General features: G+C 40.5%; 9 protein-coding genes and 1 pseudogene across 16 annotated transcripts; 5 read left to right on the top strand and 5 right to left on the bottom strand.

Moving 5' to 3' along the window:
- Positions 1-13,738: 13,738 nt before the first annotated feature.
- ppil4 (peptidylprolyl isomerase (cyclophilin)-like 4) lies at positions 13,739-28,610 on the bottom strand. Its single transcript, XM_085245933.1, has 13 exons — positions 28,174-28,610; positions 27,841-27,908; positions 26,298-26,362; positions 26,096-26,213; positions 25,720-25,862; positions 25,476-25,572; positions 24,607-24,723; positions 24,368-24,492; positions 24,188-24,254; positions 18,994-19,105; positions 18,740-18,836; positions 18,400-18,532; positions 13,739-14,164 (listed from the first exon to the last, which is right to left on the bottom strand). Exons 1-13 carry the CDS (start codon positions 28,241-28,243, stop codon positions 13,964-13,966), a joined length of 1,413 nt encoding a protein of 470 aa, XP_085102059.1. The 5' UTR covers positions 28,244-28,610; the 3' UTR covers positions 13,739-13,963.
- Positions 28,209-38,266, top strand: ginm1 (glycoprotein integral membrane 1). The gene is made up of 8 exons (XM_085245934.1): positions 28,209-28,438; positions 30,619-30,690; positions 30,796-30,895; positions 31,914-32,068; positions 33,773-33,932; positions 34,043-34,272; positions 34,689-34,852; positions 35,480-38,266. The coding sequence occupies exons 1-8, from the start codon at positions 28,349-28,351 to the stop codon at positions 35,583-35,585; spliced, it is 1,077 nt and encodes a 358-aa protein (XP_085102060.1). The 5' UTR covers positions 28,209-28,348; the 3' UTR covers positions 35,586-38,266.
- Positions 38,267-43,981: 5,715 nt separating this feature from the next.
- Positions 43,982-52,858, bottom strand: katna1 (katanin p60 (ATPase containing) subunit A 1). 2 transcript variants are annotated; one of them, XM_085247444.1, is made up of 11 exons: positions 52,695-52,858; positions 50,893-51,058; positions 50,668-50,807; positions 48,709-48,904; positions 48,360-48,475; positions 48,048-48,153; positions 47,812-47,970; positions 47,336-47,462; positions 47,106-47,240; positions 46,458-46,584; positions 43,982-44,758 (listed from the first exon to the last, which is right to left on the bottom strand). In XM_085247444.1, exons 2-11 carry the CDS (start codon positions 51,052-51,054, stop codon positions 44,560-44,562), a joined length of 1,467 nt encoding a protein of 488 aa, XP_085103570.1. In that variant the 5' UTR covers positions 51,055-51,058; positions 52,695-52,858; the 3' UTR covers positions 43,982-44,559. The 2 variants fall into 2 exon arrangements, with proteins under 2 accessions (XP_085103570.1, XP_085103571.1); XM_085247445.1 differs by lacking the exon at positions 52,695-52,858 and adding an exon at positions 52,337-52,444.
- Positions 52,859-58,377: 5,519 nt separating this feature from the next.
- On the bottom strand, positions 58,378-64,901 carry srp9 (signal recognition particle 9). Its single transcript, XM_085247431.1, has 3 exons — positions 64,710-64,901; positions 64,496-64,564; positions 58,378-59,101 (listed from the first exon to the last, which is right to left on the bottom strand). The coding sequence occupies exons 1-3, from the start codon at positions 64,779-64,781 to the stop codon at positions 58,982-58,984; spliced, it is 261 nt and encodes an 86-aa protein (XP_085103557.1). The 5' UTR covers positions 64,782-64,901; the 3' UTR covers positions 58,378-58,981.
- An 8,117-nt stretch (positions 64,902-73,018) lies between these two features.
- On the top strand, positions 73,019-217,727 carry enah (ENAH actin regulator). 6 transcript variants are annotated; one of them, XM_085248254.1, is made up of 15 exons: positions 130,865-131,517; positions 150,794-150,959; positions 155,445-155,622; positions 179,509-179,581; positions 195,835-196,181; positions 201,824-202,633; positions 204,703-205,037; positions 205,530-205,663; positions 205,834-205,882; positions 207,752-207,803; positions 207,972-208,038; positions 209,064-209,111; positions 211,644-211,728; positions 212,514-212,571; positions 213,183-217,727. In XM_085248254.1, the coding sequence occupies exons 1-15, from the start codon at positions 131,426-131,428 to the stop codon at positions 213,218-213,220; spliced, it is 2,532 nt and encodes an 843-aa protein (XP_085104380.1). In that variant the 5' UTR covers positions 130,865-131,425; the 3' UTR covers positions 213,221-217,727. The 6 variants fall into 6 exon arrangements, with proteins under 6 accessions (XP_085104384.1, XP_085104383.1, XP_085104380.1 ...); XM_085248258.1 differs by lacking the exons at positions 130,865-131,517; positions 209,064-209,111 and adding an exon at positions 73,019-73,453 and having other exon boundaries at positions 202,478-202,633; XM_085248257.1 differs by lacking the exons at positions 130,865-131,517; positions 209,064-209,111 and adding an exon at positions 121,271-121,499 and having other exon boundaries at positions 202,478-202,633.
- A 2,682-nt stretch (positions 217,728-220,409) lies between these two features.
- Positions 220,410-239,007, top strand: lbr (lamin B receptor). Of its 2 annotated transcripts, XM_085245835.1 has the most exons (14): positions 220,410-220,554; positions 225,152-225,326; positions 225,803-226,018; positions 231,873-231,956; positions 232,706-232,892; positions 233,092-233,288; positions 233,414-233,468; positions 233,706-233,900; positions 234,001-234,104; positions 235,000-235,125; positions 235,246-235,414; positions 235,516-235,596; positions 236,011-236,133; positions 237,112-239,007. In XM_085245835.1, the coding sequence occupies exons 2-14, from the start codon at positions 225,156-225,158 to the stop codon at positions 237,270-237,272; spliced, it is 1,869 nt and encodes a 622-aa protein (XP_085101961.1). In that variant the 5' UTR covers positions 220,410-220,554; positions 225,152-225,155; the 3' UTR covers positions 237,273-239,007. The 2 variants fall into 2 exon arrangements, with proteins under 2 accessions (XP_085101961.1, XP_085101962.1); XM_085245836.1 differs by lacking the exon at positions 231,873-231,956.
- A 935-nt stretch (positions 239,008-239,942) lies between these two features.
- Positions 239,943-248,615, top strand: ephx1 (epoxide hydrolase 1, microsomal (xenobiotic)). Its single transcript, XM_085245837.1, has 9 exons — positions 239,943-240,163; positions 243,668-243,859; positions 243,966-244,146; positions 244,219-244,437; positions 245,216-245,345; positions 245,559-245,773; positions 245,954-246,062; positions 246,479-246,601; positions 246,803-248,615. The coding sequence occupies exons 2-9, from the start codon at positions 243,677-243,679 to the stop codon at positions 247,011-247,013; spliced, it is 1,371 nt and encodes a 456-aa protein (XP_085101963.1). The 5' UTR covers positions 239,943-240,163; positions 243,668-243,676; the 3' UTR covers positions 247,014-248,615.
- Positions 248,616-248,743: 128 nt separating this feature from the next.
- tcf23 (transcription factor 23) lies at positions 248,744-252,968 on the top strand. Its single transcript, XM_085245838.1, has 4 exons — positions 248,744-250,880; positions 251,509-251,664; positions 251,792-251,953; positions 252,416-252,968. The coding sequence occupies exons 1-4, from the start codon at positions 250,713-250,715 to the stop codon at positions 252,542-252,544; spliced, it is 615 nt and encodes a 204-aa protein (XP_085101964.1). The 5' UTR covers positions 248,744-250,712; the 3' UTR covers positions 252,545-252,968.
- Positions 252,969-256,317: 3,349 nt separating this feature from the next.
- Positions 256,318-259,135, bottom strand: LOC146558619 (uncharacterized; annotated as a pseudogene).
- Positions 259,136-262,366: 3,231 nt separating this feature from the next.
- Positions 262,367-287,612, bottom strand: slc5a6a (solute carrier family 5 member 6a). The gene is made up of 18 exons (XM_085246124.1): positions 287,288-287,612; positions 279,876-279,977; positions 278,238-278,480; positions 277,911-278,132; positions 277,224-277,289; positions 276,261-276,312; positions 276,093-276,160; positions 275,698-275,852; positions 275,243-275,383; positions 275,007-275,136; positions 274,798-274,886; positions 271,750-271,862; positions 270,970-271,037; positions 270,624-270,710; positions 270,239-270,408; positions 269,951-270,054; positions 268,168-268,289; positions 262,367-268,082 (listed from the first exon to the last, which is right to left on the bottom strand). Exons 3-18 carry the CDS (start codon positions 278,361-278,363, stop codon positions 267,882-267,884), a joined length of 1,914 nt encoding a protein of 637 aa, XP_085102250.1. The 5' UTR covers positions 278,364-278,480; positions 279,876-279,977; positions 287,288-287,612; the 3' UTR covers positions 262,367-267,881.
- Between the last annotated feature and the right edge of the window lie 746 nt (positions 287,613-288,358).

Below are 288,358 nucleotides of genomic sequence, written 5' to 3'. Positions count from 1 at the left end.
GTCAACATGAAACCCAAGGGGAGAAAATATCGCCCAAATATGATGCTGACAAAACCACAAGGTGACATCCAAGCTGACCTGAGTGACACACTTTAATCTTCACCGCATCAAAACAACAATGAGAGTGACATCTGATCCTTCCACAGAGAATCTGTTTGCGCCGCTGCCCGTCAAATAAACAAAAAGGACTTTTGTTCAGAGACTCTGCCGTCTTCAATCAGGCACATGAGTGATCAGAAAACTGGGTCTAAACACACAGATGAGATTTTATAAGCTGTACTATTGCCACAAATAGAAACTGAGTGTCATTCACGCATGCACTGATGAAACTGTGGCATGTTTATAATACAATTATTTCTTCATTCTTTCTTTCTGTTTTTTTCAAGTAGGTAACCTGACACCACAGCTGACATGACAGTATATAGTTCATCTGAATTGCTTCTAGTTCTAAGACCTGCTTTGGTCAAAGTGTGCACACTGTGGCGTTGCTCTTTGTGCTCACACAAAGCCTACAGTCTGCTTTTCTAGCTTTACATAAAAACAGATATGTGTTCAAAGATAAGCAACAGAACGATGACTTCACAATGATGTGATGATGACAACATTAAAAGTAGGGCAGGGAAAATCGAGAACAATATAAATACAGAAGAATAATTCAGGCAATGAGGAACAGGAAAAGTCACAGTCACAATGAAACAGCATTAATGCCGCCCATGTTTTTTTTTTTTGGTTTTGTTTTTTTGTGCGCATTATCTAACCAGGATGTTGGACATGAAATAAAAAAAGAAAAGAAAAAAAAACACGAGGAAATAATAAATATTAATGGGGACTAATGTGTGTGTGTGGGAGTGAGTGAGAGATCAGAATGGAGGGGCAAGGCTACAACTACTGACTGGAATTTCTTACTCATACTTGAGTACATGTTGAAAATGAAAATTACAAGACAATCACAGTTTTAGGTCAGGAAAGTTCATGGAAAAGGTGACATGAAAGAAAAGTTGTAGTAATGGAAATGTAGCACGACACACCGCTGCCAGAAAATCTGCTTTAATGAGAATACGTTCATGCTTAGAGCTCATGATTTGGGCAAACACACAAATAAGAGTAAATAATCCATAACAATGGTGCTCATTAAACATGTTAGGAAAGTAAACAGTCATTTCTTGAAGATTATGTGTTAGAAAGAAAACAATATAATAAGGCTCTGACAGAGTCTGACCGGTTCTTTTGCTGTAAGGTGAGGATGGAGTTGACCAATACATTTTGTTTGTTTTCCTCAAAAGTTTAACTCTTATCAGTTTCTACTTTTCAGGTTAGATTTCAAACTTTCCTTTTTGACTGCTGATCCTGAAGTATTCCTTATACCGCAATACGTTCAGTCTGCTAGCAGGCTTCCCATGATACCCTGAGCACTTCTCTTCCATTCTTATCTCTCTTCGTGTGTTTATACCTTTTGTTATCTTCTTCCTGCAATAGTTATAATATAAGTTATAATGCTGAGCTCTCACTGAGCCTGGTTCTGCCAGAGGGTGTTTTTCCCCTGTTAAAAGAGAGTTTTTCCTTCTCACGGTTACCAAGTGCTGCTCAAAGGGGTCGTCTGATTGTTGGGGATTCACTCTAGCATTGTAAGGTCTTTACCTTTCAATATTAAGCAATTTAAGGTGGTGTTGTGAATTTGTGTTATATAAAAACACAATTGAACTCAATTGAATTGATAGTGGGGATTTTTTTTAGACAGCCGGAATCTCCAGAAATGAACGAGAAGCAATGGGAAGAGACAATGATCATACTTTATTATAAGTTTGGTTACATGACCTGTGATGACCCTTAAACACAATGTGCTACACCTTACTTCAAACTCTGGCTTCATCTTGACTTGAGAATCAAACTTTATTTCATCATTTTATGACTGTATATTTCCTGTCACAGGTCTCCTTCCCACATAACATTAAATAATTAATGCATAATTAAGTACCTCAAAGATTTTTTTTGGCACAGCTAAAAAGTTTTTATGTGTCCTAATAGTCCAGTATGTTGCCACGGAGACACCCAGTGGTTACTGTTCTTTTCTGTCAAAGAAAACTCGGAAAAGGCAAAATCACAAACACAAGATGGAAAACAGAAAATAGTGTGCCAATGGGTGCGTTAAGCACAGATGTGTTTTCTGTGAACAACTGAATAATGTTAAAGGTATGTTAGAACACTTTGCGTGCCTTTAGCATGTAAATCCTTTCCCAAAGAGTTAGCTGTTGCTCAACTTATACAGCTATTTTGTTTTTAAAATGTAAAGCCTGAAACATGCTTCATTTCTATTTTCAGCATATAGTGTCACACCCACACACTCCACTGCAAAAATCTTTACCAGCAGAACACCTGAGGTGCTGCTACATCAGCACTGACAGCAGGGCAAAGAAAATTCATTAGAGAAAGTGATTAAGTACTATATTTATGTATACATTTATATCTGAGGTCCATTATACTGTACTACACACACACAGATGAGATGAGGCAATTGAGGGGTCACTGATGTCACTGAAAACTCAATCCCACTTATCAATCACACAATAAAGCACACTTGTTTGGCTCAAATAGGTAATTTAATCAAATGGATGCAATGTTGTTTTTAATAAGCTTACAACCAGTAATTGAAATAATAGAGGGTTGAACCACTACTGCACTGCCTTCACGTGTCAGATCCTTAGGATATTTCAGTCTTTTATTTACAGTCTACAGGACTGTTAGAGGAAGCCAGAGCAGCTGGAGAGAACACGAGCAGGCACAGGAAGAACATGCCACCTCCACCAAGGCCTCAGCCAGTCAGCACATGCTAACTACAGTGGCTTGCAAAAGTATTTCCACATTGTCACATTACAGCCACAAACATGAATCAATTTTATTGGAATTCCACGTGAAAGACCAACACAAAGTGGTGTACACGTGAGAAGTGGAACCAAAATCATACATGATTCCAAACATTTTTTACAAATAAATAACTGCAAAGTGGGGTGTGCATAATTATTCAGCCCCCTGAGTAAATACTTTGTAGAACCACCTTTTGCTGCAATTACAGCTGCCAGTCTTTTAGGTTTGTCTCTACCAGCTTTGCACATCTAGAGACTGAAATTGCCCATTCTTCTTTGCAAAACAGCTCCAGCTCAGTCAGATTAGATGGATAGCGTTTGTGAACAGCAGTTTTCAGATCTTGCCACAGATTCTCGATTGGATTTAGATCTGGACTTTGACTGGGCCATTCTAACACATGGATATGTTTTGTTTTAAACCATTCCATTGTTGCCCTGGCTTTAAGTTTAGGGTCATTGTCCTGCTGGGAGGTGTCCCTCTGCCCCAGTAGAGGAAGAACACACACACACACACACACACACACACACACACACACACACACACACACATATATATATATATATATATATATATATATATATATATATATATATATATATATATATATATTATGGCTGCATAATGGTCATTTAAACTTGACTTAATTAAGTTGCCTTTAGTCAGCATTATGAGTGCATTGACATGTAACACAGTTAATCTGAAGTGCAGAAAATTCTGACTTAAATGCAGCATTTGAACAGCATTTTTACTAAATACTGACCACTTCCCACAGTAGAGGTCAAAAGTCTATACGGCATTTTTAAAAAAGCAAGATATGCCAGAACACAAGTATGGAACAGGTTTTTTCCCCTATCACCACCACTCAATGAGCATGTGTATTTATTTCTGAAATAACATATGATGCTTTTGGTTCCCTAAAATGACATCTGAGTTTCCCCCTGTGTAGTCACACTGTGTAAAATGAGGAACAAATACAGGTAACAGTGATGGATGACTTCTTCTGTGAGCAAGACTTTCCTAAAAGGGCTTGTTCTGTTTTATAGCTGCCTTGTGATCACCTTTAGTTGGCTCTGTTTCCAAGAGACGCTTGATTAATTCCTTGAAAGGCACGTGGTTGAATGTGAATGAGGGTGGCAGTGCAAACAAGGACACAGGTTGGATTATTTATTACTGTTTCTAATTCTAATCTTAATGACTTCTTATGTGAATACAACTTATTATGATAGTAATTGTAGGTCTGTCATCCAGGGTTATTAATGTAAATGAAATAAGATATCAAAATATGCAGGGTTGAAAGGAAATTGCAGAAATATAAAAAGTGTGACATAAGAAGTTAATTAATTATAAGTGTAATTGTTTCATCAAGCAAAAAGGTTAATTCCATTAAATTATAGTATATATTATGAAACGCTCTGTGAATCACTACCTTATCATGGTGGAAGAGTTTGTGTGTCCCAGGGATCCCGGGGGCTATGTTGTCGGGGGCTTTTAGGGTCACCCATGGCAAACTGGTCCAGACAAAGAGCGATTTAAATGACCTCTATGAGTAGAACATCGAGGGAACAGTTCAGCCCGGGATAGGGTTACTGGGGCTCCTCCTGGAGTCTGGGGAGGGTGCCCGAGGGCAAGCGTCTCAGTCCATGGGGCCCATCCGGGCACAGCCTGAAAAAGGATCATAAGCCCAACTTCCTGTAGGCCCACTACCCACAATAGGCACTGTGCATTGTGTGTTGGGCAGTGGCCAGGAGCAGAGGCCCTGGTGAACTGATGCCATCAACAGGAGCCAGTTGAGGTGGTCCGGGCATCTGGAAGTATGCCTCCTGGCGGAGGGCATGTCCCACTGGGAGGAAGCCCCAGGGCAGACCCAGGACACGCTGGAGGGATTCTGTCTCTCGGCTGGCCTGGGAATGCCTTGGTGTTCTCCCAGACAAGATGGAGGTGGTGGCGGGGTAGAAGGAGATCAGGGCTTTTCTGCTTGGGCTGCTGCCCCTGTGACCCCGGATAAGCAGAGAAGATGGATGGATGGTTGCATATATATTATGTAATATTCACAGTACTATATTATAATTTCCCCTTTACATTAACAAGAGATGGTACATATAGGTATAGTACAAACACATTGCATGTCTCTGCTACACAGCAATATGTCAATTTCATCTTTATTGTTATTCCCTTCATCCCCTGGCTCTTTTTGGAGAATTTAATATCCACCGTCCTCTATGGGGTCTTATATGAAAAGGTGTGAGCCTTTCCACACACTGTCCAATCTGTTGGATTCACCACAGGTGCACACTAATCAAGTTATAGATTAGATTAGATTAGATTAGATTAGATTAGATAGAACTTTATTAATCCCTCGGGTGGGTTCCTCTGGGAAATTCGATTTCCCAAAAAAGCACAGCACCGACAGAAGTTACAGAGTTACAGAATATTATATATATATATATATATAATACACACACACACATATATATATATAAATACAGAGACAATATAAATAAAATATACGAAGGGGATAAATAGAATAAATAGGAATAAAAAATAAAAATACAAGTGAATTGCACATTTCAAGTATTGAGTCTATTGCACTGTTGACTATTTACAAAAGTATTGCACAAAAGGTATTGTACAGTGAGGTGAAGAGGCACTACAGCTTAGTTGTTCCCCCCTCCTTTGTCCTCCTGTTTCCCCTCCCTCTCCCCTCCAGGGAGGAGTTAAACAGTTTGATGGCGTGTGGGACAAAGGAGTTTTTAAGTCTGTTAGTTCTTGTCTTTGGGAGAAGCAACCTGTCACTGAACAGACTCTTCTGGTTGTTAATGGCCATGTGCAGAGGATGTCTGGCATTGTCCATAATGTCCATCAGTTTCTTTAATGTCCTTTTCTCTGCCACTGTCACCAGTGTCCAGCTTCATGCCGACCACAGAGCTAGCCCTCCTGATCAGTTTCTCCAGCCTGGATGAGTCCTTCTTTGCTGTGCTGCTCCCCCAGCACACCACAGCATAGAAAAGTACTCCAGCAACCACCGACTGGTAAAACATCCTCAGGAGCTTCCTGCAGATGTTAAAAGACCTCAGCCTCCTGAGGAAGTACAGTCGGCTTTGGGCTTTTTTATACAGGTGCTCTGTGTTGCATGACCAGTCCAGTTTATTGTCCACCCACAGCCCGAGGTACTTGTACTTGTTGACCACCTCCACCTCCTCCCCCTCTATCTGAACCGGCAGTGGACCTGCTCTAGACCTCCCGAAGTCCACAACCAGTTCCTTAGTCTTTGAGGTGTTGAGTTGCAGGTGGTTTGTGTGACTCCATGCGACAAAGTTCCTCACCAGACTTCTGTACTCCTCTTCCTGATCATCCCAGATACACCCCATGATGGCTGTGTCGTCTGCAAACTTCTGAATGTGGCATAATTCAGAGTTGTAGCAGAAGTCAGAGGTGTACAGGGTGAAGAGAAGAGGGGACAGCACAGTTCCCTGTGGTGCTCCTGTGCTGCTGACCACTGTGTCAGACGTGATGTCCTTCAGCCTGACGTACTGTGGTCTGTCGGTGAGGTAGTCGGAGATCCAAGCCACCAGGCAGGGGTCCACCTCCATCCTGTTCAGATGATCAGGGAAAACAGGATGCATACATTTTTATTTCAAGCAAACCTTTTATTCTAATTTTTCTCACCTGTTATGTCGATCTCCACCCCATCTTGGTCCTTCATTTTGGATACTTTCTCTCCTGTTTCACTACCTGAGCTGGTAAAACTAGTGAATTCAGTGAAAGCATCCTCTTGTTCTCTTGACATTGTACCTGCATCATTATTCAAAAATGTCTTCCAGGCAATTGGTCCATCTGTGCTCACTCTAATGAACTCTTCACTGTGTCTGGTATAGTTCCAGTTTACTTAAAAAATGCTTTTTATATTCTCCCACTTTTAAAAGAACCTCAGCTAGACGCCTCTCTTTGGAGCAGCTACAGACCAATCTCCAAATTACCATTAATTGTTAAACTGCTAGAAAAGGTTGTGGCTAAGCAACTTATAGCGGCTCTGGAAAAACATAGCATTTGCGATAAGTTTCAGTTTCGCTCACTCCACGGAGACAGCCCTTCTTAGGGTCTCAAATGACATTTTGATGAGTAATGATGCAGGAAAATGCTCTGTTCTACTTATGTTGGACCTCACATTGGCTTTTGACACTGTTGACCACCACATCCTCCTTGAAAGGTTTAATCATTGGGTTGGTGTATCTGGAACTGCCTTACAGTGGTTCTCCTCATATCTCCATCACCGATCCTTTTTTGTGGCAGTCTCCAATTTTAGGTCATCTTCTACCGCCCTTACTTGTGGTGTCCCTTAGGGTTCGTTTTGGGGCCTTTATTGTTTTTAATATATCTTCTCCCCCTCCAGCATATAATGTGCTCTTTTGAGGACATTTCTTATCACTGTTATGCTGATGATATTCAGTTGTACGTTTCTTTTAAGCCCCATGATTTATCTAAGCTTCAGCTTCTGAATGACTGCTTAGATTCAATCAAACATTGGATGGCTGCAAATTTCCTCCAACTCAGTGAGGGGAAAACGGAAGTCCTCATATGCGCTCTGGACAGATTTTTATCCCAGATAGTGAAAGCCCTTGGTCCTCTCTCAGTGTATGTTAAATCCTCTATCAGGAATTTAGGTGTCACTTTTGACTCGACTCTCACATTGGATGGGCATGTGAATTCTCTGGTTTGGTCTTGTTTTTATCATGTAAGAAATGTGGCTAAGCTAAGCCCTATTTTATCTCGCTCCTAACTGGAGATTGCTATACTTGCATTTATTTCGTCACGCTTGGACTATTGTAACTCACTGTTTATGTGTCTAAGCAAAGGTTCTCTGGATCGTCTGCAGGTTGTGCAAAACGCTGCAGCAAGGCTTTTGACAAAATCTTCTAAGTATTCACATGTGACACCATTGTTATCTCAGCTACACTGGCTTCCTGTGGAATTTAGAATCCATTTCAAGATCCTGGTCTTGACATTTAGTCTTGCATGAACTAGTACCAGTCTACATCTCTGAACTGCTACAGCCCTATGTCCCTAGCAGGTCCCTGAGGTCATCGGATCAAGGCTTACTTGCTATAAAAAAGACTAAGATGAGAACTGAGGATGATAGAGCTTTTGCCACTGTGGCCCCTAGGTTGTGGAACTCTCTCCCCCAAACCTTAAGAACTGTGGACTCAGCAGTTGTTTTTAAAAAAAACAACTCAAAACTCACCTTTTTAAAACTGCTTTTGATTAATTTTTGCATGTTTTATATTGTCTGTTTTACCTTTTATTCTTTATTATCTTATGTGCAGCACTTCGTGACTCTGTCTAGAAAGGTGCTATATAAATAAAATTGTATTATTTTGGAAAAAAGCTGTAACATATGGAGCAAGTGCTGGGAATTCATTCTGGATGTATACATATTTTTAACTGGAATTTTTGTAGGCCAGGCTGAGGAGTAACCAAAAATAATGTAACAAAAAAAAAATGCCCCAAATAATTATTTTTTATGAGTAAGAACACCAGTACTGAAGACAAGAAAAACTGATATCTTCTAAAACCTTCTAAAAGAGGACAGGACCTCTCAGCAGTCTAATAGTCTTATCCGATCCATAATACATTTTCTTGAGGCGACATATGAAGCCACTGAGAATGTGTAGGAGGAGCAGCTTCCTTTCACTGTACTTGCATTGCCTTTTGCTGCATTTAGCTGTGCATCTGCAACCCCAAACAGAGCCTGAAATAGTTTCAAATACTAAAGCACCGTTCAGTTCCCATGCCTTCTATGTGAAATCAGAGCTGTACACAGTTAAAGTAAAACCCACAGTTTGACTTGTTTATTGCTGTAATGAGCAATTACAGCAATAAGCTGAAATAATCACCTTTTCAGTTTCATACTTTACTTGAGCTCAGTTTCTAAACTAATTTAAAATAAATGCCCACATACACATACGACAGTAAACCAAACAAATTTGGACTGGCAGGACTGAATGACAGCTTCTCATTCAGCAGTCACAACAGTTCATTTCTCACAGTTTTGTATCTTTTTTTTTTAACATGCTGCTAAAACGTGTAAGAGAGCTAAACATCAGGGAACAACGCTCAAGCCACAGGTGAAAATCTTGGGGTTGAACACCGTCATCGATCACTTCAGCGATATTTCTACAGTAACTGTGTTCAATTCAGTCGCAGCCCATCCCCGTCAGGGTGTGCAGCATTATTGCTGTGATGTTTACAGGATAAAGGTGATAAGGGGGTGAGTACACAGCGTAGGCAGCTGGGGAAGTCTACCAGTGGTTCCACTCGGGGGTGTGAAGTGGTGCAACCCTTTTTTTCCACTCTCTTCTTTCAGTTCCTACGGGTTCACCCTTTAGTTCCATTACTGCTCACCGCACATCTCCTCACCACCTACAAATCAACATGTGTATTCGGGGAATTCAAAACATTGTGTGGTAACTCTTTCTTAAGAGTTACATGTCTTGATCAAGAGATTACTAATGTTGTGTTTGTGGTTAGCTTTACTTAGAATAGTCATTTCTCAGTCATTCTAGAGAAGTATAAAACCCTACAAAGACATTTTAAGGATAATCCACGTCCCGCATAAGACTTTAAATACTTTTGTTGTCTAATGACTCATTTTATTTGATTATTACCTGTGGATCTGATGGTGATCTGATAAAAAAAAAGACCACTAAGAAACACAATTAATTTACCAACATTTTAAAAGGTTTACAGCTGCACTTTCATTTTGACATAAGACACATTCTTGGGTTATAACTGACACAAAATCTGTCCTTCAGATTTCTGTAACATTTCCCAAACACACAAGAGTTTACTTTGAGAACTGGTATTCTGGCATAGTTGAATCCTTTTTGTGTTCATCCTTTTCATGTCATACTTTAATTGCGCTCTGTAATTATCATTAATTATATTTATCACTTTTTCACAGGCGAATCCAAACTTTGCCTCAGCTGGATTCCTGTAATATTCTCACCATCAACTATGGCTTGCAGCTCCATCATAACAATTGGCTCAGTCATTGTCATTTGAGAAGCAACTTTTTACCTGTAATTTAATAAAACCTGAAACCTTATGGTTAGACCAGAGGACAAGAGGTTTAATTGCCTGCCTATCAACTTTGAATTACTGTCAGAGTTTGTTTTTTTAATTCTCAAGTGATACTTGCAAACATGACGCAAGAAGACAAGTCTAGCAGCAGAGATACTCAGAATACATTTATCTGACCAGGGTCTTAATCTCTTACTCATACATCCACACAAATACAAAACTGTACTAAGTGTGGTTCAGCCCACCCTCTGGATATTACAGCTTGCTTTCAGGCTGATTATGGTTAATCTGTCTAGCTGATGAAAGGTGGTTCTCCAACTGCCTCATATTGGCAACGGTTGCCTTTTTCTGTTTACGTAGTCTCCATCTCTAAGATAACCAAATCCCAGTTCTTTTGGATTTTGTGCAGCAGGGCCTGTATCCACATACCCACGTGACCAAATGTGGGTACCTCCTAACTTAGCCTAAAAAATTCCAGCATAGTTCTCTTGCACAAGTGAAAAGACTCTGAGCAGGGAAGGGGCTAAAACTCTAACCTCAGCGGCAAGGCCCAATAGCCCAATTGCATGCTAATAGTTATAGTCTGTTCTCTTTACTGACCTCGCCTGTACCTCACCTCTCGCACTGTTGTAGATGGGATAGGCTCCGGCGCACCCTCAACCCTGATAAGGATAAGCGGACCCAGATGGATGGATGGATGACTTACCATCTTATATTAACGGGGGAATGGTTTAGTTTTTATCGATATTGACAACACTAAGAAGATTATGTCTATACTTCACAAGGAGCAACTCGCTTTTTGGGGAAGCTTCAAGAATATAGGCCCAAATTTTTGAGCTTATTGGAATGATATAAATTTGAATGCTGTGAGAAAGGTAATCATTTTGAATTAAAAAAGGCAAACTTTCATATATTATATAAGAATTACATCAAAAGTTAAATATTTCAAACATTTTGTTTAAATTTTGCTTATAGTGGGTTCCAGGGCAACAAAATCTGAGATGTGACAGTTTTCCTGAAGACACATGTGTGTAGTTACTCATGATGCACTGGCACCAGCAGTGGCGGTCCTAGCCTGTTCGGTGCCCTGGGCGAACACCCCCTCTGCGCCCCCTTTTCTACTCTGGAATAATCTTGTCAATTTTCTTGATATTTATTTATAATCACCTCTGTTAATCCTTGATATTTAGAACTGATTATATATTAGTATAATATATACTATATACTACATATATATATATATATATATATATATATATATATATATATATATATATATATATATATGTTTCACGATACATGACCTGCCATGACATCTGCTTACCTGTATCTTTTGCTCTTTTCTCCTCCTCTTCTTTTCTCTTTTTTCTAAACTGAGCACCTGATGGCTTTGAACTTTTCTTGTCCATCTTCCATTGGTTTTAATTTTGCACTCCAGTATGAACAATCACCCCCCAACCCGAGGATCACCACAACATAACCTAATAGACCTACACCTTAGTTCACAGAATCACTTTGTCTAGGGTTTATTTCTGAGATTTCGCACAACCCAGGATTCAAATCATGAATACATAATGGACTTGGATTTACAACATTATAAATGAAATGTGCTCTGTTTGGAAGCGGCAGGGCCCCCCTCCCCTTTCGACGGTTTGTGTGTGAGACTTTAAATAATCAAATATAAATTTTAAATTGTTATTGATCCCTTTACCAAAAGTCCTAAAGTGTATATTTATTTTCTTACTCTTCTTATATTTATTGTTTGTTTACTTGCACTGTTGTAACTGGAGCCTCGTCTCTCTATATCCTGGACTGTATGTAGCGGAGATCACAATAAAGTTTACTTTGACTTCAGCAGCGAGCAGGCGCACCGAGGGCTCTCGCGCTCACTTTTCGCGTATGGAATTTTGAAAAAACAGCGGTGCAAATTATAAGTCTGTATTAAAATGTCTGTTGTTTTCGTGTTTGGTTTGTTTTTATTTAGTTTTATTTTGCGGGTTGGTTATTAGATGCTGCTCCAGCCAGCCAGAGAATCCCCCGCCGCCCCGCCCTCTCCTCCCTGCGCCGCAAGCAGCAGGCGCACTTCACAAACGAGGGCGCCCTTACTCCCAGCAAATGGGCGATAGAAAACCGATCGGTGCCTATGACATTCCCTGCGCTGGCATGACGTGATGCCGCCCCGGGCAACCGCCCGTATCAAAAACCGCTACTGGGCACCAGCCTCAGTCCACTCCTTGTAAAGTTCACCAAATTTCTTGAATCAACTTTTAACGATCTTTTCGAAGCTGCGGTCATCCGTGATGCTTGGGCAACTTTTCCTACCACATTGTTCCCTTTCAGTCAACTTTCCGTTAAAATCCTTTGACCTTCTGTGACTTAACCTTCTTATGGAGGGAGCCAGTGATCACCAGGTAGAAATATTCCCCATGACAGTTAACTAGACAGAGCACTCAGTACTCATCTCGTTGGAAGAATTTTTACTCAAACACCGTTAGCACTGTTGTCTCTGAGGTTTGAATCAACCGCCTGGCCGGGACCTTCCTGTGTGGAGCTTGCATGTTTTCCCTGTGTCTTCGTGGGTTCTCTCTGGGTTCCTCCCACAGACTTGCACTTGGATTAACTGGTGATCATCATCAAAGTAAAAACAAGAAAATATTTGAAAGATTTCATGTGTAATGAATGTAGAACATATGGATGTTTACCTTTTAAAAATTAAATTACAATAATAATTTTACTATTCTAACTTTGTGAGATGTACTAGTAGAATGATTTAGAATTTTATGGCCTACTTATAGCCCCATTAAAACAGATCATACATAAACCAGAGTTTTAGTTTTGTATTTCTTCACATTCATTTTGACTTTTAAACTTTCCTATTCAGTTTAGTTTCAGTCAGTTTCCAGAGTGGGTTTGTTTGTTTCAGTTTAGTTCTGATTTGTTTGAAAATGTTTAGTTTTGGTTTAATTGTGTTAGTTTTAGTCTTTTTATTATTATACAGAGGGTATATGTGGGAGCAAAAGATTCACTCACAGCCATCACAAACATCCCAAGTCTCAATAAACATGTGCATAAAAGCCTCATCAGGAAGTCAACAGTCTTTTTAAATGTCTGACTTTCATTGCGAACTCAAACAATTTTTCACACTAATTTTAGTTTAGTTAGTTATAATAAGCTTGCCCTACATTTTCGTGCCTTTTTGCAGGAAACCCAAACACATATAAAAGGCTGCAGCCAGGGTTAGAAGCAGGAACCTTCTTGTGGTGCAGCGCTAACCACAGCAACGCCATGCAGTTTTGTGTGGGGACAAATTTTAGTTTGTTGTAGCCACCTGTCCACAGTTACAAACCTCATGGCACATCAACAGGTCTAAAATCAGCTTACAGTCATGACGTTTTTATTTCAGCATTTGCTTTTATCCTTTCATCTTCTTTTCATTAGTAACCTATATTAACCTAAGACCACAATGATAATACCTCAAATCTTCCCCTTGCGGGCTTTTAATTGATGGCAACTGAGTGGCATTTTGAGCTACGGTGTGACCCCAGATCTAGGAGGTGGGTGGAGGGAGACACCAGTGAATTCCCTCAGCAGTCTGATTACACCACCCAGCAATTTTCCATGTTGACATTTTCTAAATGTAAAAGACCGCACAGTCAGAAAGTTGAAGGTTGGATATTAATCATCTACCACTTTTGTTCTAAAAAATGTGTGGGGTTCAAGGAAAGGAAGTAAACAACACTTATTCGGTGACATCTGTCACGGCATTCAAATGAAGTGAAAGAAGTGATCAAATAAAAACCTCGTTACAGTGAACTTTTAATGCACATATAAAAAAAACATTTCTTAGTGGCGATCTAGACGACGTGACAAAAACCTGACAATCACCCGACTAGTTCCCTAAAAGTCAAGATCAAGTGATTTAAGAGGAAGTTTAAGATGATGAATATTCAGACATTTCATGATGATCACAGTTCAGTGGCTGTGGTCCAAATACATATATATCTCATTCGTCCTCTGTCCTCCCTCATCTGTATCTACTCTTCTCCTTGTCCTTGGACCTCTTGGGAGAGCGACTGCGGCTCCTGTCCCTGTGGCCTTTATCGTGCCCCTCTTTCCCATGTTTGACCCGGGACTTGCTGTGCTTGTGGTCCCTGTCTCTGGAGCGAGATCGTGAGCGTGAACGCTGGCGGCCTCCCTTTCTGTCCCGCCTGCCCTCCTCACTGTCCTGGAAAAGAAGGAGAGGCAGAGTATGTTCAGTAAAGCAGCTCGTCTTTAAGTCCATAAAGAGAAAGCTACAAAAAATGTTCTCTTCTCTCTTTTGGTTACTGGTATTTAATATATTTTCATCAGTACACAATTGTAGGATTTGCATACGTATGGAACAATAAGCTCTATTATTACCCGGTTTCCAGCGTGTTGCACAAAGCATCCTGAGGGTGGTTTGCAGCCTTAATGCTGCTAGGCTAGCAATCAGCTCATAAACTGTTTCAGTTTCAGGAGATTCTGAAGGCGTGTGTCATGCAGGAAATAAATTTGCAGTAACTGAAAATGACGTCAGTCAGCCGAGAGTTATGTTCAACTTGTAAGCCTGAGAACAAGGATCAGTCAAAAGGATTGACACAAGATAAGACCTGACAGATAACGCACAGGAACAAATTTCATGTTTCGCTTTTTCAAGGTAAAAGTTGCTACTTTCCCCTCGGACCCATGGCATCTCTGGGAAATGAGTGTTTCTCAGGCACTCGGGAAAATATTTTCCAAGAATCTTATTTTGTCTTCGTTTTTCAGGTAGGGCTGGATTTATTCATGCACGAGCCGTTTTTGTTTATCCGAAGTTCAGACATAACAGGAAAATGCAGGTTTCTCTCAAATAAAGTAAACGACTAATTATTTACTGTCGGCGGGCAGGAAGTCCTGCAAGGACTCCTTCTGATCCAGAAAAATCCCAATAATATGACCTTTAAGTTAACCTTTTACATACACTGAGGCTATTTATGACATGACTGAAAGATCCACATATTGTCTGACACTATTATACATTAGACACAAGTTCAAGAGCCAAAAAAATTGCAAGTTATGCAGCAAAAAATTTATATTTACAACATGACTGATCAATGTCACGTTACAAAAACAACAGTGTATTTCTTTTCTTTTAAAAATGACCATAAATGTTTGAGTGTTAGCATTTACTGCTATACTTAAACATGAGTAGAGCAGTTACACAAATGCAATGATATAAATATTGCAATGAATTCTGTCCTGACTGGTTTCACTCCACATCCAAAGTTGTAAAAAAATAAAAACAACCAATCTATTCCATTCTTTTCCCTGTGGAGGTGTTGATACACTGGGCTCTTTTCTAGGCAAAAGAGCCTAGAAAAGAAGATCTTAGGAGAATAATTAAAAGTAAATACTGACTGGACAAATGTATAATTAACCAAAGAAACAAGGAAACACATCACATGATAAGCTGGGGCTATCTTGACATCTGATACCATCTGTGAAAAACATGCTGACTATTAAATTCCATATGATGCAGCTGAACATGTGACACACATGTTTTTGTGGAGTCATTGCAGAAATGAGAACAAACGGTTTTTAACACAATCAACAGACTGTCCACAATGTGCTGGGCTACACACTGACAGATGGTTTTAATGGAAACGAGGAAACTCCAGATATCAAAGGTCAGTGTGTAAACAATGGAGTCGATCACTTCATAACCTAATTAGGCAGCCAGCCAGGTAACTCCTCGCCTGTAAACACAGACGCTGTAAAACACACTCAGGGACGGTTGTAACTGACAGCGAGCCCATCACCTAACGAGGCAGATTTCTGTCAAACATTTATATTCAACTGTGTGTGTTGTGTGTATAGACCTAGACTAAATAGGGCTCAGTGATGCACTGTGATTGCAGCTCTGTATAACAAAGGAAATAACTCAGTGAACACAGTATAATTATTTCAGACCCTAAATCAGGGATGTCCAACTCCAGGCCTCAAGGGTTGGCGTCCTGCAGGTGTGTTGTCCCTGGGTCAACACACCTGAATCAAATGATTAGTTCATTATCAGGCCTCTGGAGAACGTCAAGACATGTTGAGGAGGTAAATTAGCCATTTAAATCAACTGTATTGGTTCAAGGACGCATTTAAAACCTACAGGACCTTGAGGCCTGGAGTTGGACACCGCTGATCCGAAAAATCAATACTGGTTCAGTCTTTTGCCAAGTGAACTGTAATGATCTTTGACCTTTAACATGTTATCTGAGGCTCGTATAATGAGATGTACCTCTTGTGTTTTTTACAGTTTCTCAGAGCATTGCTGGGAGGTCCGATCTCTGAATCACTGACAACTGTCTTTTCCACTTGTGAATAATCCATCTTATTGTCCATGGTGGAATTCAAATTGTTGGGAATGACCTTATAACCTTTCCCAGACCGGCTTCTCTAAAACCGTCACCGATATCTTTCCTCTGTGGTGCGGTGATAACACTCTCTTGAACAGTTCAGTCCCACACACAACCAAAACCTCTGCTGTTACAGAGGTGCTCGAATCGTCTGATCATCAGTTAAACAAGTGCAACACATTTTCAGGACCTGACTGCTGCTTACTCTCTTACACATCTCCTTCATTGTTATTATGTTAGCTGGATGTGACATGGGCAGTAGAGCTTGTGATTACAAGCTTCTAAACTATTTAGAAGACTTTTCTAAATATTAATATATTTACTGTGTATAACAATATAGACTGACTATTTATAATCCATGTAGCCCACCTTTTCTATAAGTAGAAATCAACTTATTGGAGGTACTTTGGTTGAGTGAGTGGGAGATGTGCAACTATTTTCTTGATCAATTACTGTCATCACTGATATATCAGAGTGTCTGTTTTCTTTTTGAAAAAGTCAGAACCTGTACCAGGTTAAAGCAGTTATATGTGCACAAGAAATAACATGATAATAACTGTATGTTAATTAAAACGATCCAGTTAGTCTTTAATAAAGGTGAAGTGTCACCTCATGTAGAGGCACGCATCTGCCTCTGCCTCCGTTTCATGGTAATATTCTTTTACTACTCCAAGTGTTACCAGCACAAGTACTGATGATAACTCTTAGAACACGTAATACCTTCATCTGCTGTGTGAAATTTATATTTCTATAATGATACAAAATACAGCAGCTAGTATGACTAACTCTCTTTACCACTGGGTTAAGATGGTTTAATCCCTCAGAAAATTCAACATGAATTTATAGCTAAAGAAGTTATGCTCTACTTTAACATGAACCGTGCTGCCACTCTTTAAAACAAAGGAAAACAAAAAAAGAAAAGAAACTATGACCGGGACATGCTTTTTATGAATATAACTGTGTAGGACTGTGATCCTTCACAGATGATGCCAAAACCAGAGTTATGTAGGTTGCCACAGGACAGCATCCTGTCCCCACCGCGCAGAAAGTCAAATATTCAAAATTCAGGACTAGTGACTCACAGTTACCTCGGTTTGATTCTGAAATGAGCACCTGCCTGACTGGAAGTGATACTTTGATGCTAGCATATTTTTCTCAAACAGCACGACACCTATAAGGGCACTGCACGTGGACAAACTGTGCTGTCACTAAAGGGAACTAAATATTAGAATAGTTTACCCGTGGCAATAAAGGAGCACTCCACATACTGTTAAAAGCTTATCCTAAACATTGGCAAACCACATCTGTGACCACTTTTAACTCATTTGTGTCTATTCATGCTTTTTGTTTTCGCCATATATCTCTATGGTTTTTTGTTTATTATAAAGTTTAATGCAACCTGCTCCGAGACTGCAGTTGTAAATGAGCAGTTTTCCGATGATCTGACATGATTACACTTTATGTGTTTGGTATACTGATGTTCATTACCATGTGTTACCCTGTTAAATAAGTGGAAAAATGGAGTGTTGTCATTGTCTTCTGACCTTTGACACCAACAAGGCATTTTTACACAGACAACTGCATATCAGTGTATATGTCTCGATGCATGCTCAGTCATCCAGATAAGTAAATCAAAAGGTTGCTTCTGTGATCAATGTATACTCTCCGTTTTTTTGGAACATTCTCAGTAAACCCAAGAGACTATTTTGTGGAAACATCCCAGTAGACCAGCAGTTTCTGAAATACTCAGACCAGCCCATTTGCCACATTCAAAGTCACTTTAACAATTCCCATTCTAATGCTCAGTTTGAACTTCAGTAGGTCATCTTGTTAATGTCTAAATGCATTAAGTTGCTGTTGTGTGATTTGAACATAATTAAATAACACAAAGATAAATATTTGTGTTACTGGACAGTTAAAAGGCGTACCTAATGAAGTGGCTCGCATGTCTTTAGGTGCATCACTAACAGAATTAAAAACATTTCTAAAACAATTCTTACTGATCAGCGAGCAAAGAAAAAAATGTTATGTCATGTCATGGACTGACTATTACCTTGCGCTTTTTGGACTTCCTGCTGTCCTCATCATCTGAATGATGATGGTGCCTCTTCTCTTTATGTTTCTTCTCAGAATGCCGATGACTCGGTGCCTCCTCTTCTTCCTCGATTATCAGGTTGTACTTGGAACTTTTACCTGAGTTATGGAAATCTCCAGGAAGTTGAGACAGTCAGTTCTGAAAGCTCTGCCAACTCAAACCAGGAAAAGAAAAGGAAAAAACAAAAAACAAACAAAAAAAGCACACAGCAGCTGGCATGTACTGCAGAATGATATGTTGTGGCACGAAGTGGAAAAGCTGGAAAACTCAATCCCAGCCTATTGACGCACAAGGATACTCTTGTTTTGGCTTCACCTGATCCTTGAGAGCCAGTTTGGATCGATTCTCTACATCCTTCTCATAAGCTTTGAAGTCGTCTTTAGTGTATTTCCCCCCTAGGAAACGGAGAAAGCAGTGAAGGTCACAGCTAATGAAAAGGTGTGGTAATACAAAGGGAGAACAACACCACTAATGACAGAAACTTTGGTGTAACTGGTGCACTTTAAACAACATAAACTAACATGCAAACCACAAAGCCTTCAGCTTCATTACCTTTCCCTTTCCATTTGATCTTTGCAACTGATTGACTGAAGTCTACGTGAATGCGTCTGTCGTCAATGAGCACGTTGTCCATTTTGAAGTAAGCTTTCTCACAGTCTTCTTGCTGTGGAGAAAAACCCCCCCACAGTAAATCTAAGGAGCTTGGAAAGAAAAGCGTCTGGACTTCTTTAAGTTGCTTGAAGACATTTCACCTCTCATCCGAGAAGCTTCTTCAGTTAAAAAAACAAAACAAAACAAAAAACTGGTAGTAAAGCTGCTCGATAATGGTAAAAGTTGTAGTCCTGATTACTTTGCTCAACATTATAATTTAGGTTATATAACATAGCACTTTACATAGCCTCTGTAGAAATTATCCACACCCTCACTTATCTTAACTGCACTACTGTATAGCTCTGTGTAAATAATCATTCTGTACATACGATAATTTTTAATCCTACAACTGTTTACAACTTGCATAGTTCCCATTTCTGTATAGCTGTATATCTCAGATTCTGTAAAGTTATTTATTTCATATTCTGTATAGTTTTTCATATTTATATCCTTATACTTATAGTTATAGAATATTCACAACATACTTCATACCGTGTACATTCTAACATACCATAATAGACCCATTTCTGTAATATACTTACATATCTATATTATTGCTAATATATATTGTAATATATCTATATCACTAAAGCACTTCTGGATGGATGCAAACTGCATTTCGTTGCCCTGTACCTGTGCATGTGCAATGACAATAAAGTTGAATTCTATTCTATAACACACATTAAACTGAAAACCCCCTCCCACCAGGACGTTTGCATATGCAGACCAAATGGCAACGTCTACCAGCACCAAAGTGACAAAAACTGTAGTTCCTCTTATGGCCTCTTCAAAAGCAAGTTATTCTCCACAGACTGCAGTAATGCTATTTGGTACAAACATCTTGGCCTATAGACAGTTTTCAGTTTCATAACAGCTTTGCAGTGGGCGTTTCTGTAGGAATTAAGCCACCTCTGCTAATTCTGAACTCGTCTTCTCCAGTGTGTTTGTGCTGTTGTAGCATTATTAATGAATTTATCTGACAAAGCAATACATCTCATTGGGTGATTCAAGTGGTATAAAAGGTTTGTGGTTCAGTTTTGGTGACTAAACTTTTAGTATTTTATATTGTGTGCACTGAATGTAAACAGACACACTAATATATAGATGCCACTTGATAACCAAGCTAGCTAGCATAAGCTGTTAATACGTTTTGGCCTAAATATGGACACGTCTGGCTCCAAAATACATGCAAGAGCAAACCACTAATACTAAAGCTTCAATATGAATAGTCCAAAAACATCTGTGCATGTCGTTGACAGTCATGCAGGAATTAATGCGTCATCAATCATGTGAAACAAGAATCAAGATCGAGTTTTGATAAAACGTTAAGTTACTGGAAACTGAAACCAAAAGACAGCAGTAATCTGTTATATTTATGATATTTTCAGCGTTTAAAAAGCAAAAATATGCTTTTCCAAAAATAAGAAAAGAAAAAACAGATGTTCTCAACATTAATGAACTAAGCAAACAGTAAGAAACCCTCTAAACAACAGCAAGGTTTTCCAATAAGAACCATTATCAGTGCCTACTATCAGATATCCAAGAAGAAGAAAAGACCTTGAGGAGAATTTGACATTAAGTGCCAAACTCCTTAAATAAGAATGACAGGCAAAGGTATCCTCCCTACTGACAGAGATTACATGGCACGAAACCTCTCTGCTAATCATAAGGGAAAACCCCTTGGCTGGGACTCACACCATGTAGCACTACCAATGAATATTTAAACTTTCATTAATCAGAAATCAAGAATTAGGGAACATATACATGGACATCAGCTGAACAGCTGAAGTAAACAACACAGGCCTGCATTTGTTTTTTTGCTTTTATAAAAAAAAAAAATTTGGTTCTAACTTTTAAGCCATTTTATATTTGTATAAATGAATGGTAACAATACAGTATAAGTTACATACATTAGCAATAACAGCTGGGGTGTCAAATTGAATTACAGATCACAACAGGGCCCAGACGTAGTACTGTATGTAATTTGCTAACATGCTTGAATCAAGAAGCATCCTGGATTTCTATTGCTGCATATCCCATTATGTCTTCTTACATACAGGGGGTGCAGAATTATTAGGCAAATGAGTATTTTGTCCACATCATCTTCTTCATGCATGTTGTCTTACTCCAAGCTGTATAGGCTCGAAAGCCTACTACCAATTAAGCATATTAGGTGATGTGCATCTCTGTAATGAGAAGGGGTGTGGTCTAATGACATCAACAACCTATATCAGGTGTGCATAATTATTAGGCAACGTCCTTTCCTTTGGCAAAATGGGTCAAAAGAAGGACTTGACAGGCCCCGAAAAGTCAAAAATAGTGAGATATCTTGCAGAGGGATGCAGCAGTCTCAAAATTGCAAAGCTTCTGAAGCGTGATCATCATTTGGCCATATTTCAGAGCTGCAACGTCACTGGAGTGCCCAAAAGCACAAGGTGTGCAATACTCAGAGACATGGCCAAGGTAAGAAAGGCTGAAAGACGACCACCACTGAACAAGACACACAAGCTGAAACGTCAAGACTGGGCCAAGAAATATCTCAAGACTGATTTTTCTAAGGTTTTATGGACTGATGAAATGAGAGTGAGTCTTGATGGGCCAGATGGATGGGCCCGTGGCTGGATTGGTAAAGGGCAGAGAGCTCCAGTCCGACTCAGACGCCAGCAAGGTGGAGGTGGAGTACTGGTTTGGGCTGGTATCATCAAAGATGAGCTTGTGGGGCCTTTTCAGGTTGAGGATGGAGTCAAGCTCAACTCCCAGTCCTACTGCCAGTTTCTGAAAGACACCTTCTTCAAGCAGTGGTACAGGAAGAAGTCTGCATCCTTCAAGAAAAACATGATTTTCATGCAGGACAATGCTCCATCACACGCGTCCAAGTACTCCACAGCGTGGCTGGCAAGAAAGGGTATAAAAGAAGAAAAACTAATGACATGGCCACCTTGTTCACCTGATCTGAACCCCATTGAGAACCTGTGGTCCATCATCAAATGTGAGATTTACAAGGAGGGAAAACAGTACACCTCTCTGAACAGTGTCTGGGAGGCTGTGGTTGCTGCTGCACGCAATGTTGATGGTGAACAGATCAAAACACTGACAGAATCCATGGATGGCAGGCTTTTGAGTGTCCTTGCAAAGAAAGGTGGCTATATTGGTCGCTGATTTGTTTTTGTTTTGTTTTTGAATGTCAGAAATGTATATTTGTGAATGTGGAGATGTTATATTGTTTCACTGGTAAAAATAAATAATTGAAATGGGTATATATTTGTTTTTTGTTAAGTTGCCTAATAATTATGCACAGTAATAGTCACCTGCACACACAGATATCCCCCTAAAATAGCTAAAACTAAAAACAAACTAAAAACTACTTCCAAAAACATTCAGCTTTGATATTAATGAGTTTTTTGGGTTCATTGAGAACATGGTTGTTGTTCAATAATGAAATTATTCCTCAAAAATACAACTTGCCTAATAATTCTGCACTCCCTGTATAAGCTGATCCACATAAAGGTCTCAACAGCTGGTGATAAACTTCCCAGTAAATTATAAAAATACAATTTAGTGTTTCCTGTCTATTAAGATCCGCATACTTTTGCACGTTTTACAGATGAGCCAAACATTTCCCTGCTGCTTAAACATAACAGAGGATAGATTTAGGCCTGGAATAGTTCATTAACCAGAGAAGCGGTATTAACGGCAGAGCTCACAATTCAACTCTGCTCCAGTGAGTGCAGACCTGAAGACCTGTTTGGAAATATTTTGTTGTAATGAATTTACTGGTGATAAAAAACAGGATAAAACAGTAAAAGTAAAAAAGAAAAATATTCTACCCAAGTAGTGTGGGCTCAAGTCTCTTAATATAGTTAGATAAAGACCTAACAATATTAGAAAGAAACCTCAATAATCACACAAGCAAGCACTTGGTGACAGTGGGAAGAAAAATATCACTTTTAACAGGAAGAAACCATCCCACTGAGTGAACGTCAGAGGAACCCTACTGATCGTTTGATCATTATTTACACTGAGGTAGATAACTGCTGTTCCATATTTTTAAAGCAGAGCTCGCTCAAAGTTTCAAATATACATTTGATGTACTTTAACATAATTCTTTTGTTTGTTTCATTTGCAATCTATATGCTTGTAGATCTTTTTAAAGACGCACTTATGTTGCAATATATGTGACTCTACAATTAGCTATGCACTGCCTTGCATTGTTTTGCCCTCTTGTGGACGAATGCTAACCCAAATAATTTGAACCTGTTTTGTTTTTTTAAATGAAACATGATTGAAACGCCTCTGAAAGCTCCAGCGGTGTGCATGCAGGTGTTGGGATGTTCTGAGGCCAAGTGCACTCAATCAATAATTCACCATAGTCAGTGAAAAAACTAATAGTCCATGATTGTGTTCTTCGTTATCTTCTGATGGTGTAGATTTACGAGTTTACCACAGGGAGTTGCCCTTTTAATAGTTATAAGTCATTACCAGTCATAACCTGGGGCAAATTCCACAAAATCAAAGTTTTATGGTTTTTATTTTCACAATGTATAGCAGGCTGACAGCACCTTCATGATAAACACAGTCTTATATCGTGGGTTTAGTTCTCACTTCTCTATGATACCGACTCCACTGAGGCACGGCATGACAACAACATGTCACTATAAGAACATGACTGATTTCCATTACTCCTGACCAGGGTTTTCCCATCTATCACTTTCACTAAATTTATTGTATTTACTCTACTGATACTGATAGATATGCTTCCCCATTCTGCACATATGTATCACACAAAGGACAGTGAAACATGGAAGACTGTTAAAGATATACTGGTTGTGTCATGCAAACTGAAATGCCAAATGTGTACACACAAACATGTCATTAGGGACATGTTAATCAGTAAGCTAACCAGGCTAATCGTGCCCTGGCTCAAGCTCATGACACCAAAACAGATCATCACGATATCTCTAAAAACTATAAATAGAGTAAACATAATGCACTGATTATATTATTATTATTATTATTATTATAGGGGAAAAAAGTGTTTCCTTAAATCTAGAACTTTTTCTTTAAACTGTCATCACTGCAGTATACACACACTTACCTTTTCAAACTCTATAAAAGCATAACAGAGGGAGTCTCCAGTTTTCCAGTCTCTGATGATCTCACAGCTACACAGAACAAAGGATTATTTGAAGAAGACAATATAGAACCAAGGCAAAATATAATAAATAGAAATAACTGAAAAACAAGATACTTTGTAGTACTTGGAGTGAAGCGTCACCTTTTTATGCATCCAAAGCGAGAAAAAATGATTTCTAGGTCCTCATCTGTGGTCACTGGGTTCAGCTTGCACACAAACAGCACGTTTTCTGGAGGCTTCACATCTGCATCAGGGAGGTCGCCCACCTGGATGGATTTACAACAGAAGAGCTTGAGTATTTATTTTTTTGCATCTTCTTACACGCACTCTCTCACACACACACTTCAACATGAAGCTGAGAGCAGGTTTCCTTATCTTACCATCTCCAACAGGATAGCCTGAGTCTTGGCCTCTTTCTCCTTCAGCTTCTCCTCCAGTTCCTCGGCTCCTTTCCCATCTGTATCATCGACCACTTCATCTGCACCGATACGGCCACTCTGCACAGCCATGGCAGAAACATTTACTTACGGTACTGTACAGAAGTCATGCTAATTTCTTTAGATTTTGCTTCCAAGGTGCCAGACCTAATTTTTAAAGTGGTTTTTGAGCAATAGTTCTCCTGGCTTTCTGACAATTGTTCAAGTGTTTTTTGCATATTGGCTGCTTCTTTTACTGCAGTGTGTACAAGTACTACTTCTACACAATTCAGAAAGCATGTGCTTACAGCCATCTGTAAAACATGGCAAAGGCTCTGTCATGGTTTGGGGTTAAGTTTCAGCCAGTGGTGTTGGGGATCTTGTCAAAACTGATCGAATTATGAACGCAACAAAGTATCGTTCGATTCTGAAAAACCATCTGGAAAGGATCTGACTGGCAGCAGCTTAATTTTTCAGCATTACAATGATGTCAAACTCACTGCCATTGCAGTCGAAGCATACCTAGATAGAAAAACACACAACAGAACACTATCAGTCACGGATTGGACTCCGCAGGGCAGTGTGGGGTCATCTTGACAGAGAAGGCAGCCAACATCCAAAACAGAACATTGATGTCCATCAAGATCAATATTCTTTTAAACAACTTTCACAAGCAAGCTGCCTAAGAAAGTTCAGGATGTGTTAAAGAAGGTGTTTGACCTTTAAGCTTGTTAAAATTAGAATCGCAAATATGAGATAGATATCTTTTTTATCTTAGCTTTATGATCTTGCTATGAACATCTATCTAATTGAAGCTGCGGCCCTATACTCACATCCAGCTGCTCCTTGGTGGGTTCAGGCGATCGATCAGGCACCGGTAGGTCAGGAGGGTCATCGAACGGGTCGTCCAGGATCACTGTGTGGTTTATCCTACAGCAAAATGTAATAATAATAATAATGATGATAATAATAATAATATGCCCTGAGGTTTTTTTTTATTAAAGTAATAATGAACGCAGCATTAACATTATTCTTCAAGTTGATAAAACAAGTGCAATACAGTTTGTCTTGACTCGCCTGATATCTTGGAATGGGACAAAATCCTTGTCAACAAAGGCCTCATTGATTTTGTTCAGGACGTCCATGCCCTCAGTCACTTCCCCAAACACTGTATGAACTCCATCCAGATAGTCTAGGTTCTCGCCAGTGGTAATTAGAAACTAGGAAGAAACATACCTCTAGATATAGTATCTCATGTTAAACAATCTTGCAAAATATTATTTAAAATGTATTTATAATATATATTACATACAGATCTATGATTTCTGTATGAATGTTGAATATGTTTATAGATCATCTAATCTGGTCTAACCAACAGGGGATGAATAATAATGTATTTTTTCTGTGGTTACTGGTCTGAAAGCACTCAACACTGGGTGCTCATCTCATTCACCTGAGAGCCGTGCTGATCATTTCCATTGTTCACCATGGACACCGTCCCCTTCTTCTTGTGTTTAATGCGTGGCATTTTCTCCAGATCAAAAAAGCGTGCCTGGTCCCCATACAGTTTGCTAATAAGGCACAATGGAGAGCATCTTTATTTTTTGTCCAACATCCTCAATCTGCTGCCCTCTTAAAAGACGGATAAGACTCACCTATACACAGATTCTCCTCCACGACCTGTGCCAGTAGGATCTCCAGCCTGCATGATGAAGTCTCTCTGGAAAGAAGATGAAGAGTTATGACATGTTACACATATAATGTGAAGAAAAAGACAGAAAAAGTGCAAAATCTTCATTAGAGTCTGAAAAAATATGGAGAAGATTACAGATGTTAAAAGTTTCTACTGAAAAGTCTACATACGATTAAATATATGAATAAAAATTGGCAGACGACACCCAAAGGCAAACGCCCGGTGGTCCAGCAGCATTAAAACCCTGACAATGGGTTTGCTTTACGCAGTGGCAGCACAACTAAATCAAGAAGAAGCTAAAATAACGGATGTCTGAATGAAATACTCTAACTGACAAACTGCTGCATGTGTCAATTTGATAGGTTTCTTTTAGACTTTGCTGCAGGCTGACAGCAGCAACTTTGTCTCTTTATAGCGGCAATACCTGGAGTACGCACAGGTGACTCTCGACGGAATGAGAAATGAAATTACTCCAGTTATTTTAAAACTTTAGCTACTACATTTTTCTCATTTAATTTTACAATATCAAATACAAATCTAATATGAAATTATACTCTGACGTTCAGGCTTCCAGTGATCCATCCATCTACTGCTTATTGGGGTTGCATGGGCAGCAGAGAAACCCAGACCTCCCACTCCTCGGCCACTAACTCCAGCTCATCCAAGGGAACAGTGAGGTTTTCTCAAACCCGCCAAGATATGATCTCTCTAGTGCAGGGTTGTCAAATATACGATCTGGCTTTAGAAAATGTGAAGAGGGGCATAAATTGTGGACTTTTAACTGTATTTTTCCTGCTTACAAAGACCTTCCCCATGGCCATTCATGCTACACCAAAGTAACTAACTGGCAGTTAGACATTTAAATGACAGAAAAGTTCTTCTTTTATTCATTATCTGCTATAGAAAGTAATTACAGGAGAGCCTCGTTAATGAGCTACCAGAACCTTGTTTTCTGTAATTTCACAGAAAAAACAAACAAACTTCAATTTACAAGAACAACATTTGTTTATCATGTAGAAAAACTGAGACGTACTGCATGCACGACCATGCAGGTGCTAGACAAGTGTAACTAGTAAACTGTTTGGGAGTATTTAGAGACTTGTCCTGCTGATAAAGGTGAGCCATGGAACATGGATAAAGTTCTGAGGACTATCTGTCTCAAGAAAGTTGTGGCTAACAAGCAAGGAGGTACTAAAAGGAAATTAAAATCTAGACTAATCAACAAGTCTGAACGCATGGGAACAAACTTAGCAGTAGAAACACCAACCTTCCTTTCTTGCACGGTAACGTCTACATGCTGGTTTGCCATTATGGCAACAATGCAGTTTCAATTGAATTTGAATTCTGCCATATTAACTTGTTACTGGGTCCAAATGCAACACCACTTACACCCAACTTCCGCTATTACTACATACCGTATTCTGGGTTGCTTGAGGTTTCCCAAAGAAAACCAAATTTGAACCATTCACTACCACATAAAGTTTATACAGGACATTTCGCTTTACCTGCACATTGTGGATGAGGCAGTAGTTGTAGTATTTTATCTTGCATAACTTCAGAAAGTTTAAGCAAGCTGGAAAAAGAGCACAGAGTCCAAGTTAAGCCAAAGTAATTATAATTAACTAAGTCTTTATTAACAGAGTATTTATAGCAACACGATGTATGGGTAACTTTGCACAACACCGGCTAATGTTACTAAAACGAATATGAAGCAAACATGCTAACGACGGTAGCTAGCAACCATTAATTCTGTAGTTTAACGTCCCAGTGAGTGACTCAACCAGCAGCCGATTACAGAAATTAGCTACCACCAAGAGTAAGAATTTTTGTAGTCTTACTTTTAGGCCTTTCGTCTGTAAACAAATCGATCACAATATCGCCCAGACTCGTTTCAAGGAGCACCGCCATGCTGACGTTCCTCTTCTCGCGAGAAGAAAATCTGCGCCTGCGCAGTACATTTGCGTGCTCAATGTTTTTGTTTTAGCTGTCCTGCTGCTGGGAAGTGAACTCAAAATGGAAATGACGTGGTCGACAGTTTGTGTTCTATTACTTCTTTTTGTCTCAGCAACTCACACAGAGTCGTCGAATAGACAACTGAATACGGTAAGAGCCACGGAGGCAGCAAATATATGGAGCTAACTTGATCATCATAGCATTAGCTTACTGAGAGTCCAGGGCCCTATTCCGGAAAGCAGGTTTAGCCAACAATTGAGGCTAAACCTGATGAGTGGAAATTCCCAAGTTTTTTTTTTTCTCCCAGAAAGAGAGTTAACGTAATCTCAGCCTCGGATACCTTGGAAACACTTTGTGAACTTACCTTGCTCACTAGCAAGTTTTAGTCAACCAAGTCGTCCTTCCACAGACTCCTCCCTTCCTGCAGCACCTGAACACATTTTTCAATTTCCTCATCCAAATAGCACATAGAAGAGCGAATTAGTTTACAGAATTTTACATTTTACAAACACAGAAATCCTATTTACACGTTAGTTTACTGTTTTATGTACCCAGCATGAGTGCTTTTATAATCACTTAGTCGTCAACAACTGATACAGCGATTACGCGGATTTATTATCAACTCAGAATAAACTCTAAAGGCTAGTCTGCATCTTTCTAACTCTTGACTATTTCCCTGTAATAAAAAGGTTGACCGTTTTAATCAAATCTTTAGACACAGAACACGCTGATCAGTGATCAACCATATTTGTGTAATCGGTCACACTGATGGAAAAATGCCTGTCATAGTTGAGATCTTGGTGATGTGAATATGTGAGTGAAGAGGAGGCTGAAATGGTTTTGGTATTTTAAGAACTAAACCGATTTTAAAGTGACTTTTTAAAACGAGGCTGTAGAAAGTCTAACTATAATCTGATTACACATCATGTTGAAATGTGTTCACGGACTGAAATTCAGTCATTAAATTATATTAAAAAACATCCCACTGTCAACATCAGCAAACAGGTCTGCCTTGGAGTCAACTCGCACAGTGCATAAGGATCACAGATTCAGACTGGATCAAATCTGTATCCAATTCAGATCCAGCCATTTCCCATCTCATTCTGTCTGGACCTGCTTTGGATCAGTTCACAGTGGCTTATTTTGTCCCAAATCCCACAATGCAAGTAAAATGTCTAATTCAGAATATAAAGAGCTCTTTAAAAACTTTGGCATATCTTATAACATGTTTGTCTTTAATGGTTAAAGTTTACATTCATAACAGATTTGAAAATTTGTCCTGCATTTTTCAAGTTGCATTCAAAACAGGTGCAACATGAACCCAATTAACTGTAACATGTCTGCTATGGCTGCAAGAGAGACAGTGAAAGCAAATATTAGTTCACATTATAAAGGGTTAAACTGGGGAACACTAAAAGGGTTTTTTGCAAATCTCATTAAGAAATGTTTTTTCATGGGAGAAATGATAAAATCCTCCATTCAATTTTTTAAGGTGGTTACAGCCGTTAAGTACATTCAAATATAAAACAGTGATTAACTCTCTGTAACTCTTTATTTACTTGTTGCCATAGTGAACCTGCTTCCTGCAATAGAGCACAGCTACTTGTCCGGAACTGTTTTTATCATCTAAGAAACATTTCTAAACTCAGGCTACTGGTGTCAAAGGCAGAACTTGAGATGATTATTCATGCTTTTATCTCTTCTCGTTTGGATTATTGTAACGGTCTTTTTACGTGTCTTAACAAATCAGCTCTGGATCGCCTTCAGTCTGTACAGAATGCAGCGGCAAGACTTTTAACTGGTACAAACAAGAGGTCACACATTACTCCAGTTTTGGCTTCTCTTCATTGGTTGCCTGTAAATTTTAGGGTTCATTTTAAAATTTTAGTTGTAACTTTTAGAGCTCTGCACGGTGAAGCTCCCCAGTATATCTCTGACCTGCTGAAACCTCATGCTTCATCCCGAGCACTTAGGTCTTCAGGTCAGAGGCTACTGGTGGTCCCACGTACTAGATTTAAAACACGTGGGGATCGGGCTTTTCAGGCACTGGCACCTAGGCTGTGGAACTCTCTGCCGTTGTCTTTACGCTGTCTAGACTCTACTGACTCCTTTAAAAAGCAGCTGAAGACATTTTTATACAAACGGGCTTTTAACTAATTTAATTAATTTTAACTTGTATGTCTGATCTTACTGTAAAGCACTTTGTGATTTTTATCTGTGAAATGTGCTATATAAATAAATTTTACTTACTTACTTACTTACTTACTGTAAATTACAAGCATTGCAGTGTTAAACCTAATCCTTTCGTTTTTAATTACTGACCACCGTAGGAAAACATCCTAATCAATGTGACAGCGGGGACACTGGCAGACACACAGCTGCAAGACTCTAACAACTTACAGGTACTCTGTGTAAACTGCTCAGTAACCGAAGGTTTGTTTTCTGTAAGTATGAACTGCGACAATTAGTCGCCTTTTTGTTTTGTCTATTTTTTTTTCTTTTTTCAGATAAATTTAAACATATCAGTGAGTGAAGAGCAGGTGCTGGTCAATGACGTCCCAGTGGAGCTGTCAGGGGTCACTAGGTTCAACTGCCAAGCGCTTCTCTGTGAGTTTTTCACACATTTATTCAAACCACTGTGGTTTTAATCAGGGGAAAGCACTTATCTCAGCTGGAAGAAAATATACTGTTCAAATGTTAGAAATGTAAATATTATTGTCAGTGTAAATTCAGTAGAGTTCAGTATTGTTTAATCAATCATGATTTCAAATGTATATCAGATTAGAGTAGTTTATTCTTATGCTTTTCCTTATTGTTTTTGTTAAAAAAGAAAAGAAAAACCACATGGTGGTTAATCACATTAAATAAAAGTGGTCTGAAACACTTTGGGAATGAACCAAGGGGCAAGCTCTATATAAGACAAATACAGATTATTTTGGTATTTGGTGAACTGTGAGTCATGCTGTGATAGTCTAGTTAAATTCAATAAGAAAAATATGGATCTGGAAATGAACACAAGTCCACTTTAAAGTCAATTAACATTACAGTGATTGGAAAAGTCAGTGATAATGGACTTTTAGACAATCATAAATCACTAATGGTTTTTTAATGGACTACCCAACAGACAAACAGGTGCCTGGGTTCCACATTATGTTTCCTAATGTGAGTTTATCATTTTAAAAATGCCAAGTGATCAATAGGAAGACATTTTCCCATTAAGTAAGCATAGCTGAAAACCGTACTGCTGATTAAAGAAGCAATACATTTGAGCAGTTGAAGCAACAACTGAAAAAGCCTAAGTCTTCAGCTGGCAGCTTCATTAAAGTGTAACCATAAAACAGGAGAGATCAGAGACTGGCCAATAAAAGATGAAGATTCAGACATACAAATGAGCACAGACAGTGGGAAATGTGGCCTGTTCTGTTGAAGCTGCCAGTTGGAGCCCATGAAGTAAAAATTCTTATATTCTTGCTCAGTTGTGCACAAGGTCCTCCCACCAGTCTTTTAGAGACTGGTTAGACCCAACTCCAGTTCTTGTTTTCAAGGGAAGTCTGTGGATTTCTTGACAGTGACATTTCAACCTCCAATTCCTCTAATTCTGCTACATTTTGTTTGTTTTTCTTAGTGGACAGTGTCAATGGGAGCAGTGAGTTTGAGTCTGGGGACATAGTGTCCACTGTTACCCGGGTGATGGTGAGCCAGAACAGGCTATACAGTGACTCAGAGGAGGTGGTGGCTCTTCAGGTCTTCAGTGAAGTGATAGAGATGGATGGCAAAGAGGTAAACACTAATTGTACAGCTCTCTGACAGAATCTCACAATTTGTTTTTGTTTTTTTTTAATGTTAAGAATAACTCTGGAGTAAATATGACTGAAATTATCATGTGGGGACAAGCCTCTGTGGCTTTAAAGAGGTGGTGATTGCTTATACTAAACATGATCAGAGTTTAAAGCTGATGCTCTTAAAAACTTGCTTTCACATTCAAAAATCCAAAGTGAAACAGTTTATGTTCATGTAGCAACAGGAAATAGTGTTTCCTCATTTCTCCAGTACAGCCAAATCGGATGGACATAGCTTCCAGGTCTGAAATGTGAACCATATGTGGAAATCCCAAAAGTTGATTCTGTTCATGTGGACGTAGCGTTTTCAGTGGGAGAAATGTTTTTTCACTCATCCAAGTGACTCCTTCAGTCTCAGCTGAACGCAGGTTTCCCCGACCTTATAAACAGTACATTTGCACAGTGACTGAAAGTAGCACCACTGAATGAACAATGGGCCCTGATATGGTTCTTTCTAACGGCCAGCAGGGGGCGGCAATTGTGGTGGCTAAAAGAAGTTTATAAAAGTCTCTCGAAAAATGTCCCTCGCTCTATGACCTCATTAAACACTTTGCCGACGATTATGATGCCAGTCATTAGTTTTGAGTCTTAGAGGATGCAACTTAGTGTTTATGTTGTAAATTATGGTCCCCTTTAACATGCACAAAAAGCAAACAAGCCAGACTTAGCTTCTTTTTTATGGGGGCGGGGAGTTCACTTGTGATTGACAGATCACTTTAGAATGAGCAGTCAGCCTTGCTTTAACTGTGAAATTTGGATAATGGTGACAACAGGGCTTTTTTTGACCCTATGCGACCCATATCCGATCACGGTTTGACAGTGTGAACAGCACAAATCCGATATTTTCAAATCCGATCTGGGTCACTTTCGCATGTGGTACTGAATCTGATACATATCTGATGTTTTAGAAAGCGACTGCTGTTTGAACGGTCATGTCGCATTAAATCCGTCTTCTACATCACTGACACAAGACAGACGCCAATTAACAGCGCTAAAGAAGACATCGCGAACGCTTGCTGGCCATCCAGTGAAACTGTTTGGAAGACAGCGTTGGAGAAACGTGAACATTTTATTTGTACTGCATAATCTGCAGATTCTGACAGAAATCTGCAACTATCCTTTGAAGCACCGCTCCTCTCTAAAACAGCAATAAGGATAATTATTAGGCCATATCTAAATAACAAAATAACTTTATAACTTAAAGCAAAATTGAGAAACGTAAAGTCCAAAACAAGTCTTTATATTAAGGGCCATCAGTCAAACAATACTGTTTGGTCTGGGTCTAAACAGTGCGTTGTGTGTGACGTCTTCTTTTGCACATGCGGGTCGCTTTGAGGGTTCACACTAGAGCGCGTTTGCTGTCACATTTTATTTGTAGTGTGAACAAGCAGACAAAAAATTCGGATTTGATCAAAAAATCAAATCCTTAATTGAGCATTAAGACCTGCAGTGTGAACGTAGCCATTGTGTACGGCATTCTAGAATTTGACTTGTCATTCAAGTCAAATTCCAAATGCATTGTGGGATGCGCCTTTTGAGTCTGATGACTCATCCATAAAATATGCATCAAAGAGGCAGCTTAAGTATGTTTATTTTAAAAAGTTGTTGCATTTTCCTTTTTGTTTTTTTTGTGTGTGTTATTCAGGTCCAGCAGCCTGACATGTGTGAGGTGAAAATACTGATGAGCCCAGACTTCCAGAAGCTGGCCCAGTTTACCAACATCTACCCCATTGGACACAGTGATATCTTTAGGGTTCCCAGAGAAAATGATGTGGTTGTCACAGATCCACCAAATTCTAGAAAAGGTTTGCTTTTTGTGTCCTAATTGTCAGTAAACTACTCATTAGCTGTCCAGTTTAGAATATTGGCTATTAATTAATATTTAATATTTTTCCTCCTGCACTTTTCAAATCAGATGAAGAGCAGCTGATCTCTCAGACCACAAGCCAGTATCCTCTGAAGCACACAGAGACCACCCGGGAAGAGATTGCATCCCCTGGAAAACTCCCAGAGACCCCCCTGCGTATGGATCCTGACCTCCTGTATGATGTCAGATATGATGATGAACTTGATTACACTTACCCGAGCCAGCCTGATCAGAATCAAATGGAAACTCCACCCAAGGAACTTATTTCTTCTTACTCTGTAAGTGCAAGTCTGCAGTAAGATCACACTCATTCCAAACAATACAGTCTGCTCCACAAGGAGTTTCATAGGGTCGGACTGAGGATAAACCAAGGCCAGTATAAAATACTGTAAATCACACAAAGCTACTCTTTGGAGTCACAGAGTAAAAACAGGGAGCCAGAGTCTCTACTATTAGGAAGATTAAAGTGAAAGATCTGAAAAAAAATGTCAAAGTTTGTAGTTATTTTATGTTATCAGGAGAAAATATTGAGTTATTTCCATCACAAACTACACAAAGTTAGCTATACAAAAAGAAATCCTGCAATCCAGCAGTTAAAAGCACATCATTTCCTCAATTTTGACACTTCTAGTCTTCACAAAGTGAGCACATTGTTTGAAAATTTCTTCCACAACAATTAACAATGTCTCCCCAGGCCATGTGTCAGTGGGTAGAGCAAGCCAGGGAGCGTCTGCGGCGCTTCTGTTCCGAATCCCTGCCTCTCTTCTTCCTGGTCATGTGGGTGGTCGTGATCGGCGTGGTCGGATCAGCCGTCATCGTCAAGATCTTAGATGTGTTTTTCCCAATTTGTGAACATAAGTGAGTTTGTTGCATAGATACAAGATGAATGTAGCTGTTGTCACCTATTGGTTTCTTTACTCTTTGGCTGCCGCCATATTTGTTTTCTGGAGGTGGGAGTCACCATATTTAGATGAAAGGGTGGCGTGCTGAGTTGCTAAAGAATGCAAGCTTGGTTAGGAAGCATTCATATTCATGTGCAGACATGCATATTACTAACAGTTTAATGTAATGCTAGAATTTCACTCACCAGAAGAGAAGAGCAAACTTCTTGAACTGCCTCCTAACTTTAAACTTTCAAATTCAAATTATTGAGTTGCAGAAAAATTCCTGGCAGATGAGGCTGGTTCTGCTGAGTGTTTTTCCTTCCCCCTTTTGCCAAAGCGCTTGTTCATAGGGGTTATATGATTGTTGGGGTTTTCTGTTGTAGGATCTTTACCTTATAATACAAAGCGCCTTGAGGCAACTGTGATTGTGCACGCTATATAAATAAAATTCAACTGAATTTTTGGTGCTGACCTCAAGTGGTCATTAGATGAACTACAGTTCTTTTTGCATCGGCTTCATTTTTGGGACCCAGAGGTTGGGTCCCAAAAATTTTGACCCCCCCGTGATTACTTCCAACAAACTTTATTTTCTGTTTTACAGGCGCATTTTTAATGTAAACTCTGTCCCTGTGATGCCAGAGGATGAGAAGCACAATCTCCTGGAGAACATAGAAGTAGAAGCAGAGGAAGAAGAGAAGAAGCCTTGAATGAGGATCATCTTGACCGGCTCCTCCAGTTTGTTCCTATTTGTTGTTTAACCTGCGGTTTGGCATGGCCTGGTTTTGTTCTGATCTGTGAATCACCACAGCTTTTCCTGTCACTTTACTCTTTCATGGTCTTCGTGAATCTTTTCATCAGCCAACATAAGCTCATTTAATGTTAGCTTATATGAGTCCCTCAGAATGGAGATTAAAGTGAGAGATTTATGGTGCTGAATGTCATGATGCAATGAGATTAAAGTATGGAAGGCTTACGGTTACCTTACCAGAATCTGCTTTCAGCACATCATGCAGAGAATCTGCAACAGTGACCACTTTGGCTTTACCCACACCCAAAACATGTTTAGCTGTAATGCAGTTAACAAAAACAATGTCCAAGATTCAAGGGATTATCAGATGAGCTGAAGCTCTGCTTTTTGAGAAACACTTCGTTTTTGGTTTTTTTTTTTAAGTCATTTTAGCTGAAGGTCAAAGGAAAAGACTGATACCGCTCTCCAGCTGCTGGTCTTGTTTAGATTTCTTTAAAGAAATCTGCCAAAATCTTTCTACAAACAACCCTTCCTAACTGGCACCCATGTTGGAAGGTGTTTTGAAGCTCCCATCTAAATGAATGGTAAGACCCTCTCAATATTATTTATAATGTCCATCAGGACAAAAACTGGAAAAGGCCTTTTTGGTAATAACATGACATAACAGCTCTTATATAAACTCAAACCATTCAAAGTTTACTCTCTTTCCTTTGCTTCGGTAAAACTAACTGTTAGCTGCAAGGCTAACGTGATCAACCCAGTTTCCTGATGGCAGAGCTGTGCAGACACAGTGTATAGGGCATAAATACAAATGATTACATTAACATAAGTCATTGAAATTTCACCACCAGGGAGCAGTGTTTTATCAGTGGGTGTTTAGAAATGTTTTTGAATGTAAGCTTCTTTACTTCTATTTGGTAATTCTATTTCTGCCATATCCCTGATTCCGCAAGTAGCTTTGCTTTTCCCGGTATGATATTGTTGATAAGAATGTGCTCCTAATGACTTGCCTGGTTGGCTCACTGCACCATCTTGTGGTACAAATTGGTATTACACAAAAGTATAACCTTTAGCCTTTGTATCAGATCTGCTCCAAAGCTCAAGACCAAAGCAGTTTGATATGGTCTACATCCTCAGAACTGTTACTAAATGGACCATTTATCCTGTTTAGTTCAAGTTTACGTATCACTAAAAGTTTGCAGCGCAGAATAAAAAGCTAGATGCTGTGGGGTTAACCTATAAATATGGACAAACTGAGAATTTTAGAACCAGAACCAAACACTTCAGAGTTCCCTTAAAAAAAACTTTGTGTATGTAGCAGTTCTTTGTTTTTTCTCCAAAATCATTCACCTACAGCTGGAAAAAATGAAGACAGCTCTAAATGCATTAAATGTATTTAAAAGTAAACAGAGGCAAAGACACTTACTTAAATCTGTTGAAATGTCTAAAAAGACAAAGCTAAGCAGATTACTGCGTCAGAGTTTCTGTTCTGTCGCTACTAAAAAACTTCTTCCTTTGACTCGACATTACTGACGTTCATCTGTTAATTGTCTTTTTCTTTTTTTTTCACTGTGCCTCAGTTTTTGTTTTTTATAAGGATTCTATCATGAGAAGGATTACTATGTGGTCTACTTTAATCAGTATTGTTTGTGGCTTCCTGTTACTAATATTGTAGAATGTCCGTGAAGCTGTTCAGAATGTCTATGCACCTTCTCTATATATAAACTACGAGCGGACTGATACAGTCCAAGACTGAAACACAATTCTTGTTCAAAGAACGAATCTGCATGTCCTCACTATCACTTCAGTGGCCTGTGCTACAAAGTAGCTGTTCTTTTCTGAACTTGGGCTAAGCGACGCCACAATCTGGCTAAGCAGTCACACAAAGGTGGTTATCAACTGCAGAAGTTACCCCCAGTTTCCCATCTATCCATGTGTGCGTTCACATAACAGAGGAAGTGCTGATCTCAAACATTACCTGCTCCAGAGCAGGTTAAATGTTCAGCAGGTTTAGTTGACCTTGCGAAGCTTTAATCATGCTTTGCAGTGCAGCCCTCTCTGATGTTTGGCAGCTCTAGGTGTGAAGGATCAAACGGCTCAACAGGCTGCCGGTGAAAAACCTGCGTTTTCATTCATCATAAATTCACAAACCACATTTTCTCTTTTCATTGGGTTTTTTTGTTTGTTTGTTTTTATGTGCGAGGGTGTTATTTTACTATTGGTCATGCTTTTTCAAAGACATCCCAAAAGATCAGCTTGTGATGTCATGATTTTCTCTCCCTAGGGCTCAGTTAAACTGCAGTATGCATGATATACTGCGTACAACGAAAAGGTGCATGCATAGTGTAGCTAGTGACTAGAGTTTGCTGCTCCATCAACAAGTTTTCCATTAAAAATAGGAAAGTGCATGATGACTTAAAACAGTGTTGGAATCTGCCTCAAGTTGTGCAACAGAATGCTGTACGCAACACCTAGTTGGTTCAGAGTTAAACAACAAATGTTTTAATTTGGTCTTTGATACATCAGCGTGATATCTTTTTTTGGCATCTGTGTGCATACATTGTATGAATTACAGCTGGACTGTGTATTTGGGTCAGAAATCATGCTAATTAAAAGCTTTCCTTACAACCATCACATGGATATATTGTCTGATAATTGTCTTTGTATGTTGGGTGATCATACTGTGTTACTGTACAGACTAATGATCAAGTGTTATACTGGCACGTAATGTCTACCTTGCGGAGTGACCATGCACCCCTATACACCAAGCATCATGGAAGAGCTCAGAGTACAACCATAAAACTAAAAGCAAACTCAGTGTAGCTCCATTTTACAGGTGGAGGACACTGACATTTTCCCCTCATATTTTCTGACCGTTTTTCCCTAATTTTGCATTAAGCTGTGGTCATTGACACTACTGGTGGAATGATGTAATACATGCATCCTACAGAGGATGTATAGGTAGTCCAGTTCCTCCAGGATGGCACATCAAGACATGCCAGTGCCAGATTTGCTGTGTGATTCCAGGAGACAGGCAGTTAGTCTATGAGAGCTGGATAGGGCTGTAAAGGGTCCTGCATCCCTCAGCAGGACCGGTATCGGCTCCTTTGTGCAAGGAGGAACCGGATGAGCACTACCAGAGCTATTAAAAAAAAAAAAACCTTCAGCAGCACACTGGTGTGAAATGTGTCTGACCAAACAATCAGAAACAGACTTCATGAGGGTGGCCTGACATCCTTCAGTGGGCCCTGTGCTCACTGCCTAGCACATTGAAGCCTGTATGGCATTTACTATAGAATACCAAAAATGGCAGGTTGACCAGTGGCATGTTGTGCTTTCACAGATTAGAGCAGGCGAGCACATGTGACAGACATGAAAGGGTGTCAAAAAGCTACGGAGAACGTTATACGTCCTGTAACATCATTCAGCATGACCAGTGTGATGGTGGGTCAGTGAGGGTCTGAGGAGGACCATACATACACACCTCTAAAGGTTGAGCAACAGCACCCTGACTGCCATTAGGTATTAGGACGACCCAACACTAGTGCAGTGGGTCCTGGGTTCCTCCTGGTTTACAACAATGCTTCATGTGGTGAGAGTATGCAGGCAGGTCCTGGAGGCAGAGGCGGAGCCAGACATTTGAAACACCCGGGGCTTAGCCCTAAAGGGTAGTATGCATGTGGGATTTTTTTTTTTTTTTTTTGGGGGGGGTTAGAAATGACTGAAAGATTAATAGGCTCTGTTTTGAGTTTTGTTCAAAAAAGAATGACTTCATATAGGGAAAAATATATATCACATATGCAGGATGCCTTAAACTAGTTTTTTAATTAAGCAGCAAGGCAGAACAAAGTCGGGGCTGTATCAAGACTCGAGGACTAAACCCCAATTCAACCAGACCCTGAACTGATCCAGAATTAAAACAGGACTACAACAGTTCAAAATCAGGACTACTTGGGATTTAACCAAGACAGAATCAGAACTAGATGATAGTAGCACTAAAAATCATCATAGACCTGCACTACACTTATGTTTTAATTCTACCAAACTACACTATTTAGATTGAGAAAAGTTTATAAAATTATTTGGCCTTGTTGTGCAAACAAGCCTGCATAACTTAATAAATGTAGAATTTGAAAAATTGCAAACCTAAAAAGAAACACTAGGTACGAGATACATGAGGACCTATGATACGGTGATACTTTAGGTAAACAACCATTTGACTAACATGTGTCTCACCTGCTCTTGTTCCATCTCTGTTCTGTCCTCATTCTCTCTCTCCCTCTCTGTTCCTCTCTGTTCCTCTCTCTCCCTCTTTGTGCTAATCAAATATACAGTTGAAACCAGATATTTATGTACTCTTCAGATCAAAACACAAACACTTTTTTAATTGTAACATCAAATCAGACTAAATGTTTATTTTTTTTAGATTGATAAATATAAAAACATATTTGTTAACTTTAAGAGTAAAGAGAGAAACTATCTGTATTTCTTAATTGTAAATGGCACCAAATTGTATTCAAACTTGAGCCACACTTATGGAGCTCCACAGTTCTTTTTCTGGTGTTTGGTTGACATCTCTTGATTTTCCCATTTCAAAGAAACGGGCTCTGTGTTTTGCCTTATATGCATCCACAGCTGTGCCACCAATTTACTCACGTGGACTCTACTAACCCATCAGAAGCTTCTTCAGCTCAGAATGGAATCGTCTGGAGTTTTCTTATTAATTAACAATAAACTTAGTGTACATGTACTGCTAAATTTGATGAAAGTGATAAAAATAGACAGCTCTGTCTCTCTTTATTCTGACATTTAACTAATTCAAAAGATATTTCAATATTTATTTATCCAAAACAAAACAAGTTCACTCTAAATTGATGTTATACAGTAAAAAAATGTTCTTGTGTTTTCCATAAAGTGTATGTAAATATCTGGTTTAAACTGTGAATATACTGCTGTGTATTGAAGTTCCTCTTGTTTTGCATAGAAATATACTGAACAACATACAAAGCATAATATATAAAATACTACCAGAGTTTTTTCTTTGAAAGACGCTCCTTATGTCCATTCTTGTATATCAGTACATTACTGAAACCGATTTATTTAGCCGTGGAGGGAAACAACTGAAAATATGAAATAAACACACATGTAAGCTGAGACTCTCTAAAGAAACAGCATTGTTGTTGTTCGGCTTTTCATTTTGCCATTTGTTGATTCACTTGAAGAGCGAGTAACATAATATGGGTCAAGTGATCAGTTTGATATCAATCTTTCGTGATACACCGTCATATTTACATTATTTGTACAGTACGAATGCTTTGCTTTGGTACCTGGCAGAGGCGGAGCCAGACATTTGAAACACCCGGGGCTTAGCCCAAAAGGGTAGTATGCATGTGGGATTTTTTTTTTTTTTTTTTTTGGGGGGGGGGTAGAAATTACTGAAAGATTAATTGGCTCTGTTTTGAGTTTTGTTCAAAAAAGAATGACTTCATATAGGGAAAAATATATATCACATGTGCAGGACACCTTAAACTAGTTTTTTAATTAGGCAGCAAGGCAGAACAAAGTCGGGGCTGTATCAAGACATGAGGACTAAACCCCAATTCAACCAGACCCAGAACTGATCCGGAATTAAAACAGGACTACAACAGTTCAAAATCAGGACTACTGAGGACTTAACCAAGACAGAACCAGAATCAGAACTAGATGATAGTAGCACTAAAAGTCATCATAGACCTGCAGTACATTTATTGTTTAATTCTACCAAAGTACAATATTTAGATTGAGAAAAGTTTATATAATTATTTGGCCTTGTTGTGCAAACAAGCCTGCAGAACTTAATAAATATTATAATTTGAAAAATAACAAACCTAAAAAGAAACACTAGGTTCGAGATACATGAGGACGGTGATACTTTTGGTAAACAACCATTTGACTAACATGTGTGTCTCACCTGCTCTTGTTCCACCTCTGTTCTGTCCTCATTCTCCTCTCTCTCCCTCTCTGTTCCTCTCTCTCTCTTTGTGCTGACAATCATCAAATATACAGTTGAAACCACATATTTATGTACTCTTCAGATCAAAACACAAACACTTTTTTAATTGTAACATCAAATCAGACTAAATGTTTATTTTTTAGACTGATAAATCTAAAAAACATATTTGTTAACTTTAAGAGTAAAGAGAGAAACTATCTGTATTTCTTAATTGCAAATGGCACCAAATTGTATTCAAACTGAGCCACACTTATGGAGCGCCACAGTTCTTTTCCTGGTGTTTTGGTTGACATCTTTTGATTTTCCCATGTCACAGAAAATTTACTCACATGGACTCTACTAACCTATCAGAAGCTTCTTCAGCTCAGAATGGAATCGTCTGGAGTTTCTTATTAGTTAACAATAAACTTAGTGTACATGTACTCCTAAATTTGATGAAAGTGATAATAAATAGACAGCTCTGTCTCTCTTTATTCTGACATTTAACTAATTCAAAATATATTTCAATATTTATCTAAAAGAAAAGTTTACTCTAAATTGATGTTGTACAGTAAAAATGTTTTATGTTTTCTCCCTAAAGTGTAAATATCTGGTTACAGATGTGAATATCCTGCTGAGTACTGAAATCCCTCTTATTTTGCATAGAAATATACTGAACAACATACAAAGCATAATATATAAAATAACATTTACCTGAGTTTTTTCTTTGAAAGAACCCTCTAATGTCCATTCTTATATTTCAGTACATAACTGAAACCGAATTAGTCGGGGAGGGTAAGAACTGAAAATATGAAATAAACACACGTAAGCTAAGACTCTAAAAAAAATAGCATTTGTTCGGCTTTTCATTTCGCCATTTGTTGATTCACTTGAAGAGCGAGTAACGTAATATTGGTCAAGTGATCAGTTTGATATCAATCTTTCGTGATGCATCGTCATATTTACATTATTTGTACGCTACGAATGATTTGCTTTGGTACCTGGTCAAACTTAAGCTCTCCTTAGTATGGCTGGCTCCGTTTCTCCAACAGCGCACTCACTGCTGGCAGCAGCTACCCCGCCCCCTCGCTCAGTCGCTTAGTGCCTGAGCTCGGATCATACCAATATGAGGGGGGATTCATGCACAGTCGTAAATTCCCACGGTGTGCACTATGTGCTTCGAATATTGTGTGTACTTTTTGTTTTATACAGTTGTCAGCCAGGCATCTAACTATGAAAAAATTACACTCCAAAAGACCCCGGGCTTCTGACAAAACAACCCGGGCTTAAGCCCAGTAAGCCACCCCCACGCTCCGCCCCTGGTACCTGGTCAAACTTCAGTTCTCCTCTGTCTGCCTAGCTCCGTTTCTCCAACAGCGCAGCAGCTGCCCCGCCCCGCTTACTGCCTGAGCTCGGATCATACCAATATTAGGGGGATTTATGCACAGTCGTAAATTCCCACAGTGTGCACTATGTGCTTCGAATATTGTGTGTAGTTTTTCGCTTTATACAGTTGTCAGTCAGGCATCTAACTATGAAAAAAAAAAAAATTACACTCCAAAAGACCCCGGGCTTCTGAAAAAACAACCCGGGCTTAAGCCCAGTAAGCCACCCCCCCCGCACTGCCACTGCCTGGAGGATAAATTAACTGTTACCACTGAATGCCCCCCCCCCCGACTCGTCTGACCCAAATCCAATAAAACACCCTGGGACATTTGGTTTCAGTCTATCCAACACCACCAGGCTGTACCTCAGACTGTGGAAGAGCTCAGTTCAGCAATCTGAAACACGCTGTCTTAAATTAGTCTCCCTCCCCACTCCCTTTAACCCAGCTACAGCTCATGGAGGTTTGAACAGCAGGTGGAGCCATAGCTGTGTGAGTGACAGACTCAGTCCAGATCAAAAGTTTAAGACAACTTGTAAAATGGCAAAACAAACAAAAAACAAAAAAATCTTTTTTTCTTTTTTTTTTTTGCGCCATGTGGTCCTAAACTTTTGATCAGCTGTAAAACAGCCTGTTTCAGTTTAAGCATTTTTTTCAATAAATTCCATGCTCAAAAAATGTTTTGTCTCACTCTCATTTCTTCTTGTTGGAGGGTGGAGCTCTACCTGGAACCTTGTTAAGATCCAACCATGCAAAATATGATTTATTTATTTATTACCATTTTTCAAGTGGTCTTAAACTTTTGATCGGGACTCTATTAAGGACACCCCCTCTCAGTAACATACAGATCCAAGCATAAAAAAACCTGAAACAGAGCTTGCAGGATACAGGGGAAGTTGGACAGGTTTGTTTTGGTTGCAATTAAATGTGTGAACTCATCTGTGTGTAGATTTTTTTAAGCAGATATAGTGAGCAATAAATAAACTTGCACGTATCGCAATATAGAAATGGCTTCTTAGTTTAATGTTTATAAGAAAAAGTGTTATAGATCCATACGGTTTAAAATAAAATCAAGTGCAAAGTGAAAAGAACAACAATAAAGGGAACAACATTTGATTGGCTGGTTCTGTATCCAACAGATACACCAGCACAAAGACAATAAAACGACACTGAGGATAAACTAATAATATAACATGTTTGGCCTTTTACTATTAGTGTATTTCAGGAAATGCCGACGTTTTGTCAGTTTTTCTAATAGCTATATCCGATTTGTCTAACATTTTGGCAACATGTTCAGGACCAGTCAACTAAAATGATTAAGTCCAAAAATGAATTGTATCAACAATCAGCTCCGAGTTGTTCTTCTTTCGACACTCACTGAGATGAAAAGGTTTGCATAGCAACAACATGTACAAGAGTTACCACTTTTCAAGTGCAATTACGTTTGTAATAAACCTGCCTGCTGATTCAGAAATGTACTTGCAGCTCGATACACCAGAGCTGACACATTTCTCCAAGAAAACATTTCAGTTAGCAGGAACACAAAACCTTACACTAAGCTGCACACTTAAAGTTTCATCAGCAGGAGCCAAACTCTTCGATCCACTTTTCATACTTTTCCAGGTCAGCTGCAGAAACTGATTTGGACACTTTCCTCAGAGCGGACTCAAAGTCCTCCATGGTGGTGGGCATGTGCATCTCATCCCGGGAAATGTTGCGGATCTCCTCTGGAGTGAGGCCTTCGATCCTTCGCCTCATGGCCATCAGAGATGCGTCCCTACGCGACACACAACAACGATTTGTCAGATTTCACTTAATACTGTTCCTCACATACAAACCTTTAGGTGGGAATGTTAGGTTAAATTGAAACCAAACTCATGAATGTTTTCAGCGTGCATTATCATACTGCAAAATTGCACCCAGCTGTGGAGATTATTCTTGTTGCAGAGTCCCTTGCATCAGCGTCTCTCTTAGTCCCCAAGAAAGTGTTATAAAGCAAGCAACACAGCCAAAGAGTACCGTAACAGTCCACTAATAACTAACATCAAACACATATGGCTACCAGCACAACAGACTTTAACACAAGCTCACAAAATGATGTGGTTTCACATAGGAATGTGCTAGCCAGTCTAGAACACAAGAAACCTAGAATTAGCGAGGAAGCAACAATTTGTCCACGTTAGCCGCTAATTTATTATTAGCTAACAAACAGGAGCTTCGTGAGCATCAGCAGAGTGATCACGATTCACTCTCTCTCTCTCTCATCTGGTTAGTGTTAGCAAAAACTAGTTTTACTGCTAACACGGACAAATTGCAAGACATCTTATGTAGCAAAGTACCATATTTTTCAGACCATAAGGCGCACCGGATTGTAAGGCGCACTGTCGATGAACGGGTCTGTTTTCATGCATAAGGTGCATTAAGCGATACAAAACAGGCAGATAAGTCAAACTTTACTCAATTTATTCTTCTTGCTTCCTCCATTCATTAATGTTGAATTCTCTGGCAGCTGCTCTATTCCCATGTTGTTGCAGTATATTAAGGACTAACCTCGTATCTTGGACTGATTATCTCAGTTGTTCTCCTGACTGAAGTTTAGTCCGTTTACAGCATCCTGCCATGCTATTGCATTTGTTAACTTTTATCAAGTGGAAAATAGTTAGTGTTCATCCTCCAGCTTCACTGTGTTTATGTTACGCTAACATAGCTGTATCGCTAGGGATCAAGTAGCACATCATTATATACCAGATAGTCCAACTTCAGTAACCCTACAAAAGTCACTCCTGTTTAGTTTTCTGTCTTCATTTATGTTGGAAGTGATAACAGAGCTGTACGTTTAAATTTTTTCAGAAATCTCTCAGTCATGGTATATCACGTTTAGGTGGAAACTAGCGAGCTAACTTCCTGCGAACTCCATTAAATTGACTAAATTCTATTTTCATGGATGCCTGGATGTTAAACTTAATTGTTACACCTGGTGAAGCAGCAACGCTGATCCTTTTATTAAAGATGAAAGAATTTAGACAGTTTTTAACTCTCAGTGATCCTGCAGTGTTCGTTTGACTCTGGGACCTGAAACAGACGGAGTTTTTGACCCTGGATTACTCCGCGAGGCTCCTGACTACGGCAGCCGTAATGCTCCAACAATCCATCAAGCGGTGCAGCTTCGTAGCTTACCAAAGTTGTACTAAAATGTTTTTTGACAGATTTTTGAGCGCAGTGTACCACATAAAATCGGTTCGAGGTCAGTAAGCACAACCAGAATTCATACATAAGCAAACCGGATTATTAGGCGCACTGTTGATTTTTCAGAAAATTCAAGGAGTTTAAGTGCACCTTGTAGTGCAGAAAATATGGTACTGCAAATACCAAGACTACAGTTCATTTAACTACCAGGGCCATCAGTAAATATCAGCAGTTATCTGGAAGTTATGCGTAGTGTATTCTTGAAACTTCATTTTGAAATATGCCCTGACCTGCACACGTTAGTGATGTCAGCTCCTGAGTAACCCTCCATCTGCTCAGCAATCTTGTCCAAGTCCACGTCGCTGGCCAGCTCCAGCTCCCTCAGGTTAATCTTGAGCAGCTCCACTCGCCCCTTAGCTGCAAACAGAGGGCCAACAGCAACTAGAGCATGCTTTCTGCTTCAGTAAATGGTCATTTCATCAGCAATATTTACACGAAGACAGAAGGTCATCATTTACTCAGCATCGTTAGCAATTTAGCCCTCCTTGAGAATATTTATGTTGGGACTGTAATTCCATGTTGTACATTTCTAAATCAACATTTGTCAAGTTTAATTAACACAAAGCAGACACTGAACCAGGCAGCCTTCTGGCATGGTTATACATGTTTCCATAGAACAGAAAGTAGCTTTAAAAAAAGCTGCATGTGCTGTCAGCTGTGTGCACTGTGCTTCAAATCAGTGGAATGTGAGGAATGTGGAGGCTGAGCAGCTGATGCTTGTCACCAAGTCGAGCAGTTATGATCCAATCTGTTATGATCTGTTATTAGTTATTGAAACATGCAACACTTTTCAGAGTTTAGAGTTGTTGGCAGTTTTCATTTTCAATAATTGCATTTCATTGCCAACAATGTGGAAATCAGTAAAACAACAATTGTACTTGAAGGAAGAGGAATGTAGATCCGCTTCTCCAGGCGCCTCCTCAGAGCCTCATCAATGTCCCATGGAAAGTTGGTTGCAGCCAGGACCATCACCATCTTTGATGGGTCGTCGTTCTCTGATGCTCCACCAACACCTGCGTAAAAACAACAACAAGAAGAGAAAAAAAACCTGCCTCCATCAAAAGGTAAATATATCTAGCATGAATGGAAATAGACAAAAGTTCTATACCATCCATTTGCACAAGTAGCTCTGCCTTTACTCTCCTGCTAGCTTCATGCTCCTCTGAGGTTCCTCTGCGGCTGCACATTGAGTCAATTTCATCAATGAAAATCGTGGTGGGAGCATAAAAACGTGCCTGTACGGGGACACATGCAATGACTCAGATCAAGGACAAAAAAAAAAGTGCATTATTTTTAATACTAAGAAATTGTTTAACTTTACACAAAGATTGTTATAATTGGTTCACAAAAATGGCTTAACTTAATATGAAAGCACGTTTTATTCAGTTAATGATTATTTATTAATGAGTGATAAATTCACTCTCAGAAATAAAGGTGTGTTAGGTGATTTCCATCCACTAGAGGGCTCCAAAACTAACTTACAGTCCTGAAAAATTAAAGGAAATACTACTACAGACAACAGAAACTAAGTTCAGAACATTCAAGCACACCAACAAACACAAAACTGACAAAAACTGAACTTACCATTTCAAAGAGAAGGCGAACTAGTTTCTCAGACTCTCCTCTGTACTTGGAGGTCAGAGTTGATGAGGAGACATTGAAGAATGTGGTTCTACATTCAGTAGCAACTGCTTTAGCCAGAAGTGTTTTCCCGGTGCCAGGAGGTCCCACCATAAGCACACCCTAAAGAAGAAAATAACATCTATGTAACAGGACGCATGTGATACAAGTGATGACACAAACTTGCGCTTGCACACTACCTTCCAGGGTCGTCTTATTCCTTTAAAAAACGCTGGCATCCACATCGGCAACACAACTGCTTCTTTCAGCAGTTTTTTTGCATCTTCCAAGTCTGCGATGTCATCCCTATAAAAACAGTTTAGACTGATGTCAGATGTGAAAACTCTCAGGGAGGCTGGTGTTCATGCCAAGAAAGATAGATAAACCTCTACAGGACAAAAAGGCCATTAAGTGAAGCCAAAGCAGACATACCAAAAACTACAGTTTGTCTAACGGAGGAAAGCTCAAAGACTACAGCTTAGTCATTCAAGGCATCTGAAACGTTCACCTACCATTTAATATTTGGATTTTGAGATATAATATCCCTCTCCAGAGCTTCCACGAGGTCTTTATCATATCCTGCCCCATCAAACCTCTTTGCTTCTTTCTCCTGGACATCTGATTTATTCTGAGAGGCAGACCATAAATAAGTAAATACAAATAAAATAACCCTTCCCAGTTCCTTGAACAAATCTCTCGGGGAAAAAAACCCAAACTGGAATGACAGGCTAGGTAGTGAGTAAACAGACCGCATGTGATACTGTTTGATCAGCAATACTTTGTGACTTTTTGTTATGTGGTATAATAGAGAAGGCTGTGACTATGTGTGCTGCAACTTGGAACCATCAACATATCGCTCACCTTATCGTCCTTTGCTTTGCCAGCAGCCTCCTTTGGTTCCTTCTTTTCTTTGCCCTTGGAAGGTCTGCTTCTGTCGCCGTTGGCCCCTCGGGGCAGGTGTCTCTGCTGGGCCTTCACAGCCACACTCAGGCGGTTGTTTGCAGGTTTGCTGTCTTTGTAGGGGTTGGTAGGACGTCTGACAGGACAGGGAGAATGTCTGTGAAGAAAACAGGGATAAGACTATCAACTGCAACCCCTTAATGTCAACAGGTGTTAAATCATTGAAACATTTACATTCTTTGTGAATCAGCTTTTGCCTTAGTGCTTGGAGCACAAACCAGACAGAACCGTATGATTGATCGTTTTTTTCCCCCCTTAAATATTACTGATCTGACACCACTCCGATTATTCTATCGGCCAATAGCCAACTAAAGAGCTTAATATCATAATCTTTCATTTAAAACTAGCAAGACCAGACCAAACTGCCACAGCACACAGTCAAAAAGCCAAAGGGGAAAAAAAAAAAAAGGCTGAGACACAGTCCTGCATTTGAAGTTAATGCTACTCTTTTTTTTCCCCTCTAAACAAAAACAAACATTTATTTAACCAGGACGTAAAACTCGTGAGATCAAGCATCTCTTGTGAGAGTGTCCTCGGTGATGATGATAATAAGCTAGCATGTTTTTTTAAGCATCATCATTTGCACTAGAAGCCAGACTCTCAGTCCAATCTGCTTCTCATTTTGAGTCAAGGCAACCTCTGCGAATGAAAAAAGCCCCTAAATGCCAAAAACAGTCCCATTAAACAGCCAACGTTACAGTTTTTTGTTGGGCTTTTTTTTTGGCACAGACATGTTTACAGACTGTACAAAAACAGATTTGGTCTCTTTGCATAATTTTCCTCTTAAAAAACTAAAATCTGTATGGTGGGTGAAATGGTTAGAGGCAGCTGTAGCCAAATAAGACGGCGTCCTTTGTGGTATCTGCTATCAAAGACGTTTGTGCTTCAGTTTTGCTGAGTGAAATTCCAGTATTTTATAAGACAGCACTGATGTGCAGATATCTGTGTTACAAATATACAGTCTGCTAATTACCAGATAACTTAAAACTCACTTGAACTGGGTGGGTGGAGTGCTATTTATTGTGTATAGCATCGGTATAAATAAAATCACACAATATTAGAGAAAGAATCACAAGAATATGTAAAGGTTCTCAGTCATCTAGGTCATCGCAATCTAAGGAGCTTGGAAAGAAAGAGTCTGGACTTCTTTAAGCTTCTTAACAGAGAAGCTGATGAGATGAGAGGTGAAAAATCTTCAAGAAACTTAAAGAAGTCCAGACGCTTTTCTTTCCAAGCTTCTTAGACAACCATACAAATCACATGATCCTCTGTGAGTAGTAGTCAGAGATGGTGTGGTAGAATAACTTCCTTTTAACAGGAAGAGACCTCTGACAGAACCAAGCTTAAGGTGGAGTAGCTATCTGCCATAATCTGCTTGTGGCAGATAGCTGCTCTCATCCCAAAAAGGAAATTTCTGGCTTTGATAAAATAAATATATACATTTTTAAAAATTACTAATGTTGTTCAAAATGGAGCATGTGGCCAAAAAAATATGTTACAAGCATACAAGCAACATAATATAAACTATGTTGCAAAAGTTAAAAAAAATAAAAAGGTGAATTTTTCAAGAAGTGCATCTCTGACAGTTAAAAATACACAGTTTGAGGTTTACCAGCCATCTTTCTGGAGGGCAGAGCAGGAACAAATCAAGCTCACAGAGGCTTACAGAGGTTCACTGATCTCAATCATATGACTACATCATGACTATTGTTCTTGGCTTATTCAACAATTGCAGTTCAGAAAACTGCAGAATTGCACCAGAAGCAGATATGTGTTCACGAAGCATCGGAATTTGTAGCATATGAAATTTCCTAAGCAACGAATAAGCAGAAAATAATACGTGTATAGCCAGTGCAGTACCTCTGTTCCACATGCAAAGGTCTCATTTCAAAATCATCATGGTTACTGGGTTTAACAGGAGCTGTGTCCAACTGAAAGTTCCCCAGAGTTGACATTATGTCCTGAACTTGTTGATTCTCTTCGATGATTTCCTGCCACAGCTGAGAAACAACCACAGGTGCATGCATAAGAAAAATTGGTACCGGCTCCTCATATGATCAGATAAAAGATCAGCACTACATTTACCTGCTGCCACCTCTGCTGGAAACTGCTGTCTCGCAACGTGTACGCATATTTTTTGATTTGTTCAAGCAGCCCATGATAGAGAACACTGGCTGAGCTGTAGTTTCCCAGCAAGGCATATTCACGAGCCAGTTTCAGATTCTCACTAATTTCCCGTAGACTCATACCGCTGTGGAAACAGACAACAGGTTCACAAAAACTTATAACGCTGACTGGTCAAAATGGGCATGCTGCTGACAGTGAAATAAGGAGTGTTGAATAACTACAGCGCAGACAGAGATTGAAGTTTTAAAAATCTTACCAAAAAACAAAAAGCTTGCATTCACCTGGTGTAATCAGTAGAACATTTTCTCAGGACCATTTGAGGAACTACCCGTGTTCCTACTAGAAATGCAGGCAGTTTCTACATCAAGTACCATTTTTCTAACAAGGTCTAGTTTCCTGCCATTGTAAAAAATAAATTTAAATATTCAATTCAATTTTGTTTATATAGTGTCAAGTCCTAACAGCAGTCACCTCAAGGTAAAGACCCTAACAAAAATACAGAGAAACCTCAACATTCAGAGGACCGCCTTATGAGCAAGCACTTGGTGACAACGGGAGGTAAAAACTCCCTTTTAACAAAAAGAAACCTCCTGTAGGCCCAAGCAGGGGCAGTAATCTATTGAAAGTAGTTGGGGGTGATGGATAAGGAGGTAAGACAAAAGACACAGTGTGAAAACGAGTCAGAGATTAATTAAATGCAAACTAATGTATAAACAGACAGTGAAAAGAGGAGACAGGTGCCCTGTTGTGCTTCAACACAAAAACATGAAGCTACTGTAAAACTAACAAATTGTAAAGATCCACTGGTTTTAGTATTACTGCTTTCTTCTTTACTTTTTGCCTTAAATTCTTTTTTCTGGTTATTCTTTGTTCTGATACAGACTGAGGTTTGATTTACTCCCTGAAAAATAAAATTTTTGTTTTTCCCAAAGGGCCAGAAATAGCAGGACATAGAATGGAATAATGTCACGCAGACTTATTACCCGAACCACTGTTCATGCGGACTGAAGTGCTCATTTTGAGCCTGGAAAACACTACAGTGACCTTTTTGAAGTGGCATATTACAAGCCATAAGGTCTCTATTACGTACTAGAATCATTACACTTGTTAAACAGATATTTTATATGCATTTGCATTTTTTACTATCCAGATTATCTGGACATAAATACCTAAACTTTAATAGCTGGCCTTAAAATACCATCTTGGTGCTAGTTCCATTGTCAGATGGCCCGGGCACAACACCTATGTTGTATACAATCTATGAAAAATACCCAAGAACATATGTAGTGCCATCTGGACACTGCTTTATATAAGAGTGATACTATATTTACGACACGTGCACAGTTTAAAACATGTTGTCACATTCAGCGAAACATACGTAGTTGACAAGTGTGACTAGCACCTCTCAGCTGAAGTTGTTTCTCCACAGATTAGACGGAGCCTCGCCCAACTATAATCTGTTAAAGGCAAAATGCGACACTCAAGTCCACACGTACAAGATGCTAACGTTTCAAAGATTAGAAGAACAGCTCCTTTGTTCGTAGGAACCTTAATGTTAGGCAAGATAACTAAACTAAACGCTAGTGTACGTTTGTACGCGGTAGTGGTGACGTTAACGACAACCGACGCATCCTTAAGTTTGAATTTCAAGCCGGCTGGCTGGCTTCTCTCACTCTGGTTCAAACTGTAAACGCATCGTCTTCGCAAAACTTGATGAACACAGTTGCTGAAACGACACTGAAACAGCTTTTGACACAAACCTGGTGTAAGTCGCATTTATGCTCAACTTTTCCTAAATGTGGCCGTGGTTCAGAGAAAGGCTGCTCACAGAATCCATCGGACTGGGAAAATAACTACACGATCTGGGGACATTTGTAGTCCAATTCATGACGGAAGTTTGTCACAGCGCACGTTGCGTATGCAAACCAGCTAGGGGCGAAAAGTTTTGAACTTCCGTTTTCGACCTTCAAAATTAAAACGTCAAACGTTATATGGACGTAAAAGCACAAAAAACTAAACGTAGAGTTTCCTGAAAAAACAATAACGTCACTACGACTACAGTGAATTACTCGCCCTAACTCGGTCATCTTAAGTAAGGCAAAGTTTGCATAATTTTTTAAAAAGTTCCTTCTGACGAAAGGCAGCCATCAGTTATCTATTAACATAAAACATTTCTGAATATTCCTGCTGTATTTTTTAAGTTCACTCTTTAGGGGAGCAGTGGTTGGCACTGTTGCCTCAGAGCAAGAAGATCCTGGATTTGAATCTGCTAACCTGGAGTCTATCTGTGCAGATGTGAGTAGCTGGGCTCTCTCTGTGCGTTCCTCTTCTTCCCAAAGGAATGTGACTCTAATTTGTGAATATGGTAAATGGTAAATGGCCTGTATTTATATAGCGCTTTACTAGTCCCTAAGGACCCCAAAGCGCTTTACATATCCAGTCATCCACCCATTCACGCACACATTCACACACTGGTGATGGCAAGCTACATTGTAGCCACAGCCACCCTGGGGCGCACTGACAGAGGCGAGGCTGCCGGACACTGGCGCCACCGGGCCCTCTGACCACCAATATGAGTGTGTATAGTTGTCTTTCTTTGTGTCAACCTGGGGCCCGTTCTTCGTACCTCGCTAAGTAGGTTAGCCGGATTAGATTGTTGACGATTTCGCGTGATCCTGGATCGTTCGGTTCCCCGAAGCTCATCCGGGACTTGCTGTCATAGCAACAGAGCCGTAAGCGTAAACCTGCTCGGGAGCAGGTTTACTTTATGTAAACAGGATTAGATCGCGGCCACGCAGGTATGTCCGCTTCATTTATACGAAAGCAACAGCGATATTTTTCCACTGTTTCACCATAAATAAATATTATCAATGTAACTAAAGATAATGCAGCACTTGATCCTTTTATTGATGTCACACAGATACATACAGGTCATTTCCTAAAAAAGGGAAATGAACTATTAACATTCTATTACATGTATGTGATTATTACAGATGTAATTCATATTTCAGAGTAGTAATTGTAAATTACTTCGTGTAATCAAGATGAGAGACCACGGCTATAAAAGCGAAGGTGGATTTGGGAAGCCTGTCGCAGCCATGTCCTGTCCGTATACGCGACCAACCCATTGCGGAAGGTGCAAGATTGATAAGGAGAGTCCTCAGAATTCAGCGTATATTGCGGGATAGACAGGATCCTTTAGCTCAGCGCGACAGTGTGCTCATAGAGAGATATCGATATTCCCGTGAGGGTATTATTTACTTAACCAACTTGTTGACGAGGGGGTGCAGGACCACCACCTGTCTTTTTTTCCTCTGCCCTTTTCTTGGTTGCTGTTATGAACAAACTAACAGAGTATTACAGGCCAGTATTACCTTGCCAAGAGACGCAAAGCAATCTAAGAGATAAATATTACCATTCTGTAGAATACTCCTGTATTCCACTTTTACTTGTTCCCATGTTCTTGTGGGTCCTGTTGTGGCTCTAATGTGAAAGGGGATATAATATAACATATTATAATATAATATAATGCCATATGATATTGGACAATATAGTGTCATATGATAGATCTACCCTACCGCCTACTGGTGTTGGCCAGAGGGGCCGATGGCGCGATATGGCAGCCTGGCTACAACCGTAGCTGCCTCCACCAGTGTGTGAATGTGGGAGTGAATGAATAGTGGTATCGTAAAGCGCTTTGGGTGCCTTGGAAAGCGCTATATAAATCCAATCCATTATTATTATTATTATTAAATTACCTACGAGTTTGATTTGTCAGCAACTTTCTGCCAGCCCTCTCTCCTTGCTTTTGCAGCCTTTGCAGTGTTATCTTGCGTTTTAATTAAACTCTGAAACTCCTGAAATCCCTCACTCATGAGTTCTTGCTCTGCTGCCGGAAAATACCGAGCACGCCCCTTCGACATTTTCGCCGACCAATCAGCGGGTTGCCGATCAATGTTTCTACTATCGATGCGTAGCCCCTTTTACGACACCCAGTGATGTCACATTCCTGCGTCCAGCTGTAGTAATCGTCAACAGCAGGTGTGTTCGGGGAACCGGATTAGCGAGCTCACGGTTAGCGCGATGATTTGATCTTGGATGTAGTAAGCGACGTACGAAGAACGGGCCCCTGGTGACAGACGTGAAACCTGTGCCCTGTTGTTGCCCAATGACACCTGGTTGGACTCTTGCCACCTTGAATTGAATATGTTGGATTGTGTGTCCACAGGTGTTTGTACTTTGCGTCGTAATAAAATGACGGTAAAAGGCTCCGCCCACTTCCTATCAATGTCTTACCATGCAACGACTCTGAATGGACTGGAGAAGTGTAGTGGTAGAGTCCTCCGTCAGGAATGAGATATGTGTGTCGACTTTTTATTCTCCCTTAAAATTATTATGCCATAACGCTGCACAGAGCAGCTCTGCTAACAGAATACGCAGAAGAAAAATGGACGGACCTTTAATAAAGATCTTCATATTTTGGGCGAGCACGTGTACTTATACCAGGGTTTTAATAGTTTTGCAATTTTCATTAGTTTTTATTTTTATTTAGTTTTGACTTCAGATTTTCAATTTTATATCAGTTTTAATTCGTTTTTACCAATTGTTTGCTAGTTTAGTTTAGTTTTTATTTTTTTGAAAATCCTTAGTTTCAGTTTAGTTTTGATTAGTTTCAGTTATAGTTTTAGTTGTGTTTGCAAAAATTAAGTGTAACAAAATCCCAGTTTCGTCATATCAGTCATTCTCTTCTGCTTATTTTTTGGGTATGTTGCTATTCCAGCTACCATACCCTGCACCGGTCGCCTATCTGTTGCAGGGCTAACACGCAGAGACAGACAACTCACATTTCCACCTATGGGTTCTTTAAATAAATACATACAGGCAGACAAACAACCATTGATACCAGGCAACTATCCATCCATTCGCTTCCGCTTATCCTTTTCAGGGTCGCGGGGAGCGCTGGAGCCTATCCCAGCTGTCATAGGGCAAGAGGCGGGGTACACCCTGGACAGGTCGCCAGTCTGTCGCAGGGCCAACACACAGGAACAGACAACCATTCGCATTCACTCGCACATAGTGGCAATTTGGATTATCCAATTAACCTATCCCCACAAGTTGCATGTCTTTGGACGGTGGGAGGAAGCCGGAGTACCCAGAGGGAACCCACGCAAACACGGGGAGAACATGCAAACTCCACACAGAAAGACCCCGGCCTGATGGTGGAATTGAACTCAGGACCTTCTTGCTGTGCGGCAACAGTGCTAACCACCGTGCCATGCTGCCCTTACCAGGCAACTATAAAATGTATATCTTGGCCCCAATGAGACTATTAACTCTTGCAGCACCGGGTGTTCGTAATTTTGGTTCAAGTGAATTGATAAACTTTTTGAAGGCAATTGACTCAGAGTTATGTAGATATCCCCGTCCTGTTGTCTCGGGATGCATCACGCTGCCTTGCCTGGGGTTAGCTTCTGTTTTCTGGCTTCTGTTTCTGGGGATGAGGGTTGAGTGTGCTCCCTTACCTTCTCAAGGTAAGGGAGCTCAAGCCTTCTTGTGTGAGCTTTTCAAGTGCACTTTAAGGTTTGTGGGATTTTTTTTCCCTTTAGAAATGTCCCTCATAATTTGTCTCTTTCCACTACAAGACACTTGCTTTATCCAAAACACAGTCATATTCAAAGTAATCCCAAATTGGACTCTGGCGCTATCTCCCGACATGATTCTGCGCGTGGACGGAGCAGCAACACAGACGACTCGACTAACGTACTGCTACCTGCTGGCATAATGAGACGGCAAGAAAAAATCTGGAAACTAAACTTCATTTTCACCCTTGACTATTGTATGACACGCACACATCAATGAAAACTAAACACATTTTTGCTATAAATTCAGTTAATTTTAGTTAGTTTTCCTTTTTTTTGTTTTTATTTTTTATTTCAGTTAACGAAAATGTTTTTTTTACTTCTAGTTTTCGTTAACGATAATAACCTTGGATTAAACTATGATAAACTTAACTTTCAGCATTTGTATTACTGATGAAAATGTTGACAGGGAAGACCCAAATACACATGTTTGTAGTTAGTTAGAAAAAAAGGCACTTTGACTACAACTGAAAAATGAATGAATATTCCTGAATATTTACAAGAAGACAACTCAGTAGCAGGGAGCCAGCAAAGAAAAGAACAATAGGTACAGAGATACTGAAAAATAAATTACAATCAATTCACGATTTACAGATCAAAGTTGATCTATGAAGGAACAAAACACATGTAGTTTGTTTTTTATGTGGAGAACGTCATCCCGCATGACTGATTTATTGGTGGCTTAGGCTGTTGGACATTTGCACCTTAGAGAGCTCAAGGAGCTCAGTGACACCCTAATCCAGATCTGGAAAAAGATCCCCAGGACACCATCCACTGTTACATTAGCATTCTCCAACAACATCATCCCCAGTGCCACTCATGGGGGAGAGCACATCATGTTTGAGACCGTTCTGCAGCTGCCATCCTACCTCAGAGCCGGGGTCTGTACAAGGAAGAAGGTTCAGCATATCCACGACATCTTTCCAGCTGCTCATTTCACAAAACTATAATTTTAGAAACCAACATATTATCAAATATCATAGTTTCTATTTTGTCTATCAACAAGAGGTTTGTATACTCCTGTTTTCCTTCATGTGCAGCTTTGCTTATTCTCTTTGGACTTGCCCCCAGGCTCCTTATTTCTATTGTTTGGATTTTGTGAATGTACTGGTAATTTCAACAATTAAAGGCTCACTTTGAAGTCATCCTTGCGTTTGTGTGCCTGCATTAAACACTCACTCCAGCTTTAAATATGACACAAACAGAAATGTTTATTTTTGCTTCTGTAATACCTTTTTCATATTGATCACTATGAATGAAAAAGTAAAAACAAGAACTTGAAAAATAATTGGACCAAGAATAAAAAAAGTTACATAATTCACAAAGGGTTTTTTTTTTTCCTGGGAAAAACTTGGTTAATTAAAACAAACATAACTTTTTCAGCTTCACTGAAATACACAGAAGGCCGATAAATGATCCATGTCCATCTGAGGACAGGATGTTGCTGTGGTGCAGGAGTAAGAGTACCTGAGTACATGAACAACAGGAAGACCGACACACAGGTGATCGTTTAAATTAGTAAGCCCTTTTTAATTCAGTTTGCTTTGCTATATAATATTGCTTAAATTTGTTTTTCTAAATCAGCATCTATATTATATGTTTATTTACTTTGACTTATGACTAAGCTACATAAAACTGTACTTTTTGATTTTGTTGCATTTGAGTTATTTTAACTGCTAGGGCTAAATAAAGGACGTGTTATCTCATTAATTCAAACCCAATGTCATATAAGCTGTCTCGCATAATAATGTTGACGTATGACAGTTGAACACAATATAATCCATAACGAGATGAATAAAAGAGATATATTGCTGACTGGGGTAAACAACCATTTATTGAACATGTCAGTGTGGAAACACTGGGTTTTCTCCACACCCTTGCTGGGAAATCAGAAAGCTCTGCTTCATTCATGTGGCACAATGAGGGGGGACAAAAATCAAAGTAAACTGCGCTTAAACTGAATCTGACATAGCTAGAAAGATGAGGAAAAAAAAGACAAGTTATCTTCATTGCCCATCTTTTTCTTCCCCTTCAAAACTAAAAATTTATGGAAATGTCTTTAAAGAATTCAAGGTGCCAAAGCTGCTTACACAGCAGCTAATGTTGTTCCACCCCTACACGGATCTTACATTTAACTTACACCATTAGGGATGTGATCATGCCTGTAAAGGAAAGGTGGACAGTGAAACTTTAAAAAAAAAAAAAAAAAAACAAATCCTGAAAATATATACAGTATATATCTATAGCTTCTCTGGCAGCATTAAACCAGTGTAAGCAGCCAGATCCAGCTCCCCACATTCCCGTTTTACAGACTCGTCCCACTCTGATGTTTCTATTCTCTCAGCAGCACCACCATGTCCTCTGAACTCAGTCCGAGAGCTCCAAAACTTTAGCTCTTCAAGAGCATTTTAGTCCGTCTCCATGGCACCACTGTGCGTCTCCTTGGACACCATGAGTCTCATCAGCTTCCCATGGAGCTTTTCAATCTTCTTCACGTCCTGGGCCTGGTCTGTCTTGTATTGTAAACACTGTAAAGATGGAGAAGACACCAAATGAAGGCAGTTACAGCATGAAAACTACAGGTTTTTACGGTTTTATAGTAGTGATTAAGTAGTCACCTAAATGATAGAGTTACATTGTTGCTTTCTTTTGGTGGTGCACACCTTTTTGTAAATCAATAATTGCTTGATACAGAGTTACATTATTTTGGCATGTGTACACGGTTCTACACTCAATGCCTTTTTAAAATAAATCTTACTATAATTATGTGACAAGAACACAATCAGCATCTTCTTAGCTCATGGATGAAATCCAAACTTCAATTAGACTGTAACTGGTCACAGAAGTCATTGTTATGCTTTGTAGCCTTGTGTAGCAGCACCACAGCTCTCCACTTGAGCAAGACCCACCATCAACAACAATATTCCAACACATTGGAGCTGGGGTTGGGTTTACAACCATGAGAGGTGAGCCTTAAGAGAGCTCAGCAACATCCAGGAACACCACACCACCACAACTAATTAAGCCAGCACCAAGTACCCAGGGAAGACCCGCACAGACACAGGGAGAACATGCAATCTCCACAGAGAATGAACCTAGCCAGGATTCAAACCAGGGACATTTTTGCTGTAAAGTTACAGTGAAAACAACCAATTCAGGTCCCTGGCTGGTCAACCGGTGCATCTCTAGAAAACATCAACCAAACAACACGCACTATGACACAGCTGTGCTTGATGTGTTGGTTACCAAACAGCCCCACTTATATTCTCATATGAATAATACTAGACTCAAAGCAGTCTTCACCATGTATCACAACCCAAAAATTAAAGATATTAATTCCAGTCCAAAGATCCATTAATTACTTTATACAAACTGTATGCGATGATTTACAAAGGGTCATTCCAATTTCAATACAAATTACATGGCCCAAGTAAAGGCTTGTCTAGCCACTTTCAAGTCATTTGTTTCCACAGGCAATAATAAAATATGGCTCTCTCAAAACTTTATCTCAAAAGGATAAAAGCCTGAAATTTTCACTTGTTTTTCTTTACACAGAGCTGAATCAGGACCTGTAATTTGTGACTGAAATATATAAAAACAAATGCCAGTACTGGCTAGTTGAAAACTAGAGCTGGGCGATAGAACGATAACGATATGTATCGCGATATAACTTTTTCTCGATAGAAAAATTAAACTATCGCGATAGACCTCGCTGCTCTTGTCCTCTTAAAAAAAAAAAAAAAAACAAAAAAAAAACAGCCAATCCAAATTACGTAGCGCAGAGCTGAACCAATCACAGCCGCAGCGTCACGTCACGTGACTTGTTACGTACAGCACAAGTGCCAAGTCGCACATGTGTATTTGTTTGGGAAGCAGCCAGCCACCGTACCGCCCGGGTAATGGAGGAAATGAGTGTGCCGACTAGAAAAATCAACCGAGCGTGACCGAAGAGAAAACAGATGATGGTTCCAACGCCGGAGAGATTGTCGAACGGAAGAGCCAAAGAAGGTCCGTAGTGTGAAGGTATTTCGGCTATTTCAAGTCTGACAAAAAACAGAGTAGCGTGCACTGTAAATTGTGCCGAAAGCAAGTCTGGAAATACAATGAACTGGTGCATGCGCTACGTCCACACGTACCCGGGTATTTTTGAAAACGCAGATTTTTCTATGCGTTTGCACCTTTTGTCCACACGTAAACGGCGTTTTTGGTCACTGAAAACGAAGATTTTTGAAAACTCAGTTTTTGCATTTACGTGTGGACTAGAAAAACGGAGAAAATGCAGCGTCAAAGGTGTGCGCATTTTTTGACGTCACACTGTGCGCCACGTTATTGTTTCGGTGAAATGAATTTCTACAATACTGTTAATTCTACTCTCTGCAGTGTTTAAATGCTTACATATACACACAGTTACTGTCCCTCCACACATACGACTCGGTTCTGCTTCTATGCCCCAGCTTTGTTTACTTTTTCCCACCGAGGCTTCTAGACTTCTGATTGGCCAACATTTCTGCACGGTTAGGAATCTAGCGCCACCTGCTGCTTTGGCATGTTCATAGCAGCGTTTTCCTTCATTTCTGCCTTTATGTGTGGACGGGATTATTTTTAAAACGAAAACGGAAAATCTCCGTTTTCAAAAATACCCGTGTACGTGTGGACGTAGCCTCAGTCTCTGACTGGAAGCGCTAATTCGTCATTCGGCTTTTGTCAGACTAAAGTAACTGTTAAAACTGTTTGAAAAGCTCAGCTATACAACAAGGAGAGATTGAGAATTTCCTTTTAGTTCTCAGTTTATTTGATATTGACAAAAGTTAGTCAGTTTTGTCTGTTCTTCTGTAAAACAAACTAAGATTTATTTTTAGAATTAATATTTTGTTTCTAAGTGGAATTGACAATTTAGTCTGTTTTGTTTGTTCTATTTTGAAACTTAAACGCTTTAGCGGCTGCCTTTTTATTGCCTTTATTTATCTGAAAAAGTCTCATGTTCCTTAAGTACATCTACCCTGTTGAACTTATTATGGGAAATAAATATTTAAATAAAAACAAGCTGCTGATTATTTCACATTTTACTTGTGAGCAACGGCACATTTAAATCTTACAAATATAGTTATTTGGCTGATATCGTGATAGATATCGTTATCGCCTGAAATGAAAAAAACATATCGTGATATGAAAAAATCTTATATCGCCCAGCTCTATTGAAAACTATAAGCAGTCCTGTAAAGTACCATATATGAGCACACATTAATAATAATACAAAATAAATACATAAATAAAAACCTTCACATTGAGAAGTACTTATAACTGAAATCATTATTTTGTTAAATATATGCATATCCTTCATTTTTCAAGACCCACGTTGTAAGCAGCATGGTCAAGAAGCACTCTCATATTTCAGATTATGCTATCTATCTATGCGCACACACACAAACTTTTGCAGCGTTCATTCATGCAGTCAGTATATCGAATGCCTGTGGCAGTTGTGGCATTAAGATTAGGGCTGGGTTATACTTATACATCAGACTGCAAGTTATGCCATGTCGACATGGCAACTTGGCTTTGCAAGACTACTTATGTGGAATAACTTACTAAGCCATTTTTCGTAACTTTTAATTGTTTTGCTATATTTACTTTTCATGATCAATTCTACCTGCCACTTTGAGACTTATCGCCCTGAAGAAGTCTTGTAATTAAGATTACATTTAAAACTCCTACTGGCAAGCAGGGATCAGGAAATTACAAGTTAAAAAGTATTCTACGTGTTTTATTTTGTATTATTGTGAAATACAGCTAGACACCACTCACAAGCTGCTGCTCAGTGGCTTTTGCCATGTGATATTTGTATTATTAGTGTGTGCTAAAATATGGCACTTTAAGTGCTTAATTTATTCATTTTTTATAACCTATGCACTTTAAAAATATATATATATATATGGGGTGCAACGATACACAAAATTCACAGTTCGATGTTTTTTCCATACAAAAAAATGTTCATGCCATTGAACAAAAATGTTCAAAGGCATGAAAAACAATTTGTCATTTCTTAAAATTATAAATATATATTTTAACTCAAAAGTACAGTTTTTAAATTTAATGTTGCTGAAACAACAAAGTAATAAAAAAAAAATACATCTCTCTGATCGACAAATCACTCATCTTTGGAAAAGAGAGTTTATTACAGAGAAATGTCTCTTTCCAAAATAAAAGCTATACTATCCGCTTCTTCTGGGCTATATTCTCAGCAGCATATTAAACATATCAGGTCTCCATAAGGAGAATCATGTGCTAACGGCTGTCTAAATGACTCGGGTAAAGTTAGTAGCATGCTTGCTTGTTGTTTTTGTCTGCTTCCACTTGTCTTTGCACTAGGATGATGTCGGAGTAAATGTGCAGTCATATTCGTTGTGTTCCCACTAGTGCTGTCAGCGTTAATCTCGTTGAAATGACGTTAACGGCACAACACGGCAAATATCCGTTAACGAGCTACCGCGGATCGCCTCGTGCGTGGGGCTGGACGGCCAACACGTTAACGAGCAAACTGCGCTAACGCACTAGTTCCCACCAATGTAATAGAGCATTGCGTGGCACATCCAACATACTGTTTTACTTTTGTCCATGACGCGCTTACCTTCAGGGTCATACGTCACATGAAAACCAAAATAGTTCCAAACGCCTGATCTGAATGAGGGTGGGGGAGGTTCAATTTGCCATGTTGCAAGGAGAGCTTAACTTCTGTCTGCTAGCTTGCCCTGCGCTCAGTGAATCTGCGTTCGACTACTCCGCCTAGGCTGCACTGTCGAGCACAGATCCACTGAGCGCTCAACACAGACAGCATCGACAGAAGGAAAGTTGATAAAATAAATTAAAAATTTTGTATTGTTCGATACATATGCGTACCGAACCGAAAGCACTGTATCGAACGGTTCAATATCAATACGAGTATCGTTGCACCCCTAATATATATTATAATATAATATAACATAAATATATATATGTGTGTGTGTGTGTCCTAAAGTACAGAGTATGTTTCAATCCTGTACTAAGAAATATCAAAATGAAAATTTCCAGCTTTTATCTTTAATAGTTTTAATAGTTTGAGATGTTCAAACATTGAAATTTGAGGCAAACCGCACAAACATGCTAGATGGAGATGTTGAGCAGAAGGCTCACAATGATTTGAGACTGAATTAATCATATGCCATTACCTCACTTAAAGAAAAAGTGGACAAAGTGGCATGATAATCTACATACTGTCATTTTCTCCTGTGCCTAAGAACCATTTAAGCCTCTTTACCCTGATTTTATATGAATTTATGGATAAATGATTTTAAAACGAAATTAAATCTAAGAACTTTCTTAGCATTTTGACAATGGGATCTACTCCAAGTATTAAGAAAGTTTGTGAATATAGGGCTAGATGCCAATATTATAAATCTGTAGTCTTCTCTAAAGATGAGTTTACCCGCCAACCTTCCAAAAGAATTCATAGAAGTGAAGAATTTGGGATATCTGGAATATAATGCAGCCAGGTCATTAGACATTGGGTATCACTGTCAAGTAAGCCTAATATTTCTACCATAAAATGAACACGGAAAAATCCAGCGCAACACAGGAAGAAGAAAAACAGCTAAAATTGTGTATCCCCCTCCCACTGCTCACACTTTATTACACAACAAAACGTAAAATATTACAGGAGCTTTATTAAACAAAAAAAGAAAAAAAAACTCGCAGCTGCTAGCCTGCTTGTGTTACTCTGCTACACGTTACGATTTAGCCTCAAACTAGTACCAGCAGACTCAGAAAACAAAGAGAGAAGTTTCTGGCTGCTCGTCCAAAAAACAAGTTTTAAGAGCTTTCTCAAGAGAACCTCTCATATTTCACTGGCTGGTACAAACAATTCCACGTTTTTTCCTCGGTGTACTTACCACAGCATTGTCAGTCACTTTAATGCACAGGTTTCCGTCGCAGTGTCTGTATTTTAGAACCACTCTGACCTGAAAAAAAGAAATAACATAACAAAAATGTTCAGAATTTAACATGAAAAAATATCGAACCACCAGTCAGCACAGTCACGTCGCTAACGTGCCATTTAGCTAACAGGCTATCCAGTATGGTACTTATTAAATAAAGCGTTATTACCTTCATTGGGTCTGTCAGATACAGTTTTTCTGCTGCACGGGCGAACTCCTCCCACGTCTGATAGTAAGGCATTGTTTTCACAAATACAATACTAACAAAAGCAGAAAACAAGTTTGAATCGGATGTTCGCGTTTGCTAACTTCGGAACACCACATCAGCAGCAACGTGAGTACAACCAATCAGACCGAAGAGACCACGGCGCGAACCCATATCCGGTGTGCGCATTCAAAATAAAAGCACAAGACTTGAACTTACTGAAAAATCACAAAAAAAGGTAAGAGTACCGTAAATCGAGCAGTGCTCCCTTACAAGCTATTAAAAGAGACGACGAACTGAAACACTGACTTGATAAAAATCCTAGACCTGATTAGACCTTTGATCTTTTAAGCCTGAAACTCTGATTGGGACCTGGCATTTTTGTTTGTTTGTTTTCTTTGGGAGGGGGGGGGGGGGGTCTCTGTATGTTTGTTTGATCGTGTCATTTCATTCATCTGAAGGTGGCAAAATTCCCTCTGAATAAATAAGGGCCTTCAAAAAAATTATGTGCTGTGAACACAGGCCATAGAAAAGAAAAATCCAACACTGAGGGAAATCAATGTCACTAATGGAGCAGAGAGAAAATAAAATAATGTAGACTAATAGAAATCATCTAACGCCTAACTCTTGTGTCTTGGGGTGAATTTAGTCAGAAAGATATGATTATATATGTATAAACAGCACTAGCAATGAAATATTACAAAGTTTTAAAACATTTACATTTAATTTAAGCCTTCAAAATTAATGTTTCATCAAGATACGGCCACATGATATAGGCTGACCTGAAATGCAAGATGAATAAATTGATATAACATACTTCCTCAATGAGCCTTTTTTAAACAGTGGTTTAAAAAGATTAAGTTAAAAGAAAACACATAACAAATAGCTTATTTAAGCAGAATGGTATAAAAGGCAATAAGAGGCAGACACGTTTGTTGATAAGGCACAAACCTGAAATTTCATTAAATGCAATCAAATAAAATCAGCATACACTTAAATTTTTGAAAACTTAAGTAATAACATAACACATGACAAAGTAAATAGATATTTCGAATTCAACAAAGCAAAAGTAAGCAGTTACGCAGAGTCATATAGAACAGTTTTTAATTTGTTTATTTATTTGTGTATTTATTTACACTGTACACTTTATGGAATGTCATACACTAGTTCAGTAACGTAAATATTGCCTCTCGTTTTTCTGAGCAGTCGGGATGGTTTGTTTTGCTTTTGTTTTGAAATTGTACACAGGCCCAGACCCGGAAATGTTACTGTGCTGTAAAGCGTGGGAATGCCTTTATGTCGCCTCCAAGTGGTTGTGGTTAAAGACGACTAAAATAACAAAATATGTATATCAAAATTTAAAATCATACACCCCAAGTATTTAGAATATTGAAGCAAAAGTAAAGTACTTAAGTAATAATAATACAAATAACAATAATAATAAGAAATGAAAAAAAATGAGGACATGCTCATTATGTAAATTTCAAGTAAAAAATATTATATGTTGAAAATGAGAAATTATTATTATATTTTAAACATATGTGATCATTTTAAATGTGGCTGTTAAATTAAAAGAGAAAATCACAATCACAACACAAAGTTTTAAAGAAATGAACAATTTCATCCAGAGTGATACATATTAATTACAAACACAAAGGACAGGAACGAGAAACGAGCACTAATGTAACACTACTCCTTTTTATCAGTTAAGTAGAGTTTCTAAATTATTTACACATGACTGCACTCTTTGATTTACACATTACACATAACACATAAAAAGAGGGTTACACCTTCACACTATTGTCACATAAATGTCAGAGTTGGGGTGTGAAGTGAACCCAACTACATGAAATAGAATCTCTGGGTGTTTGCTATTAATTTGTTAAGATTAGTGGCAAAGAACCAGTTAGGTTTTTTTCTTAACTTAATTAGTTAAGAAAAAAAAAGCATAGCAGCAGGAAAAATACCTTATAATTGAAGCAGAGCAAAAACAAAAACAAAAAAACCCCAAAACAAAATAAAAAAAACAAAACTCAGGAAACTAAACTGATGCCCAGAGAAACAAACAGGGAAAAAAGAGACAACTGCACTGAGACAAAGACTGACAAGATGACAGATAAAAGAAAACAGAGGAAGGCAAAGGATATAGGAAGCAACATATATGGAAACCCCGAAGGAACTAAACACACAAAAGTCAAAGTAGCAAATGGACCAAGAATGACAAAACAATGGTTTGCAAATTAACACAAAAAAACAACCTTAACAGTCACTGTGAATCCTCTGAGGTCCAAGAAACCCCAATTCTTACCCAGGGCTATCACAGTATGTAATTTTTGTTTTTATGAAATTGTTCTCTCATGTCTTCACAACCAGGGAGCAAAGAAAATAACAATTTTAACTGAAACACATCTAAATCTTCTCACGTTTTCCCTATAAATTTAGGGTTCCATTTATGACTTACTGTCTTATAGCAGGGGTGGGGAACTCCAGGCCTCAAGGGCCGGTGTCCTGGAGGTTTTAGATATAACCGTGGGTCAACACGCCTGATTTAAATGATTAGTTCATTATGAGTCCTCTGGAGAACTTCAAGACATGTTGAAGAGGTAATTTGGGCATTTAAATCAGCTATGTTGGATAAAGGACACATCTAAAACCTGCAAGACACCGGCCCTTGAAGCCTGGAGTTCCCCATCCCTGTCTTAGAGCTCAGAGGATTAGGACTAATAAGTACCAATGCACCTAAGGTACTAGAAAAATATTTTAGTGAAGTAAGTGTGGAAAAGAATTACAGTACCCAAATACAAAGATGTTTTTTAACACTGGCAGAATGTTGGTAGTGTTGTGGAGATCATTTCATGGTCTCCACACTAGATGGCAGACAGAGTTCACTGGCATCTGGGGTGAACTTTAGAGACCTAATGAGCGCAGAAGAAAACTGATGCAACAAAACTGAGTTCAGATCAGGCTGCTTGCATCAGGATTTGGATGGTGCCCTTTTGCCTTTGAGCAGTTTGCAGTGAGAGTATGCTTCATTTGCCTCAGATCTAATGACATTTACTGCTTCATTGTGTTAGATGTCACAACAACAGAGCTGGTGAGGAGTGGGCGTTGTGCTGATGGTTCATTCATCATCGGTGAGTCAGTCACAGCTCAGTCACTCGAGTGGATGACTTGTATTGATTTCGGATTTTAGGATGGATGGTGCTAGTGTTTCGACACATACACACCCACGGGGACTCCATCCTCACAGAAGAACACAGCGACAAGACCCTTCATGAACAAACTGACAAAACACAGGCTTTTAGCACGAAGAACCTGCATCTCAGAGGCAACATTGCAAACTATAGCTGCCTCTAATGTTGTGGTAAAAGTCTGTTTGTCCTTTCCACTACATACAGTTTGATAATGATATTTCTAGGAAGCTGTTAGATGTCCTAGAAGAGGATAATAGAATGTGTAATCTGTTATGTTTTGGGATTTGCCACCTTGTACTTGCAGTCTACAAGAACTATAGAGTCAGGTCTTGAGTCAGGTCTTTCCGTTCGGCTATAAAACCACAACGACACACAGGAGTGGTTTGTGCACTTATACAATTCAGGGAGGAGGAGGATCTCCTTCAGCTACATAAATAAATAGTCCTTTCAGTTTTGTGGACTAACTGATTCAGCCTCACCTCTGATAAGCTTCTTTCAGCCCTTTTGTGTGTCAGTAGCTTACAGGACTTCACTTGATGATGGACATGTGATATATCCCACACACATATGGCTGAAATTCAAGCAACCAGTTAAAATAGAAACACTCGCTGTGGCTGCGGATCTGTAATGGTGACAACAGGATGACAATTTTGCTTCTCACTGACTTGCACATTAATAATCGTCAGGGATCAGCAGTCAGCGTTTTTACCACACCAGCATGAACTCTCACATCAGTCCACTCACACATAAACACACACCCGCAGTAGAGAGAGTGACCAGCAGTAAATCACACAGTTTGTGTCAGGCACCACCTGTGGCAGAACATCAGCTGTCTGTGTTTCTGACACCTGTTTGTCTTTGTGGGGAGGGCTACAAGTTGTTTTTGTGTGTGTGTACTTGAAAGTAAAATCCTCAAATGTATTTTCTCAGTCAAAGACATTAATAAAAATTCCCATCAGAGTAGGGAGGGATTCTTTATGAGACAAAGCCTGTTAAAAGCTTGAGAACCACTGAATCACACTAAAGTCTGAATGTTTCCAGCTTTCATTTTACAGTGTGTTCAGAAAGCATTCAGACCCCTCCCCCGAAATATCACATTTACATAGTCTTTGGCAAAAACACAACGACACATTTCTCTTGATCATTGCTGAGATGTTTCTACACCTTGATTAGAGTCCGCCTGTGCTAAACTCAATTGATTGGATGCGATCTGGAAAGACACACAGCTCTCTATAGAAGGTTTCACAACTGATTATATATATGAGAGCAAATAACAAGCCCAACAAGCAGGGGGGGGGGGGGGGGGGGTATAGTGAGAGAGATGACCAAGGACCTAATGATCACTTTGACTAAAGGACAGAAGAAGAAGACCACATGGATAACTATCACTGGAGCTCTCCATTGATCTAGGCTTTATGACTAATAAGCAATATAATTCTAGCTGTGAAATAAATGTATGCAGTGAAATGTTAGCGCGTCGGAGCAGTATGCCTCATGCGATAGAGCGGCTGTGGCGTGCAAGACCTCTGTCTGGTTGAGCATTTGGAGCCTTGCTACCAAACCGGCATTTCATCTCCGAGAAATTTATCCCAGAGAGAAGTAAAGCAAGTGTGTAAGTTCATTTTGGAATGTCTGTAAAGCATTCCCACGTTAAGCATAATAACAACGGATATATGTAGCGACTGCCCCTCATTCTCTCCCTCCCTCTCCTGTTGCTACTTCAATGATCAGCTGATCGGCTTTTCTGTCGTGAGTCCGTCTCTCTTGCTTGTTTTTGGCCCACTTTGCACCAGAAAGAGGAAACCAGCGGCTGAACAACAGCAGCACGTTTAAGCTTGATAAGCTGTTGTTAGAATTTATTTAATATTAGTTTCTACACCAGGATCCTTTTCTACCTAGCTGACGGCTGGTAACTGTGCAGGGGCGGATCTAGCAAAGTTTTGCCAGGGGGGCAGGTAGGGCATTAACAGGGAAAAGAGGGGTACTAAGAAATACTTATCTTTCTTATTCTCGTCTAAAACGTCTAGCTTTTAATAAATAATTATCTGAATCTTACACCCAAAGTTTTAATCTGATGTAAAATGTATAGAATGACGAGGCAGAGGGTGGGGGGGTGGTTCCTTGTTTTTTTTTTTTGCTGGGAGTTTGCAACCCTATTAGTTAGGTTGTTTAATATTTCTGCTAAGTACTCTTTAAAATGGCAGAATAGGGAGGATGGTGTAGGTTTAAGTTTATTAGATTGATCATTATTGTCAGTAGCAGTTTTCGATACGAGCGACACGGGCGGTTGCCCGGGCGGCATCGTGGTGGGGGGCGGCATCACGCCCATTTACTTGTACTCATGCTGCCCGACGTCATGCCAGCGCATATTGGGAATGTCACAGGCACCGATCGGTTTTCTATCGCCCATTTGCTGGGAGTAAGGGCGCCCTCGTTTGCGTAGTGCGCCTGCTGCTTGCGGCACAGGGAGGAGAGGGCGGGGCGGCGGGGGATTCTCTGGCTGGCTGGAGCAGCATCTAATAACCAACCCGCAAAATAAAACTAAATAAAAACAAACCAAACACGAAAACAACAGACATTATAATACAGACTTATAATTTGCACCGCTGTTTTTTCAAAATTCCATACGCGAAAAGTGAGCGCGAGAGCCCTCGGTGCGCCTGCTCGCTGCTGAAGTCAAAGTAAACTTTATTGTCATCTCCGCTACATACAGTCCAGGATATAGAGAGACGAGGCTCCAGTTACAACAGTGCAAGTAAACAAACAATAAATATAAGAAGAGTAAGAAAATAAATATACACTTTAGGACTTTTGGTGAAGGGATCAATAACAATTTAAAATTTATATTTGATGATTTAAAGTCTCACACACAAACCGTCGAAAGGGGAGGGGGGCCCTGCTGCTTCCAAACAGAGCACATTTCATTTATAATGTTGTAAATCCAAGTCCATTATGTATTCATGATTTGAATCCTGGGTTGTGCGAAATCCCAGAAATAAACCCTAGACAAAGTGATTCTGTGAACTAAGGTGTAGGTCTATTAGGTTATGTTGTGGTGATCCTCGGGTTGGGGGGTGATTGTTCATACTGGAGTGCAAAATTAAAACCAATGGAAGATGGACAAGAAAAGTTCAAAGCCATCAGGTGCTCAGTTTAGAAAAAAGAGAAAAGAAGAGGAGGAGAAAAGAGCAAAAGATACAGGTAAGCAGATGTCATGGCAGGTCATCCTGAAACAATCAGAATCAGAATATTTAACAGTAACAGACTAAACTCCAAACATTATGTAACATTATGTTACAGATTTTACACATTTAAGAAATAGCACTAATATATATATATATACATATATATATATATATATATATATATATATATATATATATATATATATATATATATATATATATATATATAAATTGCCCACTCGCCCCTGTAGGTGGTCAATCCTTCAAGCTGGCAGAGGGGGTGTTCGCCCAGGGCACCGAACAGCCTAGGACCGCCACTGAGTATTGTTGAACAATTAAATATTTTGGGTGCAGTGTAGTTTTTGCATACAGGTATAACAGAATTGCTTTAGTTTAAAAGAAAACACAAAAGCTTGACTATGACCTTATACAAAATGCAGCAAGATGTTAAAAAAACTGTTTTATTGATTAAAAAATACACTATATCGGATTCATATCGGTATTGGCAGATATCCAAATGTATGATATCGGTATCGGTATTGGACATAAAAAAGTGGTATCGTGCCATCTGTAGTTTAAACCACTCAGACTGTGACCAAACATGATTCTGTGGTTTGATTAAACTTTGTGGCCTCAGTTCTAAATATTATGTCTGAAGGGAAACCAGGCAGAGCTTATGACCTACTCAATATCATCCCTACAATGAAGTATGGTGGCATCATGGTGTCTGGCTATTTTTCAGCAGAAGGGACTGGAGACTAATTAGGGTTTAGGGAAAGCTGAAAGTAGAAAAGTACAGAGACATCCTCAGTGAAAACCTGTTCCACATGTGGAACAGGTTTTCACTGAGGATGTCTCTGTGACAATTACTTGAAGGTTCACTTTCCAACATGACAATGACAACACAGGAGTGGCTTAGGGACAACTCTACGGATGTCCTAGAGTAGCCCAGTTACTGACCTGAACTCTATTGAACATCTCTGTAGAAACCTGACAATGCCGACTTTCATCATCCAACCTGACAAAACAAACAATAAGAAGAAAAAAGTTGGGAAATAAATGTACAATGGTTGTTGCTTGTTTACTTTACTACTGTTTTCAGTTAGACTGACTAACATAATTACATAATTAAGACTTACATGTTAGTTATCAAGGGCATGAGTAAAATGTTGTGAATGTGTGTAAATCATAATGAAATCCATTTGAACTATTGTCTATAAGTGTGGAAATTAAGATAAAGAACAACGGAGTGTTATTAAAGACATAACCAACTCCTTACAGGAACCAGTCAACGCAGAAACACTGAAAAAGTTATCCACCTCAGTTGTCAAGGGCAACCTGTACGTGCGACGTCTGACAAGCTGCGTAAATTGCTGCATTCAGGTACAGTGCGACATAACCAACTTATGCCGGCTCGCATGAAAAAAAGGCAGCAAGCCGGGTGCTGTTGCCTGAGTTATGTTTCGAACTAAATTAGCCTTCTGTTGTGTTTTTCCAAAATAAGCTTCATTTTATAAAAGGTACAATACATGAAGAAACCTGGACCAGTCCTAGATTGAAATGCATTAGAGGTTTCCACGACAGCAAAGTTGGTGGTAGAACACATAACTTGCAAGTGAAGAAAGGTTATTAAAACGTTATTTTGGGGCAAACATTTTAAACAGTTTTATTACATACGTGCTGATGCTAGACATGCCGATTTTTGTCCATGATGTAACCATTTAAATCAAAGTTCGTTTAGAAAAACTGCCCCAATAAGTGCCTGAAGGAGTTTCAAGACGAAAGGCAATACTTTTCTGTAGACACACCTGGCGCTGGTAAAATTCATTTTTTGTTTGTTTGTTTTAGGGAAGGGGGCATATTTATTCCCGAGAAACTTCAGAGTAGGAGTTTACAGCGGGTCCTTAAACGCAGCACATGTTGCGGCCAGCAGCCAGCGGCAGCAGACCGGTATCCGAGCGGCACAGCGCCGCATCACATAGAGCTGAGTGCGTCAGAAACAGCCGAGAAACGCTGCGATTCTCCGCTTTAGTTCCCAGTGATTCAGTGCCAGCAGCGGAGCGGCGATGCTCTAGAACATGTAGGAGTCGACTGTTTCTTTTTAAGCCACCATTTTCTTTTTTCTTTTCCTTTTTTGTACTTTTATCGGATAGCCCGCAAACTGTGAAACATCTTGTCACGCCGTCGTCGGGAGTCCCCATTCATCTTAGGTCGCTTGTATCGTTGAACCGAGCAGCGAACTTTGGTGAAAACTACACAGCAACTCAGCCGTCGTCGTTATTCGAAAGACTCTGTGACATATTTGGCCTGACACCACTTTCACCATGAGGTAGGAAGCCCCTGTCTTCATTCTGAAATAGTGTGAGAGGAGTGAGTGTTTTTTTTTTTTTTTTTTTGGGGGGGGGGAGAGATGAAACAATGAAAACTACAAAATTACGCCAACTTTGCTTCCATAACGGCTTGTATCGAGTAACCGGTGCGCGCCTGCTTGCAGTGCCGTGTTCGCCTTATTAGAGGGTGTTTGTTTGTGGTCAGGTTTTATTAACGCCAGCAGGCGCGCTCAGTTGAATCTGAATTTGTGCTGCATTTGTGGACGTGCATGGGTTTGGAATGGCGCTCGCTTATTCCTCCTGCTGCTGCTACTCCCACTCTGCATGAGAGAGGATTATCTTTCAGCGGTGCTGCTGATGGGGTGGCATTTATTTGATGCCACATCATGATTGTCACACACGCGCAGAGAAGCACACAGAGAATGGCTGGTAAATAAACGCTAGCTCCATAGACACCCAGCCTGAGCGAGTCTGGTGGCAGATGGCGAAGACATATGATAGCTGCTTAAACACATAGTGCAGTTCTGACATGTGTCATGAACTCGGGAGGACACGGGTTTGACAATGTTCGTGCAGCATGTTGGATGTACCACCTGACAAAACCATCATAGCTTACCATGTGTGGCTGTTATGTAGCGTGGATGAAGTCTCTGTTTTCCATTAAAACATGATATCTTCTGAAGGGAAAGCCTATTCGTGCAGATACTTTGAACGGCTGCTTATTCTATGGAGGTCTGTTTTTGTCCAAATTATTTTCGGATATCTATTGTGCAAATTGTATTTGCATCCTTTCAACTTTACTTCACTTATGGCAAAACACTTTTTGACAAGCAGGTTGTGCTTGATGGTGTCTCTTTTGACACAAACATGTGTCAGTGCTTGTTTAATGTGGAGGGAAGACCCATCCCACACTGTGGTGTTTGGTGGTGACATAACAACGTGGGCTTTTGTGTAAGGAAAAAAGGGGAATGTTGAATGATGTACAACATAGAAACAGATGGTAAGAAATCTTTTAAACCCATAGAGGAAAAAGTTGAATGAATTCTGTTAGTAGTGCTGTGATGTGGTGACCACAGTGATATTCAGTGACAGCAAAATAATCGCTGACGAGTCTCAAGTTAAATGTTTCTCAACTCCAAGGTGAGCATCTGAAGTGACTAGAAATTACTATTACTAATGATAGAATCAGATGAAAATGGGCTCTAGTTTTGTCTCATTCATTTGGCAATAAAAACACTGCTTATGTTTGGAGAAGGGAGTAACTTACAACACGGTGGTGGGACTATTATGCTGTGGGAACGCTTCAGTGTGTTTGGAACTGGGAATCTCATCTAGAAGGAAATATGAATAAAGAAGGACATGTGAAGATTTTAAAAGAGAACCTCAAGCAGTCAGGAGCAAAAGTGGGTCTAGATTATCGCTTTAGTCAGAGAAATGACCCAAAACATACGCAACTTCTTGTGAAGAACCATCATCCGTAGTGAGTGTCCACATGAACAAAATTTCAGCCTCATATAGAGCTGAGTGTGGGAGTGAAAATGAATGCTGTGTTACTTTACTCTTTCTGGGGGTCATGATGTACAATGCATTTCTTGTGGCCTTATTTTCCACGATTTGGTGTAACATTGTTGCACAAGCCTTGAGGTTCCTGAAATGCCTCCTGCATGAGCAGCCACACTGTAATGTTACCACCAAAGTGTCAAGGTCTAGCACTGGCCTTGTTTAGATACATCATGCATGAAAGCTGTATTCTTTTTATTTTATTTTTTTTGTATTTTAAAATTTTTTTTTCTTCAGTTCATGTAGAGCTGCCATCTCCACAGGAATGTGTCCAGAAGAAGTGTTGGATTTACTTGATTCTGTTTGACATGGCTAACATAGCACGGCAATGTTTGTCAGACATTTCCTGTTGCGTGTTTCATTTGTGATGCTCACATTCATCCAGACAAAGCTCAGTGTCAAAACCGCTTCTGTGGACATTTGAGATCTTTATTTTACTGTGTGTGTGTGTGTGTGTGTGTGTTAAGAAGTGAGACATGCAGTGTGCAGGAGGCCTGCCTCTTTAAAGAAAACCCTTAATTGAAGCCAGCTGTTGGAATCTCTCTGTAGGCCAAACTGTGGTTAACAATAGTTTTGGTTGTTTCAAAGAGCCGCATGTTGCGTCCGTGTCCCAGAATGGAAACCGCTAACTTCTCATGTCTCTCATTTTCCCATCCTCTTCCTCATATTTCTTAACAACTCCCTCATTAGTTGTTTTTAGTCTCTTATGAGCCCCTGAGCATGTCTTTTAAAGTACAAGGAGGAGCGCTGAAAATGAACATCACCAAACTGCAGATAGCAACAGAGAGAAATAAAGACTGATGTAATTTTTAACACAAGTTGTTTTCAGAGGCAGAAATCTTGTTTAGAAGGAATGTATTTGTGTGTCTGTGTCATAGAACAGGTGTGTGGACGAGTGGCTGCCCCAGCTGCTTGCAGCTGACTCATGCAGGACACTTGTGTGGATCTGTTGTTGTTGGTTTGTTTTTTTGTTTTTTGTTTTTTTTTGTCCTTTCCTTGTCCCCCATGTGCCACATGGCTGTGACCACATGAACACCCCAAAGTTATTATCCCATTGAGTATTCAGTACATGCTCCTGGAGGTGAGTATTAGCAAGCCATTTTCAAAATTATCTCCAGCAAAGCGCTGTTCAATTTGTTCCAATCATCACAGCAAAGAAGGCAGTTTGATTATTTAACTCACAGCTGGGCGAAGGTGACGGTGGGTGGATGAGTTGACATTTATTTTTGCGCTAGCCACGTTGAAGGGTTCCCCACCCCCCCATTATATTTAAATTTACAATAAGATATAAACCTTTACAATATATATATTTTTTTAGATGACTAAACTTTTTTTTCTTTCTTTCATAAAACATTTTTGCTTTTAAAATGGTAACTGCTACTTTGCAGAGGCCAAGGAGACTTACTGAAAAACCCAAACTACTGACTGTCAATAAAGAAGTGAAAACAGCAAAGTCTGGAAATGCAGTAGTGCCTTGAACCTGCATTCTTTCCAACAGCCATCCAGGGGCTACTCTTGTGGTTGCAAAATGTAGTGAGATTGTGTAAAAGTATGAGTGTGCAGTGTTCTTGGTTTCTCAGTCACATTCATCCTTTGCTTTTGATACCAAGGTTTAAAAACGGTGAAACTCAAGTCTTCAGAACATCAGTCCACAAACTGATTATATGGCTTTAGCAATCTTTTATATAGTGTCAATAACTCAGATATACAATATTAGCTTTTTAAAATTACAATACAATTTTATTTATTTAGCACGTTTAAAACCAGGGGATACACCAAAGTGCTTCACAGTAAAAATAACGGTAAATGATTACACTGAACAGTAAGTCATTAAAACAAGGTAAAATAGAGAAAGTAGAGAAAAGAAACAAAAAGCATTAGTAAGTAGAGAAAGGGAGAGATCATGATTATCCAGAGAAATGAGTAGCGATACAGCAATTAATGAGGTGAGAATTAGCAAATTAGAAAAGCCAGGTTGAATAGGTAAGTTTTCAAGTGTGCTTTAAAGGATTGAATGGAGTCAGAGGCACAAATGGTAGCAGGAAGACTATTCCAGAGGCAAAAGCACGATCACCCCTAGTCTTCAGACGGTGCCTGGGCTGGGCCAGAAGTAACTGACCGGAAGATCGTAAAGAACGGCTGGGAGTACAGAGACTGAGGAGGTCGGTGAGATAGTCAGGGGCTATCTCACAGACCTTTGGTGAGATAGCATTTGAAAGTAAGCAGCAGAACTTTAAAATCAATACAAAATTTAATAGGCAGCCAATGTAAGTCAAACTTTCTAAATTTGCAGTTTAAAAAAAAAATACAATGAAAAGGTTATGTGAGTGGTTTGGTTTGTCTGTTTTGTTAGTAGAACTTCTCAGAAAGGTGGGGAAATATAATTCCAGTTTAACCATAGGTGAGGTTAGGCCCAGTTTACAAGTGATAAACTTCAGCTAAACGGATTTCGGAATTATTTGAAGGATTCTTTACTGTTGCAAAATTGGGCATTTTGCGTCAGAACTTACCCAGTTTGATATCAATTAGTTACAAAATAAACAAAAAAAAGGATTGAGAGATGGTATTGATGACGTTAAAACGCCTATTGATTGTTTCACATCTATGTGTATTGCTAGATCCAAGAACTTAGTTTATGAGTTCTTAGTGAGGTGCGTGTGTGAATGCTGGATGTTTAGCAACATGGCCTCATCCTGACTCTTAAGGTAAAAGGTACCTGGTGAATGGTCCTTCTTAAACCATTAGGAGGAGACTTTATATAATGCTTGTCAGCTTATTCTTCCATGTTCTGTCAGGGCACACATACCACCGATGCCAGCTTATCTCTGGCTGTTTGATAAGCAGCACTGTAAGGGCGATGGGGGGCTGTGAGGCGTCACAGTAATAGTTCTTGACAACTGCTGAAGGGCCACGTGCCTCTGAGGCACTACAGGTTCACGCCACAGATGAATGGCAGGAGCTGAGGTCAGACTCCATGCAGCTTGGAACATTTTAATGTAAGTGTTGCACTGGAGGAACTGTTTATGAAGAGAAAAACACCCCCAGTCCCTCATGAGTTGAAGCTGGACTGCAGCCAGCTATGGTATCTACTCCAAATGAGATATTAATGAGGTCATCCTAAGGCTAATTTGAAATTGGAATAAATGCAATACACTTTACGTTGACTTAAAAGACTGAAGACACAGTCACTGATTCTGGTCTCTTCTTTGGGTTTATCGTATCTCAGAGTGACAGAGTCAGGGATCCTTTCCTCGTCTTTACAGGTCAGATTAATAGATTTTCTGACAATAATATTACAAGAAGTCTAAGGAGCTTGGAAAGAAAAGCGTCTGGACTTCTTTAAGTTGTTGTCAGTTGTCTTAAAGAAGTCCAGACGCTTTTCTTTCCAAGCTCCTTAGACTACGATGACCTGGATGACTGAGAACCTTCACAGACAATATTACAAGAACTGTGATTTGATTACTTAATGGACACATAATGGCATCGCTCTCTGTTAATTTCAGCGTAGCAGTCTTTGTCCACAAATCCCAGGGATTCAGCCCCCCCTGTCTGTGCCCTATCGTAGAAATAAATGTGACCTCTAAAGGAAAGTGAGGAATTGGTAGCAAGCTCTGGAGGCACATTTGGCCTTATTCCCCTCTAATACACAAGCTGATCGCAACCTGGTTTTCAAAGTTGGAATTTTTCAAAGGCCTTGTCCAGACTGGAAATACAATGGTGTGTCTGTGTCTTTTTTTTTTATGAACTTTTTGAACAGGCCATTAACTTTATAAATCATCGGGATTGCTATTCCTGTATTATGGTTTCCATGTAAATGCAAGGACTGGTCCAAGTTTTCCACCAGATGCAGAGTGAGGGCTGCAGAGCTGCTGATGTGACCTTGTGTTATTGTGATACCTGAATTGTCATATATTTTATATTCCTATAAAATGTTAGAAATTATTATAAACAGACCAATCAACTGGAAGAGTATAAGAGTATAATCTGACTATAAAACCGAATGTATAATGTTGTCTGTTTATTGATGGGGGTGAATTGAACTATAAAATGGGACAGGAGAATAAAGGTGTTGTGCCAGAACGATTTGCTTTTGAAGTTTTTGGGGAAGATTTTGATCTCCTGGCAGCTTGCCATCATCTGCCCCTCATGCTTTCTCTCTCCCCTTCACCTCTTTCTGCAGTTGCTGTCAGCCAGTCCATCCTTAATCTCACATTCTCATTTCTCTTCCAATCTGCTCCAAAAAGGCCCGCTTTGCAGTCCTCTCTGAGCCAGGACCCCCCCCCCCCAAAGTTTTCATCCCTTTGACGTTCCAGACGAGTTTCATCCCTCAGGTCTTATGTTTCGGCCGTCTACTGGATGGCTGTTTACTGAGGTAAAGTCAACCAGAGGAGCAAAGTAATCATACCGTGGATTTGTGGCTGACACAGGGCCAGCTCTCCCAGGATTACTGCTGATTCACTACAGTAAAAGATGTGACATGGAGCTCTTAGTATTAAGTCACCATAGGTAACATATTGCTTTACTTGGATATATATTAGGGTATTTTTAAGGTTGTGACAGACAGAAAAGACCAATTAATGTCTTTACCATAACCACAGCCTGCTGCTTCTGAAAGTTAAGTGCCTTGCTCAAGGGTGTCTCAACAGTAATTTATAAGGAGAGAATTACTCATTCATTTTTATTCATACTTCGTCCTTGCTGACCTCGTGATTCACATCATTGGCCTCCTGCTTAGAAGCTCCCTTCTCTAATCTGTAAGCTACCACCAGCCATCACGTCCTTGGTGTTTTTCTTCCTGCTGAATGATACTTGTGTTTAACTCTGTGCCTTTTCCCTGTATTTTTCTGATGAGTCACTCCATGGACACTCAGGATATTACAGACCAGACTGAGAAATGATCTCCTTTTTCTCTTCAGTGGTAGTTTGCTGCTTTTATGATTAGTATTTTCAGGGATACTTTGTTCCTTTGAGAAGTGGCAGTAGACAAATAAAGCACTTAAAATGCATTTCTACTGATAAACATTTTAGCAATGGAGACAAAAATAGCAGTCACATACTACCCAGAGCTGAGCAGGTAAGAGATCTGGAAACAAAGGCTGCTGCAGGCAACTATTAACAATTCTTCAACAGGTTCATCTACAGAGACCTTAACTTCTCCTACCTTAGTTTAGAGCAGTGGTTGGGGAACTCCAGGCCTTGAGGGCCAGTTTCCTGCAGGTTTTAGATGTGTCCTTGATCCAACACAGCTGATTCAAATAGCTAAATTACCTCCTCAACATGTCTTGAAGTTCTCTAGATGCTTCGTAACGAACTAATCATTTGATTCAGTCGTGTTAACCTGGGGTGATATCTAAAACCTGCAGGACACCGGCCCTTGAGTTCATCACCCCCGGATTAGTTTTTGTAAAGACTGATGTGGATATTTGGTGATTTACAAACCCAATGTTGTACTGCATTGGGTAGTGCGCATGTGCCAACCAGCGTGCAGCCTGTTACAGTCGCTCCTGCTTTTCTCTTAGTTTAGCTCTTTTTTCTTACGTATTCTTTTTTTTTTTTTTCTGACTTGTATTTTCCTCCATTTTCTATCTCTTACTCAATCATGTGGATTGAGAGAGTTTTTGTTCTTCTGGTGGCCGTGGAACTCTTACTTTTATCAAGGAACGGGACCGCGGCACATCTCCTACACGCACGGACCGTTTACTCCAGAGATCAGCTGATCGCCCTGATGCCGGCCGGCTCGCTGGCCAGGCCCGCAGAAGTACCAGCTGAAATTTGGAGGAAAACACATCGGGGATGCAGAGGTCAGATTGCCTTTATTGTGATCTCGGGTGACTTCAACCATGTATCACTGGACAATACACTACCAACATTCAAACAATATGTGGACTGTCCCACCAGGGGAGAGAAAACTTTAGACTTACTGTATGCTAATGTCAAGGATGCATACAGCTCCTCCTCCCTCCCCCCACTTGGAAGGTCAGATCATAACCTGATTCACCTCACCCCCTGCTATGTGCCAATTGTGAGGAGGGAACCTGTGACCACCAGGACTGTCAGGAGGTGGTCAGAGGAGGCCTTAGCAGAACTACAGGGCTGTTTCGAGGTGACCGACTGGGAAACACTCTGTGAGCCTCACGCCGAGGACATCAATGGGCTTACTGAGTGTATCACAGGCTACATAACTTTCTGCACCGACTCCATTGTTCCAGCTCAGACTGTTCATTGTTACCCAAATAACAAGCCGTGGGTGACTAAGGACATCAAAGCCCTCCTCAACAACAAGAAGAGGGCTTTCAGAGGGGGCAACAAAGAGGAGGTGAGGAAGATCCAGGTGTTACTAAAGGACAAGATCAGAGAGGCTAAGGACAATTACAGGAGGAAGCTGGAGTGGAAACTCCAGCAGAACAGCATGAGAGAGGTGTGGAGGGGCATGAAGACCATCACTGGATTCAGGCCAACCAACAGCAGGGGAGCTGAGGGAGGTGAGAATAGAGCTAACGAGTTGAATCTGTTTTTCAATAGATTCGACACCACAGTGTCTGCTCCCACCCCCACAACCTCACCTGTAGTCAGCCTGGAATCCAGAGCCACACCACTGTGCCAGCCTCTCTCTTCACATGTTTCCTCCTGTGAGATTCCTGACACCCCTCCCCCACCCATCACCTTCACTCAATACCAGGTTGAGATGCAAATGAGGAGACTTCACTCAGGCAAGTCTGCTGGACCAGACGGAGTGAGTCCCCTTGTCCTCAAGACCTGTGCCCCCCAGCTGTGTGGAGTCTTTCATAAACTGTTTATGCTGAGTCACTCAGACTCACTGCAGAGGGTCCCGGTGATGTGGAAGACATCATGCCTCGTCCCTGTACCAAAGACGCCACGTCCCAGTGGCCCCCAGGATTACAGGCCCGTGGCACTGACCTCCCACATCATGAAGACCCTGGAAAGGCTCATCCTGGACCAGCTGCGACCCATAGTAAGACCACATCTGGATCCCCTTCAGTTCGCTTATCAGCCTCGTCTCGGAACTGAGGACGCCATCATCTACCTGCTCAATCGTGTCTACACCCATCTGGACCAGCTGGCGAGCACTGTGAGGGTCATGTTTTTTGACTTTTCCAGTGCTTTCAACACCATCAGGCCGACCCTCCTGGGTGATAAGTTAGCAGCGATGCAGGTGGATGCTTCTCTGGTGTCCTGGATTGTTGATTACCTGACAGGAAGACCACAATATGTACGTCTCCCACAGTGTGTGTCTGACAAGGTGATCAGCAACACAGGGGCACCACAGGGGACTGTCCTCTCACCCTTCCTCTTCACCCTCTACAGCACAGACTTCAGCCACTGCACAGAGACCTGCCATCTTCAGAAGTTTTCTGATGACTCTGCGGTGGTTGGATGCATCAGCAGGGATGATGAGACAGAGTACCGGGCTGTGGTCGACTCCTTTGTCACGTGGTGTGAGCAGAATCATCTGCAGCTCAACGTGGCAAAGACCAAGGAACTGATCGTGGACTTCAGGAAGACCAGGAAACATTTGACCCCTGTTTCAATCCAGGGGCTCAATGTTGACATTGTAGAGGACTATAAATACCTTGGAGTACACATTGACAATAAACTGGACTGGGCTAAAAACACCACAGCACTTTACAGGAAGGGCTCTATTTTTTGAGGCGACTGAGGTCCTTCAACATCTGCCAGAAAATGCTGAGGATTTTCTATGAGTCTGTTGTGGCCAGTGCGATCCTCTATGCTGTTGCATGCTGGGGGAGCAGGCTGAGGGTCGCAGATGCCAACAGACTTAATAAACTAATCCGTAAGGCCAGCAATGTTGTGGGGATGGAGCTGGACTCCCTCAAGGTGGTGTCGGAGAGGCGGATGCTGTCCAAGATAAAGACAATGTTGGATAACACCTCCCACCCACTCCATGACATGCTGGTCAGTCACAGGAGCTCGTTCAGTGAGAGACTGAGATTACCGAAAAGCACCACTGAACGACACAGGAAATCATTCCTGCCTGTGGCCATCTCCCTGTACAACGCATCCACTTAACACACTGTTTGCTACTACAGCTACACATGTTTCTTTTCCAACTATTTATTTATGAGTGACTTATGTATGTGTATATATATGTATATATTGTACTATTCTTAGTTAGCGTATTGTCTGTCTTGTCTTAATGTTGGTTTAAAATGGAGCACTGTAACAAAAAATAATTTCCCCCAGGGATCAATAAAGTATTCTGATTCTGATTCTGATTCTGATCCATCTCTCTATAGCTTAAATTTGTTATGTTTAGTTATTTATTTACTCATTTACAGTGGTCTCGGATCCAGCTGGTTATTTATGATATTCCAAATGTGTTTTGCCAACAGAAGTTTTAGTGTCCACCGGTTGATAAACTTTGCAACATAACACTTATAACTTATAGCTTGTAGCTAATATCGACTGATAATATACATACTAAGGAAAGGGTAAAAGCACAGTGCTGCAAAGCAAGAGCATATGTGTTGTAAGCGGATCAAAAAATGAGAGCTATATAAGGGGGGGGGGAAATGTGGGACTAGAGCTCAGTCAGCATGTTGAATGTCCAATTGATGAACTTTAAGCTAACTGATACTTGATATTATGGGGGATGGCAAAAATAAGATGCGTAAAAATATACAACAACATCAATGAAATAAAAAGGAAGAAGTCTAGCTCCTATAATAATGTTAATGTTTTATTTGCCATAGCTGTTCGCTGCTAGCTTATTGATAACTTTACACAGCTATTGTTCCTAGCGGGTAATTGCTAATAGTTAAGTAGCTAACATTAAAGTGTGGGCTGGCCAGATTAACACTTTTAACTGCTTAATACATCACTACTGTTGAAATGTGAAACTTTACTATGGTCTCTAGTTGCCAAGAAGCATTGAATTGGTTTTGGCATCCCATGGGGCCTCAATACTTTAGTATGATACCTGTCTGCTGCTTATCTACTAATGTCTATAGAAAGAAATGTAATCTTCTAGTGCTTCCTTTGTGTATTAGTTTGTAGTGCTAAACAAAAGTTTGTATAAAAGTATTGTTCCTAAGTACCTTCATCACAGGATCTCTCGAGGTCAATAGGTTGAAAACTATAGTGGCTGGAAAAAATTGGTGAAATTGAGATTTATTAATGCTTTCCCGAAATATTATGCAAATGCTAAGTTTCTAGCTTTTGAGTGTGAAACACTGGAATTATCTGACACTGTTTTTTGTTTTGTTTTGGGGGTTTTTGTACAATGAGTGATACCAGTCATAATTAAACCCGGTTTTGACATTTACCAAGAAGCGGCGTTACCCAAAGATAAATGCTGCTTGACATTTAACTGTGAAATGAGTAATGATTTGGTATAAAATACTTTTCTTCTCGTTAAATATGGAACATTTTGCATCCAGAAAGTGTATTTCTTTATCTTAAATATAGCTTTTGTAGTCTCCCCCTCGCCCCCCCCCCCCCCCCCCCCCCCGTGAAGTTACAGCAGTTGTTTCTTCACATTCAAGGCAAGGCAAGGCAAATTTATTTGTATAGCACAATTCAACAACAAGGTGATTCAAAGTTTACAGAGACATTAGAAACAAAAACAAATAAAAAGCATGATCACACATTGATTCCTGTTGTATCCTTTTTAAAGAAAAAAATTAAATTATCTGATAAGAAAAAAGACATTTTCTTCTATGTGATCACATCTCTGCAATGCTCAGCCTCTTTGTCTAAACAAATGGCAAAGAGCAAACTCCAGCTCCATGTTAAACTATGATGTCATTGCTGCTGTTGTGATTTGTTGTTTTTCACCAAAACCCCCCCACAAGAGGCTGCTTGGGCCTAATGCATGCATCCATGCGCCTTAATATGTTTCTGTTGCAGGTTTATTTTTAGTTACAAATGTGAGTGCGCTTACATGGTGACAACTGAGTGCTGCAGAGTTGGAGACTAAACAAAGTGTTGACGATTCTTTTTAAAATCTTTTTTATTTATTTAGGGGTTGTTTTTTTTTTTTCTTTTTTTTTTTTTTTTTTTGTAGCGTGGAGTTATTTGAGTTGCTCGGTGAATGAATCATTACAGCCTGTTTGTGTTTAAATGTGCTAGTGTATGACTGTGTATGTATGTCTGTAAGCATTTAAAGGAGTAACAATGAAGAAATGCGAGCATATCATGTAATTAGCCACCTGTAATTACTGTTGATGATGATGATCTGGTGTCCTGCTCAGTGATATTGGCCCAGGAATATTTTTAATGGCCTGTGGAGGAAGGACCCCCCCCCCCCCCCCCCCCAAGCTTTTAGTTTGGTAATATAAAAAAAATATAATTGTACATTATTCTATTATTTTTTAATATTATTACACTACAATTAAGCAATATAGTTTATTGATTTATATTGATCTAAATCTGTAAAATGTTACTACAGTCTTGATCTGGCCTAGTACACCCCATACCCCCCTTTAGACTCACCCCTGCTTGCTAGAAAGTGAGATGATATCCACCAGCCTTCAGCAAGCGGACTAATTTCAACACTGTTTTATTTTAAATTCTGTAGCTTTACTGTAGTACTTCCTGTGTAAAACAGCAGGGAGTGGAAGCTGATACAACGGTCTTTCTTTCTTCACGTTGGAGTTGTTGATCAGGCGCTTTTCCCCAGTAAATTTCGGGTTTGCTTTTAGTTACATGACTAGTGTTGAAGTTGATTAAAGGTAGAAAACAATATTAATGCCTACTTGAAGTTATAGACCGTCAGTACTTTTCTCATCTTGTGCATTTTCCATGGTTATACCTCTCTGACCTGTCTTCCCCGTGATGTTTGTGTAATTTATGTATGGTCGGAAGGGTAAGATAGCGCTGGCACGGCTGGCAGCTTTAACCCAATTTCCCTCGGGATGAATAAAGTATTATCAATCAATCAATCAATCAAAAGTGTTTGCTGAGCTCTGAATGCTTCACTTGGTGTGTGTCTGTGTGTGTCAGACAAGTTGTGTGCTTACTTTACCATCCTGTGAAATTTGTGAGCTTCTGCCATGGACATCATTGTCTGAGGGGGAAAAAGTACTGAGACTACAAAATAGGAGTTTGGTATGATCTGTCCAAAATTCTTCCACGGTGGCATACAGTTCGATCATAGCGCAAAGGAGTATCTGGTATAAACATAGCTTTGGATCCATTAGAGGGAGTGGGTGTCAAAAGATCATGTTGGTAACATAGCTAATTTTTTGCAATTTATAGAACGAAGTATATTTACTAAAGAAACACACAGGTAGCTGGAAATAATTGTTAAAATATGGACACCTGTGCACATACTTTTGGCATATGTTTCATCAGAGCATGTGAAAAGGGTTGACTGTGCAGGAGTGTTTGAGACAGTGTTAGTCAACAGTACGTGTCATTGCTCTGGCCAGCTGCATGCCCACGGTGTGCTCAACTGTGTGATTTGCCAACAGGAGGCCACGCTAGCCTGATGATCCACGACAGCTCATGAATGTGCTTTTCTACGCTCTGCACTGCCGACCTTTCACTTGTCCTCTCCCTCTCCTTCTTCTGAGATTATGCTTATGCCATTTCAGCTCTGCTGGTCAGCATGCAATGAGGAGTGACAGTGATGATGGTAGATGAGGTGAAGCAAATGTGACGCAGAAGCATTTTTGCCCCTGTTGGTTTAATTGCTTCACAGTGCAGGATCAGTTGGATGTTTCTGATCATTGTTTGGAGGATTAAAGGCCCTTTTGGACCTTGGAAATAAGTTTTATATAGGTTAAGCATAGCTGTCACTGAGATGTGATGTGTTTATTCTTTAACTATGTTTTGCATCTATTCGAATGATCTTAATATACAGTGTTGTCAATATGATCAATCAGTCCAGTGCTCTAAAAGGTCGGAGTTATGGTGAAAACGGAACAGGACAATTTAACTTAAAGTTAACGGCTGGCCTGCTGCCTTTATTTGTATGAACAGGTTTTCCAGCAGTGAGCCAACATGCACTGTCTGAGGACCTCGTGATCTGCTGATTTAAATCCAACGATCAGTCAGACTTGTACATGTGGTTATAAGCAGCACTGAGGTATAATTTGTCCTGCAGCCAACCTAACAGCTACAACAAAATGAAGTGTTGTATGAGCTCAAACAGTATGTCCTTAAATGGACTGATTCTTATATAGCACTTTTTTACTCTCCCGGAGTACTCAAAGCGCTCTATACAACATGCCACAATCACCCATTCACACAAGCACTTTTTCTAAGCTGTTAAGTGCGCCCTATCTAACATTCATACACATTCAGACTCCAATGGATGCATCGGAGAGCAACTTGGGGTTAGTACGCTGCCTAAGGATACTTGACACGTAGACTGGCTCCTCCAGTCTGTCAGCAGAGTCGAAGTGATGTAATCAGACTGTTGGTGTCTTCCAATTCCCTTCAATTGATCTTATCTCTTTTCACATCTCACACATATTTAACCCTGTTGGTTCAGTTTTGTTGTCTTTGAAGTCTTTCTGTATATCTTTCTCTCGTCCATCCATCCATTATGTTTTCTTCTTTTTTTCCCTTTTTTTTTTTTTTTAAAATGTGGGCAGATTTTTAATCAGATATGCACAGATCTGTACAACTCTCATTCTCTCCATTTGTGTTCTTAAGAGAAATAATTTTTCCACTGTGTTCTAGTTCTGGCATGGGATCTCATCCCAGTAGGACATGCCATAAACACCTCCTAGGAGGTGCCCAGGAGGCACACTAGTCAGATTCCCCAACCACCTTCGTGGGCTTCCTTTGCTACAGATCTAGTGAAATGAACAATGTTGTGTGATGTTTTTGAAATTGGTAATACAAAATTATAAAGCTTTTGATTAGCAAGTAAGGATTAATCAGGTTGGAGTTGGATAGCGTTGCTTTATTTGTGTGGAGTTTTTTTAGGAGCGTGCAGAGACTGAAGAAATATTTTTTTTTTTTTTTTTTTTGCATATGAAACTTACATCTCATGCCATCAGCTTGTCCTCGGTCACGGTTTCCTTCCACATAAAGCTTTGCAAAGATTGCATAAAAAGCGCTTGCAGGAACAAAAACATAATATTCCAGAAACACGCTTTGCCGATCCGATCAGCTGTTCGTAGCACTTCACACATTAAAACAGACGTCACTGCTAACTATCGCATTTCCGCCATTTCCTGCCTGAAACCGGAAGTGACGTCATTTTCGCGGAAAATGTAATTGTTGTTGTTTTTTTTTTTTTTTTTTACTTGTAGGCCTTAAAAGCCTATACTGGTCATGTTTGACTTTTCTGAATAGTTTCTGGGATGCTCTAATTGCACTGCTGGAAATAGTTTATTTTGATGCACCTGCTGTTTTCTTTGCAAATTTGCATCATAGGATTGTTTTTTTTTTTTTTCCTGCAGTATATAAAAATTGCTGCATCTCCAAAATAAAACTATGAAGACACCCAAAATAAATTTCCTGTTGTTGTAAACTATTTTTTGCAACTTTTTTGTATTTAAAGTTTTGAGGGATAAGCCTCTTAAATTTCTCCAAGTAGAAATATATGTAAAAACAAAATGATTTTCAATTTTTTTTTGGTAGTTTATTGCACTTTTTTGCAATTAATGTAGTTACTATGGACTTAATGCATACATATTATTAAAATATGGGCTATAACAGTTGTATTGATGTATAGCAACTTGAAATGCTCCCACAAATGGCACTACAACATGTAAAAAAATAATATAAGCTCTGGCGGACTTGGTCCTATAGTAGGTCTTAAAGGGTTAAATAAATATCGTCAAATAATCGAGATCTCAATTTCAGTGAAAATAATCGTGATTATCATTTTTGCCATAATCGAGCAGCCCTATCCTCCAGCACAACTGATGCTCTAAAGGAGCTGTGGATGTGGCTTGAGGCACCAAGTAGCAGGCTAGCTAGAAATCAATAATAAAACAGCAGTAGTGAATTTCCCTCTTCTCACATTTTCTCTCTGTGTAATTTGGCTGTCCTGACACCACAGAAATCCAGCAGAGTCAGACTGGAAAGAGATTAGAAATGAACGGATGGGTAAACTTGTAATTTTGTTCATTCTTCAGTAAGGAATAAACAAACCAAGGCACACATACTGATGATGGCTGAAGGGATTATTATTACTCCCCTGTGGTTGCTAACTCCTTGAACCCTCTGCTAGGACAGTATATGGATTTATCATACACACATCTTTTGTGTGACGCTCTGGGGACCTCCTAATGGGGGGTGGGGTTGTGTGTGTGTGTGTGTGTGTGTGTGTGTGTGTGTGTGTGTGTGTGTGTGTTCTCCTGTTGACTGTTTTGTGTAACCTGTCTGTGTGTTAATCCTTTTCCTACAGGCAGATTGACTATTTTCAGCAGATAATAGCATGACCTACATGCATAAAAGAACCCATACTGATTGTAGTTATGGTATTGCTTTATATTAAAGTATTAACTCCTCATCACTGTCAGAATTTTTACGGAATTAAAGTTGCTGACAGACTGTTTGTCAGTAAGTCAACTTAAATACTACTCCATGAACTAAGATCCTCTTCAGCTCCTTTTTATAGCTAATCGCATACAATTGCTTAAAGCTCAGAAAAAGCTCATCTATTGCTTTTAATTTTGAGTACTGTTGAAGGGGTTGCTCAATAAAAGTAATGAATTACTTTCCTTGTTTACTTTTGTAGTTAGCACGACACTCATAGTCTCTTGGATTAGCGCACACTCAGCTTGAACGTCACTGTGTGTCTGTGCACTGTGTGCCTGTGCACTGTGTGTATCATTACGTATAAAGATGCTAGCATGATGTTTTCATAGGTTTTTTGGAAAGGTTTGATGTGGTGGATCATTGCACAGTTTGACCTTACTGCTACTGTTTTTTTTTTTTTTTGTTTTTGTTTTTTAATAGTAGTAATCAGCACTGTTAAAATTTGAAGATCACTCTGATTGCTGTCCTGTCTCCCACAAAATGAAGTCAAGCATGTACATAAAAAGACTCGCTGCACACTGGAATGTGCATCCCTTTAAATTTGACTGCTGGTCACATGCAGACACTCCCGGCTCCGGTTGCCTAGGTAACCCTCTAATGTATTTACTACTACTTGGCATGCAGCTACAATTAATGATATCGCACACTCTGACTGGTGGTTTCCTCAAACACTTTGGTGGCAGCGGTTATTTCACCCATCGTTTCATGGAGTCGTAAAATTCCTTTCACTTTATATCACAACTTTAATATACCCTGTCACTGCAAATCACTTCCACTGTGGACACAGTTTTTTTTTTTTTTTTTGTTTTTTTTTTTCTATCCGCAAATCATGCAGATAATTGAAACATTGGAGATCAATTAACTTCAAATTTATGGAGTGCAATTAGTCACTAATAACAATCCTTCCACTGGGATGATTATTAGTAACTAATGCTTTATAGCACAGTTGGAGAGAAATGTAATATGATGATAGTAGTGCTTTACTTTGTAATTTAGTGATGCACTGGTCCAAAATTTGGACTTGATATGAGATAATCCTGACCAAAAAGCATGACTGGTGACAGTGGACTGATTTGTTCAGTTAAACTAAATGTTATTTATATTGTGCAATCTTTGTTGATTGGTTGACACGAAGGGGAAAAGAAGGGGAAAGAGAGATAAGACATCTCCTTATGCTCTCTCTATTGTTGAAGTGTAAGTGGTGGATTGTTGCAAAATTATTTGGAATGCACTACATACTTTAGTTTTTCTAAAGTTTTAGATTTTAACTGAAGTTTTAGCTCACTTGTAATTTTCTTATTGCACAATTAATTATTAAAAGTAATATTTGTCAATGCTTCTGTGTTTAATGTTTGTTTGCCTGTTATATTAACTTTTTCAAAATATATAAACTCGCATTCCCAAGTCTTGGATTACTGCCCCCTAGCCCAAATGGTTCTGTCATTAGAAGTGGTCGTCCAGGCAACACAAGAATACCGCCAAATTGACGCTCTTTGTTTGGCCCGTTGTGGCCTCACTACATCTTGAATGAACAGAAAGGGGGAAATAATAGTCACAGTTCCATGAAGATGGAGAGAAGGCAAAAGACAGGCGAGGGAGGAGCATAAGAACGTGACTTCTGAAACAGGTCATCCACATCTCAGCTAGGCCTCATTTGGCTTCCATAATGAAACGACCCCAGACAAACCTCTCCATCTTTGTTTCCCTGCACAATGCCTGTGCAGCAGGAGAGAATCATCTGACATATGAACTCCCAGCAGTCAGCTGTGTTCAACAGGCTGTACTGACACACACAGGGATAGTTTATCTGTCTACTGTGCTTCCAAGCACTGCAATATTAGCCAGCATTATTACGTATTGCATATCTGAGCTCATGAGATGGACAGTGTTCTCCTTTTCTTGCTTTGAGGGTAATTGTTGCCATGACCTTAATGGAGATTTATTTGATCTATTTGGCTAGACGTCTGTTGCACCTTCCAGAAAGTCTTAGTGCTGCTTTTAAGGACACGTTCTTGGACATGGTCAGGGCTACACTTCTTAGAAATCAAAGAGATACAAACAACATGTACAAAGGAACTTTTGGAGAGTAATGGGTAGGGCTGCACGATTAATCGTTAGAAAATCGCGATCTCGATTCATACTTATGTGCGATCTCATTTCCAAATGACAACGATTTAAAAAAAAAAAAAAAAAAAAAAAAAAGACGACAACGATTGTACCGCATTTTGATCCGGGACGTAATCTGCATGAAAACAAGCGCTCACTTATCCTGCTCAACAAATGACAAGGGCGGAGCCTCATGCCACGTGATACAGAAGCTGTGCCGTGTGATGCTAAAATTAGCAGGGAAAAAACAACTGAGAGCACGTCAGGGATGACGAGAAAGTGACAGGAGAAAATCCGTCCCGGTCAGCCACCCAAACATCAATAACGGGAACCTTATACAGCGCTTCCCTATACCCGTCGAACTCCCGCAGGCACAAAGAAATTACGGAGGCTATCACTTATCACCTGACCAAAGATATGGTTCCCATCAACACTGTGCAAAACGAGGGATTTAGGAAAATGATCAACACCCTAGACAAACGCTACACAGTGCCGTCCTGCAACTATTTTTCTATTGTTGCACTACCTGCTCTATACACGCAGCGTCGAGCAACGGTGGAGACGGAATTTCAAGCAGTACAACATTTTGCGGCAACAACAAAATGTGAGACATTTGTTGTTTTTATGTTTATTTATTGTTTTTATGTTCAGTTTCAACTGTTACGAAGTTGATGTGCAGTTAATAAGTGCAATAAATATTTATACTGGAAAAGAAAATCGTGAGAGAATCGTGATCTCAATTCTAAGCCAAAAAATCGTGATTCTCATTTTATGCAAAATCGTGCAGCCGTAGTAATGGGGCTTTATTACATGTATACAACACGCATGCATATTTCAAGTAAATGTCCTCAAAGATGAGCATATTAAATTTTGGGCACTTGGGTTGCAGGTTGTTCCTCATGAATTCCTTTCTTTTGTTTTGAAAATCACTACAAAGATGACACAACCTGGCTGATTTCATGTACCTCCTGCCACATGACCCACTAAACATATTAGTGGCTTATGGTTGAACTGACTGTCTCAGGTATAAGTGTGTAGCATTGTATATGTACTTTAATTCACTTTGGGTCCTTTTTGTGTGGTTGTGGTGACAAGCTAATAAAGCTTCTGAATCAGGCTGGGCGATTAATTCAAAATGAATCAAAACTAACACTCAAAGTCTCTAACTGACCTAATCTTGTTAATGTAGGTTATTTTATTATTCGTTTTAAAAGGCTGTTAACACTCCCTGAAGTTTGTTTAAATGGGAGATGGTCCAATGTACTGAGGGGATTGTCATTTTACTCTGCGCCTTCCACTCTGACATGGAAGCATCATGGAGAAAAAAACATAACACTAAGCCAACTGCACAAGTGAGAAGCACATTGACGGTGGCTTTGGCAGATTTATGTGCTATCTGCTGGCAGATTGAACAAAGTCAATTTTCACTTATTATACTAATGTTATTAGGAATAACCATGGTCGCGTGCCTTATATTAAATGGAGTTTTTCGCTGGCAATCTTTAAAAGTCATTAATTTGTCAAAGGGTGTTCATTCTTCCACCAATCAGCTGGTGTTGCTCTCAAAGGAGACCCACATGGTTATAGAGAACATTGTGTGCAGCACAGAGCAATCAACCTGCTGAGATCTTCAAATTCTCCTCCTTGTAGCAGCTACACCTCATCTTTTAAACGAAGCTCTTATTAAAATTTCAGAGGCCTCTGATGTAACTCATTTTCTGCTCGCTGACAGCTCAGTCGCACAGCTGCCATTTGAAAGCAGCCTGCTTATCACCTGTTGACATTTGAGAACACACACAAAGAGTCGGGGTTGTACTTTAACTATTCTAATTACTTTTCACATAGTTCAAGACCTTGAGGTTCTATTATTTATTATTTTTATTTATTTATTTTTTTGGTATAGCTGCTTTTTGGGAGGTAGCTGGAACTGGTTATTTTCCTGCACGCTGGTCAGTGTGTCTGGGGCAATGGCTCAAGGATTTCAGACAATGATCTTCACAGTTGACATTAGTTAGATCATAGGTGTCAAACTCTGGCCCGCGGGCCAAATTTGGCCCGCAGCCTAATTACATTTGGCCCGCGAAGCCATACCAAATTACTATTAGAGCTGGCCTACTGGTATTATACAGCTAATATATATATTGTTTAGTATTAAGCTTTGCTTGTTCCATATTCAGTTTTTCAGCAAAATGTGTTTGAGTCCATAAGAAAAGATTCATTCTTATATCTGGAGGAATAAATATATTTCAATAAATATTAACGTTAGCCCGCGACTTTGTTCCAGTTTTCAATTTTGGCCCACTGTGTATTTGAGTTTGACACCCCTGAGTTAGATGATACCAGATTACTGCTTTCTCCACTGTTAGAAGTAAGAATTCAGTCACAGGGTTTGGTTGGAATGATTTGTTTTGCTGACTTGTGGCTGGATTTTTATGCTCCAGTTTCCAGGTTTTAATACTTTAATGTGGTTAATGCACGCATACGTGCATGCTCTTAGTATGAGTGTGTTTGTTGTTTCTACACACCTTGGCTATTGGCCTATTATGTGACAAATCAGCAGGAGGCATGGCTAAGATGACAGCCAGGTGAGGTGGACTAGGCTTCATTCTGTTTTACCACAGCCGTGTCAGGGGCTCTCTGGCCTGCTCTTCTCTGCAAATCCTGACCTGTGCTGTATTTCAAGAAAAACTGTCATTTGATGTCGTGTGTGTGTGTGTGTGTGTGTGTGTGGTGTTTTTTTTTTTTTTTTTTTTTTTTTTCTTTATTTAGTTTCACCCTCCAGTGAACGCAGTGGTCCCTGCATGTGTGGGTTTTTTTGTTTTCTGGGTGACTGTGTGGACTTGTCCATGGACCATCGATGCACCAACTATGCATGTTCCTCGGGCAGTGGACTGCAAAGTATTATAACAGGAACAGCTACTCTACTGTCAACACCTGATACTTCTGCTGAGCTCAGAGTTAGCTACAGGGTGTTCAGTTTCAGGGGCACTTCAGTGGGCATGGCCCATCATTTCTTTTGTAAGAATTCAGCATCAGCTGAAGGTTGATCTCACACAAGTTCTCCTCCAGCGGTACTGTACACACTGAAATTAGTGAGGTAAATCCAATTGAGATAAGATGTGCTACGCAGTTAAATACCATTAACAAAGTACAGCTTGAATGACAGCTTTCCTTTAACAGTACACTCTGCTAATTGCACATGTCAAAATGGATTTATTAACCAGACAGTACTGTTGAGACTGAAACCGTTTATTAATGTCAGGCAGTAGAGGATCTTAGTACAAAAAAAAACCTCTTAAGTGACATCACCAGCATTTTGAGAGTACAAATGTGTAAGACACAGAGTGAAATACAAATAGTGGAACACAAATATGGGTGTTTACAGGTAAGGCAGTGATCTAGTGAAAGTACATTAGAATAACATTCTGAGCTGCTGAGGGACTTTTCTTTTGCCCGGCACAGCCAATGGTATTTTGACATAGGCTCTTATCACAGAAAATGTGATAAGAGCTTGTAGGAAATAAGATTATGATCCTGACACAGACGGCTATATGCACAGCCTTACCTTCATTAACTGGAATCATTGAAGTGAACCTCTTCACCACGTTTGTGCAGTTTGGAGCATTTTTATTGGAATTTTCTGACAAAATGGAGCTTGCTCTGTGGTGGGTTTTTTCCTTTCAGGGTTACTTGGCGCCGCCGCCACCACTACCACCACTGCTGCTACTACTAATACTGCAGTAAAACGCAAACACTAATGTTGAGGCTTTGAAAGAGTCCAGTACATAAAATAATTGGAAAACAAATGAAATAAAACTGCACCCAAAGCAGTAAATGATCTACTCTGGAATAATATATTTGGTACAGGGTTGTAGATTCCCGCTCTGCTTTTAGGTTAAATCTGATACTTTTTTTTGTTGTTGTTGCCATGGTTTTTACCCCTCTGCCATAAAAGGGTCATGGGTATTGTCGACACCCCATTGGGCGTGTGGACGTTGTGGATATGCAAGTTTGTGAATGCAACAACTCAAGAACATGGCGATGTAGGCGTTGGATCTAATTCAAATTCAAATTTTATTTGTCACGTACACAGTCATACACAGTACGGTATGTAGTGAAATGCTTGGACAACTGCTCGTGACCTAAAGAAAACAAAAAAGGAAAAGGCTATGAATAAGATAGGAAATAAATATGAAAAATTAAAAAGGGTAAATTTAACTAGGAAGGAATAAAATATAAATTAAGGTTAAAAATGAAATAACTGTACAACACAAATTAGAATGAAAGGTAAATTTAACTGGGAAAGAATAAGATAAAATATATAAATTAAAGTTGAAAATAAAATAACTGTACAACAAAATACACAATATAGAACTATATAAGAATGTATGAAGAAATATAAATAAATATATACACAATAACAGCAGCTGTACAAGTATTAACTGGAAATGAAGAATATAATGTCCAGTGTTGTGCAATCTTGGATCTTGATACCTTAGGTGCATCTATTATGAGGCTGGCGGGTCGTGCTGATGGCTGCCAGCATTTTTACATGTGGAAGAGCTGCCGGAGCCCCACCTATAGTAATAGTGGAGCGCTGGAGTATCTCTAGGAGCAGACGGCGGCTCTATTGGTCACGAATTATTTTGGAGCTTGTCGGGTTGTTGTTTTTTATTTTTTTTATTATTATTTTTTTATTTCATTTATCCTTCCTAGCTGTTAAGGCACTGCTATGCTGGCTAACATTTAGAGTTGGCATTCTTGGTATTACCCAGTATGTCATTAGGTTCTGTATTTTTATAAAAATTGAAGTAATTAGTGCAACAATTGTCTTTCTGTGTTATGTTTGCCCCCTTAAATAGATGAGAAAAATACCAAAACAGCTGGAACTGCACAGAATCCTAGTTCCATGTATTGTTTTCCTCTTGTCTGTGATGACATTAACAGATAAATTGTTGCTAAGCTGCTGGTTAATAATGCTTTTTAAAACATCTCAAATGTTTACTTTTATTACTGGATTTTATACCCAAGGAACCAAATGACCTTAATTAGATGAATGCCGTGGAATTTATTTTTTTTCAGCTTGTTTGCTGGGTCATGCCTGTGCAGATCACATTTCCATTGCTGCTGTATTATCAGTGTAAGTACTATATCCACACATGTAACCTCAGGCAGCAGATGTCACTGGTAGTAAAAACTGGAAGAGGCTTATGTGGCAGCCTGTAATGCCCCAGCCGTTCTAATGCCCAATACCCTACCCTGCCAGCCATCATGTGGGCGTGTGTGTTTCTGACTCTGTGTGTATTAGGTGTGGAGGCTGGTTGCTGACCCAGTCCAGGCTAGATGCTCTTCCTCTCACACTCACTGTGGGCCCTTTCTGTGTGTGAAAGTCTGCCAACTGTTAAAACATGTTTCCTTTGTGTGTGGACAACAGCACATGCAAAAAGCTGAAGCACTCGGAGACATCGGGGGAGCCTGTATGGTGGGATGCTGTGGGTGAAGAAAGCTGAGCGTCTTGATAGAAATGTGTGTGAGATGAGTAAAAACAGGTGGCTGCTCTGTTTGTCCATCTGCACCCTCTTCCATAGCAGCTGTCTGTCCTTTCCCCTCACCCACTCTGTGTGCATGTGATTTCTACTAGGGTCAGGGGTCACAAACTACAGTGTACAATTCAGCCAGTCTACACTAGTAACACTAATAAATATACTTTATCTTTGTTTGCGAGGCTGCTGGTATGAAGTGATGTGGTTTTGTGTTTTAATGTATATGTGGGCATTTTGAAATTGAGAACATATTTCATGTAGAGCTGCTATGTGGGATTGTAAGGTTTTCATCTTGGTATGTTAGTCAGTTGAAATGAAAAGTTCTAGAGAAATGCTAGAGTCTGAAGATGATCTTCTGTGTGACGTTAGACAGGGTAACGGAGCTCAGAGTCCAAAAGATGTGGGGAACAAGTCCTGGAAGGAATTGGGTCCGGCAGAAGTGTGATTTCACATAAACACAAAGCACAGTCAAATGGGTTAAAGATTATGTTGAACCCCCGTTAATACGATTGAAGAAGGCCCCCAGATTTGGACAAATTTAAAGTGAGTGTCAGCCAGACGAAAACTAACCTCTTCAACATACGAACATGCGGTCACCTCACATAGCCAAACCCTAAACAAGGGATGGTGATTTCCAGGCTCTAAGAAGTCTTTTAGCCACAATCATGCCAAACTTTAAGGCTTTCTGAAGATGATGTCGAAGTGCCAGTGAGGTTACGGAGCAGCCTATGACTGCAAGTATACTATGTGGCTTTAATTTTAAGTCATAAATCTGGTTAGATAGATATAGATTGTTAGGGAAAATATTCTAAAACACTTCTTCAGTAAAGACTCAGAGAAGAGAAACACACAGAGTTCTTGCTAGCAAGGCAGCTCCCTACTGAGAGACTCGCACTAAGAAACTGCCCCGGTCTTTATTTATACTTCTGTGTGTGTGTGTGTGTGTGTGTGTGTGTGTGTGTGTGTGTGTCCTGCTGATCAAAGGGTCATAAAACATGAAAGCACAAAAGGTACATCCTTGGTCATAAAGAGGGTAGTCTCCCCCACCCTAGATGGCACGGTGAGGAAGTCCAGCAGTTAAAGCACTTAGACTAAAACAGACATAGCTACGTTAAAACAATAAAACAAGGTACGACCTCTCCCATGCTCCCAGGATGTGGGGGTGAACCAAGCCTGCTAAAAATCACACATCCTGTCACTACCAAATAACTACAAACAGCATCCTACCATAAGCAAACTTATATCACTAAAAGATTATACTGACTACTAAATACAATTTTCCATTGACATAGATCGCTTGCTCTCTTGCTTCCCAGAAACTCCTGAGTGTTGGGCATGATCAAAAAAGGTGACCAAGGGTTCTTTCCACCTCTTTGCATTTATCACACAATGAGGAAATGGATGGAAAAATACTGGCTCCATTTCAGAGAAATGCAAACGATGAAGGACTTTGAACTGGCATTAACAGAGCACTCTTTAATCTTCTTCAACACATAGGCCCATAAATCATCTGATATATCTACTTGTATGTCAGGTTAATGGAGATGCACTACTTCAAAAACAAGCTGATTGACGTAAACCTTTTCACTGGGTAAACTGTTGTTGTTCAGTGTAGGGATAGTTGAGTGTTTGGGTCAGGACACAAGGACAACAAATATGCTGTCCTTGTGTCCTGACAAGAATAATTTAATCATTTCTTGTTAAATCAATTAAAATACTTTGGGAATACTACCAATGAGTGCTCGTCTAATCTCAGATATAATGATTAAATGTGACTTTATGTATGTAAACAGCAACATAGGAGATTGTCTATGATTTATCACAATTAATTTTTGTATTATGAGAAACGGGTTTTTATGTAATTGCCAGTTTGACCCATCTGTGACCGTGGCAGACTTTAGTAGCAGGTTTTAGAAGCAGTGTTGGTACTAAATTCTTGACGATCTCCTTTTGCAGTAATAAAGAAATGACAGAAGTAAGATAACTTGACCTTTATTGGATGAAATGGATGTATACAAAGTGTAATTCAACTTGCAGTTGAGAAGGTGATAGATCACATCCCATGTTATTGGAATACTCAAAATTCATTAATCACAATACTGTTGTATTCTGAGTGATGTGCTCTAATGACATTGTATTGTGTATTCCCACCTAACATTTCTGAAAGTGTGTTTCAGAGAAATTAATTAAACTGAAAAATTTAACATAGAATGTAAAATGAAGTTTCTTGTAAACTGTAGAATATCAATGAAGGGTTTAGTTTAGAAATAATCTTTTTAATTTTAATGTCATCTCACTAATGCAGTTATTTTCAAGAGTAAAACGGTATTTATTGTTTAAAAACCATATTTACTCTTTAAATAAATCTGTTTACATGTTTGTGAATGTCCTTAAACTTCCACAAAGTCAGTCTGATAATCTGTGTGTGCATATGAGAGAGAGAGCGAGGGAGAGAGAGAGGGGGAGACCTAAAGCAGTGTCTGTCCTTCATCCTACACTGTGTGAGCCAAGTCTGCTCTTATCAGCTCAAGATAAAGAGACGCTTCATTCTGACCGCTCATCTTAGCCAGCCTCTATTCTCTTTTCTCCTTCTGTCTTTTCCCTTTGGAAGCATGCTTTCCCTCCTTAACCTCTAGATTTTTTTTTTTTATCATTTCATTTCATCTTCTTTCTGTTTTTTTTTGTTCAAATGTGAAAGACTTCTCAGAAACTCAGTTTTTTGGGTGTACAAATTCACACATTCTATGTTTCTGGTGTTACAGGGCCACAGAGTGATGCAAAGCTTCAATCTAGCTTTCTGGTTGATGCTCTTTGTGGTTTAAGTATGCTACGTCTGCTTTTTACATAATGAAAATCATCGTTATCAGAGTTCTTAAATCTGATAAATGTTTTTCTTTCCTACTGTTATTTCTTTCTCATTGTAACTGTTGGGGTGCATGTTACAGAGTGGAATGTGTGTGGGGGTCTTTTGGGCTACAATTTTACAGAGATCCCTTAAAGTGTCATGGCCCAGCCTTCTTGTAATATGGCAGTTAGACGTGGTATTTACTTCCACAGCTGTCTTTATGAGCATTTAAGTCCACCTTTTGTAAAAGTTATAACTTGTTAGCTAGGTGGAATTGTTATCATGCTTCTTGAAAACCCTGTTTTTAGGGTTACGCCTTGCTTTTAGGATTAGGTTTGTTTGGCCTTGATGCTTGTTGGTGGTTTATGGGAACTTGATGCCTGTCTACCTTCAGCGTTTTGTTTGTGTTTTTGGTTTTGCACTTCATCCACTCTGAGTGAACTCCCTGCACATTTCTGGCCCACTTGAAAAACAAACTCAGCCAATCATTTGACCGAGTTTGGGTGAGTGAAAGCTTCTCTCCGTTTGATCTGTGTATTTATGCCCCTGCACGCACTGAACTAACACAGCAACTTTTAACCAAAATCTGAGAACTACGTGGTACCAGGGTCCCCTGCAATCCAGCCACCAAGTTTGAAGTGAATCAGATGAATGGTGAAGAACAGACAGTGACGTACATCCAGGGTTTTCAGATCTTTGACAAATAAACAGTTTCCAGCATGTAAAACGCATCAGTTGTTCTGTCTCTCACTTTTTTCCCTCTCTCATTCTTATTTTCCTCTTCGTTTCTGTTGTTCCTCTACCACGTCTTCTTGCTCTTGATCACTTTTCTCAGTTTTCTCTTCATTTCTCACGCCCACACTAACAGATGGGTTGCAGCCATTGTTTCACACGGCAAACATGGCCAATTTTTCAGGGTTTTGACAGCAGTTACAGTGCGCTCAAATCTGTGAATATAGCTGAAAGAAGTTTGCAACTTCCTCGGCCTGGTGTTGGGAGTTATCACAGTGCAGTTCCAACAAACATACAGTCTGCATTGGAGAATTAGGCCTCTCTGGCATTGAGTGAAATCACTGCAGAGTAAAGAGCACACACTCGGAGAAAGACGCTTAGCAGCGCTATCTGAATATTAACACGGTTGTCTCACTGTCTTGTCTTTGCATACATTTTGAAAATGATAAACCCAACTGTACAGTTTTCACTGTTCGCGTAGAGAAAGCGGCGAGTCTGGGTCCAGTAGAATCAGTGTGCTGAATAACTGTGGAGGGGAGGACTGACTATAACAAGTGTAGTCACAGACCTGTGTCATATGCTGGTTTTAAAATAAGGAGTTCACAGGAGGCTGCGATTGGGACTTCCATAAATATTTTCACTAACTCAGAAAATGCAGAGCAAAGGGAAAGTCAGGTGAGAGGAGGGGAGCTGGCAGCTTCATAAGAGCTTGTTTCTTTTGCTGACGTATTGGCGGCGCTCCTGTTGTCTTTGTCAAATTCCTTGCTGAGAGTAAAAATCTCCTGTGCAAACAGCCAGTGGTATGCTCAAAGGCACTCTTATCTGCTTTTTGCAAAGAATTCCAAGCATAAGCTGTGAAGTTTGAATATTAATCACTTTAATGAAGCACCATAACACCGTGCGATGTACAGATCGAGCCTTTTACTCGGGGCAAGGGTTTGTGCAAAAAATAGTGTCTGCTGCCGCTGTAATATGTAATGGTGCACGGTAGAGATTACCAATTTGTTTTCACTGTTTGCCGTTACCTAACGCAGAGGATTCGGCCTATAAAAGGGCTTTTATTTCGTCCACCAAGTACTTATGTAACCTTCTATTCACTCTAATCCCATCCTGTAAAAAAGCAAACAAAAAAACAGTTTCTATAAGTTTCTCTCAGCATTCATTCAACATGAGAAGGCGGCATTCTGTAAAAAGTGATGTTTAAACTAAATGATTTAATATATTGACTTTCTTTTCCATCTTGCACTGATGTTACCACAGGCTGAGACTTGGCCATCATGTCTTCCTTTGTACAGCCACACACACACTGAAAAATACTATGATACCTTTACTTCACTCTGTTTGTGGGGATCTGGTTTTCAGTTTTGGGTCAGCTTGTTGTTTGTAACTTCACCTGGGGAATACTCTGTGTAGGGGTGAATTTGGCCAATGGTAGAGATTTTGACTCTACCGCAATAGCACATGTGGATGGTGTCATATGCGCCTGTTTTGGTCAAAAGCATTGCAGTGGCTGCAAGCAATATAATCTGGAAATTGTGCCGGGCGACAGTAATAGCGAAGAGACGAAGCACGTTTTAGAAGCCAAAAACGGCACTTCCTCCACTTGTGTACCGTTGATTCATTGTTGAATTCTCTTGCAGCTGCTCTTTTCGCATGACTTACCTCGTATCGTGGATGGATTATCTCAGTTGTTCTCCTGACTGAAGTTTAGTCTGTTTACAGCATCCTGCCATGCGGTTGCATTTGATCCTAACCATTGGGGAACCCTCACGTTAACTTTTATCGAGTGGGGAAAAAAAGTTAGCATTCATCCTCCAGCATCACTGTTTATGTTATGCTAACATAGCTGTGTTGCTAGCGATCACGTAGCACATCATTATATACCAGCTAGTCCAACTTCAGTAACCCTAAAAAAGTCGGTGCTGTTTAGTTTTCTGTCTTTATTTATGTTGGAAGTGATAGCAGAGCTGTACTTTTTAATTTTTTCAGAAATCTCTCAGTCAGAACATGGTATATCATATTTAGGTGGAAACTAGCAAGCTAACTTCCTGCTAACTCAATTAAATTGACTAAATTCTGTTTTCATGCATGCCTGGATGTTAAACTTAATTGTTACACCTGGTAAAGCAGCAATGCTGATCATTTTATTAAAGATGAAAGAATTTGGACAGCTTTTAACTCTCAGTGATCCTGCAGTGTTCCTTTGACTTTGGGGCCCGAAGCGGACTGAGTTTTGGACCTAGATTACTCCACGAGGCTCCTGACTACGGCAGCCGTAATGCTCCGACAATCCATCAAGCGGTGCAGCTTCGTAGCATTTTTTGACAGGTTTTTGAGTGCTGTGTACCATATAAAATTGGTTAGAGGTCAGTAAACGCAACCAGAATTCATACATAAGGTGCACTGGATTATAAGGCGCACTGTCGTTTTTCTTTTTTTTTTTTCTTTTTTGGAGAAATGGATGGATGGGCAGTTCTCTCTCAGAGCACAACCGTGCATTGTGTGAAGTCATAGCACAAGACTGAAAAATGTGTATGGTGATTGTTTGAGTCTGTGATTACTACCAAAGCCCCAAGTGGCACTTGGAGCAGCACTGAAAGCTTGTGGTCCAGTTGATTAGGATTCTTATGGTGGTCTGCATCTGAGACTTCTGCCAAAATAAGGTACTGAGGTTTCCTTCATTTTCTTTCACAGCAAGTCCTTACTGACTGTTCTGTTATTTATTACTGCTTCCTTCAATAAGGATTATGTGACAGTGAGTCATGAGATTTGCCCAAGTGTTTGTTTGTTTGGTTTTTTTTGGTTTTTTTTGGTGTGTAATCTGTAGCTAGGTGCTATATCACGTTGCACTTAGTCACCATTGTGCTTTTGCATCATGGGATTCACTGGCTCGCTAAAGGGTAGCAGAGGGAAATATAATGTGTGTCTCATGAATCTTTAGATGAGCTGCTTAAGGCTTCATGAAGGAACATGGAAGTTGGTTTTTTTTCTTATTTTTCCTTCAATTTAAACAATTATTTCTATAGAATTATGGCTATTTCCCTGAGGGCTTTTCACAGCAGCCAAGCACCTTAATAAAACCAAGAACACATCGACCCCCTGTTAAAAGTGCACAATCTAATTCTTTTGAACTGTTGCATTAATTAATAATTGCTGTTGCTGGAGTTTTTAAAGTTGCAAAGTGAGGATGAAATTAAAGCCAACTCTAATAAAAGGACAAACACAATAATTAATGGAAGCCTGCATTGCAGTTTTAAACACTGCTAGCAGCTAAAAGCATTAATGTGTAAGTGGTGACACAGCTTCTCTTCCTCTCTGCAGGATGGATTCCTCTTTGCCTCTCCACCATCATTCAGCTGATTAAAAACCTCTCTGCTTTCCATATCAGTCTCTCCATCTTTGTCCCTATATTTCAGCACAAGTCTGGATCCAAAGTTCTGGACTCTGATCAGCATTGGTTCTTTCATAACATATAGTTGGTGACCTGTGAAGGCCCTGGTTGGGATGGATCTTTATGCAGTCCTTTTAACATCAGTAGAGCTTTAACAGTTCTGCTTTGTCTTGTAATCCCCAGGAAATTGTAAGTAATGATGTGACTACATTGGTACTAGAGCTGGGCGATATATCGAGTTTTTAAAAAATATCGATATATTTTTATACGAGATATAAGATGTGACCATATCCTTTATATCGATATAGTCTATGTTACGTTATAATTATACTTGCGGAGCCGCAAGTTTGCCTTTCTTTCGTCCACTTTCGTCTTTACGCAACGTTACTCGGCCTCGCCTCTCCTTCGCTGAACACAACTCCCCCTCCTCCCCCATCGCTTCACCTGCAGGAAGCGACAAGATGGACACGGCAAATCTCCGTTAACGAGTTACTGCGCATCGCCCCGTGCGTGGGGCTGGACGGCGTCAACGTGTTAGCTAGCTAACCACGCTAACGAGCTAACCACGCTAACGCCATGCAGCCCAGAGGTGCTGCACGGACTAAAATCCTTTCATTTTCTCAAAAGTTGACAGCGCGCCTTATGTATGAATTCTGGTTGTGCTTGATGGCCGCGAACCGATTTTATGTGGAACACGGCGCTCAGCAATCTGTCAAAAAATGTTTTAGTACGACTTTGGTAAGCTACGGAGCTGCACCGCTTGATGGATTGTCGGAGCATTACGGCTGAGCCTCGCGGAGTGATACCTACTGTGCTTCAACGTAATATTACCTTACTGTGTATAAGGACCATAAATGGCACCTGTTAAGAGACGTGGTTGCGAAGCGGATTACAAACTCCAGGCTGTCAGTCACGCAGTACAAGTTGGGAACAGAGCAGCTGTGAAATCTGTCTTTGTTATAGTGCTCGTCTTTTACTTTACATTTTGACTGCACATTTGTGAGCTTTTTGTTATGCACAAAAACAACATTGTTTTCTTTTATTTATGGAGCATTATTATTTAATAAATGCTCATAATTTATTTTTGAGTAAATTTTATGTACATCTGCTCTATGTTAATAAAAGTGCCTGTGTGACATCTGGGACACAGCTTTGACTAAGAACTCTCTTTTTGTTCTTACTTTATGGCTTTAAAAAAAGATATATCGAGATGTATATCTTATATCGCCATCCAGCTAAAAAATATCGAGATATGAATTTTGGGTCATATCGCCCAGCCCTAATTGGTACCCATTTTTGTGGATCTTCAGAAGGAATGGGGAAATTCAGCCAATGAGGATACTTTGGAGATGTACTAAGAATCATGGTAGAATGCGAAGTAGTTGGACAGTTTAAAAAAAAAAAAAAAAAAAAAAATGAAGTTAATGTCAATAACTCTCTTACTTCAGCAAAATTCTTTGTATATTAGTACATTATGACTACTTCTTTGTGTTCTTCAGGGCATCAAATAACCTAAAGAACCCACAACAACGCAAGCATGAATAAGATGGGGTTTCCCACAGATTCTGTTTATTGTGGAGACTGAAGTCACTGTAGGCTTGGCTTGTTGGCACATGAACCAGTTTTTGCTGCAAGTTCTGGCTAAAGTAGCCCGCCAGTTCAGAAGGACCGCAGCCACCAGCTGCAGTTAGAAATGGTGGACTTTGAGTATATTTGAGTACACTGGGTACAAGATCCTTGAGAAGCAGCTGAATGATATAAAGAATCGCCACAACAACAACGTGACGGAGCCAGACGCTAGTGAAAGAACTCGACAGAAGGATGATGTGCAGTAACTGAACTTTCAGAGTAAGAGCATGAAATGAAAAGATTAAAGTTGGTGTGAGGGTGAGGAGGGGAGGGGGGGGGGGGAAACTAAAGAGAAACAGTCGACCACTTTGCTCCAAACTACTATATCGGTAACTGTGAGGTGAAATTTAGCAGAGACATCAGCAATAGATTGTATATGTAAAAACATACATGGCCTCTGAGAATACACCTACTGCTTTGTGACATGAAGGCTTGAGGTTGTTACATTCATCCTCCATTGATGTAATGTTTTCAAGAAGTGGATCTGACCCAGAAGCTGTGACAAAGCATGGCCTATAGCATACCATGCTTTTTCTGTTGTACTATAAGTGAAACTGTAATTAACTAAATGAGCACCGTGCTGTATTAAACAAGACGTGAAACTTGCAGTAGAGTTTGTTGACATTGAGCTTATAAACCAAGATTGGTTTGGCTATTTTTCTCCTCCATTTTCATACTGCTGGACTCCAACCTCTGCCACCAGCAGACTAGCCCATTGTTGACCATTAGAAAGAATACAGGTTTGAAGAAAATGTGGCTTTTTTTTCCCTTTTATGTTCAGTTTTAGTGCTCACAACATTTTGTTGTTAGAATCTGACCACCGAGTTGCTGCAAACCCATCAAAGATGTCTCCACTTCCATGTTTAGGAGCTTACAATTGTATGTTTAGAATTTCTGTTTCTCATTATGTCTGCAGATGCCATCTGCCTGTCACAGTCTTGTAATGGCAGCAGGCTGCGTAACAAAACACAGACTGCACGCACACTGGCACAGCAAGGAAACGCTCCATGAAAGTCCTAAATACACCAGTAGGGCTCACAAACAGACTCCTGTGCAAGTGGAATTCCACAGGCTCGGCACAAACTGGAGGCTGAGTTTGAACAAAAACTTTTTCTCTGCTTTTTAACTGGCGAAGAAGAAAGCTTTGAATACTGGACACTTATTTAGGTAAAGGATGCTTGAGGTGAGATTTCAAAGAGTGTGTGTGTATGTTGGTGCATCCCTGCAGTATATCCCCCTCCTTCAGTGAAGCCGAAACTCAGGCTGTGGTGTATCTATTTTTTGAGCAATGTGACATAAGTGTCTGTTCTTACTGTGTGGTGTTGAATTTGCTCTGAGAGGATAAAGAGGTCATTCCTGAATGCAAATAAGATAAAGACAGAATTCTTCTGTGCAGCCTGTCATATGCATACTGCCCTCAGCTGATGAATTCAGCACCCCTGAGCCACGGGGTGGCTGAGGTAAAACAGGTTGACTACCGGAAGGTTGCTGGTTTGAATCCCTGCCTGCTCCAGTCTGCATGCTGACATTGTGTTAACATTTTTCCTTTTCTCGGCTCTTGTGAAATGGGAGAGTTCATGCTGTGGATTACTTCAAGTAGAAAATGACAAAGGCTCATTTTATCTTGAAGTTTATTTGTGAGTACAGCCTGAGATGACTTTGTTTCAGACTCTAATGAGCATGACTGAGAAGAGGAAGATGGTGTGTGTAATATGCAAATAATGTTTTTTATTTTATTTTTTAGAAGCACTAATGCAGTTCGATTAGTAAAACTGCTTAATGTCATCAGCACGACAAGATTTAAGCATGCAATTAGTTTACCTTTTACTGTAGGTGCAAAATTCACTCCCTCCAACTATTTTCTTGTTCTCCACCAGCTCCTGAGGGAGAGATCTTGCTCTGTAGCTGCTAAGAGCTTCACTGTGTTCGGAAGCCTGCTTCCTAACTATGCTGGGTTGGCAGAATCCAGTGGTCTGTTTAAAATGTCTTACTGAAACAGTTTGCTGCGAATCGGGGGCGAAAGAGTTGAAACCCGCACAAAGAGCTGAAAGAGGCTAAAATGCACATTTTGCATTCACTTTTTTTTTTTTGATTCACTGTTAAATACACAAATCGAAACAGCTTAAAATTGATATTAGGAATGGATTTGGTAATTTTTCTTTTCCTTTTTTTTTTTAAGTCTTAAACTTTACTGCCTAAAACCTTGGTGAGCAAAACATTAACTTACTGACTGTATATTAATGCAATTACAACATTACCACTTTTCCTCTGGTTAAAATCTGTAGCTTGATGGTTGTGAGTGAACAAAGCACACATGCTCAAAAAAGTGGTAAAGGATGATCATAGAAGGCTGAGGAAACGAAGGCAGGCTTTCTGCACATTTCTTACTCCTTGCCAGACTAACGCAGCCTTTTCCTTTGTCTCTACACCATTTCTATCATTGAGTGTTGTTGTGTCAACAGCTGAGGACCCGTTGGGTCAGACTCTGGTTTCTGCAGCTCTGTCTGCAAGGATCCGCTTTGGGTCATAAAGTTTGTGCCAAACCCTCCAAGTAATATGATTTAGCATTTCTTTCATGTTTAGCTTCCAGATGGAATTGGAGTCCTTTCACATCATGGAAAAATTAATTATTGCCCCTGTTGTGGAGAGGAAATGTTTGTCTCTTACCATTAGTCTTTTACCCACTCTGTGTTCTTTTGTGTCCACATGTAACCACACTTACAGTTTGATAGATGGGACTCATGGTGCTTACAGTAGCAACAGAGTGTTGCTACCAAACACAGCAAACATTTGCTGCTTTGCCAAGTCAGCAGTGTGATGCTGTGATGATCAAGATTTTTGCTTTTTCATGTACACACTCACCCACATGCATGCTTACAGTTTGGTTGTCAGTGTGCTCACACCTTATTATTCTGAATTGGGTGTAATAACTTGTGTGTGTGTGTGTGTGTTGTACTTCATAGTAGTTGTAACAATTATATCTATACCAAAAGTTAAAGGGTGACAAATGTTTAACAACCAGATTTTTTTTTTTTTTTTTTTTTTTTTTTTTTTTTAAACTAGCCTGATCAATCGGCGTTAACAAAGTTTAATAATGCTGTTGCTTTCTTATTGCTTTTAAAAGCCTTAGTTTCAGGCTAACCCAGCTAAACTGAACAGTAGTTTAGCTTCTTTAGTTCTTGAGTATTCCACAAATTTCAACACAGTGTCCAGTCGCTCATAGCAAGTTTTACCCTTATTTGAAATGTGTTGATGCATGCTTAATCATCCAGATAATGAAATCACAAAATTTCTAGCGTTACATCCAGATGAAGGAAATCAACTTTTTTGGACTTATTCGAAAGGGTGACTGCAAAATTTGTCTGTGATTGTTAGCTACCTCAGTTTGTGAAAGCACAAACACTGAGCAAAGCCAAAACACAAGTAGCATTGATTTGAAAAAATGTCGCAATGTCTAGGCAGTTAGTCCTAGCCTTTCTGCGTTTACAATGTATCCATCTGTTACTAGCTGAAACTTTTGGGGGCCACGATATACTCACAAAACAGTTCATGTAGTTGTATTTAATGATGTGAAGGCACTTGTGCACAAAAAGTGTGGAAATATGCAATTTTGAGATGTATCATTACTCTTCAGTTTGGATGACTGAACATCTTATCCTCATCCTGTCTGTAAGGCTGAACCCAGGCATGCTCATTTCCACTAATTGTAGCTGTATCCTTATTCTCTGATCACTACCCAAGCTTAGCTTTCTGTTCAGCACAACACACTGCAATATTATTCACAGCAGATGCTGCACCCGATCCATATGCCAATCTCTTGCTCTACTCTCCCCTCTTTGTTGATCGAGACCCCGAGATACTTACTACCTTAAGTAGAGGAGTTTAACTCCTCCTTAACCTGGAACTATGTTCTTAAAAGCTAAAAACAAAATGACTTGCAAAGGGCAGCCACTGTAATCAATGATCTTGTGGCTGGGGGACAGTAAAAATTAATTAGCCAGCTGCTGATGGTTTGGACTGGTGATGATGGTACTATCAAACGCAGTTGGTGTCTATTTTCAACAAAAGCGATAAAGATGCTGTTGTAGTTAAAATGTAGCCACAGCACAGAGGGGTCCCATTACAGAGTTGTAGAGCTCAGATGAAAGAAACATTTTCTTTAGCATTCACAACAACAGTTTACATTATTGTAATCATGATTAAAACCTTTACTAGTAAAAATCCTGGTCTTTGTCTTCTCACATTCACCACCAAGGGCTAGTAAAACTGATTCACTGCCATAAGTGGGCAGTGAGAGAAATGTGTTGGACACTTGATTGCCCCATGCTATCCCTCTGGCTGTATAGGTACCAAATTGCCCTAGCAACAGGCCTGATACCCAATACTAAAGCACCCCCCACCACCTAACCCCAGGAGGATGCGGTCAAATGATCTGTCAATGTCCACAAACATGTAAACTAGTTGGGCAAACCCCATGCACCCTATAGTATTCATAGTGTGCCCCATACCCCTTCTTCTATTGGGATAGATGGTGATAGTATAATTATTTTTGTTGCGTCCCGAGTTAATAGAATTTTATTAAATTCATACCTAAAGAGGAAGCAGTTTGGGATTAGTTCCTGTTGTCAAGCCAGCAAGTCAAATAAATGCCCTGAAGTTTCAGCATAACGCTACCTCTGACCAATGTAACCATTTGAGCTATATTTATTGAGGTTTGCTTGTGTTTAAGATGATGACCAAAGCATTGCGTGCTATTGATTGTTAAAAATAGCCAGTATTTATAAAAAATGAGTCAAAGGGATATAAGACTTCAATTATATACACTTGCATTTAGATAAACATAAGTGGAAATGAAAGGTGTCTCTTGTACACGCAGCTTTAAATGGAAACGGCTGTAATTTCTCCTACACGATCTTGAGCTCACACACTCAGACGCTGACCGGTTGCTTAGTTGGCTCTAATCCTCTAGTTCATCGGCCCTTTCCTCTCCAAGGGAATGAAAAGTACATCACCATAGAGACCACATCAATGGCCCATTAGCATGAGAGGTGAAGAGAGGAGAGACTGAATGGAGAGGGGAGCGAGAGAGTTTAGACTGGGAAAAGAGATACTGAACGAGAAATGGAGCAAAGGAATGAACAAAAGGAGAATGTGTTTAAAAGAGAGGATGGGAAAATGTGGCAGTGGGAAACTTTAAAATAAATGATACATTGGCTCTGTTCAGTCAAGGAGGTTTATTGCTATGGATAATTCTGCTTTCCTAACTATGTCTGCTCTGTCTTTGCTTTGTTTAACTATGTTTGTTTTTTGTTTTTTTTTAAATATTCAAAAGTTACTGGCAGTTTGGATCTCTACTCATAAAATGCACTTGTAAGTAAACTTCATTTGGAGTACCTTTGCATCTGATTGCCAAAACACTATTAAAGGTACCTGTTGTTGTTGTTGTTGTTTTTTGACGTTTTGACTAGACATGAATTAGTCTTACAATATAGCTACATACATTTCATGTGTCACTACTCTAAAGTGATACTTTATCACAGCAGTTTATATTATAACTGCCTGGGAAATATTTTTCAAGGTTTTTACAATGAACAGCCCAGGTATTGTATACAAACCTCAAAGTTTGTTTCGACTGAACATGTATGCGCTTTTTATGCACTTGAGACCCTTTTGTGTTGAGATGAGCGAGGCATCTTTACACACACATTGGTTTGGATCGAGATGCTGCTACTGACGCTGGAGCTGGTGAAACTGTGGCCGGTGAGTGTGCTTTTTATAAAACCTAGTATTAGAAAAAACACATTTATAGATACAAACTGAAAGTATTACACTTCTAACACACATTAGCTTACTATTTTTACATGTTAATTCATGTTAGATGGTAGGGCTGCAAACTGCTGCAGTTTTACAGTTGACTTTTTGGCAGATTTCATTTGACATATTGCTAATTAGTTTGAAGCCAAATCTCAGTAAAAGCAGTCACAGTTGAGACTGAGTCTGCAGGGTACAAAAGTGTAATGTTTTTACAGGTAGTCTGTACCTCCTGCTCCCAGAAATAACATTACAGATGACTTACAACATCATACAGACCAAACAATGGACCAGTGGATCCTGAGACTACTGCTCTAGAAAACAATAGGGAAAGCTGTTAACGACACTGATGATTAAGATTTAAACATTGGAATTCCATAAAATGACACTTTCTTTTGAAGGCCAAACTACTACATTTATTTTAGGATTTTGTGTATCAGTTGACAAAAGCAGCACTGGCAGTGATTAAGAAGGATTATTTCTTTTAAACTTTTGTTCAACTACATCACAATGAAAAGATGCTATTTCTATTTGGGTTGTGTGAGCTCGACCCCCATCCACCCCTCCTCTCAGATGAGCATTCTGCAGACAGCTAAGCTATTTAACAGCTGTCTTAAAGTACTGTATCAGGGGGACGCAGCAGCAAATATAACTGACTTGCAAGAGCGTGGAAGAGACACTGGATTGAACTGATTTTTGAAGCGTGCGTGTTCTCTATAAGTTTTCTGACCTACATAGCCCCATTAGGATCATGGCCATCAGTCACTGATAGACTTATCTCACTCATCCTTGTGTTTGTCTTCCTAAGGTTAGTATATCCACTATACGTTGATGATAAACAGAATGTTACTGGAGACGAACACAAAGGCTCACAGCTCCTGCATGCTCCCTCTCCCTATTACATCCATGCTATGTACTTGTGATTCACTTAAATTTGCTCTGTGCTCTATATTAGATGCCATTTGCCAGAACAGATTGTAACAATTCAACACACCGTATTTTTCGGACCATAAGGCACACTTTCGATGAATGGGCCTGTTTTCATACATAAGGTGCACCGGATTATAAGGCGCATTAAGCAAAACAAAACGGGCAGATAAATGGTAAATGGTCTATATTTATGTAAAGCGCTTTACTAGTCCCCGAGGACCCCAAAGCGCTTTACATATCCACTCATCCACCCATTCACACACTGGTGATGGCAAGCTACATTGTAGCCACAGCCACCCTGGGGCGCACTGACAGAGGCGAGGCTGCCGGACACTGGCGCCACCGGGCCCTCTGACCACCACCAGTAGGCAAAACGGGTGAAGTGTCTCGCCCAAGGACACAACGACCAAGACTGTCCAAGCCGGGGCTCGAACTGGCAACCTTCCGATTACAAGGCGAACTCCCAACTCTTGAGCCACGATTGCCCCAGATAAATCAAACTTTACTCAACTCATTCTTCTTGCTTCCTCCACTTCCGTACCATTGATTCATTAATGTTGAATTCTCTCGTAGCTACTCTATTCCCATGTTGTTGCAGTACAGTAATGACTAACTAGAGCTGTGATATGAACAAAAATCTCATATCCCGATATAAGACATTTATCGTCCCGACAACGATATCACAATAATTTTACATTTTCTGTAAATTCTGTGAATCTTGGGCAACTCAACTTGCGTAAAGTTTTCAGCTGGGCGTCGTGTACCAGTGTTTTGACCAATACGTGAAACTATACATAGTTAGACATAAGTTGTAACGACCGCCATTTTCTTTGAGTCTGAGGTGGGGACCGGTTTCCTGCATAATTTGCATAGTACAGTTTTCTGGTCTGTGTCAGACTTTTCATAATCACACCGTGTCCATGATACAGAGGCCCCTTGTTTTGAAATAAGGTGCTCGATTGCAGTGTGGGGAAAAAAAATGCACAGAAATAAATTATTTTTCAAGAATAATTAAATAGATTCAACATCTTTCTTCAACAGTATTGCAGAATTCACAGATGGTACCTTCCCAAAGGAAAAAGTACTATTGCTTACTAGGGTATATTAGACTTAACAGTTACTATATACAGTAATGGACTTCTATATTTTACATCAGATTAAAACTTTGGGTGTAAGATTCAGATAATTATTTATTAAAAGCCAGACATTTTAAATGAGAATAAGAAAGAAAAGTATGTCTTTGTGCCCCCTTTTCCCTGTTAATGCCCTATCGGCCCCCCTGGCTAAACTTTGCTAGATCCGCCCCTGCACAGTTACCAGCCGTCAGCTGCGTAGAAAAGAATCCTGGTGTAGAAAGTAATAATAAATAAATTCTAACAACGGCTTATCAAGCTTAATAATGCTGCTGTTGTTCAGCCGCTGGTTTCCTCTTTCTGGTGCAAAGTGGGCCAAAAACAAAGAGAGACGGACTTGCGACAGAAAAGCCGATCAGCTGATCATTAAGCAGTTTCATGATTGAAGCAGGAGAGGGAGGGAGAGAGAGAGGGGCAGTCCCTCCATATATTGGTTGTTAAGCTTAACATGGGAATGCTTTACAAACATTCAGAGATGAACTTACACACTCGCTTTACTTCTCTCTGGGATAACTTCCTCAGAGATGAAATGCCGGATTGCTAGCAAGGCTACACACAGCCGCTCTATCACCTGATGCATACTGCTGCAACGTGCTACGGTTATGAGCCGAGTTACGCCATGTAGCAAGTTTTGTGAGGTGCTTTTTTTGATATTTAATGGATCGGATTACATTTTTTATTCCTCGCCGATATCCGATCCAGTAATTTGGGTCAGTATCGGACCGATACGATACGTAATATCGGATCGGTCCATCTCTAGTTGCCACAACCATACATGCCAACCCTCCCGATTTTTCAGGGAGAATACCGAATTTCAGTGCCCCTCCCGAAAATCTCCCGGAGCCACCATTCTCCTGAATTTCTTCAGATTTTCCACCCAGATAACAAAATTGAAAAACTATATGCAGAATTCATAGCGCAACCCAGCCAATTCCAGTCTCCAACAACGGCGGCAGCTACTTAGTTTTAATATTACTCTTATTTCTCTTTCTGGGTCGCAAAAAAACTTTTAACATATTTTCAGGTAAGAATGTAGCTGTGTTCAAATATCTGAACCGACCAACACATCGGCTTCAAACCCCCGCGGTCTTTCGCTACTCGGGTTAAACATGATATATAAGTCACTTAGATAACTTAAAAATGTTATTGTTTGGCTTTTTCAGTGTTTTATTTGTTCGTGAATAAATCAGTTTGGCTGAGATTAAAGTTATTAGATTTGATTAAATTAAATTTAACTTTATTAATCCCTCAGGAGGGTTCCTCCGGGTTTTCACACAGCTGAATAAACGCCAAACAGAAAACTGAAAACAGAAGTGAGAGAGTCTAGAGTTTACGCCAGCGCCCGGTTATATTTTAGATAGCAAGGAGCAGACGGCAGAGTTTCACTCCACCGAGGGAGCTCGTGACGTACTACCCAGCTTTCTTTAGACCGCGAAGGCCGGGTCCTCAGGTGGAAGCAGCCTCTGAATTTGGACACGCCCACTGTTTCCAGACATTTAACGTATTTTATTCGATAAATAAACACTGTAAATGTATTTATCCCCCCCCCCCAACAGCTCTTTTGAATTATCTCCCTAGTGTGGCCACAACACCTCACGTTTTTGCCACATGTATCGTGAACTAGTGATGTGTCAGTCGCGAACGAAATGGCTCTTGGAGCCGGATCTTTGACGTGAACGACGTGAGCCGGCTCCTTATCGCGAGCCGTGTTTTGTTTTTTGTTTTTGTGTTTGTTTGTTTTTTCCTTTCTCTCACCCTCTCTCGCACTTTTTTCCCGCTTCACTCCGCATGCGAGCCTTGTGCTTTGAGCTGGGAAGAGGGGGGAGGGGCGGTAGTTAAACTAGCAGTAGCACAGGAACAGAGCAGGATCATAAAGGATTCAGAAACCCATATGACAGAGAATATGCATGTTCTTTTTGTTTTCATATTTTCATTTATATTAATTATATTTTTTGTGTTGTGGTTTGCAGTGTTTTGTGTTGTTTCACTTTAAATTTGTTTAAAAGGGAAAAGCTGAAAATTTAAATAGTTAAAAGTTGAAATGTGAATAGTTGGTTTTTGTATTATATGATTTATTTATTACATTTTATGTGGAGTGAATAAATAAAAGTATATTTACGTTGGCCCCTAGAAACAAAACGTGTACAAACTCCAAAACGTGTACAAACTCCAAAACGCGTACAAAAGACAACCGAAGTGCTCCAGAATGCTAGGTGCAGTGTTGAGCTTTTGTTACCTAGTGGCTACACAAGCCAGGAAGTACCAACGACCGGATTTGGTGTGTGGTAGTAACAGGTAAATGAACTTTTTTTTTTTTTTTTTTTTTTTAATTATTTGAATATATATGAGTGCTTGTGTATAAATACACAAACAATACACATATGCTTTCAATTGTGTAATTTAAGTGATCTAGGTAGCTCTGTTTTGGAAATTAAGTTAACTGTTTTGGAATTTGTACGTGCTTTTTGGAGTTTGTACGTGTTTTGTCTCTAGGGGCCACCGCATATATTTATATATAAACATATATAAATAAAACCTTTTTTTAAAAAATTTTTTTTTTAACATTAGTATTTCCTTTTGTGCATAATTTTATATTATTGCTAATAATAACTTCATTAAAGCAACAACACAACCTGAAGAGCGGCTCTTTTTAGTGAGCCGAGCCGAAAGAGCCGGTTCTCTGAAAGGAGCCATAAATCCCATCACTATTGCAAACCACGTTTCAGCTTTTGTGGAGGTAAAATACGTTCGCACATGACTCCAATTACGCTCAGCCATTGTTGTGAGTGCACACGCCAAGGGGCTGCGAGACAGACAGCCGTATTTCGCACATGACTATGAAAGGCGGAAGAGGAAGTAGTTCCTTTGAATGTAGACAATCCGAATGTTATGGTTTCTTTTCACTGTGTTCCTGTTAATGATAAACTACAAATTTAACCTAAATTACTAAAATATCGATATTTTAATGTGAGAATGTATTCTAGAACATAAATGATTGGTATGGGAGTAGAGCTGGGCGATAGAACGATAACGATATGTATCGCGATATAACTTTTACTCGATAGAGAAATTAAGCTATCGCGATAGACCTCGCCGCTCTTGTCCAAGGTCAGCCAATCCAAATTAAGTAGCGCAGAGCCGCAGCGTCACGGCCGCAGCGTCACGTCGCGTGACTTGTTATGTACAGCACAAGTGCCAAGCCGCACGTGTGTTTGTTTGGGAAGCAGCCAGCGGGTAATGGAGCCAGCGCGTAATGGAGGAAATGAGTGTGCCGACTAGAAAAATCAACCGAGCGTGACCGAAGAGAAAACAGATGATGGTTCCAATGCCGGAGAGATTGTCAAACGGAAGAGCCATAGAAGTTCCGTAGTGTGAAGGTATTTCGGCTATTTCAAGTCTGACAAAAACAGAGTAGCGTGCACTGTAAATTGTGCCGAAAGCAAGTCTGGAAATACAATAAACTGGTGCATGCGTCACACTGCGCCATGTTATTGTTTCAGTGAAATGAATTTCTACAATACTGTTACTGTTAATTCTACTCTCTGCAGTGTTTAAATGCTTACATATACACACAGTTACTGTCCCTCCACACTTACGACTCGGTTCTGCTTCTATGCCCCAGCTTTGTTTACTTTTTCCCACCGAGGCTTCTAGACTTCTGATTGGCCAACATTTAGGCACGGTTAGGAATCTAGCGCCACCTGCTGCTTTGGCATGTTCATAGCAGCGTTTTCCTTCATTTCTGCCTTTATGTGTGGACGGGATTATTTTTAAAACGAAAACGGAAAATCTCCGTTTTCAAAAATACCCGTGTACGTGTGGACGTAGCCTCAGTCTCTGACTGGAAGCGCTAATTCGTCATTCGGCTTTTGTCAGACTAAAGTAACTGTTAAAACTGTTTGAAAAGCTCAGCTATACAACAAGGAGAGATTGAGAATTTCCTTTTAGTTCTCAGTTTATTTGATATTGACAAAAGTTAGTCAGTTTTGTCTGTTCTTCTGTAAAACAAACTAAGATTTATTTTTAGAATTTATATTTTGTTTCTAAGTGGAATTGACAATTTAGTCTGTTTCGTTTGTCTTATTTTGAAACTTAAACGCTTTAGCGGCTGCCTTTTGTGTAGTTTGCAATATTTGCCTTTATTTATCTGAAAAAGTCTCATGTTCCTTAAGTACATCTACCCTGTTGAACTTATTATGGGAAATAAATATTTAAATAAAAACAAGCTGCTGATTATTTCACATTTTACTTGTGAGCAACGGCACATTTAAATCTTACAAATATAGTTATTTGGCTTATATCGTGATAGATATCGTTATCGCCTGAAATGAAAAAAACATATCGTGATATGAAAAAATCTCATATCGCCCAGCTCTATATGGGAGGAATCGATATTTCAGGATCGATCCGCACATCACTAACACATCCGCACATCGTTGTTGCTAACGACAATGCATAAAAAACAGTCGCTTGTCCATCCGTAGTGTGGTTATTTTAAATATAAGAGAAAGAGAGAACTTTAAGAAATTAATATAGCCACTACAGTGACCATCAAAACGATGAAAAACTATTGCCATAAAAAGTTTATTTTGCGACGCCACGAATCAAATGAGAGTGTAATATGAAACGATAGACATTTTCATATCGTCATCTGATAGATATGGTTATATTGAAAAGCCCTATGACTAACCTCGTATTGTGGATGGATTATTTCAGTTGTTCTCCTGACTGAAGTTTGGTCCATTTACAGCATCCTGCCATGCGATTGCATTTGTCAATAACCATCGGGAAACCTCCCGATAACTTTCATCCAGTGAAAAAAGTTAGCATTCATGCTCCATCTTCACTGTGTTTATGTTATGCTAACATAGCTGTGTCGCTAGCAATCACGCAGCACATCATTATATACCAGCTAGTCCAACTTCAATAACCCTAAAAAATTCAGAGCCGTTTAGTTTTCTGTCTTCATTTATGTTGGAAGTGATGGCAGAGCTGTAATTTCTTTCAGAGATCGCTCAGTCGGAACATGCTATATCATGTTTAGGTGGAAACTAGTGAGCTAACTTCCTAGATGAAACTGGATGTTAAACTTAATTTTTACACCTGGTAAAGCAGCAACGCTGATCATTTTATTAAATATGAAAGAATTTAGACTGTTTTTAACTCTCACTGATGACGCAGTGTTCGTTTGGCTTTGGGACTTGAAGTAGATGGAGTTTTGGACCCAGATTACTCCACGAGGCTCTTGACTGCGGTAGCTCCGACAATCCATCAAGCGGTGCAACTTCGTAGCTCACCAAAGTCGTACTAAAACGTTTTTTGACAGATTTTTGAGCGCCTATACCACATAAAATTAGTTCGAGGTCAGTAAGCACAACCAGAATTCATACATAAGGTGCACTCCCAACTTTTGTAAAAATTAAAGGATTTTAAGTGCACCTTATAGTGCGGAAAATACGGTATCATAAAAACATAATCTTTGTCAACTCTTACTTCAGCTCGTAGTGTCAACAATAATGAACGTTATCTGACAATAGCAGAATGGTAGGAGTTCACAAATGTCAGCAAATGACAAAAAGCGGGGTTTCAGATTGAATCCAAAACAGCCTAAGCTAATGATCTGTTGTTGTCTTAAACCAGTATAATGTGACATTATACACAGGTTAATATAATGGGTCATGTTAGCTTGAATTTGGGAAGCTAGATGACTAATTTCCACTCGTGTGTTCATGGTTGCTGTGTCACACCCAAGTCAAATTATATTGTCATTTTGATATTCCGATATACAACATGTAGCTGGTCTCTAAGTTGTTGCACAAAATAGATGCAATGTAGTACACAGTGCAGAATCCAGTTGTCGATGCTAGCTCCAAAATAGTACACTAATGATCTGCGTGCTAAAACTAGCAATTGAATGCCAACTGCAGCTCACTTGGTATCTGTGGGCGTCAATAATATCAATAGTTTTGCAAAACTCTTTGAAAAATGGGTTCAATATTGACCTGACGCACCTTTGAGAATTGTCCATAGAACCTTTCCTTTGAGGACTATAGAGTGAAACACTCCGACTGTATGCTTTGTCAGGCAGTGGGAGGTCAAACACAGGACTTCTATTCCTGCAGTTTCATTGATCTAGTAGCTTTCAGATCATTCCTGTACTTCAGTGCAATCAGGCCCCCTAAATAGCAGAGTATAGTAATTCAAGGCTGAGAATGTTCACATACTTTCATGCAAATGGCCTTTGAAGGCCTTTACTTTTTAATGTAGGCAACTCTGAGATTTTCGCATTGAGTTTCAAATGTGCATTGTTGAATCGATGAAAGGTTCCAATTCAATCCTTCAGACTTCCTTCAAACCATCTAGGTTATGTCAAATCCTATTGATCTGCCCCTCTGATCCCTGTACAAGAACTCTCTTTGTATATAGAAAAGTTTGAAATATGGGAAAAGTGAAACTTCTGTATACTTTCACATTTGTGCACTTGAAGCAAGTCACAGTCTTTAGTGGTCTGATTGTTAGAGGGGGCTTTAGATGCTCTAGAGATGATCTAAGATGTATGATCTAAGGCATTAAACCTACTGTGTGATGACTGCTGCAGTGTTTACCTGTGAGTTTACCTGGGGGAAAAGACAGTTGACTGTTTTTAATTTAGAAATGCTTTATGAGCGTATTTCCCCGAGTTCAGTATTTTGTCAGTGAAAAATGATTAGAGGGGGGAGGGGAGGGAAAAAAAACCCTTTAGTTTCAGCAACCTGAGTATGAACCTGAGCATGCTGGCTCTGTCATGGCTTAATGAAACGCAGGAAGGGGAGAAAACTACTATTAACAGTCGCAGCTGTGCTTTCCCTAATGTGCAATGTCAGTGTGCTGAATGGAGACATCCCTGCTGCATCGTTTCACTCTGAGGGGAAGGAAGAACTAGTTTTATGTCGTGTGTTTCTGTGATGCAGCAGAGGCAGAATGTCAGCAGCACCTCTGTAGACCTCAAGTGTGGTGTTTTTTTGTTTTTTTGTTTGTTTGTTTTTCCTTCTTTTTTGTTGTGGTTTTGTGTAATTATAAAGCCGTTAAAACATAAGCTGCTCTGTGACTGGAATGGCCTTAGCAGATGGTCTAACTTGTTGAAGAGATGTAGAAGGGCACAAATGTCTCTGTTTTGTTTTCACTTTCCAATCAGACTGTTTAAACTGTAAGCAGAGTGGGAAAACTCCCAAAGACTCTCAGATATCGGCACATAATTGTGGATTGTGTCCTTCTGTTTGCAGAACGTCTACCTGACTGGATATCCTAAGAATATAAATAAAAAGTCTAATCCAATGGATTAATTTCATTTGACAAAAAACATTTTATTTTTTTTTGTCCGGGTTTTTAAAAACCTATATAAGGATTTTAACGCTCGTTTTCAGGTTCCTTCTTTGGTAATAGATGGTAAAACATGTCTTGGAGTTGAACCTTGAATTGGGAGACCATTGATAGTCCCCCACATGAGCTAAGCTGATGTGTGCAGGTCACAGTATCTATTTTTGGACTGTAGAAAAAGATTCTTTAACCCCTGACTCATTACACTCCCTACATGCCCCCACCTAGCTGCTCCACTTTTAGCCCAGGCTCCTGTGAGGTGAGTGAGTCCGGGTGGGTGTATGGGCTGAAATGGGGAGGGGGTTACTTCCAGCAGGCCTTGTGGTTGGGTGGATGCCCGTACACTCTCACTTTCTCCCTTGTGGAGTCAAGTCAGTCGTGGAGCCAGGCCAAAGCAGCTGCTCAGTCAGCTAGCCTGTGGAGAAAGTGGACACTAGACCAAACTTTCCCAGCGACCGATTTTCTTGTACAGTTGGTGGAAGTGCCAGATTGAGCGGTTACCAACGCCAGGATGACTCGTGATTCGTAAGTTTCAGCCGGCCATAGCAATGGAGCCGATGTAGGATTTCGGGGTTAACCATATTAACCATTTTCTATGTCTTTACCTACAGTATTATCATCTCCAAAGCAGAGTTGGCAAGTATTTGTAGTATAGGCTCAGGGAAGTGTGATTATTGTGGAGCTCAGTCTCTCTGCCCGTCTACCTGTCTGGCTGAACCATTGCCATTTACCATGGACACTCAAAGTTCAGCTGAAACGCTCACTGCAGCTGTTATCAGCATCCACAAATTCATTCATTATTCGGAGCCCCCCCATCTAAAAAAGCTGCTCTCACCAGTTGAGGAGCTTTCCTTTTTATAGAACTGCAGTAGCTGTTAAACTCAGAGTCCAATCAGAGGGAGTTTGGAGCTCGGTTACAGGATAGGATTCATCTCTTCGTGTGGTGACAGGGTACTTTTCTCCTTTGCTGCTTCTAGAGCTGCCGTTGTTTTTCCTAAAGGACTCTAAAAACCTCTTTGCAGGCTTGTCCTTCTTGGGTTGTTGTTAAAAATGTATGTGATGGTGACTCGGGGTATTTTATCTCTGTGGTGATAGTTCACCTCCTCTTGGCAAATATCTGCTGTCTCGTTAGTGTGAGGACTGCTGATTTGTGCCCTGTGAATCTGCTCGCCACATCATTTTTATACCCTTTGTTCCACTGAGCACGTCTCCCTTCATTTTCATTTGGATGCTTGGCAGCATCAAAGTGATTTCCAAAATGTGTTTCACTGTAATAAGTGGAGGTAATGTAGCTAAATGAGTGATTTTAAACTGGTATTTTGTTCAATGTCCCCACATTCACAACACTGCAAATTTGACTTGGCATCCATCTGCAGATCACCTGCTGCCCCATTTTTCTTTTTTTTCTTTTTTTTTTCTTTCTAGAATGGTTCACCCAGCAACAATGACATCATTGTCCAGGCTGGACATCAGAAGCATTGCAGGTCAAATGACAGCAACACAGAGTTATGCTCCCACCCCACACAGCACCGTGCTGTTCTGTTATGTCTGTACTTCAAACCTCAGACCTAAATCACCACTGAAGGCAACAAAAGCAAACTGCTTTATCTTGGAATTTTCACAGACCAATAAACAGTTTTGCTGTTAAACTCCAGATATTCATGTTGAATATATTTGCTACTTGGTTATAGCCAAAAATCATAGTCATTATAATTTTGTTCAGTAGTGTAACCTTGATTATTCAGTAACTTCACAAATGGCATTTATTTATCATAAAAATGTCTTTTGATATTTACTTTTTCCTTTGATGTTGATACCTTTTAACTCTTATGCCTAAAATCTGACGTGTGTGCCTGGTGCATTCTTACTTATGTGTCTAAGTTTGCAGTGACTCTCTTTATCCTTTGCTATTGTTTTTGATTTATGTATGTTTTGTTTTGTTTTATTTTTGTTGCATATGTTGTTTGTTTAATTTAAGACAAAAAAAAAACAATTAAATGAATGAGAGGTAAAACTTGAGGGGGTAGGGACAAATAAGTAAATACTTCTGCCTACTCCTTTTCAAACAAATAATGGAATAATAGTTTGTAATGATTGTGAAGGCACATGTTTGAAATGTTTGAAATAAAAATGAACTGAACTGAACTATTGCTAAACAGCTTGTAATATGCTTGAATGTCATATAGCCATTAGCTGGAGAAGGCTTGGGTCCAATATGTCAGAGTGGATGACAGCAGAATTCAAACAGAGGACTTTTACATGGTACAAAACTGCTGAATGCTGAATCTCTTGAGTAAAACACTCAGTCGATTAGTGTTTTCTTTGTGAGGCACTTTGATCCTTTTTTTTTCTAAAACTGGGGTTTGTGCTACAGGTTGGTGCAGAAGGTCAAGGTGCAGATGAGAATACCAAAATAATGAAAAAAAGTCCCCACCCAGCATCCGCCTTCTGCTGAACACTGTCGGTTTCAGGTTTTTCTCCTCGGTCCACTCATGTAAAATGATCCATGTGCCTTTCAGTGTACCTGAAAACATCCTGGGAGAGGTATGCAAGGACAAAGGCTGGTTTTTCTTCAGCTGTATTCCACTCAGTTTTGCCGTCTGTGCAGTAATGCGAAGCTATCTGTGTACTGCGGCAGTGTTCTCACACCCTGTGTGCTGTGAGAACCGTGACTATACTCGTATATTGTCTGGGATTAAATGGACCACTGATATCACTAGTTTGTCTTGTGGACAGACCTCCTTAGCAGTCTTAGCGTACCTGCCTGCCACTTGATCTGTAGCTTATTAGCCATTCATATCCCTTGAGAGACATGCATGTCTGTGTTTCAGCAGCAGGGTGTGTGGGGCTTTTTTGTTTTTGTTTTGGGTCCTTTTCCCAAATTACACGAAACTGCTTGATTGGCTCAGCACAAGAGGTTTCCACCATGATCCAGCTTTCTTGTCTTTTCTCTTGCTATATTTCTGCCCCTCTAGTCTGTCACACTCCCTGATGTTCCTGGGAAACTGTTTGGTACCACATTAATTCATCTTCCTCTTTACTAATCACTAGTCTTTACAAAGCTGACTCAGTCACTCATGACAATATTGTTTGTAACTTTGTCTGTCATAATACAGAAACAAAGACTGTTGGCCAAGCAGAGACTAGCAGCCATGTAATTTTTAATTTTCTTTGACAGTGTGTACTCAGAGTTACCGTGACACTTTGATTGTCCCACACACCAAGTCAACTAAACTTAGTAGTTCATGTTAGAGATTTTCTTGGAAAAACAAAACCAACAGTAATAAAATATTTGATCAACTTCATGTAATCGTCAAAGTTTAAATTTTGTTGCTTTCAGCTAAAGTTCTTAACTTCAGTGATTTGTTTCCAAGCCGTACCAAATGCTCCTTTTATTTAAACTTTTTCATGAAGTATAACGGGGGTGTCTGTCCCTCAAGCCGTCCCTGCCTCTCTCACTTTGTTTCCAGAGCGTTCAGCCTTAGCTGTCATTATGATACACTCATTTCAAATCTATTTTCTAATTTTCCATCCTGCTCTCTCCTAAAGAAAATCTTCCACTCTGTCACCTTCAGCTTCTCTTGTCTTTTTGTTAGTGCCATCTTTTCCACATTATACAAGGTCTCACTACCATAAACTAACTCTACTTCTGTTTTGTCGCTGTTGCACCGGTCTCCCTCTCATTTACATATATGTATTCTGTCGTGCTTCCACTGACTTTCATTCCTCTTCTCTCCAGAGCATACCTCCACCTCTCCAGGCTCTCTTCCACCTGCTCCCTACTCTGTCTACAGAGCAGCGTTGTCGTGAACATAATATTCCATGTAGACTCCTGTCTGACTTTATCTGTTTTGCTGTCCATCACCAGAAGCTGTTGATTCCTGATGTAATCTCACCCCCACCTTGAAACCATCTGTCACTCCTGCTGTAGACATCGTCTTCTGTCATCATACATGCCCTGCACCACCTGCACATAGTTTTCTGCCACTTCTGACTCATCCACAGTTCCTCTCTTTACTCCCTTTCATTGTGTAGTGAATCACTTTTATCCATCTGTAATTACTACAGCACTTCTGATACAACACACTATAGAGAAGGCCATGCATCTTCCCACTCTACAAGACTGTGTTAAACAATCTATTGCCCTCTCTCATACACACCTCTGTACCTCCACAGGTATGTTGTCTGTACCACCTGCTTCCACTCATCATCCTCATCACCACTTTTTTTTTTTTTTTTTTTTTTTTTTTTTTTTTTTTACCGACATTCCTTTTCTTATGTGCTTCTCAGCACACTGTCTTCACTTGTTAGTACATCTCCATCACTAACCTTAATCTGCTGTACATCCTTTCCAGCTCGATCTCTCTCCCTATCCCCTTACTCCAAATCCTTTTCTCCTTCCTTAGTGTTCAGCTTCACATACAACTCACTGTAAGCCTTGTCCTGTGCACTATAACAAGTCCCATTCAGACTACACATACAGCGAATCATACAAATGTAGGTATTAGGCTCAGAAGGCCAGTCATACCTCACTAAAAGCATTTGGAGTTTAGGTGTGACTCCATTAAGTTAAAGCAAGTGTTCACGACTTCATAAGAAAATTCCTGATGTGAACTGGGAGACTGGGGCTGTAGAATGATCCATAAAATGTTGTTGTGTTATGGTTAATTTGAAGCTTTACTGTCCAAAATTTTCAGTCTCAAATGTCCTGCCTTGATCTCTCGGTAATCCCAAAACTGACTTCTTCTAGGAGCTTTAGTCACCAATTGAACTATTTTGAACATGGCAGTCTGCTATGAACGAAATCTCTCCAATACTCCTATAATACTCCTACATATGACAGTTTCAGAAAATTCTATTCAATTCAATTTTATTTATACAGCACCAAATCCCAACAACGGTCACCTCAAGGTGCTTTATCTTGTAAGGACCCTACAATAATACATACAGAGAAAAACCCAACAATCATATGACATCCCTTTGGCGACAGTGGGAAGGAAAAACTCCCTTTTAACAGGAAAAAAACCTCTAGCAGAACCAGGATCGGTGAGGGGCAGCCATCTGCAGCAACCAATTGGGGAGAGAAAAGGAAGATGGGACAAAAGACATCCTGTGGAAGAGAGCCAGAGATTAATAACAAGTATGTTATTAAGAGGTCTATTAACACATAGTGAGCGAAGAAGAAACACTTAGTGCATCATGGGAATCCCCCATCAGCCTATACCTATTGCAGTATAACTGGAGAGAGAGATAGATAGACAAAAAAATTAAAGCTCCCTTTCTTCCTCACGCTCCTCTCCTCTTAGTCAGCTATAGTTGTTTTTTTTTTTTTTTTTTTTTTTTCCCCCTCTCTTGCCTGCTGAGGCAAAAAGTACTGCTGACCAGCCTGATGATGTCATCCTCGTCCCTCAGTAACACACGGACACACACCCACATTAGGAAGAGGAGGCTGTTTGTTGAGTGTAAATAGAGAGGAGGGCTGTTTCAGCACCAGCAGGAGAACCGCTACGATTGATACTGTACGTTTGATCATGTGATCTCCAGATTGGATTCATTTAAATTAGAAGTAGAAAGTAAATACTCATATTTGATGAAAACCCTGCTTTATTTGTCCATATTGAAGATGGGCTTAACTCATGTTACTTTAACTTGTTTAACTTGTTAACTTGTTTAACTTGTTAACTTGTAACTTTAACTTACATTAACATGTTACTTTAACATGTTACTTTCTCATGTTACTTTAACTCATGTTACTTTCAACAAATACATTTTCTGGAATCATTGCTGGATCCTGTCACAACCTCTAAATATTAATTTCTAACATCAAAGGGAGGAGGACTTCTCTCCAGAGTATAGTTAATGATTAGAAATAAGTAAAAGTACCATCTAATTCTGTGATTTGACTGATTTTATACTTTTGTTTTTTTTTTTTGTTTTTTTGTTTTGTTCTATTTCTTTGAAAAAGCCAAGGTAAATCATGCAGCTTTGGGGGATTTAATACTGGACATTTGCAAACAATAGAGGTCTTAATTCTTAATTTCATTTTCTACTGCCATTTATCCACCCCTGACTCATCGTTACTCTGCTCTGAGGAAACACTAGCTGCTCTGTTAAAATGTGTCACTGTGACCTGTGCCTCGACTCACAGGTGTCTCTACAATGTGTAAAGCTGGTGTGACTGAAACTTGACTTGTACTCTGTTGTGGACACAGACAGCTTAGTAGTCATTCTGGTTATACTACTTGTGCATGAATTACGTTGCCTTTCACACATGTATAATTGATGCATTGTAATTTAAGCTCTCCAGGAACAAACCCGCACAGTCATAAAAAACACCCTGCTTATGTAAAATGCTTATGACAGAAAATTTTTAAAAAGGAAAATGAGACTGGGCAAAAGCAGTTCAACGATTTTGTCGTAGTTAATGTTGAATAGTTTATCCACTAGAGGGCATCCGGTGGTATTTCAAACATCGCTACAACAACCAGCTGATCCGAGCAGTAAATGAGTAATCCACGACTTGTTGTATCAGTAACACAAGTTTATTTTTAAACATTGAAAATCTCATATTATCCCAGACGAACTACAGCTAACAAATGTTGGGCAAATCTCTTTGTGTTGTGTGCCTGGTTACATCAGCTGGTATAACCGGTATTTTGACATCTCCAAATACTGGTATCTCTGTCAGCCTTAGAAATCCTGCATCAGCTGGGCTCTGTTGATGACTGCTAAATATTTGTCTTCATTACTCACTCTTCTTGTATTAAATGTAAGACTTTGTGAAACTGACACTGTGGAAGCCGTTGTGGTGTAGCTATAGTTTGGGAGTTTTGTGGTATACAATCTGTTAGCATTGTTCTTTTCAGTGTATACAGTACAATGTGTGCACGTCGCTGTTTTATTTAGCTTTTGAAATAACTGTGTGGGACGTAGCTTGCGGTTTATGAGCTGTGTGTATGTTTGTCTGTGGCATTTGAGCCACCTGTACTCGGCAGCCTCCTGCGGTGACACAACCTGAAATGGCATCAGGCCTCGGGGGAGACGAGATGTGCTGCTCACTTCATCTCTTTCTTCTCCTTCTCTCTTTCTATTAGTAGAGCTATTTGCAGCATTTCTTTCTTTTTCAGAGCTTACACTGCTCCTCTTTTCACCTTTTCCCGTTTCCCTGGATCCCAGTATTACTAAAGGTTCTATACAACTAAAGTCTTAAAAGGCACATTATGCTTTTCCATATTTTTTTGTCCATTGTTGGCATGGTGGATGCTCATATTAAGTTGGCTGAAGTTTCAGCATGTGTACAGGTTATCCATGTGAGCCAAAAGCTCAGGCTTCAGAGTTGTTGTTTTTTTAAAATAAAAAAAATTTATTCATGTCTTCTCTACTTCTGGCTGTGATATTATAGAGAGGGATATCCCTACTATGGTCATCTCAGGCATGCAGCCACAGCTTTGAGAACAGCAGTCCCACCCACCTGCTGTTTAATCTTTCAATTTGTGAAACAGTGAAGCATAATCGGGTACTGCACCAAGACGCAGTTTAAGATAAATACATGGGAAAAAGCTGAACTGCCAGTCATTCAAAGCTAATTAACTGGAGTCTAAATATAAAACTGCGGCGATGGAAATGACCAGAACAGGTGCCCTAAACAAGGTTTCCACACTTGCTGCACATCTATAAGCCTCTTGGCAACCCACCTCCACCCCTCCTCCTCCTTTATGCTGATATGACTGTTGTTTAAAGGCGTATCTGTTGTTGTTGCCTACGCTGTTCAGTGCTGGGTTTTGCTGCTGTTTTCTGTTCTCTGGAAGTTTTTGTAAACACACAGTTTGGAGTGTTTCTGAACAAAATAACCTCGCCTCTTTTGTAATTCTGAGAGTGTTGTTAATTGCCAAATTACAACCCTGGATGTTTTCAAAGTCACTACTGGCTGTAGTGATCAGCCAAAGTCATTTGTAACGGGTGTTCAGATAGAAATAACTGATAGCTTATTACAGGTGCCTCACACTGCCCTCTTCCTCCTCCTCACCCCTCCCAAATGGATTGTAATAGCTTGTGATGTGTGAGCATGGTTTCGGCAGCTTTTGACTCAGTGCTTAAGTGGAGTGTGACAAACTGCTCTCTGCATAGACCTTTCATTCGTCAAGCCCCGTTTTCCAGGGCACATGCTACCTCTCCCTTTAATAGTTCTGTCTTACACTGGCAGCTGTACTTTATGGACGAACCGGAATTTTAATGTAATTATATACGTCTTCATATTTATTTATTTTTTAATCTAAAGCTGTATATCGGACTTTATAAATGAGACAATGACAGCGTATGTTTGTATGCCTGTGTTGTGTTGAAGTGCTCAGTTTTTCAGTGTTGCCTCAGTGTCTGATTTCATGTGCTGAACCAAAGCGCATATATGCATCTCCTCCAGCTCTTGTTGTTCCGACCTCCAAGAGTACAGTCTGCCCTTGGAACCCTGTGTATTTTGTGTTTGTGTGTCTGTCTCAGTGTATTTTTTTTATACATTCTGTGTCCTGCCCTGAAAGCACATGTCAGCCCTTCTGCGCTGATAGAAATTCGCTGCTTTATTGAGGCTGATTTAGTGCCTGTCAAGCCAGCTGTCCAATGGGAAATAATTTTTAAAAAGTCCTTTATTTTCAGCTCTTGTAGTATTTACATCCACTTTTGAATTAGTTTGTAGCCTTCAGGGTGAAGCACGACTCTAATTTTAACCCTGAAAAAAAGGAAAATGTGTTCAAGTCGATCATTTATCACGACAGCTGCTCAGGAAGACACATCTTCAGGACTGGAAAAGGCACTGTCAATCATGTATAGTAGAAATACATTGATACATTTGTTTAAAATGGAAAAAAGGCAGAGGTTGTTTTTCTTGTTTATATTCATTTACAGTCTGTTCCTAAGGAAAAAGAATTTTTCCAATAAAGATATGTGTGATGAAAGGCACATATCTATCTCTAAATGAGCATGAAATCGGCCCTGCAAATTTATGAAACTCAATTCTAGACATAAATGCCCCAAATTGATTGGACACTGAAGGTGGTGAAAGGTTCAGTTTCCAGCTGTAAACTACTTGATAAGTTAATTTGGTTGGCATGTTTGTCCGATGGTTAGTACTGTCACTTCACTGCAAAATGATTCCTAGTTCAAAGCTGGGGCTTTTCTGGCAGGAGGTTGCGTGCTGTGAATCTGCTCTTCTACTCCTTTTAATACTTGTAACAAAACAGGGGGAAAAAAGACTCCCAAATTCCCAATTTAACATAAAAGTTGGCATAGCAACCAATACAACCTGGTACAGGCTGCAGAACAGCGAATCGCAGCACAGCAGGAAAGCCCAAATGTCGGCTGAAAATCCCCCCCCCCCCCCCCACAGTATATACAGATTCTACTTCACATGAGCCTTTATAGAAAGCTGTCGCATGTTCCATCCAATATTATGTTTGATTAGGAGCGCCAATGCGGGTCATTTTGACTTGTTAGGTAGATTCATAACGTATGTATGTTGATGTTACATTGTTCGGCACAATGCCAGCTGATGATAGCTGAAAGTGAAAGAAAGGATTTTAGCTGTGCCGAAGCAGGCCAGGACACTGAATAAAGAAATGAAGAACTTTGCGTGGTCGCTGCGAATGTCTGCCTCCTGTGACAACAGAGATGGAAATATTCGACTAATCCTTATTCCACATCCGCCATACATCACTACATCTGGCTGCTCACTCTCTTTAGTCTATTTATTTAGGAGAGTGAGAGAGCAGAGTTGGGTGGGTGGGTATATGGTGAGAGAGGGAGTGTGTGGATGGTCACAGCGATAAAGTAGAGAGGGAGGGGAGGGGTAGATGAAAGAAGGGGTGATCAAGTGAGAGACAAAAGGTATGAGATAGATGTAGCAGAAGTGGCGAGGGGAAGGAGAGCGACAGATGTAAAGGATACCTCCCTTCATGCCCCAGCCCCCGCTTGCAACCTCCTGAATTGAGCCGCTGTGAACTGCTGGATCCCGCCGTGTGGATTTCTCCACAGCAGCCTCTTCCACAGGAGCGCAGGAGTGGGCTGTGCAGGAGCCTGTTGCCTGGATACCTCTGCTGTCGCTACGGCGGCGAAAAGCCAAGACCAAAGCGTGCGCGTATTTGCTGGCTGGTGCCGCTGCCATGGGAAAAACACAGCTGGCTGACTGTTTAGACGGTTCCCTCGCTTGCCGACTTGCTGGCTGACTTGCTGTCGTCGCATGTACGCATAAGGAAAGAATCACCCTGAGAAGGGGGCTTTAAAGAGAAGGGGGAGGGGGGTGGCTGGCACCCTGCTTTGCATGATGAAGAGAGCTGTTTGGTAGCAGGGATATTACTTTGGCAAAATTGAAGCAACTGCAACAAGAGCCGGAAAGGGCTGGTAGGGGAGAAGTCACGCTTGGGGCTGGCTGAGTTACTTAAGCAGGAAGGCTGTGGGCAGCTATGCAGATCCAGTCTTCTGGTCCACAGTCCAAAGCCTCCAGCTTCATCCTCAGTCAGAGATGTGTACTGGCCTCCAAAATGGAAATCCACCGGTACGTATCTGTTGTCACAGACTTAGTCCTGCTGCTTTTGTGCTCTTTCTATAGGAACCTTAAACGGAAACTGCTGCTCACTTTTGATCGATGGGAAGAGAATGCCTCATGCTTCACCAGTGACAATTGTTGTTGATTTGGTGTGCTCTTATCAAGTTATCTAGTCAATTTCAGAATTAGGATCATGAACCAAAATCTGACATACTGAACACTTCAGCATGATTACAAATGATCAAATGAAACTTTTAACCCAGATTTATGTCTGTTGGAAAACTAGGTGTAGGTAAAGGGGGGCAGTAGTGCTCATTTCCAACTCTATACAGTGGGGCAAAAAAGTATTTAGTCAGCCACCGATTGTGCAAGTTCCCCCACCTAAAATGATGACAGAGGTCAGTAATTTGCACCAGAGGTACACTTCAACTGTGAGAGACAGAATGTGGAAAAAAGAATCCATGAATCCACATGGTAGGATTTGTAAAGAATTTATTCGTAAATCCGGGTGGAAAATAAGTATTTGGTCAATAACAAAAATACAACTCAATACTTTGTAACATAACCTTTGTTGGCAATAACAGAGGTCAAACGTTTACTATAGGTCTTTACCAGGTTTGCACACACAGTAGCTGGTATTTTGGCCCATTCCTCCATGCAGATCTTCTCGAGAGCAGTGATGTTTTGGGGCTGTCGCCGAGCAACACGGACTTTCAACTCCCGCCACAGATTTTCTATGGGGTTGAGGTCTGGAGACTGGCTAGGCCACTCCAGGACTTTCAAATGCTTCTTACGGAGCCACTCCTTTGTTGCCCGGGCGGTGTGTTTTGGATCATTGTCATGTTGGAAGACCCAGCTTCGTTTCATCTTCAAAGTTCTCACTGATGGAAGGAGGTTTTGGCTCAAAATCTCACGATACATGGCCCCATTCATTCTGTCCTTAACACGGATCAGTCGTCCTGTCCCCTTGGCAGAAAAACAGCCCCATAGCATGATGTTTCCATCCCCATGCTTCACAGTAGGTATGGTGTTCTTGGGATGCAACTCAGTATTCTTCTTCCTCCAAACACGACGAGTTGAGTTTATACCAAAAAGTTCTACTTTGGTTTCATCTGACCACATGACATTCTCCCAATCCTCTGCTGTATCATCCATGTGCTCTCTGGCAAACTTCAGACGGGCCTGGACATGCACTGGCTTCAGCAGCGGAACACGTCTGGCACTGCGGGATTTGATTCCCTGCCGTTGTAGTGTGTTACTGATGGTGACCTTTGTTACTTTGGTCCCAGCTCTCTGCAGGTCATTCACCAGGTCCCCCCGTGTGGTTCTGGGATCTTTGCTCACCATTCTCATGATCATTTTGACCCCACGGGATGAGATCTTGCGTGGAGCCCCAGATCGAGGGAGATTATCAGTGGTCTTGTATGTCTTCCATTTTCTGATGATTGCTCCCACAGTTGATTTTTTCACACCAAGCTGCTTGCCTATTGTAGATTCACTCTTCCCAGTCTGGTGCAGGTCTACAATACTTTTCCTGGTGTCCTTCGACAGCTCTTTGGTCTTGGCCATGGCGGAGTTTGGAGTCTGACTGTTTGAGGCTGTGGACAGGTGTCTTTTATACAGATGATGAGTTCAAACAGGTGCCATTCATACAGGTAACGAGTGGGGGACAGAAAAGCTTCTTACAGAAGACGTTACAGGTCTGTGAGAGCCAGAGATTTTCCTTGTTTGAGGTGACCAAATACTTATTTTCCACCGTGATTTACGAATAAATTCTTTACAAATCCTACCATGTGAATTCATGGCTTTTTTTTTCACATTCTGTCTCTCACAGTTGAAGTGTACCTCTGGTGCAAATTACTGACCTCTGTCATCATTTTAAGTGGGGGAACTTGCACAATCGGTGGCTGACTAAATACTTTTTTGCCCCACTGTATACACTGAACAAAAATATAAACGCAACACTTTTGTTTTTGCTCCCATTCCCCATGGGATGGACGTAGAGACCTAAAATTCATTCCAGATACACAATATAACAATCCCTCCCAAACAGTGGTCACAAATCAGTCCAAATGTGTGGTAGTGGGCACATCTGCTATATTGAGATAATCCATCCCACCTCACAGGTGTGCCACATCAGGATGCTGATCTGACACCATGAGTAGTCCACAGGTGTACCTCAGACTGCCCACAACAAAAGGCCACCCTGGAAGTTTACAGTTTTTTGTTCTATTGGGGGTCTGGGGACCCAGAACCGGTCAGTATCTGGTGTGACCACCATTTGCCTCATGCAGTGCAACACATCGTCGCATGGAGTCTATCAGATTGTCAATTGTGGAATGTTGGTCCACTCCACTTCAATGGCTGTGCGAGGTTGTTGGATATTCGTGGGAACTGGTACACGCTGTCGTATACGCCGGTCAAGCACATCCCGAACATGCTCAATGGGTGACATGTCCGGTGAGTATGCTGGGCATGCAAGAACTGGGACATTCTCAGCTGCCATCTGCCCTGAACAATGTGAACCATGATTCATCCGTGAAGCGCACACCTCTCCAACGTGCCAGACGCCATCGAATGTGAGCATTTGCCCACACAAGTCTGTTACGGCGACGAGCTGGAGTCAGGTCAAGACCCCGATGAGGACGACGGGCATGCAGTTGAGCGTCCCTGAGACGGTTTCTGACAGTTTGTGCAGAAATTGTTTGGTTGTGCAAACCAATTGTTCCAGCAGCTGTCTGGGTGGCTGGTCTCAGACGATCTTGGAGGTGAACCTGCTGGATGTGGAGGTCCTGGGCTGGTGTGGTTACATGAGGTCTGCGGTTGTGAGGCCGGTTGGATGTGCTGCCATATTCTCTGAAACGCCTGTGGAGACGGCTTATGGTTGAGAATTCAATGCACGGGCGACAGATCTGGTTGACATTCCTGCTGTCAGCATGCCAATTGCACGCTCCCTCATTGCTTGTGGCATCTGTGGCATTTTGCTGTGAGACAAAACTGCACATTCCAGGGTGGCCTTTTGTTGTGGGCAGTCTGAGGTACACCTGTGCACTACTCATGATGTCAGATCAGCATCCTGATGTGGCACACCTGTGAGGTGGGATGGATTATCTCAATATAGCAGATGTGCCCACTACTACATTTGGACTGATTTGTGACCACTGTTTGGGAGGGATGGTTATATTGTGTATCTGGAATGAATTTTAGGTCTCTAAGTCCATCCCATGGGGAATGGGAGCAGTAACAAAAGTGTTGCGTTTATATTTTTGTTGAGTGTATTTCTGACTCTACTCTCTTTGCATGATTCACAGTACACCGAATCATTTTTAACTTACAATGGCCCTTGCAGCCTCTCACTTCATCCATAAGCCACCATCTGTTTAAGCTAGCCGTCTGTTATTTTGGGCCCTTCGCTTCCACAAACAGAAACTGAAACTGTTCAGGAATTGATCCTTTGTGCAGACTTCTTTAAAGTTTTAAGAAATGGTTGGCACAGACTGAAGGCATGACAAGGACTTTAATTTACATGTCATGTAGAGCATAAAGCTACGGTTCTGGTTTTCTGTAACTATCAAGAGAAGATAATTGATTAGTATTAGCTACATTGTGGATGTATTGTACTAATGGATGCTAGTGTTGTACGTGCTTGTCCCCCTAAATAATTGTGATCATTTGTTTTTGCTGCATTCATAATAAATGTGATGCATAGAGTTTTAAACCCTGAATCGGTGAATAATGGCGACCTGTGTAAAGTCTGATGCCCTTCTTTTTTTAAAACCAGATGTTTAAATCCACATGCAGAAGGTCTGGTTTTGGTTTTTTTTGGGCAGTTTGTTTTCGAATCTCAGTTTGTCGGAGTGTGTTCGAGTCAACTCTGAGTTGACTGAAGGATTTTCTGTTCTCATGCCTGTGTGCCTTCTTCCCCAAGGGCTTGGTTGGATCCAAGTAGCTACATTGGTGATTTAGCAGTTGCAACGTGATGTTAAACATGAAGACTCTGTTTATTTATTGATGATTGTTTGCTAAAATGTCAGACAACATTTGAGTTTGGCTCAGTAGCACGAATGTTATGTTCATTTGGATTTTTTTTGTTTGTTTTCATGGAATGAAATGAAGATTTATTTATTTTAAAGTTGGGGAAACAAAATGAATGAATTAAACCGAATGTATTCAAATCGCCTAATGGACCAAGGGATCCAGATATGGACCATATAACTCAACAAACAGGGCTGGGATAATAACCTATAGTTGACCTTTGACTTTACAAGCCTTCAAATCAGAACAAAGGTCATTTTGACCAGCCATAGTGAGCTTGTGAGTAGGTGATTGGGAGGAGAGCTGATTGAAACCTGGCTCTGTATGTTAATGTTAAAACTAAGCCTGTTTAGAGAGCTTAGCATGATTACTGCAGATGCTGAATTTCTTTAAGTTTCTGTGTTATTTCATGGTCCTCATGAGCATCTTCTCCATTCACATGCCATGTTATTAAGAAATTAATAGTGATCTTTTAGTCTGGATAATTTTGCAAAAAATAAGATTATTACATTTGAAATATTTTACACTCTGAACTATGACTCTGTTCTGGGATTTCCAAGTACATGCAGAATATGCATGAACAGCAGGAGCCTGTGTGGAGGTGACCTGCAGAGTTGCTTTGTAATTTTGGAACCTGCTGAGATTTGCTAATAGGTTTTCTGGAAAGGGATCATATGAGGCACTAAGTATTAATTGGCAGTGAGATCGGATAATCTGCTGGGATTGAGTTTGACCCTAACTCTGAATTAGACAGATTATACTTGGTTTTGTTTGCTTTGTCACTTCAAAGGAGTCAGACTTTCTTGTATGTTTTCAAGTTGTCTTGAGCATTAGATCTTCAGACTTTCTGACAGTCTTTCAAAGTTTCCAAGGCATAGTGCATAACTGCCTTATGTCCAGCTTCACCTAAACAAAGGGTGCTCTGTGGCTTTTAAACCAGTCCTGTGGGAGTATTTGGCAAAGAAACAGAAGTTTGGAGGTATTTTATGAACTTTGTGGACATTAAACCAGAATTGTGATGTGACTGTTGCTGAACCAGACCTTTGCAGTTTTGCACCTGAAGGCTGCAGTTGTTTATTTCAGTGGTTTAAGAGGAGTGAAAGCTGAGTTCAGTGCAGACTTGCTCTGCCATCAATGTGTCCCCTGTCCGTGTGTGAATAGAACTGTGATTGGACCCTTGTAAAATGTGCCAGGCACCCAGTTAGGCCGCAGTCTGAACTCTGGAAACTACCTGTAAAAACCACTAGATATAAGTGATATACAGCGACTTGAACAAACACCTTGGAGAACTCGATATCTGGATTGGGTTATGTTCAATAGTGCATGCTTGAAACAGCCGGTTTTCTGCCAAGTGTAAAATTTTCTGTCTCTATTTGCTGTGTCCTTACTAATAGGTCAGCCAAATGTGTCTGAGCGTTGTTCTTTGACTGTAATGTAGCCCATTTGAAAAAGTGTGCGGTTTAATTTAAGGAAAGGTCAAAATGGGCTTGTTGAGGGGATGACACTGAAAAGGATGAGCCACTAATAAAAGATGTGCGTGTTTGTGTGGTGGGATGAGGATTGGTGCCACCTGTGGCCGAAGCCTCTGAGGATCACGCTCTTCATGGTTTCTGTGAGTGACTTACACAAAGCCTAATTGAATCCAAAAGGATTCAGTGGACCTGGCCTTAGAACTCATTAAATAAGACTGGAACTTGAATAGTCCAGTCAGGGGTTCAGGTAATTAGCAGATGATAATGTTTTACATCTTTAGGTGACTTGGAAATAATCAAGGGAGTGACGACACTAGTTGTATTGTAATATAGCTTTAAAATGGAATAAAAGAAGTTTGTTTTAACAGTCATTAACGGTAACAACATTTTCTGTGATTAGCTGTGTAATGACCATGAGATAAAATGCGTAGGCCTGGTTCCGGAAGCCAGTGCGGTGTGGAACATCTGATATGTTTTGTGACTTTAAACTGTGTTGGCTAGAAATAAATTTGGATGTTGGAGTTGGATTACTGACATGTTTTGTTATTTAGCCTAGTTGGACATCTTAAACTACTTAAAACAAAGTGTAGCTCAGCCTTTTCGAGTCTTCTTTGAGCATGTTTAGGTGAATTGTTACGAGTTGAAACTGCTGGAAAAGTTTGTACAAGATGCTGAACCCTGCATCAATGTGTGTGTCTGCAAATGTTAAAAAGCACTGTTTGATTAGATGACTGAGACATACTCAAAATAGAAAAGTAGTAGCAGAAAGCACTTTATATGTTGCAGTCCATTTACCATTATACCAAGAAAGCTAAAAATGGAGTTGTAAGAACTACAATAATACTCAGATGCTGCAGTTTACTCCCAGAAAGGGGCTGGCGCTTGTAACGGCTACTAGAACTATGGAAATATTCTCGTGGCCCAAAACCACCTTGCATTAACCATGGGATTTTAAAGCTCTGGCTCATTTGTAGATATTTAAAAATAAGGGTTATGTTAGCTTCCTGGGGTATTTTTCAGTCTTGCTGTTCCTTGAGGAGCTTTTTCTCCAGTTTCTCATTGCTAATTTAGAGTAGTAAGCAGGGCTGCACGATTAATCGTTAGAAAATCGCGATCTCGATTCATACTTATGTGCGATCTCATTTCCAAATGACAACGATTAAAAAAAAAAAAAAAAAAAAAAAAAAACGACGACGATTGTACCGCATTTTGATCTGGGACGTAATCTGCATGAAAACAAGCGCTCACTCTTCCTGCTCAACAAATGACAAGGGCGGAGCCTCATGCCACGTGATACAGAAGCTGTGCCATGTGATGCTAAAATTAGCAGGGGAAAAAAACAACTGAGAGCACGTCAGGGATGATGAGAAAGTGACAGGAGAAAATCCGTCCCGGTCAGCCACCCAAACATCAATAACAGGAACCTTATACAGCGCTTCCCTATACCCGTCGAACTCCCGCAGGCACAAAGAAATTACGGAGGCTATTACTTATCACCTGACCAAAGATATGGTTCCCATCAACACTGTGCAAAACGAGGGATTTAGGAAAATGATCAACACCCTAGACAAACGCTACACAGTGCCGTCCCGCAACTATTTTTCTATTGTTGCACTACCTGCTCTATACACGCAGCGTCGAGCAACGGTGGAGACGGAATTTCTAGCAGTACAACAACAAAACGTGAGACATTTGTTGTTTTTATGTTTATTTATTGTTTTTATGTTCAGTTTCAACTGTTACGAAGTTGATGTGCAGTTAATAAGTGCAATAAATATTTATACTGGAAAAGAGAATCGTGAGAGAATCGTGATCTCAATTCTAAGCAAAAAAATCGTGATTCTCATTTTATGCAAAATCGTGCAGCCCTAGTAGTAAGCCTGTCATTTTAGTCATTTTTTCAGCATTGGGTTTATAAACCCTTTCCAGGATTTACAACATCTATAAATGACGAGTGTATCTCTTTATTGATTCCTGCTTAAATTACTGGCCAGACGCTGACCTTTGCTTGCTCAATTTCTGAATGTTGCTGTGGCTGTTCATATCTGGCTGCAGGGCTAGTGCAGTCTAGCTGCCCCACACGCACACCATCATTGTGGGCTGTACTGGGTTATATATAGTCACTAGTAGTGATGGCTCCTTTGTCACACACCAGGTGTTTTTACAGCTATGACTGATGTGATAAAGGGGGTTTCCATGTTGCCATTAAATTTGATGTATTGATTCAAGTTTGAATCTCATTTATGAAACATGCTGAATGGTTTCAGAAAAATGTCATGACGTCATATCAGGTAGCTGACGTTCTCCTGTTTGGCGTTTCCTGTTTAAAAGGTGGGTGTAATACAAGTACATCTGATGGATCACCTTTATTGTCTGATATAAGCACAGTTGTTTAGGAGAAGTGAGGTGGACTGAATGTGTGTGAACATCGTCAGTTCCTGCTCTTGTTTGTTTGCAGCTTCATGTCAAAAGTCTTTGGTGCAAATATGATGTGGAGCAAATCCATTCTGAAAATTATTTGACTTCTTGTCTAGATTAGGGTGATTTAGGTTTTTGGACATATTCAGATACCCCCAAGAGTCTGGAGTCCACTGGAATCTCTTAATTTTCTCTTCCTCTAAACACTGGTACTGTAACTGCGCCCAGTGTTTGAACAGGATCTTTCTCTTGTCTGCGGGCCTCCGTCTTCCCTCCCTGTCTGCTCCTGATCACTTCCATATGAGCTAGGAGCTCTCTGCTCCACACTGTAGTCGATGGCTGACTAATAAAATAGAAAAGAGAATGAGAGGGAAAGAGGGTTTAGATGAGGGCAGCAAGAGGTTGAGTTAGTGGGACAGAAAGTTAGAAAGAGAGTTTAAAAAGAAAACAAAGAAAACAAAAAAACCCAACAACAACATAGAGTGAGCTAAAAGTTAGTCCAGGCTGCTGAGTGAAAAGGAAGGATGCAGATGTGGCTGGGATGCTCCCTAGAGCCCCTCTACACTGAACTCCTTCCTTCTGTCTATAGCCAGCTGCACTTCTGCCTTAACAACCTTCATGGCTTTCCCAATCCCAGTATACCTCTGTCTTTTATTCTTCTCCTCATGTGCATTTTCACAGCGGGGACTCCCGCTGGATTCCACGCCCAAGCTTGGAAAAGCTTTCCCTAACATTCATTTTGGTTCAGCTTGCAAGTTTTGTTTCAGCTTCACAGGATTTATCATCCTCCCCCACCTTGAAAACGGCTGACTCTGGCTTTTCAGACCAGAGCCTCAGTTTATTGTCAGCCAAATGGGGCAAACTGTAGAGAGCAAGTCAGTTTAAAGAGAGAGGAGGAGGCAGAATGAAGAAATGCCTCTGTTGTGAGTCATGTTAATGAATCTATTCTGAGAAGTGTGTGTGTGTTTGTGTTTGTCAGGGGCACCCTTTTGTTAATTTGTCTCTTGAAGGCTGATTGAGTCTGAGCAGCTAAGTGTAGTCTCAATGATTATACATCTGTTCAGGCCAAAAAATACCACAGAGTTTAATGAAATTAACCTCATTGGTGTAACTCGGAAATAATGAACACTGTAAACAAACAGTCATTGTATATCAGCAACGTATCATTAATGAGGAAATCTGAATTTTATATCAGACCAGTGAAGTGGAATGTTCGATAAGAGCAGCTGTATAAAAACTGCAGCCACTGCAAACTTCCACTCTCCATCTCTCACATTGATCAACCATAACACTATGAACTATTGATAGGTGAAGTGAATAACACTAATCGTCTCTTCATCATGGGACCTGTTAGTGGGTGGGATGTATCACGGAGCATTTTGTTCTCAAAGTTGATGTGTTAAGTGGAGGAAACATGGACAAACGTAAGGATTGAGTGAATCTGACAATGGCCAGAATGTGATTGTTGTTGTCTCCTAAACTGCAGCTCTTCTGGGGTGTTCCTAGTCTGCAGGAAACGGTACTCCTGGATGGCTGTGGCCTCTTTCAGCAAGACATTGACTTTGAGGTGTTGACTTGGCCTACGGATTTCCTGGCTCACATGTAGGGCTGCACGATTAATCGTTAGAAAATCGCGATCTCGATTCATACTTATGTGCGATCTCATTTCCAAATGACAACTATTTATAAAAAAAAAAAAGACGACGATTGTACCGCATTCTGATCCGGGACGTAATCTGCATGAAAACAAGCGCTCACTCTTCCTGCTCAACAAATGACAAGGGCGGAGCCTCATGCCACGTGATACAGAAGCTGTGCCGTGTGATGCTAAAATTAGCAGGGAAAAAAACAACTGAGAGCACGTCAGGGATGACGAGAAAGTGACAGGAGAAAATTCGTCCCGTCAACCACCCAAACATCAATAACGGGAACCTTATACAGCGCTTCCCTATACCCGTCGAACTCCCGCAGGCACAAAGAAATTACGGAGGCTATTACTTATCACCTGACCAAAGATATGGCTCCCATCAACACTGTGCAAACGAGGGATTTAGGAAAATGATCAACACCCTAGACAAACGCTACACAGTGCCGTCCCGCAACTATTTTTCTATTGTTGCACTACCTGCTCTATACACGCAGCGTCGAGCAACGGTGGAGACGGAATTTCAAGCAGTACAACATTTTGCGGCAACAACAAAACGTGAGACATTTGTTGTTTTTATGTTCAGTCTCAACTGTTACGAAGTTGATGTGCAGTTAATAAGTGCAATAAATATTTATACTGGAAAAGAAAATCGTGATCTCAATTCTAAGCCAAAAAATCGTGATTCTCATTTTATGCAAAATCGTGCAGCCCTACTCTCAATCCAATCGAGCATCTGTGGGATGATGAACTACAGCTCCACTGTGTTGGACTTGGTGATAGTGATGTAGTTGCTATTCTTTGGTGAGCCTGGTGTGGCACTACATAATTAGTTCTCCACTTACTGCTGGGACATGACCAGAACTTTTATGTGCATTAAAGTCATATCTTCAGCGTAACCATGTATAATATCCACAAAACTTAAAAAGAGGTTATACACACACAATACGGTAATATTATGTTGAAGCACAGTATGTATCACTCCGCGAGGCTCCTGCCTACGATAGCCGTAATGCTCTGACAATCCATCAAGCGGTGCGGGTTTGTAGCTTAGCAAAGTCATACTAAAACATTTGACAGATTTTCGAGCGCCGTGTATGACATAAAATCGTTTCGAGGTCAGTAAACACAACCCGAATTCATACATAAGCCCCACGGGATTATAAGGGGCTCTGTCGATTTTCAGAAAAATCAAAGGATTGATTTTAAGTGTGCCGTGTTTTCCAAAACACACGGTAATAACGACGGCCCGCTAGCATGTGCTACCAGAAATAGTGCTTTGTTGTGTATCTGACAGATGAAAGCTAAACCAGCTCCACACCCCTGAAGTTGCAGCATTTTTACAAACCAATTCTGGTTCATCCGTTCCATTCAACGATCCGCTTTCGCTCTTCTCATTCTCTGTCGCCACCATGCTTTTTTTCGCCATGTGAAAACAAAGGCACTGCGCATGCGCGTTTTACTCATATTCTATCGCGATATTTCATTTTCTTATCATTGCCCAACATTATACCTGTATTACCGTGAACGGTATGATACGGCCCAGCCCTACTGTGAAGAGATCACCACACTGATACCACAGTAATACTCCACATATGGTGAATCATAAGGCTCTGTATAGCTGGCACAATGACACAAATGAATTCATCACTCAGCTCCTGGCTTTGTCAGACTGGCAGACGCACTGAATGAGATTTTTAGTTTGGCCATTTTTGGGTTTTTTCTATATTTAGATTAGTCACTCGGCTGCTTACATAACGCTGGCCCATCAGTTGTGGAAAAAGTCGCAGTTTCCAGCCATAGTAATGATGGACTGAGTCAGTAATTTTCAGGTAATCAGAAATTTGACTTGCTCCAGTCTTCAGTACCTTAGTTCAACAACCATGGGTTAGAAGGAGCCAAATCAGTGATTCCCTTTTGCTTTTGTCTTCTACTTCTCTCCTCTGCACTCCTTTGCTCTCTGTAAACCCACAGTACCTCACCCACCCCAATCCTGGCAGGATGTGACATCATGGTAGTGAATACCCTGGAGCTGTTCTGTTCCTCTTTGAAGTCAGAACTGCTCCAAACTCAGAGCTTCATTAACATTAATGAAGGAGATGAAAATATTCTCATTTCATTTCCCATTCTCTCCATTTCTATTTTTGTCAGATCTGCACATTTGTCCTCTTTGTGTGTGTGTCGGTGTGTGTGTTGATGTGTCACTATTCGCTTTTCCTTTTAACAGGGAAATAGTATCCACATACATGTAAAACTGTTGTTTGTCTGTAAGAGCATTCAGATTTTTAGCCTGTAGTTTGGTATTTTATCTAACATGGTGAAATTTAAGGAGCTCATAAAGTAAGCTGTTAAACTAAGCAGATCTGGTTAATTAGATGGTCATTTAAGCTAATGTAAGCTACTGTTAGCTAATGCTACTTGATATGCTTCATTGCTTCATGGCCCCCATTGCTTCAATGACTATCCCCCCACCCACACCCCACACAATTTACACCACCCCTGCCCACACACCTTACCAATCTGAGCCATGGTCTGAGCAACCCCCATCACTGAGGCCACTCACAGATGCTATTCAGACAAGCGCTTTTCTTTGCACTACTTCCAAGCACTTTGCAACTACTTTGCTCTCCAATGTGTGCCTTATTTATTTTTTTTATTTATCCCTCTTGTGTATATATTTTTCCCGTTTGCTATTTATTCTTGCTGTCTACTATTTATATTTTATTCTGGCACAGTTGGTGTGGAGCACCCATAATTTCATTGTACATGTACAATGACAGTATTCTATTTTATTCTATTCTAGTGTGACGTCTGGGGCTTCTTTGCTGCTTCAGGAGCTGGACGACTTCCTGTAATTGAATCATGAGCTCTGCTCTCTATCCTCAAGTGGTCAGCACTCCCGGAGGCTGGACATCATGAATGTCCAGCCGTCAGTAAACTGTTGATTTTAGCCCGTTGGTAGGTGGCTGCCAGGTAGCAAGGTGACATTATAATATCCGATATAGATGGGAACCAGTGGATCCAACCATTGGACTTAAATGTATCCATGTGCCAAAGTTTGGTTGCTATTCAGACAAGAAGAACATTTTATAAAGCACATTTAACTTAATATAAATCTCAGAAATCTAATCTGTAGTTGCATTTAGGAATTCCTTTTTAGGAAAAAGCATGGCTCTTTCTGCAGTCATGTTGGCACAGAGGCACAGAGTGTAGCAGTGTAGTCTCAGTAGAGAGGCAGGCAGAGGGTAGCTGATACATTTAGTGGAAGGGTTAACAAGGAGACGAGGAGGGTCAACAGGACTAGATTACACCGGTCAAGTACTTAACCATCAAAGCTTACATTTCACTGTGACTGTCTGAGACATATCACTGAATTGGCTGCAAAGACGAAAGACAATTCACCACTACATAATGTACATACTCATGTACAATCTCAGTTAGGATTGCTATTAATGTAAATAAGGGTGCATTTTACAGGTTCTTCCTCTGATGACTGTCTGCTTTAAAAGAACCATAACTGTCAAAGTAATTATCCTACAGAGATTGGACCAATTAGGAGAAAGCAACTGTGTCATGTCTGCTCATCTGTTCTCCACATTTTCTTTCTTTTGGTTCCACATATTCCTTGTCTTTGCTCACATTGGTTGCAAAGAGCACTTGGACCTTCAACACAAAATCTCTTCGAATCGCACACATGCAAGCTGTACTACATTCACCACACAAAAATGTAATGTTGAGAAATTGCATAGACATGCGCACCCAGTGTGGTGAGAGTTTATGACTTAAAGCCTGCAGGCTATGGTCTGCAGTGGTCCTGAGCTTGAATTTATTTTATGCTATGATAATATGTGACATCCTATCTGGCCAAACAAAGTGACCACAGTAACCAAAATATGCACCAGTGCTCTCATTATTTTTTTACTGCTCAGTTGTGAGGTTCAGAGTGCCTCTTTTGAATGGCTGCATTCAGTCACTCTCCCAATTCCAAATCCATTGGTACAATTCCAGGAGGTCCTGGGATATGAAGTCATAGCATTTGGGGGGTCCTAATCATTCCTAACTTCCCGTATATAAGCGAGTCTGAAATGGTTTTATATGTAAAGATGATGAAATGCTATAATCATAAGGTAAATTAAAGCTAAAGCCAAACAGTAAGGCTGACTAAACTTGCCTGTTAAATAAAAGCAAGAAGAAAACTGACACAAAATAACAAAATCTCACTTTGTCACTTGCTGGTACTAGATTGGACCCCCTTTGCCTTCCGAACTGCCTTAATTTTTCATGGCAAAGATTCAACAAGCTGCTGGACACATTCCTCAGAGTTTTTGGTCCATGCTGACACAATACCGTCAAAAGGCTGTGGACTGCACATCTGTGAATTTCCCATTCCACTGCATCCCAAAGTGGCTCTATTGGATTGCGATCTGGTAACTGTGGAGGCAATTAGAGTCCAGTGCACTCATTGTCATGTTCAAGAAACCAGTCTGAGATGATTTGATCTTTGTGACATGGTGCATTATCCTGCTTGAAGCAGCCATGAGAAGATGAGTACACAGTGATCATTGGAGATGGTTGGCTAAAACGCTCAGGTAGGCCGTGGTGTTTAAACGATGTTCGTTTGGTACTAAGGTGTGCCAAGAAAATCGCCTCCACACCAGCAGCATCCTCAGCCATTGCTGTACGTCAGGATGCATCCATGCTTTCGTATTATTTACTGAAACTTCTGATTCTACTATCTAAATGTCACAGCAGGACAGGAAACTCGTCAGACTAGGCAACTTTTTTTTTTTTTTTTTTGACTAGTCTGACCCAGCTACCAGACCAACCCAACTATGCTATCTGTTAGCATAAAGGACTGAAGGTCTAAAAACTGTTAATTTATCATCTGAGCAATTACAATACTGAATACTTGGCTACAGTGCTGCTTCTTTAAAACAAATCTTTGTTTTTAAGAGGAAGTAAATTAGCACATGAGACTGAAAACTTGGTGTTTTCAGAAATGTATCATCCCTCTTTGCAGTTTTTAGTATGCAACTGGAAATTTAAAGGCATGTGTGCGGTCTGAATACTTGTATGCACATAAACCAGTGACTAGGGGTGGGTTTATCTTCCAATCCCAGCTGAAATCACTGTAGCTGCTGCTGCTGTGAGCCTCAGAGGAGAAAAGTTAATCGTTCTTACTCCGTTTGGCCAGTATAATAGAGACGTAAGGTTGGAGTAATTTGCCCGTAGAATATTGAAAAATCTGCAGTGATCGTGAATGAATGGTTCTGTCTTTATTTCCAGCTCCAGTGTGTTTGAGCTCAGAGCTTTTACTAGTTTGATGTAAGGTGAGGGCTGAGGTGTGAAGTCTCGGTGCATCTTCAGAGAGGTTTGACATTAAATCATATTGTAAGTTCATCAGCTTCTGTGGGGTGTTACCACAGCTCGACCATGATGAAGCACATTTGAGCAGAGGCGTGAAAGTGTTTGTGAGAGCTGGAAATGCGGGGAGCTGTGCATATGGATGCCTGAACCTTGTGCATGTGTGTCCTTGTGTGTACTTTGGAGAGGCATGGGTGTATGAACAAGCCCACAATACACACTGGCGATAAATGCTTTGCAGCAGTCTCGGGAAGTTTCTTTTTTTTCAATTCCACAGAATATTCTTTGAAACCTGGAGTGAGATGCATGTTAAGTAGCTCTGGCATATGCAGGAGACTGCTTGCACTCCTGTGTGTCTGTGTGTGAACCTCGTTCGTGGTCTACATTCCGAGATGTGTTTTTCTTCTCACTGTAAAGCCTCTATTTTCATGCATTTCTAACACTGACGCAGACTCTCTGAGGATGTGTATATGGCCTGTTCTCATCACTTCCTCCCTGACTCTTTTCACTCCTTCACCCTTCCCCAAGCAATTATGCCTGTCATTTTTACACTTCCTGTCTCTCAAGCTCTCCCTCCGTTTCCCGTCTTAACCTCTGCGTTTTTGCCTGCTTGTATTCAGAGTGTAAATTGTCACACAGGTTCATGATATCATAGGCCACCATATTTGGCTTTAGGTGAGAAAACAATGATGATGTCATTAGTGTCAGACTGGGTTTGAGACAACAGATACAGTGGGGCAAAAAAGTATTTAGTCAGCCACCGATTGTGCAAGTTCCCCCACCTAAAATGATGACAGAGGTCAGTAATTTGCACCAGAGGTACACTTCAACTGTGAGAGACAGAATGTGAAAAAAAAATCCATGAATTCACATGGTAGGATTTGTAAAGAATTTATTCGTAAATCAGGGTGGAAAATAAGTATTTGGTCAATAACAAAACAACAACAACTCAATACTTTGTAACATAACCTTTGTTGGCAATAACAGAGGTCAAACGTTTACTATAGGTCTTTACCAGGTTTGCACACACAGTAGCTGGTATTTTGGCCCATTCCTCCATGCAGATCTTCTCGAGAGCAGTGATGTTTTGGGGCTGTCGCCGAGCAACACGGACTTTCAACTCCCGCCACAGATTTTCTATGGGGTTGAGGTCTGGAGACTGGCTAGGCCACTCCAGGACTTTCAAATGCTTCTTACGGAGCCACTCCTTTGTTGCCCGGGCGGTGTGTTTTGGATCATTGTCATGTTGGAAGACCCAGCCTCGTTTCATCTTCAAAGTTCTCACTGATGGAAGGAGGTTTTGGCTCAAAATCTCACGATACATGGCCCCATTCATTCTGTCCTTAACACGGATCAGTCGTCCTGTCCCCTTGGCAGAAAAACAGCCCCATAGCATGATGTTTCCACCCCCATGCTTCACAGTAGGTATGGTGTTCTTGGGATGCAACTCAGTAGTCTTCTTCCTCCAAACATGACGAGTTGAGTTTATACCAAAAAGTTCTACTTTGGTTTCATCTGACCACATGACATTCTCCCAATCCTCTGCTGTATCATCCATGTGCTCTCTGGCAAACGTCAGACGGGCCTGGACATGCACTGGCTTCAGCAGCGGGACACATCTGGCACTGCGGGATTTGATTCCCTGCCGTTGTAGTGTGTTACTGATGGTGACCTTTGTTACTTTGGTCCCAGCTCTCTGCAGGTCATTCACCAGGTCCCCCCGTGTGGTTCTGGGATCTTTGCTCACCATTCTCATGATCATTTTGACCCCACGGGATGAGATCTTGCGTGGAGCCCCAGATCGAGGGAGATTATCAGTGGTCTTGTATGTCTTCCATTTTCTGATGATTGCTCCCACAGTTGATTTTTTCACACCAAGCTGCTTGCCTATTGTAGATTCACTCTTCCCAGTCTGGTGCAGGTCTACAATACTTTTCCTGGTGTCCTTCGAAAGCTCTTTGGTCTTGGCCATGGCGGAGTTTGGAGTCTGACTGTTTGAGGCTGTGGACAGGTGTCTTTTATTCAGATGATGGGTTCAAACAGGTGCCATTCATACAGGTAACGAGTGGGGGACAGAAAAGCTTCTTACAGAAGACGTTACAGGTCTGTGAGAGCCAGAGATTTTCCTTGTTTGAGGTGACCAAATACTTATTTTCCACCCTAATTTACGAATAAATTCTTTACAAATCCTACCATGTGAATTCATGGATTTTTTTTTCACATTCTGTCTCTCACAGTTGAAGTGTACCTCTGGTGCAAATTACTGACCTCTGTCATCATTTTAAGTGGGGGAACTTGCACAATCGGTGGCTGACTAAATACTTTTTTGCCCCACTGTATATATAACAAGCCAATGAGATGGTGTTTTATAGACATTGACGTTTATAAGGCAGGGTAGTTAACGTGAAGACTGCAGGCTTGTGCTGCTTTTAAATTTGACCTTTAAAAGAAAAAAAACATGATATAACAGCTTGTGTGTTTCCGAACTGCATGGATGCAAAATAATCTATAGCAAACCTTGAATATGAGCAGATACAAAACTACATCCTAGCTTATTAATTACCAGGACATGTCACCACGCTATATGGAAGCTTGTATAACAGATTTCTTTTTGATGTGCTAAAGGAAAATCATTTTTCCATCTCACTCTAGCATGTGTGTTTTGCAAGCAGCCAAGTTTCAGCTGATGTTAGCAAGCCTAGTTGGCAAGTTGCATTTAAAATCTGTCCAATTCCAATGCACCTACACTTAGCAGTGCTGAGGCCTGAATGACCGCTGTCTCTACATCTGACTGTGCAGACACACTTGTCATTAGAAGCCTCCACAGCTCTTAACTTTAAGCCTCAAGTAAAACCAGATTGATGAGATGTAAAACAAAACCACAGTACCATTATTATGTAGGTGGAAACTGTCCATAGAGGCAAAAACTGTTTTTTTTCTTTTCTTTTTTTATATCAGGCTGAAAAAGGCACATTTCATAGCCGAATTTGGGCATTTCAACATGATAGCCTCTGGAGTGATTTTGGAGGCAGGTTCATGTGTCCACTACAGAAAGTGCAATTCCAAAGCTGCATAGCTACAGTGAAAAGTGAGCACAGCAGAGTTTCCAGGCCTTAAATCAGCTGTGTGGCAGCAGATGTAGCCATCGCAGCAGAAAAGACTGGAGGCAGTTTTTTTCCTCTCAAATGAGCAGTCTCCCCTCACTGTCAGTCTTTAACTCTTTCCCCTGTAAAGAGGACATTTGATCTCCTTCCCTGTACCCTTAATGACGAGTTTTGACACCTCAGTATATAATAAAGAAATAGTTTGACAACCAGTAGGATACTGTCTGGGTTTGCTGTTTGCTGGTTTAAGAGAATCTCTAGATGGATGATTACTAATGTGTCACTGAGGAGCTTGGAGGCATCTGAAGGGCTGTGGACTTTTAGTCTGTGCACTGCAGACCAAGTTCATAGGAATTTAGTTAATACTGATCAGTAACACTAATGAAGGCATTTGCTTGCTGCCTTTGAGAATTGGTATGTTTGATTAAACTGATATTAGACTGCTATGTTTGATTATGGAGGAGTATGAACCATGTTAAACACCGATTTTAAAAATAAATAAATAAATAAGGATACGGATAAGCTGTTTTTGTCGGTTGCAGTTGCCTGCAGCTGAAATGACACACCTAGTCGACCATACATACAATATACAAACTTACATTGTGGATACAGGTCAGGCTAGGCAGCAAAAAAGGGATAGACGGTGAGATATGTAATACATAGGGGCAATTAGGGAGAAAATGATTACTGAGAAGACACGCGCAAACACCCCCCCCCCCCCCACCCCCCCACCCCCCCACATACCAAACTATTAATACAACAAAGTTAGTTTAGTTAGGACTGCAAGCAACAATGACAGCAGATATGACACTGATTAGGTCCATCACTGTATAAAAGTCAGAGCTGAGGTGGGAGCGGGTTGCCAGGCAGCTTGCAGAGGCAGAATCAGTTGTGCACAGGCTAAAACTGAAATGACATTCACAATATGAGATGTTGTGTGGAAGTGTACCGGCTGAGCCATCAGCTGATCTGCTGGGATTACAGCTAGGCTTGAAGTAGTGAAGTTTATTGGTGAGCTGTGGAGCCAATGAAACATTCACTAGTTAATTTCATTTTACAGTCTGTTTTTGGTGTTGTGTGCTCTGCTCTCAGTTTCTTGCTTTTATACCTGTGGGGTCATCTTTGTATTTGCAGTCCCAAGCACTTGGTCACTTCACAAAACTTGCTTCAAAGAAGAAAGGAAGATTGAAAAAGATTGGATTTCTAAAATGGTAGAATAAACTTTTCTATGTCTCTTGTCCCTGCAGTGAACAGAGCATCTGCCAGGCGCGAGCTGCTGTCATGGTGTATGACGATGCCAATAAGAAGTGGGTCCCAGCCGGTGGCTCTACAGGCTTCAGCAGAGTCCACATTTACCACCACACGGGCAACAACGCCTTCCGTGTAGTGGGACGCAAGATCCAAGATCATCAGGTCAGTGGATGAGACGGGGCTGTTACTATCACAGTGTATATATATAGATTTGAAAAGGAGAAATGGTCTGTGACTATAAGCATACAAAAACAATGACACAATTATCACATTTGCGTTAGTGATATAGTGCTGATATTACATTTTTTGACCTCCGACTGTGTCCTCTGGCAGCAGATCCTTTTCAAGACAGAACTGTCCATCCGCTGGACCAGTCCTGCCCTGGCTGGGACATTCCAGCATTAGTAGTATTCATGTTGATTTGTGTGCCAGTAGTTGTTTGGAGCCCTTTTACAAATATACCTTTTAGTTTTGAAGATTGTTGTGCTGTATCATATCATCTGCAATGATACTAGTATAAATATTTATACATATTAAAAAAGAATCACGTTGTGATGTAATTTCTGCAGCAGACTACCAAAAAACAAGATCCTAGCAGGGAAGGTGTGACGTGCAATGTGCAAATGAATGACTCCATCAAGTGTCACTAGAACACTTGATAGTTTGAATCAGTGTGTCACAAAGAGCAAACAATGGATATGAATTACTGATGTGCTTACATGGTGGAAAAATGTGCCTGGTTTAAAAATCTCAATTCAAGATGCAACGTCACACGTAGAAATAATTTAAGTTTTATTATGTGATAGTATTTTACAATTACTTTAGTTATTATTAATCAAAAGTGTTAAGTAGTTATTTTGTAGTTTTATGTAAATTTTCTCAGTGGAAAAAAAACTGCAAAAGTTACTTGAGTGCTCAAATTTGAGTTATACTTTATAATGCTGTCTTTACTGGTCTGTTCAGTTAAATTTTATTTATACAGTGCCAAATCTCAACAACTGCTGCTTGAAGTTGCCTTTTATTTTATTGTATGTTGTAGGTAAAGACTAAATAATACAGAGAAAATCCCAACAATTACATGAGCCGTATGAATAAGCACATGGTTGACAGTAGAAAGGAAAAACTGTCTTTTAACAGGAAGAAACCTCCTGCAGAACCAGGTTCAGAGAGCAACAGCCAAATGCTGTGACCCACTGGGTGTTTCAGTAGATTCACACGTGAATGACATGGTTTCTTTATTCAGTGACAATAGAAAAGGATGGAAATAACCTTGAGTTACTTGCACTTTGCCATAATATTTTTCGACTTTCCACTGAACCTGTATTCTGAGTCTTCAACTGTTTTCTTCTTGACCATCTTGTTCCTCTTTTTTCTGTGCATGTCAGCACATCGTGCTGCCTGGTTAGCTTTTATTTGTAAGAATAAGTAACCATCATATATTTATTACAGCAAGCCATGCATGTATGAAAACATAATGATTTAGTCCTACACAGCAGAGTCCTGGTGAGGACATTTGAGCAGAAAGAAACTCAGATTAGCTCAAATGGCTCATAGCTTCAGAGCAATAATCCCGAAGCTGACAATAATCCTCAGTTTAGATGAAAGCATCCCAATCAGAGCTGAGGCACAGTGGGTACAGTTATATGCAAAAGTTGGGGCAAATCTGTGGAATTGTGAAAAGGCAAACATTCCTGCAGGAAATGCAATGTGTGAGAGGGATGAGCTGAATGTATGAGTTCAGAATTGTGTTTATTGCGCAAACCTTTGCAAACAGCTGTCAGTGTGCTCTGCATGTGCATTTATTGCACATTCGCACTAAATTGCACTAAACCTTTGGTGTTGGTTATCTTTCTTCTGGAATGCCACAAAATCTGTGTATAAAAACTCGGCTAGTGAACAATGCTTATGGCAGCTTCCCATTCCTCCAACCTCCGATCTGGTAACCATTTGGAATTTTAACATATCTAATAAAGCAAATTGGAGCGTTTAGACAGTGGATTTTCATTAATATCAGGGAACACATGTTTCATATTCATAATACAGACGTGCTAAAAATTGACTGGCTGGAGTGTGCGCATCCTCAGTTATGAGGCCTGTAAAAACATGGACGAGTCAGAGGCTGGACTGGCTGTGTTTGTGTTGGCGCTTCACACTTGGGCTTCAGCCTGATTTCTCACTGTGTGGCACTGCCTATCTTACCATTTCCTCTATTTGTTTCACTGCCATCCACAACAAAACATTTGCAGTTACACAGTTCCTCCTCACATTTGCTGCTTGTCATCTTATCCAGTCCATCAACAATACAAAGCAAATATGGGAATCCTTTCCTGCCTACCAGAGACACATTAGCAAAAACTCAAAAATCGACAACAGACCATTTCCATAGTCAAATAAATGTCTGCTCTGGTGCTAAAGCTTGTTTCTTTATAAATGAGCAGATTGATTACAGGTATTAGCACTCATAGAGCTGGTTTTTTTTGCCAAAGTAGCAGTATCGTCTTCTGAAGTATTTTTGCAATATTACCTTTAAGCCTAGTGTCAGTACAGTACAGTAATCCTTCATTTAAATCAGGATGCGGCAGAAATCAAAACACACCACCAAGCCCTGTGTGATAAGCTGCTGGGTCCCTGTTGGGGAATGTTTTGAATTTATTCTCCTTATTAGTTTGGACGAGAGATAGCACAGCGATTATGAGATTAAACCGCATTACACATCTTTTCAGGGTATATCCGCTATATCAGATGAACTGTAACAAAATGAAGCGTGTGTGTGTGTGAATTCACTGATAATGCTGATTATGATGCTTCAAATATGAATGCTTTCATTGTGGGGGAAAAAGAGGTTGGACTTTAACAGCAGAGAAGGCAAGTTAGCATGCTAACAATCCAATAAATCTACTGCAAATAATGTATACTAATAAGCCTTAATAGCCTTCTCAAAGGTTTTAGAAGCTTGTTTGGTTCAGAAATCTTAAATACAGTAACTGTAAAAGACGGACATAGCAAAGACACTATAGAGAGGGACATAATGATGATGATAATAATATTAATAAATTTTATTTGAAAGTGCCTTTCAGAACACTCAAGGACACTGTACACAGCAGAATACCGGTAATAAAAGCAAGCAGTTTACACAATCATAAAAGCATAACACATAAAAACAAATTTAAAATAGAGTGGAGAGGTTATGCGGGATAAGCTATTTTGAACAAGTGAGTTTTGAGTCTGGACTTAAAGAGAGAGAAGGAAATGATTTTTTTTTTTTTTAAATCAGGAGGTAGGGAATTCCAGAGTCGAGGAGCAGAGCAGCTGAAAGCCCTGCTCCCCATGGTGGCGAGACGGGGAGAGGGGACAGAGAGAGAAAGAAGAAAGATCTGAGACACCGAGATGGGATGGTGATCTGAACCAGATCACAGAGATATGGAGGGGAGAGATGATGAATAGCCTTAAATGTGTACAAGAGTATTTTGAAATTGATGCAATATTTGACCGGGAGCCAGTGAAGCTGCTGCAGGACAGGAGTGATGTGATGGATGGAAGGGGTCCTGGTGATAATACGAGCAGCAGAGTTCTGGATGTGTTGGAGCTTGTGGATGGCCACAGAAGCATAGCTGTTAGGGGGGAAAACAGTATTGTAATGTTATTTTTAGGATGAAGTAGGAATCGTATTGGACTCATGACTCTCCTCGTGATGACTGAAATTAAAGGTAACTTGGAGAATGCTGCCACCCATTGTGACATCACCACTTGTTTCTCAACTGTGCAAACTGAAGCCATGATATTAAAGTTTTGGCTGCTTTTGAGCCACAAAAGGTCATATTTGGACACTGTTGTATCTATAGACCATATGGTTTATGGTCTGAAAGAATAATCATTCACCATATGTGGTTTTTAAAATGTGTCTGTCTGTCTTAAAATGCCAGTATCTGATGGTCAGGCTCCAGTGAATGAAATATTGCTAAAATAATAATGATAAATAATATTAATAATGATAAATATATCAATTTTTTAAAAACTTAACGAATAAAATACTAAAGTCATATCCCTGACTTCAAGCCTAAACAGAATCCTAACTATGTTTTAAAAATACACACATTATCCATATGGACCACATGGATACTTTAGGCTTCAGCTGTGTAGGCACTCTGATGATGGAACTGAATATGTTTGTACTGTGATATGAGCCAATACACAAGTCAAATGTGAGTAATTTCCCCTTGTTGCTTCAAAAGTTTGATTTTTCTAAAAATACTTTTTGACTTTGCATGTGAGTAGAAAAAGGAAAATGTTCAGACAGTTCCTTTAGGTTCTAGGGAAAATGGTTTGGGACCCCTCCCTATTGGTCTTATTTAACTGGGAGTACCTTGAGGCATTACTGTTTGGCTGTGTGCCCCGAACAGTAAAAACCTCAGATGTGAACACTTAAAGTGCCTTAAATTAGACACAGAGTGAGGGGATCATAAAGTCTACTTACGAGGAAGTAAAAGTGACTTTAAACAACATAACAGGCGACAGTGTTACAAGGTTGACATATTGTGTTTTAATTGGAGATATTTTATTATTATTATGATCCTTCAGACTTGAAGTCATAAACCTCTCCTGTCTTGTCTCCGTTTCCTCTCTCTTCTGATTCACGGATGTCTGCAGGTGGTGATAAACTGTGCCATTCCCAAGGGGCTGAAGTACAACCAGGCCACACAGACCTTCCACCAGTGGCGTGATGCCCGACAAGTCTACGGTCTCAACTTTGGTAGCAAGGAGGATGCAAACGTATTTGCCAGTGCCATGATGCATGCACTGGAGGTGCTTAATTCGCAGGACACAGGTGAGACCTCCTGAGCATGCATGCTTTCTAGCTCCACCACATGATAACTGAATATCTAAATTATGCATGCACAAACTATATAGCTTATCCTGATACAGGATTCAGCTATAGCTTTTATTTAGATCAGATCTGCATTTACACTTGGTGCTGTTATTCCTGAAGATGGGCAAACATGACGATATATTGGTGTCTGCATGCTGTCGGGATTTGGAGAAATCATAGTCATATTTCTTGTCGTGTTCTCTCTGTACTGAGAGCTACGCTTCTGTAGATTTGTTTTCACATTGCATTTTACATGTGGATTTCCCTTTCTTAAAGAAATCAAAACAAAGAATAGTAACAGATGTAATGGCATGAGAGCGTCACATGGTCATTAGCAGCCTGCTAAATTAGCTGCTAGCATACCTTTTCTCTTTTGCAGGCTGCATAGGTTTAGCCACCATGATCCTTTTTTTTTTTTTTTTTTTTTTCATGATTTCAAAATAACACCAGTGATTTTAAATGTTCTGAATATCAGCCCCTCTAATCAGGCTGACCAATAACTGGCCTGTCTCTATACTGTATATAAAAGATGGACATTTCCAATTTAGCATTTTGACTGTCGTCCTTAGAGGATATAGGCAGACACTTGTTTTTGAATTACTGTTTTGAAGCCTCAGATGACTTTTTACTTCATCTTGTAGAATGTTTAGCTTATTTTAGAGTTTAGAAATGTGTTATCATAGAATGTAGAACTATTGTAGAGACATTGATACTGCCCTTAAAGTAATAAAGGCCTCACTGTGTCGTGAACTTAGGAGTAGATTGTAGGAGGCCTCTCCCCCACTGAGTGGAAATTCCCCAGAGGATGTTTTAAGGTGGGGGTCTAAACATTTGTAACTGTGGTTTGGAAGGGAGAAAGGTTTTATGACCTAGGGAGTTACCTACACCCACAGTGTTTTAACTGTCACGCACACACATTCACACGCACACTCACTCATGTGCACTCACACATACACACAGGTATGCGCACACGAGCACTCACATAGACACGTGGGAACGCGCACATGTAGGCATTCATGTGCTCGTGCACATAGACACAGACAGAGTTTGCAGCACACTGTAGGGGGTTTTATGATGGGGTCGCTTCTATAAGGCTGGCTGTAACTAACAAAGGGTTGAAGATTTTTGCAGAGGGACACCGGCCTTGTCTTCTAGAAGTGCATGCTTAAATGAAGATGAATAAAGATGAATAAAAGTTTTGTGAAAATGACTACTGAGTCCGGTGCCATCTCTGGATGCTCGAGGAATACAAAGAACTGGGATAAAACTGATTTCTTAACAATCTTATTGTTTTGAATCCATGTGTAAAGAAGGAATGATGGTCGAACTGCACATTCTACTGACTTTCAGGTCCATAAACCCATTAAAATTTTGACTGAGCTCATGGCCCAGTAGAGGACTCACAAACTGCTATCGGACTGAAACCACAGATTTTGCGTCTTGGTGGCCATTAAAAACATTGCAGATTTAAGGCACATTAACATGGCTTCACCTTTTAGACCAGGAAACTATACCCATACAGTGGGGCAAAAAAAGTATTTAGTCAGCCACCGATTGTTCAAGTTCCCCCACTTAAAATGATGACAGAGGTCAGTAATTTGCACCAGAGGTACACTTCAACTGTGAGAGACAGAATGTGAAAGAAAAATCCATGAATTCACATGGTAGGATTTGTAAAGAATTTATTCGTAAATCACGGTGGAAAATAAGTATTTGGTCACCTCAAACAAGGAAAATCTCTGGCTCTCACAGACCTGTAACGTCTTCTGTAAGAAGCTTTTCTGTCCCCCACTCGTTACCTGTATGAATGGCACCTGTTTGAACTCATCATCTGTATAAAAGACACCTGTCCACAGCCTCAAACAGTCAGACTCCAAACTCCGCCATGGCCAAGACCAAAGAGCTTTCGAAGGACACCAGGAAAAGTATTGTAGACCTGCACCAGACTGGGAAGAGTGAATCTACAATAGGCAAGCAGCTTGGTGTGAAAAAATCAACTGTGGGAGCAATCATCAGAAAATGGAAGACATACAAGACCACTGATAATCTCCCTCGATCTGGGGCTCCACGCAAGATCTCATCCCGTGGGGTCAAAATGATCATGAGAACGGTGAGCAAAGATCCCAGAACCACACGGGGGGACCTGGTGAATGGCCTGCAGAGAGCTGGGACCAAAGTAACAAAGGTCACCATCAGTAACACACTACAACGGCAGGGAATCAAATCCCGCAGTGCCAGACGTGTTCCGCTGCTGAAGCCAGTGCATGTCCAGGCCCGTCTGAAGTTTGCCAGAGAGCACATGGATGATACAGCAGAGGATTGGGAGAATGTCATGTGGTCAGATGAAACCAAAGTAGAACTTTTTGGTATAAACTCAACTCGTCGTGTTTGGAGGAAGAAGAATACTGAGTTGCATCCCAAGAGCACCATACCTACTGTGAAGCATGGGGGTGGAAACATCATGCTATGGGGCTGTTTTTCTGCCAAGGGGACAGGACGACTGATCCGTGTTAAGGACAGAATGAATGGGGCCATGTATCGTGAGATTTTGAGCCAAAACCTCCTTCCATCAGTGAGAACTTTGAAGATGAAACGAGGCTGGGTCTTCCAACATGACAATGATCCAAAACACACCGCCCGGGCAACAAAGGAGTGGCTCCGTAAGAAGCATTTGAAAGTCCTGGAGTGGCCTAGCCAGTCTCCAGACCTCAACCCCATAGAAAATCTGTGGCGGGAGTTGAAAGTCCGTGTTGCTCGGCGACAGCCCCAAAACATCACTGCTCTCGAGAAGATCTGCATGGAGGAATGGGCCAAAATACCAGCTACTGTGTGTGCAAACCTGGTAAAGACCTATAGTAAACGTTTGACCTCTGTTATTGCCAACAAAGGTTATGTTACAAAGTATTGAGTTGTATTTTTGTTATTGACCAAATACTTATTTTCCACCCGGATTTACGAATAAATTCTTTACAAATCCTACCATGTGGATTCATGGATTTTTTTTTTTCACATTCTGTCTCTCACAGTTGAAGTGTACCTCTGGTGCAAATTACTGACCTCTGTCATCATTTTAGGTGGGGGAACTTGCACAATCGGTGGCTGACTAAATACTTTTTTGCCCCACTGTATATTATACAGCCTGTGCATGTCTGTGTCAGCCAAGTTGAGCAAGCAGCTTTCAACTCCCCACACTGGGGTTCAATATTTTTGTAACATAACAAATATAACATGTCAAGAGCCCACTCATTTACACTGCCAGTAGTTTGTTCATATTAATTCCGTTTCAGAGGTTTCATCCTCTGATTGTATTCATAACATGTTGAGCCTCCACTAAAACAGAGACCGCTGATGAATTTTATTTCTTTTGAGCATTCCAAAGGAGGGATGTTAACAAAGATGTTTGAAAAGAAGAACACTAGTTCAGAGCTTGTACCTGTACAGAGCACTGAGAGATTTCCACATATCTAATAATGTAGCATTAAACTCCAGCTCCTGCTGCATTTTTGGACCTGTGTTTACTGGAAGTAGAACCACTAACTTGTGCTTCTGCTCAACTCTGCAGGCAAGAGCAATTTTTGGATATGAAATGCTAAGAGGCACGAAGGTGTAGCACATGGGATTAATGCTTAAAAAAAAAAAAAAAAAAAAAAAAGGATTAAAAAACATGTGTCAACAATAAAAATGTTTTTTGAGTGAAAAAAACATTTTTTTCCAGAAGCAACGATTAGAGTAAAACATCTTAATTTGTTGCGGGAAGTCAACATTTGAAACGTGAAAAAATAAAAAACAAACCCATTTGAAACGTGATTTTCATTTCAAGTTGAAAGCACAGCCAGGAGGTAATGCTAATGAGGTGGTTTATTTATTTATTTTTTAGCATTGCTGAGCTTGGTTAGCAGTTACTTCTCGCAAGAAATTCATTTATCAAACATTGAATATCGACCCCAGATCTGATCAAAACACAAACGGCCTCGTTCACTTCAAGAAACGCCCCATATTCACAGCACGCACATTCATGCTGAATCCAATTTCCAGCAAATAGTTGCAGGCTCAAACTTCCATGACCTTGGCTTTCTAAACACACACTCGCTCCACTGACTTCCTGCGTGTCTACGTTTGCGCATATGTAGGAAGGGATGGATGTTTCCCTACTTTAGAAACATCCGTTGTATTAAAGCACCTCATTTTAATACAAAAAAGATGGTTTTAATTGCAGCTTGTTTGTATTTTTGCAATCCCAGCATCCAGATGCTACTCCATGCTCCCTCCCCTCTCCCTAAGCCATGCCTCTCATCACACTCTAATCCCATCCACTAATTAACCTGATAGAGATGCGCCTCATCAAGCTAATGGGGCTAAGACATGTGTGGTGTGTTTGCGTGAGAGAGAGACAGAACAGACTTTAGAGTGAGAGTGGAATGACATGAGGACACATTTTAACAGAGCTGAAGGGAATTGCCAGGATTTTGTCATCCCTAATACGACCAGAGGAAGGCTAAATGTGGACAGTTGTGTAGAACTGTGAGGGTCGTGTTTTGTTTTTCCTACAATAGGTGCTGGCATCCAAGCGTTTTAGGATAATAAAACGTGGCTCACGTGGCTCAAGAGTTGGGAGTTCGCCTTGTAATCGGAAGGTTGCTGGTTCGAGCCCCGGCTTGGACAGTCTCGGTTGTTGTGTCCTTGGGCAAGACACTTCACCTGTTGCCTACTGGTGGTGGTCAGAGGGCCCGGTGGCGCCAGTGTCCGGCAGCCTCGCCTCTGTCAGTGTGCCCCAGGGTGGCTGTGGCTACAATGTAGCTTGCTATCGCCAGTGTGTGAATGTGTGTGTGAATGGGTGGATGACTGGATATGTAAAGCGCTTTGGGGTCCTTAGGGACTAGTAAGGCGCTATATAAATACAGGCCATTTACCATTTACCAATAAAGTAGTGGATGTATCTTGATGGCTTTTTTTAATTAATTAATTTTTTTTTAGCTCTTCAATTTTACATTAACTGTTACATTAAAAAAAGTACTAATGCAGTGTCTCTGAGAGTTTAACCATGTTTTTTTTATCTGTATTTTGCAGTCATATAGTGATTGTGTATATTCAGCGTGGTTGCTGCTTCCTTGAGAAATGCTCATTCAAACTATGAGTGACAGAAGTCATTAATCACAAGAAAGAAAATTAAAGACAAACACAGCTGGGCGAGTATATACTATAGTTATCTTGGGATTACCATTTTGAGTTTTAGAGTGAAACAACTACAGATGTGCAGAAATGTTGCTGTGATTTGTTTGTATAAGAAGCAGCTGGTGATGGTGTATAATGGTGATACTATTGAGAGGCTTCTGCTAGAATTTTCTGCTCCTGCTCGCTTCAAATACTGAAAGTTTTGATCCCCTAAAGTGTCTTATGGTGCTGTAGTATGTCTAAAACTTAGAAATCTATTTCAATGCAGTTTAGAAAAAAAACTGTGATTAAAATCATAATACTGTGTTACACCGGATCAAAAAACTTTAAGTTGGATGTGCAAGCATGCTAATTTACAGTATCACTATAATGAAGCTCAGACCAAACTGTGGTCTATAAAAATATAATCTTTGTTTTCTTGTCAGGTTGTATACACATTAGTTTTAAATGCACTTGAATCACCTTAAATCGTATCACAAAGCTGGAATGTTAGCCGGACCATTTAAGTGAAGCAAGATGGCTGAAACTAACTAGACTTCTCTGCTGTGTATTTTACCCCCACAAGAGCCTTATGAGAAAACGGCACAGCCAAAGACTTCAGCCTCCAGCGTTTTCCTTTGCTGCTTGCTTTATTCTCTAACATTTTAATTTTCCTTCACTCGCCTGATTTCCTCTCTGCTCCCTCTGTCTTTCTCATTCTTCTCACATTGCCCCCCCCCTCTGTGGTGCAGTCAGCTCCGTACAGAAGCCAGAGGGTTTCCTCTTTCACCCCACTGTTTTGCTACTGTATTTTTGTCGTGACAGCTGCACTCAGTGGCGCCTATTCCAGCCACATTTACCCGTGGACCTGACAGCCCCCTGCGACACATAGGGTTTGCCCTCCGTCACTCACTCAGTGGGTGGATGGGCCCTGCCCTCAGAGTGGGATCACTGATATTACCATGTGCATGGCAGTCATACAGTGGAAGCTTTTAACCATTTTAATAATTGTTCTAAATCGCTTTTCTTTGATGTGGTGTACAGTATGTGACATACCATGACCACTTTAATAAACAAAGACAAAAAGAACATTTAAAGAATTTAAAATTTTGACTTGCTTTGCAGCTCAAATATAAAGTTCAGCAGAATTATAACTAGCTGTCTAACCTTTTACCTAAAGTGCTTCACAGTATGGTGGAAACATGTGACCTGATCCTCTACAGGAACTACTGAGTAATCAGTGGAGATGTAAATCGTATGGCGCGGCCTTGGCCAGTGAGCACACTTAATTGGAACAAGACAAGCAGCAGGATGAGCATAGTCACTGAAGCTAGCTTTTCCAGTCAGACTAATTTGCACAGCTGCTTTTGCTCTCGTGTTTTAGTCAGGACCCGTTCAGTCAAAAGAAGGCTGTTATTTCCATCTGCAGTAGTGACACTGCAGCAGAGATGTCTCTGGTTTAGTTAGGTTGCAAAGTGGCTTGCAGTAGCTGTAACTGCGGGCAGGCTGCGTGGGGTTAAAGAACCTAACACTCTATTTGAGGTGTAGAAGGGTATCAGCTGAGCCGCCAGGTAAACTCTTGTGATCTCAACTGCCGTTTACCCAAACAAATTATCGCTGGGCTCAATTTTTGTTTCACGTAAACAAGACTAAAAATTATTCCAACTGATACTTTAATACTTATGATACAAGTTAGGGTGGATGGAACTGAACTTTAGTCCAGACATATTAGTTTTTTACTTGCATTTAAACTTTGTGTCTCCTTTGCTGCCACCGAGTGCAATCTGACAAGAGCAGAAAGCAAAAACCACTGAATATTCCAACAAATAGTGCAGCAGACTGTGTATGCAAAGGTAATGAGGACCAAATCATGTTATATGGCACAGATACTTAGTTCGTTACTACTTCCATGAGGCATTTGCTAAAGGACCATCTCGTTCTTCTTGGTGCTGCTAGTTTATTTATTTATTTTTCTTCAGATTGAACTTTTTTCATTCTGGCTCTTAGAAGTTACAGTTGTCCAGCATCACTGCTGATACAGAGATCAACTGACAAGCCAGGATTGTTGGAACAGCATGCCATAAGCACGATCTAAAATACTCCTGTTGAGAAGGCAGGCAGATTAAACACTAGTCGTTTCAGTTCAATACACAAGTTCTATCACATGACACCAGTTTTATCTCCATCACTTTGAGTCCTAGGAACAAAGAGAATAGCTAATTTGGATACTTTTTTGTTTTTGTTTTTTTTAGATGTACTGAATAAAAGATGGGTTCATAACCTGAGAGTGCTTCTAAAGAAAATGTATCTAAGTGTACAAAAACTTTAGCAAGAAGCCAGAAATATAGAACATATGAATTGATGATGGGACAACATCATATTACAAGTGCCTCGATTTAGCTATAGCAAGGATTCATGCATTAAACCCTAGATAAATCAGCCCTGACAGTGGATTAAAGTATCTTGGCACATGTGGAAACCATGTGAGGATGACCTCTGCCCTCCATGACTTCACTGATTTATTTCCTTTCCCCTGAGAACCCTCCACAGTGTTTCTAATGAAGAGATGCTCTACAATTGCAGCCCATGCTCAATATTATCAGAGATAGAACTGATTTCCTCCTCCCATAAATGCTTCTCCGGATCAGGACATGCTTTGATGTATGTCTTTGAAGTCGAGCTTGACCCGCATAGCCAGAGAAGATTACGATTTCAGCTGTTTCGGAGGATTAAGAGAGAGGAAGGAAATCAGTTTATACGTTGTTGCTGTTTGGCCAACAAAGCTGCCCAATAGCATCACACTTTTAGTTATTTAAGGATTCCCACACATGCAGGTGAGTGAATTATGTGATGTGTGTTTTTATCTGAGGCTAGGAATGTGTGAGTGAGAGATTGAACAAAGCACAGAATAGTTTCCGAGTGAGGGAAGAGAATGGATATGGTTCACTGCTGCCATGTGGAAAATGTGCGTGTCTACAAGCACTTAAAATAAAGGCAAACACTCATCACTTTGATGATGGGTTGTATACAGTAGGCATGCGCATTTACTGCGGGTGACCTCTGCAAACACCGCACACTCGACTCTGTCGCCGTCTTACGTCACTGAAACCAGCTCGTCACCTCACTGCTGGATATTGACTTGGACCAGCTTCTGTTCTAAAAGTGAGCTCACATGTGGATAAGTGAGGGCGCAGACAGCCCACACATAGTTTATCTGTTATTCCTTTTCTCCTAAAAAGGCCAAAGCAGGGTGGGAAGGAAGGCCAGGATCAGGAGAGGGAGGGATGGGTCACAGACTTGCCAGCCGTGTGTTGTGGTCTGGCTGGTAATCCGCTTCTGTCAGGTCTGAGCAGAGAATTGCAGACTTAAAGGTGGACATGAGGTCATAGGTTGATGCATGCATCCTTTTTTTTTTTCCTTTTTTAAATATAGCCTTCTTGAATAAAGGGTTAGAAAAACAGCATTGTCACATCCTGACTTGCGTGTCACCAACTCACTGCTTCGAAAAGCGACCAGCATTAGACCTGTCTGTGCTTTTCCTGCACAAACGTCGCTAGGATGTTGATGCCAGAGGTCAGAGGAGAATGGCCAGACTGTTTTGATAGGAGGGCAACAACAACTCAAATAACCATTGTTAAACTCCAAAATAGTATCTCTGAATGCCCAGCATGTTGAATCTGATGGGTGACAGCAGCAGAAGACCACACCGCATGCCACGCTTGTCAGCTACAGGAAGGGAGGCAACTATTCACCCAAATCACTTGCCACCTTTGAGGTGTGATGGATCAGGAGATGATGACATAGATGTGCAGCTGACAAACAATTGTGGGACTCATGTCATGTCAGTATGGACCAGTCTGACACTCCAATTTAGGTTTTTACAGTTGTAATATTTTTAGTTGGTCAGTCATATCTCCTGAAAATACCAACATGTATAAAAAAAACAAACCCATCTATATCTGTATAAGTGTCTCAGGGTCTTGTTCGCGAGTGACGGGAGAAGGGAGCAGGAGATCAACAGACTGATCGGTGCTGTGGCTGCAGTGATGCAGACGCTGTACCGGTCTGTCGTAGTGAAGAGAGAGGTTCATCTGTGTGTGTACTTCGTCTTCCTGTCAGTCATCAGTTCATTTACATTTTTTTTCTTCCCAAAGCCTGGTGTTGCCTTCTTCTGTGGATCCTGGAAATCTGTATGATAAAGCACTACTTACTGGTTTGAATTTCAATTTTCGTAGTTGTTGTGTTTGCTGTCAGTCCATTAAATACTGACTGGTATGCAGCTGATTAAATATGACAAACTGTCACATTGTTTTTCAGCTGTCCTTCCTGTCTTCAAAAGGACTTGTTTTTAATTCTTTTATTTAGGATTATTGACCACTCAAAGCACTTGGCACACACAGACATTATTACAACACTCTGTTGTCATTTATATGTATTTTTGACTCTTTGTCAGCTGCCAGTTGACCTCTGACCTTATGACTAGTCATATGCTTCCAACATTGCCTCTTTTAATGGAAGCATGTTTACACCTTAATTGGGGAAAACCCTGATTTGACACATCCAGTTGCTAACACCTCTGTGTGACTTTGCAGCTTGATTGCTGATGTTAGTTTAGTGTCAGGTTTAGTGAAGCCAGATAAAGAAAACATATCTGGGATATGTTCACTGTACAGACGCTGTTCTTCCCCTTTTTATCCTCTGACTTCTTTTCCTCTATTTTCAAAACTTAAGGCTTAACTTTGAACTCTGTGCATATCTTCTTTTTGTATTAGAGCATGGATTTTACTTCTACCTTCCTAAAGCTTCTGCCCCTGGCTTGTTCTTTTAATGGAGCATTACCTTGAGTAAATGTACATTCACCAAATGGAGGAGAGAAAAGCTAGCAGTTAGGCAGTTAAAGCGTAGAGTAGAGTTGTATTCTCTGCTCTTTTTGTCTGGGTAGCCACAGTTGGAGTTGGCAAAAGCTTGTCTCCACAGAGATGTGTGAAAAGTTGCTAAGTGCGGCTCATCAATTTATTTTGAGTCCTCACTGTTCCTGCCAGCAGTATAGAGCATGTGGCTCTGGATGTTGTGAAACCTTTGTTGCAGAGGAGGGGGTGAAACCTGAGAGCTGGAGGTGAAGAGAAAGGCACATTTCATCCCTCATCTCATAGAAACAGCCTGTATGTCCCTGGACCACCGGGAGGGGGGGGGGTTGCAGGTCACGGATGAGTGAGAGCAATGCGTAAACATTTTGGGGTCCGGCACTCCCCCCAGCAACTGTCCACCACACCAGTCTGGCATGTGTTTTTCTTGTTTTAACATGACAGCGTGTGATCACGCTTGCATCAGAAGCCCCCCCCCCCCTCCCCCTCTATTTCTCGATGAGCTCATGGTCTCTGGCATCAAACGCGAGTTTGCAGACGACTGCACAGCTGGACTAGAGAGACCGAGGCAAAAGGAAAGTTGTGTGCAACAGGACAGAGTAAGTGACAGAGTTTAAAAAGAGAAATACATTGCAGAAGTATCCGCAGACATGCCGGCCGCAGCAAGAGTTCACAGATTCCCCCAGGAGCAGCAGAAGATCAGCCGCGCTCAAATCATCCTCAGGAGTGAGTAGTCAGCCTGGCAGAAGTGTTGAACCGGAGCACCTATCTGCTTGGCTGTTTTATGTTGTCTTGCGTGCCTCTGTTTGGTCTTTAGATTATGCATGATGAGGCAAAATCGTTTGTATTTTTGTAAAACTACAAACGATTTTTTTTTTTATTAATAAAAGAAATTTTAAAAATTAATTTTGAGCTGTTTATCAAGATTAAAAAACAACAGACAAACACTCTGTTTGCTGTTGTTTTAAAGAAGCTGCAAATACTGCTTATATTTCATATGCTTTTTAATAGAACACCTGTTATGGGCACAAAGATTTATCCATCAGTAAACCATCATGTCATTACTGTCGTCGAGTTAAATGAACAGTCAAACATGAATATATTCCACTGCCGCCTTCTCAGCGTGTCTAAGCATTTTGTCCCATGAGTCTCAGACACATGTCAGTCGGAAGTGAGGACTCTGCAGAAACCTGATTGGCTGCAGAGCTCTCCTGTAATTTCATTGGTTAAGCTGTGCTCTAGTTGTCGTGTAGCAACAGTGTCAAAAGGCTGGAGGGAAGATTGACCATAGTTGCCATGGTCTCATGATCTTTGAAAGAGAAACAAGTTTAATTGTACATGTGAGCCACAGCACAAGTCCTCCTTTGTGTTTGCCAGCTGGGTGTGATATATGTAATGATTTGTTTGACAGGCCGTCCAAGCATAAAAACACAGCTATGAGTACGGAAATACCAAAAAGCCCACTGACCGGCTTCCAGAGTACAGAGTGCGAAGCCAACTAACCTAAGACGACTCTGAACAAATGTTACACGGGATATTTCATGCTCCTCTTCAGCTCCATATTTTCATTTGTTCACTTTGTTATAGCAGCTTCGCATTTGCAACCCCCTTAATCATCCACTGTCTGAAATGAGCTATTTTAGTTCCCTTCCTGTTCCCTCACTCAAGTTGGTGGTACTTAAGTGCTCACAGCCCTTTTCCCCATTTTCCTAGTTTACTATAAAACTGGACTTCTTTTTTCAACAGTACTTGCCTCTTCATTTTTCAGATTTAGAAGCTACAGCCATTTTTTTTTTTTTTTTAAATTCTAAGGTTGGGAAATCTGGTTTAAAAAAAAAAAGAAAAAAAAGAATTACCATAAACGGAGGCATGCTAATATGGAATCCTTGCAATTTTACTATACTGGCTGAATATTACTGTGTAAAACTTTGTAATAGTTTCTAATTATCACTACAATAAATATTATGATAGTTTGGGAAACCAGTTAGTATTGGCCTTTAAGCAGGAAGAAACATTGCTTACTTTATCTAGAATATAGACCAGTACTTAGAATATGCAGCTTTAAGGCATGTATTCTTTTGGGTACAGGCCCAACTCAGTGGAAACAACATAATGAATCTAGAAAACCCTCACCGAAACCAAATCTTGCTCAACTTTGCCAAAACTCACGAGGAAGTAAACAAAACACTTGAGTTAAAAAGCCAAACAACCACGCTGTAATTATGGCTGTCATCATTTTTCAGCTCAGATGGTCAAAACATCCTCAGACACCACAAGACTTGAGTCACACTAATAAGTTTCCATCTTTTGGTCTCTGGTTAATGGCCAGTTATATGGTGTGTGCCAAATTTCCTGCTCATCATTGCATTCCCACAAAGTCATATGTGCTTTAATCTTATAGCATGGAATGCAAAGATTCCTTGCGTCAAGCGAATCTGTGTCATTCAGCTGTTACTCATTAATCATGTGCTAAATACAATTTGTGTGAATCTGTAGGAGCTGGGAGGGTATCAGCAGAGTGGTAGTATAATTAAAGGATCTCCACTGCTGGCTTGTCTTTAAACCTTTCTTAGATTCAAATAGCAAAAATTAGACCAAAAAATGCAAACTTTGTTGCGGTGTCCCAACTCCAAGTCATGGAAAAGAAACTCGACGTTCCTGCACACATAAGATGTCGCAGACTGGAGGAATGCTCTGACATGATGAAATATCGAATTTAAGAAAAAGAAAAAGAAGATAGATAATAGGTCTTATTATTTACCCACAGAATGCTCTCTTCTCTCAGTCTAAAATAATCTGCTGCCATTTCTTGTCATTTAATGCTGACAAAATGAGCCTTTCGGCACTTTTTGAGCACTCACTGCCAGTTCTGAATGATCGGAGACTCATTTTACCGGAGAAGCTGATGAAGCAGTTTTATGTACAGCTGCCCCCTCTTGTGCTGCATTCCTCATCCCCACTTAGGCTTATCTCTAATTTCTGTTTTGTTTTGTTTTTTCTTCGTTCTCTAATTCAAGTTTTCACAGTGAAGACTGTGGGGGGGAGGTGACTGAACACTACATGTGACTACAGCTACTTTGTTGCTGTCTGGTAGTGTTTTCCTCTCACATTCTTGTCCAAACTGATCCATCCTTGTTGCTGCTGCTGCTGCTGCTACCATTAGCCTGTCGAGCTATAATGAGTCATTCAGTAATATATAATTCATGACAGTATTGGTTTTGTGTGTGTGAAAGATTCTCGTGGGTAAGGTAGAGGGAGCAGCTTTACAGGAACACCCAAGCCAGCCCTGTTTTCTGCCTTTATCTGTGTGTGGAACTCATTCTGTCCTTGGATCAGGACCATTGGGTTCCATCCTGCTGTAGATGGGCCATTGCATTACATCCAAACAGGTTGGCACAAACAGTTTGGCTCTACATGCGAGTCTGCAACCAACAAATTAGTTACATTTAATTAACATTTAGAGGGAAGTGATTGACCAGTTAATAATTTCTTATGTGATCCAGTTGTTGAATTGATCATCTGGTCCCCTCTAAGTCAAACCCCCTGCTTTCCCCTAGTTCCAAGTGTTTACCATAACCCTCGATTCTGCAGGTTGCCGGGCAGATCTGAAACTATATTAAGTACATGTTTGTAGGTTGTGTCACACTGACAGATGATCCCTGTCGTTTGACATGGATTCAGAATCATCCCTGCCCTGTCACTCAGATATTCTGACAGAGCACTGGGTTGGAATTGGATTTCCAGCAGTCATTCAAGGGGTGGTGATTGAAATGTGTAGCTGAGCAGAGGTATAGATATCATTACCCTACTGCCCCTCTAGACATTGTGACTCCCACGAGCCCCAAAATAATCCTTTGACACATTGAGTGAGTCGGAGATACAGAAACAGATGGAGACGGCTCAGCTCAGCCTGGACCCGCAGCTACTTAAATCTCCTGCACGTCTGTCTGTAACAGGATTTGTCGCTAATTAACATAATAATTAATGTACTCTCTCTGATTGAGTCAGAGGTCCTGTAATGATGCAAATTCTGTGTGAATCTAACTCCTAACACCTGTCTTTTTAAGTTGTTTTTCTGATTTAAGGAGTAACAGCTTTTAAGCTTGACCTTGAACAGCATGGTAAAAAATGAAATCAAGAAGAAATTCACAAATTCAGATTTTAATTTGTCAATGATTTAACAGGGGTTTCCAGAGGCCCAAGTTCTTTTAAATTTGGACACATAAAAAGAACACGTTAAATCTTTAAAATCTTTTAAAACGGCAGCAACGGAACATCTGGATCAGCCATTTTCAAAGAAGAGATTTCACTCTGGTGTCTTCGCTTTGCAAAGAGAGAAGGCTTTTGAATCCCAGTAACCAATAGCTTGAAAGTCACTGCTTTTGATGGTGGAGTGCATCTATGAGCTTTTAAGTTCCTGCTTAGTGTAATGTCAGCCATCCAATCAGGTCATGGCAAGGTTGCTTTAAATTAATGAAGTAATGGATGAGGTTAACAGAGGTAAGGGATTGGACAGGCAGTGGCAGAGCAATTGATGAGGAAAGCTGGAAGCCACGCAGAGAATTTAAAGGTTTATGTGCCAGATGAGCCATTTACTTGGCTATCTAATATAATGGTTATTGATGGAGAACCATTTCACCTTCCTTTCCCGAAGACACAGACTTCAGCAGGAAGCACGAGATTGAGGCGGACACAAATACTTAGTTTTCTAGTAACTCTCTCAATCCTGCCTGCATTTGGCCAGTAGGAGAACTGCAGACACCCGCAGAACAAACTGGAGATAAAAAAAAAAAAAAAAAAAAAGGATGTAATGACTAGACAGATATTCAAGATATTGTTGAAGCACCTTACACCTGCATCCTTTCATGATGGCCAGAAGACACAATGCTTCACTCAGCATACGTATTTGGCTACACAGTTGGACTCAAACGCAGTTCAGTAAACTGTTATTGTTCTATGGGTGGTAAACAGAATTAAGCAAATGCAATGGAAGCGATTTTATGGAGTTAGTTCAATGCTCTGAGCTGGTAAATATGACCAAAATCTGATTTGATTAGAATAATGTACTTCTGTAGATCGGCCGTGTTCTCTCTTACTGCATGGGCTATAGATGCGGCCACTTTACCCGACAACAGACCTTGGAGGATGACATCATGATCTATATGACGCTGTGAGCTTTAGGTGTGTAAAAAGTTGTCCCTGTAATCCTGCTGTCTGAGCTTTGTGCCAGACAGTCTAAATCAAGCTGGCTGTGGACATTTGTCTTACATGTTACCTTTGACTGTGTGAAGGCAGTTTCAATTTCGAATTTCATTCGGTTTTCCAGGGCAGCATGTCTCTGACTGTATCGTAACACCCTGTTGGCTTTGGTTCTCCCTGTAGCCATGTGTGCTAAAAAATGTAGGACCTCGTGACACCGTAAGGCTCTGTGGATCAAAGTGTGTACCAAAGCAGAAACTCGGAGCTTCATAGATTATTTATAACCCCGTGTGCTTTTTAGCATGTTGGTGCCTAAGGGTTTGACGGATGGACATGTTTATAGAGAAATGAAGTGAATAAATGCTTGTCCACTGCAGACACATACACTACAGAAATACCTTGACCTATTGGCAGTTGACAGTGTCAGCTCCTCACTTGTATAAACGGGATGGTTGCGAGGTTTGATGGCACCTTTTTTTCCCCCCCTTTACTTTTGTGTTTTGTGTCCAGATCATATCAGATAGCTCCGATAACTAATGCTAAGGTTGGGTTTTTTAAAAAAAAAAAGGTAATCACCATATTCATTTTTGATGAGACGTGGAGGATAGAACCAAAAAAGTTTAAGCTTGCTCAACCTGACTTTAAAAAAAAAAAACCCAGTTTTTTTTTCCTGCTTTTGTTTTTTTTTGTTTTAAATTGAGGTTTAATCAGCTGTTATTTGTTTGGTCAATAAAATGAAGTATATTCTATAAATTATAAATGATTTATAAAACATCGGAAAGGACTGAAATATTGCTGTTTAATTCCTGTGAGCTCAAAAATAATATCGTTACCATGTCATTGATTCAAAAAAATAATAAAATAGTTTGTTTCCAGTAATACATCACCTTGGTTTAGTACCAGCTTAATTGTAGACTTGTAGTCCATGCTGCACCCCCGTCCTGTGCAGACCCTGACATCCTCAGGTCAGACGGTTGTCAGACTAGCGTTGCATTTCCAGCAAGCAAAACAGCTGTTTTAATCTTGTTTGCACAATTTCTCATCCATCATTCTGAGATTTCTGCCTCCAACACAATGGAAGAAAATAGCAGACTTACCTGTCTTTCAGTTACCTTGGTTCATAGCAGGGATGCAGCCGTACTGATGCTTGGCTGATACTGTCGTTGGTAAATGATCATTAAATGGCATTCACCAATAGAACTGAAAACAGTATCTTTTTTTTCCTCAGACACAAAGTGTGTGAATAAATAGCAACAAAACATCATAAGCAAGTGCTTGGGGGGTAAATATTAATATCACTACTGACTAAGCCAAACTACTTTTAAACCTCGATGTTTCTGTCTACCCAGAACTTTAATATGTACATTTCTGATCTTTATTTTTATTATGGGCTAACAAAAAATCTTCTAGTATATTGAAAGTGGTGTTTGGATTGTATTCAGACTGATGTCTGGAGAACTGAGACTGATGTTTATTCTACTCCAGGCTCAGACAACAGGCTATAAATACTTTTGTTTATCGATTATAAATATTATTTGGATGGTCTTTAGGGCTTGAGTGTGAGCTCGGTGTCCAGGAATTACATGGAGTCACCCTCCCTAAACAGTCGAAGCAGATGGCTGCCCTTCCCTGAGCCTGGTTTTTTCCTGTTAAAACTGAGTTTTTCCTTCCCACTGTCGCCAGGTGCTTGCTCAAAGAGGTCTTTCTAATTGTTACACTTTTTTCTGTGGCTAGTCCGTTTGAGAATTTCACAGAAGAAAATCCACTCTGTCTGTAGGTCTAGACATTATATGGTGTTCTAACTTGGGTGAACTAAGCCTTTCTATTTGATGCCATTTCTTGTCATCTGAATGAATAATTTAGGTATTCTACATTTATGTGAAACGACAAACCGTGGAGTTTCAGTCCCTCTACATCTCCATGCACATGCTGGTAATGATATTGAGAGCAGCAGCATGTGTCCTTCTCTGTATCCAGTGCATAAATAATAGATTAGATCCAGGAAGTACAAACCGGTGGACCAACCCATCAGGTAGGGAATCCATCGTACCACATTACGTACACAACACCCGGTCTATTTCTTTTCCTTTGGCCTCTTTATCTTCCTTTTATGTCCCATCAGTTTCTTTCTACTCACTCTGAATCTCCAGCAGTTTTGCTCTCTCTCACTCCCTCTTATGCTCATCCCTCCCTCCTACTTTATATCCCTCCCTCCCCTCTTCCTTTTGTTTCCATCAATTCTAATCTGTTGGAGAACTGGCACAAAGAGAAACCACACCCAGCATTCCAGCATCATTTTTAAAGTTGCACCGTCCGGATATTGGGATATCAGGACATCAGACTGCAGAGAATAAAGAACTTGTGCCACTGCTATTTTATTAAAAGGAGTCTTCTTTTGACGGAACTTTTGCTCGTAAGCATCAGTCTGCGTTAGAAACCTCCCTCACTGTGGGCACTGCACAGCTAAGGCACAAGGAATTGACAGAGGAAACTCTGGAGAGCCCGAGCTATGGTTTTATATGTGACGTCCCAGGACTGTACAAGAGGAGCTGGCAGCAGGGTGGTAGTGACTCTGAGGCCTGGCAACGGTTCAGACGGGGCCTCACACGGACTGTGGCGCTACGTTTGCTGCCAGAGGAGGCCCACAATGACGCTGCCCTTATGTAGGTATACAGGAGTGATGGCCGTCAGTGGCTACTGTACTTGTGTGTATCTGCAGGACATTTCAAGGTTGCTCAAGAAAAGTTACTTATCAGATTTGTGAGTGGATGGCAATTATAGATTTTCTGTTATCTCCTATAAACTATTATCTCCCTTGTACTCCTGCTGAGATGACACATTGCCAATACTCTTGTTTCCAAAAAAGTGTTTTAGACCTTGATGGTGATCTAATGATATACTGCTTTTTTTTTTTTTGTTCTTTTTGTTAAACCTCCTACTTGTCTTTGGCTTTACTTTTTTCTCTGCCTGTTTTCCCAGCCTTTCCCAAGTGCTGTTGTCTGGGGTCATTGGATCACTTCAGCTCTAAGGAGACGATCCATTTGACAAAAAGGGAGGCTGGCTGTGTTTTGAGAAAGCATTCCGAGCACCGGCAGGTTTGGCGTTTGCCTTCCTTGTGCTAAATAGTTAAATACTAAGATACAGTAATAAAAAGCTTGGTCTAATGAGAAAACGAGGCCTAAATGAGCGTCTGACCCGGTGATTTGATTTAAAGTCATCCCTCCTGAGCAGCTTTTGGGGCTGTTGCCCTGCTAGGCTGCTGTCTGAGTCTTGTCATTAGCACATAAGCTCTATTAGAGCAGACAGTAACACAATTACACCCACAGGCAGTGGAAGATGGAGACAAGGGACCATGTCAGCAGTTGCAGATATAGACTGCCTTCATTTGATAATATTTCAAGACTGGACTAGAAGGAAATCATCATGGTAATAAGATGAGATGATTTGGATCACAGTAGATGGATAGCTACATGCAGAGGTGGTAACAAAAAAAGTGCTCTGTATCAGTCTTGTTCAGATTTACTTTGTGCTGGGGATAATCAGTACACAATGTTGACGTTCAGGGATTAAAGTGTCTCTGAAGTGTTTCCTTTTTCCTTTTTTTTTTTTTAAGGCACTGTAGCTTTAAGAGCATTGTGTTTGTTATTTAAGTGCTAAGCTGCATCTATTTTCTGTGTTAGTTTTTGATATTCAGTTTTGGGATCCTGATGGTAACACACACAAACCATGTTAGCTTGTGCTAATCCTTTCCCCCTCTGTGATATTTATCAACAATCTAAGGACGCTCTGTGCTTTGTGCTTTTTACATAAATCAGAATCTGAAGTCACAGCTTAGCCACTCTTTATAACTCCTGTAGTTATTTTCTCAAATATAAAATCAGGTGTCTTCTAAATTTTAGAATCAACATTAGGTATTTATTATCATGCCAGTTTTCAGCTGAGCCTATCCAGGCATGTTACCTCTGAACAAATGAGTTCCTGTAGAAGCCTCTTTCATTCAGTACATGGCTGCCAGCTCTCAGACTATTGCATTTATTACACAAATAAACAGGAGGAAAAGTCAAAATTGCCTGCTTTGTTTTCCAACTGAAGCGCTTAAGTTCCCACAGTAGCCCCGATGTAACTTGTTACCTGGAGAGGGCCATATTCTTGCTTCTTTTTTCTCCTTCTTCTTTTTACTGCAACAGCCACCATCAAAGAATGGATTACAGTTTTTAGCTAGTTTTATGGTAAATGGATGTATAAAGTTTGGTTAAAAAGTCCTTGTGTTTGCAGGTTTGCTAGCAGTCCTTCAGCTGTCTGTCTCTGCTCTGCATCTGTAAGGTTCTTGTATTTCTGTGTGTTTAGTCTTGTAATGGCGATTCTAAGTAATCCTCACAGAAACCTGCTCTCCAAAAATTAAGCACATGTTTTCGTCTTCATGTGTGATTTCAACAAATAAATATTTAGGAGTTGATCTGCATTTCTTGCTCAGGACTAGCAAACTCACATCTCTCATAAATACAGTGGTCCCTCTCTTTGATGCGGTTCACCTTTCGCAGCCTTGCTGTTTTGTGGATATTTTTTTTGATATTTTCCATGGGGTTTGTTTTTTTTTTTGTACACAAGGTACTGTAGCCCCAGTGCATCCATCTGGGTCTGCGTGAATACAGATCCATTTACCAGGGACTAAACTAGCAAAACATATCTGACTGATAAACTTGATAGTGAAGTTACTAATATAACTTCAGTTAGCCAATATAACAAATGGCTGCTGTTGTGATGGTGAATGGTTATGTGTCACTCTGTGTTAGCCTGTTTTAAATTCATGAATAAAAATAAGAGGTTCAAAAATTGGGGTGGTAGGGCGGTTAGCACTGTTGCCTCACAGCAAGAAAGTCCTGAGTTCAATTCCATCATCAGGCCAGGGCCTTTCTGTGTGGAGTTCGCATGTTCTCTCTGTGTTGGCGTGAATTCTCTCCAGGTACTCCGGCTTCCTCCCACAGTCCAAAGACATGCAGTTAGTGGGGTTAGGTTAATTGGTAACTCTAAATTGCCCATAAGTGTAAATATGAGAGCGTATGATTGTCTGTGTCTATGTGTAGATGACAGGGTGTGGTAGCATTAGTTAGCTGAGCCGAGGTTAAAGGTTTCTTCTTTTTCTTTGGTAATAAACTGGCACCAGATAAATGCTAAAATCTTGGGGTGTCACCAAAACGTGTCACCATGCTAAGTTTTCTTTCAAACAAATAATTTTTAAATTGGAATCTACATATCTCATTTCTGAGTGCGTAAATAAAGACTAGACTCTCTATAATTTATCCAGCTATTGAAATCCTGTAGTAAAACCAGCGTTTCCTCACAAATATGAAAGCTAAATTGGAAGATTTAGAAATTTAAAAAATTCAAATGCCTAATGGAATTTAATGAAAAATAAAACTTTCTTTGCTTTATATAATCAACTTACAAAAAGGTAACAAAAACAGTGTCGTAAATATCAGATAACTTGGATGTAGGTGAATATATCAGTGTTACGTGTTGTGACAGTGCAGGGTTCAAACAAATAACTGAGTACATTTGTACTTCCAAAGCAAAGGGGTTCCCTGAAGGCAGCAGTTTTCCCCAGATAGACGCGGCTCTCCATCACAACACACAAACTGCACAGGAGCATCTCATGATAATTTGAACCAGAGCCCAAGGCATTGGCACATTCTGCACATTTCCCACATCCCATCCAGTTGAGCACCCCAAAGGATTTTATCCATGCCCACAGTCTTCCACTTGGGTGTTTGTGGCAATCCAAGCTTCTACTGCAACACCCTGAGGTGTCTTTGGGAGAACACTCACATAAAATTATGTGAATGATCTGAACTGCGTTCTGGGCCATCTCTTGCGGACAGCTTTTTTTCTTTTCTTTTCTTTTTTTTTTTGCCTCCATTGTCTTTTTTGTGTTTTTTGCTTTCTGGAAAATGGAAAAAATGAATCAAGCTGAAGGGTCACAGTTTTGATTTAACGTCTTAAAATGGTCCAGAAGTGTTTAGTAGATGGCCTTGAAGGAGAGATCAGTCATATTTTAATCAAGTAGGTTTTTTGTTTTTTATGGTATGGACCTGTCCTCAAAACAAACAGCTAGTATTTACGACTGATAAATGAAGGCCTTAATGGCACCACGCTGACTCATACCTCCCCTTTTAACTCGATAATCTGTATTCCAAATATTTGGCTATTTCTGCTTGGATACTCTTTTGTCAAGTGGCCTTTTATGGTGACAGAAAATCCTTCACCATTTCTTGCAGATGACCTAAAAGTCTGAAATTGAACAAAAAATGCTGAGATAAGGCAAGTGGAAGAAAAGGAAGTAACATAAAGAGAGCTGTTGTTCCTGTGCTCTGATTGCTTTGACACAGACGTGGCAAACCTCGTATTCTCCCCTTGTGGGAAAAGTAGCTGCTGTCAATACCAATGGCAGTGTTAAGTAGAGGCAATGTGTGTGAGCACGTTGGTATTCAGATGCAGTCATGAGCCTGGTTGCAGCCCAGATTCAGCCCCTTTTATCTTTCTGTCTCGGTCTGTTGATACGGTCAGGACTTGGCTGAATACTAATTACACTCAAATCTGCTCCGTGCAGATCCAGAAGCTTCTCATTGCTGTGTGTGTTTTATGTACACAGCACCACTTTGGTCCTTCTGACTAATGCCCCTCTTTAGGTAAAAGTTAGCTCATTAGTGAGTGTAAAGTACACAGAGCTGTCAGTGTTTCACTCATGCAGGATTTGTTTTACCTTTTTTTTTTTTTTTTTTTTTTTATATTAAACAACAATTAAAAAATGTTCTATTTTCTACTCTCAGATCTGCATAGAGTCACAGAGAGGCCATCATTTGGCCATTTCAGGCACACAGCTATGGCTCTGGGCACAGAAGACCCACCTACTTCCCATTTATAAGGGGCAGCCAATCAGACAAAACCTGCTTGCAATTGCAGATGCTGCATATTGTGTTCACAGCTCCCTGCCTATGGGGGATGCTGTTCATTTTCTTCTGCATTTTATTAATATTGAAGTTTTCGGTGGCCGACGGCCATTGGTGTTAGACTGGAGATGGGATCTAACAAGACCAGCTTGCTTATTCCAATCAGACCTTTTTCTGTTGTTGTTGTTGTGTGAACAGATGTTTACTGTCTAGAAGAGCTAGATTACTCATTTTGTACAAATCATAAATATCTTCTTTGAAAAAAGCAGTCCTTGTAGTTATAAAGATTTAGCCTTTTTGGTTAATAGCTTTCTTTTCTCCTGTTTAGGTGCTGATGTTACCCCTCAAAAGATCAATAATAGTCAAACTGGTCCTTCCTTGCAGGAATCATATTTGTGATGCTCTACGTTTTCCCCCCAGCCGCGTCGTAATATGGTTGACCCATGGTGCTGCACTGATATTGAGTCATTTTAAAATTACCGCAGATCATTTCAAACTATATTTGTAATGTAACACTTACAAGAATAAAAGCATGATAGGTCACTGTCAGACAGACTTGGCAGATTCTCAGAAAATTGTGTTTGTCTTCAGTTCGGCTCGCATGATTCTGACTAGTTCCTATTGCTTTGTCTGTATACAAAACACACAAACACACACTCTCACACACACCTGCTGTACCTGCTTGGTTATAAAAATGGCTGATAAAAGAGAAAAGTGGGTAATATGGTGGCGATTGTTCTCTGAATGACTGGAAACTTGTAGTATTTGTGGTACACACTAATATGGATACATGACGGTTTCTGTTCAGAAGGTTTTGAGCTTTTATAAAAATGACTGGATGTTCTAAATTCAGTGTTTCAAATGAAACAGGGCTAATTCTGTGATTTCCACCATCTACACTTTGAATTTACTTCATTGCAAAAACTCATATCATTGTTTATTACTTTTATTTTAAGCTTAAAGTACCTGTTATTTTTCACACTGCTCTTTATTGTGATGATGTTTCCTTTGGAAAAACAAACAAAAAAAACTAACTGGACACACTGAAAGCTCAAAGCCCCCCTGGGAGTCTGAGATGCATCTCAGTTAACAAAAGAAAGGAAGAACTGCTCTGCATCCAAATGTTCCTACAGGAAGAGGGTGGGGTGGTGGCATGACTTGAACCTGGAGTGTAGCAGATGTATGTGGAAGCACTGAGTGTTTGCGTGTTTGGATCAAATATGAAACGTGAGCGTGTTAAAGATTCCACAAAGCCTTTTGGTGCTAGTTTTGTTTTTTCTTCGTGGTGCTGCTTTTTCTCTTTCTTCTCTCAGACCTGGCGCTTCAGTCCAGCTCCGAGTATTTACCTCCCTTTCTTAGCAAATAACAAGTGTCTGCCAGAAATGGCTTTACAGGACATGAAGCCACCAGAGAGCTACAGAAGCCAGATAAACTGCAGATATTTTGCCAGATAATTTGGTTACTATGGCAACCAGGAGAATCTCCCTGCTTTCACTATGAACTGCTCTGAGCAGCTCTTTGCACAGGTTACCTTAAAAACCTTGTATTTTGATAGGTCAGAGGCTTTGACTGGAACAATGATCATGTGAGCTAAATGTCTAACAGTTGCTGTGTGTGTGTGTGTGTGTGTGTGTGTGTGTGTGTGTGTGTGTGTGTGTGTGTGTGTGTGTTGCCCTCTACAGGTCCTACGTTGCCCAGACAGGGCCCCCAGGTTCAGAATGGTCCCACACCAGAGGAGATGGACCTGCAGAGGAGGTAAGGACTACTTTTCATGCTTAAAGTCTGTCATAATGCAGGGTCCAACACTAAGTAATGCATTACATATCATGTATTGAAATAAGTAATACATGATATTAATCGCTACCTGGCGAGTACTTCTTCACACTACTTGTTACATTACTTTTGTGTTACACTGTACCATGGCATGGAATATAATGGCACATAATTACCAGTAATGATATAAACCAGCGGTCCCCAACCCCGGTCCGTGAGTCGTTTGAAATTTATGATTTTTAGGGTTTTTATCATGATTTTTTTTTTCCGTTAACTCCCTTTTCCTGGGTCTTTTCTAGAGATGGCACGATACCACTTTTTTATGTCCGATACCGATACCGATATCATAAATTTGGATATCTGCCGATACCGATATGAATCCGATATAGTGTTTTTTAATCAACAAAGCTGTTTTTTAAATATCTTACTGCATTTTGTATAAGTTCATACTCAAGTTTAAAACAACAACTACACTAAAGCTATTCTGTTATACCTGTATGCAAAAAAAAATATTTCATAGTTCAGCAATACTGATCAATCTAATAAACTTAAACCTACACCATCCTCCCTATTCTGGTATTTTAAAGAGTACTTAGCATAAATATTAAGCAACCTAACTAATAGGGTTCCAACTCCCAGCAACAACAAAAATAAATAAATAAAAAATAGGGAACCACCCCTCACGCTCCACCTCATGATGCTTAATCGACATAATCAACCTTAATTTGATGCAGTGTGAAAAAAAAATGCACAGAAATCAATTATTTTTCAAGAAATATTAAATAGATTCAACATCTTTTTTCAACAAAATTGCAGACTGCACAGATGGTACCTTCCCAAAGGAAAAAGTACTATAGCTTACTAGGGTATATACAGTATATATATATTAGACTTAATAGTCACTATATACAATAATGGACTTCTATTCATTTTGCATCAAATTAAAACTTTGGGTGTCAGATAATTATTTATTAAAAGCTAGACATTTTAAATGAGAATAAGAAAGAAAAGTATGTCTTTGTGCCCCCTTTTCCCTGTTAATGCCCTATCGGCCCCCCTGGCTAAACTTTGCTAGATCCGCCCCTGCACAGTTACCAGCGTCAGCTACGTAGAAAAAGATCCTGGAGTAGAAAGTAATATTAAATAAATTCTAACAACAGCTGATCAAGCTTAAACGTGCTGCTGTTGTTTATCCGCTGGTTTCCTCTTTCTGGTGCAAAGTGGGCCAAAAGCAAACTAGAGACACGGACTCGCGACAGAAAAGCCGATCAGCTGATCGTTAAGCAGTTTCATGATTGAAGTAGCAGCAAGAAGAGGCAGTCGCTTGTTAAGCTTAATGCAGGAATGCTTTACAAACATTCAGAGATGGACTTACACACTTGCTGTACTTCTCTCGGGGATAACTTTGTCGGAGATGAAATGCCGGGTTGCTAGCGAAGCTCCAAATGCTATCCAGACCACCGACCGGTCCTGCATGCCACAGCCGCTCTATCACGTGATGCATACTGCTCCGACGTGCTAACGTTCTGAGGTGAGTTACGGCGTGTCGCAAGTTTTGTGAGCTGCTTTCGTGATATTTAATGGATCGGATTACATTTTTTATTTTTCTCCGATATCCGATCCAGTAATTTAGGTCAGTATCGGACCGATACCGATACGTAATATCGGATCGGTCCATCTCTAGTCTTTTCCCTTGTGTTATGAGTAAATCTTTTGTTTTTTTGGTACTGGTACTGATTTTGTTGTATTTATCCGTGACACCTCAAGCCCAGTTCGTGAAAATATTGCCTGACATAAACCGGTACGTGGCGCAAAAAAGGTCGGGGACTGCTGATATAAGCCTAAAGCTTATATTCCCACATGCTGACACATGTCCCTGTCCTAATGAGGATGCACACAGGATCTTTGTCAACAAAGTTGTAAACCAGGTCCTATTCCTGCTGTAGGAACAGGACAGGTAGAAATGGATGCTACAACACTAACCACTGCTTTTGTTACCTGTTGAAGATCAGGCTTTGGCTGCTTTGCTGCTTCTAACTTTGTTTTAGCATGTTAGCATGCTGTCTGTGCAGATGCTTGTAAAGAGAATTAATGTTGTGTTAGCAGAAGAAGACCGTTGTTTCTGGTCTGACCACACTTTACTGCACCAAACATAATTTCCCTTTCTCAACTCATCGCTTTACTACGTTCCTCCTCCCTGCTCTCTAAATCCAGTAATCAGATTAGTTACTGCTACGTCTTCATTGTTGTTGGCTTTCGGCTGCTCCCTTCAGAGGGAGCCACAACAGATAATCTGCCTCCATCTCAACGTATCCCAGCAACCCTCTACATGTCCTCCTTCACTACATCCATCCTGTGGTCTTCCTGTTTTCCTCCTGATTGGCAGCTCCATCTGCGCCATCCTTTTGCCTATATTATCCAGACTCCCTCCTCCTGCACATGTCCAAACTATCTCACCTAGCCTCTCTAACAGTAGCTCCAAGTTTCTGAACCCGATCTGTCCCTCTGACATGCTCATTTCTAATTGTGTCCATCTTGTTCACACTCAGTAAAAATCCTAACATTTACACTTTGCCACTTTTAGTTTTCCTTCTTTCTCTTTGGTAAGGTCTCACTACCATCTGTCACAGATAACCTCTGACACCAATGTCCACTCTGCCTGCACTCTCTTCTTCTCCTCATACTGATCAAGCCATTATGTCGTTACTTTGTTACAGAAGTTATTGAATAATCTGTATGATTGATATTGAAGGACATACCATGCATTTTTATGCACACAGTGGTGATTATTTCGTAAGTTAAGTTTGTAAGGCCCTGGTTAATGCCTAGAACAATGATAAAGCAAGGTGGGAATTAGAACAGACCTTCTTGTGATTGAGTCACTTCTGTTTGAGCGTGCAATGTGATGGCAAATCAAGAAAATAAAATAAGATTATTCATCAGTGGGTGAGGTCCATCTTTTAGATACAGTCTGTGGGAACAGTTTAAAGCCGTGGGCCAAATTTAAGTATAAACAAATGGTAAAATAGTAGCTATGCTCAGAGATTGGGCTGTATTATTGTTTTAAAATGATTAACGGCAGAGAATAACAATTGTCATCTTTATGTGCTTAGTGACACCAGCAAAGCTCAGCTGTAACATAAGGCCTCTGAATGCTGTGGATATACAGTCTTATGCGCGCATACACTCAAACAAAACCTTGTTTTTCTTCTCCATACAAGGCCACTTGTTCTTGAGGTAATATAGAAACCATGGAACAGCTACACACACAGTTACATGGATACACACCGGGCTGCATTAATGGAGCACAGCTGTTGGCTAAGGTTCAGAACCTGTTCAGCACTCTCACAGGCAGAGCAATTCTTGAGACGCCTTGGCTGTCTTAATAGTTTTGTCTTAATGCGCCACATGAGTCAACCAACAACACCTTATTACAACTACGTGGAGTTAACAGTGAAGTGAGAAATAAATAGGGGCATCAAAGTGAAATGTGTAACACTTGAAACATGATCAATCCAGGTGTTCAAGCACATTGCAAATGTGATGATTCTCCAAATAACCAAACTCCAATCCTGCTGAACACGTCATTATTTTAAAGTATTGTGTACTGCGAGACAGTGAAGGCATTGAGTAAATGTGGGTTTTGGCTGAACTGGGGTCTTTGTTTTGGGGTTTTGTTTTGTTTTTGTTTGTTTGTTTGTTTGTTTGTTTTTGGGGGGGGGGGGGGGGATTTTGTAATTTGATTAGAACGGTGTTGCATTTGTGCTTCTGGCATAGACTACTTAGACTGTTTACATGCACCTTTTTAACCGGCTGCCACAGCAAGTCCAGTAATGCTTAAGACAGATTTTTACAACATACTGCAAAATCATCTTTGCATTCCTGCAAAATTCAAAGGGAACTTAGACTTGCAGACACATGCAAAATGCAATAATCTATATGGTGTTTTTGACATGGCCACCCACCAAACTTCTTCCCATAGTGGAAGGAAACATTAGATTACTTGTTTTAGTTTATCTCATTATTAGAAATAAATGGAAAAGTGCAGTGATTTCTGTGAAAGTGGGCCTCAGTACTTCTAATTGTGTTGGAGGGGAACTTGAATCTGGCAGCTGGCGTCCCCTCCATTTCTTCTTGCTTTTTTTCCTACTTCCCTATTGCTTTTCTCTTTTACCGTTTTGTCTCTGCCTGCTGTCATCGATCTCTTCCTTCTTACCTTCCCTTCCATGCTCTTGTTCCCAGTTCCAGTCACATTCCACACTTAGCAGCAGATGACAGACAGGCAGGAAGTGAAAACGTGACGGAGGTCATCTTATGATACAGAGGCTACTGTCAAGCCCGTGGAAGAGTGTGCAAAGGATGTGTGGATCAAAGAGAACATAGGTTGAGAAAAGCGAGGGGGTCGGTGACGGGAGAAGAGGCGATGTGAGGAGAGTAGTGTAAAAATTAAATGCGCATTAGTACTAACCTTTCTGCTTTATTAAAAGAAACACAAACTCACTGCAAGCTTTGGACTCTTGGGTTTACAAATATTACTTTTTGAACAACAGATGGCTGTCTTACATCCCCTCATTACACCACTCTCTGTGATCCAGCTGGTTTTGTTGACTGTTTATTGGAACATCTGTGAAACGGTCATCATGGGATTTTAATTTGTAGGGTCAGTTTGTAGTGTTTGCTGATCTGACCAAACTGTCCAACACGTGAATTCAGTCTTGGCTCTGTTTACCTCCACTGTACATCCTGCCTACTTCAGCTAATCACTCGAAAGGTTTGTGGTTTTCATCTGACTGTAGACACACCCGTAGTTAATCCATGGCAATCTAAAAGCCATTTTTGAGCCTTTTAATTCTAAATTTTCTAAACTTCAGCGGGTAGCTTGTGTTGCTGTGGGATCAACTATGGCTCATATTCATAGCCAAGGCTCTACATCAGGAAGACTGATGTGGTTTCAGACAGTATTTTAGCAATGCTAGAGAGCTATGGCCACCTAAAATTAGGTAAAGTTAAGGACATGTGGTGTCATGGTGGTGTAGTGGTTGGCACTGTCACCTGACATTAATGCCAGAGGATGTTTGACTGATAAACTGTAGTTATCAAGTTGCAGCGCACTGATGACTGATGACTCTTGCAGCACTTGCGACCACTAGGGCTGCCACAAATGACTATTTAATAGTCGACTAGTCACAAATTATTTTTGCGATTAGTCAACTAATCGGATCATGCATGCATACAGCTTATTGCATCAGCGTGCATCTGCGCTTATATAACTATCATTAGCTTACAGCTTGAAGTGTTTAAGGTATGTGCTAACTAAAAATAAAGACAAGATGATAGTTTATTAAACTTTTAATGAATTTTGCAGATTGTCTCAGTGGACTTTAATAAACTCAGCTGTCTGCTCCTTGCTATCTAAAATATAAAAGGACACTGGAGTAAATTCTCTACCATCTCACACTTTTGTTTAATCAGTTTTCTGTTTGACGTTTATTCAGCTATGTGAAAACTGTAACTTTAATCTCAGCCAAACAAATTTACTCAGGAACAAATAAAACACTGAAAAAAGCCAAACAACAACAGTTTTCAGTTATCTAAGTTATCTCGCAGGCTCTAGTGAGCCTTGAACCCTGTCTAGATGTCTCCGAAAACGTAGGAGCACTTTTACAAATATGTGATGTCTTGATAAACTGGGCAGATATTTGAAGTTTACACACCTACATTCTCGCCTGAAAATATGTTAAAAGTTTATTTTGTGACCCAGAAAGAGTAATAAGATTAAAATTAAAACTAAGTAGCTGCCACCATTGTTGGAAACTGGAATTGGCTGAGCCGTGCTATGAATTCTGGGATAGGTTGGGCCACAAAGGATATGCCCGACCCATCCTTCAAATCTGGGAATTGCAGAAGTCTTCGAATTTGGAAAGCCTTCGTTGCGTCGCTGTAACGTAATCGGCCCTCAAATGTGGCCTCCGAAGGATGCGGCCCCTGAATTTGGACACAGCTATGATACTGGAGTTGCTTCTTCTTCTTCGGGGTTTAACGGCAGCTGGCATCCTTGTACATGGAGTGCTGCCATCTTCTGTTTCAATCCATTATTACACTCTTAAATCCTACTACTTATTCCTGCGTCTTTCAGGATCTCACGAGGCTTTAAACGACGTGTCGACTATTAAATTTGTCATTGACGTAATTGTGACTAGTCGACTAATCGTGGCAGCCCTAGCAACCAGGCTCTAACTTTATATCTTTGGTCTGTGGTCAGGAGTTGCTGTTTCTCTTAAACTTTTCCACTTTTTAATAAAACCACTTACACTTGATTGCAGAAGGGAGGGGTTTTTGAGGGAACAAATGTCACAAACAGCCTCAGTGGTGTCCTATTTCAATAACAGGCTCTAACTCATTGAGCTCTATACTGTGCATTTGGAAAGTATTCACAACTTTTCACTTCTTCCACATTAGGAAACCGCCTCTGCTGCTTCCCTTGACTACTGGCTGTAACTTTGATAAGGTGGCCAAGTTCACATCTCAAAAACTGCTCAACATTTGTAATCCTAGCAGGAAGTTTACTGACATTTTGATGCAGATTAATCACAGAGGTTCTGTCTCTTATTCTACTGGTAGACTAACTTGATAGGCCAGCATCTTACAGCATTATTAAGGAAACACTTCTGGGTCTAGTTCGGGGTCAGGTTATGCCAAAGAAGAGCTAGCATAGCATCAGACTATGGCTAAAGTAGCTGAAGAGAGAGCTAGTGTTTCACCACCTTCAGTCTTTCATCTTTCACTCCCTGTTTGTAATTTATCTTATTTTTAATCTTTATTGGGAAGCACTTAAACAAAAATAATAACCTGGAGAAATAAATCCACTCATAAGTTTCACTGACGTTTATTTTATGTTGTCTTATAAATTGTCTTTGACACCTTTGTCTCATCCAGCCTGTTTCATGTCTGTTATGAATAATTGCAGACACTATCATCAAAGGAGCTAATATTTAATTTCTGTTTGCTCTCTGCTGTTCATCAGGAATCATTCAGCCTTGTGCTGTGTGAATGATAGAGATTGGGAGTGAATAAAGAAATTGAGAGTGTGGATATACTGAAATTGTCTTTCCCCCTCTCCAAATTCCTCTCTGCCTCATTTTGAGATCCACCTCGTTCCTCAGTTAACCACACATGTTCATTCAGACTCATTCCATACTCATCAGTGTGGCTTTGTCTTGCTCACTTGTGGGTCTCTGCTCTGTGTGAGAAGCAAACACTGAGATCCTTCTACTGTGGAAAGGCCAGAATATCCAAACATCTCTGTGATGGGATTTTCCACTGAGTCACATGATAGGAGGGGAAAATGATGCACGTTTCCCTGTTTGTCGGTCCACCCCCTCTTAGTATTCCTCCTTTTCATGAATACATAGATGAATGAAAGCAAGCAGACAATGCCACTTCAGGAGTGAGTGATTTGTTACATGTATTCATTCTGCAGCTAAGGGAAAAAGTGAAGCTGAACCACCTGTTCAGAAATGCAGGGTACTACCCTCAGATTAAAAAGACACGAGCTGGAAATAATAGGCTGTGTTATAAATAGCCGTGTGCTGTGTGGGTGCAAGTGAGTGTGTCGGGGGAGAGAGCGAAAGAGGAAATGTGTTGCATCGCCTTGAATGAAAGAGAGGATGGAAGTATGGGAGAGGATAAAGATGCATGTGTGTTTTTGCTCAGGTTCTGTTAGCTGTTAGCGAAGGAGCTCGAAGGTAAGAGCACAGCAGCTGCTGGTGGAAACGAGCGCTCTCACAAACCTGTGCTGATATCCGTAGATATTCTCAAATGACAGTGCTGGATATTAATCCACACTCTTTGCATGCAAGCACACACTCAAAACTCAAAGACCGATTGCTTTGATAGCAGGGTTGGGCTCTTTTATCAGTGGGTCACATGACACATCGAGTGTGTCTATGTGTATATTGCACATTTGGACTAGATTCTTCATAGAGTAGGTCCATATGGTCCATCTGGGCTCCTGTCCATTCAGACAACACTTCCTTGTCCTGTGAGCCAATCAAGCAAGCCGCTGACTCCAGCTGGCCAGCAGATTTTGCCAGACTTGAGTGTCCCAGGAGTTTCAGTGCAGTTGTCACTTGTGGCAAAATGGCAAAGCCAGATTGTGACATCATTTTCAGCTCGATGTTTAAACACCCGAATGTCTTAAAGCCACAGATTGAAATATTCATACAATAATTCGCTCTCAGTTTAGCTTTATTTAGTTATTCTGTATCTGATTAAAGCTGACAGAATGTGAGCTTCTTTGTTTTCCAGTATTCTGGGACATAATGAAACGTCTCCCTCTCTGGATAACCACTATAGTCAATAATAAAAACATGACATGGTTTAACAAGAATATAGAAGTGGCAGGAGAAGCCCTCATTCTGTTGGCTTCTTCTCCTCACATTGTTAAAGTGGACCTATTATGCTGTAAAAATGGGAGCTTGTGACGGCCCTAAATGCTGCTTCAAAAAGTGTCGCTCTCAGCGAGCTGTGTCGCAGACTTAATTAATTACTAAGGTATTCGGTTAATAGTCACTCAGTTACTGTCCGTTAGAGCTTGCTGGAAATACAGAAATGGTGTGTAATGATTGTGTGATGGGCTGGTGTGGAAGAGCCTCCACGCTGCGACTGCTATAGGGACTCCTGTCCAATACTGATGAAGCTGAACATGATGGTGACTCAAACTTTTTCTTTCACTTTAGACTGATTTGTTTTTGACCTATACTACTTTCCCACCATATATACTTCTTTATTTATTTAGTTTTAGTTCATCAAGAGTAGTCTTTATAATTTTTTTTAATACTTCTTGCCTAACTAAAAATATTAACTCCTATTGAGAACATTTGCAGCTCTTTGATCCTTACAGCCTGACTGCAGATCCTGTTCTATCGCTGTTTGCATTGTGCCTGTGCAGCTCTCTCCCTCTGTTTCATGCCTCTCAGTTTTGACTGTAAGCCTTTTGATGTTTTCAATATCATCCCAAATCCTTCCCGACTTCCTGAGTATCTCAAAGTTTTTGCAAAGACGAAAGGAACGTGTGTGCATATGCATGTACGTGCATGCCGAGATTCAGGCCGCGCCACCGCCCACACTTGCATAGCAACGGTTTCCCAGCAACGCTTGTCACGAGGCGAGTGAGACGCCAGTTAAACGGTGCACGAGGCTTTTCACAGCTTTGAATCCTGTGACGTTTCCCTGCGAGGCATAGAGGGATGCGGAGGGAAGGGGAGCTCGTTTTTTGATTCATCCACTGGAGACAGGAAATAAGACAGCACTGTATAGAAAGGGGAATTTAATGTGGTAGTTGTTACATCGGTTTCCTGGAAGTGACGACATACTCTGCTTTATTAAACGCTGTCAGTTCCAGAATGGAATTCCATAAAAGATTTCTGGAAAAGAGAAAAGATGCTGAACTCTGCCTCCTAGACAGAAAACTGTAAAAACTTTGGAAAGATTTTTTTTGAACCACACAAAGTATGCAAACTGCTATTCCCCAACGGTCACTTGAAGCTTGTTCCAAAATCACATCAGTCCTGATAGACTCCATGTTTAAAAATGCCCGACTTCAGTCATGACCATAACTTGTTTAATCTGGTAAATAAAAGAGTTAAAGTTATTTGGGGTGTAAATCACCCATTTAAATTTCATTAGAACTGTGTGTGACTGTTTTGACTGGCAGGTAATGCCTGTTATCCACAGCCAATCAGAGGCACTAAACTGAACCTGTCACTGTGTTTGTGCTGTTTGGATGGTTTTAATGGAATTCCATCCATCCATCTTCACCTCTGCTTATGAGGAGGAAATTTCACACATTAGAATATGAGCTGAATGGATAGATGTGCTTTTTGATACATTTTGTGAAACTATTTACAGTGGAGTGGAGCAATTAAAGAATTTATGGAATGACAACTAAACCGGAAACAGAAGTTATTAGTTTCTAAAGTAAAATTTTACATTTGCAAAGGTTAATTGTAAACTGGCCCAGATTCACAGGCTGCTTTATATTATGGATTTATTTCCATTAACAGACACTGACTGTGTATCAGTATTAACAGGAATTTCACTAGGCTCATTTCTCCGTCCATAAAAGCGTTTGTGACAAAGCTATTTCCTCATCTGTTGCTATTAATGAAAGAGTGTGAGTGTGCTTGAAGTTCCGGCTGTGGGAGAAGCTGCTCTCACTGAACAGGAATGTGCTTATTATTATCACATGACATCAGCTGAAAGGCTACACTGTGTCATAACCTCAAAGGTGTCCCCCTGATAGACTACAGGCGCTCTCAGATACAAGAGAACACACATTTAACCACATTCACACTCTTCATGACCACGTCTCTCCAGATGGGATATTTTAAGTTGGTGTGCTCACTGTGTAGGAATGTCATGATCTCCCTCTTAGAAGAATGCTGTGTGCGTGTGTTACGTTCATAAATTTTAGCATTTGTGTATACGTTTGTCCAGCTGCTGGCACACTACTACTTATCGCACTTAGACAAAGGGATGGCCCTGCACTGAAACCTGTATGTTCAGGCTGGGGACCTGAAACGTCAAAGTCATGATTCCCATGTCCTTTTCTGGGCAAAAAGTTGCACCAGTCAAGAGCGTGAATATCCTCTGAGCCTAAAGACATTCATCAACACCAGCAGAGGCATTTAACTACAACAAAACAAACTCCAACCCTGACAGCAGAGCTGAGATTGCCTCTTCGCTCTAATTAGAACTGATTCAGCAAGTACACCTCCGTCACCAGAGGGAGAGCACACAAGACAAATTACACTATCTCTAGGAGCTCATGTTTCTTTGTCAGAATGTACCCCTACAACAAAAGTCCCTGTGGGAACACAGTTCTGTAGCATAGATGCTACTAGTCTGCTTTTAATTTCTCTCATATATACAGCACTGTGCAAAGGTCTTGAGACACCCTTCACACTCTTCAATGGGAACATTTGTTAAAAATGTGTAAAAATACAACTAAGCGCAGCAGCCCCACCCACCTGCAGTTCAAACCTTCTGTTTGTAGGGTCAGTTAATCAGAATTTCAGTGAGGGATCTGAAATTCAACCAGCTAAATCGGGATTTGTCTAGACTGTGATTTATGCCAAGCTATTCTCTACTATCCCAGAATAAAAATATAGAGCTCGAAATGAGTTTAAGAAGTTTTAAAAGAGGCTGAAAGGTAAAATGTTGGCTATGAATATTCTTACTTCTAATTTGGAACTTGTCCCTTGATAAAGATAACCTTTATTATGCTGCACATTGTCCCGACAGTTGGTGTACTCTCCAGTGAATCACCTAGTCTCTTTAGCTTACAGTCTTGGGAGAGGCTAGCAGTGTGGAAACTTGCTGCACAAACTTGCTGCACTGGATCACCTCCAGTATTGGGAAAAGTTCAAGACATGTTTTTTGTTTTTTGTTTTTTTTTAAATCACTGTGCTTGGATTCAGTGATTGGTTGGTGTAAATTTTTTAACACTCCATTTGCTGTAACTTAACTAATATCTAATATAAAACATGTAGATTTTGAGGTATGGTTCTGTATGATGTAATTTACAATTTTAGATGTAATTCTGACAGAAATGGAGTGAAATAATACACAAAACAACTTCATCTTAAATAACTTGTGGTTGTTACTAATAACACATGATGTGAGCAGTGTTTTTGGGAGAACCATTGTAAATCTAATTCTTAGCAGTTGAACACAGTAGTTACCAGTGGATAAGGGCTCCAAGGACCCACTACAGAAGGTCTTTGAACTGTTATAATCAGTCCTGGTAGTGGGTTGCATCACTGCCAGGCTGTTCATGTTCTGACCATCAGGCAGTGTTTTGGTTTAATCTCTAGGACCAGATGGAATTAAATCTTGCAAACTATTAAATTATCATGAAGCTTTAGGAGTGACCCGTAGGTGTTTTCATGTGTACCCACAAACATCTCAACAGCAGCTGATTGGAGCAGTCATCCTTTTCACAGAGGATTATTTCTGCACTTTCCCTGTCTGAGTAATAAAGCACATATGGATTTAGAACAGAGAAAGGCTTTAAGATAACTTCCAACATTGCTGGTTGACAAATTGCACCAGGTGCCTACTTCCCTGCTAACATTTTGCTGCTAGCACTTTGACCATCATCACACAGAAAATTGCAAAATGAATGAAAAACGTGGACCTCTTCCTGATGAAACTTCTTTTACTGCCATCAACCATGACATCATGAGTTATTTTTAATCCCGAAGATATTCTGATGCTGTTGCAGCGCTGAGGATCCCACAGGGACTAATTTGCCATCAGAGTGTAGATTATTGTAGATCTGGAAAGCCTCCAGAGAAGACTGAAATCCTCAGAGACATGGCTGTGCTGCACTTTCATTGGCCATGAATCCAGGTTTGCTCCGTTTTTCTGTAATTACATCAATGCACAACTGAGACATCGTGAGAACTGGGACGGTTTAAGTGTGTGAGTGACAGGCAGACAAGGGAGTTAAGGAGGGAGCAACTTTCCATGGGCTCGCTTTCTTCCACCTTTTCCTTCTATCATTCTTTTCTCTCCATCTTTCCATCCTTTGGTGTTTTCTGTCTCTCTGCTAGTGGAAAATGGGAGAAACCCATGTTTCATTCATACCACTGCTGAAGGAAGAGATTTTACTTTGATCTTTACACTCATTGTCCGCTTGTGTAAGTATCTCTTGATGGTACTGGGATGGAAGCCCTTGTGACTTCAAAACTGATTCAGTATTTGATGCCATAGATTCAACAAGGCGATGGGATCAGAGATCTTGGTCCACACTGACATTATGGCATCACACAATTGCTGCTAATTTGTCAGCTGCACATCAGTGAATATTGAGTGTGAGACATGCTTCTACATACCTTTGGGGGGGGGGAATGGTTATTTCAGTTACTGTTGCTTTCTTATTAGCTCAGAGTACTCTGGCTTTTATCCTCTGACATCAACCAGCCGTTTTTACCCACAGAACACTTAAATCACAGTTCTGCCACATTCAGATGCTCACGTTGAACTTCTGATGGTTGTCTTAACCATCTCAGCATGCCTAAATGAGTTGCTGCCAGTTGATTGGCTAATTTGATATTTGCATTAATGAACAGTTGAACAGATATATTTAACAAAGTGACGAGTGAGTGTGTAAGCACAGAAGAGTGGGTAAGTCCCAGAAGAGAGCTGTGCTGTCACATTTAAATTACTTTCAGTTGTCTTTTGACTGTAGTGATCCCAGGTAAGCTTCCACTGTGAACAGTTGTTAATTCTGTCTGTCATATTATGTAGAAGGTGAATCTGGTCTCATTTTATACCTTACCTGGGAAGCTGTGCAGAATTCAAAATCTGCAGTTTAAAATTAAAAGGGTAAATATAGGATTTGAAACAGGTGTTAGGTCGGTCACCCTTTTCTTGTTATAGTAACTGAAGTCACCTGCTTGCCTTGGCTTAGAAGTGAACAATCAACATATATGCTACTGTGTGAGAGCACAAATCCAAACCTTCCTCCCTGTGTGTGTGTGTGTGTGTGTGTGTGTGTGTGTGTGTGTGTTAGTGCATTAGGCCGAGTGCAGTTTTTGTGTACCCCTCCGGCAGATGGAAGCAAAGGGAGTTTGCATTAAGCAGCATTTGTGCTGATGATTGACTTTTAGCTGTGAGTCAGCTTTCAGAAAAACAGGATGAGTGAGGGCAAGCGATGTGACAGCGTCTCATTTGGTGTGTGTGTGTGTGTGTGTGTGTGTGTGTGTGTGTGTGTGTGTGTGTGAGAGAAAGGGAGAGGGGAGTGCCCTTTGGCGTTTAACTTAATTTCCCACCATCTCTCTTCTTGGTTGTGTAATTTATGAATGTAACGCTCACTTATTTGCAACAAGTATAATTTATGACCCCGTAAATCAGGCTATGACAACACAGTCGAGGCTTTCCAATGAAATTAAAGGTGTGTGTGTGTGTGTGTGAACCTGACAGATTACACCTTCCTGCTGTTTGCACCTGCTCTCTGCCTCGCATTTTATCTCTTGTACTTTCCCCCAGTTCACACCCTACACAGACACACTTTATTTATTTGTACCCAAAAGTCTATCAGAGTGCTGCATGGCTCTGGTACATGATTTCATATGCATTCAATGGAGCAGGGATCTGTCCTATGAAGCTAGTTCAACATGGCCATTATCTGGCTTCACTCATCCTAAGAAAAACTATCATCTGAAAAAGCTAAGCACATGATACAGACTGAACATGTGCGCGGTGTGAGTGTGTGTGTGTTGGTAAAAGCACACTATAGAGTGTAAAAACTGCTGTATGATTGTTTGGAAAAGCACTGTATAGCTTGAAGAATTGTATTTATTTAAAATTCACTTTTTAAAGTCTATTTAAAGGGAGAAAAGCATGCCGTGTATGGTTGCAGAATTCTCCTCGCTCTTATTTGTCAGTAATTACAATGAAATTAGATGTAAAAGGACTCCTCCTTTTAGCGTGTAGTTGTATTCTTTCAGCTGAAGTCTCATTGGTGTGAAGTGGTGTTGAGACAGTCTCTTTTTACTTACTGAGCTCCACAGGCTTTTCCTGGAGTGGACATTATGTTTCAGAAGTGCTCTGGGGGGTGGGGCTGTGTGTTGATCTCTTATCTTCAGCATAACCTGCTCTAGAGAAGAGCAAGTCTTCAAATAAGCAATCCATATGGCTTAATGGTGACCGCGAGGCAGTCCACTAACACCTTGTAGTATCGGACCAAAAAGGGAATTATAAATAAAAAAATGTAGCACCACAGAGCGCTGAGAGGCAGACCATTTTTGTAGACCAAACTGGTCTACAAATATGGGCTTTTTCCATAGGGTTCTGGATACTGGAGGCCATAAGCTCCCCTCCATTTAACAGTTTGGTGTTCGTCTTTTCGTTTACACTTTTCTAACCTGTAACTATTGTGCTTTTTAAAACCTTTTAATGCAATATCAGCTTACACCTCCAGTAAGCTCTGCTGCACAGCATACTGAGTCTGTGCTTACATCCTCATGGAGTCATTGCTACAATCTGCATAGTAGCCCAGTGCACAAAGTAGAAAATCTGATGGTTGAAATCAGAGAAAAGGTCTCAAAATGTCTTCTTTTTCTTATCAGTTCACTGTGTTTTTGTTTTTTTGTTTAATTATAGTGCACCATTTAAATATTGTTTGGTCTTACCTTCTAGTTAAGGTTCTAAAAAGGTGTTAAAGTATTAGTTTTTATTTTTCAAACATGATAGTTTTTCCTATTGTGTTCTTTTTTTATATTCTTGTAAACTGAATGGTTTACCTGCAGCGATCTTTGCGCAGAATCTCAGCTATAGCAAATTAAAAATGGCCTCCTTAAGTTGCACTTGATTTCATTTCCACATGCAGGCACACAGAAGTGCTCACACTGGCTCACATGGCTTAAATGGTTCATTTCTTGTTTCCCTGTTCTTCTGCTGCTGCCTTCTGCTGACACCTAGTGGCTAAACATGAGTCTGCAACCACTGTCTGTGCTGAACACAGTATTAAGGTCACATTTTAAGATTTTAGGTGAGGGGAAAAAGCCACAGTGAGAGTTTTGATATTTCTGTGTCTCTGACAGGCACACCTGGCTCTGTGCAGCAGGCTTTCACATCAGGCAGTCAGTGTGTGTGTGTTTTTAATGCGCACAGATTTTAACGAAGTTGGGTGAAGTTGCGAAGTTGGCTGAACAGCATGGTTATTGCACCGAGGAAAATTTGTTATCATATGACATGACCCATTTCTGTAATATACTTGCATATCTATATTATTGCTAATATATATTGTAATATATCTATATCATGGCTAAAGCACTTCTGGATGGATGCAAACTGCATTTCGTTGCCCTGTACCTGTGTATGTGCAATGACAATAAAGTTGAATTCTATTCTATTCTATACGTGTTATGTAATGATGGTGAATATGTGCATCAAACTCATTCATAGCATTTTATCCTGTTTTGTTTGTTTGTTTTTTAACCCATCTCCACAGCTAACTGTTCATTGTAAAAAAAAATAAATACCAGCACACATTATTTGATTGTAGACTCAAAGAGGCTCAAATAAAAAAAAATTATTTATTTTTTTATTTGGAGAAATTTGACCAAGACAACAGAAGCGATTGAAAGATGATTTTCTTTTTTTTTCTTTTTCTTTTTTTCTTTTTTAAATTGCATCATTTTCCTGCATCTCTTTTGCTCCTCCAGGCAGCTTCAGGAGGCACAGAAACAGAAGGAGATGGAGAAGGAGCGCCAGGAGCGAGAACGTCAGGAGAGAGAGCGTCAGGAGCGGGAGCGCCAAGAGAGGGAGCGCCTGGAGCGAGAGATGCTGGAGCGTCAGGAGCGCGAACGTCAGGAACGGGAGCATCAGGAGAGGGAGGCGCAGGCAGAGAAAGAGCGACTTGAGCGGGAGCGCCAGGAGCAGCAGGAGCGTGCCGAGCGTGAACTGATGGAGAGGGAGAAGGTGGAGAGAGAGCGGCTGGAGAAGGAGCAGCAGGAGCAGTTGGATAGAGAGCAGCAGGACTGGGAGAGAGGGAGACGCATCTCCAACGCTGGTGAGTAATCCACTTTGTGTTTCTGCTGCTGCGCACACTTGTTTCATTTTACTAATTTTACTACTACAATATTACTAATGTGACTGTTTTCTGTCCAAGGAGCAGTTTGTCTCAGGCTCACAGTAAATATAGACTAGTCAATGACAAGCGTTATCTTTCAGTTATCTCTCCAAAGTACATTTTAAAATGGTCATTTTTGTTATTTGAACATTTAGTGAAGTTTTTGTGTCAGTTTCATACAGTGTCATTATTGTGTTAATATTTAACAGTTTATTTATACGCGTGGTGGTTTTCAGTTGGTATAAAACAAAATTCCCTAAAAGTGGTACATGATCTGAGTGATGATGTGATATTTAGACTTGTTATACTTTAACCACAATGCATATTTTTGTTTTGTTTGGTTGGGGGGGGGGGTTGTTTTTTGTCTTCTTATCCATCCATCCCAATTAAAAAAACAACTCAGTTTTCCAGCAGCAAGCAGTGCCTGCTTTTGCATTGCACTGTGGGTGAATCAAGTCCATTAGCAGTGCACTCAAATATCCAAGTCTTCTTTGTATTCATGGTGACTTTTTGAATGAGGCTTCATTAATGAAGCCTCATTCGGAGGGAAAGGAGTTAATCCCTTTTAACTCCTTTCCCTCCATTTAAGAGAGTTTAAGAGAGTCTCCTTCTGATTGGCTGCAGCTTGGAAACAAAATTTGAGCCAGCTGGGAGGGGCCTCTGTGCTCACAGGAAGCATTGTGTGTTTGAGATGACCATGTTGGGATGCCTACTCGCATTGATGTCATAAAGCGTCAAGGCTAGAAACATCAGTCTGAAGCCTGAGCACTTAGCTCACAAGGAATTTGCACGCATATGCTGACCTCATTACTGGACCCTTTTGCAATGTTTAATATGAACATCCACTTCTGGAACAGTACACATATGACTAAAAGTAAGGAAAAGCAGAATTGGTCCATTTCTCAGAAGTAGCAGTTGATAATTTTCCAGTAGAAACGCTCCGAATGTTCCAAAACAGGTTACTAGATGCAGTACTTGAAATACAGGAAATGTATTGAAGAATGAAGAGAAGCGTTCTGTTTTAACATTTTCATCTAGTCTCATTGGTGCTGAGTTACAGTAATCTCATCTGCCAGGCGCTGTGAGCAGATTCCACATGAATGCAACAGTTAGCGTGTTATGTTAGAAAGTGTGCTGCCAGCTCATACACAAATTAAAATTCTACAGTTTATAAACTCTGAGACTGAGGAAAATAATTTTGAACAAACACATCACCTCAGTCAAGCATAGAGAATGAGTGCAAATATTTGCAGTCAAGTGTAATTACTGCTTAAATTGAGCAGCAGGGTAGAGGTGTAGGTAGACGCCACCCTAGTGTTGTATGCGTTCTAAACTGGAGCTGCTTGGTTGTTAGATAAGAATGAAATTTCTTATAATCCAACTCTGGGTCAGCGGGGAAGGCTGTGTTGGATGGCATGCTTCAGTGCCACGCTTGGCCAATTACCATATGCATGCATAAGCACACACACAGAGGCAGGCAGAGTTCAGTGGCCTGACTCAGAGCCTAAAAATACATCATCATGTCGAATGCTGGTGAAACCCCCCTGGGGTTGGATGTTTGTGTTGGTGTGTGCGTACGTGCATGTAAAAGCCCTACATGTCATGCAGAATAACACTAAGAAACAGGGTGCAGTGATTGCTGTTTACAAAATCTGAAGTACCACTGCAGTGACTGTGAGGGAGCTACTAGGATGCTATCTCACAATCAAATCAGAATCTAACAGGAACTTGGGCTGATTGTGTGATTTTAGCTGTAACTTGTGTGATTGCTGTGCTGTATGATTTTTTTTTTCTAAATTCTTCTTTTTAGAAACAAGTTTGCCAATTTATGAGATGGTGGTAGAACCATATTTTTTCAGCAAAAAAAGTTGGGTTTTTTTTTTAAACTATGTCCAATTAAGAAATTAAATTTAACTTAATATAGAAAATATATAGTATTTACAGTAACTCTATATAAAAAATAGTCCTGTGAAAATGGGCTCACAGAACTTTTAGACAGTGGACCTGGGTGCCTTGTGAGAGGCAATGACAGATTTAATTAGGTGTCCCTTCACGTTTTGAAAGATGAATTCTGTTTCAGTAGAGCCCTTCATCTCACAGTCACAACACTCCTTGCTCCAACTCTACATGCACATATACCTCTTTGCAGAATTGAAGATTCTGCAACCCTGACCCCACTGAGACTTAGCAGTGTTGGGTTTCATGGCCCTCCCCGTATTTGAACCTCTGCAGGAGGTTGATTTAAAACATCTGTTTGAAAACAGTTTTGCTGCTAGCTTTAGCATCTGCTAAACATGTCAGTAACATTCATGCACTTTCAATGTACTCTTCGTGGACTCTGGTTTTCTCAAGGGCAGACCAGGGTATTGCTGAAACCCAATGGATGTTGCATTTGATTGTGGAGGCAGTTGCTCTTGGTTATATAAATTGGGGGTTGCAGGTGCCAGTCTACTATACTAGTAGTCTGGCAACCAGTGCACTCATGGCCTTGGAAAATGTAGCAAAAGCAACACTTAATTACAAGCTCGGGGTCCTCACTTGGATAGATGGGCTATTTGTGAATTGGTAGTGATGAGCATTTCTGGCAATGCGAGAGTCTGAGAATTTGAGATTACTTGTGTAATCCAGGTTCTCAGAGTAGCATGAGTGAGAATTCTCACCAGGTAGCTGTCCTCATTGAAGCGAAGCTAGATGAGGGGCTTATCTTGAATAATAACTCTAGCACAACTCTAGGTGGGCTATTCTGCCCAACGTGGTCGTTGCAATCACCGGCCAATGAGGAAGGCCCTTCCCATGATACTTTCACTCGTACTACTCTGAGAACCGAGGTTACGCAAGTAATGGTGCTAATATGAACATCTAACATCTGCAATAAAAAACAATCACAAAATTATCTTTTGTGAATATTCCCTTCCACAGTATTACTCTGAGCAAAAACCTAAAATCCACTCGCAAAACTTAGGAAATACAGGTGTGGAATTGCAGCACGTGTAAAGTGAAGTAGAGCAGAAGGTGATGTAAGGATTACACCATCCACAAACATTGAAAACATATGGCAGGCACAGAGAACACAGTCTAGGCTATGCTAAGCACTAGAGGTGCAAAATCAAAGTAATTAGACAGGGTGGGACCAAGCTAAGATGCATAATGAACAAGAGAGGGAATTTAATGTGAATTCATTGCATACTGTTCCTTTTTGACGTGAAGATGTGCTTCTACACCCCATTAAAGCAATATGAGGTGTGATCAAAAAGTTCAAAATATTTAAAAACATTTAAAAATCAATCAAATCATTCAAAAATCAAAAAACCTTACTTGATCTAAATGTGCCTGATGTTCCATTCATAATGGGGTTTTTTTTATTGCTGCAATTTTTAGATCAGTCTATAGTAGGCCCATTGAGTCCAATCATACTTCTGCCTTGTTTTTTGTTTTTTTTGTTTTGGGGGGGGGGGTGGCGTGCTTGTTCTCTCAACAACACAAATGAATGTTGGTGAGAAAAAATAAACTAAGCATACTTGTGGTCTGGTTCCTCATCAAAATGTAATATTTTCTTAACTTTCTAAAGTGAAAGAAGTAAAAGCGGCCTCGGGCTCAATTTGACTCTTGTTTTCTTTACATTTTAATGTATTATCCCTTTCTTGTTCTTAAAACATCAGTTTAAAAAATAATGGACACCAATTACAATATGGGCATCCCATCTACTAGTAAAGACTCTGATTTGGACATATAAGCTATGCATCTGTATACTACAAACTGGAAGATCTCCAGGCTGAGGAACTGGGTTCAGAATGTTGTTTTTCAAATGAGAAAGATGGGTCTGTTATTATCAGTGTTGGTCAAGTTACTTGAAAAAAGTAATCAGTAACTAATTACTAATTACTTCCCCAAAAAAGTAATCCCGTTGCTTTACTGATTACTTATTTTCAAAAGTAATTAATTACTTAGTTACTTCAGTTTCACGATTGACAACCTGAATAGGTGATAAAGCGATAGATCTTTCAGCCCAATTCTACTTTTTCTGCATAATCCATCATACAAAATGTAATCAAATGGAAAGGTCCCTTTTTAAAACTTCTTTTATTAGTTTTAATCGTTTAACTTTATGCATCAAGCAAAAATTTAATTATATGCAACATTCTCTGACTGGAAGAAATTTGTTTAATATTTAAACCTATTTTCTGCACATTCCAGCACATAAAATAATTTTTTTTGTGTGTTTACACTGTCTTTCAAATAGATACAAGTAAAACACAGCAGAAAATAAATAAAATCAAAGACTCAGCGGTCCTGTTGCTCTATTTTCACCTGTAAAGCAGGAGTGGCGTAGGCGGAGGTTTACCCTGGTGCAGGTGTGCCGCGGCGGTCAGTGGAAGAATCCACGAGTTTCTCTGTGAGTTTCCCATTACGTCGTAGCTACTCGGTGCTTGATTGGAAGTTTAGGGGATTATTTTCGCTGTAAAAAGAAGTTTTCTTCCCACGCACAACGGACGCTAATGTTTTTGTCACTTTTTATGGAATCAAACTCAAAGTAAGGTCAGTGCTTCCACGCTTTAAACGCTGCACGCTCATACTCTCTCCCGCACTCGATATATTATCCACTGTTGATCTGCAGACAGCTGTTGTCACGAACGTCGCACTCGCTTACGTCACTGTCATGAGACATTCTCGAAAAAAATCACGGTTTTAGTAACACAGTAACGCAGCGTTCCTACGGGAAAGTAACAGTAATCTAATTACCGTTTTTGCAATAGTAATCCCTTACTTTTTTCAAGTAACGAGTAAAGTAACGCGTTACTGCCCATCTCTGGTTATTATGTAGGTATGACGATACTGCATACTCATTACAATCATTAAACTATCAACAGTGCAGCCTGACTCTTCCTAAAATGTGAAAGGTGCATGTGTGAAGGCAGCTTTACAGAATCATTCTTCATGCAACTATCACACTGCTCAAAAGTACGATTATCCATATAACTTTCATCACCTTATCCCGGACAAGCCCCTAGTTCTGCTAATCATATTAATGTTGTTGTATTCATACATGACTATTGCAATTACATTTCAGGAAATTTTCATTGTTTAATGTCTAGAATTAATTTATCTGGACCTGTTTGTGCTGCTGTTGAATAGTCTTTATGACATTGGTATATTCGTCTATACTTTGGATTTGTTATGTGAGATATCAGAGTGAGATGAGTGGTAAGCTGTCATTTGATTGTTGTCCTCAGTACGTTCATTCTTTCCCTCTTCTTTCAGTGAGCAGAAGTCTGAAAGCTTTCTATCTCTGCCTGTGTCCTCAGTGCTAACACCTGTTTACTAACACAGTAGCATCACCTTAGCCTAAGAACATACACACAAGCTGGAGGAAAACTTTAGTTTAGCTCTGTGCTGGTTTTTTCTGCTTCATCTGCCCCCTTCTCTTTTTTCCTCCCTCCCTTCTTCCGTCTATCTTTCCTCACCTGCTGTCTTTCCCTTCTGTGTGCACGACGGCTGCTTCCTTCCTGCCTTCTTTCCTTCGTTCTGTCCGCTTCTGTCCTGTCTTGTCCTCAACCTCGGTTTTGTCCAATTCGCACGTCCAGCTTTCGAAAGCACATTGTGCACCCCCACACCTCAGGAGTACGGCAGGACCCCCTCCACGCCCATATCTCCATCCACGCCCACTTACCCATCTCCTGGGACCCAGTCGCCATCCTCCACTACAACACCCCCAACCCCCCCACTCAGGCACTCAGCCTCCCGATTTGCCACCTCACTCGGTTCTGCCTTCCATCCTGTCCTGCCTCACTACGCCACAGTTCCACGGCGACAGCAGGCATTTCCCCAAGCCCCACCGCCTGCCCCTGCTCCTGCCCCTGCTCCAACTCCTCCTCCACCCAAGTCTGTGGTGTGGTCAGCGTGCAATTTTACTCCATTGCCTCCCTCACCTCCGGTCATGATAAGCAGCCCCCCGGGGAAGGCCACCGGTCCAAGGCCACTGATCCCGATTGCCGCGCCATCCCCTCTCACCCAAAAGCCTCCCTCGCCATCCCCCAATGGGCCACCCATGTTTCCCGCACCTTCTCCTGTGACCATCCCACACGGCCACACCCCCCTCAGCATTACCTGCCCAACACCACCTCCCCCGCCTACCCCACCCCCTCTCCCTTCGCCCATAGCTCCCCCTCCGTCTTCCTCCTCAGTCTCGTCTCCCCCCTCCTCATCCCAGGCTCCTGGTGTGCCCTCTCCCTCCACAGCGCCCCCTGCTGCTGCAGCTGCTGCTGCCACCTCTGCCTCTGCTGAACACCTCTGTTGGGGCCTGGGTCTGTCGGGGCCAGGGGAGCTGGACACAGCCGCAGGCTCAGAGCCCCAATCGGCTCAGGGGGATTCCTCCTGTCAGCCCCAGCCCCAGGGTAAGGCCTCCAGTCTGGATTCTGCTCTCTCTTTCTCACTGCTTTTCTCCCCTCTGTCTTTCACTGCTTGCAACTCACACTCTAACAGGGGTTGGTTGTTACATTGTCACTGATCTGGCCACAACACAAAGTAAGTCCTGTGACACAGACTGATCTAGGAGTTTTCTTTAGAAAAATTGTGCCTTTCCTGGTTGCTGTAACTCAACTCAGTCTGGTTACAATTTCTAATATTAAAATATTCACTATGGTAACTTTTGTGGGATCTCAATGTGTAACAGCTATTGTTTTCCAACTTCTAGCTTCTTTGTCAGTCTCACAAAGCCTGTGTATGTCCTCGTGCTGGCTGGCTGTTCATTGGATATGAAATGTGTTGTTGTTCAGCATGGCATGTCTGTGTCTTTGACAGACCTGCGTAAAACTCTTGCTTTCTTCATCTCTTGCCTGATTTGTTTTTCTTCATTCTCAGACAAGCTTCACACACATTTGACCTTTCACTCTCCATAATTTGATTTTTTTTTTACTTTGGGTCTGGAAGCCAATTTCTAAGCAGGCACAGCTGGAAGCTCACTCGACTTGATCAGTGGAACATCGACTGTGCTGTTCAAATCTTATCCACATGAACTTGTTCTGTAATATTAGGAATGCACCAAACATTAAGAGAGAAGCTAATAGGAAAACTGTCATTGATTTAAAGGGTAATGTCAAAAAGTCTAAAGAAAAGAAAAACTGGTGTCACTTTGAAATGCAGCTGTTAGCTTCCTCTTAACTATGTTAATTGTCCCACTAGTGATGGGCGTGCTCCTTCTGACACAAGGTGCAGCAAACACAGAACCTTTCATATACCTGATCTAATTTTTTTGAGACAGGCTCTGATTGGTGCACCTGTAGGGAATATGCTTAAAAGTAAAGATGGGCAAAGGAGCTGATTTGTACTCAGAGTAAAGTAACAACAAATATTTCAGAGTTCATCACAATGATTGGGCGAAAGAGGCTGGATTACTTGTATCATACCATAGGTTCCGCACAAACTATCCCACATAAAGCAAACATCTGGTTGTTTGAGATTCATTTATGAATTAATGCTTCTTCCCAAGTTCCTTTTCATAATTGTCTTTTGGTTATTATGCATTGGTGTGTACATGCATGCTTGTATGTGTATGTATGTCATTGCACCAAACTGTTTGTTTAATTGAATGTTTAGTGTGGCTTGCATGTCTTAGTTCTGTTTATTGGAATGTTAAATGGTCCAAATTGGGTTTTCAGTAAACCATGAAAAGCAATTGTGATATCTGACTTACCCCTTTGGCACGCTGCCTTCCTTTAAACGCAAATCCAGTCATTAATTCCACATTTTAATAAAACAAATTTGCTCTAGTATGATGTTGCATGCCATCATTCCTTTTATATGTTGAAAAGTAGGGACACACTGGCAACAAATCCTGCAGTTTGGTTCCAGTAATGCAGTTCAAATTAATAATTGATCTGAAAACCTGTGGCTAACACGTAGCCAGCAGGGTCAAAATGAAATATGACAGTTAAATGTCAGCCAAAGATATACAAACATAAGTCGGTATCATATTTAAGAAAATAGAACTACTTTGCCTATTTGGGGGTTTTTTTTCCCCCTCAAAAGTGATAGTTTAGTGATAGTTCAGTCTACATCCTAATCCATTTTCAATACATTTTCTCATCATTTAACAGTCAACTTAACTATCCAGTGTCAGATTAAAGACAACATGAAAATAGGGTTTTTCCTCCTGTTTTTTCATGCGCTTCCCCAAAGAGCTTTTGCCCTTCCCCCTTTCAAAAAAAAAAAAAGGAATTTGATTTGCTTAAGCATAAAACAGGGAAAGTAGAGGTAACACAGAATCATTGCTTTAACAATATGGAATGTAATCATGCTATTTTGTGTGGTCCCACCCCAGAGATCCATCTAATCGCTGGAGTGTGATCAGTTTTAATGCAAACATCCTGCCGTCCGCAGGTTTGTGTCTGGAATTGTTCTGAAAAATGTCTTTCTGTCTTCACCCATCCCCCACTGCTCCTTATTCCACCCCTGTCCCTAACAGACGTGGGACAGACTCCAGGGCTGACCACCCCCACCCCTCCCCCACCTCCACCCCTGCCACCCGGCTCCACTGTGACCTCTGCGGCTGCTACCCCGGCCGTCACCCCCACCACCCCCGGCGGCCACCCTCCACCCCCGCCACCTCCTCCACTCCCTCCGACACTGACTCCAGGCGGGACGCCACCTCCTCCGCCGGGTCCCCCTCCCCCTCCCGGAGCTCCACCACCACCCCCAGCACCACCTCTTCCCACCGGACTGTTCTCTCCTGCAGAGGACCGCCCTCTCTCAGGCCTGGCTGCTGCCCTCGCTGGAGCCAAGCTGCGCAAAGTGCCAAGGGTGAGCGCTTGATTTGTTAATGGACCAATGGAAAGCTCGACTAACACGTCTTCATAAGTGAACCATTTAGGATACAGTGTATAAGTATTAGGAAGGCAACCGGTTGCATATGCATGCACTTCGGTCACCCCCGATCATCATACACAATCTCACAGTCACTAAAACATTATCCAAACGCACCATGTTCACACATGATCTCTCTCTCTCTCTCTTACACACACACACACACACACACACGCACCATCTGTCACATCTCATTAGGGCTCACAGGAGGACTTCATGTAATGCTCACTGTCTGCCAATGACTACATGGCTACTTGTGTTTTGAGTAAAATATGTATTGTACTTCTTTAAAAAACATAGCTTTTCTGATATAAAATGAGTATTAAAAACATCAATCCTTTTTCATTTATTCTATTTATTTCCCAAACACTGTAAATACCTTCTCTGTTTATGAAGAACACAAATGTGTTTTTGCTTGTGGCCCTTCAGAGTGATGATGCAGGGGCAGCTCTGGCAGCAGCCATGATGGGGGCCACAGGGGCTAAATCAGAGACAAGAGGTAACGGGCCACTTCCTGGAGGAGGGGGGCTTATGGAGGAGATGAGCGCCCTATTGGCCAGGAGGTACACTCGCACGATATTATCATCCAAAACCAGATTTGTCTGTTCACCATGCAAATTTTGTCCTAATTTCTGAAAATAGGCAATTAGTGGTTTTAAATTTGGAAATGAGACTTGATATCGATCAGTGTTTAAGCCCTCCTCACTGTGCCTGGGCTTTTTACATCTTACAGGAGAAGAATTGCGGAGAAGGGCTCGTCACCTGAACCTGACCAGAGATCAGTAAGTAATACCAGAACCATCGTCTAAGCCCCTGTCATGCTATGGTCCTGTGTTTGACTTTGTTTCAAAATGTCATTATTGCTATCGTCAGACGATAGCTCCTCAGTGTGCTTTGGTTATTTCAGAGTATTTTCACTCCTTGATCACTGAGTACTTTCGATATGAAAGTCTGTATGTCTTTAGAGGATGTCATGTTCTACATACCTGTCTGTTACTATTGACATATGTCATAAAGTACTTACCTAAATTGCAGAAAATAGTGTTTTGAGTTGTGGATATATTAATAAAGATATAAACCAATCACTATTTAAATAGCACTTGACATGGTTGAATTCTAGCTGAACATTGAACATTTTCCATACTATTTTCTATTCCTAGAGTATTATATTAATTACTTATACATGATTCTATGGAGAAAATCTAGCCTTTTAGGGGTTTTTTTATGTTTGTTTGATTTAGTTTCCTGTTTTGTTTTTTTGTTTTTTTTGGGGGGGTTGTTGTTTTTTTAAGCTTTGGTCATGGTTCTGCCAGGCTTAATAAGGGCAGTGGAAGTAGGGAGGCCAATATGAATGTTTTGCGCACAGGTATTTAAAGGCATTTAAGAGTCAACTTCTTGCTTATAATTACAAATCATCTAGTGCTTTCTACCTGCATATAGCAACAGCCACGTTCTAGCTTTCCAAACTTGTGCCTCTAGATATGTGGTCAGTTTTTAAGGGAGCGAGTTGACAACATTTAATTTCTGCACTCTGTTATTTTGTCTTGATCGCAAAGGTTTTTGGTTTAATATAAAATGAATAATTCAATTCAGTTTTATTTATACAGCACCAAATCACAACAGTTGCCTCAATGCGCTTTATATTGTAAGGTAGATCCTACAATAATACACAGAGAGAAAAACCCAACAATCATGTGACCCCCTATGAGCAAGCACTTTGGCACGGTACTTCTGTTTGACCCACAGCCTGGGCGTGTGCATCAACTCGTTGGGGAAGCAGGCGAAACCCGTGGGGACATAGACTGGTATCCTGGGAGGAGACGGTGACAGTTGTGAATCAGCATTAGATTTTACTAAACAAGTCATTCTGAATATTTCAAAATTAGGTTTTTAAATGACAAAGTTGGGTGGCACAGAGCTGTTGAAGACTGTTAACAACAAACACCTTTCAACCAATAAGATGTTGCTGATGTGCTTTATGGGAATTTGGCATTTGTTCTCACTTACTTTGCATGTGGAGCATCAAGACCTTGGCCAAAGTTTTCCTTGTAGAACCTCATGGAGGAGATAATGCAGCCAGAGGTCCAATAGATCATGACGTTTGTCAGCAGGTCATCTAGAGAGAACTTCCTGCAACACATGACCCCACTGATATAAGACTACTGACAACTGAAAAACTAAGGAAACAAGCCTATTTCAGAATAGACAGCACTGCTAATACGCATGCTACTACTCAAGTTCACAACTTCTTATAACCTTCAATCCAATTTTATTTATACAGCACCAAATCACAACACCAGTCGCCTCAAGGTGCTTTATTTTGTAAGGTAGACCCTACAATAATACATACAGAGAAAACGCCAACAATCAGACGACCCCCTATGAACAAGCACTTTGGCAACAGTGGGAAGGAATAACTCCCTTTCAACAGGAAGAAATCTCCAGCAGAACCAGGCTCAGGGAGGGGCAGCTATCTGCTGCGATTGGTTGGGGTGAAAGAAGGAAGACAGGATAAAATTCTGAGTTTGTGTTGGTGTTACAGATTAAATTTGTTTAAAAGATGTCTGTGATTCTGTGTAGACACTCCATCACAAGACCTGTTCTTGATCCTTATTGTGACTCATTAAACCTTGTTTCTGTGTGCCCAATAGGAGGAGGGTGAGATAAATACGACCCCTAAAGTGTCAGCTTGTAGCACACCAGGTGAGTGTTAAATGAAGACAACAGCATTAGCAGTTAACGAGCATCTTCCTGAAACTGGTGACAAGGTTTACAGCTAGCTTTAATCTCGTTAGGTTATAGGCATACTGATCTTAATGTCGGTTCATGTTTGGTTTCAGTATTTCTTATATTTTGTTTTCTGTTTTCCAGACATGCCCAGGAAGCCATGGGAAAGAACAAACACCATGAATGGTAGCAAATCTCCAGTTATTGGAAGGTACAGTGTCTTCCTGCATCTCCATTTGAAATGTTTGTTTATTACAAGTACATTTATGTTCTAAATTAAATTTTTGTTTATTAAGTTCACCCAGGATATGAATGCCGATCATTTCCTAACTGAATGGCAGTGTGACACAGCTAAACATGATTTCCTAGCCTCTGAAACTATACAAGGATATATTGAAGCATAAGCATCAACTAGCTTTAGCATGATGCATTGCTGGGGCCGTTTAGTGCTGGCTAACACCACTAAAGCTTATCCTGGCCTTTATGTGCAGATTCATAAGACCACCAGCGTGTGTGTGAGAATGAACGGGTGAGAATGTAATGGCATCCTTACCACATATTTTCATATACAGTAGTGACCCAAATAATAAAAATGGTGTACATCCATAACCAGATGAAGGTGTGTGGTGGATGAATTAGTCAACCTTAACCATGCAAGACCATATTTTATGTATCAAAAAATATACTTCATCTGTGTTAGCAGGCATGCTAGCATTAACTAATATTAGCCTGAACAACAACAGTTATGAATCAGATTAGATACAAAAAAGGATCAAACTCAGAACTTTTCACCCATAGGCGGTTCCACATGTTTCTGGGTTTTCTGTTTTGTTTTGGGTTTTTTTGTTTTTTTTTGTTGTTGTTGTTTTGGTTTTTAAATATACTTTATCACTGAATTATAGTACATTTTAATTTCCTTTACACAGAAATGAGAAGCTGTTTCAGACTTTTTCCACAACAGCAGAAAGTAATTGAAATAAGTGACATCACCACACATGTAACAAATAAGATATCATCTATATAGTATAAACAGTTTGGGGGCCGAGTATTGAACCTTGTGGAACTCCACAAGAAACTTTAAGTAAACATAACTTATATCAGGGTTTTACCAGGTATTTTCTTACATCTACACAACCACTTATTAACAGAAGCCTTCCCATTAGGCTGGCGTTTTGCAGTACATATATAGGTTTTACACTGTAATTTGTAAAGTCAGTGTTTCTGCTGCTCACACAGACGAGAGTCTCCGTGGAGGAATCCCATGGGAGCAGATTCCTCCAACAGGTAGAGCGAAAAGCCCTGAAAAGTTTGAGAGAACCTTTTTTTCTTCAAATCAAACTTCCTTTAAAGTTGAGGTTTGCTGTGACGATTTGGTTGGAGAGGAGTTCTTTCGAAGTGCTTGGATGTTTGGACTGAATCGTGTGCCGTCTTTGTGTTCTTTACTACATTTATCAGTCTTGTAGGGGGCCGGGACTGCTCGTCTGTTGTTTAATACGTGCCATTTGGTCCAATTTGTGTGTTCTAAATCAGTGTGCGTCTGGATGATGGGTTTCTAATATAATCTAGTCATTGTGTTTGCATGCTGTGTGCCCGCTGCTCTCAGAACTTAATTTATTTTAAATGGGGAAATCCATATGTGTCCGTCACATACTGTACACCCACCCTATCATACAGACCAACACAAAAATGTGTGTCCACCCAGTGTAGAGTAGACTTGGCAGAGTATTATCTTTGAAGAGCCAGAACAGTTCCAGCAGGCTCTGACAGATAAGAGTGAGTGTGTGTGTGTGTGTGTGTGTGTGTGTGTGTGTGTACGTGTGTGTGTACGTGTGTGTGTGTGTGTACAAGAGAGAAGACCAGATGGGTGTTTTTGATTCCAGCTTAATAAAATTGACTTTCATATGCAGCCCACAGAGAGCTGAGCTGAGCAGATTGTCACTTGTCAGACCCTGTAGTGTTGCACGGAGCTTTTTGTTGATCTGACCAGAAAAACGTTGACTTTTACTGTTATGGTAAATGGACTGGTTCTTATATATCGCTTTTCTACTCTGAGCAGTCAAAGCGCTTTATACAACTCGTTCATTCACCCATTCACACAAACACTTTTTCTAAACTGTTAAGTGCTCCCTATATAACATTCATACACATTCACATCCCGATGTGAATGTGTATCTGTAGCTCAGGTAGTGGTGTGTATTACCTGAGCTACAGCCAGGGGTAGCTACTTTTTATATATATATTTTTTATATTTTGTATTACTGTGTGATGGGCAGCATTTGGGCAGGTAAATCACAATATACACATACACCAAATCATCTGCAAAACACTAATTTGTTTGCTTTAATATTTTTTTTTAATTATTGTGTAAATGTTGTATAATGTGTGCGCACTGATTTATCTTCCTCAGTCTGTTTCTTACCTTCACCATTTCTTCTGTTCTGAGACCAGCATGAAAAGGAACACAAACACACCACAATCTCAGTTTCCGAATTTTTCCCAGTCCCATAGCTACCTAATGACCTGCTGTTTAGGTCACTTCCTTTTCCTTCACTTCTCATTCCTGTCACGTGTCCTATCTTGAAAGTAACTGGCTGCTCTGAATGTTTTTTGTCCCTCACATGGTGTATGGGGCAATACCAGCCTTCTCTTAATTACTGGTATCCTCCTCCTTCCTTTAAGTGTGTGTGTGTGTGGGGGGGTCCAGGGAAGTTGTGCCACACCTCAGGTTTCCTCCTTAAAAAGACAGGGGTAGTAAAGTGTATTTGCACTGTTACGAATGTGGTCTAATCTCTGTCTAGACAAACAGAGGTTGCTTTATTTTGTAACGGACACATTCAATATTTCCAGAGCTGTGGGAAAAGTAAGGGAATGTCTTCTGGAAGCAATAACCTTTTTATAAGTTTTTCAGTTCTCCACAGTGAATTTTATACTATTATTCTTTCCAGAGAAGCTTCAGCTCAACCACATTCTTGGGATATCTGGTATGAGTGACTATGTCACGCCCTTAACTCTCCTAGACATCAGCTGACAGAGGAACATGTGAGAAGACAAATATCCAGTGCACCCAGTATTTAACCTGCCAGCTTCTTAATACTGAGTCTGTGTCATATCAGAACGTGCTAGTGAATTAATAAGGAATTTAATATTTTGGTGTATTCACAGTATGGATATTAAACTATCCATACTGCATAGTCTAATATCCAGTTTCCATATAATTATAGTATATTTCATGAACTGGACCTGCCCCCTCTTTATTTCAGTTTGATAGGTGGCTGAGAACTGTGTGTTTGCTTTTCTGTGTATTCCCTTGCATGTCTCTGTGTACAGTATCCAATGTTTGTGCATGCATCGACCAGGATTTGGCTGCTAATTGTGTTTATGTGCATTTTATATCGGACTAACACAAAAGAGAAAATGCTCAGTGTGCAGTTCAGCATACTGATAAATCTCCTGCCTGTGGTGACAGACAAGTTTGATTGCAGAGTTTATTGTCATGTAAATGATGTCAAATATTACATCGGATTTGTTTTTATTTGTTATCCTCTCAACTATTTATGGTTCCTCCTCTATAAAATAGATTCAAATACAGTTTGAGACATATTTATTCGACTGCTGTTTTCTCTCATGGTGTAATTTACTCAAGTTGCTTTACAAGCAGCTAAACAAGAGTCAGCATTCTTGTAGGAGGGCAGATTGTGTGGTTTAAATGATTTTACTGAGCTCAAAACCTCCATTTATTACTCATAAATCACATAGTAGCTGGTGTTGCTTTATGATCTTACAAGTAGTTTTTATGCTCTTTGTCTTTTCTCATAGACCTAAATCCACTCCTACACCTACTGCATCCTTAAGTGCCAATGGTGTGCCAACAGAAGCTGTTGACTATGATAGATTGAAACAGGTAAGTAGACATTTTTAGACACAGATTTTATTTCTGCATATTCCCTTTGATACTGTGATTGTGGTTTTCAGGTTGTTGCAGTATATGGTGACTGAATTTCTTTTCCTTGTGGCCCAAAAGTCGCCCGACAATATCAATATTGCTCCACAAAGTTTTCATATTAAAGCAAGTCAGCTGTATAGTGCTGTTGTTGTAAAATAAAAGTAAAATGGAACTTGGAACTGGAGCGTCTATTGACCTTGGTCTGTGTTTCTTCATTATTTATGCAGCCCTGTTAGTAGTTCAGTGCGTGGTAGTGTGGGTGTGTGCAGTCCTGTTAGAAGGCAGCTCCTCCCTCTGACCTTGTGAATGAGCCTCTTAGATAAGTAAAGAGTCTGTCAGAGTTCTGCATATCTGTCACTACAACTGGCCACAGACGTGACAGCCCACAGACCCACTCACCACACTCACTGTCTCACTGAGTAAGCCTGGGTTAAGTTATAGGTCAAACTTGAGGCTCATCATTTTAGTACGCCTTCCATACTGTGTATGTCACTTTGTTTGCATCTTGGTGTCATTAAGTAAGTCTTTAGCTCTAATCCCACAGAGATTACCTAAGAAGGGATTAGCTACTATGTAAAGCTGAGATGGGAGCTTCTTTTACCAGTTGCCAGGATGCATACCCACAGTAAAAGAAGGAAAAGGGGGGGGGGCAAAATTAACAATTGCACAAGACAAGCTCGTCTCTGAGGTCTAATGACATTTATCATGTTTATATGAAAATGTGACTTTTTTTTTTTTTTTAGGACATTCTTGATGAGATGAGGAAGGAGCTGTCAAAACTAAAAGAAGAGCTCATTGATGGTAATTATCACCACTTTAGTCATCCTATAGAAAGACCAGCAAGGCTTTGTAGTGAGTCCATACTAAACACGACAGTGCAGTAATGGTTTCTGGACACTTTGTTTAAAAACTTTTTTATTTTATTTTGTGAGAGCCAGAAGTGATCATATTTTGACAAGAAGGTCTAACTTGTCCATTAAGCAAGTTAGCAAGCTAGCAAGTTTGGTTAGCAGTGTTTTGCAGTGTACCTAGTGTGATGTAAGGATACAGATATCTGCTTGTTAGTTTTAATTGACTGACAACTAAAATACTATAATTTCATTCACCACGACTGGAGCATCATCTTCTTGGGTGTGTACATTCAAAGGAGCTCATACTTTTTAAATTCTATTGGCATTGCTATAATAGGTGCCAACAGCACAAACACGCTGGAGAAGTGTGGTGGTTCATAACTCTTTGCTCCAATTCTTTCACTTCTACAAAGATTCACCGAAAGTTGGGTATTTTAACATGGGGAAACTGACTCACCCTTGAAGCCAGCCTTGAGTGAGTGTTACAGGAACTGCAGTTGTTGGCTTAGTTTATTGTGATCCACGTTAAGAATGTGGCCGTGTCTTTGTTCTGTGTTTCAGCAATCCGGGAGGAGCTGGGTAGGTCCAGCACAGCATAGAGGAATCTGACTTCCCCGTTCAGAAACACACACAAGAACCGACAGACAACACCGGTCAACTTAAAGACATGACAATATAACAATGGAAAACAACAAAAAACGGTGGCGATTACGACAAAAATCATTTTACCACACAGAGAGGACATTATCTGGTGCGGAGCAGTGTCAGACAGGCTGGTGGTGGTAGGAGATTTGTAGCCTTTGATAGCTGTGACTCACAGAATCCATTCTGCAAAGCCTCGTATTCCCACTGCCCCATCTCACAACCCCCTCTCTCCCCTCGCCTTCCTGCTGAGGGCATCCTGGAGGACAGAGGAGCGAAAGTCTTTATGCAAAGATGGCTCCTCTCTGTTTGTCCTCCTATAAGAAGAAAATAAATCCAATAGTGAACTCTTCTGTGATACTGCATTAACCACAAGTTGCTCACTGTCAAAAGTTTTATCAAGAGTGTGCAGAGAGCCGAAGGATGGAAACTTAAAAACTTTTCTCCCATAATGCCATAGGGGTAGCGTGTGTTTGCGTATGAAGGACTGACAGTCTCTGGTGGAGGCTAACACTGCAGGACACTGTAAAGCTCGTCTTCCTCAAATACTATTTTAACCTGAACATATACAAAAGAGAGAAAAAGTTAGACAAAACAAATAAAATCTCTCCACCAACGTCTGTTTCAGTGTGGATCTACGGCCATATGAGTAGCTCAATAATCCAGTCTTTATACAGGATGCTCCCTGGCCCGTCTCTTCATCTGTGAAGTCATCATCAGAGGCACCGTTTCCCTCTCAAAGCGAGCGTTTTTGTCATTTTTCTGTCGTCGAGCGGCAGGTGGATGAGACACTGAGGGGTGTAGCTGCCTGTAGCTCTCTACCAAACATTACCTGTTGAACAGAAGTGCTGATTCACCTGCCATGCGCCTCGACCAGACGTATAGATAGGTGTTCCCCTTCCCTTGATTTAACGAGTCTCTATCATCCATCCTTCTCAGTCTGTTGTGGGGTTTTTTTGTTTTAGCATGTTTGTTTTCTTAGTACGGCGAAGGTCACAGGTCTGCCACGAATTTACATTACCCGTCACAAGTTTTAATACAAGCAATAAGTGTAGCATCTATTTTTACAGCCCTGCTCCTAAACACCACCAAACATTTCAGTGTCTCCTTTTTTTTTTTTTTTGCGGGGGGGCTCTTCTGGGCCCCTGTTGGATGTTACTGTGTCACCACCACCTTTCTGTAAAGCTGAAAGCTGATGTGATTGAATAACAGCGCAACACTGTAAGACATCATTTCATGGAATTCATTTCTATATCACAACACACTCAGAATTTTTCTTCTATAAATCCTAGGATACTGTATCTGTAGCCACATTGGAGGTGAACTTTATTATTAGTTTTGTTTTTTTGTTGGGTTTTTTTGGAGGGGGGGTGTTTGTTCTGTTTTCATTTCAAAACATTTATAAAATTAAACTTTTTTTCAAAAGGTGCACCGGATAACCCAAAAATCTAAGCGATTGTGTCCATGCAAGGACATGAATGTGCCATTCATTCTTTCACCAGTGCTTACCGTGTCATTTTTTTTCTTTGCCTTTTTCTCCTGCTGCTGTCAAATCCTTAAAATGACAAACTGTATTTACCCCTATCATGCTATGATATAAGATAGAACTGTCACTTTCAGCATGTCTTTAGCTTCAGTGCTTAAAGTACAATCAGTAAAAGAGAGAGATGTTTGGAGCTGAGAGACTGATGTCCCAACAAAGCTTCAAGATACAACGCAACAGGTTGAGGCAATGGATGAAAGTCTGTGGTATGGTTCTGTACTCTTGTTGTCTGAATGAGATCCTGAAGAGTGGCCATTTCCAAAACGTAATCGAGTTTCTTGGCTAGCTAACAGCCACAGTGTGCTCTGCAGGAGCCAATTTAAGCATTCAAGAGGGGGTGACGTTTTAACGTGAGCGTCTTTAGTGTATATTGCAAGCATCAGAATGGGATCTTAAAAAGCAGCAGCATACCATCTCCACAGGTCACTCCTAGGCAGCAATCCCACACACATTTCAGGTTTCGTCTCTCTGGACTCCAACTCTCACTTGTGACATTTTGTGTTGCCCACACAATCTTGGATGCAGTGTGTCGCTTGCGATGTTTCGATTACATTCTAAAAACGCCTGAGCAAACAAGCTTGTTCAGCCTGTAATTTAACATCAAATGGAAAAGCTGATAATTGCACTGAGTAATCACTAGTTTACTTAAGTTAGTGACAGCTAATGCTAGCTCCCTTGGGCACCTGTCACATTTCCAACATTCTCACCCGTTTTTCACTTTGAATAGGGGTAACATCAAGTGCTCATCTGGCTTGGTGATTCTTTGCTAGTTGTGTGCTGTTGAGAGGGCTGCTAAAACTTGTTAGCACCTGCCAGCCATATTGTGCACATGTTTCAGTGCTGCTGGTAGCAAGCAAAATGATGTAAATATCCCAAAAGAGCAGCAGACCAGTGAAACATGCTGTTTGGGATCAAAGTGAAGCAATTACTCATTTCTGTAGAAGTTGGTGACAGGCGGCTAACTTAGATAACGCTAACTGCTAACTCCATTAGCCTCAGTGAGGCAGTATTCGTATGTGGAGAGGTTGCTTTAGTGCCAGACAGTGGCTGTTCGTGTCCTTTGGGGACATATCTTTGCAGACACTACCGTCATATTGACAACAACTATTCACTCACAAGGCAGGCTAATGCAGCTTAACTAAACTAAACTAGCTATCTCTGTGCAACTTTGCAAATATGCAGATTGCACAAGCAACTCTTTTTTTTTTTTTTTTTTTCATGATGGTTTCATTGCCTCGCAAATGATGTCATTAGCTGGCACTTGAAAAATTAAGTGCGAGTGAAGCCTTAAGTTTCGATGAACCAGCTACCTGCATGATAAATCTAAAGGGCACACTTCCAACATTGTAATGCCAGATTTGCTTTGTAGTGCAGGCTGAGATGACCATGAGGACCTGATTATGAATTCATGAGGAAGAATTTTGAAATTCCTACCAGACCAAAGAAATCATTACACCATCTTCAAAATTCTAATGGCACGTCTAACAAACTGTGTGTAAAATATGTGGCCATGCCCCCTTTAGAAGAATCTTTGGGTTAACTGGCTAATTTGTTGTTGTTGTTGTTCTTATCACCACAGTTTTTATACTACTTAACCCAACAGATGGCTTGATAATCATGTCTTTCAGTGGATGTTGGCGCCTCTGGTGGATCTCATTCTACACAACTGTTTAAGGGCTTTGATGTTATAGCTTTGCTACATAAGATCAGGCATCACACACTTGAGAAATGTCATTTTCCTCTTCAGTTACAGTCATCAGTTTGAGATTGGTTCGAAAATACTGTGAACACAATATGAAAGCAGTTTCAGTTCATGTGTGGACATGGTGTGATCCATGGAGGAATGTTTTTTTCGAGACAGTTTAGGTTTATCCACTTAAAAAAAGGCTGTTTCATCAACTCATTCACCAAGAGTGTTTACACAGCATCGATTGCACTTTAAGACAAAAAAACCCACACACAAACAAAGCAATCCACCGTGACAGCTGTCGCTCAGAGCCTCTGTCACCAACATTGTGGCTCTCTCACCAAAGGATTTTAACCCTGACGGTCTCCTGCTAAACATGATCAATCTCAGAAAAGTCGCCTTTTTATTTTAGGTTTTAATGATTTTGTCAAAAGCAGAAACATGTCACAATGGAAGTGGAAATGTTTTGATCAAGAAAAGTTTCTCTTTTGTGGAGCTGTGTAGTTTGTGCCTTGTTCCGAAGTTGCATTTAATATGTCAAAGATTTAAAGTTGACTAGTAATAATATCTATGGGACTGTCATTATGATCATCTGCAGTTTCTTTCTTTGTTCATCATGGTCAAGTTGATTTTAAAGGGAGAGTTTCAATCACTTTGGTACTGTTCCCTCCAAGAAAACAAAGTGTTTTTCTGTTTGCTTTCAACATAACTCATGACTTCTTTCCATGCAGCTGTGAAGCTGCTTCTCTTACAGCTCAGAAGTACAATCAAACTTTGATACACAAGGCCTACGAGGGTTCAAAGATGATCTTCAGTGTGTGTGATTTAGTTTTTTGTAAACCTGAAGCCCTGTTTGGAAGTCCCAATGAGTCTGGCTGCAGTGTTCTGTGTTCCCTCATGCCATTTTAAATGTCACAGAAACTCTTTGTGTTCAGCAGCTTAGCTTTCTTTACATGCTTGGAAATCTCTGATTGGGAAAAAAAAAACGTTTTGGTTTTGGCTGTGAGGTCTGCTCAATGATGGAAACACTTTGTAAATCCAGCTGAGGGAATGGAAGTTGTGAATTTGTGGGAATAATGGCAGAGATGACTGACTGAAGTAAGTTTTGTAGAGGGGTTTCCAGACGTATTCTTTTATCATCTGAAATGTACCATACTGTTCTCATGTCTAGTCTTTTCTTACATGCTAACATATTGTTTTTGTTTGAGCAAATGAAATAAAAATTGCAATACAATACTAGAACTGATTTCTTTTTAAATGATCACTGATTTCAACTATTTTTCACTGTTTAATGGGAACATTTTGTGGGGAGACCCAAACAGATGTGGAGAAGATCTGTCGAGAGCGAAGCGAAGGCCGTCGGAATGACGTGGACCCAGCTAAAGAGAGCAGCCCAGAACAGAGTCCGTTGGCGTGGGGTTGTTGCGGACCTATGCTCCCCCAGGAGTCAACAGGAAAATTGAATGGGAACATTTAAGTTAATGCTCTAATGGGTCAACTTCAAGTCAAGATTATACTGATATACATGAAGGAACAGGGTGAGCACTGCCACAGCTACAAAATGACCTTCAGCAGGACACTGTGAATGTGTCCCACCAAACAATCCGAAACAGACTTAATGAGGGTGGCCTGAGTCAGCACACCTTTGAAAGCAGTTTTTATCAGTTTGGCCTGGTGATCCTGTACATGCACTGAAATAAAAGTTACTTGAAATAAATTTTAGAATAATCGCCCCAATAAATGCTTCTTATTCTACAAAGACTTTGGCTGAAACGGCTCGTTTCACGGCTCGAGAGGAATAAAGTACCAAAGCCCAGTTTATAATAAAACAACAACTTATACAAAACTAATCTTAATGCAGTTCAACAATGGAAACATGGAAGTGGAAATGAGCAGATTCCAACTACTTGGTCAGAAATCAGCATTCGATCTCCTTTTTCTCCTCCCAGATCTGTTGCTGCACACCATTTCACAGCCTGTCAAGTGACATAATGTCTGACTGCTCCACGTCGTCTCACGTGCACACTGAGCAGATGTGAACAGGAAGAGGGGAAACTAACTAAAAATGAGCTCACTTATCGAAAGCTTGCATGTTGTGCACATTTTCTTCCTTGTAGTGCCACTGACATCTGTGAGCTCAGTCAAACTGCTGCTGCGTGAAAGGATGGCCACAGGAATCTCAAGACTAAAAGTTTAACCTAACACTGCAAGTTGTGGTTTTTCTTGTGTCAAAGGAAAATGTTTACAATGAAACTCTTTGCAAGATGTGGCTCCTTCACATCTTTTTAAAGTTTTTTTTTAAGTGCAAAATCACGTTTTTGGGATTGTTGTTAGTTACTTGCAGAGGCGTCTAGTTATCAGAGTTCATCTTGATTATGGTATATGGTACTTGATTATGGAGTTTAATAACTTCATACATTTTCTGGGTTACACCAAGAGTCCTGGTTTAGAGAATAAACCTCTTTTATTGGTTCCTGTGCAGCTTCACCTTACAACATACACAGCCATGCTTCCTGTGGGTGGAGCATACAGCGCTCTGTGCCAGTGCATCTGCAGTTCATTTGAGGTTTGCTTTGACTTGCAGCCACAGAGGAGCCGTGCTGTGGCGAAAGCTGCACTAAGACAGGAAAACACCCCGAGCTGCAGAGATGAGGACGAGGAAGATGAGACAACACTGATGCTGTGACTTGATTGGCGAGTTTGAATTTTCGAAATCAAGCCCTCTTCCTCTTATTGTCTTAATGAGCTTTAGCTTTGAGCGGCAGGTGCCAATAATGTGTCAACTGTCAGGTTCCCCCATGCAAATAAGTCATGCTCTTCTGCTGTCAGACACCATTTCTGCTTCACTTCACTACCATTGTTTGGGGCAATCTTCCTCAGCACACATACATACATACATATGAAATACTCAGTCCAGCATACTGTAATCAACTCTCTTTAATCTGGCAGATATTTAAACAGGTGCAAGAAATTTACTTTAAACTGGACAGGCTGTTTTAAAAATAAAAATAGTTTTCACTCCAGTTTTGTCAGCTGGTTCAGTAAGACCTATCAGGGGGTTTATTCCCCATGTTAAAATAGGTCTTTAGTGAGTGACTACACATTTGATAAGCATGACTTTTTGCTTATGCTTGACTTAAATAAACCTTACTTTTTATAATCCTAGTCATTTTCCATTGGAGACAGGCCCAAACCTTTTTGAAGGGGTATAAAATTAATTGGTATCTTTATGATGAGAAAGCAAATGCATTATGACTCACAGATTTAAGGGTTTTCTGTTGCTGCATTATTACAGCAAAAAAGAAGTTGATGACAGAAAACTTAACTGCTAAATAGTGATGCAATTTTCGTGTAAATTTAAATGCAGAGATTTTGTAATGCATCGTGATAAACTCTGCATTAAAATCAATGTCACACAGGTGACTTATGTGAAAGCATGTGTCTCCAGAGCCTTTGCCTGGACAAGGCAAAGTGAGAATTAAGTGAATGATTCCCATTCACTTTTACCGCATTTTTTTGTTACTGCAATCAGTTAAAGTAGGCTGTACTAACAAAAATAGCAACTGTTAAGTATTAACAGTTTGAAAAATACGTTTATATTAATACTATTTTTATTCCAACATTGTTAGTCTCATAATAATAATTTTCATTATGCCCTCCAGAATGTTCGCGTTTATGAAGCAAAAAGTATTCATATTATACATACACAGTTTAATTTGGGATATTATTGTCAATACCGCTGTTTTGTCTGACAGTAATTTAATACCGGTAAACAAAGTAGTCGTGACTCTCTCAAAGCCAATCCCAACACAGTTAAAATCCACCGACAGCCAATGAAATCGCAGAGTCGTTTGAAATGAACGCTGGACTAACCAATCGAAAGCCTTCGCGCCTTTGAAGTCACTGGTGGGTTTTGCCCGAAGAGGGAGGGAGAACGAGTTCTACGTCAAACGTTAGCAAAGTTCGTTTTTAAAAATATTAAGCTTAATTTATTAATTCGTCGTCGTGATCGGGATATTTTAAGCAGTTGTACTTACTGGAATTATTCGCACAATATTAAGGTAAGTCCGTCTTCCAATTGCATGTGTTGGCAATGCAAAGAGTAACTACTCTTTACGTTTCTCTTTGTTGGGAAACTGGGGCTTAGCCGAAGCTAACTCAAGCTGGTCGTATAACGGCGTTGTAGGCTTTGGCTAATTTCTGAAAGGTTATCTTGTTTCTGTTGGTTGAAGTGGGGAAAAAAAACCCACAACCAAAAAAATTAGTTGGACGAATTTGTTTTAACGTGTGGTGGTAACCTTGCTCTTCGATAGGTCAAGTTTTTATTAGAGTTTGTCGGTTTTGGTAAGCGGAACTGCGAATTTAACTACCCACCTCTGTTCGGGCTATTCGCCAACAAGCAGATTAACGATAGACAGTTCAGAAATTAGACGGTGCCCGGTAGTGAAACATAGTCTTTAAGCGATCGTAACGTGAACGTTTAACTCAGTCGTAATTTCAGCTGCCTGTGTGTCCTTTTTTAAAGGGTTTGTTGCGTTATCGTCAGCGAGTTTAGCTTTGCCGAACTTATTCATGCGTGCCCACGTATTGTTTCTATGGCGGGTGCTTTTGCTTTCTTCGCCAGAAGTATTTGAATGCATGACGTTTTCCCTCCTTTCCTTTTCTGTCGCTTGTAGTTGCATCCGCGCTATCTCGAAGCTAACTAAGCTAGCGTATTTCGTTAAAGAAACAGCTCCTGCACTTTGGCAAAAACCATTGTTATCTGAGGGTACGTGAAAAGTGTCGCTTACCCCACTAGCCCAAGCGCAAAAACTGCAGTTAAAGCAATCAGTAAAAGCGGCGCTTTGACAGTTATTCACATGTATGTCATATCTCACATACACATATGTATATAATTGTATAATGCATATATTTAAAGGGAGTGAAAAAGGAGGAAAATGCATACAAAAGTGCGCCTTTTTTAACATTTGAAGCCACATGAGTGCGGTCGTGATACGGTTTATACTCAGTATTCTTTTTACCAGTATAAGACTGTGTGAACTACAGTATGTCTACACACTGCAGTAACATGACATTTGATGGCGCCTTAATAGTCCGAGTAAAGTTTGTGCTGCTGTGGGTTATCTGCCTTTCCTTTTATGTGGACCAAAATAAAACGGTTCGGTTTGTCCTACTCTAGAGATGCTCGAGTACATACCCTTTGTCCTTTTAGATGACTTATCTAACTTTTTGGTGTGAGTTTACAACTTGACTTGCATGTTACATTTCAAATGGACTGCGTACCAGGTGGGGCAGTTTTCAGCACAAAGCTGAGGGGTGGATAGGGTGGCTGCCTGTCTTCTATTTTAAACCCCACCCACGTTATAGCCATATCCTTTCATCAGCCCAAAGGGGGGATCTGAGGGGGAACTCTCCTCAGTCAGGAGACACCACATATCCCATATGGAAGCCTGCACGCGAGCCAGGAAAGCAGCATTGGGACATACTTTGGGTGTGTCCTGTTGTGGGATGGGGTGTTTGCGCAGATGCTGTGGGTTTTTGTGTTTTTCGAAGATTCGATCAGTTAGCAGTGGAAATTTATCACTTTTCCTGCTTTTTTTGTTATAACGGTGGTGATTGGACAGTTGGAGCCTTTGTAAGTTAGTGGAGTTACTGTGTGATTATAAAGGCAAACAAGAGACTAATTGTCAAGTTGAAGAAAAAGTATTTCATTGATGGGTACACCATGCTTAATTTCTGACGTTTGATGGTAGAAAGTACAACTTTCAAAGAGTTATTATATTTTATATTTTAATTTTCGTTTCACTATAGTTTGACTTTTTGCTTTCAGATAGATTCCTGGTGAATGTACTTGTTTCAATTTAATTTGTAATATTTACAAAGGTTTTAATTCAGTTTTTATTAGTTTCACTTTTTAGTTTCAGATTGTAAGATTAGGACATTCAGAACAATACAATAATATACCAATAGAGACAGTCACATCTCAGTAAATGTTGTGTAAAGTTAAAAAAACAAAACAAAAATAACTCAAAGCACATCCTACATGCCATTTACTGGAGTATGGAATTTTAATTAGCATCACTGCTGACATTGGCTGTCATTGGGGTATGTGGTTTGAAACTATTATCAGAACAGATCGGGATTAAAGCTTGAAACCAAAACTCTTCTTGAATGCTGTAAAGTCTGGCATTCCTTTCATGTGGTTATTAAAGTACTGATCCATTATTCTGTTGTAGAAATATATGCAATTTTCAACATTTCAGTACTAGACTATTATCAAGAAAATGGTTAATGAGAAAGGGAAACCAGGATTTAAAAAAATGTTTTTATTTATTTGCAATTGTAAAATATCTTGACTTCTACCAAAGGAAAATAAACAATTTAAAACGCTTTATTTCCATAAAATAAGTATTTAAATATTAGAAGTCACAGAGTTAAACTGCATTCTGATAATTTGCTGCCTAAAGAGGTTATCAGCAAAGGTAAACCAGTGAATACGTGTTCAGGTCAAAAGTAGTAAATTCATGAATACAGAGACAGTTTGTGTGAAATTCCTTGCCTGTTGCTGTGACTTGAATGGAGCGACCCACTGGGACAGACAGCTCTGGATAAACCTCGCAGGGACAGACTTGTCAGCAATTCTGCAGTAGTGTGTTGGTTTTCTAGACACTGAGCCTCCCAGGTCACTGATGTTCTATAATGCTGACTTTGCCTGGCCCTCCTCTTTGTGTCCAGTGATGAGCACTCCTGTTGGATTTTGCCATTCCGTAGTGTTAGTTAATACAATTGTGAAATTGTAAACTGAATATCTATAACATCACTGGGTGGATAAATGGAGACACAGGAAACAAGCTTGACAGTTGGTTGCCAAAAATGGCATTTAACCTCTGTATATGAGGATGACCTCAGAAAGCTGCTGCACCACCCCTGTTCTGCCAAGATGGTTTCACACATCTGCCAAAAAAACAAAAACAAAAAAACCCCAGAAGTGATGACAGGGTGGACTTTTTGTATTCCTGTGTAGTTTGGGGTTTTAGCCTTAACTTTGGATGTAGCCTTGTATTATGATGTCCTCAGGTTAGATATGTTTTGCCTTAATTCTTTTGAAGCATAAATCTTTGGTGAGTGGCCACAGCAGGCTAGTTATCTCTGGTCAGGTTGTAGTTATAGTGGAATTTTATTTTTCGTCCTCTAATTAAGTTCGTGTTTAGACTCACGGCTCTAAGCAACATCTTCTCCATCTTTGGTTTAAATATTTTCTCAATACAATTGCACTGTGCAGTTACATTATGAATTATATTTCCTGCAGTACTTTGCAAACATAGGCTGTATATAAAAGATGGTCTAAGCTTCTGGTGCAGAAAAGCCTCAAACCTGGATTCTTTGTAAATCCAGCAGGGGGCAGTGACTCTGTCTGGGGGAGAGAAATCAGTGGTTTTACGGAAGTTTGCTGTCACTTCAGTAGACACTTTAGTGCTGGGTTTCTGGTTTTAAATGCTAGTTACAGGATTAATTGAATATATCACCCTGTTAATGTTGTAAATTCTGGTCTAGTGTCCAGAAAGATGATAAAGCTGGTTACACTCTGTGTCCACAGGCTGTGTTTTTTACACTGGAAGAGCTCGTATTCTCATTTTAAGAGCACATTTTAAGAACTTTTTATTACTAGGTTATAAAATCCACATTCTTCATTGTTTTTCCTCCATGTGACAGTGTTATCATTATTCTCACATCTGCTTGATATTTGGTCATGAGAAATATAAGACTGATAAGTGCAGTGATGATCTAAAAGTCTTCTTTTCAGCTGAGTAACTAGTAATAATGCTGTATTTTAGGTGTGTTTTTCTGCTGAGCATTTAGTGTGGTTTATAGAATTTGGATAAAAAAATAAACACAGAGGGAGCAAAAAACACTGCATGTAGATGGATGACAGGTTGCTTACCGGTCATGTACAATGTCTGATTTGTTGGTTGGATCCAGCAAATCGGCTTGTCATTCTTGCCTTCAGAATGTTAAGATGGTTATGTGAAAATATTCTGCTTCATAACAGGACCTCACTAACACGATGCTGCTGCTGCTGCTGCTGCTCCATTCTGTGTTTGCAAAGCACATTCTGTGAGAATGTTCAAGTTTTTGAGACCGTTGTCATACTGTGGTGCATCAGAGTAACTTAAGATGACTAACGATATTTAAGATCAGTCACTACAGATGTATTGCCTGGCCACCGTTGCACTTTATCAAAAGTTCAAAGTTACTGCCAAAGCTGTCAAGTAAAAGTGAAAGCACTGAGATGTTGAGATGCTGCTATTGTTGTCTTTCAAGCTTCGTTGTCTTTCATATGCTGTGCTTCAGTGGTACGAAAGGAGACAGAAGGGGCCGCCTGCAGTGACGAGGCCATTTTTTTTTTTTTTTTTTTTTTTTTTTTTTTTTTCTTCAAATGATTGAGCCTTACTGTAAATACCAGTGGCAGGTTTAAATTAATTATTATTTAACAAGTTAGTCCTGCTCTGCTTTTCCTGATATCTCCTATCAGTTTGGTCAAGTCTCTTTGCTCCTCTCTCTTGTCCTCTCTGTTTCACTTTCAGCCACTTTCTCCCCTGCTTGTTGTACTTCCTTCTGTACTGAACTCGTGCTCTGTTTTGATTAACTCCTTGTCAGGTCAATGAAGATGCCTACTGTGAAGTACCAGAAAGGGGACACTGTGATGGGCCGCTGGCCCGGCAGCAGCCTGTACTATCAGGTCAAGGTGCTGGGCTTTGATTCCAAAAGCCAGCTCTACACTGTCATCTACAAAGATGGTACAGAGCTGGAGCTCAAGGAGCAAGACATTAAGGTAGGATCAGAGTCACGTGCTCTTGTGAACTGCAGCTGACTCTTCACTCGGTTTCACTGAGTGCTTTATTGTGAATTCTTTTTTCTTTTCTCAACATTGAAGTCAGATCTGCACATTAACCACTGTGGGTGTAGGTTCAAACCATGAAGCGCTAATGCTTTAAATTAGTTATATTTTTGTTCTAAAGGAAAGATAAAAGAGAAAACACAGACTGGATTGTTAATCAGTGATGATACTGGTATGCAGTTATTAAGTCATGTAAAAGGGATCACTGTAGCTGTAATGTCTGTAGCATTCTACTAATAGTTACGTTTTAGAACTGTCGTGGGTATGGTCAGGAATATATTTCAACTGTAAGATGATGCTCTGTGAAAATTCAGCCTCAGTTTTTAATCTTTGCAACATTTTTTAAATGATAAACGTATAGCAGTCCCCTTTCAGTTTTTTTTCTCCTCCCGATTGTTATTTTCTCTCAGAGCGTCACTGGTTTCCAGACCCGCTCCCGTTCTCGCTCTCGTTCCCGCTCACCAGCCCGCCGTCGCAGCCGTTCACGCTCCCCGGCAAGGACCACACGTCGTTCGTCATCTCGTACAGCGGCAGCTGTCGCTGCAACAGCAATCACAGAGAGTACACCGTCTTCTCGCAGAGATACCAGACTGAAGGATACAGTGGAAGTGAGGCTCAGCCCTGTGGTAAGTGCTTATGCTGCCTTGTCATTGTCTGATTATAGGCAAGGCAAGGCAAGTTTATTTGTATAGCACAATTCAACAACAAGGTGATTCAAAGTGCTTTACAGAGACATTAGAAACAAGAACAAATAAAAAGCATGATTTAAAATTGAATAAAACAAGCAAATAAACTAACTAGTTAACAAACAAACAACAGTATATAAAATCAAAACAGATAAAATCAGAACAGTAGATAAAATCAGTAGTTAAATGTAAGTTTTGAAATTTAAGCTTAAAGTGTGGATTTGGTGCTTTATTCAAATGCAGCTGAGAACAGGTGAGTCTTCAACCTGGATTTAAATAAACTGAGTGTTTCAGCTGATCTGAGGCTTTCTGGGAGTTTGTTCCAGATATAAGGAGCATAAAAGCTGAATGCAGCTTCTCCGTGTCTGGTTCTGACTCTGGGAACTGATAAAAGACCGGATCCAGATGACCTGAGGGATCTGGATGGTTCATACTGGGTCAGGAGGTCATTGATGTATTTTGGTCCTAAACCATTCAGAGCTTTATAGGCCAGCATCAGAACTTTAAAGTCTATCCTCTGACGGACAGGCAGCCAGTGTAAGGACCTCAGAGCTGGACTGATGTGGTCCACTTTTTTGGTCTTAGTGAGGACTCGAGCAGCAGAGTTCTGAATGAGCTGTAGTTGTCTGACTGATTTTTTTAGGTAGACCTGTAAAGATGCTGTTACAGTAATCAAGCCTACTAAAGATGAATGCATGGACTAGTTTTTCCAGGTCCTGTTGAGACATCAGATCTTTTATCCTTGATATATTCTTGAGGTGATAGTAAGCTGACTTTGTTATTGTCTTAATGTGTTTTTCTAAGTTTAGGTCTGCATCCATCACTACACCCAAATTTCTCGCCTGGTTTGTGGTTTTTAGATGTATAGATTGAAGTTCTCTGGTGACCTGTAATCGTTTTTCTTTGACGCCAAAGACTATTACCTCAGTTTTGTTTTTGTTTAGCTGGAGAAAATTGTGGCACAACCAGTCATTGATTTCCTCAATGCATTTACCAAGAGCCTGTACAGGGCCTCGGTCTCCTGGTGACATTGTGATATATATTTGTGTGTCATCTGCATAGCTGTGATAGTTTATTTTGTTGTTCTTTATAATCTGTGCCAGTGGGAGCATGTAGATGTTAAACAGAAGGGGTCCCAAGATGGAACCTTGGGGAACTCCACATGTGATACTTGTCTGCTCAGATGTGAAGTTACCTATTGATACAAAGTATTTCCTGTTTTCTACGTATGTTTTGAACCAGTTTAGTACAGTTCCTGAAAGACCTGTCCAGTTCTCCAGTCGTTTGAGTAATATGTTGTGGTCAACTGTATCAAATTCTGCACTGAGATCCAGTAAAACTAGGACTGACATTTTTCCACTGTCTGTATTCAGACATATGTCATTAAACACTTTGGTCAGAGCGGTTTCAGTGCTGTGGTTCTGTCTAAAACCTGACTGGAAGGCATCGTAGCAATTATTCTGTTTTAAGAAGTAACTGAGCTGTTGAGAAACTGCTTTTTCAATGATCTTACTTAAAAACGGGAGATTTGAGATCGGCCTGTAGTTGTTCATTTGTGTCTTGTCAAGATTGTCCTTTTTCAGTATAGGTTTGATTACAGCAGTTTTTAGTGATTCTGGAAACACACCTGATAATAAAGAAAAGTTGACGATCTGTAACAGGTCTGACTCTAAAATCTTTGAGACCTTTTTGAAAAAACTTGTTGGCAGGACATCTAAACAGCAGGAGGAGGAGTTCAGTTGACCTAAGATGTCCTCCAGGTCTTTGCTGTTAATAGGTTGAAACTGTTTCATGGTGTTTAAACAGTTTTTTGGTGGACACAGTACATATCCTGGATCTGCTGTTGATGTACCAATTGCTTGTCTAATTTTTTGGATTTTTTCAGTGAAGAATTTGGCAAAGTCATTGCAGGCCATGGTCGAATGAAGTTCAGCTGCCACTGACACAGGAGGGTTTGTTAGCCTGTCAACTGTAGAAAATAAGACCCGAGCATTATGGCTGTTTTTAGTGATGATGTCAGAGAAGTAGGACCTCCTTGCATTCCTCAGTTGTAAATTATAATTGTGAAGTTTCTCTTTATAAATGTCATAATGAACCTGGAGGTTTGTTTTTCTCCATCTGCGCTCAGCTTTCCTACACTCTCTTTTTTCATTTTTCACCAGTGTGGAGTTTCTCCATGGAGACTTTTTCCTTCCAGAGATAACCTTCACCTTAATGGGAGCAATAGTGTCCATTACATTTAACATGTTAGCATTGAAGCTATTGACGAGCTCATTGACTGACCCTCTGGGCAGGTCAGGTGTTAATGGGAAGACCTGGTTAAAAATTGCACTACTGTGTTCAGTTATACACCGTTTTGTGATCACTGTTGTTGATATATTTGTGTGGGCTGAGATTTTACTTTCAAAGAAAACACAGTAATGATCAGACAGGCCCACATCAGACACAGTAACCTTTGAAATGCTCAGGCCTTTGGAGATCAGTAGGTCAAGAGTGTGTCCTCTATTATGTGTGGCCTCTGTTACATGCTGAGTCAGCCCAAAGTTGCCCAGAGTGTTACTCAGGTCTTTAGTCCCTTTGTCCTGAGGGTTGTCCACATGAATGTTAAAATCCCCAACAATAATTACACAGTCAAAATCAACACAGATCACAGACAGCAGTTCACTGAGGTCATTAAAAAAGTCTGTGCAGTATTTGGGAGGCCTGTAAACATTAAGAAACACAACTTTGGATGGGGCCTTCAGCTGTAAAGCCACATATTCAAAAGACTGAAAACTTCCAGGAGATAGCTGCTTACATTGAAATGATTCATTAAATAAGACAGCAACCCCCCCTCCTCTCCTGCTCACCCTGACCTCACTGATAAAACTGTAGTTAGGAGGGGTCGTCTCGATGAGAACAGCTCCACTGTTACTTTGGTCCAACCAAGTTTCAGTTAAAAACATAAAATCAAGGCTGTGCTCAGTGATTAAATCATTAATTAAAAATGTTTTCCCAGCTAGAGATCTAATGTTTAATAAAGCCAACTTAAGTGTTTTAGAGGTATTACTTTTCCCCTCGTGTTTGGGAGCAGTCTGTGGCACACAAGGTATGTTTACTATGTTTAAAGATCTTTTAGAGTGCAGCTCTCTGTGTTTTGACCAGGCCACATGTCTCCTGTCACCTAAAAGTACAGAAATTTTAAAACCTTCTAGTAAACAGGGTCCCAGCTTCTCCTGGGAAAAGTCATCACTGCCATAATCCTCACAGCCCGGACCCTTCACACATCAGACTGCAGAGACAGGGCATGAAGAGGAACTAAGGGGGGCGAGGCTGGGCAATGTGACTTCGATTGCTCTGTTGAGGGTGGGGCTCGATGGCGAACCTTTGGCCGCTCTGGTGGGGGGTTTATGGGGGACAAAAAGGGATTGGGACGGGGGGTAGATCTGAGCCCAGCATTGACCCGCTCCATCATCTCCTCAGTGAATTTCAGGTGTGGGGAGGAGGGAGAAAGGGAGGGGGAGGAGGGTGATGGCCTGTCAGGGGTTTGGGGGACTGGGGAAGGTCGTGGTCCCTTGTCCTGGTCGTTGGTGTTGTTGAGAGAGTTGGAGGCAAATGGGGACCCCTCTTCTTGCCTTAGATGTCTCTCCTTTCTGAGGCTCTTCCTCAGATGCCATGGATGTCTCTCCTTTCTGAGGCTCTTCCCGGGTGGGGGCAAATGGAGCTCCTCCTCAAGGTTTCTGCTGGGCTTTGTCTGTTCTTGGAGTACTGTTTGTTCCTCTTTATGAGATAACTCCTCGTTTATCTCAGCCTTGGCACCAAGCACGGATGGATGACGTATGGAATAAAACAAGTTGGAGGTGAACAGTTTCACCCCTGACTTGTTAAAATTAAATCCATTTGCTTTGAACAGATGCCTGCGTTCCCAAAAAATATTAAAGTTGTCGATAAAGTGCACTGAGTGGTCAGCACATGCTGATATAAGCCATTTATTCAGTGTAAACAACCTGCTGAATCTCTCGTCTCCTCCTCTGACCGGCGGTACAGGTCCACTGATGAATACAGCTGCATTCAGAGAGTTTACAGTATTTAATAATACTGTAATAGCAGTATTAATAATAAAAAAAAGGGAAAAAATCAGCATAAAAATCAATAAAAATCAATATAAGAAGCAAAGCATTCAAGAGCAAAGAGATGAAGCGTCCACACTCACAAAGGGGAGGAGCACTATAGAATATTAGTGATTGTCAAAAACATGATAAGGAGAAGTTGAAGAATGCTAGCAGAAAGCGTATAAATGCAGGTAACTGTTATAATGAAGACATACTACATATAGAGAGTCTCTTCTTTAGTTACCTGACTATATCAGTGTTATATAGTCCCTTCTGTCTGTTCCACCTGTTCGCCTGACTACCATGGGACTCAGAGCCTTTAGTTGTTCTGCCGTGAGACTTTAGAACACATCCACCAGATTTCTGGACTACAAACTCCCTCTCTCTACTTTTAAATCACATCTTAAAACCCATCTATTCAGAATTGCATACACTTCATCATGCCTCAGTCTTATTCTGTTTTTTACTTTAATTAGCTTTTATAGTTGTTTTTTGTTGTCTTTACCTTTTTGTTTTTAATTATTTTGTATTAATGTAAGGTGACCTTGAAGGTCTTGAAAGGTGCCTATAAATAAAATGTATTATTATTATTATTATCATCATTATATCAATCATTTCACTGCAATGCCGTTTGCCAGTGGGTTGCTTAGACAGACATAGTCTTGTCAAAGTCACCCTTCATAAAACTTGACACCCATCAAACAATGCAATCAGTCAAAAATGTGTCCAGATAATATTTGGAGTTGGAAATTGAAGAATTAAGAAGCAGAAAGCTAAGGACGCACTAAGTACTTCATGAGACGCTTGCAATGATAAAAGTGAACTGTGACTAGATGACAGTCGTCTCCACGCTAAGAGCAGCACTTGTCTACATTGCTTTCAGTTTCAGTTATAGTAATCTTTCATAAGGTCCTGGACCAATGGGTTCATTTATTTATTTATTTTTTTTATTTTTTTTTTTTGTTGATAGTGGTTGTGTGCTTAATGAAGTTCTGCTATTTCACTTTGCCACATGAGTATATTATTTCACTTGTAGTGATTTATTTATTTATATATTTCTTTTTTGTGGAGAGTGCTACTTAGTGTGCCATAGCATGAGATTGTAATGTGTACTGTGGATTCTCCTTGTACAAAGGATGTGCAAAACTAGATATGTAAACATTGCTGCCATTGCTAATGCCAGACAGATAAAAATATTCTTAGTTTATTAATGTACAACACAAGTTACCGGTTCAAAGACATTATAGTGCCCACAGATTTGGCCAAATTATGCACCAGGGTGTGAAATACTAGAATGGAAATTCAGGTGACACACATTTCAGTTACACTTAAAACATGATTTGGTTAACAAGGAACGTGATGACTGGACTAATGCAAATGTTTGGGTTTTTCCCCTCGTTTAGACAACTGTAGATTTGTTGCCAGGAACATCCCTACCCAAAATACATTTTAAAAAATGTGTGCGGTACAGAAGTTGTCCCATTAACTGTGAAATAGCCCACAGATTTCTGGCAAGATCCAGTCCATTATCAAATGTCCTAATTCATCAGTACCTTGTCCTTGTGGGGAAATTGTGAGTCATTCATTCTGGTGTTTGACCATAACACAATCACACTCCCTCTGTATGTTCCTCACATTGTTTTTTTTTTTTTGTTTTTGTCTCTGTCATTTCCATCAATCACCCTCCATTGTTTGCTGAGCAGGAACAGACAAAGGCAGCAGAGAACAGTAGCAACAATAAGCATGAAAAGAAAGAGGAGAATAACACTGCTAGCAAAGTGATTGAGGTGAGTTTTGTCTTGCAATTTAAAAAAAACCCCAAAAAACGTGTCAAAACTTTTATTTAAAAAGGTTCAAGTGTCTCAAAATAATTGGCTCATAGAAGAACATTTGTGCAGACCACTCCAAGTGAAAAGGTTTTAAACAGAACTAAAAGGCTCTGAGGTAAGTTGCAGCTGATGGAATGTCATGATGCATGCACGTCGGGGGCCCATGTATGTTTTCTGAGGGGGGGCTCCTCTCACAAGACTGTACTTCATTTAACTAGTCACATGTTGCACTAGCATGTGCTGCCTCTTTACTGTGCCTGTTTCTGACAGTCTAAAGTCCTGTGTGCAGTAATCTGTGCTGCATTTAAGTTAAGATATAAAACTTTTTCTTCTTTGACTTTAATGTTTATTTACTGCAGATTTCTGACAGTTTATTTGTTGTTTTCTGGCTGAAAAAAGATGTTCTTTTCATAGCAGCAAATGGCAATGATCTTTATTGGGCTAAGACACTTAATCTCCTAATTATTTCATTCATGTATTTTGTCAGTGTAGGTAGTAGTGTAGGCTTGTAGGTGTAGGCAGTTTTGTGTTGTGATATTTCGATATTAGTAACTTTGTTTCTTGTTCTATCGATTTCCTCTGTATGAGATGCAAATGGTTGGATTGCATTATCCTACTGATTGGCTGAAATTGTTATGCTTTTGAGTTGTATTAATATGAATTGTTGACTTGTGTCCAATTCTAAATAACCCAAAATCTTATTCCAGAAGTCTGAAGCTAAGGTGGAGGCAGAGTCTGAGAAAAACCAAGGCCCTTATAATCTACGCCGTAGGAAGGCTGACGGAGATGCCAAACCAGCTGAAGCCAAACCAGATCAGCCAGAAAAAAAGGCTAAGGAGGCTGCAGCCCCGTCCACCATCCCCTCCGCCCCACTCGACTTTGGAGGGAAGATGGGTAGGAGGATAGGAAAAATGCATTTTCATGCCACAGCCTCACTTCTGTGAGCTTGTACGAACTCTGTGTATTTGTAATCAGTTAGACACACAAAAAATTAACTATCTATCGGAGCATGGTGGTAGAGATGCCGAGGAAAAGCTGAACCTGACCAAACTGATATTGTTAATATTCCTGCTGTTTCTTGTCTTGCCTACAGGAGCGTACTTCTGGCTGCTCTTCTTGCCAGCCTGGGTTCTCTTTGTAATACTTCAAGGCAACCTAACGGACCCCAGTCTGATCAACGCCCCCCCTCCTCTGCCTCCACTTGACACCTTCTGGGATGCCCAGGCTCTTTGCTTTGTCATCCTCTGGATCTTATTTCAGGCACTGCTTTACATCCTGCCAGTTGGAAAAGTGAGTGAGAAGATCTGAAATTTTTAAATAGAAACCCTAAGTTGATGTTTGGCTTTCAACTTCAATCTGTCTTTTTCCAAGTGGCTCCACTAAAGTGCTGCTGGTGTTTGTCTCTTTTTCTCTAGCTGAGTGAGGGCATGCCACTGAGGTCTGGAGTGAGGCTGAAGTACAGAACCAATGGTGAGTCTGTGTGAAGCCACTCCCAATAAGAACATACTACTAAGTCACGTCATTGACGATCACTCATTTGTAACTGTAGCTTCATCTGAACCAATAAATGTCTCTGTCCTTTTTTTTTTTTTTGTGCTACACTGTTTATAGTAAAGAACTATAGTCATTTATTTGTGTCATGATATTTATTATTATTCTAGTTGTGGTCTTCAGTATATTTTTTTCGGCCTCTGTGTGTACCTCCAGGTTTCTTTGCCATAATGGTGAGTGCTATAGTGGTGGCAGTAGCAGTGCACCAGGGTGCTGATCTTACCTACATCCACAGCCACTTCCTCCAGCTGGCGACTGCCACCTTCATCATCTCCGTCCTGCTCAGCATCTACCTGTATGTTCGCTCTCGCTATGCCGCCTCAGAAGAGCTGGCACTGGGGGGAAACTCGGGTAAGAAGATTGGGTACATTCTGTTGTGCCCCTTCATCTGTTTAATTTGCCAGTTTATGTAAATCAGCAGACCTTGAGTTTGCTTCTGTCTTTTCTCCAGGCAATGTGGTTTATGACTTTTTCAAAGGACGTGAACTTAATCCCCGCATCAAAAACTTTGATCTGAAATTCTTCTGTGAGATGCGCCCTGGACTCATTGGCTGGGTGGGTTGTCTTTGTTTCATTAGTTCTGCTTCATCTGTTTAAAATTAGTCTGAAGCACACATTGCGCTCTCTGCTGGCCATCCAGGGAAATACCTTTTAAATTTAAGTCATCTGATATTACTAAAAGAGTTCCTTGTGTCTGTCTGCTGCTGTAGGGTTAAATTAGAGCATCAGTTTAGATTTGATTTAAAGAAGAAAGACGTTCCTTCTATATTGAGCTGAATATCTTTGAATCGTTTAAATTTATTTATTTATTTTTTTAAGTTTAGGTTAGGATGGTTAGGGAAAGTGATAGAAATGTACTACTGACTAAGTAAAGTGTGTTAAGAAGATGGAATGAGTCCTTTGAGGAGTTCATGAATAAAGAAAATGATACATAAGAGACCGATAAACGACAGTTAGTGAATGAAGAAGTGAGGGCAGCTATAAAGAGTACAAGGAGTGGAAAGGTTGTTAATCTTGATGACACTTATGGAGATATGAGGTGAGATGGGTAGGGAGAGACAGAACAGTGGACTTTTGTGGTTTCGCAAGTGACTCAAGAGTTGTTGGGCGTATTGGATGTGTAGCAACCACTGGTTGGTAGGAAAACTGGTATAATATTGTATCTCAGGGGTATCCCTGACTGGTCACACCTGCGTGAATATGGCCTTATTCATGTCATCCTTTGTTGTTACATGTCCAAAATGGCAGCTAAAGTTAATGTCACTTGGTTGGTGGTCATGTGTCTACAAAACCTCAGTAGTTTAAAGTATGCTGCTTTGATGCTGCCTCAGCATTAGGTTTTCCCACACATTTTAACATTTTTTGCGTTCTCCACAAATGGCAGTTCTGCATTACGGGTGATCAGGAATCTTTCCTAATAATTTTAGTTCTGTGTGTTTTATGTGTGCAGTGTTTGATCAACTTTGCCATGGCGTTGGCTGAGATGAAGAAGCACAATCTTGATGCTCCATCATATGCCATGATCCTAGTGAACCTGTTCCAGCTGCTCTACGTGGTGGACGGCCTCTGGAATGAGGTAAGCTCAGCAGAGTATTTTTCTATGCCAATTTTACACGAAGTAACTGGTCAGGTTCACAGGTTGTAAACTTGCCAGTCTATCTGTTGTTCAGACCAAATGAATGTGTTTGTTTCCCAGGAGGCTATCCTGACCACCATGGACTTGATGCATGATGGTTTTGGCTTCATGTTGGCTTTTGGTGATCTGGTGTGGGTTCCTTTTACGTACACCTTGCAAGCGTATTACCTGGTCCTCCATCCCAACGCCCTGAGCCTGCCAGCAGTCATAGCCATCGTCACACTCAAATGTGAGGGAGAGCATGAAACTGAATTCACTCACCCTCTTCATATGTTTTTAATATTTTGCTGAGTCATTCTGGTGTTTGTGTCCTTTCTCTCTGTATTTCAGTGATTGGCTTCTATATCTTCAGAAAATCTAACTCTGAGAAGAATGCCTTCAGGAGAAACCCATCCAACCCTAAACTGTCCCGTAAGTTCTCCTGTGGGCTTATCCCAAATTAAGTCTCGTTTATGCAACAGGCTCATGTTTCTTTTCCTGATGAACATTCTTTATTGTCTGAGGTAATAGTACTAAGATGAAATGGTCCACTAAATACACATTTTTTTTCTGATTGTGTTTTTTGTTTTTTTAAATTAACCCCTCAGCTGTTGAAGGCTGATGGGGTTCTATTGCCCACATGGTACCCAGTCCTTTTTTTTTTTCATTCAGTTTATAATACTCGTCAGTCTAAACAGCAATCTCATGCAGTGTTAGAATGGCCTAAATCTTAATTATCAACATTACATAAAGAGAAAATGAAATGAAACACAAATGAGTTATTGCATGTTTCTCAGTACATGTTGGTACTATTCAGTCATCTTTTTATTCTTGTTGTCTCTCCAGATTTGAAAACGATCCCTACAGCTACAGGGAAAAGTCTGCTGGTCTCTGGCTGGTGGGGAGTGGTTCGCCACCCTAACTATTTGGGAGACCTCATCATGGCTCTGGCCTGGTCCCTACCCTGTGGTGAGTTTGCTTGGCATTTACAGTTAATGTAATAAAGAATGTAGGATGCTAAATACAAAACAAGTCGAGAGCAGGACAGGCAGAGGAGTTTGTAGCAGCACAGAAGCACCCTATTATTTTTAAGTTCATGTCATTTTTATATAGCACCAAATCAAAACAAGTCGCCTTAAGGTGCTTTATATTGTAAGGTAAAGACCCAACAATAAAACAGAAAACGCCAACAATCAGACAGCCCCCCTGTGAGCCAGCACTTTTGTTACAATAGGAGGGAAGCAGTCCCTTTTAACAGGAAGAAACCTCCTGCAGAACCAAGCCCAGAGAGGGGCGACCATTGTGTGGGGGTGATCTGTAAACTAATGGTAAACTGCAGCTCCTTTACATAGTGGGCTGTCAGTAAATTTGATTACATATTTGTTTTGCAACAATCCAACTAATAATTTTTAAGTGGGAAAACAAAGCAGCTCCACTGCCATCCATCTTTACTTCCTGCACCACAGAGTTCAAAGCTTTACCTGTTTATCTGGTAGCTCTGTCAGTGTTTTTTCTCTTGAAGAAGACTTCTTCAAGAGACTCATGGCATCAAATATCTATTCAATAGTTTTGAAATTCTGTGTTTATTATTTATTTCAGTTGTTCATTTTGTGATGTGTGCAAAGGGAAAATCTCATGTTGAAATTAATGTGCCCATGTAAGTAGTTCAGTCTCTCATTGTGTTGGTTTGCCCTCAGGTGAACACAATGTGATGTTTGGTACTAGTTTGAATCCTCACAGGGACATAAAAACTGCACATTGCCATGGTGTAATCTGGTTTAAAGACTCAATTCTGCTCCAAAAGTTTTTTAACTTTTCCCTGGACGTCGTAGTTAATCTGTGAATGTTTCCATTTGTCTTGAGTGTCTCTCTAATGTTTCTGATATTAACTTGGGAAAAAAATGTTCTGGAGTACAGTCAGGCTAAAGCGATGTTTTGTCACTGCAGGTTTCAGCCACCTCCTGCCGTGGTACTACATGATCTACTTCATCATCCTGCTTGTACACCGAGACTCGCGTGACATGAGCGAGTGCAGGAGGAAGTACGGCTCGGCATGGGACGAGTACTGCAGAACTGTCCGCTACCGGATCATCCCCCGCGTCTACTGAGGAAATCGACCCTGGACACTCAGAGCTGAGGACATTTTTTGTTTGTTTTAAACCCAGTATAAACAGCTGTGTGAAGGCTCCCAAAATATGAATGGATTGACCGATTTGACCTTTTGTACTTTTTATTTTTTTGATTGCTTAATTCTGAACTGAAGGAGGACTGAATTTTTGATGATCATGATATTGAGTTTTTGAAAATTGCCTTTTTTATAATTAAAAAAAAATTAAAATGTATACATAAAAGTTTACAAAACGAGGGGAAAAATGAAACGCCTCTGCTAGGAATGTCTTGTTAGGATGTATATTTTTGTATATACATATTTTGTTTTTATACTTAAAGAATAACACACCACATGCTTATGCTTATGTTTTTGGGACATGTTACTGTGCCCCAATTCTAAAAATTTTACAGCATCAGCTTGGCTAATACAGATGATTTTGTAAGTATGGCTTCCTGTTAGGAATTCTGTGGCTTGTGCATATTGTGAAGGATGGGATGGAAACATGCTACCCCTCTCTGATAAGCTGTACAGTGGAACTAGGACTCGTGTTTCTTCTCAGGACCAGGGATGTTGTCAGAAAGTCAGATTAGAAAAGTTTTGTCTTAATTTTGATGTGAATACTTTTATAGAGAGATCTAGTTTTGATTTGAAATTGTAAAAATGGTATTAGAGGCTTTGAGAAAAATGCACTAATGCGTCAAAGCATTTTTTTTTTTTTCTTTCTTTCTTTTTGCGTGATCACTTCCAAAGTGTTTAAATTTGGCTTTGCTACCTCAGATTCACTCACTGTCCACTTCTTCCTCCTTGGTGCTCTCTGGGAGGCAGTGTGTGTAATTATGAGTGTAATGTCACAGCTACATGACATAAACTTGTGAATATGTAATTTTCTAATATGAACATGTGGCAAGTGTCCACATCACAGGTGATGGAACTTTGTTTGTTTTTTTTTTCACCTCCCCACATTTCCCACAGTTATTTCTAGATGTTTGCCTCATCGTGTTCTGGGTGATGATTTCTCTGCAGTGTCACATCAATTTGGTGTTTTTATCTTTTCAAGCTTTAACTTGCCAGGTCAGCTGACAGTGACCACTTAGTGAAGTTTATACTGTGACAACATGAGGAGCAGTCAACTGTGTAAGCATTTGTAACCTGTGCATTTTCAAATCCAAATTAAGTATTTTTATGCCTGTGCAACTGTAGGCGATAATACAAGTAGCAATAGATAACTCCATTGGGTAGCTTTTTTTTTTAATGCTGTTCTGACTGAATACCATGTAAATATTTTTTAATCATGTTTTAATTAAAGTAAGTAAAAGTAGTAATGCCAGTAATGTTTCTCATTAGATATTTAATGTTGCTTTTTAATTTTGACCACTGTAGGCCACTGTTTCCACACTTAGATCTGCCATGGTTCTAGACAAAATTCAGAATTGAGTAAAGGGTTTTAGAAAGGTGTATATACTCTTCACCTGATTAGAGAGGGGAAAACAATTAAGTCTGATCCTTGAGACGTTGACCATTCTCTTTGCTCCAGGACCCATTGTGGTAATACAAAACTTGTTTGCTTTGACTGTGACTGGTGAGCAATACTTTGGATGTATTTTGATATATGACAGCAATAAATAAGAATATTAACTAGTCCAGGAAGCTGCCTATCAGTTCTGTGACAGCAACTGGGACAAAGCTAATCTGTACAAATGTTGCGGCATGAAATAAAGAATTACAGTATTTCATTTTCTTGTCTGTATTTGTTTATTTCATTTGAAAAGAGGGCATCTGCAATATTAACAGAAATGTTGGTGGCTGGCTTTAATGAGACATAAGTGAGTGTCTCTCTCCCAGAACAGACTGGACAGGAAGGTGTTTCAGCCTTGCTCCATATCGGGAGGTTTGTATGGCTGGGTGAGATGTCACATACAGCTTGGATTAGACATTTGACGTCCTAGGGCTCTGCATTGGATATCTGTCCAAGTGAGCCTTCTTTTTTTTTTTTTTTTTTTCTTCACCTGTCCCGTTTGGTTCTTTTGCCATCACAATTATTGTCTAAAGGCAAAGAAAGATTCCCAACGGATTTACTTTACCAAATGGACCATCCCAGCCTTGCCGTATTGGTCTATTTGATTCACCTTTGTTTTAATTTTTTATTTTATTTTCACTTGCTACTCACAGGACAGACATGACTGAGGGAAAGAAAAGGGAGAAAGAAAAACAGCGGGGAAGAGGAACGGTGATAAAGGGCAAAAAAACAAAAACTAACAAACCGTGAGCCTTCATTTTATTGGATTCTCCCATTTAATCCAAGCTCCCTGCCCCCTCATGCCTGCCATCTTCTGGGGAAGAGATGAGAAAAGATGAGAGCCCTAGAACTTGTTATATTGAGACACCGGAAGGCTCCACTGTCCTGATCACAGACAAGAATTGCCTTGAATGGAATTAAAATGTCATTTAATTTCAGTTTTGAAAGCACGAATTATTCCTGTTGTGCAGCAAAGTGGGAACATTGTTTCAGTTGACTATCATAACCCCGGATTCCATTTCCCCCTGCTTTTTATTTCCCAACCAATTTAAAAACATTTTCCCCATAAAATACTACAACTCCCATGATCCCTTCCTGATATCCCCACATGCATTTGGTTTCTAGGACAAAAGTCAGTTCTTGCCTGCTCCCGCTTCGTGCTGTTGCTGCGTTCAGCTCTGGTTCAGTTCAGGGACACAAGGGCGGGGAAAAAACGCTGGTTTCGCAGTGGAGCAGAAAAGCGCCGCCAGCAGCGAGCAGCCTTCTGGACCGGACCTTTAATAGTAAAACTGCGAAGAGCTATGTTACTTTTCCTGACTGCTGAATTGTTTTGATTTTATGAGCAGAAGAAGAAGCGACCAACAACCTAAAAGGTACGGCCACCTCGCATACCTCCAGTAAAGAGCTCGACGAGATTAACTTTGACATAAATAGTGCGTGGGAAAGCTCCCACTGTGTCGTCAGTTTTTGTTAGTGACTTATAGCTTTATGATAATACCTGTGAGCAAAATATCAAATATCATATATAAACAAGTTGTATCATTTATTTTGTTTATCTATTTTTAAAAATATTAAAAAATAGTCATTAATCTGTGTTCGTAGCTTGACCACACTGTAGCGTTTTTGGATGGATCTAGAGCGGCAGATGCATTTCTGGCTGCAGTGTTCGTGTGAATGGGGCAGTTTGTTCGAGAAAACAGACCTATTTCATTTGACTAAAAGGGCTAACAGCCACCAGGGATGCTGAACTTTATACAGTGTATCCTCTTTGAATGAATACACACGCAAACAGGGTCTCAGTCCAGACTTTTCCACCAGTGGATTGCAGTCTGGCCCGTGTTAGCTGCCACTGATGTGTCCGGTAGTGGTGGGCGGATCGATCCAAATATCGATAGTATCGATCCCAAGTCGGCATTGGTATCGGATCGATACTAGCCTGGTGATATCGATTCTTTACTTTGAGTTCTGCTCACTTACAACGCTGTGCTTTCGGCAAAAACTAAACAACCAGGTCGCTGGACTCACCGCTCCTGTGTCAGCGGAGAGCAGGCACACTTTGCTCCCTCTCCCCCACTCTTATGTTTCGGTGTTGCACTGACACGTGATGTGACTTAGACACTTTGGGGGTTGTTAAGTTGTTTACATATTAATTATATTTTTTGTTTTTGTTGTTGAGAATTTTAATTGTAATTTTTGTATTAGTTTAACAACAGTATTTGTTTTAATTTGTTTACTGGTTTGCGTGCACTTAAGATTAAAAAAAAAAAAGATCGCCACCACGGCAGACCCGATGGCATTTTCATGCTTCGCAGCATCATTTATTCTTACAATAATCACACGGTTGTTGTAACAGTACATTCAACGGCTTCAGCTCTCCCGCTAGCAGCCGTACACATCACCACCACCAAACCTGCAGCAGCATCGCAGAACATGCCCTGCCACATACCCTCCTCGCCCACTTCACCTCACCCCGCGAGCAGGCGAGGGAATTGGCCCGGACCATCGGCGCCCCATGCCCCAGCCCAGCGACGGGGAAGTGTCCACTCTGGCGGTCGCCCGCGCCTCCAGCGGAAGCCCCGGAGCTGACCTGATGACCACCCATGACAAGCAGCAGCGGCGCCGCAGCAGGCGTGGCAGGACCCCCGCGCACCTCGACCTCTGTCACCAGCTAGGCAGGTCCCGCTGGCGCGCCAGCCTCCTGCTCACCCCTAGCCGCGCGCTGTCCACACGGTTGCTGTAACAGTAGCCTACATTCAATGGCTGCAGCCCTCCTGCTGCCAGCTGTACACATCAACACCAAAAACAACAACAGCACAAGCAGCGCACAGGTTTTAAGCCGGCGAGGCATCATTGTAGATGCAGTGAAGGTGAGTCCATCTCACCTGCAGCAGCATCGCAGACCACGAGCTGCCACAATAATAAAACGTTTTTTATTTAATTATAAATAAATTATTTATCCTAATTATGTCCTGGGTTTTAACTAATTAGTAATACCAAAGGAAACATCACAAAAAACACTTAAGGTTATGAAAATTAATTGCGATTTAGCAATTCAATGAGCCATACACCTTATTTATTGAAAAGTATCGGTATTGGTATCGGCGATACTGGCCCGAATTTACTTGGTATAGGATCGATACCAAAATATGCAGTATCGCACACCACTAAGTGAAGATCTTTCAAAGTTCTGTGGACATTTTCTGCTGTTTTGTGTTAAACCACTGTAAATGGAGTTAATTGCCAAAAAAGACACCTAATTTGGCAAAGAGCAATTTTAAATGGCATCATTAGCACATTGTTCCCAGCATCTTGTTCAAAAGACACATAATTTATTCCCATTTCTTCAGTTAAATCTATAAAAATTGTCAACGATGCCACAGTTGACAGACATAGTATTTTTCCACCAACAAGGTGATTCCTAAAGAGCTACAAGTCTTGGCACATGTGCACTTAGTCCTTTAAAAAATCTGAGGAAACTGGATAAGTATACAATAAAATAAGAAGTCACAAGACACTCTACAGTAGGTAAGAGGTATCTGAAAATCGTGCTCATAGTAAGTAAATCTAGCAAAGACCTGAGACAGGACCTGAGAGATGAGAGATGCATCTGGGCCTTCAGTTGATCCATCTATTGTTTACTGAAGCCTCATCAGAACTGGTCTCATTAGAAGGGCGGCTGTCATACAGCCATTCTTAAGAAAAGGAAAAAGGGAGAAAAGGCTGAGGTATGCTAATTTGCACATGAACAAATCAACGCACCCACTTCCAATTTTCCTTGAAAAATATAAGGATCCATATTGTTAGAGAACTCGGCTGTCAAACTCCTAAAGTTTGCAGATGACACCACTGTCATTGGCCTCATTCAAGATGGTGATGAGTCTGCATACCGGCAAGAAGTTGAGCGGCTGGTACTCTGGTGCAGTCAGCACAATCTGGAGCTGAACACTCTTAAGACTGTAGAGATGACAGTGGACTTCAGGAGACATCCCTCAACTCTGCTCCCCCTCACCATATCAGACAGCCCTGTGTCAACTGTGAAGACCTTCAAGTTCCTGGGTACAACCATCTCCCAGGACCTGAAGTGGGAGACCAACATCAACTCCATCCTCAAAAAGACCCAGCAGAGGATGTACTTCCTGAGACAACTGGGGAAGTACAGTCTCCCACAGGAGCTGCTGATCCAGTTCTACACTGCAGTCATTGAGTCTGTCCTGTGCTCCTCCATCACAGTCTGGTATGGTGCAGCCACTAAACAGGACAGGAGCAGACTGCAGCGGACTGTAAGGGCAGCAGAAAGGATGCTGCATCCTTTACCCACCCCTGTTGCTTGTCATGTGTTTCTTTGGTGTATTAAGAGTTTTTTCATGTGCTTTGTGCAGAGGTGTTTTTTTTTTTCTGTTCTCAAACTGATCTCCCTGTTGGAGCTCAGTCTGGGGGGAGTTATTTTTTTCTCCTTATCTTTCCTCATGTGGTGCATTTTCCATTGTTATACCTCTCTGACCTGTCTTTCCCATGTGATGTTTTGTGTAATGTATGTATGGTTGGAGGGTAAGATGGTGCCGCCATTGCATGCAATAGGTCGGCAGCCTTATGAAATTTCCCCTTGTGGGACTAATAAAGGTATATCAATTCAATTCAATTCAAAATAAGAGTAAGGGGGTTGTGCAGTAGTAAATTGATCACATTTTTAACGTGGATGGATGCAAACTACTTCTTTTTAAAAAAGAATTATCTATTTTTGGACAAAGTGACAAAATACAGGTACAGCATAGTACAGTCTATAGATGACAGATTCATGGCTACTACCTTAAATGATGCCTGGGTGTAGATGTTGTTTCATTTTTTTCCTCTGTCCTGTCTGTCATTCATTCTTGCAGACTCTCATCATGTTCACAGAGGTCCTACTTGCTCTGGTGATTGGTGGACTGATCTACTTCCTGGTTCAGAGGAGTAAGAATCAGGTCCTAACAACAGAGGATGGCTGGTGGGGTTCTGGAGCACCCCGTGATGCTGGGGAGGACGACACTATCCGCTCCTTCAGGGTAACCACCAGCGATCAAGAGCTGGAGGTTAGTTTTCCTCTCAGTTGGTCACACAGGATAGATGGTGCATTTGCTGCTGAGAAATTCCACCTCGCACAAATAGACTTGTACATCTTCTCTTATTTCTTGTCAGGACCTCTACAGGAGGATTGATCTGACTCGTCCTTTTCCCTCACTGGAGGACAGCCAGTTTAATTATGGCTTCAACTCGCAGTACCTGCAGAAGGTGGTGTCTTACTGGAGAAATGAGTTTGACTGGAGGAAGCAGGTCGACAAGCTCAACCAGTACCCTCACTTCAAAACCAAGATTGAGGGTGAGACTAAGCTGCCACATTCATGAAGAAGAATACTGTTGGTTGTCTCTAACCTGTTAAAAATCTGTCCAGGCATTGATATCCATTACCTGCATGTGAAACCCAAAAAGGTGCCAGAAGGGACGAGTGCTGTTCCACTGATTATGGTCCATGGCTGGCCTGGCTCCTTCTATGAGTTCTATGGATTGATCCCTCTGCTCACAGACCTGTCAAACCCACACAACCTCGTGTTTGAGGTGGTGTGTCCCTCCATTCCAGGGTATGGCTTCTCTGAAGCACCACATAAGAAAGGTGAGCCTGGGATTTCTTTACTTTGGCCACATCCCATCATCACTGTTGTAACAGTATGACTAGAGTCTTTTATCATGGTCAAAGACTTTAAAATAACCATATTTGTTGAAGGGGAAATAAAAAAAACTACCCTGCACCCAACTTGTTAATACAAGTTGGGTGCAGGGTAGTATTTTTGTTAATTGGTAAACCCTAAGCAGTCACAAAGTGTACAAAGGACATTAAATACACAAAACAGCGTAAATCCAGGTTGACCCTAATAAGCTAAGTAAGAAAGAAGGGACCTTCATCATCTACCTATCCCAGACCCTGGAGAGGTCGCAGAGTGAAAAAATAAGAAATCAGAAATCAGGCACTTTTTCATATGTGCACACATGCACTTTTTATAAATGAGCAACATAATTAGCTGCTTCTCCACTATGTCTCTCAACTGTAGTGGTTGGACTGCAGATGGTGGCAGCAGTACTCGCCAATTTTAGTGTAGTGCCTCGTGAACCTCTTGCACAGCTAGATTGGAGTTGCCCTTTAGCTCACAGCTGAGCTCCAGATGTTAAATGTTGCAGTTGGTCTGACTGTAAGGATGAGATCCTCTCAGCTGATTCATATCAGTTATCACGATTAGATCAGAGAGACCTGGCCAGTGAGCCAGCTGGTAGAGAAAACAGGATGGTCAGTGGTTAGCAGCACTAAAATAAATGTTGGAATTCACCGTTAGTAAAGTCAGTGTGAAGGAAATGCAAGAATGCTGCGTTTTCTAACTCTGCCTCCATGTGAACAGGTTTTGATTCGGTATGCGCGGCTCGTATCTTCCACAAACTGATGAAGCGTCTGGGTTTCCAGCAGTACTACACTCACGCTGGAGACTGGGGCTGGTTGGTCACCACCAACATGGCTCAGCTGGAACCCAAGTATGTGATACAAGAGCTACACCAAATGTACTGGGTATAAATGACGTCTTATTGAGAAATATTACACCAAATTCTGAGCATGGCGATAGTTTTCTGTAGTATACTTGTTCAAAGAACAGTAGACCTCTGTGAGGCATGCAAACATTTTTGTATTTCTGGACATCTTTTTTGTAAGCAGTTTTTTGTTGTTTTTTTTTTTTGCTTCGCCCCCAGAACTGTCAAAGGCTTGCATTTGAACTTTGCCCCGCCCTCAAAGCCAGGGCTGTCCATGGCTTTGTCCATGATGCTTGGCCGGCACTTCCCTAAGCTGTTTGGCTTCACTGACTTTGATATTCAGCGATTATTTCCCTGCATGGAGAAACTGGTGGTAGAATCCATCAAAGAGACTGGCTACATGCATATCCAGGCCACCAAGCCTGACACTGTGGGTAAGAACTTGGAGAAGATGGTTTCAAGCAGCATAACCCAGTTCAAGTCTGACTGGGGAGCTTGGTTGCATTTTCCTTTACTTAATATACTTCTAATCTCCCTTCAAATTATTTTATTTGCTCAAGATTCCTAAAATATTTTGTGTACATTGAATTATATTTTACTTTCTGACCCTTGAGGTCGAGGGCTGAATGACTCTCCAGTGGGTCTAGCTGCCTACATTCTGGAGAAGTTCTCCACATGGACGAGCCATGACTTCAGGAACCTGGATGACGGAGGACTCACACGGTGAATACAGCCGAATATTAGAATATGTCCCACTAATATTAGTGGAACCCCACCCCAACTGGTGGGAGCAGATGGTTGCCCCTCACCTGAGCCTGGTTGTGCTGGAGTTTTCTTCCTGTTAAAAGGGAGCTTTTCCTTCCCACTGTTGCCAAAGTGCTTGCTCATAGGGGGTCGTCTGATTGTTGGCGTTTTCTCTGTATGTATTATTGTAGGGTCTACCTTACAAAATAAAGCACCTTGAGGCGACTGGTGTTGTGATTTGGTGCTGTATAAATAAAATTGGATTGAAGGTTATAAGAAGTTGTGAACTTGAGTAGTAGCATGCGTATTAGCAGTGCTGTCTATTCTGAAATAGGCTTGTTTCCTTAGTTTTTCAGTTGTCAGTAGTCTTATATCAGTGGGGTCATGTGTTGCAGAAAGTTCTCTCTAGATGACCTGCTGACAAACGTCATGATCTATTGGACCTCTGGCTGCATTATCTCCTCCATGAGGTTCTACAAGGAAAACTTTGGCCAAGGTCTTGATGCTCCACATGCAAAGTAAGTGAGAACAAATGCCAAATTCCCATAAAGCACATCAGCAACATCTTATTGGTTGAAAGGTGTTTGTTGTTAACAGTCTTTAACAGCTCTGTGCCACCCAACTTTGTCATTTAAAAACCTAATTTTGAAATATTCAGAATGACTTACTTGTTTAGTAAAATCTAATGCTGATTCACAACTGTCACCGTCTCCTCCCAGGATACCAGTCTATGTCCCCACGGGTTTCGCCTGCTTCCCCAACGAGTTGATGCACACGCCCAGGCTGTGGGTCAAACAGAAGTACCGTAAACTTGTGACCTTTACTCCCATGGACCGCGGTGGTCATTTTGCTGCTATGGAAGAGCCCCAGCTGATGGCAGAGGACATCCAGAAGTTCACAAAGATTGTGGAAGGGAAGGTGAAAGAGTAGAGGGTGGACTGACAAATACAGAAGTATGAATAGACATCAGCTGGGACAAAGTTCTGAGCAGTAAGTGGACATAGTTCATCTAGAATCAGAGTCTAAGCTTTGTATTTCTTATCTGAAGTGGATTCTGTAAGATAGGATAGCTCTCTAAGTGACACTATGATAAAGTCATATACAGTGTTAATGGTGAAATAATGAGTGGTGGCTGAAATTGAAAATTTGTTGAGAGGTTGGGTTACTATGAAAATCACAGCTTGTTTTCAATCTACTGTTTAGAATTTAAGGCTACACCTTTCATTCTTAAACTTGCAGTTTATTTTTATGAAATTTATGGAAAAGTTGGATGTAGTCTCTGGTGAAAACTAGAGCTTAAACCTGCATTCTTGCTAAAGGCCAGCAGGGGGTGGCAAATCTGATTAAAGAAATGATCCTGGTTGTATAGAAGTCTATGGAAAAACCGCACAGCTTGTCACTTGATACATGCACTCAGTAAAAACTTTACTGATAGGCTTTTGGTGTCAACTGAAGGTTTCATGTCTTGTTAAATATAAAATGATAGCATCTTTGCATTCTCTTTGATCTACTTGGAGTAAAGTAGGTAACAAAACAAGGTAAAATCGCACAGCTGCAATAATGATTGTGCAGAGTCTCTCAGTTTCTCAGTCAGATTTACCCTGCCCCATGATGTCTGGTTTAAAAACACCAAGATGGCAATAGTTGCGAGGTTGAAGTCAAGGTTTAAAATAGCTACAAAGTAGTGGGTGATGTGACAGTGGTTGGATCCATCTTTAATGTCTGTGATGTCTCAGTCGTCCAGGTCATCGTAGTCTAAGGAGCTTGGAAAGAAAAGCGTCTTTCTGCAACTTCCCACTCCATGAATCCAGGGGTCCGTTCACTAGTTTCTAACTTCCTTACAGCATTTCTCAGCCTCGTAGTTGTTAGAACAGTTTCTAAGCAGCTGCAGATGGGAGGTTAGGGGGCACATGGTGGGATTGTGTTGACAGCATAAACAAGGTGCCAGGCATTCCTCTGACTGATAGCACGAAACCTCTGCACTTAAGCCACAACAATAATAACACTTGATTGCCTTAAAGCTTCAGGTTATGTTTTAATTTTTTTTTTTCAGAGTCATTTAAAACTAACTTGGAAGTTGAAAACCTTTGAAGTCAGACGTCTGTTGCGACATTCCACAACTTCTTACGCAGATGATCCTTTACTGCCTTGGAGTTACTTGCCAGGGTCTGTAACGTGCATCAGATTTACATCTTGTGTCAGTTAGCTTTTGATTGGCGGCAGTTTACCCCACCTTGATGTTGGTGCAAGTTAATTTAAAATATATATTTTACTATCATGACTAGAAATTCCTCATTCGAGGCCTAACAATATAGTGACAGTGCTGCAAAACGAGTTAAATCACAATCAGAGCTCCTGATGTCTCTTTAAGAGTTTCCTTGTATATCTGCTGTTGCCTTTAAAAGTCAATAAAGATGTCAAATTCAGAACAGTAAGTTGCAATTTTGTGTATGTTGCCTTTCCAAAATCACCAGACTGACCTCTGGCTGCATTTTAAACCCAATAAAACTGACGCTGCTTTAAATTTCTGTATTTCAGTTTCAGTTTTTGACTCTCTGACACAGCTCCACTGCTAAAGACTCATTCTGAGAAGTATGTGTAAACTTTACTGTGTGTTTGCACGTTTCTGAAGTTTCTTCTGTGTAGAAATGTACGAAAGCCACAGACCTAAACTGGCTCCCAGTCTGCAGCTCATTTTGCAGTTCTAGGATTCTGTAATTCAGACAATGTTTAAAATGTCCCACATGTCTACACAGTCTGGACGTGTGATAATTCAAGTTGTGGTTGGAAATGGTAGCTAATGGGAGTGTTGGTTACATTACCACTTTGTCCAAAATTAACTTTATTGTAATTGTGCATAAGATTTTATTATTTAACAAGTTGGAGGGCCTTTAAAAAGTTGTTATTCAAGGTGGTCTTTGGTTAAGATGTGAAGCCTGAAAACTGCAACCTGGGATTAAATATTTAACAGTTTGCAAACAAACTCAAAAGTCTGATACCTCCAGATATCAGACTAAATTATATATTTAGTTGTCAACAATGGGAAAAGTAGCCCAGATTGTTTTGTTTTATTCCAAATCCGTGCTTTTTGGCTAACACTGAGCTTCATTGTTTGTTGTAATTATAATTGTGTTCTTCAGTAAGCAACCCAAGTCCAAATGTCTTTGGCTCTAGTGGAATGTTTTTTTTTTTCACAAGTCACTCTGACCTCTTCAGAAAATATTTTAATCTTTCTGTGCTGCCAAAAGGTGTTCCTCCAGCCTCTGTGCATGAGTTTGTGTGTTCAGTATATTTCTTTGTATTGAAACGTTTTATCGTAGTTATAGTGTGTTTGTCTGAGGCCTGTATTCACCAGCTTGAGTGAGTTTCAGCAGAAAGCTTTCTAACTTTTCATTTCCATTCACATCATTTTCTAATGTAAAATGATCAGATTATGTAATCCGCTTTCTTAAACAGTCTTTTGTGTTTGTGGGATCTAATAAGTGAGTTATGCAGATGTGCTTGTCCAGCTTTGCATTATTAAAAAGCTTATCCAGTTCTGAGTTTCAGTAATCCAGACGAGGGCTGAAATGCTCCACATGCCTGCTGTGTCTGTTCTTGCTAACCAGCTTGGGTGACCTTTGCTGCGTGTCACGTGCTTCTCTGTGAGAATAAAACCTTTGAGCAAAAAGCCTCGAAGGCAGATTTTGATTTCAGGCTCAGTTCTCCGTTTCTTACATGGAATAGGAAGCTGAGCCTCACTACTAGGGTTGCCCAAGATTTTGGATTTGACAGCTCTGACTACCTTGCTAATCCTAAACACTTGCTGGTGTGATGTACAGCATTAGCTTGCCACAAAATCAGATTCATGACTGTTCAAGTCAAAAGTACTCCAAGGCCATAAATGTATTTCTCACTGCTCCGTTACATCCCATGTCGCGCTGCCCCAGAATTCTGTTTCCAGCTGTTAGCACAGCTTTGAGGTTCCCAAGGCCCCCACAGTGCCCTGGCTCAGGACACCCTCCCAGAGCAATACTCCCCCAGGCCTGACTGCCTGCCTGCCTGGAACTCTTGGCAACCAAGCAGCCATGGGAGGATCAGGATGACCGGGCGGCTGAGATAAGGACCACATGAAGTTCCCCACATTACCTCACCCGATAAGGAAACGAGCAGAGATTCACGGAAAGCCAGAGTGAGAGAGGGATAGAGACAGAGACGGTCAGACTTGGGAGGATGTCTCTGGGTGGATGGTGATTCGCAGAGAAGCAGCCCTTGTTTAAGGGTCTGGGTGGAACTGGTGTCCCACAGAAGTCTCATGAACTCTCCAGAGGAGCTTGGAGCTGCCCGCAGCGGGAAATCATCTCATTAATAACTTCATGAGATCAGATGAGCATTTCTGCTGTTCTTCACTTAACTAGTCACATCTCATATCCAGATTTGACTTCAAAAATGTGCTCACACTAGATGAAGGGATGACCTCAGATTCTGTTTTCTTTTGGGTCCAGCAAAGTACCTAGGAAAAGAAAGTATCTCTCATAGCAATCTCCAGCACTGGAAAATAAAGCTTCATCCGTCCAATGAAAACACACTGAATGTAATTTAATTTCTCGAGACTTGAAGGGAATCTACTGCAGCACTTTGGCAGCACTCATGGCAGCGAATCCTCTGGAAGGTCTCATGTTGGTTGCAGAAAACCACCGGCTGGTTTCTGGTTGTGCAGCCGAGCCGCAGAGCCGGCAGCCTCTTTCGTCCCAGAGCCCAGCCTCCCCGCATGGACACAAGCTGAGCGTACGCAGCAGTCAGGAGTCCAAGAAGTGGGTGAGTTTGAAATAATGCTCCAGGTTTTTTTTTCCTCTTCTCAAATTCAAACATGACCCTGATTTTGCAGACAAATTATGCAATGCAGTGATTGATCACTTCCAGCAGCTGGTGGGAGAGTGCAAAACCTTTCTTGCATGATATGAAGAATTTCATGAGAACATCTAAAATATGTGTTTATTTAAAGTAGCCAAATATAGTCAGTATTTTTCTCAGCTGTGGCACAGCCTCATGCAATGTGTGGAGGAGCTTCCCTCTTCTGAGGTCTGGTTCAATCAGTTTGTATTAACCGTAGTGACATGGAAACGCAGAGAAACCCAGACAATTAGAGAAGGGCGCTTGGAGAACAAACAAAGTAGTCACTGTGTAACCTTGTTGACTTACATGCGAGCGGCAGCGATCATGTGTGGATGTGTGCTGATGAAATATTTGTGACTGCTTGGGTCTGTCCTGCAGGTTGACCTGTTTTCTTCTCCATTAATGCAGAACTTAAAGAGAGAGCAGCAGTGTTTTGTACACTGTCAGAGCAGCAATAATGCAGTCACAAAATCAGAACGCTTTTGTTTCTTTTAGTAATACTTGATAATCAGTCTGCAGAAATGTCAGGTTCTCGGCGTGCTCTTTGCAGCAGGTACAATCAGTGTGCGGGTCCAGGTCAAACCCCGGTTCTGGTTGTGGGTCCGCGGTCCTGAACAGGGCGCTGAGGGCTCAGCACTCCCCGGAAAACGCAGCCCGAGAGAGGAGCAGAGTACGCAACCTGCGGCAGGCCTTTCACACTCTGCAGGTACAAAACACACACACTTGCCTCAGAGCTGTTACGTTACACTGCACTCTCAGTAGTTCTGCTGTACGCCCGTCTTTGGTGACGGCTGAAAAAGAGGCTGTCACAGCAGCTTCTCCCTTCTTTGCAGGCAGCTCTACCTTCAGTCCCACCTGACACCAAGCTCTCAAAGTTGGATGTTCTGGTTCTGGCTACTAACTACATAGCTCACCTGACAGAGACCCTAGACCAAGGAGGGATGCTAACGGAACACACGGCCTCAAGGCCGGGTGGATACCTGCATCCTGTTAAGGTTAGAAAGTGACAGCTCACTGCCTTCCATGCTATGCCCATTATTGTCTTACTCACATATATTATACAACTTGAAGACTTGCTAATTGGCCATCACTAGTCAATAATCTGTTCACTGTGCCTGCGCAAAATACTTGTAGCTACAGTCGAGTAAAAGAGGTTTTCACAGGATTCTCTGCAGTTCCTAGATGCACCTTTAGCGCTTGTTAAAAAATTCAGGTGTTTGTTAACACAGTACCACGAAGTAAGAGCTATACCTCAGAATCTCCAGGCATCAGTTAGCATGTTAAATGTTAACGTTTGTCTCCATAAGACTGAACAAGTGTGGCTTGTTCACACATTGAGTGTAATGAGCTGTTTCAAATATAGAATGTACAGAATTTCAGAATGTGTAGCTGTTCTTAGATTAAGCCTGTGATCAGACGTCCAGCATGACTCTGGATAAATGTGTGTCTCTTCTCAGAAATGGCCCATGCGTTCTCTGCTCTACTGTGGGAGTGTGGGAGAGCTGCTGTCAGCCAGTCAGATGACTCCACCTGGACAGGACAGGACACACCCACTGAGCCCTACCTTAGAAGGAGACGATGAGTGAAAGCCTGTTTTATGCTGTTTTATATCTTTAATCGTAACCAGCTATTGGTAGCAAAGGAGACATCAAAAGACACTCATGTGCAGAGATGGGCAAATTTCAAAGGATGTGGTGCACCGCTGCTGACGTGGGCTTAAAGACGAGCAAGGCAGACATTTTTATGTTACATATAAACAATGATGTTTTTGTCAAATTACTTTTTTTTAATCTAAATGCGGAAGTTAAATGAACTTTAATGAACCTGCAGCTAAGTTTTTACTTTCTGGTGTTGGATTTCTTTCTTTTAAATTAAATGTGGTCATGTGTCTTAAACAGAAAATAAAATGTGTTTGTGGAAAAAAAATCATATTCTCCCTGCAAGGAAGAGTCACCTGTTTGCTTTTTTTTTTTTCTTTTTAAAAAAAATAAAGTCTACGTTTGTGAGGTTTTCCTACTTTATTATTTGAATGTGTGTGTGTGCGTGGGGGGGGGGGGGGGTCTGATCACTGAGTGTTCATTACAGCAGTGCCACAGAATGTAACCGTTTACTTGCACTAGGACAGCAGCGACTCTTAACGGTTCACGCAGGTTCAATAATGTGTAGCGTAAGACCTCCTATACAACTCATCCCATCCATGCTCGACCTACCCCAGATGATCTCCTTGTAACATAAAAACACAGCGATTGTAATTATCAGAAATCACTCCAGAATAGCTCTGTGGTGTTTTTGAGCCTGTAGAGTTACTGAGCAGTAAAGTGAATATCACTCAAAATGTCCAGAGTGCCACCAGACCCCCACCAGCAGCTTGTTCACCGACCTTCCATCCCTCAACTTTTAAGTTTTAAGAGTTCTTAAGACTGCAGTAAACAGTAACGATGGAAAAGGATCCAGGTTGAATAGAAGTGAAATAAAGTTCTATTTATTATATGTTTTTGCTACAAAAATCACATGAATTCACTTTTATTTCTCCCCACCCCTATCCAGCTGCCCCACCAGTGAGGCCCACCCACAGTCTGATCGACACAGTTGTACAATACTGCAAAGACAAATCCAACAGTCCTCTGTTCATGTGACGAAATGTGACAACTACCAATTACAGTTTCAAATATAAATAAGTTGTTTCTGGGAAGCTCCTATTTGGAGACTTTAGCAACTGGTGATCTGTTCAGGTTCATGCACAGCTGGACTTACTTCAAACTAAATCATTCCAGTCTGTTGTAAGCAGTGACAAGTGCACTGGGGTCATCACACAGTTAAAAAAAGACGTTTGGTAAGAGAGAAGCAGATGTTGTATATCTGTTTGCGCCTTGAACCCCCCCCCCCCCCCCCCCCCAGAAAAAACAAAACAAAACAAATGCAGCTAAAAAAAGGAAGGTGAAATTTCAGAATCGTTTATGGACGTTTTGGATCTTTTACTCTGGAGATTCAGCATCATATACTCTGTGTGCAATTATAATAACTTTATTTCTGACTAAAACCCAATCGTATGATATCCAAAGACATTCTCCCATTAAAAAAAACAACCTCCCCTGACATTAGTGTGCTGTGATTGAACAACGCTTTGAGATAAAAACACTCCCCACTTTTTTCCCACTCAAGTCATATTTCACTGACTCATATTTGTGCTGAATGATCACGATGTCATTTTAAAAATAAGAACCTGAACCAGTAAGTCACGTGGATATGTTTGTCGGGTGTAGTACAGATGGGAGACAAGACTAACTGGAAGCGTCTCCCCCTTGAACAAAATGGGCTCAGCTCCACAAGCAACAGCCCAACGTTCAAGGCTACTTCTATAAATCTGTCTGGGGCTGGCTGGGGGGGGGGGGTCTCCTCGATTTCCCATGTGTAGCGATGACTAATTTGGAGCTGCCGCATTCTGACTACTACATCAGAGGTTATAGAGGGGCAAGCTGGACTATTTGGTAAAGCAACAACAACGTGAGTCTGTGAGTGTGCAAAAAAGTCAAAAAACAAACTCAAACCCTTGAAATGTTTTATTTAAGTTAGCCTGGAAACAGTGAATAATGACATGCTCATGCTGTTGTAGGAAAGTTTTTCTATCAACCGACATCAACACTTCCTTTTCTCTTTAAAGGACATGGACCACAGCTCTGAAAATGTCAAAAGTCTAATTTTATAAGTTTTTTTTTTTTAAACCCACTGTTAACTTGTTTGATGCATGATGTAGTTTATTTAATTTTTTTGTAAAAAATAAATAAAGGCTAAAGTTTTTAGCCTTTATTGGTGCAGGATAATAGAAAGAAGAGCGCGAGCTCAAAGGAAGACCAGGGGAAGACACACAGCAAGTGAGCCTCTGCATTAGCCTTACAACCTGTGGCTCAACCCAGTGAGTTGAACCAAGACCTCCACAATGTCATTTCCACCTGAACTTCTTCAACTACTTTCAGGATTTTCACTTCCACTGACCACATCCAAAGTGACCCAACAACATATATCAGTGCTTGCACTTAAATGTCATCTATTTCAGAATTTATATTTTAACCACTGCTTCATTCAATTCAATTCAATTTTATTTATACAGCGCCAAATCACAACAACAGTTGCCTCAAGGCACTTTATACTGTAAGGTATACCCCACAATAATACATGCAGAGAAAAACCCAACAATCACATAACCCCCTATAAGCAAGCACATTGGCGACAGTGGGGAGGAAAAACTCCCTTTTAACAATAAGAATTCTCCGACAGAACCAGGCTCAGGGAGGGGCGGCCATCTGCGGTGACCGGTTCATAACTTCTAAAGTTTCCTAAATGCAGTCTGTTCTAGTTGTTGTTACTCCACCGTGATGGAGGTGTTGTGTTCTAGGCTTGCCTGTCCATAAATATCTTGAGAGAAGTTCTTCACAAAAGTTAAGGGGAAATGTACCAGTTTGCCACCCTTTCTTTCACCAACACCCTGTAAATGTTTGGACATGTAGTAAATAACTTGCTGTAGTTTAAAAAATAAAAAATAAAAAATTGTAATATGTGCAGAAGACTATTTGGCATTATCCCTCAGAAATAAGCAAGGCCTTCCCTGAAAAAACAGCATTTCATTATTATTGAGGCCTTCACAGATGAGCAAGTTACCAGAACCATATGCACTAATAACCCCCATAAAACCATAGGCTTTGAACTGTGCCCTGGCAACGAGCTGGGTGGTCTTTCTCTCCTCTAGCCCGAAGGAGATGCCCATTATTTCCAAAGATGAACTCAGAGTGTAGCTGGTTAGCCCAGAGGACAGTTTTCCTACATCTCTTCAGTCCATTCATCCCTGGCTTTGGGCCTTTTGCAGTGTGTACAAGAAATTGCCTCTGTAATTTGATTCTTTTTTAGACTACGTGCTGTAGATGATGGTGTCCACAGATTGTTTGCTACATTATTATTAAAAAAGGTGAGATGTTCCAACTGCTGTCTTGTTTTTTGCCATCTCTGTCTGACCATTTTAAAAATGTGTTGCTGTTATCAATATCAGAATGAGCGTCAAACTCATAATTAGATTTTTTGGTTTTACAATATTTTCTCTTAAGTATGGACAGATGGGGCTAAAATAATTTTATTGGATTCTGTTCATTTATTATGTGTGAGTTTAGATGGTGTCCCATCTCTTCTGATGGTGGTTTTATCTTAGGTGTACTTAAAGTAATACATACACTGCATCAGAACGCCTACACTCGATGGAACAACTCCATGTACAGGCCAGTGAGAGCCCTTAAAGTACACTCTGTATGTGTGTGTGTGTGTTTGTCCATGCTTCCTTCTAAAGACAGCTATTTATGCCATTGGAAGAGCTTCAACAAAGTGTGTATCCAAAGTGTCTACCCCCTCACCGCCTCATGCTGGGAGATAATAGACATATTTTTACTATCTTGTGCTCATTATGGCCGGTACATGCTGATTACGGGCTCGATTTATGAAGCTCTGAGGCCACACTCCCCTTTACTTTGGCTGGACCTCTGCTGGAACTGTATGGAAGTCCAGGGAGATCACAATGAGCAGGAGGAGGAAGAAGATGAGTGGAGAGGGGGATGATGGAGTAGAAGGGAGGGTAGAGGAGAAGAGTGTGAGAGTAGAGAGAATGGGATAAAAGATAAATACAGAACAAGAACAAAGGACAGGAGAAGAGAGCAAAAAAAAAATGGATAGGAAATAATAAGACAGGGAGATTTGGGGGGGGGGGGTAGTAGAAGAAAAGCATGATGCTCTGCAATTATTCTTTTTTGCTTCAGCGTCTGCTTCTGGATCACATTTGATCAGTCTCAGATAACACAATGCTCAACTCAAAGTTATGCTTACAATTGAGCATAAGTGAATTATCACCAAGCTAAACTTGCAGGATTAATCCTGGATACATGATCTAATAATTAACAGGACATCTTTCATTCTCTTTAATTTTATATTTAACTGTGCTTTTAACTTCCGCAGAGTTTTTCTGCGCTCAAACCAGCGTTCCTCCCTGTCCAGGATGTTACATCCTCATCACTGAAAGAGTGTCGACTGGCCTGTAGGTGTAAATAGACTGCAGAGTCCTGGCCTGAGGAGGTAGCTCTTCTGTGTTGTGCCATCCGCTTCGCCATCCAGAGGTTGTTTGGTTTCCCTGATGTATGAATCCTGGCAATCCTCCTGGCACTTACCAGCGTACACTATGTTACTCTGTTTGTGTCGAGGGACCTGATCCTTGGGGTGGACCAATTTTTGGCGCAACGTGTTTTGGGGTTTAACAGCCACTGAGATGCGGTGTTTGGAAAAAATGCGTCTCAACTGTTCCGATACTCCTGACACGTACGGGATCACTACAGGTTTTCGCTTAGTCAGCGCTGGTCCTTCTCTCCTGGATCGGCTGGAGCTTTCTTTTGGAGCCTTCCCAGCTTTGACAAAAGTCCAGCTGGGATAACCACATTTACTCAGGGCCTTCTTGATGTGCTGTTCTTCTGCTTCCCTGGCCGCTGTGTCTGTGGGGATGGTGTTCGCTCTATGTTGTAGCGTCCTGATGACACCCAGTTTATGCTCCAGTGGATGATGAGAGTCAGACCTTAAATACTGATCCGTATGCGTAGGTTTCCAGTACACATCAACTTTTAGATGTCCCCCATTACTGATGGAAATCTCACAGTCTAAAAAGGCTAACCTGCCACTTTTCATATCCTCCCTGGTGAATTTGATGTGTTGATCCACCGAGTTAATGTGATCCGTGAATTGTGGTACGTCGTGAGATTTGATTTTCACCCAGGTGTCATCCACATACCTGAACCAGTGACTTGGTGATTTTCCAGGGTAGGACAACAGAACCCTTTTTTCCACTTCTTCCATGTACAAATTGGCCACGATGGGTGAAACTGGGGCACACCCATGTTTCTGCCTGTAGTACTGACCCCTGTTTGTGAAGTAGGTTGAACGAAGACACAGTTCCACAAGCAAACACACTTAGTCGATGCTGAGAGTGGTCCTGTTGCTGAGGATGGGGTCATCCTGTAATCTCTTACAAACTACCTCCAACACTTCTGTGACTGGGATGCAAGTGAAGAGAGATGTAACGGCGTACGAAACAATTGTTTCATTTGCCTCCATAATGACATCTCTCACCTTCTCAATGAAATCCAGGGTGTTTGATGTATTTTCATGTACTTTCATGTTTATGTATCTTCAGTAAACCATACAGACTTGGTGTAGATTCCCCTGGGTATAGCCTGTGGTACGAGGTCCGGTCAATAGCATTGTCTCGTTCTAACTGTTTCAGACAATATATCACCCTCTTCCTGTAACCACTTCCTGGGTATTGTTTCAGTAAGTATTTTCATCACTGACCAGTGACAACATTTTCTCATGATAGTCTTTCTGGTTTAGCAATACTGTGCACCCACCCTTGTCTGTCGGAAGGATGATAATGTTGTTGTTATTACTAAGTGATGTGAGTGTCTTCCTCTTCTCCATGCTGATGTTGGATGCTGGGGGCTTTGCATTGCTGAGACAGGCCAAAACCTTTGTCCGTAGTTGCTCTGCTTCCACTTCTGCAATATTGTTGTTTCAAATTGCTGTTTCTGTGGCTGTGATCAGTTCCACTAGCGGGATTTGTCTTGGCGTGACAGCAAAATTCAGCCCTTTAGCAAGGATGTTTTTCTCTGTTTGGGTGAGCTGTCTGTCAGACAAATTCTTCACCCACTTGTTCACATCCTCGGTGTCGCATCCTTCTCTCTTCTGGCCATTGAGGACACTCTCTGTATTTTGCTGTGGTTCCTGACGTACAACAAGTAAGTCAAACTTCCTTTGTTGCCTGGTTTTAGACTTTTTGTGCTGTGCTAGACGAGCCTTCTCAGTGAAATCAAACACCTTTTTAAGAGTACTTTCATCTAGAAGAATCGTAAGTCTTTGTCAGATCCACTCCTCGTGAGATTAAGCAGCTGGTGCTGTGCCCTCTGGAGGATTTTTGTTGCCCGGAAGCCTTTAACTGAAGAGCTCATTTGCAGACTTTTAGGAGTAATCCTGTATTGTCTGCATCTGAGGCTGAATCTCAGGTGGTTTCTGCAATCCACATTCTTACATGCTGTTTGCTCATACTGACGTACAAGCTTTAGGCAGTCCTTGCCAAAGTGGGTTAAAATGTCTTGATGCATTCTCAATCATCCAGGTAAGTAAATCTCCAAAAGATGATTCTGTTCGTCTGGACGTAGCGTTTTCAGGGGGAGAAACGCTTCGTCACTCATTCAAGTGACTTCTTCAGTCTCAGCTGACACTTATGGCCATTGATCAGTGGTCTTTGGTCAGTGGTTGTTGATCAATGATCGTGAGAATTTGCATAATCATGTTGAAGGAACTGACCTCCCAGCCCATTGTTCTTTCAGTGGGCTGGTTTCAGTCATTATGCAAATGTACTGTTTATAAGATTGGCAAAACCTGCAGTCAGCTGAGGTTGAAGAAGTCACTTGGATGAGTGACGAAACATTTCTCCCACTGAAAACGTTACGTCCAGATGAACAGAATCAACTTTTGGAGATGATTCACCTCAGGATCTTCTTGATGCATTCTCAGTTTTTAAGGATAAGCTTAACATTTCTGTCAGTGCTGTTTTTTTCTAGCCACGTACATAAAATGCGATTAGTCAGGATACAGATGTCCTCCCCAGCCACTATATTGAAATGCAGTGGGGGAGCACATCAGCTTCCACAAACTGCAAACTGGGTTTTTTCTACCAAATAACCTCCCAAATTACAGACTGTACCTTTAAGCTGAAAGGCTCAGTAAGGCATGTCAGTAAGTACTGAGAGTATAAGCCTTATCAAACTAAGAGCTGCAGCTAAACTTTATGGCTTAATGAGGCTTAATATCAGCTGAGATAATGAGATCCAGAAAAACGCCTATCACATAGCAATACTTAGACCAGCGGTCCCCAACCCCCGGGCCTCGGACCGGTACCGGGCCGCGAGAGTTGAGGCTCAGGTGTGAAATGTTTGGTTTTCAGGGTTTTTATCGGTTTTCAGCGTTATTTTGTTATCGTTTTTATCGTTAACTCTGTTTTCCTGGGTCTTTTCACATGTGTTATGAATAAATCTGCTTTTTTTCGGTACCGGTACTAGTTTTATTTTGCTGTATTTATCCGCGACACCTTAATAAAGGCCGGTCCATGAAAATATTGTCGGGCATAAACCGGTCTGTGGCGCAAAAAAGGTTGGAGACCGCTGACTTAGACCATGTAATAAGCAACTAAGCCAACACCAGACAACTTAGTAAACCATGAGTCGAAAGCAGGCCAAATCTCCAAGCTTACTCGCATTACACAATAATTTTAGCCAACTACATACGAGCTGCTCTGAACAGAAAGTGTGCCCTGTTCATACTTTGTGTAAGGAGAGTCCTGTGTGTCAGTGTGCCAAGAGACTTTTTTATTGTTGTTTGATGAATCCACACACCAGCAAAGATATGGCATCTTGGAAGAGTTTCCTGGAAGCTGCTGAACTAAAAGAGGCATGCAGCTGCAGAACAACAGGCTATATTTCTTTGTGCCCAGTCTGAGAGAGCTGGAGCTGTAAATTAAAGCTTTTGTTTTTATGTGCAGCCAGTTCCATACCCAAAGGCTGTATCTGTATGTAATTTCATTTCTTTCATACTCAACGCAAATTGTCATGTTCAGCTCTATGAAACAGAACATATGTGCAAAGTTTAGAGATTTCATACTTTTGTTTCACTCAATGTTATAAATGTTCTTTTCAAGATATATTTATTGAGCAGTTCACATTTGTATGACAATGGAATTTACAGAATCAGATAGTAGCTCTGTTATTTTGTATATTTTGTACATTAAGATTACATAGCATAACAAAATATAACAAAACATGACTTAATATGATACAATACCCTCCCACGCGCCCACAACCCCAGTCCCAGCTAGTTTGTCATAATGAGAAGCCAAAAAACTATAACATGGTTATAGCTGCAGAAATGTAGAGGTGCTCAAATTTTACTGAAAGAGGAGAGTCTGTCAGAAAGAGTATCTCATATTTGTTCCACATGTAATGTATTTGCAAGGTCATTAAGCCAGAGCTTTAAAGAGGGTGCATCTCTCTTCTTCCAGCGAGTGAGAATAAGTTTCTTTCCGAAGAATTTGAGACATTGAATCAAAGATGTCGACTCAATATTTTTTAACCTTGGGACAAAAAACAAAACTGTGGCAACATATCTTCAGTTAGGGAGCATTTCTCGCAGGTAGGTTACATAAAATATACCCTGAAGGTCTCTCCTTTCTCTTGAAAAGTGTATACGATGTAAAGCTTTAAATGGAATCAGTGTCTTGCATTGTAGGAGCATTTATGGATATTCTGCAAACCTTCTTCCTCTTGAATGTCTGTGGTTGCGATATCTAATACTTGATACCAAATTCTTCTTCCCATTTAGATTTTGAGCATACATTGTTGATTAAATAAAACCATGCCATTTGTCATATAAATTGTGTCTGGCTCTTCTTGTGGTTCTTATTTTAAACTGTGGCCATTAAAGAAAACAAATTTGCCATCTCTGGAGTAAATGCATGCCTGCAGACTGCTCTACAGCCACCCATAAGCTTACACCACCTGGTATTCCCAGGCGGTCTCTCATTCAAGTACTAACCAGGCCTGACCCTGCTTAGCGTCTGAGATGATGCTCAGGGTGGTATGGCTGAAAACTGGCACATCACATTCGGTCCACACAGACATCCTGGATGAAATGGACTACCTGTGCATACTCTGCAGGTTTCAGGTATCGCCTCATACTACCAGCAGTGACACTGACCATAGCCAAATGCAAAACTCGTGAAAACCACCTGTCCTCCACCTGTAAAACACTTCCTGTTTTGGGGGTTGTGTCTTTGTTGTCCCTCTAGTGCAGCGGTCCCCAACCCCCGGGCCTCGGACCGGTGCCGGGCCGCGAGAGTTGAGGCTCAGGTGTGAAATGTATGGTTTTCAGGGTTTTTATCGGTTTTCAGCGTTATTTTGTTATCGTTTTTATCGTTAACTCTGTTTTCCTGGGTCTTTTCACGTGTGTTATGAATAAATCTGCTTTTTTCCCGGTACCGGTACTAGTTTTATTTTGTCGTATTTATCCGCAACACCTTAACCCTTTAAGACCTACCATAGAACCAAGTCCGCCAGAGCTTATATTATATTTTTACATGCTGTGGAGCCATTTTTGGGAGCATTTCAAGTTGATATACATGTAGCCGCTAAACTGGTGGACCTAAATCTTCACCACCACGTCTGTATACATACAAGCAGAAAGGGGAGTGAGTGGGTCAGCGCTCAGAGCACAGAAACTTAGCTGGCTTCAAACACACCATTTATTTTCCATAAAAAAACAAAACAAAAAAAAAACCAAAAAAAAAACCCACCACAGCCAGAGTTACAAATACAAGCTAAAATCCCCGTATACAATAAAAAATAGTGTTTGCAACCCGCTAAAAACCCGGCCGGCCGGAATGATTTAAACACTAAAAACACAAAGCTGAATGAATGTTTTTCCCTATGCTAAAAACTCCCCCCAGGGTCCTAATTCTCACAGTCCAGCAACACGCGGGCAAATTCTCCTGAGCTGAAAGAGACAGGAAAGGAACTCCTTCTCCGGGATGGGGAATCTCGCCAGCAGAAGACCAGGGAGGAGGCTCCTATCTCCACCTGACGGTGCGCGATCGTGCAGTCCAGCCACTCGCCACACCCGCGCACGGCCTCCCTCGTAGCTCCGCCCTGAAACAACTGACACGGGCCAGCAACGCTGTCGGCGCAGCCGCTGTTACCCTTCCCCGGCAAAGCTACTCCTAGCGCCCAACAGTGGGAAAGCGATACTCACAGATGCAGGCAGAGGCGTACCCCTGCCCTACTGTGGATTTCACGCGTCGCCTCCCACGGTCGCTATTCTGTCCGTCGGGACTGGATCGCCGGGTTATGCTGGCCGATCGCTGAATGTCTCGTGGCGCCCCACAGTCAGGCCGGAGGTCCTTCTGTTCATAAGCTGGCTTGCACACGTTTTGTTTCCAGCTCTTCACTTTTCGTGTGTCTCTCTTTCAGTCTTTGCGCTCACCATCTCCCTTAAGTCAGTTTGGCGGCTGATAGGCCACCTCGGGGAACGCCCCCACCTCACAGGTGCCTACAATTGTCCGCTTAATCCACAGTGGAATAAAAAAACAAAAAAACAAAAACAACATTGTTCAATCAACACTAAACACACACTATAAATATGGGGATAAAATCATGCAATAGGAATATCAATAAACAAACATTCAATATCACTATTACAATAAAATCATGCAAATAAAATCGACACTATGTACCAACACAGTCTAATCCAAAACAAAATATAAAAACACAATTTTCCACTGTGTGACATACATCAATACAACCGTTATAGCCCAAATTTTAATAATATGTCTGCATTAAGTGCATAGTAACTACATAAATTGCAAGAAAGTGCAATAAACTACAAAAAAATTTAAAATCGTTTTTGTTTTTTTAACATATATTTCTAGTTAGAGAAATTTAAGAGGCTTATCCCTCAAAACTGTAAGTACAAAAAAGTTGCACAAAATAGTTTCCCACCACAGGAAATTTATTTTAAGTGTCTTCATAGTTTTATTTTTGAAATACACCAATTTTTATACACTGCAGGAAAAACGAAAATAAATATAATAATGCAAATTTGCAAAAAAAGCAGCATATGCATCAAAATAAACAGTTTCCAGCAGTGCAATATGAGTCCTAAGCATCCCAGAAACGACACACAAAGTCATAAAGTCAAACATAACTTTTAAAAATACCAGTATAGGCTCATAAGGCCTTGATAGTAAAAAACTACATTTCCGCAAAATGACGTCACTTCCGGTTTCGGGCAGGACATGGATGACACGATAGTTCTCGCTGATGGACGTAGGAAGTGTTACAAACAGCTGATCGGATGGCAAAGCGTGTTTCTGGAATATTATGTTTTTGTTGCTGCAAGCTTTGCAGTTTTTGCAAAGCTATATGTGGAAGGAAACTGTGACCTAGGACAAGCTGATGGCATCAGATGTAAGTACAACAAATCCGGTTTCATATGCAAAAAAAATTATTGCGCTAGCTTATGTGGTTGCAGTGCTACCGGGACCGGCTTTGAAGGGTTAAAGGCCGGTCCGTGAAAATATTGCGCTTTAACCAGTCCGTGGCGCAAAAAAGGTTGGGGACCGTTGCTCTAGCGCACCTGTTGTTCATTTCACTAACACTGATTAACAACCCCTCTGATACTTTTCTGACCACACCCTACAAGTTTTATTGACTCAATACACTTTGATTCAATAGTTCCCTTGTTGTATTTAGCAGTGCATATAAATAATGTCTTTGTATTTTCAATGTGTATAGTTAAATAACAAAACACAGGTAAGCTGAAGCTACAAATCCTTCCATTTCAACAGGTGTGTTAATTACTAGAGAAAGAAGATGAGGTTTTGCATTAGTGCCACTAAAATTAGGTTAATTTTCACAGCAATGAAGTTGACAGACACAACCATGAACATTCTTTAATTTATCATTTTTTTATGCCATCTCAGTTCAATCAGAAATCTAATAATCATACATCTGAAAAACAGTGAATCACGACAACAGGTTTAATAATAATAATAAAAAAGTCTGTTTAGCATCACACTCCTGCTGTTGACAGCAGCCGTCTGTTCTTCGATCAAATTCACTTCTGCAATACGCAGACTTTGGTCCACTCCTGGACAGATGTTTGAGTACAGACTGCAATATGGTAGAATCCTGCTAAATTCATGAAGAATACATTGAGTTGGAAAAAAACAAAACTTTATCACAAATGAAGGCACAGCCAAAGCAGAGGAGTTATGTGGGCTCCAGTGCTTATGGAGGTTCTCTCTTTTTTGGAATACACAAGAGGAAGAATTCTTGTTGATGGGAAAACAAATGTAATAAATATTGTTCCAAACAATATTTATTGTTTCAGGAAATTACTAAGTGCCATTGCCGTTTCACTGGAAAAAGGCCAGAGAGGAGCGCACATCGACATTTTCAGTTTTAAACTCAATCTCCAGAACTACAAACGCTGCCTCCAACCCGTTTCACGTGGCTTGATAGCTGCAGGCTCACATTTGAAGTAGCAGAACTACTGACTTCTTGTGCTTTATTAGACATGTTAGTATTTATTATAATCACAGTGCTGTACCCTGTCCAGGCCTAGAAATGACACATTTAACAGCATTAATAATAATAATAATACAGCACACCAACACTTGAACTTTGATCCCTCACATCATAAAGGGCGTTTATTACTCCAGGCACACACTTCAAGTAATTTCAGGTATGAAGGAGGATTTGATACTACGCAATCATAAAGAAACTATACGTCATCAAGTAGTTCTACAATTATAGGAACCATTAAAAAAGTTTTAAATTGTTGCGAATCTGGCAGAATTTGGGAAGCAGTGCACACAAACACATGCAGAAACACACACACCAACAACAAACAGCGTGACAAACATCATTTGTTCCCATAAAACAAACCAACATGTATTTTACATCCCACTTCTGCCGAACATTCACAAAAACCTTTTTATGGTTCTTGCATATAGAATTCCACATTTCACGTCAAGAAATGTGGATAGGCTTTGTGTGAAATTACAAAAATATACAAACATGACCTCAAATACATGTTCTGGTAAAAAACAACAACAAACAAAACGGAAAACAAATCAGAAAGAATGAATTCATATTCTATATGCTTTGGATAAATCAAGGTATTCAAGTCTCGGGATGATGGTACAAACATGCTGGTTCTGTAAACGGACAGCTGCTTACAAGGGGCCAGAGTTCCATCAGACAGGAGTTACGGTGGTCTTGAGTCTCTAACCTTTGTCTAATCATTTGTTGGACTAACTCCAGGATTTTCTAAGGCAACCAAGACATCCAAGTCTTAGTTCTGGACTACTGAAATGGGATGTGGGTAAACAGTGTAGACATGCTTCAAGTGAACTCTCTGGAAACATGCCAGACTACTTTGGCCGAGCAAACATGGCAAATAAATGAACTTGTGTCCATTTGGAAGAGCACAGACGGTACTGACTGAGAATCATTGGACACGCAAAGACATCTAACACCAGGACATGACTTCAAACACTTAAATGATGATGGCCAAGAATTCTGGGATTCCAAAAAGTTTCATCGATAATGAAAATATTCAACTATACACAATATTACTCATGTTAATCACACACTGTCAACGACAGCAACCTGAATTTAAAAGAACGGGCACTTAAAAGAAGCTCGACACAAAGTTCTAAGCAGCGACCCCATCAGTTTTAAATACATTACGTTACTCTCTTGTGGTCCATGATGGCTTTGGAGCGATACTGCCATCAGATGGGGGCAGAGGTGAATCTATAAGCAACTGTGAGAACTGTCCACAGTTCCTGTAATGGACTACACTGAGCTACTTGTGCTTAAACATGCAAAGCTCATGGAAACACAGCTAACAGGAGTTCAGCTAAAACATTCGCTCAGTGAGGCACTTTAGCAGGACTCCAACAGATCCTGACAGATAAACCTGGATATGTGCAATCACACTCACCGGAAAACTACACAAAATGAAACCAAACCAAGTTACCATCATAGCAGCTCAGCAGGATACGAAATAGTCTGTCGTTTTTTTGTTAGCTCTGCAACAAACTGACAACATGTCCAGGGTGTGCTCTGCCTCTAGCCCTATGGCAACTAGGCTCCAGTCCCTCCACAGTAATTGGAGAAAATGGATGGATAACTGTGAGGTGTTCTGCTAGAGGTGTGCGTGTTTGTGTTTTTCTTCACGCATCACACAAGCTTTCCAGTCTTTTGTCAGTTGGTTGCTGGTATCAAATTCAAAACATTAAAATTTTTAAATTTAAAGTCTTCTCTGGACAAGATTAAAGTTCATATTAAAACTGTGGAAAAAAAACTGAACTACTGTTTATATTTATCAGCATCTCTTCAAGCAGCTCATCAGAAAAGGATGCTGGGAGTGTTTGTGCAGTTTTGTGTATCTGACGCAGCAGAGCACAACGACTACTTACTACAATTAGTATTCAGTGCATTTACTGACTGGGATTTTAAACTGGAACATAAAAGTAGTGCTAAATGTGTGAAGGTTATGGATGATATTGGGCTCTTTTAAATACGCTGAGCAGGTTATATTGTCCCAGTGTAGGAACACTGGAGTAAAGTTAAGGATTTACTGAGCTCCATCCAATTTCACTGCCAGCTGGAGACTCCCTCTCTGCCCTCATCAGAGTTCGCAGCTCTACTTTAACGGACTTATATTTAGACATCTACATTAGCAGCTAGAAGGTGACTATTCAAACAGAGGTCCTGTTAAGACACTACACTATCATAGAAGCACAAACCTGTCATGCCCTCTGTTAAAGTTCAGTCTGTTTTACTTTTATTATTTTCTCTTGTACATGTTCTAGAATTTGTGCTTCCAGCATCTCTATAAAAATAACACATTTTATATTAAGTATCTGTTAACTAGCTGATTCTCTGTTTTTTGTCGAGCACAAACATGAAAGCCGCCCAGTCTGTTACTTCAGACTGAACCTGTGGGGACATGTCTAAAAAGCCTGTTACAAATGGAGAATAACCGGTGGAGTTCTGCTGATGCCTGTGCTTCCAAAGCTCAGTTCCAGCCTGGCAGAAGCTCATTTGAAGTTGTTTAAGAAAAATAATTGTGAGTAGCAACACTCAAATTTAGTGCCACAGAATCATTGCTGATTTTTTTTTTTTTTTTTTTTTAATCTGTTGCACTTCTCACCAAGAGAGAGAGACTGCACAGAGTAGCAGTTGGTCTGAAAGTGTATTTGTGCATCAAAAAAGAAAAAGAGGATCACAAGGCTGTCTCCTGAACCGTGTGAGCCGTCAGCCGGCACGAGGGCCAAGCCCTCGAATCCTCCGAGTCGTCCTCCTCCGTCTGTGCTCTGTCGCTCTCCATCTCCTTCTCCTCTGTGACAGTGTCTTCTTTGGAATAAGCTTCTCCGTTGCGGTCCTTTTGGGCCATTTGATAAGGCTGTGTCTTGCTTTGTGTGGGCTGGCCAACAAGGGTAAACACACTATTGAAAGCACAAATACTGAAAGACGAACAAAAGTGGAAACAAGTGGAAATATGAGGTTACCTTCTGAGCCAGAGGAGTGATACAGCAAAGCTTTTCTCTGTAGCGGTCGGGCAGAAAAAAGAGCAGCGTGCCCAGGACGGGGTACACTGTGCCCGGGGTCAGCTCCTTCTCTTTCATAGGCCCTAGTATGATGACAGTAACAGGGTGATATGTGCAGAAGAGGCTGACTGGACCTTATCAGAAGAAATCACACAGTTTCTGTAACCCATAAACAATGTTGGGGAGTAATGGAATAAATGTACTGGTGTTAGGTATTTAAAATACAAAATATGAGTAACTCCATTACAGTTACCATTTAAAAAGGTGGTATTCAGAATACAGTTACTTTGCTGAAATAAAGGGATTACACGGCTGTATTTTCCTGTTTCATATGTTCGACTATGCCCTCTCTATTTTTGGTTTCCACGCCCCAAACAAAACATGCATTAAGAGGCTCTAATGCCTGTGTCTCAATCTCGTGGCCCATGTCACCCCTACTTGCGGCATATTACTTGAAATATTTTAAAGAATTATTCACAAAAATGATTTAATATGAAGGCAATAGAAGCTGCATTCTTTAGGGCTATCTAAAGAATGGGCAGTGTAGTCCGTGCTGCAGGGAGAATGGACTGCCATACTCGTTATGTGTTTGTGAGCGCGAGGAGGGAGAAAAAGGAGAGTCGAAAAGTACGAGTTGTCATCGACCAGAAGCGGGAGATGGAAGTATGCAAATATAATAATAACCACTGCAGCCAAAAAGAGTGCCTGACGAGCCCAGTTGTAAGTAAGCTATTAAGACTCGACTGTACACTTTTTTTTGGTGTTTTTCTCTGAAACAATAAGTTTTGTTGAAGCAGCCTTTCAACACCTCTCTCTGTCTCTCGCTAGCAAAGTTGACCCAGAAAAAAAAGTAAAGCTAGTTTTCGGCTACGAGCCCGACGTATTAGCCAGAGGTCCCTTTACTACGGACATGTTTTATATACGCGTGAAACAGTTTTCTATACGAGAGCGCTGCAAAAAGTGCAGCCTTACTGTAGCCGTCCACCCTACTGTTACTCATTTTATATTAAGATTTAAAAATCTAGTCGGTGTTGGTATGGCGAGTAACCTTCAGTAAAAGTAATAATTCACACAGCAATAGTACGTTCACGTAGTTTAAAAAAAATGGATTACCTATTATATTATCAAAGTATTCAGAATACATTACTCTCATTGAGTAACATAACGGAATACGTTACAAAATACATTTTGGGGCATGTATTCTGTAATCTGTAGTGTTGAAAGTAACCTTTCCAACACTAGCATCCATATGCTTTATGGGCAAAGGTTCTTATAGTGTACACATTAGCTATATGACCAGAATGCCAACATGGTGCAATGAATACGCAATTCCATTATGCTACGCTAGCTAAGACAACATTTAGTCAACAGCACATCACACCTATATGTGAGAGTTATGAGTGTATTGGTCATTTCACAGGTCAAAAAAAATCCCAAAGTTAATGTTAAATTATTAATTAGTACTGGTCAAAATCAGTTTTTGGTTTAAATATAATGACGCAGAATAATAATTTATGATTAGAGTTGTAACACAAAAGTGGCTAATGCTAAAGTTTTCCTAGCTAGTCATATCCTGTAAATGGAGCCAATTCTCTAACATTAATGGCAGAGTCATTATATTGGCCAAGTTGGCTGGGGAATCAAGGTGTCCACTGGGTTAGTGGAAAAGAGGAAAGAAACAATAAGGTTATATAACAGACGATGTAAACCATTTGTGACACAGACTACAGCTACTTGTGTATACCTGTTAGCAGGCTAACTATCAGTCCCACCACCACCACAGTGGCTGAGTTATGAGCGCTGTACCACATGTAGGACAATGAGTAGAGTGCCTTCACACCAGCTGACCTGAGAGAGGGAATAAAGAGACACACAAAAAAACAACAGTTTAAATGACCTCCCTCTTGCTGGCCCTACTGTCCATGCTGACTGATATTTATAACATCAAACTTTGGTCATCTGTACAATCAACCAGCACTCAACACTACTAAACCATATTTAAAGTGGTTTATCTTGAGATGAAATGTGTTACCCTGACTTGGCTGTGGTGTTCATGACAGTGGTAGTTATGTTATCAAACAGTGGCAGAGCAGTGGCGTTGAGTGCAGGTGCTGGCGTGGGAACAGACATGCGCATCACAAAGCTCCCGATGCCGATCCAGAAAGCCATGACAAGGCCCGATACCAACCCAACCACTGCACCCTGACAGGAGGACAGAAGCAGTGTCAATTTATGTGTGACCACAAAAATAACAACAAAAGCCGTTTCAAACACTGACTTATTAGTAGTCTTTTCAAGCAACCAAAAGAAGTCCAGACACTTTTCTTTCCAAGCTCCTTAGACTACGATGACCTGGATGACTGAGAACCTTCACAGACACTGAATTATTAGTAGCCCCAAGTTAAAACAGGACTCACAATGGGGTTTGCCCAGGGGAAGAACATTCCCAAACAGAAGAGTCCCAGCAGGGGTCCGCCAACCATGCCAAAGATACTGAAAGCTGCCTGAGGACACACAAGAAGAACTAATTAAAAACAAACAAACAAACTGTAGGTCAAATCACAATAATGAATACTAAATACTTAGTGTCTCTGTGTTGTTGCTTTTAATATTCTGCAGAAAGTTGACAACTGTCTTGTATGAATAGTCTTTTTTTTTTTTTTTTTTTAAACCAGTGCCATGATTACCACCATTCACTTTCCAAAACTTCTCAATTCACTTAAATGTAATAAAGCATTTTCAAACTTTTTGATGAACAGTTACCTGCAGCATAGATCCCATTATAGAAGCAATGTAGGCCATAGCCAGACACACCAGACCATAACCCAGGGCTGTGGAGCAGATGAAAAACAAGCACACAGTGGTTACACCTCCAACTTCAAGTATTTAGAACCACAAGTAAAAAGCAAAGCATGGACTGTATGGCATCTTTACTCTGGTAAAGACACACACACATACTTATGTGAATTGCTAGATCAGACTTCAGATTGCTGCAGACTGAGTCTGTTCTCTGCTATGATTTTTATTGTTTGATAGCACAATTCTGGCTATGAGCACAGCAGCTTTGTCTAGAACAGGGAAAGACTTGATACTCGTTTTAGACCGTGAATGAGGGCCTACACCAAACCCTAGTTAAGAATAAATAAGGATTTCTTGACCTAGATACCCTACTCTAAAAATATGGAGTAGAATACGCCGACATTAAGATAATAAAACAACACCAGTACACTCAAGTAAAATGAAAACATCTACTACTAATACCAGAATAAAAGCATTTGGCTCAGAAGGTAGTGGGGGGGTCAGACCTGATGTGTCCACGGGAGTGTCAATGTTAGATAAAAGCACTTGAATGAACGAGGCTTGCAGTAGAGTAGAAAAGGGCTATATTCGCTCGAATCCATTAAGCATGCAAGTAAAATGTGAATTATTCTTTACCCCAAACAAAAACACAATCCTAGATTAAAGTCACACAACAGTACTTGAACTCCAACATAACTGCATGTTTAGAGCAAAGATGAGAAAAAACTCCACCACTTGTCTCACCGAGTCCTTTGGACAGCAGCGTGGCCTTGCTTTCAGTCATATTTGGAAAATGAGGTTTAATCAGGTCCTCCATAGTTACCGTTGCTAAGGAATTGAAGGCTGACGAAATAGTGCTAGAAGAAGAAAACAAACAATCAAACAAACAAACCGGTTTAAGTGAAAGTTAAGGGTGGCTTAAACACATCTGCACTGCACAAGCCTCCAGGAACCAGAACGCCATCATCTCATACGCCTGACTTTTACAGTGAGATCTATTCAGGTGAGAGTTGCTGATACTCATTTTTTTGGGCTGCACATCAAAGTAAAGCTGATAACTATGCATGTAAAAGTGTTAACATGGACTCAATATGTTTTTATATACTAGATTTTATTGTTTAATAACCAACTTAAAAGGGTAATGACATGCCTTGTGATTGAGTGCTACAAGTACAACACACACACACACACAATGAATAACAGCTGCTTGACATTTTGATAAAGCAGCATAGCCTTTGCCAGCCTGACTTGTTATTGCCAAAACTCGTAATTTAAAAAAAAAAAAAAAGTACTGAGTTCAGCCCGAGGGTTACAGTGGGGCAAAAAAGTATTTAGTCAGCCACCGATTGTGCAAGTTCCCCCACTTAAAATGATGACAGAGGTCAGTAATTCGCACCAGAGGTACACTTCAACTGTGAGAGACAGAATGTGAAAAAAAAAAAAATCCATGAATCCACATGGTAGGATTTGTAAAGAATTTATTCGTAAATCAGGGTGGAAAATAAGTATTTGGTCACCTCAAACAAGGAAAATCTCTGGCCCTCACAGACCTGTAACGTCTTCTGTAAGAAGCTTTTCTGTCCCCCACTCGTTACCTGTATGAATGGCACCTGTTTGAACTCATCAGCTGTATAAAAGACACCTGTCCACAGCCTCAAACAGTCAGACTCCAAAATCTGCCATGGCCAAGACCAAAGAGCTGTCGAAGGACACCAGGAAAAGTATTGTAGACCTGCACCAGACTGGGAAGAGTGAATCTACAATAGGCAAGCAGCTTGGTGTGAAAAAAATCAACTGTGGGAGCAATCATCAGAAAATGGAAGACATAAAAGACCACTGATAATCTCCCTCGATGTGGGGCTCCACGCAAGATCTCATCCCGTGGGGTCAAAATGATCAAGAGAACGGTGAGCAAAGATCCCAGAACCACATGGGGGGACCTGGTGAATGACCTGCAGAGAGCTGGGACCAAAGTAACAAAGGTCACCATCAGTAACACACTACAACGGCAGGGAATCAAATCCCGCAGTGCCAGACGTGTTCCGCTGCTGAAGCCAGTGCATGTCCAGGCCCGTCTGAAGTTTGCCAGAGAGCACGTGGATGATACAGCAGAGGATTGGGAGAATGTCATGTGGTCAGATGAAACCAAAGTAGAACTTTTTGGTATAAACTCAACTCGTCGTGTTTGGAGGAAGAAGAATACTGAGTTGCATCCCAAGAACACCATACCTACTGTGAAGCATGGGGGTGGAAACATCATGCTATGGGGCTGTTTTTCTGCCAAGGGGACAGGACGACTGATCCGTGTTAAGGACAGAGTGAATGGGGCCATGTATCGTGAGATTTTGGCCAAAACCTCCTTCCATCAGTGAGAACTTTGAAGATGAAACGAGGCTGGGTCTTCCAACATGACAATGATCCAAAACACACCGCCCAGGCAACAAAGGAGTGGCTCCGTAAGAAGCATTTGAAAGTCCTGGAGTGGCCTAGCCAGTCTCCAGACCTCAACCCCATAGAAAATCTGTGGCGGGAGTTGAAAGTCCGTGTTGCTCGGCGACAGCCCCAAAACATCACTGCTCTCGAGAAGATCTGCATGGAGGAATGGGCCAAAATACCAGCTACTGTGTGTGCAAACCTGGTAAAGACCTATAGTAAACGTTTGACCTCTGTAACATAACCTTTGTTGGCAATAACAAAGTATTGAGTTGTATTTTTGTTATTGACCAAATACTTATTTTCCACCCTGATTTACGAATAAATTCTTTACAAATCCTACCATGTGGATTCATGGATTTTTTTTTTTCACATTCTGTCTCTCACAGTTGAAGTGTACCTCTGGTGCAAATTACTGACCTCTGTCATCATTTTAAGTGGGGGAACTTGCACAGTCGGTGGCTGACTAAATACTTTTTTGCCCCACTGTATAAATAACATGAATAAGTTAAAACACCATTTGTAGTTCTGCCTGGGTGGTAAGGTAGTAACCAGCTATAAAAGCTGATACAGGAAGGATTGCGACCAAGTTTTCAGCGGTCATCTACTTTTAAGTTTGCAGAACACTTTTTAAAAACACAATTTAAGACTTAAAAAAATAAATACATTTATACCATTTTCACAGCAGAATGCCACAAAAATCTAGCCCTGTATGCAGTGTCATCAGTGCCACGAATAAATAGACGAATCCAAGAAACACGACCTCTATTTAAAGTGCTCTGAAAAACTTCCAGGAAACAACTGTTAATAATGACACCAGTGCAATTAATAACATAGTGAACTGCAGTCAATATACCTTTGTACATCATATATAGTTAATCTCAAGGATCACACTATTCTAGTAGTTTAGCCAACTAGAATTTCCACAGACACATGATTTTGCTATGGATGTTAGCAAGTAAGATTAGGTTAGCCAGCTTGCTGTACTATGGCTATTCTGCACCCATCTGGTAGTGGTTAATCTCGATTTTTGTGAGTAGTATCATGAACATAGTCAAAAAGGCTACCAAATTAGTTTGAATAAACATCTGGTAAACACCAGGGACAGATAGCTGAAGTTCTGATTTAATCCCAGAAACCAAACAATCTCTCCATGAATCAAATGTCCTGTTATATATTCTGTTAGCTTAATTGCTAAAGTGAATACAACGTGGATTCACACAACATGTGATGTGCTCTGTAACCTATGATTTTTAACATTAAGAGATAATAGATGACAATACCTTAAATCAGTCATAACACAGAGTGTGTAAGGGTGTGTGAATCCCGACCATCAGTCGTGGTTCTTGGGTTAATCACCTGAGTGCTCCACTGAAGAGGCAGGCCACAAACAGCCCCGGAAGCCCAGGCAGATCTCTGAACACATCCATCACAAAGTACAGCACCATCTAAAAAAAGAAAAAAAAAAAAAGAAGAAGAAGAAAAAAAAAAAAAAAAGAAACTTAACATTAGATCTAAAACATTAATAATAATTTACTGATACTTTTAAAGATGAAATAAGAGCTCACCTGATCATTAGTCGTGACGTAACCCTTATCCAGAGGGCTGTCTTCTCCATAGCGAGCAAACATGACCAGACCCATGAGACATCCTAAACACAGGACAACCTGCTGGCATGGAAAGACTATGTAGCAGGACCTGGAAAGGCACGATGGGTGACAAACAGATGGTTATCAATAGGGTTTAGTGGTTTTTAAACAGAAGGCGTTAGCAAAGCTTTTTCTGACAACTTCATGTTACTCACATGACAGCTTCTTTCTCTGTGCGGGAACTGAGGTATCTCTGGACCTGGGCTTGGTTCACACCGTACAGAGCCAACATCAGGAAGACCCCCCCAACACCAAGTGTCCAGAAGGTGTGGCGCTCCAGAGGGTTGGGGTTCAGGCTACAAAGGTAGAGAGTGAAAGAGCTCCTTTGCAAGAAGTAGTTCCAAAATATGTAAAGGCAGTACTTTTGGCAGATTGGTGAACCTCTGAGAAACTCTGCCTCTCTAAGAAGCTCTTTTTATACCCGATCATGCGATTATTGACTCCAGCTCATTCTTTTTTGTCTTTCTATGTTCCGCTGTAAATAAAATATGGACTTGTGACATTTGCGAATCAGTGAATTCCATTTTTACCTCCTGTTTTCTACCTGGTGTCATTGAGTGAAGCAGAACTCCTTTAATTTAGTTGCCTTTCAAATATGCAAACTACTTACTCTAGTCCAGAAATACGGCTACCGTTGATGGCTTTCCTCCAGACCTCTGCTATTCCTCCTGCCTGACTAGTCCCCACCACGATGACTGCCAGTTGGCCCGCAAACATGACCACCGTCTGGAACACGTCGGTCCACATCACTGCTTTCAGCCCCCCCTGGGAGACAGGAACAGTAGCAGATTAACATCGGACCATAATGTTCATCATTACAAGTAATCTCATCTGAACTTCCTAAGTTTGCCTAAGCTTTTTCCAGTGTTTTTCACTCCCTTGCTTAGTAAGGATTTGTTCTTATGAAATATATAAGCTGCAGCTGGAGAAAATATTTTAAAAGACTTGTTTTGTCAAAATGACAAACTGATAAATGTGTCTTAAGATTGGTGAATTTAGACTTACCAAAGCAGTATACAGAGTGCACACCAATCCCATAGCCAGCACTGCCCCCCATAGGTCAAATCCTGTCACTGCATTTGAACAGAACGAAAACATTGAACACTGCAACAGGTTGTCCAACCTTCTAGGTGTGACCTAACATGAAAAATGAAGTAATGGCCCATGCATTACCTGCATTAAGAGCTAGTGCTGGAGCATATAAGACTACTCCCATATAAATGACCTGCAGAGGAAGAAACCAACAATATAGAAGAGTAAGGCTCCCAGAAAAAGAACACAGTTCAGAGGTCATATTTTGGAGTTCACTGATAAAGCTCTTTTAAATACACTGTACAGGGCAGGCTTATCAGCCTGGGTCATCTTTTAAAAGATAAACGATATGGTCTTACACTCTAAAGGTCTGTACATGATCTGAAGAAAAGACAAAGAAAACTATTCTTCATGTATTCTGTTCTTATGCGTTTTGTTTATTTGGAAAAATTGTTGGGGAAAAAAACGATTGGAAAAGTAAAGTATCAAGGTGTTGCAATGAGCCAGTCAAATTCACAAATCAATATCTAATATTACGCCGCCTAGAGAGTGAGCTGAATTTTGTTAGATTATACAAAGTTAGGAAAACAATGTTTTATGTGGAGCCTGATGTTGCCGTACACAGAGACTAATGATTATCTCACAGTACAGCGAGCACTGGTGTCACAACCACAACACCTTTACTCTAACGCATCCCCAGACTCAACTAACTCACCATGGGTCTGTTGGGAGTTTTTAGAATTTTTATTTCTTTTTTCCTTATTAATTGTTGGCACAAGCTACCGGTGTTAAATAGCACATAAAGTTGAACTGTGAAGCCCAGTGTTAACTGATTGTGCTGTGTGATCCAGTGCAGTGGGTGGGTAAAGATTTTGCATTGCATTTGGAAATTCTCATGATGATGTGACTAAAAACAGCTCAAAGCAATAAGACTGATTTAAAGACAACTGTAATACCGGTTTACTAGTTACTGTAGATATATAAATGTAGAATAATCTGCAATATATGATCTCTGTTTCAGATGATTTAAGCTTTCACTGGGTATCTATTGCACATTAAAACATCACTTATTCATAAGGATTCACAAATAAACCATAAAAATACCATCTGAAAGATGAAGGTCGCAGTCCCACATATGCGAACAGTCTTGTTAAATCGCAGTTCCAGATACTGTCGAAGAAAGAATGTAAAAGAAAAAAAAAAGAGCAAAATCAAAAATCTAACCACATATCATCTCAGAGACAGCCTGTAATATGCATTCAGCACATTAGATGTTTACTGAGGATCAGAAATGGTTGTTTAAGTTCTGATCTTCGGCTTAGACATCAGTCATTTGTCCAGTTAATTTGTAGTGAAGCACCAGAAGCCTCAATAGAGGAACAGTGAGTGGAGTTTAGATAAAGAGAGACGTAGATTCTTGAGGCAAGGACATTTGTTTCTCTGATGTGAATGTGTCAGGGGTAACACAGATAAGACAGATAAGAATGTTAAGCTCTGAGATCATACTTGAGAAAGGCAAAAATAGAAAAAAAAAGTGTGCTGAGAGAGTGCAAAACTGAAAAATGCAGAGGAAAAAAAAGATTACAATTAATAATCATTTTAGAAAACAGAGACCAAGTCAGGTCAAACTACAAGTGCCTGATGGTTGTTCATTGTCTTGTTTACAGTGTGTGTGAGAGATAAGAGATTAACCCAAGGAAACTTACGACAATGACAAAGCAAAAACAAGACAACACAAACAGTAAAGGCCAGATACAGGTGTGTAATCATGTTAACTGTTCTTGTGAATACCTCGTAAGCACTGGACAGTCGCAGTCTGTAAAAGACTGGTATGAATACATGAGCTGGAATGAGAAGACCCAGGAAATAGGAGCATCCCAGAAACCAGTACTCTGTCCCAAATGTGTACACCTCAGATGGAGCACCCAGGATGGCCACAGCTGACTGAAACGTGGCCAGCAGGGAGAGGGACACAGGCAGGCAGCTCATCGAGCGGTCAGCCATCAGGAACTCCTGTGGCAAACAGCACAGGCGTCACAAATCTTTATTAACATTTAAAAAGGAAAATTGACTTTGTACTCTTTCAATAAAAAAAAAAAAAAAAAAAAAAAATCATACTTGTGTTGTGCGCTGGCGTCCCCCAGAGAAGGCATAAAAGAGGCCAATGCCAGCTGAGGCCACCAGCAGCAAGGCAAAAATGACATAGTCCACCGTGGTGAAGTGCATCTGCACCACCTCCCCCATGATGAGCACAGACGTGGAGGGGCTGAGAGAGTGAAGGCCTTTGGAAGCACAGCCTCTGAGAGGCTGAGATGACAATGTCAGAGAGAACACCTCACCCAAAGGGAGACCTGCTGAGAGCTGGAGAAAACAAGAGGAAGTAGGAAAGGATGTAAAGTTATTTATCCAACTTGAAACCTGGAGGAAGCATGGGCAGCAGCTCAGAAATATACTGAGGCAGCAGAGGCATCGAGATGTTGTATGCAAAAATAACAAATCTGAAGGGACAGTTTTTGTGAGTTTGGTAACAAAGAGTTGGGGTTTGAACAGAAACAGGAGTGCGTGGTTTGTAAAAATTTTGCAAAAACCGTGTATACAGATGTTTCGCTTTGGTGCGACTAACAAATCTCAAAATAAGACTCCAGCATTACTGCCAGCTCTAACACTCATCCATGCTGATACAGAGATGATCCACTGCCTATAATTACCATTCAAATTTCCAGATGCTCTGCTGTCTGGTGCTTTTACATTTTTATTTTTTATTTATTTATTATTTATTATTTATTATTTATTATTATTATTATTATTTTTTTAACAAACAAACTTTTTGGAGAATCTGGTCTGGAAAGTTTCCATTAAGACACAGTTCAGGTTAGTCATTCAATAACTAGTTGCTCTTGCTAGTGAAAGGATACTGTCTCATCTAGTGTGTAATACTTATTCCACTGAGTCCCCACACTCTCCCTCACTCAAAGTTGTTATTAGCTTTCTGGAATTTAAAGGATTGAAATTCATTAACATTTCTTCAGTTTTCTTTGAATCATAATCTTCTGCACAGAAGCCTGAGTAGGGCCGGCTTTGGGCTTGCTGGAATTTCTTATGAGATCTCCTCACATATCTCTCAAGCACTTCTCCAGAAACATTTTGGCCTCTCCGTCGAGGGTGTGCATCAACCATAAATAAAAAAAAGATGGATGTAAGACCACACTCACTGGCAACTAATTAATCACAAGTTATTCACCAATGAGCATATGGTACCTCAATATGCTCCTTTATGACACTAAGAAATAGCAAAATTTATAAAATGCACCTAATATTTTATTCAACAGGAGCAGAAATGTGTGACTGAGCCCATGATAAACTCAACAGTGAGATATTTACAGAGGTCAGGACAGAGGCCCATTTTCCCATAAATCCATTTGCATCAACAGTAATCATCTCCTGGTGCCCACTAAGAACAGCAGGTTTTAGGCAATTGTGCTTTGGTTTAACTTTTCAGATCTGGAAGTTATATAGCTATCTTTTTATACCATCTATGGTGCAAATAAATGCCTGATATATACTCATTATGACAGTTTAACCTGCTGAGTTACATATGACACGAGTGGTTTCTATTCGTCTGCTAAGATTTAATATCTATGCATCATGATGTAACCGTTTCTGTGTCAGTCTTAATGCAATTCTTAGGTATCAAAAAAAACCCCAAACAAACAAATACCACAAACAAAATTATGGGAAAAGAAGAAATGACTGTACCTATTGAGACTGAGCTGCTGCAGGCTGACAGACACTCAACACCCTCACTTAAGGTTTACTGGAGGACGTATCCTGCCTTGTCACAGCAGTCAAACATGAGAACTGTGAAGACAGAGGAGAAACTCTGTATGTTTTTAAAAAAGCAGCCCCTGTGAAGCAAGTAAGACAAATGATCTCGCACAATATTATTACAAAGGATTCAATATATAAGGATTAATTTCACCAAATAAAATCCAACATGTTATTATGCTTTAACAAGACACACAATCGTGTTCCCTGTACTTTGTTTAATGCTGAAAAAATGATTCTCCCATTGTTCCTCCCCCTGCATTTTCACTCCATGCAGCGCTCAACTGAAAATATTCCTCCCTCTCCTCTACATATTAAACCAGCTTTTCTTTCTTGCTGTTGCTTTCTCACAGCGTGTTGAGCTGCACTATCCCACACTTCTTATGACAAGAAAAAGCTGAAGGGCAGCTGATTGCAAAAAGGTCGGGCTAAGAACACAGAGCAAAGAGCGAGACTTTGTCAGTCTCAATTACTTAGTTTAACCATGAGGTCCTGCTGTGTGGAAACATCAGTTTGTTTGTGTCTAATGTGTCACCCAACAGCTGATCAAAGGTTAACTGTCTGATCAGATAGTAAAGAATGTGTGAGAGCAACTTACTAAAAGAAAAAAAAAAAAAAAAGGAGAAGAAAAAGTGGTGCTTTAGGAAACTGCCAGCATTGTTGACACAGACTGCTTTTCAAGGATTATGAGATTTCCATCTGGAATGTCACTGTCTGCCTTTACACAAATACCACTTTCACATGGACACCTGCTCAGCTGCTCTTCAGAAAGCTACTTGATACATCTTCATATGTTGGCAGCAGTAAATGGCACCTGAAGTTCAAATGTTTCAAATGACAAGTAGTGAAAGATCTAGATGGGGCTACTGAGTTTTTCATGGCTGGAGCGCTTGTTTGTTTCCATTCTAGCAACTTTTAAAAGACAAGCTCGGGAAGGATTAGCAGGAGTGACACTAGATGTGTGAGAATGTCTTTAAAGATCAAGTCAAGTCAAGTGGCTTTATTGTCATTCCAACCATGTGCAGTGGTACAGTACACAATGAAAATAAACAACATTCCTCCAAGACTGTGGTGTTACATATGACATAACAGACAATCAACACAGGTTTATATAAAGTGCAATGTGCAAAAATTGCAAACAAAACAAAGACAGTGCAGACACATAAGTGCAATAGAAATGTGCAAAAGACTGAGCATTGTGCAGAAAGCATCTTGGTGTATGAAGGTGTGTGTGTGTCAGTCCAGTCTCTCTCTCACTCACTCACTCACTCACACTCACACACACACACACACGTCTGTGTAATAGTCTCAGCTGGTTTGATCAAACACTGGCCAATAAAACATGTTCTTAAATCCCACTTATATCCCAGTGGCTCATTATGTCTAATATACACAGCTGTGACAGGTTGGGAACAGAAGCAGCTGCCAGTGTAGCTGGTTTCATTCAAAAGGCCTCATAACGCAGAGCAGAGTTACAGTGCTGCTGTTTAATGTCACAACACAAAATGGGTCACTTTTATATCAGTGTTGCCCACATGCAGGCCACCCAAGAATATTTTTTTATTTTTATTTCTTCATCTGCTCAGGACAGTAACATGATTAGCTCACTATTGCGCTCTTGTTTTTAAGTAGCTTGTAAACAGCTACCTTTGTTCTTCTGTTTCCCTATGGGAAGGCTGGACAGGTTTCTATTGTGCTTGTTATTCCATTGTCTCCAATCTCTCACACTGCAGTCAAACTCCAACTCTACTGTCTGGCACAACAGCTGGTGACAGCAGCCCTTGCTCTGCTCTGGAGATCTGCTGCAAGCTTGAGGGCAACTCTGAGCAAATGAAGAATTGATAAAGCTATACTGTTCCTCAGCAATCTGCACAGCAAGAAAGAAAGCTGCAGTCATGATATCACAGAAAGCAAATATTGCTTATATGCTCATCTCAGCTGCACAGCTCTTCTGATTGCAAGAGGCAAAAACGAGGGCAACAACCTTGTTGACGGCTTGTTCAAATCAGTGAATGAGGGGTTTCAAGAAGGCTCAGTATAACGAGGATCATTTTGAACTGGAATCATGCAAAGCTACTCACCAAAGGTACAAGTATAAAAACAGAGCAGAATAACTCATGACAGCAATAAAGATCTGTCGTAACAGTTCATCCTGGTTTGCAAATTCAAATGCCCACCAGGCAGTTAGTAGATGCAGTTTTAAAAGGTTTTAAGTAGTGATTCTATTGATACAGTAGAAACGATATTTTATATGAGATAGAGAGATAGATAGATAGAGAGAGATAGAGAGATCTCTCTCTACCTCTTTTCCATATGGGACATGAGCAGGGGCTATCCAAATGTCTCACATCAGAGTACCCGAATCCACATGAAATGACCTTTACGGCACAGATTTAGTGCTTGCTATCAACTGAGCTTACAATGTGCAAAATACCAGGCTTTTCCCATACATGATCCAATCCAGTTTTATTTTGCATGACAAAGCATAACACAAAAATACCAAATGGCAAAACACTAAAACAATAAAAACAAAAACTACAAGGTAGTAACCAGTGCTGTCATTCTGAGTTAGAAGCCAAAGAGTGAAAATGAGTTTTAAGAGTGAGGCACTCCAACATGGGCAGGAAGATGGTTATAAAGTTTAAAGGCTACACCTGAAAAAGCCTGGTCAGCTTGTTTGTTTTTTTGTTTTTTTAAATCAAGCTTTTGGGAATTACCAGGAGCTGCTGGTCTATGGACCTCTGCAACCTCAAGGGGATGTACAGAGTCAACAGCTCAGAAATGCAAGTTGTAACTGAGCCTTTAAAAGTTTTAAAACCAAATGAAATCTTAAAATGGACCCTAAAAAAATGAAGAGCCAGTGGCAGGAGGCCAGGATGTGGGAAATGACTGAGGCATGTGAGTGAAGCATTGGTACGGCCCATGCAAAGTGGTTCAAGCAAGTTGTGATAAAAGCATGAATAAGATATTCAAAAAACTGTAAAAGATAAGACATATTTGATCTTGAATAAAAATGATAAAAAAAACCCTGAATGATAAAAAAACAAAAACAAAACAGCTTTAAGAACAGCTAATCTGCTGATTTAGTTTAAAAATCACATTTAAGTTTGACAAACAGTAGCCAAGGTTAGTTACTCCGGGGTTGTTATTCAGCCACAGTAGGCCCAAGTCCAAGAGAGGAGCAGCACAGCTATCACTAGGTCTGAATACAGACCTAGTGGGAGAAGAAATCAGAGGGAGAAGACGAAGAGAAAAGACAATGGAGAGTCACCAAAGGAAACCAGGAAGGAATCTCTGTGATAAACACCAGCTGAACCACCGCAAAGCCTAAATTACACAGTAATGTGCAAAGTTTAAAGCCACCCCTCAGGTCTTTATATTAGGCTCTTCTTTGAATGTTGGCGGTCTTTTGTTCTGTACATTGTCGAGATGATCCCACACAGCTTCAACTCAATTTTCAGCATTTCTCCAGTCCTTAAGTCATGTCTTTAGGATATGACTATCAGATGCTGTGGATAGTTTTTCTAGGCCTGGTGCTACTTTTATCCTCAGCTCTCTCTCCATTTTTTCTTTTTTTGGGCTGAGATTACCAAATTTTGGACTAATAGTTTTTCAGAATCGTCTTATTGGTCCAAGACTACTTTATGCTCATCTGTTATCTGTGGGATTTTTCAACCAAAGAAATTGGAATAAATTATGTCCTTTTGTAGCAGACTGCTAATAAAAAGCCGAAAGATACTATTTAAAATTGGTTCTTTGCCAATGCTGGTTCATTCTTTGAGTGGTTTGAAAATGACTGAAAAAGCAGCCAATGTCCAAAGAAAAAGCTCGAAAGACCGAAGAATTATTGTCCACACCAGTGCTTAAAAAAAATGAAAATACAAGAAGGTCTAGGTCCTTGGAAGTAAAATATAAAGAAATGAGGGCTGGTTCAAGAGTTTTGCACAGTACTGTACTTTTCCTGTCCGTGAGTTCACTAGAAATTGATGACTACACTTGCGTAACTCAAAAAGTGTGCACAAGTTCTGCGTGGACAACCATTTGCATGTCCATCTGCAATTATGCTGTGTGGGTCTCAGAACGTTCACTTTATGTGGCCTCTAACCGGACACTTGACAGCAACCCCACATGCTACTCCAGTCTGAATAGTGTACAGTTAATGGCTTGCTCAATAGGAAGGAAGACTCATGGCAAGAAATTTACTTCTGCACCAGTTGGCTAATGCCTATTTCACCTACTTACTTCAAAATGGGAAAATTCCTTTATATGGTGTACACGGTCTCAGTGAACTTATCTCGCAAACTTATTTATTTAGCCATGCTTTAGGGACTAGTAAAGCGCTTTATAAATACAGGCCATTTACAGACCATGCTCTGTGTGCCTGTGTGTTTTCAGCGGTGGCTGTGCCATCTTACGCAAAACACCACAACGAGGTCATGGAGGTCGTGGTTGCCTAGCAACAATGGGACAACGATTGTACATTACGTGAGGTAGTCTAAGCAGAGCTGGTGGCATCATCCTTGTGTAGTGTGTGAATTGTAGAGAAAAAAAAAGGAAACCTGCTTTTTGGTGGTGCGAGGAAGGGTGAGCCTGGGAAGGTTTGCATCTGTACAGGAGCAACGCCTGAATAGGGCCAATGCTTTGTACAATCCGTTTAAAAGCAACCCACGCGCTTTCATTCTCCTCATCAGACAGAGTTCAACACAAACATTCCTCTTAAAGCAACTTAGGTTTCACAGGATATTAAGAATAGGGACTACAGGGCAAATGGGAAGAATACTACCAATGTCCTATTATCCTTTGTAGTGTAATTCACTAGCTGGGCCCACGTCCTCATTTTAGGATTGACAGTGTTTTAGTAGGTAAAGGTGAATGCTTGGACATGAATTGAGCTGCGGTTTGGGGAAGGCCTCGAAGGGGACTGGCAACGGCTCCCGGGCCTGGCAAATCCAAATCTACTAAATAGAAGTGAAGAAGTTAAAGAATTGAGAACAAGGACAGAGGAAGGGTGGGGTACGTAAACGAGAATCAACAGTTTGCAGAACTGGGGGGAACCTATATAGATGGCAACTGGAAGGAGCGTGTTTGGAGGCGTGGTCCCGCTCCTGAAATTCAGATACATAATCTCCAATAGAAAAATCCGACTGATTGTTCATCCAACAGATTTTTTTTTTTTTTTTTTTTTTTTTTTTTTTTATATTTGATTTCAGGCAATTCCAAGGACAGTCTGACCAAACTCAGTGCAACTTGTCCTTTCCAAGTGACTTTCTAAATTTATACTTATCTGGACAGTGAGGACCATTTCAGTGAAGAGAAAACACCGATTTCCATTTCCTGACATGTTCCAAGACCTCTGCCCCTATTAAATGAAATGCTGGAGGTGGTGAAACCAGCATCAAGACACCAGCATACAAAAGATCAACATTTATTAAATCGGACACAGGACAAAAAGGACGAACTGTGGAGCAGAAATGGGTTGCAAAGTGGCTTGTATAGGAGTAGCAACTGCGGACAGGCTAAATAAGATTTGGGTATGTTAGTTTTAATCATCAGATTGCTGGGGCTTTCTTTGTAGTATCATTGGGTTTTTACAATCTACAATCTTACAATATAAAGTACCTTGAGGCAACTGTTGTTGTGATTTGACGCAATATAAATTTGAAATTGAAAATTCAGTGAACGCAAAGGGAGCAACTCGAGGTTAAGTATATTGCCCAAGTCACCATCCAAATCACCATTGCTGTTAGTGATCAAACCTAGTTTGAGTGTGTCACTTGATATAAAAGTCAGTTGTAAAAGTGGCACAAAGGTCACAGGATTCCTCAACTTAATAAGAAAAATGACTCGTGGATAAAAATGGCGTGTTCTGGTAAATATATTTAACTTCTTTTGTCTACTGGACCATGAGTTATATGAGGTTATGACAATAAGAAATTAGGTAATCCACAACTACTGTATATACTGACCATTAAAAAAAATACATCACTTTCAGAGACACTGTACATGTTCAAGCTCCATGTTTACACACAGGCACAGCTGGTCTACTGTCATCATCTCTGGAATTTGTGCAGCCACAGTCTCCAGCTGAGTTTGTATCTCAGTTACCCTAAAAGCCCAATAATGTGAGTAATCATTAAACCTTGAGCCACAGCCTGATCTGCTCTGTAAAAGAATCACCACGAGCACAGATATCAAGGTAAGAGGGGGTGGGCGGAGACTGGAGACAGTGGATTTGTTTTTTTATAAGCAACAAAGATAAAGTGCATAGTGCAATGTGGAGTATAAAGCAATCACCAGTGATTGTTTTACACCCCAACCCTGATATCACCACTTAATGAGCTTTGTTATGAAAATACAAGTGTTGTTGTTGTAGTGAATGATGACAGTGTGCTATTATTTAGCGATAACTGGTAACGTAACGCCAGAGGTGTCGGAACGCTGGCTTGCAGAGTATGGTGTAGTTTCTCACTGGCAGCAGAACAGATAAGCTGAGAAAACCGGACCCTTAGATTGGACGACACTTTAAATGTGGCAGCAAAAGAAGAATGTCCTTAAATAAATACGTTACAAATGAACTTTATTTATACAGCGTCAAATCACAACGGTTGTCACACATCCATTACCCTAGACCCAACAAAAATGCAGAGTTATCAAATTCCAGTTCAGGGATCTCTTGTAATGTAATATTTTATGATGTTGTAGTTGACTTATAAAAATTGTGATTAAGAGACAGGCTCCGTTAACACAATTATTCGCCGTACTTATCTCTGAGTACCTGAGAGCGGACAATTTTCAGAATACGTTAATAGTGACGTGAACGTCACAGGGTAATTAAGCCACCGTAAGCAGTACATTGAGTGGAATTGCTGGTTGCTGTATTGTTATGCTAAGTGTGAAACATAAAAACACACGTAAAACCTTCCACTTAATGCTGCTCCCAGCAGAGTAAGGAACATTAACCTGGAAACGCAAACACGGACACATTAGCAGGCTACAGACTCCCCACGCGCTTATTCATTCCAGCTGCCTGCCACACAGCTAGCCAAATCGGCTCACCTTTGCTACGTAGCTGCAGTTCTGTTTTCAGGATAGCTATAAGAGACATTACTTAACCCTAAAGAAGCACGAGCAGACGAAGCCAGGTAAATATTGATCAGTGCGCCCACATGGTCTTGTTTCCCAGTCACCCTGACCTAAACTTCACATTGGTACCGCGTGCACCAACGTGAAACTAATCTGATAGCCGGCTCTGTCAGAGCCCTCGGCGACAGCTAAACAAGCGAATACCAGTCCCCCTTGATAATATTTCCTCTTGAGTGAATTTATTAGCTCAGCATGCTTACCTGTGGACGAGTCTTCGCTGGCAACCTGCTCTAATTGCAACACATCACTGGGTTGAAGCCACTTCATGAGTAGGACCTCCCATTATCCTTGACACTAGATGCCTTCACGTGCTCCCCGTAAACTAAAATTAAACCTAACCACCTCCATATATTTCATTGGGTTTAAATTACTGCCGGGTATCTACTAAATATGTTACACAAGTAGTTTCATAAAATTGAAATACTCCATCATGTCAACTTTGTACTTAACGGTACTTAAATACAAGATCCTGCTAATTTGTTGACGCCGCTCTTATAAAGATCTTTGGCAACTTTATTTAAACCACTGAGACACAACCCAAAGAATTCTTTAATAATGTGAAGAATAAATCAGAATGCTAATGAATGGTTTGCAATTATTTGAAATACGTTCACAGCCCATTCTTTCCCTTTCCCAAATCCAATACAACTAGTCTTTCTAAAATCTGTGAAGGGAATAGATTGCTCTGGCACTCTAGAAATCTTTAAATATTAGACTATGATTTGAGAGCTCTAGTTTTCCACCTGGAATGAATTGAGGCAACAGAACATGGGAGCACTGTAACTGTTGCAGTCATTTCGGGCATGATGACGATGTTTGTCGTGATGCCAGTGAGCAGCCGCAACAGTACCGGGGAACCGGGGCACGTCATCATCGCTGGTAATTGATCACCATGGCAATGGCAGCTGATTGATTTTGCCGACTCATTGACATATCCCTCGTTCACCCCACAGAGCACACGCACACGGTTGTATCCTACCTGTCTTTTTCCATATCCAAAGCTAGTATAAAGACATTTTCTCAGTATTCATACCCCCGATGACACACGCTCGCTCCGAGTTCAGACAATGCATTATTGACATTCATCAAAACGGACCCCATGACATCCTTCACTGCTCCCAGTGCGCATTGGTAAATACGCAGCTGCACACATCTCTGTCCCCTCTTCCGGCTGGTGACTCATGCGCCTCACTGAATTAACGGTGGCACTACAGAGGAGGGATGATACTGTAGAAAGTCAGGGTACATAACATCAACTGATTGCTTTATTC

This window comes from Mchenga conophoros, linkage group LG15 (genome assembly GCF_057382185.1).
Source record: "Mchenga conophoros isolate Kocher_MC1m ecotype Shallow Benthic linkage group LG15, M_conophoros_male_GT1.1, whole genome shotgun sequence".
In the NCBI taxonomy this organism is placed as follows: domain Eukaryota; kingdom Metazoa; phylum Chordata; class Actinopteri; order Cichliformes; family Cichlidae; genus Mchenga; species Mchenga conophoros.
Note: the sequence above shows the minus strand (reverse complement) of the source record. Positions and strands in the feature narration are given on the sequence as shown.

Coding starts and splice junctions, on each gene's coding strand:
- ppil4 (XM_085245933.1), bottom strand. CDS start 28,243: ATGGCGGTGCTCCTTGAAACGAGTCTGGGCGATATTGTGATCGATTTG. Junction 25,573..25,719: donor GTCCCATTCCAAGATATCAG/GCGAGTCAAGAC, acceptor ATTTTGCTGTAG/GATAAACCACACAGTGATCC. Junction 18,837..18,993: donor GATCAAATGGAAAGGGAAAG/GTAATGAAGCTG, acceptor TCCGTTTCCTAG/GGGGGAAATACACTAAAGAC.
- ginm1 (XM_085245934.1), top strand. CDS start 28,349: ATGGAAATGACGTGGTCGACAGTTTGTGTTCTATTACTTCTTTTTGTC. Junction 28,439..30,618: donor CGAATAGACAACTGAATACG/GTAAGAGCCACG, acceptor TGACCACCGTAG/GAAAACATCCTAATCAATGT. Junction 30,896..31,913: donor CAACTGCCAAGCGCTTCTCT/GTGAGTTTTTCA, acceptor TGTTTTTCTTAG/TGGACAGTGTCAATGGGAGC.
- katna1 (XM_085247444.1), bottom strand. CDS start 51,054: ATGAGTCTACGGGAAATTAGTGAGAATCTGAAACTGGCTCGTGAATAT. Junction 47,971..48,047: donor GAATAAGACGACCCTGGAAG/GTAGTGTGCAAG, acceptor TTTCTTCTTTAG/GGTGTGCTTATGGTGGGACC. Junction 47,463..47,811: donor TTCGCCTTCTCTTTGAAATG/GTAAGTTCAGTT, acceptor GTCCCCGTACAG/GCACGTTTTTATGCTCCCAC.
- srp9 (XM_085247431.1), bottom strand. CDS start 64,781: ATGCCTTACTATCAGACGTGGGAGGAGTTCGCCCGTGCAGCAGAAAAA. Junction 64,565..64,709: donor ATCTGACAGACCCAATGAAG/GTAATAACGCTT, acceptor TCTTTTTTTCAG/GTCAGAGTGGTTCTAAAATA. Junction 59,102..64,495: donor AAGTGACTGACAATGCTGTG/GTAAGTACACCG, acceptor CCATCTTTACAG/TGTTTACAATACAAGACAGA.
- enah (XM_085248254.1), top strand. CDS start 131,426: ATGCAGATCCAGTCTTCTGGTCCACAGTCCAAAGCCTCCAGCTTCATC. Junction 209,112..211,643: donor GGAGCAGATTCCTCCAACAG/GTAGAGCGAAAA, acceptor CTTTTCTCATAG/ACCTAAATCCACTCCTACAC. Junction 212,572..213,182: donor AAAAGAAGAGCTCATTGATG/GTAATTATCACC, acceptor TCTGTGTTTCAG/CAATCCGGGAGGAGCTGGGT.
- lbr (XM_085245835.1), top strand. CDS start 225,156: ATGAAGATGCCTACTGTGAAGTACCAGAAAGGGGACACTGTGATGGGC. Junction 234,105..234,999: donor GCCCTGGACTCATTGGCTGG/GTGGGTTGTCTT, acceptor TTATGTGTGCAG/TGTTTGATCAACTTTGCCAT. Junction 235,415..235,515: donor AGCCATCGTCACACTCAAAT/GTGAGGGAGAGC, acceptor TCTGTATTTCAG/TGATTGGCTTCTATATCTTC.
- ephx1 (XM_085245837.1), top strand. CDS start 243,677: ATGTTCACAGAGGTCCTACTTGCTCTGGTGATTGGTGGACTGATCTAC. Junction 245,346..245,558: donor ATGGCTCAGCTGGAACCCAA/GTATGTGATACA, acceptor CTTCGCCCCCAG/AACTGTCAAAGGCTTGCATT. Junction 245,774..245,953: donor CACCAAGCCTGACACTGTGG/GTAAGAACTTGG, acceptor CTGACCCTTGAG/GTCGAGGGCTGAATGACTCT.
- tcf23 (XM_085245838.1), top strand. CDS start 250,713: ATGGCAGCGAATCCTCTGGAAGGTCTCATGTTGGTTGCAGAAAACCAC. Junction 250,881..251,508: donor GTCAGGAGTCCAAGAAGTGG/GTGAGTTTGAAA, acceptor TGCTCTTTGCAG/CAGGTACAATCAGTGTGCGG. Junction 251,954..252,415: donor GATACCTGCATCCTGTTAAG/GTTAGAAAGTGA, acceptor GTCTCTTCTCAG/AAATGGCCCATGCGTTCTCT.
- slc5a6a (XM_085246124.1), bottom strand. CDS start 278,363: ATGGGGGAGGTGGTGCAGATGCACTTCACCACGGTGGACTATGTCATT. Junction 276,313..277,223: donor CGACCTTCATCTTTCAGATG/GTATTTTTATGG, acceptor CTTCCTCTGCAG/GTCATTTATATGGGAGTAGT. Junction 270,409..270,623: donor TCCCCTGGGCAAACCCCATT/GTGAGTCCTGTT, acceptor TCCTCCTGTCAG/GGTGCAGTGGTTGGGTTGGT.